The 220,336-nt window shown below is 40.6% G+C and overlaps 13 protein-coding genes across 23 annotated transcripts; 6 read left to right on the top strand and 7 right to left on the bottom strand.

Moving 5' to 3' along the window:
- The first annotated feature begins 9,246 nt into the window (after positions 1–9,246).
- taf5 (TATA-box binding protein associated factor 5) lies at positions 9,247–15,598 on the top strand. The gene is made up of 11 exons (XM_014475146.2): positions 9,247–9,655; positions 10,567–10,795; positions 10,885–11,200; positions 11,303–11,466; positions 11,777–11,912; positions 12,014–12,134; positions 13,030–13,159; positions 13,943–14,107; positions 14,214–14,391; positions 14,785–14,962; positions 15,060–15,598. Exons 1-11 carry the CDS (start codon positions 9,247–9,249, stop codon positions 15,272–15,274), a joined length of 2,241 nt encoding a protein of 746 aa, XP_014330632.1. The 3' UTR covers positions 15,275–15,598.
- On the bottom strand, positions 15,599–17,393 carry atp5md (ATP synthase membrane subunit DAPIT). Its single transcript, XM_005797212.2, has 4 exons — positions 17,307–17,393; positions 16,130–16,235; positions 15,812–15,905; positions 15,599–15,734 (listed from the first exon to the last, which is right to left on the bottom strand). Exons 2-3 carry the CDS (start codon positions 16,214–16,216, stop codon positions 15,816–15,818), a joined length of 177 nt encoding a protein of 58 aa, XP_005797269.1. The 5' UTR covers positions 16,217–16,235; positions 17,307–17,393; the 3' UTR covers positions 15,599–15,734; positions 15,812–15,815.
- Positions 17,394–17,542: 149 nt separating this feature from the next.
- On the top strand, positions 17,543–32,264 carry pdcd11 (programmed cell death 11). Its single transcript, XM_023334620.1, has 36 exons — positions 17,543–17,584; positions 18,449–18,627; positions 18,747–18,881; positions 18,986–19,153; positions 19,583–19,744; positions 19,826–19,946; positions 20,050–20,213; positions 20,304–20,405; positions 20,894–21,106; positions 21,180–21,304; positions 21,399–21,459; positions 21,555–21,701; positions 21,796–22,047; positions 22,722–22,847; positions 22,937–23,131; positions 23,221–23,391; positions 23,479–23,692; positions 23,786–23,935; positions 24,495–24,607; positions 24,716–25,215; positions 26,082–26,144; positions 26,239–26,335; positions 26,446–26,535; positions 26,668–26,770; positions 26,847–27,024; positions 27,700–27,756; positions 27,827–27,949; positions 28,146–28,268; positions 28,370–28,535; positions 28,674–28,814; positions 28,907–29,050; positions 29,925–30,175; positions 30,277–30,445; positions 31,089–31,242; positions 31,346–31,511; positions 31,886–32,264. The coding sequence occupies exons 2-36, from the start codon at positions 18,526–18,528 to the stop codon at positions 32,055–32,057; spliced, it is 5,418 nt and encodes a 1,805-aa protein (XP_023190388.1). The 5' UTR covers positions 17,543–17,584; positions 18,449–18,525; the 3' UTR covers positions 32,058–32,264.
- A 43-nt stretch (positions 32,265–32,307) lies between these two features.
- LOC102231404 (RING finger protein 122-like) lies at positions 32,308–44,071 on the bottom strand. Its single transcript, XM_005797213.3, has 7 exons — positions 43,326–44,071; positions 42,788–43,150; positions 40,309–40,462; positions 37,248–37,290; positions 36,403–36,444; positions 35,368–35,450; positions 32,308–33,155 (listed from the first exon to the last, which is right to left on the bottom strand). Exons 2-7 carry the CDS (start codon positions 42,810–42,812, stop codon positions 33,035–33,037), a joined length of 468 nt encoding a protein of 155 aa, XP_005797270.1. The 5' UTR covers positions 42,813–43,150; positions 43,326–44,071; the 3' UTR covers positions 32,308–33,034.
- A 281-nt stretch (positions 44,072–44,352) lies between these two features.
- On the top strand, positions 44,353–60,391 carry LOC102224140 (inositol 1,4,5-trisphosphate receptor-interacting protein-like). 2 transcript variants are annotated; one of them, XM_023333228.1, is made up of 2 exons: positions 44,353–44,377; positions 56,738–60,391. In XM_023333228.1, exon 2 carries the CDS (start codon positions 56,747–56,749, stop codon positions 58,610–58,612), a length of 1,866 nt encoding a protein of 621 aa, XP_023188996.1. In that variant the 5' UTR covers positions 44,353–44,377; positions 56,738–56,746; the 3' UTR covers positions 58,613–60,391. The 2 variants fall into 2 exon arrangements, with proteins under 2 accessions (XP_023188996.1, XP_005797327.1); XM_005797270.2 differs by lacking the exon at positions 44,353–44,377 and adding an exon at positions 55,014–55,160.
- On the bottom strand, positions 47,961–51,308 carry calhm1 (calcium homeostasis modulator 1). Its single transcript, XM_005797269.2, has 2 exons — positions 50,763–51,308; positions 47,961–48,700 (listed from the first exon to the last, which is right to left on the bottom strand). Exons 1-2 carry the CDS (start codon positions 51,306–51,308, stop codon positions 48,191–48,193), a joined length of 1,056 nt encoding a protein of 351 aa, XP_005797326.1. The 3' UTR covers positions 47,961–48,190.
- Positions 60,392–62,880: 2,489 nt separating the features above from the next.
- Positions 62,881–66,908, top strand: LOC102231667 (ras-related protein Rab-40C-like). The gene is made up of 6 exons (XM_023333066.1): positions 62,881–63,554; positions 63,631–63,691; positions 63,780–63,840; positions 64,250–64,327; positions 65,223–65,445; positions 65,841–66,908. Exons 1-6 carry the CDS (start codon positions 63,401–63,403, stop codon positions 66,155–66,157), a joined length of 894 nt encoding a protein of 297 aa, XP_023188834.1. The 5' UTR covers positions 62,881–63,400; the 3' UTR covers positions 66,158–66,908.
- Positions 66,909–69,628: 2,720 nt separating this feature from the next.
- On the top strand, positions 69,629–72,547 carry wfikkn1 (WAP, follistatin/kazal, immunoglobulin, kunitz and netrin domain containing 1). Its single transcript, XM_014476027.2, has 2 exons — positions 69,629–69,893; positions 71,025–72,547. The coding sequence occupies exons 1-2, from the start codon at positions 69,642–69,644 to the stop codon at positions 72,543–72,545; spliced, it is 1,773 nt and encodes a 590-aa protein (XP_014331513.1). The 5' UTR covers positions 69,629–69,641; the 3' UTR covers positions 72,546–72,547.
- Positions 72,543–76,483, bottom strand: mettl26 (methyltransferase like 26). Its single transcript, XM_005797216.3, has 6 exons — positions 76,146–76,483; positions 75,857–76,019; positions 74,444–74,503; positions 74,310–74,377; positions 73,294–73,372; positions 72,543–73,195 (listed from the first exon to the last, which is right to left on the bottom strand). Exons 1-6 carry the CDS (start codon positions 76,481–76,483, stop codon positions 73,139–73,141), a joined length of 765 nt encoding a protein of 254 aa, XP_005797273.2. The 3' UTR covers positions 72,543–73,138.
- A 131-nt stretch (positions 76,484–76,614) lies between these two features.
- Positions 76,615–101,665, bottom strand: LOC102224646 (girdin-like). The gene is made up of 29 exons (XM_023333165.1): positions 101,376–101,665; positions 99,266–99,357; positions 97,987–98,092; positions 95,919–95,988; positions 95,373–95,431; positions 95,215–95,298; positions 94,988–95,128; positions 93,558–93,736; positions 92,440–92,521; positions 91,807–91,965; positions 91,472–91,618; positions 90,999–91,143; positions 89,428–90,003; positions 89,130–89,335; positions 88,832–89,026; positions 88,246–88,367; positions 88,012–88,150; positions 87,548–87,721; positions 85,971–86,132; positions 85,598–85,875; positions 84,553–84,696; positions 84,297–84,483; positions 83,836–83,981; positions 82,850–82,942; positions 81,933–82,123; positions 81,327–81,407; positions 79,368–79,583; positions 79,161–79,226; positions 76,615–78,379 (listed from the first exon to the last, which is right to left on the bottom strand). The coding sequence occupies exons 1-29, from the start codon at positions 101,436–101,438 to the stop codon at positions 77,355–77,357; spliced, it is 5,328 nt and encodes a 1,775-aa protein (XP_023188933.1). The 5' UTR covers positions 101,439–101,665; the 3' UTR covers positions 76,615–77,354.
- A 1,159-nt stretch (positions 101,666–102,824) lies between these two features.
- On the bottom strand, positions 102,825–121,006 carry pld5 (phospholipase D family member 5). 4 transcript variants are annotated; one of them, XM_023333422.1, is made up of 11 exons: positions 120,701–120,764; positions 113,680–113,739; positions 110,746–110,882; positions 109,393–109,576; positions 109,079–109,187; positions 107,821–107,948; positions 106,907–107,104; positions 105,022–105,173; positions 104,698–104,863; positions 104,514–104,604; positions 102,825–103,890 (listed from the first exon to the last, which is right to left on the bottom strand). In XM_023333422.1, exons 3-11 carry the CDS (start codon positions 110,826–110,828, stop codon positions 103,634–103,636), a joined length of 1,368 nt encoding a protein of 455 aa, XP_023189190.1. In that variant the 5' UTR covers positions 110,829–110,882; positions 113,680–113,739; positions 120,701–120,764; the 3' UTR covers positions 102,825–103,633. The 4 variants fall into 4 exon arrangements, with proteins under 4 accessions (XP_023189190.1, XP_005797330.1, XP_023189188.1 ...); XM_005797273.2 differs by lacking the exon at positions 113,680–113,739 and having other exon boundaries at positions 120,701–121,006; XM_023333420.1 differs by lacking the exons at positions 113,680–113,739; positions 120,701–120,764 and adding an exon at positions 112,990–113,653.
- A 3,660-nt stretch (positions 121,007–124,666) lies between these two features.
- Positions 124,667–142,502, bottom strand: LOC102232523 (centrosomal protein of 170 kDa-like). 7 transcript variants are annotated; one of them, XM_023334286.1, is made up of 20 exons: positions 141,616–142,502; positions 139,648–139,728; positions 138,253–138,398; positions 138,061–138,150; positions 137,224–137,302; positions 136,961–137,019; positions 136,457–136,607; positions 135,374–135,511; positions 134,801–135,253; positions 134,338–134,708; positions 134,134–134,253; positions 133,900–134,032; positions 132,080–133,531; positions 131,297–131,540; positions 130,923–131,031; positions 130,612–130,773; positions 129,532–129,620; positions 128,672–128,765; positions 126,775–126,826; positions 124,667–126,639 (listed from the first exon to the last, which is right to left on the bottom strand). In XM_023334286.1, the coding sequence occupies exons 3-20, from the start codon at positions 138,355–138,357 to the stop codon at positions 126,365–126,367; spliced, it is 4,176 nt and encodes a 1,391-aa protein (XP_023190054.1). In that variant the 5' UTR covers positions 138,358–138,398; positions 139,648–139,728; positions 141,616–142,502; the 3' UTR covers positions 124,667–126,364. The 7 variants fall into 7 exon arrangements, 6 of the variants coding, with proteins under 6 accessions (XP_023190054.1, XP_023190058.1, XP_023190059.1 ...); XM_023334290.1 differs by having other exon boundaries at positions 132,080–133,528; XM_023334291.1 differs by having other exon boundaries at positions 134,344–134,708.
- Positions 142,503–145,699: 3,197 nt separating this feature from the next.
- On the top strand, positions 145,700–199,408 carry LOC102225170 (B-cell lymphoma/leukemia 11A-like). Its single transcript, XM_023333780.1, has 3 exons — positions 145,700–146,080; positions 150,085–150,477; positions 194,528–199,408. The coding sequence occupies exons 1-3, from the start codon at positions 146,026–146,028 to the stop codon at positions 196,504–196,506; spliced, it is 2,427 nt and encodes an 808-aa protein (XP_023189548.1). The 5' UTR covers positions 145,700–146,025; the 3' UTR covers positions 196,507–199,408.
- Positions 199,409–220,336: the final 20,928 nt, after the last annotated feature.

The raw sequence follows: 220,336 nt of genomic DNA, 5'->3' as shown, positions 1-220,336 counted from the left end.
AAAAGAGTGCTTCAATCTGTCCGTTCTGCACCTGAAGGGAGAAGATTACACTGAGCACGTAGGAACCCGAAAAGATTTTTTTGGTTTGGATTCAGAACTGGACTTAAATACGTCTATAATGTTGTTCTATTGTATCTCAATGGATTTTCTACATTCTTTTGATTACTCCCTGTTAGTGATTACAGTTATTTTTTAAATTCAGCCAAAGTCAGTCCTGGGTGAGACCAAGCTGAAATACAAAGCATCAGTGCTTTAACATGCATATTTCTTACACAGCGCTACAAACCCACAGACTTAAGGAACAAACATTGCTCCCAAATAGCTGCATATAAAAATGCACACATGCAAAATGGCTTGTCTGCTACTTTGTGTCCATCTGTTGTTTTTGTTTGCACAGGTTGGTCAGTCCCCCAGGACTCCCTCCTTCATCAGGTATTCCCCTCCCCTCCTTGTGATTTCCAATGATGCTCATGCAAGGAAACCTTCCTAACACCCTTCAATGACTTCTGTGTCAGGAACACACACACCCACACACACACACACAACCGCACGCCGGCACGCACCTACACACCCGCCTCAAAGAGAACAAGGACATGAAGCACAAAGAGATTCTCATTTAGCTGAGATTTCTTTGTGTGAAATTAAAGAGGAGCTGAATGTTACCTGCAGAGATCAAGCAGGTTTTTGAATCAGATACTCAGGCCTCCAGAGCTGATTAGGTTTGAGTTTAGGCGCTGCCGACAGATCTCATGAATTAACTAAAGGTCACTATTTTTAGGGCGGAGACGGATCTTTATCAACTGAATGTCCAGGGAATAGATGTTCATGCCAATGCGGCACACGCAGGACCAGAAGGGATGTTATAATCCTCAATTCTCTGTAAATTATTCCAGGTTATCAGGAGGACGCTGCATATCTTCTTCGGAAAGTGTAAAAATTTCTCTTTCATCACGTACTCTTTTAGAGCTCTCACTTTTATGCGCAGACTCACATATGCAGTGAACGTGTGATCTGTGCTTTAGATATCCATTATATTTCAAGTGATTTCACCCTGTGATGTTAAAGTTTTGATTAATTATACATTTAATTGCAGATGTATTGATTCTGGAGAGGAGGGCTGACCTTTAGCAAATTCAAGCCCGCTCCTTTATCTCAGTCTGGCAGCTGCCAGTCGGGGTGTGTGTGTGTGTGTGTGTGTGTGTGTGTGTGTGTGTGTGTGTGTGTGTGTGCAGATCAGGGTGTGTGATTATCTTCAGAAACAATTGCTGGACTGAAAAGGGAGCTAATTGGTAAACAGAAGCTACAATGACTTGCTTTGCTAACAAAAAGCTCATATCTGCACTAACAAGATCCAGCCAATCAAAAAGCGAACATGACTTGCATTAATAGCTGATATAATAATGATGCATTGCACTAAGTGAAATTGGGTTAAACTCATGTAAACGCATGAAGTGAGCTTTTTGCATCGAAGCTTTTTGCTAATACTCTTCCAGCTTCCCGGTAGGAGTTGGTTATGGTTCCTTGCCGTGTCGCGCCTGCTCATTAGTTTTAGCCGAGGCCTGCATTATTTATGGTGATAAAGAAACAGTGATGCGCAGCATTGCGCTGGGAGGGACCTGCATCAGGGGTGCTGTTAACGTGCCTGGTTAGCTCTGTCCTCAGAGGGAGAGCGTGGGAGGTGGCTGAGAGAAACCACAGGCTGCGAGATGAAGCTGCAGAGAAAGTGATAAACACTCCTTCATTTGAAACGCCGATTATTAATAAGATCGTGTCGGCCGACAGCTCACTCATCACTGGGACTAATGTCATATCAGGTTTGAGTTTTTATTGAGTGGTTTGAAACACTGACGCTTCAGAGTGAATTGGTCCTTTTTCTTACATTTTTAGAATTGGATTTTGACCTTCAAATTGAATCCGTTTTAGATTTTCACAACATCAATGTTTACACATTCAACCTCACAATAATTTAGTAAAGACGTTTCCTAGCAACCCAGCTTCTCTAAGAGTCTTCTTGTCGGAAATGGTTGATTTAGTTGGTTGACTCTCAGCTAATGTTCAACGTTTTTAATAGCATGAGGACGGGATAATTCCAGAAGCTTAATCGCTCCACTCTAAAACCAATTCCTTCATGTTGGAATATTAAAATTTTGTCCAGGCTTCCAGCCAATTAACTGGTAATTTCATGTGGTCTTGATGAAGTGGGAAGTAGTCCTCCTCCATTATTCCTTTCAGCTTTGTATGATGCACATCCATAGCTAAAATAAACCCTCAGCATGATGCTGCAACCACCATGCTTGAAAGTTGGCTCAGTATTTTTGACATATTTTCTACCTTCATGGTCAAATAACTCAATCCTAGCCTTTCTCTAAAAGGTCTTGCAAATTTCAGTTTTGATTGGAGGGGATTTTGGAACAGGTGGTTCTTTTTTAGTGACCCCCTCTGAGTCCATGGTGATAATAAACTCACTTCTCTACTGACAGAGACTCTGGAGTTCCAGCATTTCTACATGATTTGCAAGAGCCTTGGTGGTTCATGGGTTGTTTCTGAACATTTGGCTCAAGTTCTTTAGGGTTGGATGGTCAAACAGGACAAAGATCCCGAACACACACATCAAAAAAATGTTTTGGAACGGATAGAGCAGAAACCTGTTTAATCTGACACTAATACCAGTGATGATTGTAAACTGCTCATCTGATCTGTATATGTGTTTTACATGGAGCAGCTGGTCTTCTCAACACTGGCTATGCTTGACATCCAGAAATTGGGCTCACATTCTCTTACAGAGGGGTTTTAAATATTGCATTCACCTCTGACCTTAACATGTCTGCTTCACAAGCCCTGGCTTTCACCGTAACCTCAAAGGTGAATCATGCCATATCAGAAACATTACTCAGCAGCAATCAGCTAATTTAGCAATGAAGTGATGCAGAATGTGCAGGAGTTGCAACTCATCTTTTTTAGTCTATGTTAATAAAAAAGTATATTTTCTCCACTAAATAAAGTACAGAACATGCCCAAACCTGCCTCTTAAAAAATAGAAAGGAACAGTACTAGTTACATTTCAGTTTTTGTAAGGTGCAGTCAGCAGTGAGAGGGCTGCTAATTTGGTTTCATTTGCAGGCTTGACTAGAATGTGCTGCATTATAAATAAGATTGAATTGATAGCTGGATCAGACTGCATGAACTGGATTGATTTAAGCTGAATTTGAATAAAATTGCATTGTAAATGATTAAAAATCTGGATCAGGGCGTGCCGTGGTGGCGTAGCGGTTAGCGCGACTCGTATTTGGAGGCCTTCAGTCCTCGACGCGGCCGTCGCGGGTTCGACTCCCGGACCCGACGATATTTGCCGCATGTCCTTCCCCATTTCCTGTCAGCCTACTGTCATTTAAGGGACACTAGAGCCCACAAAAGACCCCCTGGAGGGGTAAAAAATAAAAATAAAAATCTGGATCGGACCTGCTTGTCTCGTGAGATGGAGTTTGTTGTGAATCGGTGCTCTGTAAATAAAGTGAAATGAAACAAAGTGTGAAATTGAGAGAGAAAATTTTGTTTCCCTCGCTTGACACAACCACAAGTCAAAGATTTAACATTATAAGGACACTGATATTGACTGCGTAAGAGAGTGCTTATAATGTGATTGTGTAAACAGGCCCTCAAAGCGATTTTATGCATCCGCCACAAACACAGTGGGTCCCTCTCACTGTGTCGATGAACACATCAAAGAGGGAGGATATTAACTTAAGACACAAATTTAAGTGAAGACCTTCATATTGTATTTTAAACTAACCTTTTTTATTTTCTAAAATGAATCATTTCATGTTTATTCTACCAAACATTGCTCTCTGACATCAATCTGAGGACAACGAACAGTGGTGAAAGAAGAATCATCAGAGTGGAGAACAGGACATTAATGTTAGAATCAGAATATCTAAAACCTTTTCGAGCTTACAACCAAACCTACAACAAACTCAAGCTTAAAGTCAGAATAACAGATGCAGAGCAATGGTTTGGGTTCAGCTTCTGCTTACACAAAGACAGGAACTCTATAGCCCGAGCAAAAACAAGCTCCAGCTTTGTAGTGAAGCCGCCGCCGTCCCTCTCCTTCAAAAACCAGCTGAGTTGCAGGCTGCGTGACGGATCCCGCTTTCCAGTTGGGTCGGTGCTGAATAATGCACAATCCCCACATTCCTTTCCCTGAACCTCGACTCCTCTGGAGCCACAGACCAGCCTTCACACCCATTATTCTGCTTGGATGGGCTCAAGACGCTTTAATGCATTCACGCACTGAAGTACCCACACAGGGGAAAAGAAATACACAACTTCTGCAACGTAAGATATGAAACATGAGTAAATACACAAACATTACTTGGTAAAGACGAATTTTTCCCTATTTTGTCTTGGTCTGTCATACAAAATACACAGAGGTTTGTGCTTCTAACATGAAAAGATTTAACCAATCTAAAAACGTTTGTATGTCAGGTAAAATCAGGTCAGAATTGAAGAAATCACATGCAGTAAGTAACCCTTTCTATAAATGTGTTGTTTGCTTGGAGTGACGATTAAAGCAGGTGAAAACAGGTTTTACTGTTTCTTCTTCTCATTTGCTGTTTCTCATCCTTCACACTTTCACTCTACACCTCCGTCTTTCTACCACCTCTCTCACATACCTTCCTTCCCTTTCATCCTGACAACCTCTGACTTCTCCAGCTCATCCTCTGACGATCTGCCTCGCCCTTCCCATTCCACCCCCTCTCGACCCGCTCCCCTTTTCTCCTTTTGTCTCCCTTCATCCTTTCCTCTTCCTCTCCCTCTCTCTCTCTTCCTCTTCTGTGGGTTTCGTCTCATAAATTATTTATCTGTGCCTCTCAGTGGGGGGGCTCTGCTGCATTTCTTGGCCAGTTCAGCGAAACCAGTAGGTGATTCTCCATTACCACCAGCAAAACCTGGTGCTCTCTTTGAGGGTCCAGGTGACTGCAGTTCACCTTACTCACAGCTGAGTGCTGCTCACAATCATGCTGGAAAAGTCAATCTTGAAAGCTGGGAAACCAATATGTGCACCTGTCATACTCAAACATCTTTGTAATAATCAGGTGAGGTTTTTTTTTTAGCAGATTTAGCTTCAGTTGTGTCTCTTCTGCAGACAAGTCTGATGAAATGAAACGAAAATATATAAAAGAGGCAGGAAACGTGCCACGCCCTGGTCTACACTGCCAGGACTACGTCACATAGGCAGACACACGCAGGCGCAGCTCCACAGGGCGCATTTCTGCTCCAACATTTCCTTTGTTTTCATTCATGAAAAGCTACAAAAATAATACAATCTGTTTTTCCGTCACCTGACAGTAGATTTAAACATGTTACTGGCTCAGTTCTCAGCTGCCCTTGAATCAAGCTAGCAAAACATTACTCCAGCTATATGTACAGCATCTTTTTTTTAAACAAGAGGAATTAAAGGCCTCACAAACTGTGTCTTTTTGTAAGTTTTTTTTTTTTTTCTGTGTGCTTTCCAAGCATCCTGACTCTGTGGAGATGCCACACCCTTGCACCATCTGACAGAGCAGAAATGGGGATGTTGGGAGAATCCTCCAGCTTCCACCACCTGCCCACACACACACACACACACACACACACACGCACACACACACACAGAAAATCCAAGCCAATCATCTCCGAGGTGTGAAAGAAGGGATGGGACTGAACATGCGTCTCTTTTCTCCACCCTCACCCATTTCATTATCACTATGAGACATGCTGGAGCAGCTTTCCATGTACTGGGTATATAAAAAGCAGCAGTAGTCATAAGGTTGGAAAAGTGGAGCTAGAACAACTGAGAAGAAGTAGATCTGAAAATATATCACCTCTTTTCCACATTTATGTTTCTTGCATTGCTTTCATCGCAACATTGGGACTTTCCTGGTGGGTCGGTAGTCAGGGTGTGGCTTGAAAGTGATTTGTGAAGTAAAAGTAAAAAAATGGGCATGGAAAGCAGAATGGTTTTAGAAATAAGACTATAATTACATATCTGATTAACAACTTTTATGCAACAATAGGCTTCGAATAATAAGTGAAAGTGAATAATTTAGATCAAAATCAAGTCCAGGAACCACCTGATTATCAAACAATAATAGCAAAACAGCTCTCAGTGTCTACTAATAGCTGCTATATATAAATAAAAATGTTTTTCTTCATGCTTTTTTTATTCATAAAAATGACAAAATGACCTACAGGAAAAAACAAAAAACAAAAACCAACAGAAAGATGCAGAGAATGTATATTTAAGAACCAGCTTGTCTTGAGAAATGTGGAATGAGATGAAATTAGCCTTAAAATTAATTAGGATTAGCTTTAGGACTCAAGGAACAAAAGGGTGTGTGTTCAAACAACTGGCTCGCAATTTAAAGGAGAAGGGAAAATAACACATTTAAATAAAATAATCCGTCCCAGACCGCTCTCTCCAAATCCTCCAACACTGTAAATATATTGCTGGGGAAACTAAGTGTTGCCAAACTGGTAAAAAGTTTACTTGCAGCTGGGCTACAAGAATGATTTGGTGAATAGACATTTTTTATTTCAAGATTATCTTCCCCACTCAGTAAATAAATACAATATATTCAAATGTTGGATTATTTGGGGGGAAACAAAAACAGTCAGAGTGAGGTTATACTACTGCAACAAAATCTACATTTACTTTAAAACTTTTTGCACATCTTTACCAAGGCTGTTAATGTGTCTGCATCTGCCATTGCTAGAGAGCAGAAGTGTATTTTTATCCACTCATTTCACTTCAGTCATTAAACAAGTTGTTTGCGAACTAATTGCTGTCTAATCCAATCATCATCAGAAAGGATGAGATGTCAGCAGATTGCTTCTGGTGTCTTTATTGTGTTGCATTTCCACTGAAGTTTTTTGGTTTGTTTTTTTAATATTAATACGTCATTGATCTCCTCAAGCAGGAAGAAACGTTGGGTATTTTTCACAGCCGACCAGGCAGGGAGAACGTTCACTGATCATAAGTCAGATTTTATTTTTCCAAACGACCGTAATGAGCAGTTTTACAACAATCCGAGAAAAGCTGACCACGCCCTGAGCTGCTCATGTTGTCTCACACACTACACCCACAAACTAATGCACCCCATCCCCCCACTCGGCTCTCCTTCACGTGGAGCAGCGACGCCGCAGTGTTACACAACATCCCGCCGCATCTGAGCCTTCTGTCCCAGCCCTCATCACAGAGCTGCTGGGGCGTCACCTTCATGGAGTCCAGGTTTGGAATGGGCCACGACTTAGGATGGTTAAAAGAAACAAACAAAAAAAAAAGTCAAATAAAATCAAAACTTGAGTCCGTTTTGATTTTCCAGGTGACAGCTTCACTGAAATGAAAACGTATGCCTGGCTGACCTGAGACCTGCCTCGTCAGCGTCACACATCTGACAGCATGTCTGGCATGTTTACTGAGGCACGTATGGTGCTTGTTCTGTGCAGGAGCAAAACCTCCCCACCTCAGCAGAATGCAAAGTGAAAAACATGAATTGTTCTACATGTTTTTTCCCCATTAAAACTGTTGCACTCAAGGTGATTCAAGGTGAACACATCAAAGATTGGATTTAAAAGCTGTAAAGGACACAGGTATAAATTAGCTCTTATGAGAGTATGGTATTGTAAAAAGAAAATATAAGTGCAGTTGTAGTAAATCATTATAACCTAAAGATGAGGATTTTGACCGTGACATCGTATGACAAGTCTTAGTAGAAGAAATTAGCAAAACATGTGTTCAAACTGGATCTAATTTTGTCGTCTTATTTTTTTTATCAGTTCATAAACCAAAATCCACAAACTCAGTGTCCTTGAATTAGTTCTGCCTCAGGGAGTTTCCTGTCTGCCTCCTCATTGTTTCCTAGACTTCACCAACATCAAACGTACCTGATAATTAAAAGGTCCCCAATAACCTTTGAATAGAGGTGTTATTTTGGTTCATAATTAATCATCAATAGGTTTGAAGCTAATTTGTTATACAAAGCCAGTACTCAAATGAGACTCTCATGTTTCTGTTTTCTTGTTGCTGAACAAAACTGTGTTACACGATAATAAATCATGTTTATGTAATTTTACTGATCATCTGGAGAAATTAACTATCTGTTTACCCCTGGAGGCCTGATGTCACTCTAATTTACAGCTGTCAGGGAATACCTATGAACAAAATCTACCAATTCTATGCTGGTATTTATTCACTGTGACTGTAGATAAAAATGTAATTCAAAACTTTTAAAGGTGAAAAATATATCTGTTTTTCTTTTTTGTAAAATCTTGACATCCTTGAGAGTGAGTTGGTCGTGTGTGTAAAGAGTGCCCCCCTCTGGTACAAAAAAAACTATTAGTCTATTACTAATACTAAGCATGAAGACACAGCTGGATACACTTAAAGTGAGCAGCTGAAAGATAACAAAAAAGAGATTGGTTTTATAAGATTAAAAACAATCAAGACTTTTTTTAGGAAGTTGAAAAATGTTTAACCTCAGTCGAATTGCCCCAAATGTCTTTGTATGCTGACGTATTAAGAATCAGTTTTACTGGAACTAAGGGGCCGAGATCAACTACTGTAAAACTCATTTCCACTGCAGAACATTGTTGGCAAGCACTGCTAATCCGCCTCATTTGCTTTTGCCACTCCTTTTTAAATCCCTGTCTTTGTGTATGGTTAGAACACCAGGTAGAGGGATGTTGGAGTCTGGGACACGGTCGTTGCCGCGGTCACACATCATAGCAACTCTCCGAAAGTAAAAAAAAAAGCATGAGTAAAAATCCTTTATGCACAGCCTTCAAAACTACACTGAATAACTATCCTCATTTATAAGAGTAAATCCCTCATCCGATAAGAGTATGAGCAGAATTCTACAAAATGAACAAATCAGAAATAACATGCTGCCACCAGGAGCAGCAAATTCTGGCTCAAGTTAGTTAAAATAAACATCATGCTAAGTAGGCATACATCACAGTTTGTTTGTGTCCAACTTGCAAATGATTGTGCCAACAACATTCTTCCTCAGAGTACCACTAAGCAGCAACCAGTGCTGCTAGCTAGTCCCACAGCTGTGAAACCACTTTTGATTCTGGAGAGAAAGGGGCGGGACTTAATTAGAATCTTCGAATTTGACTGACATGCGCTTAAACCAATCAGGTGACTCGACGTCGAGTAATTGGCGGTTTCCGTTTTTCAATCTTGCGCATGCGCGTTTCATTTTGAAAATGGCGGCCGTACAGGGTAGTATAGTCGACGCGAAAGACGAAGCCGACATTAAAACAGAGCCAGCGGCCGATGGCTTCGGAAATAATCACGCCAACGACGCGGGAGTGCTCTCTGCGTCCCCCGGCTCCAGCGCTGCGGCTGGAAACAACAAGCCGGCGGCGGGAGCCCCCGAGGACCAGCAGACCCTGCTGGCTGTGCTGCAGTTCCTCAGAAAGAACAAACTGTCAGAGTCCGCAGAAATTCTGCGTCGCGAGGCGGGATTGCCGGAGGAGGTTCTGGATCCAAAGGGGGCTGACTCCGCCGGTTCTGGGCTGGGAAGTGGTGCGGACATAGATGGTGGGGATGCAAGCGCTTTGCTCAGCCGGGTGACCATCACTGCTGCCGGCGGAGCTAAGGCGCCAACTAAAGGTACAGTTCACTTCAACTCATGTAACAGGTGAAAATATCTCTGGGCTTAATTTAGAACCAACAGCAAATTACTCTGTTTAGTAATACACCTACAGATTGTAAAAGAACCTGGCCAATACTGTGAAGTCAAACATTCACACAGATATGCCCAACGTGTTGAGTTTTGCGCTGTTAGTTTTACTTTTTTCCACAGAAAATTGATAGAATGTATCACACGTGTTACATTCAAGGCTGGGGGGTCAAATCTGGCCCGCCGTAGGTTTTTGTGTGGCCCTCTAGATTCTGGAAGGATACATGAAAACAACCTTCAAGGTAGCAGGTGTCTGCTGAAATGTTAGTGTATCAATCAAATCAAATCAAATTTAGTTGTATACTGCCAACATACATCAGTTTAGGTTTATTAATATATTTTGTCACAAATCGGACCTCTGAGGACTTTTATAATCTTGACATGGGCCACAATAAAAATGTGTTTGACACCCTTCGAATATATGGATGAACTTGTTGTGTTCTGTAACATTATGCAGGTTCTGAAGCATTTTGCATAATTTTTTCCGGTTACTGTAAAGTTTGGAATTTGAGTTAAATGTTTTCCAATTTTGAAACGCTTCAAAAACAGAAAACAAAGAGTGGAAAACATATTTTCATGTACAGGTGTATTTTTCCCTGTCCCATTGTCTAAAACCTGCATCCATCCATTTATTTTTCCTTTCCTCCCTCATAAACATATGCATTAGATTACTGTTATACCTTTGTATTTTTGCTTTAAAAACTGAACTGAGAGCTCATGAAATTGCAATTTTGATATTAAAGTGTGTAGAAACCCTGAAGTCACATGTAAGTTTTTAGAAGCCAGAAGCTATGCCTGAATGAGTTCAATCTACCAATGATGGAAAACCTGTTTCTGGCAGCAGCCGGAGAGGATCAGCCAGACGTCAACGTGGTTCTGTCAGCCTACAGCCAGCAGGGAGACCCAGCTCTCTATGAAGTTTACTACAGTGGCCTGAAGAAGTTCATCGAGTCCGTTCTGGACTGCCACAGAGCAGAACTGTCTCAGGTCTTCTACCCTCTGTTTGTCCACATGTACCTGGAACTGGTCTACAACAATCATGAAGCCGAGGCTAAGGCCTTCTTTGAAAAGTGAGTGTCTTCAGGATGTTTTAGTCTACGCAATGATAATCCCCATCATCCCATCGTATTTATTTTCTCTCTTTTCCCCCTGTTTTTAGGTTCAGCGGGGACCAGGAGTGCTACTACGAAGAGGACCTACGCATTTTGTCAAGCCTTACGAAGAAGGAGCACATGAGAGGGAACGAGACTCTGCTGGATTTCCGCACCAGCAAGTTCGTTTTGCGCATCTCCCGCGACTCCTACCAGCTGCTGAAGAGGCACCTGCAGGAGCGCCAGAACAATCAGATATGGAATATAATCCAAGAGCACCTCTACATCGACATCTTCGATGGCATGCCGCGCAGCAAGAGCCAGATCGACGCCATGTCCGGCAGCTTGGCTGGAGAGGCCAAACGAGAAGCAAATAAAGCCAAGGTTAGATAATTAAATTATATTTTTGCTTTATATTTTTCTCATACTTTTTTTTTAACTTCTCTGTTTAAAAAAAAATATATATATATATATATATATGTGTAGGTTTACTATGGCCTGCTGAAGGAGCCAGAAATTGAGCTTCCCCTTGATGATGAGGATGAAGAGGCAGAGAACGAGGAAGGTAAACCCAAGAAGAAAAAGCCCAAAAAGGACAGCACCGGCTCCAAAAGCAAGAAGCAGGATCCAAATGCTCCTTCACAGACCAGGTACAACCATGTGTTCATTCCTAATTCACGCCTCTAGACTCTCACATTATATCCTTCGTGCATAATAATATATTTCTGTGAACAACATAATTTCCAATGCCTTCCAAAAGTATTCACACGCTCTAAAATTGCATATTGTTTAATTCTGCTGAGATATTTTATTAAGAAAGGGCAAAACTTTCTATATTGAAATTTAGTTGTAGCCTGAAAAATGTGAAAACGTTAATTGGATGTTGATGCTTTTGAACAGTACACCAGATTCTTTATCAGGATTTGTTTCTCAGTGGTTGATGGATTTTTGTTTTTTTAGGATACCTCTACCAGAACTAAAAGACTCAGACAAGCTGGACAAGATCATGTACATGAAGGAGTCCACCAAGAGAATTCGTTTGGGACCTGACAACCTGCCCTCCATCTGCTTCTACACCTTTCTCAACGCATACCAGGCAAATGACCTGCGGACTATGTTTGCACTTCATGGGAGTTGTTGGGACTAACCAGTTGGTAGCAATCAGCTCATTTTATTTTTTTCATGTCGTCCCTTCAGGGTCTAACTGCGGTTGACGTTACGGACGACTCCAGTCTGATCGCAGGGGGCTTCGCTGACTCCACGGTACGGGTGTGGAGCGTCACGCCGAAGAAGCTCCGCAAGGTCAAGACCGCCTCAGGTAAGACATACCACGATGAGCGATGGCGGCTTTAGTGACAAATTTCATATGGGGTCTTGAATTAAAATTCTGTGTTTTCAAGGTTTATGAAGTGCTTGATTTCTGTGTAAGGACGTAGAAAGTGTCCTTACACACTGCACAGTTTTGTAATAAAGTGCAATCTACTGCTTGATTAACAGCCTAAATTCGGAAAACGTTATTTATAGTTGAAACCAGATATTTTTATACACCTAATAAAAGACAGATTTTTTTTTCTCGCTGTCTGAAGTTAAAATCAGACTGAACTCTTTTTAGGTTAGATAAAATTACCAAAAATAATTTCTATTTGTTAAATGCCATAAAACTTAGCGAGAACATTTTGTAAAACATATTTTCTGCAACTTTCTTTGTATATTGTGTTTAGCATTTAATTTGAGCAGGAATGCAATTTAACTTAACATGATTTATTTGGATTGTTTCAATGAAATTAATAATTATTATTCCTAATGTCTCAGTAATTTATTGATTTATGTAATTGAAATAAAGGTTGTTTTATATTTTATACTTTTTAAAAATAAATTTTGGTTTTGTTCTTGGACTAGGCAGGTGTACAGGGTGTGTGTAAGGAAGTCTTAATATACAATTTTGTTTATTCTGTAGAATGTAGAATACCATCAGAAGACATTATTAATAACAGTTATAATAAGTGACTATCATACTATAATAGTGAATTGAAACTGTGTTTTTAGATCATTTGCAGTGTTTGTATCTCCAAAGTGTGATGCTGAAAAAGTTTAAAAACTTACCTTGGAAGTGTTTTGAAGTTTACTGTGGAAAAGGTGTGTGAACCCTATAGCTATTGTGACATAGTTTTCAAAGTAAAATGTTATTTTTATATGTGTTTTCCCTCTTTAAGATTTGAATCTGATTGACAAAGAGTCAGATGATGTTCTTGAGAGAATTATGGACGATAAGACGGCCAGTGAGTCAAAGTGTCTCTATGGACACAGCGGACCGGTGTATGGCATCAGCTTCAGCCCAGACAGGTACAGTTTTGATCAACTTGACCAGAATAAAACCCCACCAGAAGAATATGCTCAACTGAAAATTACCCAAGTATAGCTTAGATTTTGCCGTGACTTAAATAAAAAATGTTATTCCTCTAAAAATCATCAGTTAGGCCAGGGGTCTCAAACTCCAGTCCTCGAGGGCCGCAGACCTACAGTTTTTAGATGTGCCACAGGTACAAAACGCTGGAATGAAATGGCTTAATGACCTCCTCCTTGTGTAGATCAGTTCTCCGAGCCTTAATGACCTAATTATTCTATTCAGGTGGTGCAGCAGAGGCACATCTAAAAGTTGCAGGACTGCGGCCCTCGAGGATTGGAGTTTGAGACCCCCGAGTTAGAAAATGTTTGGCAAGCATCTAAAGTCCAAAGGCAAACTGGAGTTAGTTCAGAAAGCCTGAAGAAACATTGATCAAAACAACTTCAAACGATTACAATAAACTCTTTGTTCATAGAAAGCGAAATATAAAGAAATGAGGGAGGAATCAGGACTTTTGCCCAGCAGGTACATTCATTTAAAAAAGCATATTAATGCTAAAAGTCTAAGTTACAAAGTAGTTGCCATGTTTGATTATGTAGATTCTGTCCTGTCCCCACTTGTTGATTTTTATTTTTATTTTCTTAATATAGGTACAGGCTTGAATTGTAGGAGTAAAACTTTTAATATTGTGTCATAAAATAAAAATAAGTGAACATTTTTGTTTTGAGTTTTTATTTTATTTTGAAGAACAAAAAAGATTTCCGACCATTTCACCTTTTCAGAAACTACCTGTTGTCATGCTCTGAAGATGGCACGGTCAGGTTGTGGAGCCTCCTAACTTTCACCTGTCTGGTGGGATACAAAGGCCACAACTACCCAGTGTGGGACACGCAGTTCTCCCCTTACGGATATTATTTCATCTCCGGGGGGCACGACCGGGTCGCCCGGTAAGAAACGCATTCAACACGCCTGCAGTTCTGTCTGTCAGTAGAGGGAAGCCATATGTCACAGCTCAATGTAGAGACTTGTTCCTTTGCGCTCTCTCTCCGACAGCTTGTGGGCGACCGATCACCACCAGCCGCTGCGGATATTCGCCGGTCACTTGGCCGACGTCACTTGCACTCGTTTCCATCCCAACGCGAATTACATGGCCACAGGCTCGTCTGACCGCACCATCCGTCTGTGGGACGTCCTCACCGGAAACTGCGTCCGTATTTTCACCGGTCACAAGGTGAGATTTCACAAGAACGGGCAGCTGCCAGCTTTCACCTCGGCATTTGCAAGAAATGGGAAGGATTATCATGGTATGACAGTGTGGAGGAAAATAAGGATGGAAATGCATTTATACAAAAAAAATAAAATATTTGAACATGATCTAATTGCTTATTTTGAAAACAGGAAGCAGTGATGGTTCATATTGCTTGCTAAAATAGTAACTTCAATTAATAGTTCTGTAAATTGGTGTTTTTAACAAAATTGATCAGAAATAAAATGAGACTTTTCACTCTCTGACCTCAGTTTCTTTTTGAGTTTAAGTTAACATGTAGTCCATAAATGCAGGGTCCTGTTGGTGATAAAAATAAGATAAACCACTGTTTTTTGTGTTTTTTTCTCAATCCATCAGGGTCCCATCCATGCGCTGGCGTTCTCTCCTAATGGGAAGTTTTTGGCCTCGGGAGCCACTGATGGTAGAGTCCTCCTGTGGGACATCGGTCATGGACTGATGGTCGGAGAGCTCAAGGGTCACACAGAGTGCATCTACTCGCTCAGATTCAGCAGGGATGGAGAGATCCTCGGCTCCGGTGGGTGCTCAACATCTCACTGTACCCTTGAAATCAACTAAATAAAAGCAGCAAAGGCTTTAATTACCCCAAGTGATCATCGTTTCGTTCGTTCTAGGTTCTATGGACAACACGGTTCGCCTGTGGGATGCGATGAAAGCATTTGACGATTTAGAAACGGACGACTTCACTGCAGCTACGGGACACATCCACCTACAGGATAACTCCCAGGAGCTTCTGCTGGGCACCTACATGACCAAATCAACGCCTGTAGTTCATCTTCACTTCACACGGAGGAACCTGCTTCTGGCTGCAGGAGCTTATAATCCATAACAGCATTGGACCATTGGGGAGTGAGGAGAAATCATTTAAAGCTTGACATGATGCACATCATTAACCTCTTGAGCTGTACAAATAAACATCATCAGTTCGTTTTCTGGCTAACAGACTGAAGTAGTAACCGGTTGACCAATCAGGTTCCCAGAACAAAGCTAACTGTTGCAGTTGTAAACTGCCTCATTGACCCCTTTTTTTTTTTTTCTTTTAATAAATCACTGCCATGACTTCACAGTTTACCTCAAAACATGGCTTTCATCTTTGTAACATATTCTCTTTTATACTGATCCACATTGTAAATAAAACAAAGTGTTTTCTATATCCAGAGCGTACATTTTCTTTATTGTTTACACAAGGAAACCAAACAGACATATGTTATTACAAGCATGTCCAGCTGCTCGCTCTCTCTCTCTCTCTCTCCACTCCAAGCAGTTAGAAATGAAGATCAAACGAAAACCTGTCGAGAAAACAATCAGCTATAAGTCTTCGGAACTGAAAATAGCTTGTAGCAAAGAAAGTGCTGAATATGCTTACATAACTACTTCTCTGTGACAGCAGGTTTTTTCTTAGGCTTCAATTTGAAGAAAAGGAAGATGGCTGCAAGGCTGGCATAAGTGGCCAAAACACACTAAAACAAAAGCAGAAGTATTAAAACAAGCACTAATTTTAACTTTACCATAAAACATGCATCGTACAGGTTTGATTCTAGCTTTGTGACTCATCATGTTCAAAGAACTACTTGTGTTCAAATCACTTTTGGTTCCGCTATGATAGTTTGCACAAAGAGCAAATGTAAAACCTTGAAGCTTCAATTCAAACTTTAGGGTTAAATAGTTTATCAACAGAACTTACGTTCCTCCTTCCGATGATTGTGTATGAATTGAAGTGTTTGGCAATTCCAGTGAACTGGTGCTGACTCCCCGCGTCGTGTCCTGCCATTCTGGCTAAACGTATGGTCCTTCCACAAACATAAGAGCCAATATTACAGCAAATCAGCAAAAATCAATTACTGACTCTAATTTATGATGAATGATATTTAAAAAAAATAAATAAATAAACTGCATTTTAGGAATTGTTATTTTTCAACAAATTTCTCCACTGTTCCATGTCCTCTACGAGTGCTTCAATAAATGTTTAAACATAAACAGTTACATTTTGCATTTTAATCATAAAAGTCATATTTCTTTATGTAAAGAAGGTGTCCTGATGAAGCCTATTTCAAATAGTTATTTCTGATTTTGATTCCTGTGCAGTGCAGTCACAGCCATACAGTTACACAAAAATACTGCAAAGAAGTAAAAAATAGTTTTAAAAAAACATAAATCACTTATTGTGATCACAATAATACCAAAAAAAACTATCATGATAAAATTTTAACTCCACATCGCCCACCCCTACTTGCCAATCCTTAAACGCTGGCAAGTTTCTATAGTTTTAATCGGTGCTATTAATCTTTCTTAAAAATAAATTCAGATTTGTGAAAGAGAATCCAATTTATGTATACTGTAACTGATTACAGCAGGTTTCATGGGAGGAAAGTCGTTGTTGCTAATATTTCAAGCAATTTTGTTTTCTTTAAATCATCCAATGTCAAGCTAACGGAAAGACGTGGAAAAATCTAAAAAGCTTGGTGTTTTAGTAAAAAAATAAAATATATATATATATATATATATTTGAAAATTAAAGCAGATTTAACTAAATAGGTGGTTTGACATCTTCATTGAAATGCAAAAATACTGCAATATCAATTAAGCCGAATTCTAATCTAGTACTTGCCATTGTAAGGTATTTGTCAGAGTAACCTTATACTTATTAACTAAGAATTAGTGTAACTAAGCAGAAAAACAAGTGAGCACACTGTGAAGTCACTGTTAGCTTTCAGAGTTAGCTACCAAGCTAAGTAGATATTCATTAACGTTGCCAGACCACTCCGTGAAAACAGAAGAGTTACAAAGACATGTTTGTTCTTTTCACGTGTTGTGAGACCAAAAGGATCAACTAACTAAAGCATAAACGTGTCGTAGCTTACCTTTAACACACGACCCCTGAGCTAGCTGAATGAGACAAGTGCCCTTCAACAGAGGCCGCAATGCTAACGTTTCCAGGAAGTCCCGCCCACTATTAGCAGTCCAGATGCGATTGGCTATTGGTTGAAAACAACGTCATTCATTTCTAGGACCAGAACCGATCTTTGATTGGCTTAGATTACTGTCCGTCATCAATTCTCCACCGTGATTGGAAAACAGAAAGACCGCCCTGACGAGTTTTTCTTCCGGGTTGGGATGATGGCGTGTTGCTGAAAAACATGTGAGTTACTGCATGGGCAAATCTGAGTCTATTTATACATAAATGTCTCGAAGTCAGGTATTGTATTTATATATTTATCTTTAAAGGAAGATATAATGTTTCAGGAGAGGATTACTGTCTACTGCGGAGCTTGTTGACGTTCATCTAGTTAGACTTTAGTCAGAGTCCGTGGAAGATTAGTTTTTTCCAAAGTGCTTGTTAGACCGCTCCATTTCGATTAAGATTAAACTATTTACTGTCTTTCAATTGATTTTTAGTGAGCCACATTCTTTTATGTTTTACGTATTAATATTATAAAGGACCACGGAGAAAATAGCAACCAATACAATTAAGTAATTTTGTTTAATCAGTTCAATTCCATACAATAGAGCTCACATTATTACAATGCATGTATTTATTATAATTGAAGTTATGTTTATTTCAATCAACGATTTTGACTTACAACTAATGAAAATCCAAAATGCATTTTATTAGAAAATTACATTATTATACAAAACCAGTAGAAAAAAGTTACTTTTAGTGCTGTGATATTGTAAAGTTAATGCATTCAGCTCTTGATAGGGGCTCCTTTTGCATAAATTACTAATGTGTTGTCAGTGTGCTGCTGGCAAATAAATTATCCAGAAAATGTATATACTATGGCATAAAGTGCTCTAAAATGCAAGATGTCTGCTCTGACCCAATAAAACACAACAGAGCAACAGATGAAATCATTACTGACTGTGGAAGTTCCACACATGACCTCAATTAACTTGAGTCCTGTTCAGAATTTGGGGTTTTTATTAGCTATTGTCTTCAAAATAGACAAGCAAATACTCTCTGTATAGCGTCATCCAAACTCTTGTTTTGTGTGTGTGTCTGCAGCGTTTTGGAGATTTGGATATACTCCGTGTGTCGACTGGAACTTCTTCAAATCATAGGCATCCCCAGCTTCATCCAACATGGCGTTGGTAGAGGAGGATTTTCCTCGTGGAGGCAAAACAAAGAAGCCCACCGACAGTAAAGTCACAGCGGAGCGGAGTAAAGTAGAGAACCTGTTTCAGGTAAAAAAAAAACCAAACAAACTTTGTTATCAACACATGTTGTTCAAATAAGCTCCTCTACAATCCCATCTCCGACCAGAAAAGTTAACCTTTGTTGGACGTTTTTTTTCTCCCTTTAGCAGTCAGATGAACAAACGACAACAAAGAAAAAAAAAGGAGGTGCCAAGAAAGTCAAAAAGCAAAAGACAGAAGAGCAAGAAGGTGGCCTGACGCTTAACGCTGCTGCTAAAAGCGTGGAGATTCTGCACATCAAGGTGAGAGACATACCCATCTCCTGTAAATGTTTAACCCTTGGTTAGATTTCTACTTCTGACTGTTTTGTCAATCAAGCTAAGTTGTGCAACATGTTTTTACCCAGAATGTGAGAGAAGGGATGCTGTTACTGGGCTGTGTGAAGGAGGTGGCTGACTTTGAGGTGACCGTCAGCCTCCCGTGTGGCCTGCAAGGCTTCCTCAGCATCAGGAACATCTGTGATGCGTACACCAAGCTGCTGAGCAAGCAGCTGGACTCAGACGTTGAAAACGAGGTGACTAATTCAATCTGAACTGTTCGATGTTCGTCTGACACATTCAGCGGCTTACAGCGATGTAAAGTCAGGGTTTCCCTCAGTGTATTATAAGCCTGGCGGGCTTATAAGCCACCAGTCTTTTCTTGTACCCCCACCAGGCTTAGCATTGCTTATTTAAGTTTTTTTTTTTAATGTTTGCATTTTTTAGGACCTTATAGTTGGTCTTCAGATGTTATTCTTCCAATAACACATAATTATCAAGTGATATTTTCAAGTTTTTTGTCAACTTTCAACACTTTTTAATGGAAGTCCAGATATAATCTTTCCTGTACTTTGTGTTGGTGTGTCGCATGAAATTCCTGTAAAATTCATTAGATTATGGATGTCGTGTGATCGAAAAATTCAAAGTGTCTAAGCACTCTGTACGTTTGCTCTCTGACTTCGCAGGAGTTCTGCTCTTTGTCCCAAATCTTCTGGCCGGGAATGCTGCTCCGATGCGTGGTTTATAAATTGGACATCACTAAAGGAGGCTCGCTCAGCATTCAGCTGTCGGTCAATCCGAAGCTGGTCAACAAGAGCCTCACCTCGAGCTCTCTGATGGCTGGAATGGTGAGCTGGAGTGAATGCCAGCAGTTTTAACAATACAATAAGATCTTTGTCTGTTTTTTAACGTTGATCTCGATGAATCAGGTCCTGAGTGGGTGCGTGGAGAGTGTTGAAGATCATGGCACTATAATTGACATTGGTGTGAGTGGAACAAAAGCCTTCCTGCCCGAGGATGCTACAAAGAACAAACAGCATAAAAGTGAAGGTAAAAAATACCCCCAAAATGACTTGAACTTTGCTTTGCAGCTTCAAAACGTCCTCAGTTAGGAAATGTTTCTTAAATATTGGTGTGTTCTCCATGCGTGCAGAGCTTAAAGTGGGTCAGTATGTGACTTCTCGGGTAGAGGAAGTAAAGAACGACGGCCGCGTCGTCTGGCTCGCCGCCGCGGCTCGGGCCTCCGCTGACGCCAAACAGGGCTGGACTCTCACCAACCTCCTGCCGGGCCTCACGGTCAAAGCTACCGTTAAAAAGGTGATGAAGGCTTCCTTTCACTTTACTGTGGATGCGATTTGAGCTGAAAGAGTTGCATCTTTAAATGACCTCTGCATATCGGGGTTGCAGGTGACCAAACATGGCCTGCACCTGGACTTCCTGTCCTCCTTCAGCGGCCAGGTGGATTTTCTGCACATGGAGCAGGAGTCCAGCTACAGAGAGGGGCTTCAGGTAAAACTCCCCCCGCCTGTCCTGCTGCCTCAACCGGACAGTGGGTCATTTTAAACTACACAGATTTAAACCTCTTACCTGACACATTTAATCCTAATAGAAGTTTAAAAAATAAACTCATGCAAGCATGGGGGTCCAGTATTCTTCCAGGTAAACGGATGAATATAACTTCAAATGAATATGTCCATAATGGACTGATTTCTTTGATATGTATTTTAAGAATTTAACAAAAAAAGCTGTTTTAGTACTGGTTGCTGCATAACACAGGGGAATAGTATAAACGGTCTCTGCAGACACATGATTGGCTCAGTTCCTGCCAGTCATCTTGGTGCAAACACTGTTGGCCCCGCCCACAGATTTTAAGAGTCAAGTTTGACAGATGAGTTGAATTCAGGAAGTGTAGAGTGCAGAGTTGAATTAATTTATGACACATTCATAATTCAGTGTGTTATTTGCGTGTTGACCTGCGGCGCTTCGTAACCAACCAGGTGCGAGCGTGCGTTCTGTACATCGAGCCGACCACCCGCCTCGTCGGGCTGAGCCTGAGCAGCCACCTCCTGCAGCCCGTGTCTAACGTCGACTACGCTCCTCCCGGCGGGGACCGGACCGGAGAGGTGGTGAAGGAGTGCAAGATGACCACGATACACCACATGTCGGGGGCCATGTTGGAGCTGCCGGACAAAACCCCGGCCTTTGCGCATGTAAGTGAAGCTGGTAATTTGATGAACTTGCTTTAAAGACCCTGACGTAATATCTTATCATGTGTCTTGACAGAGGAACCATCTGAAGGAGCCAAGCGACCCGCCCAATGAAAACAAGGTCTCTGCAATGCTTGAGCACACCTGCAGGATCCTGGACTTCAGCCCCATGGAGCAAATTTATTTTGTTAGTTTACGAAAGTACGCAGCGGCCGATTTTTATTATTTGTTTTACGTCAGAGAACGTGACTTTGCTGTCTTGCACTGACCACCTTACACTGTGTCGTGATTGCAGGAGCGTGATTGAGCAGCGATTTTATAGATATCAGGATATTCACGCCGGCCAAGTTGTAGAGGTGAAATAGAGAAATTATGTTGTTGGGGTTAAAGTTGCAAATTTAACCCGCTTCGTGAGGATTTGGACTGTTTTAATCCTCTGTTGTCCTCCAAGGGGACGGTGTCTGTCCTGCTGAGCCACGGGATGGTGGTGCATCTGTCGGAGCACGTCAAAGGTCTGGTGCCTCGGACGCACCTCTCCGACATCCTCCTGAAAAACCCGGAGAAGAAGTACGTCGAGGGGATGAAGGTCAAGTGTCGGGTCAGTACAGTTCTCTCCTGAAAAAGATGCAGGAATGAAGCCTCTACAAGGGTTTTCAGTCAGACTAGCATGTCTGGTTGTGTGTGAACTTCAGGTGCTGTCAGTAGACGTGGACAACAGGAAGTTGTGTCTGACCCGGAAGAAGGCGCTGGTTGAGAGCACCCTGCCGCTGTTCCTCAGCTACAACGACGCCCGTCCCGGCCGGGTGTCCCACGGCTTCATCGTGTCTATCAAAAACTTCGGCTGCATCGTCCGTTTCTATGGCAACGTCAAAGGTCTGGTCCCACTGGAGGAGCTCAGCTCTGAGCCCATTGTCTGTCCGGAGGATGTCTTCTATATTGGACAGGTGAGACAAAAGCGAGTTGCATCGGTTCATCAGGATTCCTTACAGGATTCAGACCGGAGGAGCTGAGGTGTTTGGGAAAATAAAGACTGCGTTTTTCCTTGACTTCACATTTGAAGCCTGACTGCTGACCAGTATCTGCTGAAGATTCTTGGTTATCTTTTATTTTTTTTGTTATATTTTAACAATGTACAAAAAAGGAAGACAAGTCAAGTTTATCTATTTAGCACATTTCAGCAACAAGGCGGTTCAAAGTGCTTTACACCACAAAAACATCATAGCCAACTATTATGAAACAAGCAATAAACATAAAATTTTTTCAAATGCCATCATCAAGCAAATATAAAATATATTGATCAGGGTTCCATCCACGCATTCATTCATTCTGAGTATCTGTTCAGTGCTTGGATGGATTTGGAGTTGTAATGTAGAGTTGGGTGTCATCTGAGTAGCTATGGTAGTTAATCTCATTACTTGTATTAACCTGAGCTAGCTGGAGCATGTAGATATTTAATAGGAGGGGTCCCAGGATGGAACGTTGGGGTACCTCACAGGTGACATCTGCTCAGAAGATGCCTATTGACACAAAGAATTGGGGATTTGGACATTTTGAATAATTTTGAAACTCCATTCCTTCATCTGAGTGTACGTGGTTGTTTTCCATCTTTACCTTCCAGGTGCTGAAGGCCAAAGTTCTTCAATGTGACCCAGAGAAGGAGAAGCTGCTGCTGTCATTTAAGGCGGCGGCAGAGGGAGAGACGGAGGAATCTACCGAGCCTCCGATTGACTGCGAGGTTGGAAAGGTAAAACAGAGCTCTTGGTGGTGGTGGTGTTGTTTTTGGCATCCATCAAACTTTCCTCGTTTCCCAGCTACATTTTATTTGCCTTGTAGAGGGTGGAAGCAAGGGTGGTGAAGAAATCCATCAACAGTCTGGAGGTCGTCATCCTCCCAGACGAGGGCCGCGCCTTCTTACCCACAGTGCATCTCTCCGATCACATGTCCAACTGTCCGTTACTGTGGGAGGTTCTGCAGGAAGGAGACACCATTTCAAACCTCATTTGCTTTAACAAGAACAAGCAGAACCTCGTATCCTTTCCCCTGAGCCGTTTAGACCGAAGCTGACGTTCTGTGGTGTGAAACGGTTTATTTTCGCCTTAGCTGCTTCTCTTTTAAAGACGCTCACCAAGAAACCAAGGGTGAGATCGTCACTGGAGGAAGGAGCGGTGGCCAAAGATTTCTCTGAGATTACCGTGGGGATGCAGCTGGTTGGCTGCATCAGGAACATCATGTCCTATGGCGTCTTTGTGGAGTTCCCCTACGGTCTCGTTGGTCTTGCACCCAAATCTGTGAGTTGAAGAGCTGGGAATCAGTCTTTTCCTGACGCAGCAATGTCGCTGTTTTCAACATTGAGCGTTTTTGTTTTACTACAACAGGCCATGTCGGATAAGTTCATCAGCGACACGACGACCGCCTTCAAGCTGGGCCAGACGGTCATCGCCAAGGTGACCAATGTGGATGAGGAAAAGCGGCGATTCCTGGTCACGCTGAAGATCTCTGAGGTCATAACGCCTGCCGGGGACGCCCGGGCCGCACTCCTGAACGGCATACAGGAGAGACGAACTGTGAAGGAAATGCTGACTGTCAGAGGTGTGCTGATGGCTTCGGATACTCTCAGTTCCTGTTCAGCCCGGCAGAACCTGGCTCTGCCGGTTTCCCCTCTCATCATTCCTGTCTCTACAGATGACGGAGAACTGCGGCAGCAGCTGGCTGCTCTGACCGTCGGCCAGAAGCTGAAGCTGATGGTGGATTCAGCGACACAAGCCGGGGCCAAATTTAAGTCTGACAACTTGCCTGGTGCTGACGTTATCGCCAGTAAACGCCATGTGGCGGGTACGTTCAGAACCATCAGGTCTTAAAGGGATACCTCAGAGTTTCTGTTGTAAGACTTTATTGAAAGATTTTATTCATTTAAGGTCTGGCCTGCAGTAGAAAACATGCTGTTGGTTTCTTCATTTAGTGTAAATTCAGACTATTTGGTGCCAGAGGCTGAGATTAACAGCTAATCTGAGACGACCAACACCCAATCTGACCTTTACTGTTCATAAACAGTATCAACTTGTTAATAGTAGCAGGACTTGGGTAGGATTGGACAAACGATAAAACCATACGGAATAAGGCGGTCACATCAGATCCTGATAAATGTAGAAGCCTTTACTCCTTATAACAACGTTTTTGTCTTAATTTGAAGATGTTCTGGTAAAATTATATCTTTATTCTGCTAATATTATGATTACATTTTCATAACTAAGCAAAAATTCTCATAGCCTGGACCTAATACTCTGTCGTGCAACTCACTGAAGGGACAACTGAAATAAGAGCCACTTTTTAAAAACTCATCTTCTGATTGCATCAATAGCCCCACCAGTGAGCGTATCTGCCTCTTTTCCAGGAGTTAGCCTGACCCCTGGGCAGAAAGTGAGTGTGGTCATCCTTAATGTCGACATCCTGTCCACCTGTGTCCATGTTTCCGTCCTCCCAAAGCTGCTGGGGAAGAAGAAGTCTGTAAGTGTTGCTAACGTTTTCTCTCTTGATTTCAGCAGGTTATATAAGCCTCTTTTCTCTCACGTTGCATCACATTATCACTGCAATTTTTAACATTCCTTTTTACAGCTGAATAAAGGCTCAGACTGCTGTGCGGTGGTGCAGTTCGTCGACCAGGACTTTGCTGTCATCTCGCTAAACGATGCGGCGCAGCTGACTCTGCTCCACACCTGCAGCCACCTGAACGAGGTCGCCCTGTCCGAGGCAGAGAGACTCAAGGTGGGGATGACTCTGTCGGTGGAAGTCGTAGAACCCAGTTGCGAGCAACTGGAAGGGCTCCCCCTGGTGTTGCGGAAGGGCAGCGCGCCGAAGCGGCAGCGTACGGCTTCGGAGAACCAGGCGGACTCTTCGGGACACCGCTTCGGCGAAGTCCTGCAGGGCAAAGTGAGGTCGGTGAAGCCCACCTACATTCAGGTGGCGCTGGAGGACGGGAGCACGGGCAGCGTCCACGTATCGCAGGTGGTGGAGCCAGCCGAGGTCAAGCTGGGGTCCTTCCCCACGTCCACTGTGAGAGTGGGCAGGGTGATCAAAGCCAGGGTCATCGGAGGACGAGAAGCCACCAGTCACAGGTTAACGCAACCTTTAAGTGTCGTTGTACGTAAATGTGTTTATCAGGAAATTTTAAAACTATTAAAAAGTTTGTTTTTCAGCATTTCAGTTCATAAAGTGAATCTCTCATAACACCGAGTTATATGCTTTGTTTGTTTATTTTGGTGATTCTGGTTGACAACTGATGGATCTAAAAAAATAGTAATTTTATGGATCAAATAAAATTGTATTTGTATATCACATTTCAGCAACAAGGCTAAGTTCTAAGTCCTTTAAATAATAAAAACAGAAAAATACCAAGTCATTGAGCGCACAGTCGACAACTGAAACGATGCATTTTGTCAAGTGATTTTCTGATCAAAATTAACAGAAAATTATAATAAGAAATGCTGAGACTCTTATGAAGTTAGACTTTAGTATCTGTTTTAAAGATAAGGACATACTTCATCTTTTGTAACATCAACATCAAATTATTAACAGTAGCAAGACTTGGACATGATTAGGCAAAGAAAATCACCCGGAATAAGGCGGTCACATCAGACCCTGATAGCTGTAGAATCTTTTTCTCATTAAAACTAAATTTTTAGTTTAGTTTTAATGATGTTTTGGTAAAATTACGTCTTTATTCTGCTAATATTATGACTTCTCATAACTAAACAAAACTTCTCCCAGCATGGCCCTAATACCCTAACTCTGTCATACAACTCACAGAAGGGACAATTGAAATAAGGGCCACTTTTTGAAAATATTTTGTTTAGAACTACTTTTTAACATAAGAAAGTGAGAAAAAAAATTTTTTAAGTCGGCTCGTCCAGCTGTAAAGAAAAAAGTCAATTTTCTCTGCTTTCAAAAGGCTGTCTTTGTAACAAATCTTTCTTGATTTCAGATTTCTTCCGTTTTCTCACCCCAAATTCAAGTACACCATTCCTGAACTCACTCTTATACCCAGGTAACCAAAGTGGATCATGGTCATCACATCACGTGTCCCGATTATGGATCTTTTACATTTGGAGCCTGGTAACTTTCTGTTTTTCTCCTTGTAGCCGACTGGATCCTGGTGTGGATTTTAAACCAGTTACAGCAAAAAATAAACTGGCCGGCTATAAGCCCGGCGACGAAATCACATGTTTCGTATCAAAGGTGAGCTTTCATGAGCGTTTTAGTGGGTTTACTGTGTAAATATCAGCAGATCCAAATATTTCCAGTCATTCTTCCAGCTCTTCCTTCAGTGGTTTTGTTTCTGTTTCCAGTTTAAATCAGACAAGAAGTGCTTGGAAGTCACCTCTGACCCCTGCGTCACAGGGACCGTGGACCTGCTTTCCATGATCACAGATCCTAAAGTGAGTGATGCAGATTCTGTGCTCAAGTTGTTGTTTTTTTGGGGGGGGTTTTTTGGTAATTAAATTGTGAGAGTATATTTTTGCTTAAGAAAATATCTGACCTTGAGTAAATATTTGTTTTTCCATGTCCAGGATGCCAGCCACCCAGAAAAACTGTTCAAGCTGGGCCAGGCGGTTCGCGCTAAAGTGGTGGAAGCGAGCGTCCAGCCTCATCGCTTTGTGCTGTCGCTCTCAGGTAGAGAGGGTAGAGTTGATGTTGAAATGTTTTGGTGGCGATGACTCTCATTCTCCCTGTTTTCTTGCTTTCCCAGGGATCCATAAACTGGAGAAAGGCAGCATTGCATTGGGAATGGTGACCAGTGTTCAGCCACAAGTCGGCCTCGTGGTCAAGCTCCCCTTTGGCGGCGCCGGAACGGTTTCTGTCACTGACGTCGCTGACACCTACAAGTCGAAGCCGCTGGAGGCGTTCAGGAAGGATCAGCTCATCAGGTTGGTTGATGATGAGGTTCAGCGTTCTTTTGATGTGATCATCTAAAAAGAAAAAACGTCAGAATATCATGAATAAGTTCAATGCATTTCTTGTAATTTTGATCTTTATCTGTAAGCCATAGTCAATAAAATGACAAGAAATGCCATTCTTGAGACATTTACCCTGTGAAATGGAATATTGGCATCTCTTGACTATATATATTGAGCCTTCTCACTATATTCCAAGTGTTTGAGATCTACCTGATCTAGAATGGCAATGTGCTGGGGACAATTTCTAGGTTTTAATTTTGCCTTCTCCATAGAAACCATTGAAAGACTTATAAATTGTTAAAGACCACGAAAGAATGGTTGTGGAGACTCTTAATGTTATGTTATAAAAGAGAATCTGAAACTTTGAAAAATCCCACATGGCAGTATTCATCTGAGAACAGACTATAGTAGAACAAATAGGATAATTACACAAAGGTGGACCCCAGACAGGATCTTGATTAAAATGTTTTTTTGTTTGTTTGTTTTTCATGTTTACAGAACGTTTAGGTGAGCTGTAAAATGAAAGCTCACATTTTAAACTTAGTTTATTTTAGTCGTATCAAATTTGAGCATTTTTTTCTGAGAGTTAATTAGGAAAAGTTAAACTTCTTTAAAGCCAAGCGTTGCCACCCTGCGTCCCCTCAGGTGTTACCTTCTAGATGTGCAGAATGGAAAGTGGCACCTGTCCCTACGTCCATCACGGTAAGAACAGTCATTGGGAAAAGTTGCATGGTTTATAGAACGTATGGCTCATTGCAGCGTGTCCTTTCAGGTTGAACCCAAAGAACACCAAGCCAGCGAAGGACCCAGAAGTCTTGTCTTTGGACCATCTGCAGCTGGACCAGATGGTCCGAGGTTATGTCAAGATTGTGAGTGAGCAGGGGGTCTTCATCAGGTAACTACTTCTGTCTTGGATTTACTGGATCTCAGTGCTGCATTGGCAACATTTGCAAACAAAAGATCTAATGTGGAGTGCCTCAAGGCTTCGTTCTCGGACCACTGAGCCTCTCAAGTGGACACAGAGATGGGAGCTGAAGAAAAAAAAACATAAGTTATCTCCTCATCATTTCTATCCTCTCCTCTGTTTCCAGGCTGTCGCATAACATCACAGGAAGAGCTCAACTTCAACAGTCCTCCAAATACTTCATTAACAACCACAAGATCCTCTCTAGTCACCTTCCGGTCAACACCCTCCTCACCACTAAAATCCTCAGGTAAAAAACACAATGTCTCAGCTCAGACTTTGTGATTGTATTTCAATTTTTTTGTTGTTTTTTTTTAAATCAGGCGAAATAACCTCAGTTTGTTTCCTCAGTGTGGACAGGGAGGACCAGTTGGTCGACCTCTCTCTTCTCCCCGCGGACACCGGAAAGCCAGACGTGCTTCCGGAATCCCTCGGCCTGCCGCTGCGTCTCGTCGGAGACGCGGAGAAACGCGACTCAAAGAAGGCAAAGAAACGTTTGCACGCCGAGAGCGAACAGGTAATGAACATTCTTTCTGCTGCTATTGTCTTACTTTCATATGTTTAACAGTACTAGAGTCAAATAGAAAGTCCACAACAGCTGCATTCAGGATCTGTAGACCCTCAGGTCGGTCTTTGTTGTTCATTCATGTTACAGAAACCAGCGGAGCCCCAGATCCCGAAGAAGAAAAAAAAGAAATCAAGCAAACCAAAAACTGATGGTGATGACAGCGGAGTGGAGGTCTACTTCAGAGAAGAGGAGGATGAAGGGGAGGAAGTAAAGTGTGATTTTTCTCAGGTGAGCTGAACTTCAGACACTATTTTTTGCTCTTGCTATATATTCAGGCCCCCACAGCTGGAGAATATTATCGTGTGTTTCTGCCTCTGCAGGTGTCTCCCAGCTCGGCGGGTCCGTCCAGGCTGCAGGTGGCAGCCGGCTTCTCCTGGGACGTGGGGCTGAGCTCCCTGAAGCCCGTGTTGGAGGCAAAGGATGGGCACTCTAGCGACGGAGAGGAGCAAGACGGCAACAAAAAGGTGAGACGATCAAAAGGATCCGTCAAGGTGCTGTTTATATCACTTCAGCTTTTCCATGTTTTCTGTGAATTTTGTTTGGATTTTTTTTTTCCGATTTACCAACATAAAGTGGGCCGTTAATGTGAATTTAAAAAAAAAAGCCTAATTTATTAGTCATTTTACTAATGAAAATCTTTGTAGTGTTTCATGCATTTGTCAGGGTTCGCACCGGTGCTTGAAATCCTTGAAAATGCTTGAATTTCAGTTGGCGAGTTTTCAAGGTTTGGAAACTAAGCACTTTTCAAGGTTTGGGAAGTGCTTGATGTTCAATCTGCCCACTTTTGTAATAAAGTACAGTCTACCTTTTGATTAAAAGCCTAAATTTGTAAAACATAATTTACAGTTTAACCAGATGTTTTCATACACCTAATAAAACGAAACATATTTTCTTAATCAGAATAAACCTTTCTTTCTAGAATTATCAAAATTATTTCTATTTGCTAAAGGCCATAAATTTTAGGGGAAAATTTTTTTTACATTTTTGGATATGTCTTATTCTTATTGGCACAATGATTTATTGGTCTGTGGAATTTAAATAAAGGTTGGCTAATATTTTGTGTGTTAAACGTTTTGTTAAATTTGTGTGTTCTCATGCCAGTCAGTTTTTTTGTCTGTTCTAAAGCGGTTCAACAAAGCATTGATTCAGAGGGTCTGAATACAAAATCATGTCACACTTTTCAGATTTTCATTAGTAAAAAAATGTGGAAAACCAATTTGTGTGACTATTTAAGCAATCATTTCATAAAAACCAGTATGAGATGAGACCTTTAACTGGTCCCGCCTGATTTTCTCCATAATCACTTTTTTTTTTTTTTTTTTTTCTTTAATCGTCCAGCCCCAGAAGAAGACGCGCCATGAGCTCGAGCAGGAGAAGAAGTCAGCGGAGAAGGCCCTCCTGCAGCGGGAAGCCGAGCTGATGGACCCGAGCCTGCGGCCCCAGGACGCGGCCGGCTTCGAGCGGCTGCTGCTCGCCTCGCCCAGCAGCTCGCTGCTCTGGCTCCAGTACATGGCCCACCACCTGCAGGCCACGCAGATCGAGCAGGCCCGGGCTGTGGCCGAGAGGGCCCTCAAAACCATCTCCTTCAGGTGACCGATGCCCCCCCCCCCCCCCCCCCCCCCCCCCCCCATGCAGATGGTGATGAGAACGGTGCGTCGGTGTTAAGACTCCGCTCTGTGTTTGTGTCCAGGGAGGAGCAGGAGAAGCTGAACGTGTGGGTGGCCCTGCTGAACCTGGAGAACATGTACGGAACCCAGGAGAGTCTGAAAAAAGTGTTTGAGCGAGCCGTGCAGTTCTGTGAGCCCATGCCCGTGTACCAGCAGCTGGCCGACATCTACGCCAACTCCAACAAAATCAAGGTCTGAGTTTATTTTTACCATGGGTGCATTCACACCAGCCCCGTTTAGTCCTCTTTAATCGAACACCAGGTCGTTTGCCTAGAAAGCCGTTTGGGGAGGTGTGAATGTGCAATCGAAGTCTGACGTGAACCAAGACAGAGAACTTTTCTGCCCAGGTTTCAGTTCGGTTGAATTGAATTCTGCTGCAATTTGAATGCCAAGCAGACTGGAGACCTCTCCGAAAGCAGGAAGCGGTTTATAGCAAAGGGCATTTTGGATAACTATAAGATGAACAAATGTGTGAGTGCAGCGCTAGAGAAAGAAATCCTACTAACACTAAAATCTGCCCTGACTCTATTTTGTTTACATTTTGTGAAGAAGGAAGTTGCACTCAGTGTCTTCTTCAGAGGTTTTTATGTTGTTTCCTTCAGTAGTTCTTGGTGCAGCACCGCCACAGGAAAGGAGGGGAACAGGTTTTTCAGTTAGTTCGGAGCATTTGACATAGTGCAGTGTGAAAGCTCGCTGAAAATTTAACAAATGTTGCAATTTTGGTCCCCAATCGAACCAAGTCTGCCGGACCATCAAGTGTAAAAACATCCTTAGTTCCTGAGTAAAATTACTTTTCCTCCAGCTTCTAATATGTGTGTTTGTGTTGTGTATCAAGGAGGCAGAGGGTCTGTATAAGACCATGGTGAAACGTTTCCGGCAGAACAAAGCAGTGTGGTTAAGCTACGGGACCTTCCTGCTCCAGCAGGGCCAAAGTGATGCTGCCAGCTCTCTCCTGCAGAGGGCGCTGAAGAGTCTACCCCCCAAAGAGAGTAAGATGAGCCGAGTTGGTTTGTTTAATCTCTCAAGAAACGGAAACAAACGTCAGGATTTTACCAGTTGTGATGTTTCCTGTGTTTTGCGGCGTCTTGCTAGGTGTGGATGTAATCACCAAGTTCGCTCAGATGGAGTTCCGCTTCGGCGACGCTGAGAGAGGTCGCAACATGTTCGACAAAGTCCTGACGAACTATCCGAAGCGCACGGACCTCTGGTCCGTTTTCATCGACCTCATGGTCAAACATGGATCGCAGAAGGAAGTGAGGTAAACGTGACCTCCTACTGCTGAGGTTTACACTGGAATTTATGTAAAGAAGCGACACAATAAATAATCAAATATGTCATTTTTTCAGATGAAAGTACATTTTTAGGAAATAAATACAAATCTGAGAAAATGAGGATCTCCTGTGCAGTACCTCAAGGCTCCATTCTTGGGGCACTTTTATTCAACTTCTACATGATCCCCCAAGTTTAGATTATTACTGTAACTATGCTGATTGTTTTGATTTTTCTGTGGGCACTGAAATGCATTTCTTCACACCTGTTCTAAACCTTCTGTTCTAAAACATTCAAACAGTCTCGTCTGAACGACCCGAGCATTTGGGTTTCATTTCGTTCTCCGCTCCTCTCCTTCCGCAGGGCCGTCTTCGATCGGACGATCCACCTCAGCGTTTCCGTGAAGAAGATCAAGTTCTTCTTCAAGCGCTACCTGGAGTATGAGAAGAAGCACGGCACCCCTCAGAGCGTCCAGGCGGTCAAAGAGAAGGCCATGGAGTTCGTGGAAGCAAAAGGCAAAGACGCTGCAAACTGAAAGCGCAAAAATACATCACCGGACCCAAACCGAGTCCCTGAAAACCATCAGTCTTTGTTTGAACTCTTGTAATGTTGCTGACTGAGTGTTGAAGCTTGATCCTGGGTCCATGCAATGTAATGATCTATAAATGTTAAAAACAAGCAGCTGTTGTTAACCTTTTTTTAACCTATTGTGTAAAATAAACACTGCATAATGATAATGGAAGTTAGGAGGGGTTTTTTTTGTTTTTTATATAAATCCAACACCGTGACATTACATGACACTTTATTTAAAATACAAAATAACATCATATAGGGAGACTTTTACACACAATACATACAGGCAAGACTAGTTTTCTAAGAGTCCTGTTTTAAAGGAGGACGGGGTCACAATCGGTTCCTACTGAAATCGTCGGGGGGTTTTTCTTCCATCTGCGTTTCAGCCAGATGTTGTGGCGAACTCTGGCTTCTGGGGCGTCTCGCCTTCACTGGCAGTACTTGAGATGCATATGTGGCACTGGGTTTCTATGGTAACTGACATGGGTTGTGCTGGCTGCATTGGTAACAAACACCCCTGAGAAAGTAGAGAAAGTATTCGGACTGATTCTGGGACGTCCCGCTCTGTGCCTGTGGTGATATTAGTCACTGGCAGTGCTGCTCTACTTGTCCTGATTATCCACCTCTCTCTCTCTCTTTCTCCTGCCGTTGTTTTTGTAGCTGTGTTACAGTGCAACATGGAAGCAGAACTAGGAACTTTGTTTTTATGGAAATAATCCTACTCATCCGGTCTCTCTCTGACTGATCCGATCAAACATGGCGGCGCTGTCGTCGATGTCTCAATTCTCAGCCGAGGCGCGTCGCTCGAAACTCTCCACCAGAGCCCCAGCGTGGGATGGTTACCACTTGTTACCTTCTGAGATGTTCATCATCTTTAGTGTATTTAATGTGGGTGTTTTCTGAGAGGGGGAACGGGTCTTTCTCTTCCCCTCGATTGTCTCACACCTCCTCTGGATCCATGGGACCCTCGGCGCCCTGCGGGGCGTCGGAGTGGAGCCGCAGGATGGGCTTGTTGCACATGGGGCACACGCTGCGAATCTCCAGCCACTTGAGCAGGCACCTGGGAGGAGGAAACACAGGAGCAGTGTGTTTACTGCAGCAGTTCGTTCCCGCTTGAACGGTGGTTTTGTTCAAGAGATGAAGAAAAGGCATTTAAATGGAATATTGAGACAAAAACAAATAATGCCAATCTTGCACTAGAGTTTAAGTGGGTAAATATTTTTTCTTGCAAAGTTTTGATCAAAAATTTACACACTCTGTCTACAAATTTCCGCTCCTTGGAAACAATCATGATTAATCAATTATTGATATGATCGTCAACTAATTTAGTAATCGATTAATCATTTGCACACGGACTAAAAAAAAAAAGATGAAAATTGTCAAAAGAACAACTCCATAAGACCAGTACTTGAAACAAAACTGCACAGAAAATTTATAAATTTTGCATTTAAGATAAAAACCTTCTTTGTAAATATGTTCTACCCAGAACTCCTCGGGTGTTTCACCTTTAGCTTCACCTGGTACAAATTCAGTACAAAAAAAAATGATTAAGCACATCCATTTATTAACAGATTAATCAAAAAATAAATAATTATTAGTGTTTAGTAAAGAAATGCATCTTAGGCAATAAAATGTGCATTGTATTTAAAAAAGGAAATGAATAATTTGTGTCTTTTAATGTATTTCTAATATTGTATTTAAAAAAAAAAAGCTGAACTGGTTAAATGAAAAATCTGCAGAATGTGCCTTTTTTTCAAAATCCAGTCAGAATAATCAATAGAATAATTGACAGAGTAATCGATTACAAAAAGAATAGTTACAACTATGTTATAAATATTAAATATTTAACCAGTCGGGCTCTATTACCAGTTATTACCCAATCATGAAATGACAATGCTGAGGCTGGTTTCTGATTCTGCAGAGCCCTAAATCGCTGTTTCGCTCTATTTTTGGCTTCTGGACAAGCTTGGATCGGTTAAAACCTGGAGGAAACCTCAAATTTAAATTCACAAAAATCCCAGTTTAATCTAACTTCATTCTGTTTGGGATAATAACCTTGTGGAAACCTCACACTGGTGTTCCGCCAACTTCTGGTTTATGACAAGCTTGAGCCTGGGTTGTTCCAGGACTTAGACCAATCTTCTTTGACACAGTTTGGCTCAGATGGTTGGAACCAGGATGTTCCGACGGGTCGTCCAGATTGGTCAGACTAACATTTAGATTTTACACAGCTCCTCTACCATTCAGTTCCTTATATATCACCATGCCAAGCTTAGAATAAGCTAAAAAAAATCATGGAGACAAGTCCCTCTATCCCTACTGATAGTCTGTTAGGCTGGCAAAATAAAACGTGGCTTTGAAATGCATCAAAACATCCGACTGACAGATCTGTAACTCCAGTCTCTCGAAGTCAGGTCAGATGCTGTGATGAGGAAGTACGCCGTTCATTTATGTGAATGCGTGCGGCAGAGCCTGAACGGTCCGAGGCGCTCGGTTCATCAAAAGCCTCTGGAAAAAAACATTTTGAAACGCTGCAGCATGTTCTGAAATCATCCCTCATATTTTCAATCATTCGTCCACATTCACAGCTGCACTGGAAATGGTGCTCACTGATTTTAACTGTCAATAAGTCGTCGGGCTTGTTTTTTTACATTTTTTTTCTATTTTCTGAAATCAAGTGTTTACAAAGATAGGAGAACGAGATATAAAATGTAGCCTAATTATTTGACTCAAACAACGAGCATCTCATTATGACCAATAACATAGAGGGACATCAAAGTTTCAGCAGAAGTCTGTTGTATGAGAAAATTATGTTGTTTCACCTGTTTATTCGTCTTATAATGGTTTAGCCTTCGAATAAAGAGAAGGCTAAACCGAAGAAAATGAGAATCTGACATATTTTAGTTGTCAAACCACTGTCAGAAACAGACAGGAGTCTCTGCTTATTAGGGGAATGGAAATGCAAACAGATCTGACATATGACATCACATAGGTCAGGTGTGGCCAAAGAGCGGCCCGGGAGCTATTAGTGACCCTTGGACTAATTTTCCCAAACCGCAGTTCAAGAATGATACAAATTGTAGAACCATGTCTACCCGAAGACCTTTACTGAAAAGCCGATTTTGATGCATCCAAATCAGCTTTTACTGAATTAATGAGACTTGACTATAAATGTAGAAAGCATTCTGAAAAAACGGTGACCCAAATTCTCTTCTTACAACTGAGAACGGAGCTAATCTCTCCAGAAGCCCTTAGAGCTCAGCAACACTCACTTCTTGTGAAATGCATGTGAACACGGACACACGCCCAGTTCGTCTCGGGTCCTGAATTCCTCCAGGCACACGGCGCAAGTTTGCTGCATCGACAGAAACAGAGCGGGTTAGTTTAAGGTAAAAGAAGGACAAAACATTCCTCAGCGTGCCACGGAGAGCATCATGTACTTCGGTTCTTGAACGGCACGGTTGTCTCTTTCGAACCAGAGGGCCATATGTTTCCTCATTTCACAGTAATTTCATTTATCTCTAATGAACAAACAGGCCGTTGTTGAGAAATTGCGATCTTGCTTTGTTTCCAAGCAACAGGACCAGTTGGACACATAAATACATTTTTAAAAAATGTTTCCCTGAAAACATATAAATGTGCTTTCTCCAAGCATCTAGAAATTGTACCACAACCTTCTGGTATGTTGAGGTTCGAATTTAAAGACAATTCAAAATTGTTTCATTGTTCTGGATTTTGGGAATCAAAATTATTCTGTTAATTCGTTTCCCTAATTAAACTGAAAATACATTTTAACAGCTATTATACATTTCTATGCTGAAATGTTTTTTAATTGATCTCAGATGATATTATGACCTTAAATGTTGTCATTAGCAATAAGAGGAAAACCACTCTAATTAACAGAAATATCAGCTTTAAAACACAAGTGTGTGTATAATAACTTCACTTAGTGAACGAAGTGACTAAAATCAAGGAATTTTTCAATAATATTCTAAATGGTCGAAAATGACTGCATGTATGTACACTGTAGATGTATGTGCACTGCTGTCATTGCAACAGTCACACATAGTGCAGACGCGTTCGCATTGACCTTATTTAAAGGCATCTCCACCCTCATTAATGCAGTACGGCCAACTAATCACGCCTGAAAGGAAAAGCTGATCGAGTTAACCCGACTAAACAAACGCACCCAGCTCATAATGGATCATCTGAGCTCTTGTGGAAAAGTATTCTGGCTAAAATAAAATGTCATTGTTAAAAAAAAAGAAGAAAAAAAAAGTCAAGCTTTTACGGAAAACGGGACTCACTCCGAGAAGGCTCAGCTTCTTGCTGGCTCCTTTCAGCACCACCTGCAGTGAAGAGAGCGAGGAGAAAATGTTGGATGTTTTCTTTAAAGCTCTTCTCATTCTTCCAGTTCATTCTCCCAGTGGAGGAGCCACGAGCTCAATGCAGAGAGCTAAGAGGGTTTTTCCTCACACAGTCACTTCCTTTTACCTCTTTCACACATTTGATGAAAACCAGCGAGTAAATACTGACACACAGGTGGAGTCAAGGCCATCTATAAAAAGTGCAACACGGTGGACTTCCATGAATTTATAACATCCTTCAGAAACCTTGTAGGCCTGAAACATTTGACTAATTCAGTAATTGATTAATCGCTAACTGGAATATGCAGACTCGAAAAAAGGACATTTGATGAAGAAACAACAGTCAGTGCAGCAATTAAGCTAAAACTGTACAAAAAATAAATAAATAGCCCTGATTTTGTAAATATGTTCTACCCAGGACTTCTTAAATGGCACTTTTAACTTTTTCAGCTGAGCTTTTCGCATGTGGATGTTGGAACTGCAGTCGCATCCTCTGTAATAACTGATCAAGCATTCGCTTAAGGAATGCGACAATGTTGCACTTTAGGAAATAAAATGTTTATTTTCTTGTTGAAGACAGAATTAAACTGTCTATTTGGAGCTTTATTTCTAACATTTTAGAAAAAAAAAAGGTTTAAGCGATTAAATGACAAAATCTGCCGAATGTGCCAATTTTTTATCGGATTAACCGTCATAATAATCAATTACTGATATAATCGGCAGTCGTAGCCGTACATCCTTGCGTTACACAGTCCCCCACAGTGACAGGTGTGGGTGTGACGTACCTCGTTGTAGCTGAACTGCTCCCTGGTTCCTTGCTGTTTTAACCTGAGGGAGACACAAGAGAGGATAACGCCGCCGTCTGCACAGTGACAACTGCATCAGGGGAGAAACGGGCTCTAAATATGACAGGTTTACACTGAAATGTGTTCGGTTCAGTCAAAGCAGACGTAAATCGCAAGGCTAACTGTCAATTCATGAGGCTTGTTCAGAAGCTCTTTAATAAAGTTAAAAGCAGAAGAGATCAGCCGTCATGCGTCGATTAAAGATGTAGGGAGGGTTGGTGTTGGGTTCCACCCGGCCAGACTTTCTCCTCTTGTATCATCCTGCTCGTCAAAAGGAGGAAAGTGGGGTGAGCGTTACAATACAAGCTGTCAACTAAAAGGTATATTTGTTGGTTCTCCTCGTAAAGCTGTATTAAAAGCCTTTAAAAGGTTTTAGATTTTGCAGTAGTCTGACCTTTTGCTAAAAAATATTGAGCAAAATCTTTAAGTTGAGTCATTTATTTTGTAGAAATCCCATATAAAGAATAAATATTTCAACAAAATCACCAGTGGCCCAATTTATGTAAGAATCAATTTCTAAATAAATATTACTGAGCCCATTTTTTATGCTTTATTTTCGTCTTCTTCTTTTTGAGTTTATTAAGAGTTTCTAGGAAATTCCCCTTCAGTAATCCACGGCTTTCAGTTTTCCTGAGGCACAAATAAAGAGAATAGAGATTATGGGGGAGTTATAGTACCATGTATTAAAATAGGGAATGCTAATAATTATGTCACTTGTGATTTTGTCAAAGCCGATTATTTTTTAACATACCCAAAGGGGAAAAAAAAGGTATTCATATTAAAGGTTAAATATTTGCCTGTGTTTCTTTGAATTTGTAGGTCTTTTGCACATCTTTTACCAGGTCGGGCAACAAATCTTCTCAGGTCTGGGTCTGAAGAAAGTTCCAGAGGTTTAGCATCTGTTTTGAAGCAGGTAGTGAAAGGAAAGACGAGGTAATGCTGTGCTCAGATCGGAAACTCTGAATTTTCAAGTCAAACTAAATGAAATTCCTCCACAGAAGGTTGAAAGCTTCTCACCACCGCTGATCTCAAAGCCCAATATGGCTGCTGTCTATATTAAACGTAGGACAAGCAGCAGAAAAAGCAGAAGTCATAGTGCCGTTCAGCCTGTCTCTGAAAATGCCGCTGCACCGTTAAAATAAAATAAAATGGAAAGGTTTTTTATTTTTATCTGATCATGGAGCACAACAGCTTTAAAATCCCACTGCTTTTCCCTCTTAACTGGATCACAGTTTTTGTTGGGTCTCATTTCCAGATCCAAATGTTGACTTCAGAGGGTAACAAGAACACACCAGTATTTGAGAGGTTGGTCCCATTACAATGACATTTCCCTGTATAATCATTAATATAAAAATAAATGCTTATATAGGTTGTACTATGCAGTTATTTTTAGGTAGAAAGAAAATTGAGAGTAAAACCCTTCCATGAACCTACCTAAGCTGGAAGTGTAATTCAGATGATGGCCTCTAGGTGCTTGTTCCGGCCCAGTGTTGGTAAACTCCCTCAATTTCTAAACATCTCTGAAAGAACATGGAGCTCTTTTTTTCTGCATGTCTAATTACCAAACCACCTAGTTTTAGTGTGCTCATGTAGTTTTTAGTCAACGGTGTTTGCAAATGTAAAATAGGCTTCAGTAATGATTTTGGGGAAAGATTTCAGATACTAAATCAATTCCTTTTTAAGGAAATCAAACATTTTAATTCTTTTTTTCAGACCAGACTGAGATTCTGAAAAAGCTCAACATAGGTCTCATCTGATTAGCAGTTCCAGGTAAATTTACAGCATACAGTACACACACACACACACCCACACACACACACATAACTAAGGGCATAAAAGACCGGTTAACCTAACATAGATATTTTTGAACTGTGTGAGGAAGCCAGAATACCCAGAAAGAATCCACACAGGAACGCCGTGTGGCAAAGAACCCCAAAGTCAAACACTAACGACTTTCATGCTAGTAATGTACCACCCACACACCTAAGCAAATGTCTCTTTTCTGGGTTTTGGAAGATAACTAGTATGGCATGTTGTCTTGTATTTCCTGTTCTGGGGACATGATGAGAGAAACGGCAATCTCTCATCATGTCACATTTTTATGGCAGCAGGGAAAATAAATTGGGAAACACAATTTAGAGTCTGGAGACATTCAAAATGACCAAAAAAAGTAAATTATGGCTTGGCGGCATTAGCTTCATCTAATACACTGGAATGTCTGAGGTGGCAATAAATGTTGCACAGATGATTATTAAAAATAAATAGTTCTGTTTGTGGAATTATTTGTTTTTAATAAATTAATATGATGAAGTTAATGGTTTTTTTATGCAAAAAGAAAATATGTAAAACACTTTATTCAGCTACCAGCAATGTCAATATACATGAAGGATGTCGTTTGTGCATAAACATATTGAGAAACAGTCGCATAACTAGTTTATATACAGCAATTGTGGTTTTTTTTCTTTTGTTTTCTTTTTGTTTCTTTAATACTTCTCTAATATCTTTTTTTGGCCTGGCTTCCTCCTCATCAAATTTGTCGCCAGCTTTGTCTTTCTGCCCTCTGGGGCCGGACAGGTGTCGGTTAGTGGCTTTCAGAGACAGCAGCTGCCTGCTCCGTCTGAAAGTAACACAGACGTGCGCAGAAAGCGAGAAAACCGAGGCAGCAGGGATGTGGCTGAACATCAAAGGACGAGGTGAAAGGTCTCAACTTGCTAAGTTCATGCAAATCCACCTGCAGAGTTGGTGAGAAATAATTTGCTAACGAGCAACAAACGAACCCGAATTTGGTCACTTAGAGGCTTAAATGCTCGTTATTTGAGGAAAAGGTTACAAACATAAAATAGCAGGTTTTGATTCTAGTGGAGAGAATCAAAACCATTGAGAAGTTGGTTTACATCCATTCTAAAAATATTTACTTAATTAGTCTTCTTCTTTTCATCTGGTTTAGCCAAATCTATTTTCAGTCTGATTCTTCTCCCAGTTACTGGACGAACGACCTTACCTGAAAAGGTAGCAGCAGAAGATGAGGCTGAGCATGAAGACGAAGAGGCCGATGCCCAGGACGATGACATAGACGTTGAGGGGGAGGTGGTAGATGTCAGACGTCATGCTGCAGTAGTGTTCAGAGCGATGAAAACTCAAACCACAAAGGCATCCTGCCAAGAAGAGCGTTCAAATGCACAAGTTTGTCACTCGGCGCGTTTATGAAGCCAAAGCTTTCCCTTGTTCTTTTGTCGTTTCAAATGAGTAACTGCAACCTGCTATGTCACTTTTTAAAAATATGTTTCTGCATATGTTTACTGTATTAAAACTGACATTTTGTTGCCTTTATCAACAGAAACATTGAAATAAACATGCTTTCTGCAGCAACTGTTTCCTCACAATCTTTGTGAGAAGCTCCTTTAGTGTTTCTAAAGTGAGCCATACCATAGTTGGATTACAAAGACCCACAATAGAGTTGCACATTACTAGAAATAGAGCAAAAATGTGATGATGTTGTTGACCATTTACAAAAAAATAATAAACAAAAACTGGTGTACTCATTGCAAACGTAGCATAAAGATGGTGATTTGCGGTTCACAATACAGATTGTTTCCATCCAAGCAACATTGTTTTTTGAAAAGTCGGTTCTGGTAAAAGTGAGCAAATGGATCCACAATATCGATAATATTGATACCAAGCCTGTATCGGTATTGTTACAATATCAGTGTGATAAGATCAATACTTTAGTTTCAGATTCCTTCTTGAAATTTTTATTTATTTTGGTATTCTAGTTCCTCAACTGAACCGCAAAGAAGATTTTTATTTGAATTATTCTCAATCTATAAAACAATACACACAAGTTTAGACTAAAGTATTAGTTGGGCTTTAACAAAGTAATTCAAAAGAGAAACCACAATAACTCACAAAGGTCAGAAGTTTGATATAATACTTAGATAATGAGTATCGGGGTCGGGAATACGGGCCCTATCAGATTGATACCAAAATAAGCACACCTGTAGCATTGGCCCTTATCTGGCATTTCAATGAAGAAAAAAGATAGTTTCTCATCGAATTTACCAGAGGATCTCAAAGCCCTCCTGAAACAATACGACATTAGCAACGCAAAGACGATAAATTAACAAATCAGCCTAAAACCTAAAACACCAGAGTCCACCAACAACAGATCCCCGTCCGCTTGGTGCTGACGGGCACAAAACGTCTTGTGGGTTTAAACGCAACACGCAGGTGTGTCCGGGGAGCTGCGCCTGACACTGCGGTGGCAACTGAGGCGCTCGCAGGATTGAGCTTTAATTGCCTGTGACCAAGACAAACATGAAGGATGGACAGCACTTCTGTCACGACACCATCTGTTCCACAGAATCTTCCGAGATGACTGGCAGAGTGTGAGTGCAGGCGTGTGCGGGGGTGTGTGTCAGAGTGTGTGGGGGAGGCCGTGTGGTTGGGATTTGTTGCTGAGGAAGTGGGGGTGTGCTAAATAGAACGTACTCTTAGGGGGGGAAAAAAAAGCACCATTTGGTCAAACCGTAGAGGAGGAAGCCCCACTTCCACAGACCACATGTGTTCCTATTAATTTGCTGTACAGGATGCTGTTTGCCAGCCTCTAAGTGACCATGTGTCACTCTTTACAGTGAGGGAATGGGTCCAGCTTGCAGGCTGTGGGCAGGGGGGGTGAGTTTGTCATGGCACGGGGCAGGTTAGGAGATTTATGAGGGTACGGGGTCAAGTAGGGACATCCGAAGGGAGCGTCAGACATTACACAGTTTTAAACGAATATACATTGCGTGTACAGAAAACCAATGACATACAGATAGTGATCAGTTTGAGATTATCGGACATATAAAGTGGGAAAAATATCAATGTTTAATATTTTTACAGCAGATTTTGGGGAGAGGATATTTTGTGTTCTTAGGAACAAATATGTCAAGATTACATTTTAAGGGTTAATCCATGTGAACGGTGTGAAGGTTTGGTTTGGTTTGGCATGCTTTTAGCAGCTGGTGTACGGTAACTGGACCAAGCCAAGCTGATATGACCCAGTTAATCAGGCGGGCAGGTAGCCTGCAGTCCGCTGCCTTACACAGTTTTAAACGGATGTACAGTTTGTGACATGCGGTTCTTATGTTTTCCAACTGTAGTTCTAAAATAACATTAGTTTTATTAGAGTACCAACGACGCTCCTTTGGTTTCCACAACATGGCCATTAAAGTTTCTTAGGGTGTTTTTGTGACTGAAAATATTTCCAAACAGCCAAATGTGTCTGTCTTATAGTTTTTCTTTCTGAGCCAACCGACCTGCAGTGTGCAACTTAAGACAACAGGTACCAGAAAGTAATAACAAGAGAGGTTTAAAATATCCTTGAATTCAGCTTTATCACACGCATATTACTTCCTGCTTTGTTTCAATCTCGTCAGTCAAGTCTGCGGACTGCCACCAACTCGCGTGTATTTACTGGTCGGCGGTGAAATCCACTCACTTACCGTTACACCATTGGAATGGTTGCATGAAATTCGACTCCCAAGCAGGCAGCAGTGAATTCAGGGCCCTGTCAGGAGAAGAGACTGGAGAAACGCCAGAAGCAGTGGATCCGGAGTCTCAGATGCCGTAATTTGTTTCTTTCTTAGCGAAGGTTTCTCTCCCTGACCTGGATCTTTGCGTTAGCTCCTTCAGAAACAAGTCATGGGAGATTTTCAGAGTCCAGAAATCCTCGGGAGGTGTGGTTCTTTTTTGTTGTTGTTGTTGGCTCAGCAGTCTGGGCTGCACAGCATTCTCCCAAATCTGGATCAACCACTCCGGGTTGAGTTGAGGCGGCAAAGATTTGGGTCTGGGGACCTCAGATGTTTCTGAATGATGTCACCAAAGGAGAGAGAAGAAGAAAACAAAGAAACATGGCTGAGAACAAACAGCAGCAGAGGCCTGGTGAAACGAGTGAGGACTTGTTATTGTAAAAAAAAAAAAAGAAGCCAAAACCTCACTGAATCATAAACAACAAGCAGCTTGCGAACAGGAAATACTCACATTTCTAACAGGGAGAAGGGGAAAGAGCCTCCTTGACTTCACTTTGCGTCACTTTGCGGTGTCGTCTCCTCTCTCCCCCCAGCCACCACAACCTCTCACCAGTTACAATGGCATCCAGCGTTAAAATGACAAATCCTCAACCCTCAACGAAGGCAATAATCCAACATTAATCTGCGCTGTTGTCTTCCTCCTATAAAGCAGCTTTTTCTAACAGGGGATTTTCACAAGTCTCACCCCCTCTTCGGTCTCCTCTTCCCCCAGTTCTCCGATCTTGCAGTCGGTGCTCCTCCTCGGCGACGAAGGCAGCGATGTTCTCCTTCTCCAAGAGCAAACAAAGTGAGGACAGCTCCATGCAGTCACCAGCACTCCTCTATAGCTGCTGTGTGTTTGTGTGACACTCGGAGAAGATACGTGCGTGTGTTTTGTTTGTGCGTAGGGAGGGGGGATCCTACTCTCCCTCTAACCATCTGCTCCTTCGATTAAGAAAAGACGGAGAGAAGAGAAAAAAAAAATCTGAGACAAAGGGCGGAGTGTGTTTGTCAGCCCCTCGCACCTCCAGCTGGCTTTGTCATGGCAGACTTCTCCCCCTCTTTGCTCCCTTTTTTTTCAGTCCATAATGGTGCCTGCAGTTTGCCTTTTCCCCCCTCTTCTTTCCTCTCCCTCGCTCCTCTCTCTTGCTGCTCTGCTTCGGGTTTGTAAACAGATCTCTGCTCATGTGACCAGCCGTTTTGCCTCGCAACTCTCTTCTCCGTCAGCCCTCCCTCGCAGCCTCCGTCCTCCAATCTGCAGGCGGAGGCCAGCCAGAATGAGCCAGACGCTGACGAATGGGGGGCGCCTGCGAGCACGGCGTGCGTGCGTGCGTGCGTTTTTGCGTTTCTCGTCCACCCCTCCACCACTCTCCCTCCTCCATACACTCCCATGCATATATGTGTGTGTGAGTGAAAGAGAGAGAGAGAGAGAGACTTGCAGCAAAGTCAAGGGAGTCCAATGATGCGCGCATGGCTGATGTCCTGACAACCAAAACAAAGCAGGGTGTGTGAAATGGAGGTCAGGTAGGAAAGAAACGATTTCTGTCTTTAAAAAAAAAAAAAAAAAAAAAAGATATGGAATAAACAGAAATCTTAAACACGGGAGAATTTATGAAAAGATATTAATTAAAAAAAAAAATGCAGGCTGAAAATCACAAGCTGGACACACCCCCACACCAGCAGGCCTGGCTGCCAATGCGCTGAGGAGAACAGCTGCTGGGCTATCGGGCAAGGAGATGGTCAAGGGGAGGGCTGCTCCAGTAATCCCCAGGGGGCATTAAGGGAGGGTAGGGAAGGAGGGAGGGAAAGAAGAGTCAGTGGGATGCACGGCATTTCCAACACCTTCCTCCCCCCACCTCTCACACGCTAGTAAAATACGTGGTGTGAACTTAAAAATTAGGCCTTCACGGCTCCGTCTGAATTTCTTCCATTGACTTGGATTTCTCTGGTAGCATTTAAAACGGACCAATCAGCATGCTGAAGGAGAAGTTATGATCGATGAAGTCGATTTTATAGGCTGGTTTGGAGTTGAAGTCTGCCTGTAGTTTTAGCAATGGCAGTGGAGGAACTGAGCGAAGCCGTTCAGGTCGTGTTGACCACAACTCTAAATATTGCATGAACATGAATTAAATCAACATCTTGTTCAGGTCTTTGCAGGGGGTGGGGATGCTTGTTTCCTGCTGTAAAGTTGACAGTCAATGTCTGTGGAGTCTGAGATTTAGCCATTGGGTTTGTTGCAACTGTGGCAGCATTTTCTGTACTCTGTATAAAAAAAAAGGTGTGACAGTGACAGACAGAAACAATTTTGAGAATAGCACCACCAGCTAACAGCTGCTAACAAAGCCAAAGTTTACATCTGCTTTTGAACTCCCTGTCTGTGAGAAGCTACAGGGCTATTTTGTTTTTTATAATAGAGCTGGACCGTATTTGATCTACTACAGTTTAGAGATGGTGTGGGTAGTTATATACTGAACAGAGATTGTTGCCTTAAGAACCCCATATCTTGTATCAACTTGTCTTGTGAGCTAATTTCATCTAGCTTTAATAAAACAGCGACACTTCAGTGTCGCTGTATTGGGTCACTGAAGTGTCAACACACTTCAGTGACCCAATAAGTGTCAATAATTGGCTGAATTGGGTTCAGCCAATTCAGCCAATTTTCTGACTGAATTGTTGTCATGAGGCTAAAATTAATGAAGACATTTGAACTCTTCCTTTGTTATTGTTGTTTTAAACTGCTGTTTCTGTGAGAAGCATCTGACTCAGCGTTCTGAGGCTTTTGACACTTTAACCTCTAATGTTCACCCTAACCATAAGCTTAGACTACGTTGAGAAAAATGTTTTCTGTTGCACATGTGTGGGCTGACAAGAATATTAGACTACGGTGGATTTAGAACAGCTACTTGAAAGAAAATCAGATTAACCCTTTATTGGCTTTTCTTAGTTCCTGCAACAGCTGGCTGAGCTGCAGTTCTAAAAAAAAAACAACTGATATTGTATACATGGCTGATGTATTTTCACAAATTTCTTTGACAGTATTAGCAAAAGCATTACTAGCATACCCAGTTGTGAATAAACACATTATCTATCTTAAACCTGTTTTATGCATTAGCATTTGAAAAATCTGATAACAATTCCCTATGAAGATGCAATTCTGACTTTGAAAATATCTGTGACACCCCCAGGTCCAATACCCAGTATGAGTCCTGCACTTATAGCATGTAGTGGAAGCTGCAGGTACAAACCAATAATTAGCGATTCTGACAGGCTGCATCTTATTAAATAAGTGCGACAAGTATTACTGAACCGTCTCTCTGGAGTTTGCAACATGACATTATTAAACACCCATTGCAGCAAAAATGTTGTCAATCAGGACCTGATGTCCGATGAAGACAAAAACAAACCCAAACTTAGCCCCAGACGGGGTAGAAAGAGCAGGAAAAACAACGGTGGCCCAAACATTAGTCATTTTGTTTCATTTCAGTAAAATGTGACTAAATTCTGATAACAAATATAATTTTATGTCATCACCTTCTCCAGTAGTTTGTCGGTGGCACACACTGATTTTTACAGTGCAATGGCGTTACCTATGAGCTCTATAGGACAGCTGGGTTATCTGGACAGATGCGTAAATGTGCAGCTAAACACACTACATGCATTGTTGGTCGTTCCAAGGCTGCAGACTGAACTTGCTGCTACCAGACGGCAACAGGTTGGTGGTTTTAGAAATAGCACGCACTGTTGTGAAATATGGTTTTCAAGAGAACAACATTGAATCAACAACTTCCTGAGTTTACCCAGACAAACATATTCAGCTGCAACTGTAGACATGTAAAAAGGGTCTTTAAACAACACTTCCAATAACAAATGTAAAGAAAATAAAAAGAAAAAAAGGTCCTTCTGTGTGAAGTTGTACAAGAGTGTCACTGACAAAAAAAACAAACAAAAAAAAAACACAATGAGCAAACGAGATGCAAATCCTGACCTTGTTTTCATTCTCACTTGTAAATGTTCTGGCAGCCATATTCTTTTGTTTTTGCATAAACTTTAGATTTGCTTCGAAGTTAATAAAGTTACAATGCAGGATTTCCAACTCAGAAGAAAAAGGCGGACACAATATTACTACATTCGGGAACATAAGTCATTTAAGTGTTATTGTGTAACGTCTGCTTACAGCTGACAAAGTGATGTTGAATTCAGCTGCTTCACTGTAACCTACATGGGTATGGACATTTTAATGACAGCCACACAAACAGTCGTTAGTGTTAACAGTGAGGGCTTTCCAGTGTGCTGCAATAAATAAGTGTGAGCTATCAGTTTGATAAAACTGCTTTTATTAGCAGTGTATAATTTAGAATATATATATATACAGTATATATAAAAATTGACACCGGGCCGGGAATTGACCCCGGCCCGGTGTCTTTCTGAATGGAGTTTGCATGTTCTCCCTGTGCATGCATGGGTTCTCTCCTGGTTCTCCGGCTTCCTCCCACAGTCCAAAAACATGACTGTCAGGTTAATTGGTCTCTCTAAATTCTCCCTAGGTGTGAGTGTGTGTGTGTGTGCATGGTTGTTTGTCCTGTATGTCTCTGTGTTGCCCTGCGACAGACTGGCGACCTGTCCAGGGTGACCCCCACCTCTCGCCCGGAACGTTAGCTGGAGATAGACACCAGCACCTCCCAACCCCACTAAGGGACAAGGGTGTACGGAAAATGGATGGATGGATATTTAGTGTTGAAAATTAGCAGGAGCTACCTGTCCTGAAGGAACAGGTTATTATTTACAACAATTGATAAAAGAACAAGTTATTTTCTCAATGCTGATCAAATCGTTCCTTAGGGTTTCTAAAGGCCACTCTGAGAATTTCCTTTTTGGTTCCTGCCTTTCGGTTCAGTCCTTGAACACAAAGAGTTGATCTCAGAAATCCCTTTGCTAATACTAAAATGCCATTTTAAGTGACTCAGAGCCAATTTAAAACTGATTGTGTGTTAAGTTTTCAGTTCTTTGTCATTTAGATGTCTTACATAATTCATAGGTCAGAAAGGATCAGATCCTGAAATTAAATGATGGAGGAGACAGTAAAATTAGAAAGAAAAGCTCTGAAAAGCCTTTGTAAATCTGTAAGAAATATTGGCCAATGTAACTTTAAAAGAAGAAAAAACAGTCTAGCTGAATGGAAGCAAAATATGAAGAGATGGACAATGATTGCAGACTTTGTCAGCGTAACAAAGTCTTTTTCCTTTAACTTCTAAAGCGAGGAAACAAAATAAAGGCTACATCTCTGGAACACAGTGACTGACTGAAAGCTAATTTGTAAGCGTTTTATCTCAGTTTTCTTCAAACCTTACTGTAATACACGGCCCATTCCTTTTTTTTGGTCTCGTGGGCGTGTCCGTTTGCGAACCCATTAAATCCCTCGTTTATCTTCCCGTTCAGCTTGCTATTGTTTTCACCGTCCATCTGGTCCTTCCTCAGAGCCAGCGCCGGCTTACACGTGTGCCAGTTCCACAAGAGCTTGTTCATGTCGTCCTGGGCCCTGATGCCCAGCAGCTTGTCTTCGTCACTTCTCTTGTCCTCGTCTTCGTCGCCGTTCTCGTCCTTCCCGGAGCGATGGCGGTGGAGGCTCTGCATCTCCCCGCTGATGTTCTCAAAGTACTGGTGGATGCACACTTTGGCGAAGCTCTTCGCATGCTCCTTGCAGGTCTCATCGAACATCTTGCGCTCAATGTCGATGTAATGGGACCAGTATTTGGTTTTGAGGAAAGCGGCTTGGGTGAAGCACGGCCTGATGGCCCGGATGAGAAAGGCGGTGAAGGTCATCATGAGGAGAAAAATCCATCCACATGCCTGTAAAGAGCCAAGGTTTTTCGATTAACAAACACACTGCATTTGCTTGTGATAGATTTCTTTTTCTTGTTAATCTTTCCACTCGGCAAAGTGGAAATAACACATTCTACAGGCTTCCCGCAACCTTCACAGCTCACCAACTTCATTTATGTTACAAACATTTCATTTGCAAGATATGGGACTTCTGAGCCTGCATTTTTGCCCCGAGGCTACTCAAGAGACCTGAACAACAGCGTGGGTGTTTTATGGGAGGACTGAAATAGGTCTCAGTTTTATGGATAACACATTTAGGGACTTATAGAAAATAAAAAAAACAAAAGTAAATGTAACCAGTGAGGGATATTAGAGGTAAAACAGAATCATATTTTCTTATGAGGAATTTAAAACATTGCAGCAGCTAGAATTTTAAAGATTCAGGGGCTCATTAACCTCCACTTTCTTATAACAGTAAAAAAAAAAAATAAACAATGAAATAATACATTTAGATCTACTTTAAATTTCCGTGTGACTGAACAAATTGGTTGATAAAAATAACAACTTAGCTAAGAGTTTTGCCAATTTAACCTGATATTTTAGCTCCATGATGTTTAGTTGTTCTTATTGTCTTACTGCCTTTTAATGCTTTTTTATACTTAATTGTACCACTGTTGTGTATTTTATTCATCCTTAGTTGTGTTTACGTTTTGAAGCACTTTGTGCAGTTGGAGGTGTTGGAAGTGTGCTACATCCATACATGTATCACTGTCATTGATATTTTGACTTTGGATTAACAATAAAACAACAGCAGCTCATTTACATTCACTGCTAAGACTGATTAATCTCACTGTAAACAAGGAGGGTGCAGGTAATGTCATGGTGCCACCATTTATGACTTTTTATGACTTTTCTTGTACAATCAGGAATTGTCTTCTTACCTTCCTTAGGGATATTTTGTATCTGCGTTGACAACTGAGGATAAAAATAGTTTTATACAATCTGCTCATAGTTTACTAAAAAGAAGAAGTGGTTTTATGAGTTGTAAATGTTATTTGTTCACCAGCAGGAGGACACTGAGTGATTTTAGTTTGATCTGGGGCCATAATTTGTCCTGGTTCTTACATTTTAGCTGACACTGATGTAGGGAAGAGAACCACAATCACTGAAAACAGGTTATTATTTACAAGTAAACTTGATTATACAGGAGATTTGAGTATCAACATTAATAGGAATAATTCATCATAATGCTTAATTATTAAGTGAAACAGCATAATACACAATTGTTAAGTGGGCACAAAATGACTTGTTCTCAATTGCAGAAATTACTCAACGAAGAGACAATGTAGTTAATATCTCAGTCGCCACCCTTCATCATTTTATGTCTTCTGAATCATTCTTTTTCTGTTGCTGCTTCACATTGCATATCGTCACCAAGTCCACTTCATTGTGGTATACCTTTAAGTTCTGCTTTAGGGCCTTTCTTATTTCAGAGGATGATCAATTGCAGATCTTTTTCATACCTCATGAGGTTTCCTAAACTCCGTTTTAAGACACACGTTTGTTTTATGATCTACACATGTTTGTACCTGGGAATCAACCAAAGGTTTCCAAACACGGAATAGGAGGGTTAAAAGTCAAGCCACCAGTATTACACCCAATCCTGTATGATCTGTGAGGGAATTTATACAGCTTTGGGGAACATTCAAAGCTGTATAATGTGATGTAGTGATTTTAGACAAGGCACAGATGGCAGCAGCTGTTTAGTTCATGGACAAAGCCACCAGACCATCCTCCAGACTCTACACTGTAAAAAAAAAATAATAAAAAAATGTCTCTAATTTATGGTAAAATACCAGCAGCTGTGGTTGTCAGAATTTAACGTGTAAAATTCTGGCAACCATAGCTGTCAGTATTTTACTGTAATTTAAAGATTTCTTTTTTTTTTTTTTACTTTATTTACTTCAGGGATGCCAAAACAACAACCTTGTGATTTTTAAAATCATATATCTGGTTTGCCTGGCAAACTACCTCGCATTACTTCTTCTTGTGTTTCATCCTGAGAAAAAGTAAAAACAACTAGGCATACCTGTGATATACACTTGATGTACCGTGTTGCTGCCACTCTTATTTCCTGATGCTCAAACAGGTCTTTGCAGGGGATTCTGGCCAGCAGTCGAATCTTCTCTGTCTCCGACATCCCTTTAACAAAGCTGGAATTCCCGAACTTTTCAATATCCAAGTTGATGCTGAAAGCGCAGAGGAAGCTCTTCCCGTCCATGAGGGTGACCGATACCCACAACGCAGGGGCGATCAACGATCTCTGGGTGATTGAACAAAACATGTAGCGCAGGATTGTTGGATCCTTCGTCCGGCTCCCTGTGGGTCTTTTCCACTCCTCAGCGAGCACCGACACATTATTGTTCAAGACAAAGCCCAACAAAAAGAACCATATGGGAGGGATGATGAGAAGCCCGATACCGTAGGTGTAGTTGTATTCTGGCATGCAGGGGCAGCTGAACTCAAAGGCAGAGTACATCTGGGCACTTGCTAATGCCATGATGCCACAAATCCCATTCATGAAAGACTCCTGGTTGGACTGGAGAAACTGGAACATCATACGAAACTTATCCATCGTGTGAGATGTGGTGGACGCTTTGGCTTACAGATAGTGAAATTTCTGGAAAAAGACTATTTGAGAAGGATCGTTAGATAGACAACACTACTCATTTGATATGAAAAACAGTAAAGTTTGAACCTCTTTCAAAAAAAAAACCTAAGTTGATGCTAAGTTAGGTTTTTAATAATGTTCAGTAATATTTAGTGAGGTGTCAGCGACGTTCTTCTGAGATTTTGATCCATATTGACCTGACAGCATGATGCAGTTGCTGCAGATTTCTCAGCTTTGTATTCATAATAGGGAGCTCCTTGTTCTACCACATCTAAAATTTGAGCTAATTAATTGTGATCTGATGACTCTGAAGGCCATTGGGGTACAGTGAACTAGTTGTTCTGTTCAAGAAACCAGTTTGGTTTCTATATATCGGCTGTGACATTTCAGCAATACTCAGCCGGTACTAATGGGCCCAATGTTTGCCACCACCACAAGGCTGAAGCAGTGATACAAGGCAAGATGGATCCTTCTTTATGTTGGCTACATCATATTCTGACAATAACATCTAAATCTCACAGTCAAAATCAAGGCTCATCAAGCCACTGTTTTACCAATCTGTCCATTGTTCAGGTTTGGTAAACATGTGAAATCTGTGGGGGGCTGCACAGTGGCGCAGTAGCACTGTTGCCTTGCAGCAAGAAGGTCCTGGGTTCGATTCCTGGCCCGGGGTCTTTCTGCATGGAGTTTGCATGTTCTCCCTGTACATGCGTGGGTTCTCCGGCTTCCTCCCACAGTCCAAAAACATGACTGTCAGGTTAATTAGTCTCTCTAAATTCTCCCTAGGTGTGTGTGTGCATGGTTGTTTGTCCTGTCTGTCTCTGTGTTGCCCTGCGACAGACTGGCGACCTGTCCAAAGTGACCCCGCCTCTCGCCCGGAACGTTAGCTGGGTCGGCACCTCCCGACCCCACTTGGGACAAGGTGTACAGGTCTCTTGTGGTTCAAGTGTGATACACTCAAATATCATCATCTCGAACCAGTCTGACTGTTCTTCTCTGACGTCAGCAACACATTTTCACAAAGCCACTTGGTTTCAACATTCGGCTTCACAACATTGACGTGCCTAAACTCACTGAGCCGCTGACTTGAGAATGTGTTGGATAGGCTGATTCAGGATTTGCGTTACATGGTAAATGGTCAGGTGTACCTAATAAAAAGGCTAGTAAATGTTCTATCAACCAGATAATATCTTAATAATATCTGACTGCAAAGTTATTATAAGAGCTATTATATTTTTTTATTAAGAAGAAACAAGTAGGAGATTTAAAGTTTTGTTTATATCCATAGACTTAATAGTAACAGAAAATACATTTTGAGAAGCATTGCTGGATTTCACCAGACGGAAAGAAGATGCAGCAACTATTTACAGTTTATCTATAAAATATTTGTAATTGACTTATCCAACAACAAAGTTGAAGACAGAGATTTAGTTGAACATGTTGATGGTACACATATTCATAGATATTGCTCTCATATTAACTTCACACTTACCTTGTTATTTATACTTGGATAAACAGCTGAAAAGATCAACTTGTCATACAACCATAATGTCCATAGTGAGTGTCTTGCAGCTCCGTATACGCAGCATACATATACACCTGGCTGAGAAGTGATTCTCCAGTGATACTCAAAGCTGAGCTAAGCTCCTGTCATCAAGCCCCTCCCTTCACTGTGTTACAGTGATTTGAGAAAATATATTTTCTCAAAAGCAAACCTGACGAAGCCTGTGAATATCTTACACGCTTTATTTCAACCCCCTTTTCACTTTATATTTCCGCATTATTATATGAAAAGCAAAGTGTTTCTGTGTCAATCCAATAAATCCCATCAGTGAGAGTGCCTGGATTGTTCCTGCGTCGCTACAACAAGCCAGACATGCAAACAAACGTTCAAACCATTCAAATATCTGTGGCTTTGGATGGAAAATTTGGTTGCAGTCACATAGGTAAAGGGTGAATCTGTTTCCAATTGCTTGGAGAAGAAATGAGCGTGAAACAGGTTGAAATTGTTTATATACTGTATATATATATCACACAGGAGTTTCAATACATATGGATCCACAAAATGATTTGAAGCTTGACAAACCAGTTTTAAGCCTACAACAAGATAAAAGGCTGCGGTTCACTCCACTGTTCATGAACACTAGCCATTTAATACACTTTTGTCTGTAACCTGATACTGATTGTCAACACCAGGAAAATTATTTCTCTGAGTCAAAGACTTGTGTACACTGATTTTATGTAATGCGAACAGTGCTACATTAAGAAACGCCTCCTTTCCATTGACACTCTAGTCAAAGACTAGACTGTTATCTAGTCTTTGACTAGATATTGTTAATACGTTAAGGTAAATCTTTAACACTAGAAATACAACAAAACTTATTTAAAGCCACCAATAATATGGAGCAAACACAAAGCCTCCTGTAGTTGATAGTGAAGTTATTTTTCCTGCCTCTGGAACACAGCCCGAATTAAGTTTCAAAATCAGTTAGATAACATATACTTTTATTCAGCTATAAAAATAGAGTTTTAGATGTTTTTTGGATTTTACAAATGATTACATTTAACTGATTTTTGATAAAACTTCTCACACGTTTTTTCCGGCTTAAAAATTGATTGGTTATTGTGGCTGCAAATAGTAACAAAACAGGAATTACTATTTCATTGCTCATTGTTTACATTGTTTTAGATAAATTCTCATCTACCGGTTGGATTAGTCTCAGATCAATAACAACAGTAAAAATCATAAGCTTTTTATTTAAATTTGAAACACTTTGAGGCCGTTTTGGTACCTTTCAATGACAGAAGATACATTTTAAACCTGTGTGAGATCCTCATTATTTGGCATCACCTCTGCAGGCTGCTGTGGAGTCCTTGCATTTGCATATAGTTGAAACCGGACATATATTTACTCTGTTTAAAAAGAAACATAACCCATTTTTCTCACTGTCTAAGATTGAACCAGACTAAACTTTTTCTGTTTTAGGATGGCCAGAAGTACCAAAGCTATTTTCTCTTTGCTAAATGCCAGAATAATGAGAGAAATTTGTATTAGATTTGCCTTTTAAACTATGTGACATGGGTCTAATGTTCTAGGTTTCTAATGTTTGGTGTAAATTTGCCCCATTTCTCAAGAACTGCTGTAACTGAGTCAGGTTTATAGGCCAGCTTTTTGGCTCACGCCTGCCCACAAATCTTCTTATCAAACTGATCAGAGCTGTTTGATGGCCATGATTAGAATTGTTGTTGTCATTAGTAGACCCATTTGTGCCCAAACTTTCATTTCCTGGCTGAAAACTCAAGCTTCTTTTTAACTTTCATTGTTTTAGTTTACAAACTGTGGTCAAGATTTTCCCGGATTGTTTAAATGCACAGCAATCTGTACTCTTCCAACTTGAACAGGTTCTTTTGACATTTAGCAAACAGAGATAGTTTTAGTCATCCTAACTAATCAAAAGCAGGGGGAAAAAATTCCTTTATGTCAAAAACACGGGAAAAAAAGTTGAGTTTTTAAACAGTGTATTAAAACTTCTGGTTTCAGCCTATATAGCTGCATCATCTGAGTACATTTGGCACTGAATGTGAAATGAGTAGGCAGTTTCAGGAAGTCAGCTCGAACCTTTTACTTGCGCATATTGCACAGGAAAGTGTCGAAGCAGAGCACATGGGGTTGCGTGAGCAGGAAGTAAGTCGAACCTTCAACTAAAATAGGAAGAGATCTCAGAGCAAGTGGCAGCATAAGGTCGTTTCCTCCTTTGTACCTTTTCATATATTACCGGAACACCCTCCTGCTGAGATAAACATTCTCTCATTCAGGTGTGTATGATTATTTATATTTGACATGTTTTCTACATAATAATGCCTAGTGCTTGATTTGAAAACACCCAACAGGATATAATGAAGAGATAAATTCATTATAATATGCTCAGAATTGCTTGAGCATATTCAGGAAGTTACTTTTTCCCTCTTCGGCTATGCATTGTTGTGAAACTTACCAGCAACATCTTTTTCTTAGAAAACTAGAATGCCGTTACAAAGAAATTCTTTTTGTTTTTTTACAATTTTGACTTATGCCTTACAAAAGTATTTATAACTCCTCGGCTTTTCCAAATTTTGTTACATTGCAAACTTCATTTGACTTCTTGGTGATTTTGTGTGGTAGACAAAAACACAAAGTCTACCCATGAAAAGTGATGAATGATTTCAATTTTGTTTTTTTTTACACTATAAAACTCAGGTGTGCATATGTACTCGGCACCCTTTACTTTCATGCCCCTAAATAAAATCTTGTGCAACCAACCACATTCAAAAGTCAGCTAGTTAGTGAACATTTCTCCTGGGTGGAATGTTAAGAAATCTCAGCATGACTTCAGCTGCTCTGTGAAGACTGTGGAGGTTTGTTAGAGAACATTAGAGAACAAACAGCATCATGAAGACCAAAGAACACAACTCAGGCCAGACCAGACTAAACTTTTACTTTTTGGCTGACCTACAGAATGCTGCATGTGGTGGAAAACTTACACCCTGAACACACCATGCGCACTATAAAACAATTTTTTAGCAACATTATGCTAAATGATGAATGCTTGTCTTCATCAAGACAGGCTAACTAGTCAGAGTTGATAGAAAGATGGGGAAGGAAACCTGTTATAGGCTGCAGGTTGGGGTAGAGGTTTGCCTTCCAGAAGGACAATCATCTTAAGCATGCAGTCAAAGCTACAGTGGAACAGTTTGATGGTCCAAATCTAAATATAACTGTAATATTTGGAAAAATTTGAACATGGATATTCACAGACTTTTTCCACACAATCTGACTAAGCTTGCGCTACTTTGAGAATAAGAATGGACAAAAATGTTAATATAGCAACACATCTTCATTGTGGGCCATATCAATATCATGAATGTCCAAAAAGGGTCGATCTCTGCCAGAATGTATTAATAAAACATTATTAATACATTTAATAATGTTTGTATTATGTTTGTAAACATTTTAGCTGTTTACAAACAGCTAAAAATATTCACCAATAGCTGTATGTATTTAATGAATACTTGTTAACATAAAATAATGTTTAACGCCTTCTCACATTGATGTAATTTGGCAGTATACAAATAAAACCTGCTGTGATTTGATTGATAAAATAATATTTCGGCACACAACCGCTACCTTGAAGGTTGTGTTTATATATATATGTAAGTCTACAAAGTATTGACTCAGAGAAGCAGAGGAGAAATCCACACTTTTCCGATTATTTAAAATATGCATTTTTGAAAACCCCAATATCATATTCTCACCAAATAATGTTTTTGGGGTTGTAATGAAGTAAATTAAAAGGTAAAGATGTTTGAGCTGTATTTGAAAGTGAACTAATTACTGCCTCCGTATTCCTTCCCAGGCTGCGCAGATGATGCAAGACACTCTGGTGCGAGTGTTTGTGGTGGCTGCAGGTCTTCTGTTGTGTCCCCGGGATAATCCTGGGGTTGAGGAATGGGACGATGCCGTCGACGAGGATTTGCAAAAGCACGAGCAGATGCTGCTGGAAGGGGAAGAGAAACTAGTCCAACCATCAGCACCTGTCAGTTACAAAATAAAAGAACCTCAAGGTGACATAAATAACAATCCAGAGCAACAGAATCAGTCCAATCAACATGACAAAGATGAACCATTGGACACAGATGTGGCTGTTGCTGAAAGAGGAACTTTTGATCCCAAATTACCAGTGGGACACATGACAAGTAAATCTGCTACCGTGAATCTGACTGAAAATCTAGACAATCAGGAGGGAGAAGATTTTAGTAGTGGCAGCTCAGAACAAGATAGTCTGCAGGGACATTATGAGAAGTCAGAAGGTGCAGCGATCCACCCAAAAGATCGAGACTCACCTGCCTCACATGTCTACAGCAAGATGGAAAACGAAACCTCAGAGAAAGGTATTGCAGAATGGGAGAGGGATTATCTCTGGTACATCTGGAACACATTCTCCATCATTTCCATAATGCGCTTCTTCAGGAAATACCTGAAGAGAAATCTCCAAACAGATCAGGAAGAGACCAGGATCTCCCCCCGCAGATCTCCTAAAGTGTCGCTGCCTGACGTTGAAACTCTGCAGAGCTTTTATGCTCAATGTGTTCAGGCATCAGCTGAGAAAATGTTGAGGGAGAAGGGTTTTCTGGAAGGATTCGCACATGACCTCTTGGAGGCCATGAGGACGGTTTGTGAAAACAATGGCAGCATGTTGATTGAGGACTTTCAGATGGTGAAAGAGCGTGACATCATTGTTCATTTTGCTCCATGCAAACCATATAGTGTCCGCTGCCTGCTCAGGAACAACCCGGTGAGTGATCCACTGCTTTACACGCAAGTCTGCGGTCAGATAAAACTCCTGAAAGAAGAGAAAGTCCCAAACGGCTGCCCCTGCCAGTCCGCCGATGCAGACGATATGGTTTGCCTGGTACATTCGGAGAGCGACAAAGCAAAAACAAAAGTGGTTGATGCTTTCAATGAACCGCTGTGCAGCAAGAACACTCCTTTTCTGTCAAAATCGAAGATCACCCGGTGGTTTCAGAACACAGTCAAACAAGCCTGGGCGCAGATCTCACATAAATACGAGTTTGAGCTCAGCATCCGCTACGTTGAGACTCCAGGTGCTCTGGTGGTTCGCTTCAAGTCAGGGAAGAAGATCAACTTCAGTTTGAAGCCGGTGGTTAAGTTCAACACAGAAGCTCATTTCTGCATCACACCCTGGTCCTCCAGAGATGTGGACACTTTCTGGGCGCTGTCGCTCTCCGTCTACGAAGACCGCCTCCTGGAACATCTCTCCAAACGCCTTCCTGTGAACTCCTGTCGTGATCAAATTCTTGAAATTGCCTTCTTCCTTCATAGGAGACAGGAAGCGCTGGCAGGGAAGACTGCACTAAAGGACATCCACTTTAAAATGGCATTAATGCACCTTCTGATGGCCAAAAAAACATCGCAGTGGCAACCAAACTTTGCTACCTGCAGACTACAAGACCTGCTGAGCTTTGTGGAGGAAAGTCTTAAGAGGAAGCACCTGACCCACATTCTCGTTGGCAACCCTTTGGCTGAGGTTACTGGACTGCCTAAAGAAATCTGCAGAGCAAAGCCAGTGAACCTGTTTCATCTCTTTGTGGAAGATGACTGTGCATATAAGAATGCCGTCATGCATTTCCAGGAGATGTTTCAAAATGCCCACATGTTGATACATGAATATGTTGTTCAACCTCAGGTTGGCACAAAATCCTTTGCTTAAGACTGCGTACAGTTAGACAGACTTTTTTTCAAATAATCATACAAGTGCAGGTGAATCTTAATTACAGAATAACAAGAAGGGAGTCTAATCAGAGGGAAACTTGCTACGTTGACTTTGGACTTGATAGCATTCAGCGGACTTGCACCTGCAGACACGGCTCCTTGAATCAACACAGGTCTCTGTTGTCCCCGTTTTTTGTACAGTGACTTTTTTTTTCTTTCTTCCTCTCAACTCTTCATTTACTTGCTTGCTTACAGGACTCTGAACAATGAGGTTCTTTAGCCGTTACTTTTTGTGGCTTTACTAGCCTTGTGGAGAGTCCAGTCATCTGTCTGCTGGATTACTGTCAACTCAGTCTTCCCTGTGATTGTGCAGAGCAGAGCTACATTTCACAATTGGAACGTTGAATGCATTAGGTAATTTCCTGACCAACTGAATTTTGCATTTCCACCTTCTGTAAGCCTTTATCCTCTAAATTAACAGGATAAAGGCCTTGAAATACATCAGTATTATCCACATTTGAACCAAATTATTAAAATAAAAATGTTTTGTTGGTGATCTAATCTATTTAGATACAACTGTATTTAAATAATAAAGAATTGGTATATCATGTGATAAATCCATGTGTAATGCATTTATTTGAAAGAGATTATTACAACATTTTAGATTTCATCAAAGTCTTAGAAGTACATTTGTTTCTGCGATCATCTTTTGAGGAGACCTCAGTAGACCGTCAAATTCAACTTCTTAAATTAAACTTCACTTTCAAAGTCAATCTTCCAAGAGCGACTGGAGATTATTTCCTTGGGTGCTTCTGGGTAAAAAGATGTGTCATATTAAAATGTTAACTTCTTCTAGAGTGCTATTTTGAATCTGCAAGATTATAATTTTATTTCAAAGAGGACTTCCATCACCAGCATTAACTTTTACCCAACTCAAGATAAGAGTTACTTAAGAGTTAATTACAGGTCTGTGTAAAGGGCTTTCCATGCCGTAGATTGAGAACACCATCTTACCCTGCTGGTGGGGATGTTGATTCACAGCAGTTGCACACTCAGTCCTTACCATAGAGCTTCTTCCATCTGGTGCACAAACAGGATTATCCACTCAAAAGATTGTTAAAGCTTCTATAATTCTGCACTAAAACATGTCTGCAGCTGCTAATAAAATCCACCACAGGCAAGTTCAGCAACTTACTAGCATGGTCATAATTGGAAGTGTTCTGCTTTGGGCATGGAGTAGATGGCTCTACATTCATCTTAAAATAAAATTCCTGCTAGACAATGCATCTCATTATTAAAGCACATCTTCTGTTTAACAGTATGCAGCTCTTATTGGTTTATGTTGCCCGTTCAGAAATGGTGGAAGCTCTAGACCGTCTTGGAGTCACGACGAGGGAATTTTGATTGTATAGGCTTGTCATAAGTTTGACAAAATTACACTTTTGTTATTGGTCCCAATTAAGCAATTTAATTTTAACCCAAATACTTCACTATTTACCCTTGATGATGATGATGAGGTGAGCAGAGGTCTTGGGAGTCACAAAGCACTTTTTGATGTACATCCTTTCCTCCTCACTCTTTGTTTTGTCATGTCTGTTGGTTTCAAAGTACATTGGATCTCCTAAGTTGTAGATTTTGTTTCCTGATGCTGCAGGAAAACTGAACTCACGTCAAATCGATTCAAAGGGTTTTCCACAGACAGGTCTGACAAGTGTTTGTAACTGCCAACTGCGTTAGCTGGAGGGTTTGTGAGTAGCACATACTGAAGTTGTAAACAAACTGTTTGGTTGCATGTAAATAAAACATTTCATAAAATGATTTTAGGTTTTCTTTCCTCACCTTATCTTAAACTAAAATGTCCACCTGTGGAGGAGTTTTGATTTAATTCAGAGACTGACTGTCTTGTGTGCTTTGAATCATTGTCTTACTACATAATGAAGGACATTTGAACTTAATGTCATGATCTGATGGCTTGAGATTCCACATGATTTTTATTTTGTTTTCTTCCATTCTTTAGTTTGGGGCCTGATGTATTGCTTTTTGATATACTTTAGCCTACTTCATGTTGACAAATGGGATCTATTTAAGTTTTGTCTTAATTGTTGGTGTCAGTCAGGCCTGATGTGGCATGTAAAATTGAACAGACCAGTCAAAAAAAAAAGTGGTTATTCACAGTTAAATTATGATTTAATGGTAAGCGCGATTACCTTTACACATAGGATGAACCTGGATGAACTGAATGCATTTCCTCCTAAATGAAATTATCAGTTGAAAACTGCTTTATGATGAACATGAGGAAAAACAGCATCAGCAGCCAACATATTGCTTCTGTCTGTAAGACTGATTTTTAATCTTAATATCCGTAGCAATTCTTAATATCTGCAGCAAAAGTACTCCTCACTGTTATAATTCTTGCTACATAGTTTATTTCTGAGGAGGATCTTAAGACCCCACACTTGTCGATTGGCAACCCAAAGCAGATGCTGAACCCTAACTTTGGAAACCATTGATATAAAGTACTCAGATGGAACAAAAAAGCAAATAAAACAGAATAAATCTGCAAAGGGACAAATGCTTTTCAACAGCACATCTAATGCAGTCTGAGTAGGGGGACACTTGGCTGACCTTCCTCCATGGCTCCCCCTGGTGGTGCTTCTGAAGAAAATAAAAAAGAGCATTTCTCCCATTCTCCCTATAACAGGAAGCTGGGATTGTAAGTCTGGCTTGAAAAAGCCTACCATCTAGAGGAGAAATGGTGAAACTGCTCTTTGGTTGGCGCTCTTTGTCCACTAAGTCTTTGCAGTTTTGGATGAAAACCGACTTTGTAAGAGTAAAACAATCTGTAACAATTAAAAAGAGACACTTAGAAGATGTATTTGACTCAACAATGGGCTCATGTTTAATGAGAGGTCTTATCACCTCAAGGAACGAGTCTTACCTTTAAAATTTACTTTGCAGGGGAATACCAAATGGCATTTCCCTTAAAACTGGAGCAGTTGACTTCAGTCAGTATATGAGACAATGTTCAGAAAACCAAAAAACAACAAGAATTCAGGTTAAATCTTTACTCCTCTGGAATTTAATAATACATTTTTAGAGTGTACAGAAGATAGTGGTAATCTTTATCAGCATGGTTCATTGGACAACTTCCTAGTGTTAAATATTTGTTATGCGTCCTGAGACTTAAAGACCTCCTTCCTGGTTCTTGCATATATTCTGTCTAGATAACATCGTACTTTGACTAGCTCCGGTTTGTTTGTTGCGCCTTCATCACTTGGAAGAGTGGGAGGAATACCCAGAAGCACTCTCTAGAGCAGGGGTCTCAAACTCCAGTCTTCGAGGGCCGCTGTCCTGTAACTTTTAGATGTGCCTCTGCTGCACCACACCTGAATAGAATAATTAGGTCATTAAGGCTCTGGAGAACTGATTTACCCAAGGAGGAGGTAATTAAGCCATTTCATTCCAGCGTTTTGTATCTGTGGCACATCTAAAAACTGCAGGACAGCAGCCCTCGAGGACTGGAGTTTGAGATCCCTGATCTGGAGCCAGATGGGATTTTTTCTAATCCTAGTTTCAGGCTTCAGAACTTTTCTGTGATCACTGGAAACAAGAACATTGAGATATTCAGAAAGCTTATTTGATCCGTCCCTGGACGAATCATCGGCTGAGGCAGGCAGAAACTAGGCTTTAAACAACAAAAGTTGCTTTGCTTCTTCTTCTTTTTCAGGTGTCACTATCTGCTCTCTTTCTGAATCAGACTCAGGAACTTTGAGGAGAGCAAAACATAATCAGAACAAGCCCAGCACCTGAAAGAACCATTTTCAGCCCAAAAACTGCCGCTGGCAGGTTTTCAACAATCTACAATCTGGAGAGGACTTTAAAGAATTGCTGAAAAACACCAAAACATCTGGGTCTTCCTGTGGGTCTCATATATATTTCACATATTATCAATATGTATACAATAATTGCAATATATATGGAATATATATATATATATATATATATATATATATATATATATATATATATATATATATATATATATCTTAAAGGAGCAGTTTTGGATATATATGAAATGAAGCATAAGATAAGACATTTGACCCTCTGTCTCTTTAAAAAGCGTCTCTTTCCGAAAAGGTGCTAACACCACAATGCTTCTGTATTATCCCTATCCTACCTTAACCCTGTCAAACAACAATCATACTTTACTTTCTACAAAAGTTTTAGCATTATTTCGAATTTAACTTACCGGAAGTGACGCAGTGAATGGTGTCACTGCCTGGTTGTTCCCTCACAGTCCGATCACAGCGTCGTTGGAGTCGGGGAGGCCCTGTTATTTCACTTCAGCTTTTTAGTCTTTCGCGATCAAGTGGAGACAAACTCCGATTTGGTTTGGTCAAGTGCCGTTACAAGTCAGTTTAAACCGGTTAGTTTCAACTTTACGGCTTCAGTTTGTTAAAGAATGCCAATGTTTAAGTTAGCTGGCTTGCTAACGGGAGAGCTAGCAGCCAATGTTGTTTTGATAATTTACTAAAACAAGACAGTCTCCATAGCCATGATTATAGTTTGCATTTCAGTGTAGTGGGAAATATAATTAGCAGCATATTAAAGATTGAGCTATAGAGAGAAATTAATTTGTTTTAAGTTCGAATAGCAGCTAACTAGTTAGCCAGTGCTAGCAGCTATCGACTAGCGTCCGCTGGCTCTCTGGGGAACCCTCCCGATTGTCCCCCGAACAGCAAATAGAAACCGGGGAGCTTGTAAAGCTCTCAGCGAACCAGATCCAATGCGTGGGATGATGGGAACTCAAAGCAGCCCCGTCAAGAGCTACGATTATCTCTTGAAATTTCTTCTCGTGGGAGACAGCGACGTAGGGAAAGGAGAAATCCTGGAGAGTTTGCAGGACGGATCTGTCGAGTCTCCATACGCCTACAGCAGCGGTAAATGTCTCTTATTCACCCCATCAGAGGTGCTAGATAGGAGAGCTCGACATAAATTCAATGTGTGTGGTTTCAGGGATTGATTACAAGACCACCACCATTCTGCTGGACGGTAGACGGGTGAAATTAGAGCTCTGGTGAGGCCTCAGCATCACTAAATGACCAGTTTGTAGGTGTTGTAGCTTCGTAGTATATTTAAAAATGCCTCATCTGTGCCTTCAACAGGGACACATCTGGCCAAGGGAGATTCTGCACCATCTTCAGGTCTTACTCTCGTGGAGCACAGGTAATCCCGAAAGCAGTTTTAACTTGTTTCTTAAAAGGTTTATATATTTACCTGCAAAATAGATAATGCAGCTAAATGCATTACATACACACGCTTTTCTCATGCAACATGGTGACTGGCCTCACTTCTGAAATGCTGGTGTGGATTTGGTTTCATGTCTGACGTCACCACTAAAGCTGCGCAGGTAAAGTTGGTTGAAAGTTGTGGGTAAAAATAAGAGGTTTTTTCTCAAATTTGAAAGTGACAGGAACCTAGCAGCAGGTAAATGACACACTTGGAAGCATTTGTTTAAAAGCTGAAGCATGCCTTTTCACACAAATGTAGTTTTTATTTATATTTCTCCATCCTTATTCCCGGTGAAATCCCGTGCATGTTAAACCTCTTTATATGATTTTTCTTTTCTGTACAGGGCATCCTTCTTGTATATGACATCACCAACGGCTGGTCGTTTGATGGGATCGATCGATGGATCCGGGAAATTGATGAGGTAATCGCCTTAATCCATTTATAGTTGGCAGAAAAATAGTATGTGAAAAATATGTACTCATACTGAAAGTACAGTGGCTTGCTAACATTTTCATTCTCATTGAATTTCTCCCACATTACAACTACAGTCAATATAATTTATTGGTATTTTTGTGCTACATCCATACCAGTTAGTAAATACTTGTGACGTAGAAGAAGCAATGGTTGAGCTCAAAGCTAAACCATTCATAGTTTAGAACAGCCTAGTCAAAGTTCAGACCCAGTTGAGAATCTGTTGCATCAAATCAGGGGTGCTGAAGGTAATTGCGTGATAGACTTTTCAGATTTTTATTTGTGAAAGATTTTGAAAGCAGGGTTTCCCAGAGTGTATTATAAGCCTGGCAGGCCACCAGACTTAGCATAGCTTATTTATTTAAAAAAAAAATGTTTGCATTTTTTAAGAGTTTATAGTTGGTTTTCAGGTATTAATCTTAAAATCTTTCAATAACACATAATTATTAAGTGATAGTTTCAAGTTTCCTGTCAACTTTAAACATTTTTTAACTCAAAAACACAGTGGACCGCTGGATAGAATGGCTGCCTTAGCACCCACCCCCCAGGCTTAGCAAGTTTTCTGGGGGAAACCTTGGAAAGCATGAATCACTTTCCTTCCTTTTTACCTTTAAACGTTATTTCATGATGATTTGTCACAGAAATACAAGACAAGAAAATCAATTCCTGTCTTTGGGTGTTGCTTGACACATTTTTGGACAATATAAGGGATGAGAACACCTTATCAAGAGATTGTATCATCCACACTATCCTGGTCTGGTATTAAGCCTCAGCTCAGAAGACAAGTGGAGGTTTTTTAACATGTAGCTGAAGAAGAATCATAAGAGGATTTTGTTTTCCTTCAGCATGCTCCCGGCGTTCCCAGGATCCTTGTAGGAAACCGACTTCACCTGGCTTTCAAGCGCCAAGTGCCGACAGAGCAGGCGAGGGCTTACGCCGAAAAGAACAGCATGACCTTCTTCGAGGTCAGCCCTCTCTGCAACTTCAACGTCATCGAGTCGTTCACAGAGCTGTCGCGTATCGTGTTGATGAGGCACGGCATGGAGAAATTCTGGAGGCCCAACAGAGGTGAGTCAGCGGAGCCGGTTCTTACCTTTATCTTCCTAAAGGTAAACTGAGACAGAATAAATAACTTTAAAAAATGTATTTCCGGTTTATTCTTCCAATTATCTAAAAGCTGAGTCCTCCTTTCCTTATACTCTCCACTCAGTTTTTGTATTTTTTATTTCTACTTTTTTTCTTTATTTTTTTCTCTTTTTTTCCCCTCCCGGTTTTCTATTTCTCTTTCTTTTTATTTAAAAAGAAAGAAAATATAAAAGAAATAACTTTTTTATTCTTTTTGTTTGTTTTTTCTCTTTTTTTGACCTCCACTTAAGAGAAAAAAAAGAAATACTTTTTTTTTGTTTCTTTCCTCCACCAACACATACATTTTTAATAGTTTTTACTTTTTTTTCCCCCCTCAGTCTTCAGCCTTCAGGATTTGTGCTGCCGATCGATCGTCTCCTGCACGCCGGTCCACCTCATCGACAAGCTGCCACTTCCTGTCGCCATCAAATCCCACCTCAAGTCCTTCTCCATGGCCAACGGCATGAACGCCGTCATGATGCACGGACGCTCGTACTCGGTCGCCAACAGCACGGCGTCTGGTGGCAGCGGTGGCGGAAGCAAAGCCAACAGCCTGAAACGCTCAAAGTCCTTCAAAACTCCACAGAGTCCTCCGATGAACTCGTCCTCCTCTTCTTCATCCTCCTCCTCTAAAGGCAACTGTAAGATCTCATAGTGAAGCAGGGCAGAGATATTTGCCCCATCCCCTCACCCCTCATTAGGGCAGATATTAAAGCTGTTGCTCCAAGACGTCACAAGGCCGAAGACCGTGTAGAGCTCCCAGCTGCCAGAAATGAAAACAGATATGAACTTATTTGATGTTCAGGAATCAAGCTGGACTAGGACTGGTTTCTGTTCTCCTTGCTCTCGCCGGCGCCATCTTGTGGATGCTCGATTACCTGTTCTCTATCAAGGCGGGGAGGATTTCCTGGGGATCAACTAATGTGAATCAAGGGTTATCTCTCACTAGTTAACACTACAGATGATTCTCTTCTGTAAGGAAAAAACAAGATTGTTTACTGGTATTTAAAGCTGGACTTGAAGTCATGTATGTGTGTATATGTGTATTTGTGAAGCAGTGATTTTCATGTAGAGGAGCTTCTCATGTTTGCTTTGTCTCGAGTGTTTTGTGTTTTATGGCCTTTTTGTACAGGGAAAAAAATGTTGCTTTGCTATTTATTCAGAACATTTTGTTTGAAACATTTTAAAATATGCCAATGAAGTGGAGTTAAGGAGGAACAGATTTTAAACAGAAGCTCTTGTTTTCCAAAAACTATTAATTTGGGTCCATTCGTCACTGCACTGTGTCTGGGCTTTTTAAACCTAAATTGGATCCGCCTTGTTGTGTAACTGTTTTAACTATCGACAGCATGGTTAGTTTTGTTCTCTGCTCGGCTCTTATTAAAAACAGAACTTGTACAAACGAGCGCACTGATCGTCGTGTTTTCACTTTCAGATTCATTCATGTTGACATTAGCTACAGGAGAATTTTGTTTGCGTTAGGATATTGTGAGTAATTTTCAGTATAAAACAATATCTGACAGCTCAGTTGCTGTGGCCATGTGAAGTGGAAGCCAATTGGAAACGCTGCAAAAACAAATATTCACCAAGTATTTTTGGTCTGGTTTCTAGCTCAAACGTCGATGTGAAACAATCTGCCAGTAAAACTAATATTAAGGAAGTTTTGCCTTAGGCTCCTATATCTCCAATATAAAGGAGTACACGTTTTGCACTAGAAACGAGACCAAAAATACTTTTAAGATTTTGTGTTTTTGCAGTGCAGTCACTTAAAGTTGTTTCTTTATTTAAATTTTTACAGTGGTTGGTCTTTTCTAGAGAACATATTCTTAATGTATCAAACAGGGTACATAATATGGAGCAGTAATTGTATAATTTAGATTATTTAGAGGCATGGACAATCTCAAGTTCTTATAGTAGATTAACTTTGTTGATCTACTGACACTCAAATGTTTAATAAAAATGTCTATCATTATTTAGGTGCTGTTATTTCAACCTGCTTGCTGCTACCTAGCAGAGTTAGACTTCTGATTTGAAAACACCATTTCTAACAAGCAGTGTCTCTTTAGATTCTCCCTCCTTCCCCGTTTTTATGCCGGGGTTTGGGATCTGAAACATTCGTCTTCGTAAATGTGGGACAATTGTCTTTCGTTCAGTCGGCTGACCAGCAGTTGTGGAGGAGCTCTGGAAATCTTCAGTCACTCCAGTACTTTCTCTGCAATTTAATGATTTGAAACCTCGATCTCATCAGAGACCAGCCCATGCCGACTGCATAGATTAAATGGTTTAAATGCAGTTGGTCATGTCTTGAAGCGTAATGTTCTACAGGCCGGGTGAACATTGAAACATTTTTTCTCTGTACTGCAAGCTTCCTCATGGTTGTGTGTTGTAGTAGAGCATGTCCCCATGGTTCCTCTTTAGAACAATAGCCTACAAAAACACAGTCGTACCAAGTATTTTTTAGTGTAGTTTCTAGTGCATATATCTTAGTACACTTGAAGTAAGAGTAAAATAACTTTTCAGTAAGATATATGAGCTTAAAACTATTGTTTTAAGTCAATAACTCCTTAATATTGATTCAAAAAAATAGTTCAGTTGGCACTTATAAAATGGGAAAAATGTCTTGCTAGAGCTGAAATAATCTGCTAGTGGAAGTGGTATTTATTTTTAAATCAGCATTAAGGAATTCTTAACCTAAAACAAGCTCCCATACCTTGCTGAAAAGTTACTTGTAAGTTAGTTTTTCCTCAAGATATTTGCACTAGATACTACACCAAAAAGACTTGGTAAGACTTTGTGTTTCTGCTCTGCAAACGCCCTCATGTAAACATTTAATAAAGAATAAGAGAGTGGTGTGTCTCAAAGTTTGCCACAATTTGTTTTCTTGTGGTCAAAATCACAAGGAAATATAGATTTTACTTCCAAGTATGTATTAGGTATTATGCTTTTACGCAGACATTTATCAGGGCCACCGTGGGAATCGTGGGAGTAATTTCCTTCTCCTTTCCTTTTGTCCAGCCCGGGGACTGGCTGGTGTTGAAGTGCATTAAAAACCTGTGGGTGTGGGGGAGCTGATTTGATTAGCTGCTCCCTCGGCATTGGCCAGTTCGGGATAACCGGGGGGCTCCATCGCCGCGGAGCGTGAATGCGGGGCGGTCAGAAGTCACCGAAAGGTTGCAGGGTCACTGCCAATGAAAAGATGAGCAGGAAGGAGCGGCTTGTGTGGGGAGGCGGGGGTGAGGGGGGGTAGCTGGATCTGCAGCCCGGCTCGGCAACAAAAGATGAGTCACACCCTGCTGAAAATGGGGCTCTTTACGCCTTCCCACCTGGCCGAGGCATCTCTGAGCCGAGCGCCAATGGTGGTGGTAAACTGACCCATGTCTAGACAAGAAGAGAAGGGCGCAAACGACGTTGTTAGTGTTGGACATGATGCGACACGCCCTCTGCTTGGCCTTTCAAGCTCCCTGCCTCGAGGGCCTTTTAGCGTGTCTATATATCTGAGTGTGTGTATACAAGTCCGTAGATATGTAGATATTTATCTACATCTTATCTACATCTAAATGCAATTTTCCCATTAAAACGGGCATCTTTCCTTTCTATTTAGCAGCAGTTTGCAGCGTGGCTCCACTTGTCTTTGATGTTTTTACAATGTTTGTCCAGTTGCGTTGCTCACGGTGTTGCTTCATAAAAGTTTCCGACTCAGGACGGCCGTGGGGGCGGTCAGAGGGGGTTGGTGGGGGCGGTGGGGGGATGGTGGGGGCTGCCCTTTCCACCTCCATTCACACTCTGAAAGGCTGCAGCCGTCTCTCTCTCTCTCTCTCTCTCTCTCTCTCTCTCTCTCTCTCTCTCTCTCTCTCTCTCTCTCTCTCTCTCTCTCTCTTTCATTGTGGATAGCTGGCTGCGTCCTTCGTTCGTTTCCGAAGGTGAATTTTGCTCTTTGTTGCTCCAGACCTTGATTATTTAGGGGGGATATTTTAAAGTAGGCAATTAGCATGCGCTCGGGCGAATACTCATTAAATCTCACGGGCTGTAAAACTGGAACTAAGTCGGTTTTTCCTCAACAAGGCATACAGACATATTTAACAATCTCTATTATTTGAGACCCGAAGGAGGGATGGAATTACTCGTTCAAAGGAGCAAAAATGCCTGAGATCCTTCTCCAACTTTTTCAAGTCAGGCATTCAAAGGACAAAAGGTGGCAAAGCAAACCGCCCTTCAGATGGACACGCGTGTTTTTGTTGGTGTTCTTGATTTGCGATTTTCTCGACTTTTCCTTGACTGCCAGTGTGACAGGAGCCACGGCTGAGCACGAAGGGTTTTGTCCCAACAAGCTCAACACCAATCTTTGGGTTGATGCACAGAGCACCTGCGAGAGGGAATGCAGCTTGGATGAGGTGAGACCCTAAAAAAAAGAGGCCAAACAGAGTGGAGAGGATGTGGGGTAATTCAGATGAACGAATGAACTATTAGTTTTTTTTTACTGCACAGTAAAAAAAAAACAAAAAAAAAAAAAAAAACACCGAGAGTGAATGGAAAACGCATAGTTGGTGTGTTTAAAATTTTTTTCTCCTCCAAAGCTCAGGTGAAGTGGTGTAGTTATTACACTGGATAATGTGGAACATTCAAACCTTAAAGCAGCTCTTGCAGGTGTCCAGAGGTGGCTGAGGTATAAGCAAACTTTGCGACCGCTTTAGACTAAATCCCAAAGTTTGTTGTTGATGGTCTAAATCATTGGCTCAATTATTCCAACAGTAGTCATTGTGAGTAATAAAAAGATGACAAGTTATTCTGAGAAGTACTCTCTCTCTATCTCTATATATACAGTATACTGTATATATATGGGCGTGTGTGTGTGTATATATATATTAGAATTTTTAAAAATAAATCCAAAATGTGTTTATTCAAACTGTAATCCATGAAAACAGAGGGACATTTATCGTTGACCTCAGGAAATATGCACTTGAGTGTAGCGGGAGGACGTTGGAAAATTGGATTATGACAAGGCTTCCAACACTACCTGAACTGTAGCATCTTGGACAGGCATGGGCATCTAGGGGTGAGATCAGACACAAACATTTAAATAAAAATAAGATTTTAAATGTAATTTCTCCTTTAGTTACACAGTTTTTCAGAAGTTCAGTGTGGTTTGCCACAGATGTTTTGGTTATATGTAACTAAGAGAAAAAAAATAAGTCTAGTTACAGCTAAGAGGACAGTTTCATAGGTTACTAGAAAAATCAGATGGACATTTACAAACAAAGAGGTAGTAGACCTCAGTTCATGTAGCTTTGTGTATATTCATGGTTTTGTGTTGGCATATTTCCATTTCTTCCTAAGAATCAACGCTTTTTGTAAAAGTTTAGCAGTGGGCCTTTGTGCGAAGTTTTAATGTCGTTTTACCTGTTGCTCTTTTTAGTTACTGTGCAATTACTTTCTTAAAAAAAATGTCAATCTTCTCTTGAATACTGAATGCATTTTTCCTTTCAAATGGCATAAATGACAATCTGAATTTGCTGCTTTCTCAGGACTGCGCTGAACATGAGAAATGTTGCACCAATGTCTGCGGGCTCAACAGTTGTGTTTCTGCACGTTTCTCCGATGGCACGCCTGCTCAGCCCGATGGTAAGGAAGGAGGTGCCGACGGAGACGCTGCCCCTGCCTCCACGGCTACCTGTGAGGGCTTCATCTGCAGCCAGCAGGGGGCAACCTGTGACATTTGGGATGGACAGCCTATCTGCAAATGTCAGGACCGCTGTGAGAAAGAACCCTATTTCACCTGTGCATCAGATGGCCTCACCTACTTCAACCGCTGTTACATGGATGCAGAAGCCTGTATCCGGGGAGTGACTTTGACTGTGATTCCTTGCCGCTTCTACCTTGCTGGTCCTCACACCAGTCCATTGCCTCTTGATACTACAGTTTCTCCAACCACAACATCCTCGCAGGAAGACCCCATGCCCCCCACACTGTACTCAAACCCTCACCACCAGTCAATCTACGTTGGGGGCACCGTTAGCTTCCACTGTGATGTGATTGGAGTCCCCAGACCAGATGTGACATGGGAAAAGCAGAGTGAAAGACGTGAGCGTCTAGTCATGAGGCCGGACCAGATGTATGGCAATGTAGTTATAACAAACATTGGTCAGCTAGTTGTTTACAATGCCCAGGTCTGGGATACAGGCATATACACATGCATTGCAAGAAACTCCGTAGGAGTTCTCCAAGCGGATTACCCGTTGTCTGTTATTCGCAGAGCTGATGATGACTTTTCCGAAGATCCGGAGTTGCCTATGGGACGGCCGTTTTCTCCAGCCGATTGCCTTGCTGAAGTCGACACTAGAGTGTGCAGTGGGGAGCGTCACGTGGATTGGTATTATGACAGCAAGCTAAGCTCCTGCATGACCTTCAGCAGTGGCGGGTGCGACGACAGTCGCAACCGTTTTGAGACGTACGAGGAGTGCAAAGCGTCCTGTCAGAGAGAGGGGATGGGGATCTGCTCCCTGCCGGCGGTTCAGGGGCCCTGCAAAAACTGGGAGGCACGTTGGGCCTGGAATTCCTTACTGAAACAATGCCAGCCCTTTGCCTACGGAGGATGCCAGGGAAATGCAAACAGCTTTGCCACCAAAAAGGAGTGTGAAGCAAACTGTCCACAGCCCAAACGGAAACCGTGTAGAACTTGTCGGATGAGGGGGAAAATGATGCCCACCCTGTGCCGCAGCGACTTTGCCATAATCGGCCGGCTGACGGAGCTCATTGAGGACCTTGACTCCGGTTTGGCTCACTTTAGTCTGGACGAAGTCCTAAGGGACGAAAAGATGGGCCTGACTTTCTTCAACACCAAAAACCTAGAGGTGACCATAGTAAAGATTGACTGGAGCTGTCCTTGTCCCAACATCACTATGGACGAGAACCCCTTACTGGTGATGGGAATGGTGCAGGACGGCATGGCCATCATCCAGCCAGACAGCTACGTCAAAGCCATACCTGAACGCAGGCTCCGTAGGCTTCGTGATGCCATCAATAAAAACACATGTGAAGCATTGTGAAGTTTGCTGGGACACAATGGTACGTTTAATTATTTCACAAATAAGTGACTACAGCCAATTTATTTAAGTAAGGAAGATCAGTTGTTTATATTCAGTCCAACAAAGGTTTTTATGACATTTAAGATATTGTGAGACAATTTATACAGAACTAAAATGCTATTTTATGACACATGTATTTTCTAATGGCAAATGAAAAAAAAATCTGCTAAAATAGCTGCTAACCAAATTAATCATGTTGAGTAAATTCCATTATGTAATATTTAAAATAGGTCACTGTTGTGTATGACTGTACTTTATTTTATGTGCTCTTAAAAACTTGTTTGTGTGTATTGCCCCTCTAGTCATGTACTGTATATTCTAGGTTATCTACCTCTAAAAAGCACTTATGCTTAGTTACTAATATAACATTTGTCTTTCCTAGGATGATAAAAATAAACTTCATGTAAGTGTTCAACTGTACAGTACTCAACAGTTTGACATAGATAGAATAACAATTAAGATTGAAATAATGTGTGCTAGGTTATACAACGATTAAAGTGGAAATTAAGGCGTTTTGACCATTCTTCGCCTCAGAGATGGGTCACCGGGAAACCTCACACCAAACTCTCTTTCCTGAAGAGAAGGCATTTGTTGTTTGCTGGCATCTCCACCTAGACAAATTTAAAGCATTTTAAGATTAAAAACAACATTTTGAGATAAACTTTAGAAAAAAAATTGCGCCAGATCCCCTTATGAAATAGATACTTACAATTTTCTCTAGGAATAAACCATTTTTTTGTGCCACAGAATTGAGAAATGAGATATCCTTCAGTCCCCATTCTGGATTCCTGCAAGATTAAACATTATATATATATATAAAAGTAAAATAAATACAAAGTTATTGTTTGGGTTCTTTTAATATAAATTGCACAGACTGCTTACTAGTCTTACAGTGTACTAAGGTTTTAAAAAGTTACGGTTTAAAAAGCCCTGAATTTTTCAGCCATATAGTTCTCCTTCAATTTAAAGTCATTTAAATTAGACGTCAGATGTAGTCCTGGGGTGACTGTACTGCCGGTCAGCTGGCTGAAAGAAGGCCGCTATATTTTTATCTTGCTCAAAGACAAAATTAAATGCTCAAAAATTTAACAGTTGGCATGAATATTAATGGAGTCTCTCTCATTGAGGAGGCTCTGTTTTGACACTACATTTACCAAGCTACAAGCAGAACTTTCACTAAGTAGCCAACTGCAGGTTCGCAACAGGAGCTGAGAGTGAGACTAAGTACCGAGCTTTGAAAAGCATTAATTTAGCAAAATTAATTTACAGAAACATGTTCTACAAGGATCTAAAAATGTGAGGAAATGAAGTAGACTTTGCGGAGTATGAAGACCTGCAATAGGTTTGAAGGATGTGTGTTACTTTTGATGCATCTGAATAGTTCATGTATATTAAGATCAGTGGTATACAATTCAATGATCTCATCCAGTAATGTTACTTTTTATCATCTCACCATTTTGTTTTAAATTAACCAAATGGGAATAAAAATGTCAATGCTCCATGGGTGAGATAATTTCTAACCAAATTAATCAGAAAGTGGATCAAGAGTCGTCAGTTCAAGAATCCACCATGGTGAGAAAAACATCTCCAGAGTTTTGCATGAAATCAAGTAGGGTCACTGCTGTGGTATCCGAATTGAAGTTTCAGTGATTGATGATGATGAGCAAACAAAACCAGTGCATTTTTGTTGGTGCATTTATTTAAATAAACAACAGATCATCTTACCTTTGCCTTAGGCTGTAGTCAAAGTCCACGTTGCTTTGAGGGGTGATCTGGCCATTCACTGCATATGGCTGAGAGTATTAATCATTAGGAATCATGAGTGGATCTGATAATGGCATGAAATGTTTTTCGCTTACCCCGTATGTCAACAGAAGACCCTGTGGCTTCAGCAGCACTCCAGCCCCTCTGAATAATCCCTAGAAGAGAACAGTGAGGTCTTTAGGGCACCAGAACCACATCACATAAAATGGAGGCTGGAAAGTGGAAAACCACTAAAACCTTTTTGTTAGGAACTGCCTACGGTTATCATCTGAGGAGCTACGCATCTGAAGAGCTGTTATGTAAATACACTCAGGGGAAGCTTTATGCATACTGCGTGTGCCTTCAGTATTTAACCAAACCAGGTCAGTTTATTAAAAGATGAATACCGCCATATAAATAAAAAGCTTTCTAAACTGCAAAACACTCAATTTAAGACGCACTAAAAACAACCTTATCAGTTCTGACTGCTGTAAAATAATCTACAGAGGTTCATGTATAACCACTGAGTCATAACCTAAATTCTGCAGAAAAGAAAAGGTTAGAGTATTAGAAGTCTGTGTTTCACTAATCATTTCTCATTATCATAACTTTGACAAGTATTACCTGTACTTTCAATTGCAGTAATTTTCTTAAATCTACTAATTTTATTAGTAGATTCCACAACCAAAAGGCTCAGAAACGATGTGAAAATCTTCAAATCACAGTATAGAATTAAAATAAATTACATCATGAGGTTTGAGTAATTTTATAATTATCTCAATAATTCATAAAAAAACCCCTAAAAACAGGATTTGATAGGTAATGGTAATATGAAGTAACTTGAATGCAAAAAGGGTTGCTTGGATGCAACTTTAGGTTATAATTATTATTATATTTCAGCTGCCACGCATCGAAACTCCACTTGCTGTCAGGATGTCAATAATTAAACCTCTCTCTACCTGAAGACCACGCCTATTGATTCTGGTACTACACTGCCCTCTTGTGTGCAAATAATCTAATTATGAAATAAAAATCATTAACCGCCAAATGAGCCAAAATACTCATATCAGGTATTATATTTGAGGGTTTCTGACATTTTTAAGTTCAGTTCATGGTTTGTTTGTTTTTTGAAAATAAAAAAAATAGGCATTTAAACAAAAGGCACTGTATAAATATGAGAGGAAAAAAAATAGTAGGTAATCATCCAAACAGATCTCAACATAAAGCAATGCAATAATAAAAAATGCATTTCAATGGTTTGCAATGGGAACGTTTTTGTTCTTAGAAACAAACGGGTCCATTTCTGTGTTATTTTGCCTTTTAGGCTAACTTGAACCAGCTGGGATTACTATTCTACTTTAAAATATACCCTTCGCTGTATTTAAGCTACATTTATTCAACACAGCCAACATACTTTGAGGAATGGTATGTCTATAGAATGTTTCGGGATTAAACATTAAGAGCCTGCATTTTCTTTCTTTTTTTTTTTTTTTTTGAAACATGAAGCTAAAATAATTTGCCAAGCTGACCTCTGTGCAGGACAAGGGAGAAATATGGATCATGTTGATGTTGAGCACCAGGTCAAGGCTTTCAGGCTGAATCCCTGCCCAACCCTGATGAGGCCGAGAAGCATCCAGGTAGACGGCAGGCTTCACATTGTGCAGCTGATAGTGAGACCTGTAGGCTTCTATACTGAAAGCAGAACACAAGACATTTACTGTGAAGCATAAAGCACAGATTACCTCGACTAAAAATGGCTTACAGAAGCCTTGAAATGTTATTTTAGACAGCTAACTAACACCTGTCACCCGTGCTTACCTGGCAAGAGACTGGCGGTCGTACTCAGACGGCTGCCAGGTGATATTTCTCAAAGTCTGTGCAAAGTGAACGACATGCTGCCCGGTGCCAGAGGATATCTCCAGAGCCTGCAGGGGTCTCTCAGTGTTAACGCTGTCCCGGAGCACCGACAGAATAGGCTCCTTGTTCCTCTCTGCCGCGGCGGCGTTCAGCATCGTGCCAAAGCCCGGATTCAGGCGTCGAGTTATCGAGTAGAGTTTATGTAACCACTCCAGCTGGCCCAGTAGAGATGCACCCCACTCAATACACCCACGAATGTGTAGGTTTCTCACTTCAACTCCCAACTTCCGCATTCGCATCACGTGCCTGAGCTACAATCCAATCACAACACAGGGGCGGGGACAAGGACTTCAAAAATAAAACACATCCGTTTTCGTCTATTTTTTTAATGTCTTTTCGCTTTATTATAGGAAAATAGCATCCAGGATAGTCATTTGGTCACGCTTTAATATCATATAACTCCTAGTTATTAGAGCAATAATAAGTTACAGGTTTAGGAGGGGAGTTTGAACACTGAGATTGAGCAAAAATCAAATAAATGAAATAACAGGATTGTCACATAAGTGAAAGAAAATAGGCAAAATAAAAACTGACAAGCACCATTTTAACCAATAACAAGAAGAACAAGAAGAACAATAATAATAATAATAATAATAACAATAACAATAACAACAACAATAATAATAATAACAACAACAATAATAATAATAATAAAAACATTTATGAACAGTTAATAATAACTTGGCATAAAACATTGACTGTGAACAGAAACTACGTACAGTGTAACATTTTGTTTGGCTCCTGGTCACAGATTCATAGCCTCATGCTGTATCAACACCTTGACATTCTGTCCTGTACGGATTCAACTCTACCTGAAAAATATTGCACATCATCAACAAGTATTTTCGATTCAATATGAAAATAAATAAAATAAACACTTTATTGTCCCAAAATTATACTGTGAGTGAATGCTTGACACTGGCCATTACTTATAAACAACAAAATAAAAAGTCCTAAAAACACAAATATCTAAAAAAAGAAAAAGAAAAAATACTATTAATTATTTGACACTTTCTGAAGATTTGTATCACAGCCAATTCTACGCATTCTGATGCAAACTGATGTATTTGAAGGACCCATAAGAACCAGCTGTTATGTGATTGAAAGCCGTCAGTCCTTGACTGTGAGCCCTCCTGCTTCCTCTGCTGTTTCACTTTGCTCGTTTTCAGAGCTAAGCAGTGTCTGTGGCGTCTCCTCAGCGTTTTCTTCTCTCTCGGGGGAAGAGTTTTGCTCTGCCAATGGGTTAGGACCGGGGAAATTTGTGCTCATGTCAATAGTGTCCAAGATTGTTGTGGTGATCTCAGAATCACTGAAGATTGTGTCTGAGAAAACCGAGTTAAAGGTGAATGACGAGCCAAGAGGTGGCTCCTGCAAAACGGATTTGTGATGTTTTGTGGGAACAATAACTGCTGGATCTCTTGGAGGTTTGACTGGAGGAACGGGCCCGGGCTCACTGTTTCTTACGTCAGAGTTTTGTTCTTGTGCTTGCTCCTGTTGCTCGGTTTGGACAGTCCCCCTGCAGTCGCTGCTGACACTGGAGCGTCGAGATGAGCCCTCTGCTGAAGAAATCACGCTGCTGGCGCGAGGGAGACTTTTAGGAGACCTGAACTCCCCCAGCTGTGCCTCTTTCACAAGAGGGGCAGAGAAGCAGTTCAGACAGCCAGACATTGAGGATGATTTACCCTGAACATAGAGCACTGTGATCGGTGAACAAACAGAGGCTTGAGCTTTTTCGTCTTTTGAGCTTAACCCGTCGAGCTCTGAGTTAGTTTTGTCTGCGCTGCCAGAGTCCAAGGAGCGACGAGACACTTTTTTCCTCGACCCCCTTCGGATGGTTCTCGTGCCTCTTGTGAGCCAGAAATCCTGAGACAGCACTGGATCTTTTTGTCTTTGAAGCATATCTGCGTTCAGACTGTTAGGAGTTGGCATCGTGGCGGCTTTCTCCCTACTTTGCTGAAGCTTTGGGTGGGGTTGCGGGGTGGACACGTCACTGGGCGGCTGGTAGGAACACGAAGAGTTACGTGACGGGGGCTGCTGGACAGGACTGCTGCCGTTTGACCAAGGCTCATTCTCCAGGCTCAGGCTCAACTCGCCGCTGCTCTCACTCTGGGCTCGACACTGGACCGCATTGGTCCCTGGAGAAGTGAAGAGATAAAGTTACAATGTTTTAAAAATGAAGAAAATAAGTATCAAGTACCTTTAACATTCAAAGAAGCCAATGAAAAACTGGGACTTCAGAGTTTAGTAATATAACTTTAAACATCGTGGTTGAAGAAGGAATGAACCATGCAAGCAGTGAAGTTTGGTGGTGGAGGCATCATGATATGGGGCTGTCTTTTTTAGCATAGGGACCTAGCAGACTTAATTTAAAGAAACAAGACAATTTCCCAGACCCAAATAAAAGAGAAAATAATAGAGAATACTTTGGGACATTCTTAAAAGTTGTACAGATGTAACACGGATGAATTTCCAAGCAGGACAACAATTACAAACACACTGGACTCTCTCTCTCCACTCTATTTCCTGTTTATCTAATGTCTGATGAAGGCCACTAACGTAGAAAAAATCTTTTAAAAACAACTATATGTTATATAACATTTCGCTATGTTCCAATTTTCGTTATATGAAATTCATATATTCCTTTCAATCTGTTGGAGTTTTTTCAACATCTGGTGGGAATTTCATCTCAACAGGCAAATGTGCTCAACACACTGATACGTAGCAGGAAGTAAGTAAACAGTAATGGCCAACAGGGAGCGGTAGAGCAGAGCCTCCCGCTCTCCGGTTGTGAACAGGAAAGAGATTAATTCAAAACCGGGTCATGATTGCAGTTTGAGCGGTTTAACCTAATTCTTGATCTGGCTGCACATCTGCATGCTGACTGAATCCTCTAAACAGGAATTCAAAGGGTTTTACCACGATTCTGCAGCCCGTCGCTCTCCTCACATCCAGATGGCACAGTGCTGCCATTCGAATCTTTGTCTGCAGGATGTAAAAAAAAAAAAGAAAAAAAAAAAGTAGGAAATCACTACCCAGCAAGAACAGGATTTACAGCATCAGCCGCTGGGTGCTGTTCTAGGAGTGCTGATAAAATCCAACACATCAGTTTCTGGTTGCCTCTACCTGTAAGCCACAGCTCAGAAATGTTTGGGCCAGTGACAGGGGTGTTGTTGCTGAAATGGCCAGATGGAAGATTGGTGGGATGATGCTGGTGATGTTGGAGGATGGATAATACGGAGGTACTGAGAGATGAGGTCAGCAGATCCTCTTGGCCTTCGTCCACATCAGTTTCCTGCTTTGTCTCAAATGAGGTCGATGGCTGGGATAAGCTGCTCAAGGCTACATTGAAGGATGAAGGAATGATTGGGTGGGTGGAGGAAATGGACAGACAGGTGAAACGTGTCATGCACAGTACAGCGTAGTTTGTACGTCTGGTCATAAGAGCGGCACAGAAGTGTTGTAAAGGTGAATTTGCTGCAGCTGGAAGGGCAAAACTCATGCAGCACCATTATGTTCCTGCATGCTGCATTGTATTCTGTCTATTCATAAGGAGTTGTCATTATGCATGGAACATAAATGACACTTGAAGCTGTTGCAACATAGAAAATGAGTGAAGCTTGATGAAATGAGGCTGAAGATCTGATGGACATTGTGATGTTGCTGTTGGTGCTAGCACTGTAGCATATTGCAAAAATGTCCACAAATATAAACATCGTTACAGTTAGTTAGGTTACAACTAAAACATTGATGTACTGTTTTGGAGTTTTATGCCATAGGCCAACCAACAGTAGTGGATAATTGTGATGTTGAAGGAAAGTAATACATGGCTTTCTCACTATTTTTACAGAAATAAAACCTAGAAGTGCATTGTGCATTTATATTTAGCCTCCCTGTGTCAATAGTTTGTACAAAGAAAAAACTTTTGTTATGTTTGTAAATCTTTACTTGCTTTGGATGTCAAGATACTGAATTGTTGCACATGCTGCCTCGCAAAAACACTCAAGTTCAGCTAGTTTGGATGGATTAATTTTCAAGCCTTGCCACATATTCTCTATTGGATTCAAATAGCTCAACTTTAAATGTCCTCACTAATGCCTGCGGCGTTTTTTGATCCTCATGATGCTATTTGTTCACGTATATTCTCCAACAAACATCTGTGGACTTCACAGAACATCTGGCCTTCACTTATAAATTCTGTTACTTCCATATAAAGGTGAATACACAAAATGTTTTGGAGCGAAGAGGGCTGAATACAAATGCATGTCACACTTGTCAGTTTTGTTATTTCAAACAAAACATTGAAAACCACAAGTTTTTTCCTTCTAATTGTTATTCAGTACTTTGCACAAGTTGAACATATAAAACCTCGAGAAAACACATTGTCAGGACACAAAATGTGAGAAAGTTTGAGTGGTATGAATACTTTTGCAATCAGAGGTGGGCAGAGTACTCAAAACTTTACTCGAGTAAGAGTTAAAAGTAAAAATACACATTTGGTAAATAGACTGAAACAAAACATCAGTCATTTAATAATTAAAAATAATATCACCAGACAGACCAAACTATAAAGTGAAATCTATATCAAAGGAAATCTTGATATTTTAAAGATCAAAGTGAAAATGATCCATATCAATACCACAATTACAAAATATCAAGATAATGCGAAAGAAACTTTTCCCCCCAAATCAATTTCTTTCTGTATTAAACTTAGGAAACTTTAACAAAAACCGCAGGTTTGTGTCTGTGTCTGCTGAGCTTTAGGCCAAAACAAACTTGTTCTGGATACTCACAGTGGGTAGAGCATCCAGAAATTTAACTCAAGTAAGAGCAGTGGTGCTTCCTGACAAAATTACTCTAGTAAAAGTAAAAATTACAGCATAGTAAAAGTAAACCATGTAAATGTAACTTAGTAAATATAACCAGTTACTACCCAACTCTGTTTACAATGCACCAATTGAAAGAACGAAGCACATTATGACATAGAAGCATAAAGCGAAGGCACTGCTGGAATTACTGGCATAAGAGCAAAGTCAAAGACACGAGTCAAAATGAAAGACGGTAGTGGACACCGGTTTTTCTTACACAAAGAACGACGGAAGATGGACTTGACTTTGTCTTTGTCCTTCAGCCTGCTCCTCAAACGGGAAAACGTTTTCACGGGGGCTTTTTAAAACCAAAGCATGACCACATGAGACAAATACACATGGCGATGGGAGGGGAGGAAAACACAAGGGAAAACAAAATCCAAAGGTTGACAGAAGGAGGGAATGAATCCATACAAACAAGAAAAAGACACAAAGGAAACATTTATGAGTACTGGAGAAATTTCACACACAAAATCCATAGGGAACAATGAGTGTCTGAACGTGACATGCAACACTGTCTTGAGCTGAAAAAAATAACAAACCTTGAAGATGCTCATGTGAGTTTTTAGATCAGTGTTTACAAGAAAATTCAGCTGATTCATAATTTAATGTAGTCGTGCATATTTAAAGAAATGGCAAAGAAAAAAAACTGTGTCGAGGCTCAAAACAAAGAAGCACATCTGTAAATAGTTCTTAAACAAATATACTATTTATTAACAGACAACATTTGGTAATTCCATGTTTTAAAGGCGATGATAAAGCTGCTGTTTCCTCTCTGACAGTCACAGGCCTGATGCGGTGAGTTTCATGTTCACATACTCACTGCTGCCACGTTGCTGTGAGGTAAAGTCACCCGCTGAGGTTGAGGCCGATCCTCCAGATCCATCGGAGCTGATGAAGGAGCCGCCGTAGTGGTGGGCTTCAGCCTCAGATGCCTGGGTGCTTTCAGGGACGTTTTCACGGCTGCTGGACTTCATCAGCTTCTTTAGCTTCAGAGTTATCCAGTTGCCACGCCTGTCAGCGCACATGATGGAAATGATAGATGCAACAGAGGTAGAATTCAAATGTTCAAAACTCAAACTGGAATCTTATGGTTAGGAGTGGGCGATATGGACTAAGGAGTTTTATCACGATATTTTGTGGTAGTATTTCAATAATGGAAATAATGTTTCTTGCTTATTTTTTTTTAGCTAATTGTAAAGCTGTGACTGCAGGACGCCGCAATCATAACCTCACAAACACAAATACTGCTCTTGAAAAACATGCAATTTGTAATACACTTCTTTTATGTGAAATCATTAAATAAAAAGTGTGAGTGTATCACTAAGCCGCACACAGAAGCTGCACTGAATTATATTTTAATTATGTTTTGGGAGATTGTAAACTGTGACAGCAATAAATCAAAATTCTTAATATGTAAAACATCAATTACAATAAGTGATAAACGATACGATCAATGCCCACCTCTACTTATGATTATTGATTTTACTAATCAAATAATAAAAAATTGAAAAGAATACAAATCAAACACTCCATTTAGCAATTCTCAAGAAGTTGACTATCCAACTGTTCATATTTTAGACTTTACCTTTCCAGTTTGTAATCTTAATGTTCATTCAAACTTAATGTGTACTGAGATGCTTCTGTTTAGCAAACAGGAGCATCTCAACAGGAGCAGCTGAAACATGGAAGCTGTTTGATTCACTCAGAGCATTTGTGTGACTGTCAGAGACGGTTTACCTGCGAGGAGGAGAGGGGTCGTAAAACTTATACTGGTCCATTATCTTTTCCTCCAGCTTCTCCTTCTGTCTTCTCAAATCATTGAGCTTATCACTGAACAAAGACAGAGACATCATTGGGGTATTATTATTATTTTTTCTTTAAAATGTTCCCTTATCTGAAGCTGTCACTCATAATTCATTCAAATTTGATCCTTTCCATTCTACTGGATTACAATCAAATTCTTTATTTTCGGCTAAACAAGGTCTGCATTTGTTTATATCTGCTGTTTTAGCAAAGAAACAACTTATAGTTCATAATGACTTCACCAGGACATTTAAATGCCCTCTTGCAAACATTCTCTGTTCCATTAATAAACAAAATTCACCAATTATATAGCAATCATAGAGAGCCTGAATCACCGTACGTATGTACAATGATAAGTAGTATTTGCTAGTATAACTGTATAACTGCAAATACTAGCAGTTATTTCCATGTAGTTATACTACGACAATAATAAACATGCACAGAAGGAGGGAATGAATCCATACAAACAAGAAAAAGACACAAAGGAAACATTTATGAGCGTTGGAGAAATTTCACACACAAAATCCATCGGGAATAACAATGGCTTGTTGGAACATTGTTGATGTGCCAACAATCCACATATCCTAATATAAAAGTAACAAGATAACTTTTCTAAGGTATGCTTTGATTTGTACTTTTTAAATGGTTTATCACAATATGTAAAAACCTTTTCTCAGTAAAACCAAACTTTTTCTGTGGCACAATGGTGATGTGACATACATCTTAGCCAGTCTTCAAGAGCAGTAAGACAAGAGAACATTCAAGAAATCGAAACTTGTGCTAAAGAAGAAGATAGTGTGGACAGTTCAAAACATCACCAGCCTGATTGCTAGTAACTGTGGCACAAGTGATTTTATTCAAAACTAAATTACTAAATAATGATATCACGTTGTTTTGTGTGTGTCTGCTGTGCTGCTTACATATACTGTCGCTCTTCAACATGAAACAGATCCTTGCTTTCCATATTCTGCTCCAGCAAGCTTCGGTTCTGCAGCATCAGGGTCTCGATTTGACAGATCAGATGCCGATTTTCTTCTTCAAGGTTCCCTTTCAGCTGACTCAGCAACTAAACATCACATGCAGAAATCTTTCGTTAACTTAAATCGAGCTGCGCAAACAAAAGTTGGGCAACTTAAAGTATAACTAAATCCCAAATCAACTTTTTTTTTGGTGGATAAGCAATCTAATAGTTTCTTAAGCGTTTCTGTGCAGATTTAAACGTTTTTGTGTAAATTTGGTCAGTTTTGCTATATTTTGCCTAACACCGTCTCAGTTGGGATTAGTTATACTTTAAGGTAATGCAATCATGATAGAAAGAACTGCGTGTCAAAGTATAATTGAAAAGCTGGTAGCAGACCATAAAGAACATGCTTGTCCATACCTCACACTGGTTGGTGAGTTTTGTGAAGTTGATGTCCAGCTCCTGGTCTTCCTTCTTCAGTTTGGAGAAGTCGGCCTCCAGCCAGGTGTACTTCAGGTTGGCCTCGTTCAGTTGGCTCTTCAGCAGCTTGTGGTCCACTGTCAGCGCCTCATTGTCACTGAGAAGCAGCCGGTATGTGCGGTTGAGCCTTTAAATGAAAAAGCACAGTGAGCCCAGCGTTGGGTTAGTCCGGGCTCTGTTCTTTATGTTTTCTTACCGGTCCTTCTCGTCGCGGAGCCTGCAACATTCGGCTGCTGTTGTCTGATGCTGTTCTTTCTCCAGAGAGATCCTCATCTGCTCCTCCTTTAAGGTTTTCTCCCGCTCTTCCAGCTTAGTTCTCTGCTGCATCAGGTTGTTATATCTAAAAAATAAATAAAATAATTTTTAAAAAAAGACAGAGGTTGATCACATTAGTACACACTAACACACTTTTAGTAAACTATAAATTGTCATGGACTAAACTTGCTTGCAAAACTTGCTATTCATCTCCAAGGTTTTTGTTTTTTTCTTGATCTTTAGTCACATTTTTTTAATCGCTGCAGAGATCAATACCTCATGTGAGAAAATCTCTTTACCTATTAGTTTTGCGCTCTACAAATCTGGCCTTTATGGAAGAGTGGTAAGAGGAATGCCATTGTTGAAAGGAAGCCATATTATTCCAATAAAATACTTTAAAATTTGAGGCTATAAGCAGGGCTAGATTTAGAAGGATATAGACCGCTGGGCTTGAGATAGTTTCGGTGCCCTATTTAAAAAAAAAGAAAACATTTTATGATGATAAAATGTGGATAAAAATGTAACAAAAATGTTACGTTGATAAAAATGTAACAATATTAAAACTCTACACTTTATAACTGTAGAGTTATGAAGTGTAGAAATTAACCTTTCATTTAATTTCAGTGCATCAACGTTGACAAATTCCACAATTTGCCGATATAATCATTGACCCACTAACAATTCATGCAACCCAACTGTATTTGTTATTTTTATTTAATACTTGTAAAATACTTTTTAAGTTATCTAGCCACTCCAAACATTGTAGTTTTATATAAGCTACAACATTTGTAAAACATGCATTTATTGTAAAAACATCCTAAATCTTTAGGCAGTCAAAAACTTGGGGCCCTGCACTACTGCCCCTGTTTGTCTTTTCTAGAGTCCGGCCCTGGTTGTAACTAAATAAATGTGAAAACCCCCCCAAAACAAAATAAATCAAAACAACAGCATTCATTGTCAACCTGTCAGCATCTCGTCTCTCTGACCTGTCCTGTAAAGATCGATGCTCCAGCTCCAGGGTGCGGTGGGCGTTCTTCAGACAGGCATGTTTCCCCATCAGAGTCTCACACTCCATGGCTTGTCGCTCGTGCAGAACCGTCAGCCGCTCGTGATCTCGCAGGAGCTGCTCATGAGCGCCACGCAGCTCTTCCCGTTCCTGTACGGCACTGTCACGCTCACTTTCTATTCCAGACTGCTGTTGCTGCACATGAGCGTTCTGGGCCATGAGGGAGGCACTCTGGGAATTTAGTGTCGACTTCTCCACCTGCAGAGGGAGAACCATTGATGCCTTGTGTCGTTTTGCTTTACCAGCGACTATGTTGTAATGATTTCTTTATCTAAGGAGTACTGAGGTGGGACCTGGAGGTTAGCGTTGTGTGTCTGCAGGGCCGTGTTGCTCTCCTGCAGCGAGGCGGCCTGCCTCTGCAGGGCGAGGATCTGAGCCTGCTGGCTGTCAGACTGACTCTCCAGCTGTTTGAGTTGGACCTGCGCTGCCTGGCGTTCGGCCTCCAGAGTGGCATTCTTCAAGAGAAACAGATATCTTTCAGGACCACCAACAGATTACAGAACCCTCTACAGTTATTAGCACCTCCGGTTTAGCTGTGTGCAATAAATGATTCTTGTGCAGCACAATGTTAAAGGTGAATCCAACCTTTCAATTCAGTGAGTCAGCGTTGACAAATTCCACAATTTGCCGATATAATCATTGACCCACTAACAATTCACGCAACCCAACTGTATTTGTTATTTTTATTTAATACTTGTAAAATACTTTTTACGTTACCTAGCCACTCCAAAATGGCCAAGACAGGAGAACATTTCATTCAAGTAAGGCAGGTGTTTATGAGTCACTTTATGGCTACTAGAAAATAGCCAATTACCTAAAGAGAGCAACAATCATGTGGTTTGGTTGGGTAAGAACAAGACTGAAATTTCCAAAGGTTTTTGGTTCAAACCCCAAAACAACCCAAGAGCCTGACAATTATATTTAATAAAACCTAAGAAAATCAGAAAAAAGTTAGGTGGAAGAATATTGGCCTCTGCTATAATGTTGGTATTGAGTCTTTCTTGCGGCTTTCATAATTATAAAGATTCAAAATATATGACCAAGTCATCACAGAAACCCTTCACCAGTATGAAAATCAGCCTTCTTCCACAGGCGTCTCAGAATCCTAAAGGAGACACCATGAAGTCCTACGAGAGAAAACTAAGCTGTGTCCAAGGGCCTTGAAGGGTGTTATATTAAGTATTAATAACAGTGGTACCAAAAAGAGTAGCAAATAAGATGATATACTTATTTGCCAGGCTCTAGAAAGGACAATATACTTACATAATCCAGTGTGAGAATATGTCACTGGAAGAAAAATAATTTAAAAGGTTGCTACCAGATGTGCCAAAACAGTAGAGGATGTTGTAGCAGCACTTGCATTCAGTTTTCAAGGTCAAATCATTATTAAATTATACTGGCACAAGGTCATTTAATAATTTCCTCCAAGTTTTTAATTTCTTAGCAATAGTTTCTAATAATAATTTTTAAAAACCCTCAAAAAAGAGATTTCATGGTATTTCAGATAAAATGTATGCATCTTTCACCTCAGTTCAATCTAATCCAGCACAAATAAACCAGGCTAGTTAGAATCTGATTAAATCCAAAATTGTCCAATTTCTGTAAAGTGCAGCCATCCATCAATTTTCCAATCCTGGTTTGACCTATTTAGAGACATGGTGGACGGAAGCTGATCCCAACTGTTATTGAGTGGAGGGGGTACGCACAGCGGGGCTATTCCTCCTCCTAAACATACACGGATCAATTTCTAATAACGGAGAGGAGACCTCTTTCTATTTTTTTACTCTGGGAGAATCACATTCAGAGAGACCACAGAGACGATTTATAACACAGGATCTAGCTCAGTGGTCGACAGAAACAAACTGCTTACGTTTCGCTCCACTTCAATCAGGCGGTCTTTGAGCCTCAGCAGCTCCCTGGTAGCCTCCTGGCTCTCCCGCAGCCACTCCTTCATGGCCTTGTTGGTTTGCGCTAGAGGGCTGGAACCCGACGCCGTCCGCTCTTCTTCCTGCCACTGCTGCAGGGCCTTGTGGCTCAGCTTCACCTGGTAGAGGTGTGCAGCTTCACATCAAAAATCAGCCAATTCTCTAGAATGAATTCGCTATTTCTGAGATTGTAGTGTTTACGCAGTATAGTTATGGCTCCATTTTTATTAAGAAGTTGTTGGCAAACTACTGGACTGGAGAAGCCACTGCTTCTGTCTTATCGATCGCTTTTTTTATTTCCTGTCAAAAACTATTTATTCGTGTTTTTCATTTTCTCTCTTTGTTTTATTGAAAGTTTAATTTATAGAAATTAAATAAATAAAGGTCTGAACCTTTTGATTTCACTTACAGTCTTCAGCTCCTGCAGAATCTGCTGGTTTAGAAAGGAGGATTCCTGCAGCCGAGCCTCCAGAGCAGCCATCTTGTCATCTTTGATCTGCAGGGACTTCTTCAGAGACGACTCCAGCTCGGATTCTAGTATCTTGACCCTATCTCAGGAAAAAATTTAATAAAATCACGTAAGCTATTTAAACATGAAAAACATCTTTTATATTTTACATTCATCTAAGCAGTTTGCACGAACCTGCTGTCTGCTGCTTCCAGCCGTGCGTTTTCCTGGTTCAGGACTTTCATCTCCAGCTCGTGGGACAGCGTCTCCAGCTCGTTGTCTCTCTGCTGAGTTTTCAGCTTCTCACTCACCAACTCCTGAAGCGGGATAGCATTTTAAATGACATAATTCCTGATCTATTTCACATTTTGTCAAATTTCAACCGCAGATTTCTGTGTATCTCATTTGGATTTGGCAGACCAACCCAACATGGTGCGTCATTGTAGAGTGAAAGGAAAAACAAAGTCAAATTTATTTATTTGTATTCAACCCTCTAGAGTCAATACTTTCTGTAATTGCACCCTGAAAAGAAAAAAAAATTATTGTATTAGAGTAAAGAAAATATATTAAAAACCATACAGTTTCCCATTGAAACTAGTTTATCACGTGAAATTCCAATACAAGTTATTGAGGATGTAACATATGGACAGCTTTAAATTGTAAGAATACTCTCACAAGTGAATGTAATTAAATGTTCCCGTGCAGATTTGTGCAGGTATTTGTTTTGATGTGTTGCAGTTAGCATGTCTTGTACTGCCTAATAGATTTGGTTTATCCTCACCTCTCTCAGGGTTGCCAGGGTCTTCTGGTCAATAGCAGCTTGTTTGATCAGCTCTCTGTTATCTCTCTCCAAGCTTTTGACCCTCTCAGATGTTTCTCTTAACCCCTCTGCCTCCTTCACTAGCAGACGCATTTCTCTTTCCAAGCTCGCCATGCAGACATTACGGCTGTCTAAGTTGGCTTCCTGAATTTCGGCCTGGAAAGGATGAAAATAGCAACCAGGAAACTACTTTTGTAGCTCTTTTATGTCTTGGATTATCACATGTTATATTAGTTCTTTAAATAAATGTGATTTTTACCTGCTGTCGGAGTCTTCGGTTTTCTTTCTCTAGTTGCCTTTTGTCTTTCTCCAGTGTGGAGGTTTCATGCTCCAGGTTCTGTTTCTCAGTTTCAAGCTGCTCCAGACGCCGCGCTGAGATCCGAAGTTCTTCAAGAGATGCCTGCAGCGCCTGGTTCTCTGCCTCCAGCTCCTGAACCTCAGCCTCCAAACGCTGAACTTTACGTTCTCAAAAGGTGAAGTAAATTCAAATAAAATAATGTAAACGGTGGCACTATGAATAGTTACATAAGTATATAAAGTGAAGCTACCAAGCCTACCGGTGTTGTAAAGAGAAGTCTGTAGCTGCTGATTAAGCGTGTCCAGACCCCTGCATTTAACCTCCAGCCGCTGTGTGTGCCTGCTTGCATAAGAGGAACGTGTTGGCACACCTGTGTGAGTGCTCTCATGGTGTGGCCTTCTGCTCTGTGAGTCTGGGGAGTGACCGCATGACCCGACAGAGCAATGGAACTGATTGTGGTTATTTTCCAAGGTTTCCAGACCCGACACCATTTCTTTGTCTTGATCCTGTAGGCGTCCGTTCTCCTGTGCGTGACAGTCTGGATAACCTGTGAGAAGAATCTGACTTTGGACTCTGACCAGCTCTTCTGTGATGAGTTGCTGCTGGCAGTGTGAATCTTCTGAGAAGGAGTTTGTCTCTGATTGCTCTGCCGATGAGATAAAGTGGTTGGTGTTACACACCAACCACTGGGGGCTGGGTTTGGCTTTTCTGCAGCTGCTATGAGCTGCAGCTCTCAGCTCTTCGATGGTCCTCAGGAGTCTTTGGTTTTCCTTCTCCAGCTTTAAAATTTGACTCCGGGTTTTCTCGCTGACCTCTTCGCTCAGCGTCTGTGGCCCTTTGAAGAAACACACCACAGTTTGTAACTTTTGGAAGCAAAGAGATGTGCATTAATGCTAACCTCTCATTTTAATGGTCTCACATTTCCAATTTCAATTTACATAAACTGAAATTGGGCCAGTTATGTAAAAGAAGCTGAAGGAATTAGTGATCTTAGGTTTGTTTAGAAGTAAATAAAAAGAGTTATATTTAATTAGTTCATTTGAGTACAAAGGAAGACATGCATAGTATTTTAAACATTACTTTATATGAAAGAAAATTTACTAAAATATCTGAATAACTGATGAAACTGGATTTAAAGCTGTTAAGATGAAGGTCTGCAGAGAACTGCATCTGAATTTCAGTCAGCGAGTTGGAAGGTTCAGTCCAAAATTACAAAAATATTTAAACCAAATAAATAATAACCAAATAGAAATGAAATGAAGAGAGGTTTAAAGGCAAAATATAAAGAAGAGCTAGAGTAAATCATTAAATAAAATAATCTTTGTTTATTCAATAAAACGTATTTAGTAAAACATACTTTTCATTCAAACAAAAAAGATAAAAACTGAGTTCGAATCAAACTTCAGATGTAAAAATGTAGCTCATTTAAATATGTAAAATTATCTTGGTTGCTGTTAAAATGAAAGTTGAATCATTTTTAATATGCTGGTAATGGCCTAGTTCACTAGTAATGGTTCTTGAGGCATTTCATTCTTCAGCTCTGTACTGATGAAGCCTGATGGATGACAGGTGAAACATCCTCAAGGACTGTCATGTCCTGGATGACTGAGAGTCTGCAGCAGCGTGTGGCCTAGTTAAATATCAGTCCTCAGTGCTAATTTTATGGAACTGAAAAAGAAACCTACTCCTTTGATACCCGGTCTTTGATTGGCTTTCAAGGTTACTAATGTGCCAGTCCTTCTTTGGGACACAATAGAAAATATTTAGGCAGGTTCTATCTAATAACAACATTCCCTCCCTCTAACACCTGCTGCTCCCATTTTTTCTCACCATGGGAGTTTTCTGCGGTCTTGGAGAGCTGCTCCAGCTCCCAGCCCAGGTGTTGGGACTCCTCCATGCTCCTCCTCTGTGCTAAAGACAAAGCCAGGTTCTCCTCCTGAAGCTCCTTCATCCGCTTCGCATCTGCTTCTTTCTCCTGAAGTCCAAACAAAGCGCTTCAAGAATCGGCTTGCATGACACGAGGAGTGAGAAAACATTAAACTAAACCTATAGAACTTTTTTTTAATGTTTTGATGTTTTGACCTGTGCTGCCTCCTTACTCTCAAATTAAAAATTAGTCTTTGGTTTTGATTTGTTCCTAAACAGAGCAACTAAAAAGAAAACAAAAACAGACTGCCATCGTTCAAAGACACTGGTAAACATCTAGGCTAGGGTCAGAACAAAATCACCTTACTGTCCCTGCCTTCCTCTTGGCAGTAGAATCAAAAAGAAGTCTAGCTCCTTCTGTGTAAAACATGTCTGACCTGCTCCATGTCATGGACATGGGCCTTCAGCAGCAGGATGTGTTTCTCCAGCTGGTGGATTTTATCTGTTCGGGACCTCCAGCCCTCCAGCTGGTCCTCCAACACCTCCTTGGTCTCTTGGAGGACCCTGTTGTCCTCCTTTAGCTCCTGTGACACGCCAAATAGATTTGCACAACTAGTCTATCAAGTTCAATTTTTAAAGCTTTTTCCTCAAAGCTTTTAAACATTCTTGCCTATATTTATGCATTTGTGGCATCAGGAGCAACCGTAATTCCTTACTTTCAAAGGAAGTGTAAGTAAAACCAAAAATGGAAAAGAATCAAATGAGTCTTCACCTCCACTTTGGCTTTGTAGAACTCCATCTTGTGCAGCTGCTCCTTGTAGCGCCCGACTTCGCTCTCCAGCTTGTCCGCCTTGATGGCGCGCTCTCTCAGGGCGTCAAGCTCATCCCGGTAGGTACGGGCAGCACGGGCATCCACCTGCAGCTGGGAGTTCTGTTTGAAGGTCATACACATGACTTCCCTTTAGAGGCAGGACTTAACAATAACAAAATACACCTTTCACATTTCTACAAACTTGACATTCCTTCCACTGCATTCCCTCCAACTCATCCTGGAGTTTAAAGATATGCAACTGTAAATATGAAAAGAACTTTTGACTCAAAAGTTTGTTTTGCTCCAGATATTGCATCAGTCTTACAGCTTTATTGCTGTTTCAACAGATTTTGACAAGGCATTTCTTGAAGCACACAGAATATGTCACTGTTGGAAATAAATATGTCTTTAAAAACAAACACAGCATTATCATCTCTTTTTGCTTTTCTTGTTTGTTAAAATTTCAGGTAAGCCAATTCTTCATCAAACTGAACATTTTGTCACGTTACAACAAAAAAACTGTCTTTTACTGAGATTTTATGTGTCTGATCAACACAAAGTAGTGGATAACTACTCATTTTTGACAAGTCATACCTCCTGCTGAATCCGTTTTAGTTCGGTCTCCACGTTTTCCAGCTCATGTCTGCAGTCGAGCATCTGTTCACTCTTTTCCTCTCTATGGTGAAGCATGCAGTGAGAAACTAGTTAGGTGTGTTGTGTTATTTAACATGATTCGTTTTACCCACAGAGAATGGGAGAACAACTCACAAAATATTTTTAAAATTACAACTAGGAAAGCCGATAAAACAAACCATTTAAAAAGGCAAAGTAAATCTGTGCCTGAACTCTCTGCTTGCTCAGAGGCAGCTGGACGAATTATCCCACCAACAAGAGAGGATAATACATCAGAGACAACTGCATGGAGAGAAATGGTGGAACTGAGACCTGGATTGGATCAGGGTTAATGTGTGACGGCGTGTGTGTGTGTGCGCGTGTATGTGTGTGCGTGTGTGTGTGTGTGGTTGTTGTATCTGCTGAAATGCAGAGCAAATGTGGGTCAGTGATAGTGCACCGCAATGAAACCTGCCAAGCAGGCAGCAATGTGGGCCAAACTCCGCAGGGCATCGCTTATCCTGTGCTATCTCTGCCACTGCCGTTCATTCACTCTCCTCCAGCAGCTCCAAAGAAGAAGAGCTTTTAACATTCGCTAATCACTGACCCAAGAAAGTGAGAAGATGTCCACATTCCTCTTTTCTCAAATAAAATATTATATTTTATACTCAAAGCAAACAGAAGGTCATGGAGTATTGATTGAAAAGGTCCTCATCAATTTTAAGAATAAAGAGCAAAATAAAATGCTTCAGTTAATCATTTAGTGTAAACTATTAGAATGGTTTTGTAAATTAACATTTATTTATATATATTGTATATTCAGCTAAAATAAGTTAATAGAATTTTATTATAATAAAATATGTAAAATTTAGATTTGGTTTGACACTAGAAAGAAAACATACAAAAAAGAACTCAAAACATATTCCTAAATTGGGAAAATATTAATGAAGTTGAGTCCCAATGGTAATTAGTAAATCAAAGTATTATTAGCTCCTCTGAAGGTAAAAGTAGACTATATAACCCTGTTATTTAACTCCCAATAACATCCTTATTTTTAAGCGTATTTATATCAATCTTCTCTTAATCTGTGGTGTACTTACAGTTCCTGCCTAAGTCGTCTGATCTTTGCCTTAGAATCAGCCAACTCCACAGCCAGATGTTGCTGGGTCCCTGCCTGCTGCTGCTGCATGCTGGGAGAATGGCTGTCAGGCTGTGGACTGGATGGGCTGCTGAGCAAGCTGACAGCTCCTTCCTTCTCCAGCATCAGCTCCACTATTGTCTGCAGAGGTGAATGGAAGAGAAAAAAAAAAACTACAGCTAATTTTCCACCTTTTTCTGACATCTGAATCATTTAGACGTGTGTAAGCGTGTTGATAAAGAATGTGCCATTTGTCAGTATTTAATTTTTACTCCCTATGTGATGAAAGTTAAAACTGATGGAGGTGCAGTCAACAGAGACTTGTGGAAAAAATCTGGTCTTGGATTTTATTTTGAAGATTTGACTTGCCAGCACCACTTTTAACCAATTAATGGGATTTTTCTAAGGTTTTTTTCTCTCAAGGTTTTAATTGTCCATGTTGCTGGTCGAACTTTTCCATTTTTTACTTCCACACAATTTTTGTACAAGTATGATTGGATACAGTACTCAGTAAATAACCAGCTTCTTTAGCAATAAGCGTTTCCCCTCCTTGTCAAGGGTGTCAATGACTGTCTTGTGGACATCTATCCAATCAGCAGTCTTCCTCATGATTGTGTAACCTACTGACGCATGAGAGACCATGTAGACCATATTTAACTTTTTCACAATAATCAAACTTTCTGAAACAACTTTCTTCCTCTGATTTCACTTTATATACCTCACTGATTCTAAAACGAGATGGCTTAGACAACTTTCAGTTTTCTTCACTCAGCAACAAGTTTCACAAAAAAGGATGTTATTGTTTGGAAATGTTGGATCCAGTGACGTGAAAAGATCTTGGGGTTTTGGGGTTTCAAATGTCAACATGTCAGTCAAATATGTGTGGGCATTTATCGTGAGAATTTTGATTTATGTTTGCCATAATAAATTCCCATTGATGATGTTTAGCACCCCAAAACTGTCCATATTCTTGGGATAGTTTTAGTATTTCCTCCATTGTTCAGTGAGAGTAAAAAATAAATATAAATAAATTTGAAAATATGATTAAATGCCGGTAATGTGTGCAGGTTAGTGACATAAATCCCACATTTTATGCGACTGTTGTCCTAAAAAACAGCATAACAAATGTTATTGATGTGCCAGAGGTGCCATGCAGCCTCTGCCATACATTTTCCTAAAAAGTAGTAATAAATAGTTCTTATCTTCACTTTCATTGCACCACAAAATATTGTGATAAAACTTTAAGTCCATATGACCCAGCCCTAAGCCCTACACTCAAGCTACAAAAATCGTCTGATTTCAAGTTGATCCTTCTGTACATCTCTAAAAACCTGTGAAGAAAGTGATGTGTGAAGGTAAAATGTACATAAAAACATGTTGTTAAAGTTGTACCTCCAGATGGGTGTCCCTCTGGTCCAGGATGTGTTGGAGGTGTGTTGCCATGTTCCTCAAAGCGGTCTCCATCTCCTCTGGGTGAACGCCACTGGACCCCATCCACTGGAGATCCAGCACGTTCTCCTGACTGTGGGTCAGCTTTTGGTCATGAAGAAAACAGTCAGTCAGTGTAGTGAGAAAGGTAGTCCGCATGACAAGACTGGAAGGCGTTGAACATCTGATACCTCCTGAATGTGTCCAGCTATGGCAGCTTTAGTATCAAAGTTAAGTGTCTGAATCCTCTCAATGTACTCCTCCTTTTTCTGACACTACAAACAACAAAAGATGGCAAGCTTCTTATCATAACACACAGGACAGAAGAATGCATCAGTAGCAAACGCACCTGAACTGCACACCCCATCAATAAGAGCAGAAGGTTCTTCATTTCTTCCAGACTTTGTTCTGCAGAGAACGGAAAACATAAACGATCTGAGCTGGATTCTTTACGGATCGTGCACGGAGGATTTCTACCATGGAGGCCATCTGAGCAGGGATTTGACTGGTGAATTTGGGTCAACATTTGCCAAAGTTTTGCCATCACAAGCCAGTGCACTTATTAGATTGATTGTGCAATTGAATAAAATGGTTTGGGAGGAGAGAATATTGACTCTACTGCAGCCTCCTGCAGCCCGAGTTGTATTAATCACCATGGACAGCGAGGGCATCTTGTTTTAATGTTGCGATCTTCCAACAGAAACAAAAATGTGCTATAATTTCATTGCATGAATTAGTTAAAACTTATTACAAATATCCTCAAATTCCCGAAAAATCTAACTTTGTGCGCTGAACATCAGCTAACAATGAAGCATACTGTGAGCCCATCAAAACTCCAAAGGTCCAACAGAGAATGAAGACGAGAAATCCTGTGAGGTATCTTTAAGAAACCTACCACAATAGGGAGTCCTGCCCAGCAGCAACACGTCTGGCAAAGGAATCATGATTAATTGTCTCAGATTATCCTGCAGAAAAGAGAAAACAAAGGAGGAGATGGGGACTGAAAAACAAAACTTGCATATTTTGGCTGGAGGGAGACATGCTAGACCTTTGGCTACATGCTTCAATAAATTTGGGTGAACGTGCATGGAGAAACCAATCCAGCTAATGAATATGTGTAAAAGCTGGTGCAGCTTGCTTCTTTAGTGCAGCACTGAAAAGGTCCAAAACTTGCCTCATTCTATAGGTAGCTTAGTTGAACAGAGTGTGTAACTGCTGGTGAGGGGAAGCCAGGAATGTTAATGGCCTCTCTCTGAGGAATAGAAAGCTGTGTTTTGGTGACAAATACTGTCCTCTTAGACTTTAATGCAGAAGAGTCCATTTGGTGGACAAAAAATGGCAAAATCATTCCCTGTATTCTGACTAGAGATACTAAACTAAATTAAGAATTTCAAGTAGGGGCAGAATTACCAAAGACAAGCTAGGAACAAAAGCAGCATTAGTAGAAAAAACATATCACAGTCAAATATACTGGTGGCTGCATCATGCTGTGGGATTAAGAATTAGTGTTTTATATCCAGGTGAATGATTGTGAACAGTTTGAAACAGCAGTCAACTTTGACCCAAAACCTCCAGGTGTCTCTTAGAGCAGTGGTCCCCAACCTTTTAAGTACCGCGGACCGGTGCAGACTTCGCAAATTTGCTGCAGACCGGGGGGGTGCGCACGTAAGGAGGAGACCAAAAATAATTAGGAGACTGGAAATATTTAATTATTAATTACCAATTGGCCCGGGGGTCGGGGACCACTGTGTTAGAGTGTTGAGGGAGAAACACACTAAGAGACAACTGTTGTTCACAGCACACATCCAAGACTCCAGAAATAAATCTGAAGGAAAATACACTTGAAGAAAGCTGCAGATAATAGATGTCCACACAACTTGATAAATTTGGGGAACTTTGGGGCAAATATCACCAAGTCAAGATGTGGCACGCTGACTAATGAAGCGTCCAGCTGCCAGATATTGGAAATAAATTTAGGATCTGTATCACAATAAAACTATCCTGTCACAATGAGATATAAAAAAAGTCATTATAGTAAGATTTATAACTCATTTAAGAAATCTTCTTTTTTAAGTAAGAAAGCAACAGCAACACCTCTTGGGATCTTTTAATGTTGTACAGAGGAAACAGGGTGAAAAGGAGAGTCATAGCCAGTCTCTTTAAGACCCTTTGACAAGTCATAATCTGTCAGAGGAGCGTATTTTTATAAGCTAAAGTTTCTTATTTTAACGAGATCTAAATCTCGTCTCGCTATAACGAGAAAACACTCCTGATTTTATGGCAGTAAAATGCTTCCGTAGCTGACACATTCCAGACTTTAACTGAATCAAAAAGTTCTTCAGAGTGCATAAATATGCTACAAGATCACTATGGTACTTCTATTTAATATTTCCCTTGGAAAATGTGTGATTCAATATTGAATTACGCAGAATAAAATGATTAATCACAATCTCATTTGAACAGGGATGTGTTCATGTGTGAGATCCACAGTGTCTTATCCTAAAAAGAAACAGTTCTGTGGTGATCTTGAAAGATTTAGGAAAGAAGGACAAAGCGACAGACAGTTCAAAATTTTCCAACGTGATCTTTTGATTTCATGAGTCACTAGAATAGAATAGAATATAATAGAATAGAATAGAATAGAATAGAAGAACTTTATTCATCCCAGCAGGGAAATTACTTCGCAGTTACAGCACTACAGGCTCTGTCTGCCTGTTCGTCTGACTGCAGCTCCATATGCTGCTTTACTTGCTGCTGCGCGGTAACCTCACTTCTGGGCCGATTACACGTCTGCTGACATGACCGATATTTAGGCCACAGATCCACAACATGTGATGCCAATGCAAAGTTGGAACAGCATCCGAAACATGCAAGGATCCCGTTTAGAATGCGATTATGAGACAACATGTTTTGCACAGTCTGTAACAAGAGATAAGACGCTAGGAAATTGTCCAAAAGCTCACCAGATAATAACTTCTGATTTGCTGGACAAGAAAGTTCAGGTTCTGGATCCTCTGACCTGGATCTCTGCAGACTTTGTTTGGACACTGAGTTGCAGCAGAAGGATTTCTGAAAATAGGAAAGCATGAAAAACACATTTTAAGTGACATATCTGCTGTTTCCAAACAGATAAACACGCAGAACACACTGGTACGGGTCTAGACTCAGACTCTTCCATGAAAATAAGACTAAGGTCACCATTCATTCCTAACTTTAGCCTGAGTGACATCATCGCTCCAGGCCGGGGTGGTTTGTGAGCCAGACATAGGGTGCACATTACACTTTTCACTGCCTGCATATCAACTGTGGGCAACTGGATTGAGTGGAAATGAGCCTAAATTTGAGTTGACAAAGTGTGAACCTCAAATGACCAAAACTTATGAAGGCCAGGGCACCAATATTTTCATCTCAGGGCTGCTTGCATTCCTTTCCACACTGTTTGTCCTCTATCTGGACCTTTATCTCCCATCTGTGTCCCACTGCCGCTAAACAGCAGGTCCTAATCTCAAAAGGGTCTCTCAATCCAAGGGATTATCCCGCCTCCTCCCCTCCCTTCCTTGCAGCATTGTTTTTACATTTAAAGCTGTGTGACCATGAACGGGATGAGTGAGCTGAATGCTGGCAAGTTGCTCACAAGAGCAGTCTGGGGGTCATCGGCTTCTCCTCCTTCTAACAATCAGACTCTGCTGTTACTTTCTGAAGGGTCACTTTGCCCAGACATGAAGGCTAAACACACAAACACCATCAGTTAAGGCTTTTAATAATGGATGAGGGCAAAGCTGCCAGAACAGAAGGCGAGTAAATCATAATCACTTAAGTAGCATCTTGACAGCATGTATGATGTCTTTTATGTTTTTGGCCAGTTTGTTTTTCTGCAGCCAGAATGCTCGGCCTCAGGGCATAAAGGACTTATGCTAATTCTAACATTTTCTGAGAAACTCTAACCTGTAAGTAATGAGGAAGTTACACTTAAAGTCTTCTGCTGACAACAAAGATCCTCTTTATTTCTGCAGAGGGACAATGGCGGCACTGTTGATGCCTATATGCATAAAGATGCCTGATGCTGCACCAGCAGCCCCTAAATTACATTTACTGCCCTATAAAAATCTCCAATGCTGACAGGTCACTCATGCTCATCCAGTTTTTTTGTGTGTTTTCTTTTTATGCTGCCACTGGTTGCAATCTGAAAGTGTTCACATTCATAAGATGTTGCAAGAGGTGAAGTGAGGTGTGCTGACTTACATTTGAGCCATTATCTTGTTCAAAATTACTCCATCCAGAAGGTCGGAAAAGTCCAAGTGGATGCCCTCATCAGCTGGAATGAATGTCTTCACCTATTCACAAAAAAGACATACAGGAGCTTAAAAGGGAATTTACAATCTCTATAATTGCACTGATTAAGAAAAAAACTCTATTAGGTTTTAACCAATGTGCAAACACATTGGTTAAAATGTTTTATTATTAAAAAATGTAGCGAAAATTCAGTTCAATAGCCTAAACTAACTTACTTACATTTAATGCACAGGGAGAACATGCAAACTCCGGGCCGGGAATCAAACCTAGGATCTTCTTGCTGCAAGGCAACAGGGCTACCAACTGCGCCACTGTGCTATGTTAAAACCATCAAATCAAATTACATTACAACTGTAATGTAACGTAACCGTAATGTAATGTACATGACAACCGTATTGTCATTCTCAATAAGCTAATATATACATTTCAGGTCTATGGTTTGAGTTGAAATTCAAGCACTTATGGGAAGCTCTTGATAGTTTGGGGACTTTCTTTACTTATGCCTTAGGCTGGCTCTGGGTGACATGTTTTAAGCAGCACATGTCACCCATGTGACATGTGCTGCTTGTGTTAGAATGTGTTAGAAGCAGGAAAATTGCAAAGGTGTAGGGATTCCAGTTAGATTGGTGAAGAGTGGATTGAGATGGATAGACAACTGGGTCAGAAAATCTCCAAAACTACAGCTTATATTGGGAGGGTTTAGTCTGCACTGGTCAATCTAACATAAAGATCCAAAGAAAGAATGGTGGCAAACCAGTGACAGCGTTACCGGATTTATAAAGCTCATTGGTGCATATGAAGAGCGAAGACCCATGTGGTGCAGTTCCAGAGATGATCTGCTGTAGCTCAGATTGCTAAAGAATCTTTCTTTTTTTTGTTTAAACATTTATGTACCTAGAAAATGACTCCTTGAGATCAAATGCCCCTTTTGCAAAAGTGTTTTGGTCACGACAGACAGCAACAATAGCAACAACAACACCAAAAAACACTTTTAGTTGTACAACATTTGAACAACAATCAAGACAATCCAGCAATAAAGACATCACATTGTGCAACAAAACTGAAGTCAGCATAAAGGTCTACAAAGAGTTATGCATCATAAATTCAGCAGAAGCACCAGGATCTTTTTTAAGAAGAAGTTTAAACATATTTACGGTGTCAGGTTTTTCTGGTTCAGTAGAGATTTTTGGAAGAGACAGTAGGAATAATCTTTGACAACAAAGATAGCGCGTCATCAAGTGCTGTGGGCCTGTTACTGTGCAAAGCAAACCATGAAGTGCTTTATAAATGAAGATATGCCAGTGATTCAGTCTACGATAAGGGCAGATAACGATGGCCATCCAACCCGAGCAGACGCTTAAAGTTTCAGATAAACCTCTGTCCTCCATGTGAGAAGAGACTGTAAGTTCACACTGTCTGTGATAGAGAGCTGTCAGAATACACAGTGAGTTCCAGTTTGCTGAACATAGAGCTGCATAGATAGAGACCAGTCAAATTACCCATGCTGGTCATGATGTTATGCCTGATCAGTATTGTATGAGTCAAATGGAAAAATATCGCCATTTGAAAATAGTTCGTGAAAATTGAGTATCTCAATCAAGTGTTATTCTTTAAAATTAATCTATTTATTTGTTTTAACTTTAGTTAAAATATGTGAAAATTGCGTATTTTTTTTATTTAGAGAGACTACTGAAGTTGACAAAACTATTCATTAAATATTTTTAAAATGTGTACTAAGATTTCTATAAAAACATAAAACTTTAAATAAGCGTTTTTGGCCAAGGGACACAGGTGGAGAGAACACATCTTAGAGGCCCCAAAGTATTAATGAACTATAAACTTCCTTAGTTGAACAGCATAGTGAACAAACATAATAGATTTAAATTATTCACAAAATGTTGAAGAACTTGCAAACAAAATAAAAGTATTTCATAATGTCAGAGTAAACCACTATACTTCTGTTAACAAACCATGTCTGATTAACGTTGCAGTAAAAGTATTTGTACATTTTTAATATCCTCTAAAATGCCCCTTTATAGTGCACAGAACGTTCACTTACCCAAGTGACAAGGGGGCTCAGCATGAACTGATCCACGGAGGACAGGAAATCTCCACTTTCCATGGTCCCTAAAAGCTTGTATTTTATCCCAACAGGAAGTCCAAGTCCTCTCTGAATTAAGATCGCTACACTTTTTAAATTGATTTTTATATTTTAAAAGCGCTTCATTCGGGCACGGGACAGAGTAAAAGTTGTGTTTTTCTGATTTGTCTTCAACATATCCGCATTTAGTCCCGCAACAACACCCAGACACGGACAGACATCCTCCCTGGTCGTTTGCTGCAAAGGCATCTGCCGTCTGTATCCTCTTCCTCCCCCTCCTCCTCTTCCTCCTCCCCCTCCTCTTCCTCCCTGCTGTCACACAGGGAGAGTCAGCGCTGATGTATCAGCGATATTTAAACAAATGAACTGCAACAAAAAGACGTATGACAAATAAAAATATCTACTTATCTTCTGTCAAATACACCCTGTTTTTAGGCGAAACGCTAATACAGCTAGCAGTCCGTTGCCATGGTCACAACACACTTACCGACTCAATCGATCAAACAGTCAAATCCAAACGGACAGGAGCACGTTATTTCTTAGCGACCCACACCATTCACTGTGAAGGTAGAAAAAAAACCAACTTACTGCGCCAAACTTTGGCTGCAATGAGATGTCGTTTCATGAGGCAAAAGCACCATCTCGTGGCTAAATGTAAACCGAGTTCACAATCACGACATCCATCCATTTACCTTTGATTGTATTTCAGTTAGTATTTCTTTGAAATATTTTTGCTATAGTTGTATAAAAATCCGTCTGAAACCGCCAAACGTTCATAACCAGTTGCTCACTCTAGAGTAGAAATTGCTGTACTCCTTCATTTTGTACCCACACTGTGAAAAAAACTAACAACAACAAAAACATGTCTCTAATTTATGGTAAAATACCGGTAACTGTGGTTACCAAAATGTAATTTATATGGTAAAGTTCTGGCTATCACAGCTGCAGGTATTTTACTATGAATTAGAGACTTTTTTCTTCATTTTTACAGTGCAGACCTGAACAGAAGGAAGACTAAAGACTACTCCTGTAAAATTACTTCTAACCAGTAAGGTGAAGGAAATCATTTTCAAAATAATCCCACTGAAATGTTTCCACTGAAATCTAGACAAGGATGTTGATGTAAGCTACTCTCTGTGCAACCTTAAGAAAGAATATTAATATGTTTTAGCACCGGGAAGATTTGAGGAACTTCGAATCGACTTTTATTTGTCTTGACTCACCTTAATTATCACAAAATATAATCTTCAGATGTCATGCTAATACAAGCAGGTATGCTTGTATTAAAAAAAAAAAAAAAAGAAAAAGAAGCACTGAAGTGAATACATTCTTTAACCATATACTTTCAAAATAAGTCTTATATGACATATGAGATAAAGTTAAATGAAATATACACATCAGCGGCTTTAAAATTATGATTTTGTTTAATAAGGGAAAACACCTGTGCAAACCAAACTGGCATCATGTGAAAATGTTTGTTTGACCTTAAGGTCACAAACCAGAAGTCTTCCTTCGGGAACTTCTGGTTGAGAACAGAATTCATGATTCTTTCACTTGTAGCAAGATGTCAATTTTCTGAACCGGCAAAGAAGACACTGACCATTATACCTCATGCTCAAGTCCATGACCATGATGCTCCTGTTGGGTTATAATGTGTGTAAACATGTTGATAATCCTGCAGAGCCCTGCACCAACTGGAAAAAATGACACATTTTCAATCAGACGATTCACATTGCATAAAACACATTTGCCTGTCACCTAGAAGATGGACTGAGTCACAGCAATAAGTTCTTTACTGTTAAATTAAATCTAATTCATTCTTCAATTATTCAAACAATTTGTAAACGTAATATACAAGAGAGAAAAAACCCAATGTATCATTAAGGAAAACTGAATGAGTGTGGTAAGTAGATCTCACAAACAGCACATATTTTTGCTATGCTGTCACTTGCATATACAGTGCAGTTGAATATTGGTTGCATTGGTCATGCAGTAGTAGGTACATGCTCACATCACAGCTCACTGAGTATATAGTTGCCACTGGTGTATTTTGCAGCTGAGTCAAAACCTTATTTTGATTAATAGTTCAGATTAATGATGCAAATTCAGATTTAGGTCAGTTAGTGTGATTATACACTTTCATTTGTGCACATGTTTGTAAAATCTGCAGTTCTCAGGCAAAGACAGTAACAGGATGTAGTAGCGCAATTATGTGCTTATAAAGGGTTGTTCCACTCCTTTTCCTCCTTGGTTTCCCATTGGCTTTTAGACCATTGCAAGAGTCTATATTTTCCCTGCTGATCTTTGCTTTTTTGTAGGTTCTTGGCATAACGTGACCTCCAGTCTCTCTCAAACGAAGCTTTAATATGCTCTAGGATTGTTGCTCCGGTGTCTTTGGTACTGTCTTTCATTCTGACAACCAGTCCCACTCCTGCATTTATTGCAAAGTCGCTCCCGACCCAGTCGTGGGTTCCTGTGAACCAAAACAAACGTAAAGTCTTGTAGTTAATAATTATGTTTTTCCAGTCTTTATCAGAAATGTTTATAAATCGGTGCATAACTATTTAATGTATCTCTTATTATGGCACCTATTTAAACCCTTTGCCTAATACACTTCACCTCAGTTTCTGGCAGTTTTAGATCGCCCATGCTGACTTAATATACAAGGCAAACATCAAGAAATCATATTGTGCTTGTTGTGTAAAAAAAAAAAGAAAAAAAAAAAGGAAAACCAAAAGGTAGATTGGCAAATATATTTGCACCACTAGGACTCTTCCACATTTCGTAATGTTACGATCACAAACTTTATATATTTTATTTGAAATGTATTTGATAACTTAAAGTACTGCATGATTTGTGTTTTATATATTTTTCCTACACATTTTTTACATTGTTTTTGGAATACAAAGTACAAAACTGGTTCAATTAAAAGATTAACACACTTCTGATAACTGAATGATGAAGAACTTTCTGAACATGTATTGTTCAGTGAACAGTAATGTTCTTCCATTTCAAAATGTGCTGATGCTATTTGCGTAGTGACATAATTGTATTACAAGTAGCATCCATTAAAAACACAGTTCTGACACTGCATACCGAGGTAGACAGCGTTGTCGGTCACCATGTACTTGTTGTGGTTGAGACCCAGTTGAAAGTCCTCCTTCTGCTCCTTGTGACTGAAAAACCTCTGTGAAGTCATGAAATCCATTCAATTCTGTCACTGAATGATAAAAAAAAACGTACAACGAGACTAAGTTACAACGTCGACTGATTCACCTACCACCTCCAGGGAACAGTTGTGAAGCTGCATGCACAGAGTCTTGAGGGAGGTCACAAAGTTAAAGGTGAGGGGGTGAGTTTTCTTCCAGAAGCTTATGAGCAGGCGGACCTTGACTCCTCTGAGCACCACAGCTTCTCTGATCAGCTCATCGATAGGCGACCAATACCTGCAGACAGTTTTTAGAAATGAATTTCCCCCATTTCCAGTTGCTGCGCTCAGGATATTGAGCTTACCCATCTGTAAGCTCACAGAAACAAACCCAAACTAGATTCATAAGTGTTGCCCAAAAAATCTAAGTGTCAAAGCTTTTCCACATTCACACACCTTGTGACTGAAGTGCCTCTGAAACTCCTTTTGACCAGAGGAAGATAATCGGTGACAGAAATGAAGACAAACGTCTTTGCGCTCTGGATGACTTGATGGATAGCGTCTAAATCTCTTGTACGATCTTTGGGACAGAAGTGTTCAGGGGAGGTCTGGAGAAAGGATGTAGCAATTAAAAAGGCATCTGCTTAAATTTAAAAAAAAAAAATAAATAATTAAAAAAAAAAGTACAAGATCTACCAGATCAGAAAGGATGTTTATTTTATTAATTTAAATTTTTAGTGATAATTGTCCAGATACAGTAGTTCTTTCTTTGTTTTCTTCATAATTAGCAGTAGAGAAAACAAAGAAAACAATGATGCCCCTTCTACAGCCATTAGATCATCATAAGAGGAAGCGAGGCCAAAGAGGCGTGTGAAGCATCCAGAGGCCTGTGACGGCATCATTCTATAGGATGATAAATGTGTGAAACACAACTAATAAGTGTATTGTAGCTTGGAGGGTAGCAAGATCTATTGCCATCAAACTAGGCTATGGCACTGAAAGAGTCAGACTCAAGGTGCTGCTCAGTGTGACGCTGACATGATTAATCGTTCCATGTGTGCATGTGTTGTTAGTTTGTAATGAACGTTTCTATATAGAGAGTCAAACATGAGATGCTTGCAAATGTATTATGCAGACTAGAACAACAGTAACAAGTTTACTACACAAATTTAGCACTGAATTATAGCGCATCTGGTGATAAAATTTAATGGCACTGCAAAGGAAGAACTACAAAATGTATTTTTAGAAAACATGACCTGGGTAGCATCCCTATTCTAGTGAACCTCAGTCTTCTCTGATTGCTCAGTCCTTGTGCTTTAAACTACTTTTCGCTTCATGTTGAATGAGTTGTGCAAAATGTCTTATGAGACTGTAACGCGATAGTGCATTTGCATCATTATTATTTGTGCACCAGGTTCTTTTTTTCTCTTTTACGAGGGAATTTGTGAAATGTTTAGACTGATGGCTCATGTTTCTGTTGTGAAATTAATTCTCTGTTGGGTACTAATCTTTTGTGAATGCAACTAAAGTGTCAGTGCTTGAGTTATGTCAGAAAATGCCTAAGGATAAATGAATAGTATATTGTATCTTATTGTATCCTATCCTACCATAAAATACCATATTACATCACAATCATATTACATTATAGCACATAGTATTGCATTGCCTCATATAATTTTGTATCACCCTGTATGACAATGCATAATAACAATAACCCGTTTGCATAATTTCTCATTGCATGCTGTCCTTCATGATATTGTATTGTTTGTATTTCATTGTATGGTACGGCATTGCACATATTGTATCAAATCTCTCATTGCACCAAATTGTAATGCACTGTACTGAATTGTATTAAAAAAGTGCCGTACTGTAGTGCATGACAGATCACATCACACTATATTGTATTCTATTTTTTGGGGTGTTTCACATTATATCCCACAGTATCACCTTTACTAGATTTGAATGTGTTGAATTATATCTCAACACACTGAATGTGCTCTTTTTTATCCTAATGTATTGTATTGCACTGTATAATGTTGTTTCTTGTTGTATCAAACAGTATCTACTGTCTGGTATCACATCCTATAGTACTACATAAGTATCGTATAGCCTTGAATCACATCGCATCATATCACATCATTGTGTTCATTGTATTATTTTGCATTATATTGTGTGGTAGTGTGCCATATCTTATGGATTGAAATATTGATTTCACTTGTATATATACAGTATATATATTTCATTTCGACAACAGCTATACAAGAAAAATACCTAAAATGTAACTTTCTCAGGACATAAGCATGCAATACAGCTTCTGATCGTAAAATAATGCGTTCCTTACAGACAAATAAGCGGTAGCCGGTGTGGTATTGAGCTGCAGCTCCAGGGCCTCATGTTTCCCGTAGAGGGCTGTAACTCTTTTCGACCAGATGGAGGGGATATAGTCCCTGTCATGAAGCTGCCAGTAAAATGAAAAAACTCTGTGGAGGTCCAGAGCGAGACAGCTGCAGTTATACACCACCACTCCAAGCTCTTTCCTCTGTGGGGTGTCAGAGGAGAAAAAAAGCAGAGAGAAAACATGATGCAGCAGGAAAGTTGGCGTCTCTAGTGCACACACTTTCTGAGACAACTACATATCTTGACCATCAAGATAGAGCCTGCCTTTAACTGCACTAACTTAGAAGTTTTCTGTCTGCTGCTGTTGTTGAGGAGTTTAGCTCACTTATCCTCATAACTTTGCTTCGCTACATTCAGGTCTGCAGATGTTTGTTTCTGCACTGTGTTTTTTTCTGAGCTGTCACAGCGTTCGTCAGGTTTAGGTGTGGACATTGACTGGATTTTGTTTTCCTTCTTTATGTTTTATGTTTTATGACATTATGTTTCTACATAAATTGTCCTGTACACCAAATGGATATTCTCAAACATAAGTGTGTTTTTTCCTCTCCTTTGTCTCATTACATTTGGCTTTGGTTGTAGCTCCATACACTGTTGAGACATCAAAACAGCTACATAATGACTTTAGTGTTCCAACTTCATTAATGTTTAATGGTTTGCCCTCTACAATGAATTAAACCCTAAATAAAAAGAGGAATGCTACTTTTCTTTCTGGGCAGCCACCTTTGGGCACCCTTGAGGCCTGTTAAGATGCAGGTATGGTGATATGATTTTGTGTGTGGCTAAAATTGACTGCAGACCCGTGATACTTGACAACTCAAAGGCTACAACAATGCAAGCCCAGCTCATGTTTGTTGTTACCTTGGACAGTGACCTCCAGTCCATTTCAGCGCTTCCGATGTAAATGTGCGTCCGATCCACTATCCAGAATGAGGAGTGGAGGCCTCCTTTGGTGAGAGCTGTCATATTGACAAAACGAACCTGGGCATCTACAAACAGCAGAGACAAGTTTTATTAGAAAAGGTCTGAAATAATAAGGATAGAACGGTGGAAATATGCCAACTGGCCTTGTGTTGTGTAAGATATGAGAGAAGGCAGCAGTGCTGACAAAGTGATTTACAGAAAACTTTTAATGGATCTGCCAATCTGAAGGCTGATTCTTACAATAACTTGCTAAAGTATTCATACCCATTGACTTTTTGCATAGTTTATCACAATACAATCACAAAGTGGCCAGAAAGTTAGACCACGTTTTGCCTTTTTTTAAATTATTTTATTTTAAAATAAAACTCTAAATGTGTGATGCACATTTGTATTTTGTGCAGCCACTTGTCATAAACCACCTTATCTAGAGAGTGAAGTTGTTGCCCAATCCTCTTAAAGCTGCAGTATGCACCTATTATAAACAAAGTGTTTTTGTTTTTACATTTTTGTTGAAACTCTCACTATGTTGTGATAGTATAACATGAGAAATAATTTGAAAAAATTGAGCTCTTTTGCCATTTCCCAGTGCTGCTAACATTATTTACAGAAATACAGCGCTCAGTCACAAACAACCAATCAGAGCCAAGAAGAGGTTCTTAGTGCATCTAATGTTTTTTATTCCAGAATTGTCTTCTAATTTTATGTGTCCATTTCCTCATCAGCGTGGCCTTGGTTGTTTGTTTGTTTACTGACATTAGAGTAGTTGATTTCATATGGACCGCTCACATACGGCTTATGAAAGGTAACTGGTTGCACTGGGTTTTCTTCAGAGCCATCAGTTAAATCTACTAAATACAAATGTTTAAGAGTTTTATCCTAAAAATGTGTAAACCTATGTATTAGTCTGTAAAACATTCACTGGGATTTGTGCTTGCAATGTAACATGTGAAAAATTTAAAAGCCAGTGCTTTAATTTTAAGGCAGTGTAGTGTGAACCTCAGTTTGCTTCTTGACAAACTAGTGCAGATGGTTCCAACTAGTTTCACAAAGTCTCTCTGACAGAGCAGGATCTTGCTTAAAATGAAAAAAAAATGCCCTCAGGTTGGCAGGGTAAAGACATATAAATTGTAGTCATCATTTGTCACAGTAGTATAAGAAATAGCAATTATATGGTTGAAATGTGACAGGCACTCACTGTGTGCTGCCAAGGCTTTCAGCTCGGAAGAGTTTGTCAGACTACTGGCAATCTTCAGCTTAACCCCACGAGATTTCAGCCTGAGCAGCCTCTGGAACAGAAGCTGACCCTGAGGAAGAGAGAGACGTTCTGTCCTGCTCTACTCCAGGATTTCAGCAGCGTTTCTGTCTTTCCAAAGGGCAACACTTACATTTCAGCAGCTCTAACCTCATTAAAAAGATGACACGGGTGTTTAATTAAAAATAATTGCGTCTGCTCAGTTAGGACGCTTAAAAATGACTGTTTTGTTTAGTTTTGTGCAGAGCGACGCGTACCTGTGCTGCAGTGCCGGGTGTTGGCTCCAGATCCCAAGCATTTAAATCCCAGACAGACGACACCACCTCCACTGAGAGCTTTGCTTGTTCTAGTAGTGACTGGAAGCCAACAGAAAGAGGAATGTGATGCCTGCCATCCACGTGGAGAGAGAGGTCATCTGGGATGTTCTCCGCGAGCACGATCCTGAAAGAAACAATTTCTTTTGTCCTTTTGCAGTACCACTGAGATCTCTGAGGGGATTTTTTTTTGTTTAATCTTATCACCAGTAATCTAACATGATTTTTCTTTTCACTAAGAACTGTAACCTGAAAATAAAAGCACAGCTGAGTTGAGAAGTGTAGATTTTCACTATAGGATTTTGCAAAACATTTGAAACTTTGAAAAGCACTCAGTAATGACAAAAATTAAATAAACAAATTTTATTTTAGTGTATCGCAGGAGTAACTAGCTGATCAAATTGCATTGCAGCAAACACCAGTGGATAAGTCGACATCAGTTATGGAGCATTCAAGTTGCACCTCAGTGGGAAGCTGTTTGACCTTTTGGCGCTCCTCTCTGATAAGCCCAAAATGTTTTTTTTTCTTGTTAATTTTGATGACTATGTCTTGCAGTGAAAAAATAATTTCAGACCATTATGTAAGACAAACAAAAAAGGATATTAAATATTCAAATGCCAAAGTACTAAAAAATATGTTCATTTAGTATATAACATACATACTCAGCATTTAGTCTGGGCTTTTTTTGCATGGATTATTATTAATGTATTCTCTATGAGGTCCAGGGTAAGGCTGTTTTTTTCCCCAGTCTAGCACAGTGAAACTACCTTCATTGAGCCAGGTATAGGTACTTTTGATAGAGTTAACAGGGACAAAGTCCTGGACATTAAATCATCATCTCCACAAGATCTGTCAGTAGAAGAAAGCATTAAGTTCTCTAAAAATCCCTGAAAGATGATTTGAAACACAGTCGACAAGTATCAGCAGATGACACCCAGATCATCAGTGGGACTGTGGGAACTTTACACTGGACCTCACGTTCTACAGGAGCAGTGAATTAACACTCACAAGGGGTGAGACAGATGTAGCCCATTCAAACACCTGAATCCTGTCAGGGCTCCAGTTATCCCTGTTGCTTGTGCTTATGCCACAAGTTTTCCTTCCACTCAGCTTTCCATCAACATACTTGGCTGCATTAGTCTGTGAATAGGTGACTTGTATAGCTCTCTGCTAAGGGTCCCAATGACTGTCTGCTAAACGACTGTTTAATTCCAACTTTCTAGGGAAACAGATTTATTTATTTTAAAAATAATGAAATTACACTTTCAAACTTTGTCTTCGGGCAGAACTTCTCACCTGCAGTCTCTGCTGCAGTTTTCCTCTGTGATCCCATCCTCACTGTCCCCCCAGATGTCCACGGAGGAGAAGATGAGCACCATCAGCACAGCAGAGCAGCAGAAGAGGGCCAGGGTGGCTATGCACTTCTGCTGGGTCTGGAAGACAAGTTAAAGACAAACTAAAGTCTAGAGGGGTTGTGGAGGTTGCACCTAGTGAAAACGATCAGTATGCTAATGTCTTCAGTCGATCCAATTGATTAGAACTTAAGAGTCCTGATCGATGGGACTTCTATGCGACAGCTAGAAGCCATATGTGTCCAGAAACAGTGCAGAGTCCAGAGTGCTCCAGGTTAGTCCCACCAGATAAAAAACCCCCCAAAACACCTCACTTTTATTTATAAGACCATGCTTAGGCTGTTCCCTCACATCAATGATCTAATATTGATTCATATTCATTGCATTCATATGATAATTTCTTGCTCTCAGTCCCATTTCCCTGCAGAAACTAATTCTGTGTTTAGTTTTGCACATAATTGGGAAAAAGGAGCCTTTGTTTATTCTGTTCTGGCTACATGGAGCGTACTGCAAAAAGACTTATTTCATTGAGCACTTTTATGTTCATGCTTACAGAACTAGAGACGACTTCTTTAACTTGTGACTGTTTTGAATAATTAGTTGTATGGCATTTTAATTGTGTAACTTGTAATTGTTGTATAACCTTTGCTATCTCTTGGCCAGGACTCCCTTGAAAAAGATGGGTTTTTTTTTTTTTTTTTTTAATCTAAGTGGGACTTTCCTTATTTTAAAAAGATAAAATACAAACAAAACAAAAACTAGTTGAGTTGAACCCTCTGGAGCTGAGGCAGTCATAAAGAATATATTGAAAAACTCTTCCTCCTGCTTTATTGTCCAACACATCCTCAGGTGAAGAGAAACTTATGAACTCCGTCCCAGGATGGATAGAGACGGCACTGTGTGTGTGTTTTTTTTCTTTTTCTGAAAAGCAATATATCAGCGGATGTACTTGTGTGCATGAACATGCCTGCGCGGTATATTGCACACAGCTGCTGCAATATGTTTGGAATGACATTCGGGTTGTCGGAGGTTATAACACCACAGCCCCGACACGGCGGCAGGAGTCCTGAATCTCTCAGTGAGGTAACTGTGTTTTGCTTACAGCTGCAGGATTTTTCTCCCCCATCTCATTCCCTCCGTTTGGCTATGTCGGTTTGGGGCGCTGTCAAAGTCCCATTACTTATTCTCTTTTGAGCGTTTGTTCAGTCCAGTCAATTTCATCTCACTGATGCACTCGGCTGCGCACGCACCTCCGGAGGCAACAGCTTTCATCAAGACAAAAATAATAAACATTATTCAGCAGCCTTCCGTGGAGATGCGGGCTGCGGGATGTTTCTGTCTCCGGGAACAAGGCTCGGCATTTGGAGCTCTTCGTTTCGTTTAACCGTGTCAAGGACCAGAAGTGACAACGTGGATGTCTGTGTGGCCGCGAAGGAAATGAAGCGTCATGAATCAGAAATAGTCTGACAGGTAGAAACAGGCCAGTAACTCACACAGTCTACTTATAAGTCACCCCCACCCACATAAAATAATACAGCAGCTGATTTACAGTAGCCAGTAAAAACCGGCTGACAAGGCTGGAAACTGGCAGAGTTTTATACAACTGCTGCTTGTTGGTTTAAGATGAATTAACTCACAGGATTGTTTTATAAGAAAAAACTTCGGTATGGAATATACATGACAATATTTTTCAATTATGGAGTTAGAACAGGATAAAAACGTATTAAATATAAGTAAACCATATTAAATTATTCCTACATTTAACAGACTCGTTTTGTTTGCCACAATAAATACATTTTTCATTTTTCCCATCCTTCTTTTTGGTATTTATTTATGAATTTACTCATTTTCACTTATTTATTTACTTCCATGAAAAACCTGACCACAAAGGCAGGAGAAGAGAATTTGGGAAATGTAAACGATTTCCTCACATTCTTCAAATTAACATTAACAATCCTTCTTTAAAACAAAAAGAAGAAAATTATTTCCGTCACAACCCAATTTATGGAATTCAAAACAGAGTTAAATAAAATACAACATTTAAGAAATAAATCCTACTGAAAAATGCATCCCACGTTTCTCTGGTTTGACGAGTTTAGTTTTGAATGGAAAAAAATAAATGTTATGAATTTAAGCTTTGAACATACAAAGAGAGACAAACTGTGGTGGAGAGAGCTGTGAGCATCACCTTGACGGGCTCCTGCGGGGCGGGTCCTGCCATGAGAGCAACACTACTCCCTCAAACTTCTCCGACGGATGTGAACCAGCAACTCAGTCCCACATGTCTGTGCTGCTCTTCGTCTTCATTCCTCCCATCCACCTCACATCTTCACTCTTTGCTGCCGTCTCCATCTCTCTGCTTCTTTGCCGACCAGAAAGGGCGTGTGTGTGTGTATGTGTGTGTGGGGGTGCACGCCGGCGTGTGTGTGTGTGTGTTCCTCAGCTCTCGGTTCTTCACACATCCTCAAACGTCCAGGCTCTCTGGGTTTCTGCTACTCGCTGGAGGAGGAGAGAGAGAAAGATGGAGGGCCAACCCCCCACCCTCTCTCTAACGACCGATGCAGCGCTCCTTTGCCTCCTCCCTCCTCTTCTTTCTTCTGGATCTCCTCATTATCTCTCCTGTGTGTGTAAAACTTGTGACAGAGACCATTTGGCTCGGGCAGGACATAATATTCTTTAAGACTCTGAAACTGTTCTGGACGCTCATTATGGTGCCTGCACATTTTCCCCACAGAGCTGCTCGCGAGAAAACAGTTAGTAGCTTCTGTGAAGCTTCATCTCATGGCACACATGAGTCAGCACTATATGGTCAAACCCGATCACCACTGTGCTTAAATTATTGTGCTTTTCAGTTCACTATTTCGCTGCATTTACTTACATTTCACTTCTGCTGCTCCAGTTTCAATGGGCTGCCTCTTCCTGTGGCACAAAAGCACTTCTGCGGGAATCAGATGAAATACACACACACTGTATTTTACTCGACTCCTTCCTCACGAATGAACACAGCTTTGCCTGATGGCAAAATAACAACATATGCTGCTGACTGCAGGCAATCTGTGATTCTATTTATCAGCCCAGCACTTTGCACTGAGAAAAGTTGAATGAGTGTAAATGAGGAAGCCCATTTACTAGTAGAGTTGTAGTTATTGGACAGAGAAGGAGATATAAACAGACCTACATTCTTGTTATTTCTGAGTTTAACTTGGTAACTTTGGTTCCTTTCATTTCAGTGAATTTCTCTATTTTGGGTTTTTAGTTTCTATATATAGTGTTACTTTTTTTCTTTTACTTGGATTCCAGATACAGGACTTTTTTGTTTTGTTTTGTGTGTTAGAAGATTCAGAGAGGCTCCAAATAATTCAGTGTGTTAATATTGATTAAAGATAGCACTTTAATTTACGGGGTGTGCATAAGTAAGCAAAGTGCCAACTTTGCACTAAAGTGTCATTCATTTGAAAATAATGCAAAGTTGGCACTATTAATGGACTTTCAATGCAACTTTTAGAGCAACTTCGCATTAAAAGTGTCATTATTTACTGAATGACACTTCATGATAACAGTCATAGACATTCATAAAGACTCGTTCATGTTTATGACAGTGTCATGTCAGTCTTACCCCGTCAAATAAAGTGTTATCTAATTAAAAAAAACCAGCACATACAAGTTACAAAAAAACAATAATATATTTTACGGGGGGGTTTTCCTGAATGTAATTCAGTGTTTCTTCAGTTATTACAGCTGATCAAGCAGGTAACTTTCAGTCGAGTGAAACATTTACTTTTGAAAACTGTCTTCATTTTCCACTTTCTGTTGCATCCCACGAGTCACACCAACAGAGAGCAGAGCACAGAAAGCTATTAATTGAGTTTTAATTATAAAGACCTACAGAGCACTCGGTGAGGTGGGAGATAAAGACAAAATCATGACAGATGAAACTGCTGTGTTGAGGACAGGTGCCCTCTGCACGCCACGCTGTTTGCAAGAGAGAGAAAGAGAGGGAGTAAAACAAGGGGGTGAGACGGAGGTGAGGGAGGCGTATGAGTAACTCCCAGGAGAGGTGAAGGTCCTAAAGCCTCACATATGTGGGCGAGCAAACTTCAATTCAAAACTCAGTGAGAAACACGAAACAAATCCCATCTTCTAAATGCATAATTTCAGTTGAAGCTTGTTACAGCAGTGCTTGATTGTGTGGAGATGAACACGCTGCAGCACATTGACACGATCACACGTCTTCAAACGCTACTTTATTCACTTGACAGTCATTACAGCACAAAAAGTTAATTAATACTCCTTATCTTCACAATCTGCACTGTGAGCAGCATTCTGACTTTGCAGAAAAGTGTACAAATGAAACTGCAAGGAGCTTTAGTTAGTGACAAAGAAAAGATTGCTTTTAACAAAACATGGCAAAGGAAGAAGCTGAGAGTAAACGGTAGGACTTCTTTCTTTCACGTAATGTGAACTTTCGTTACTTGACATGTTTGCCCTTTCTGTGCAGTTTTGTGGGATTGTTTTAAAAACACTTTATTAACAATATGTTAGCGTCATGTCAGGATCTGAAAATAGTGCATGAGAAATTATACGGAGGGGACAGAAAACCAAATCTGGTATTTATTGTAAATAAATATTTCTGTACTGAGTTTGGCCCAGAAAGAAAACATGAATTATAGCTCTCTTCTCTTGACCAGCTGCTAGTGAGTTTAAGGTCAGATCCAGAGGTCGGATAGAAAGTGAGAGAGTGTCTGCAGAACGCTGCAGGGCGGGGTTTTTAATTGAGTGGCTGTACTCTACCAAATAGGTTCATGTGTCCATTTTTCCCAGTTGGTTAGCCTTTGCTCATGTGCGTCTGGTCCAAATACAGCCTCTTGTTTTCATTTCTCTTGAGCTTTTTCACATTTTATTTCATCTTGCAATAGCCACACTTTGTTGTATTTTATTGGGAATTAATTTACTAGAACAACACAAAGTAATGCCTTATAAATATGAAATGTTTTACAGTATGAATCAAGTTTCTTCCCAACATCTTAGGCGAGAATTATAATGCACACAATATTTCAGATTTTATTTGTAAACATTTTGAAGGCCATTTAATATCTTTTGTTCAAGAGGTACGAATACTTTTGCAAGGCACTGTATCTACACACAGTTAAGCTGACACCTAAATGCTCTCATTTTAAGTGGAGTAAGGTGCCCTTAAATTAAAATATTGACCCTACTACGGCATTGTGAGGATGTGGGTTAAGTAAAAAAAATAAAAAAATCGAAGGGCAGACCCAAACTGCCCCCATGGGAGCAGGATTATTGGGTTTTCTACATTTCTGGTAATATCAATGAAAAGCAGCTAACAGCCGCTCCGAGAATTAGGAGAGATGTAGATAAAGAAATGGCTTTCTGTTTTTACTGCATTTAATTGCAGCAAAACTGGTCATTCTTAGTCAGCAAGAAGCAAAGGATGCTTAAATACAGAAGCAAAAACAAAACAAAAATCTTGAGCTGGTTAAATGATACTGTCTGTCATATTGTTCTTACTCTTATCTCTCTGAGTGATGGAATCTGATCCTAACTAATGCTACTAAAGTTTTAAACAAATTAATTCAAATGATTTAATGGGTTGTGTTAATATTTTGAGAGAACGTTGAACTTAACAGAGCTGCCATTTTCCTGAAGGGGGTTGACAATATCCAAACACATAAATTGCTTTTTTTTTGTTTTTGCAAGCTAAAGACTTGCAAAAAAAGTGATTAGGGTGATAGCAAGGAACCCTTCAGACCTTAAAGAAGACTTTGTGCTCATCAAGGAATATAAATACTCAAAATACCAAAGGAAACGTAAACAAACTGGTCAGCAATTATCATGAGGGTTTGATTTCTGTAATGCTAAAATCTAATTTTCCACAGATTTTTATGGAACGATATAAATCATTTTCCCCATGCAGTTTCGTAATAAAATGTAAATAATAGCAGGTGAATTTGTCTTTTGTTTACTGATACTTGTTTACATTGTTTTATCATCCCCTGACAGATACCTGTCTCGTTTCCAAAGAAAAGCAAATTTCTCCCTGAGTAAAACTTATTTATAACCCAAATCTGTATGGTTAATCGATGTTTATCTCTAAATATTATTCACAGCTGAATGGAGATATTTTCTTTTTCACGATGTTCCTGAATAAAAATGGTCAATTTTGGATTTAATTTACTATAAGTGAAAAAGCAATTTGGTGTTTCCACTTGCAAAAAAACAAAACAAACAAACAAACAAAAAAAGATTTTATACTAATACACACCAAACCTAATTCATATTTTATGATTTTTTTTAGCCGTTTCTCATTTTTAAATCAGATTCAAATGCATGTTCCGTTTATTTCCTTTCACAAACTTTAATGTTTTCACAATTTAGGATCTACAATGACCTGCAGATGACCTAAATTCTCCCCACAGACTCTTCACTTATTGCCCAGCATGATTTACTGTCTCCATTTACTTCTGTATGAATAATGTCAACTGCTCTTTCAATGACTGCTCCTTTGAAGGACCGTTCTCTGTAGGTGTTTAACCTTCACACCAGAAGCAGGCTCGAACATGTGAGCAGGATATGGGCTTTTTATAACAGTACAGCCTCAGACCAATTTGCTGCTGTGAAGCTGACTGGGCAAGGTGGCATGGCCAGAGAAGTTGGCCCAAAGCCAGTCAGACTGTGGCTTGAGGGTAGTTAAAGGCTCAAAAGCAAATTTTTCATTTTTGAAGTGTTTGTCAGGGAAACATCAGATTTGCATAACATCATAAAAGCAAGACTGAAGGAAATTACATCCTGGTGTTTACATTGCTTCTGAGAAATGTGATGAAGAAATGCCATGCACCGGTTTTGCTCTGTACTTTAACAGGATCAGTTTTCATTTTTACTTGTCACATTGCCTTTGTTGCTGCTTCCGTAAAAGGAGAAAAAGGCTTTTTGTTCTAAAATTAAAGCACATTCAAGTCTCAAACTAGGGAAGATATTAGATGATTTTTTTTTTTCACCATATGAATACACTTTGAAAGCGGAAACATTGTTATTTGGTTGTTTTAACTTCTTCTCTACAAAACGACCAAGTTCCATTGCTAACAGTCGTTGGCGGTCAAGCCAGGAAATTGTCGACACAAACAGTTTGCCAACTGCAGTCGCTGCATTGTTGCAGCTGTGAATACTAATGAACAAACTGCCAGCCCGCTCAGTCTCTGTTGAGGTCACAGTTCAGGAAGCGTCCCTTGATCTGCAACCTTTTTGAGCATTGTTGTATACAGTAAGGATTCAGAGGTCACAGCGGTCTCTCTAGTTCCTGTCCTGTGTCCTTGTGCAGGACGTCACTATCAGACAGAGTCCAGTCTCATTCTCTGACTCAAGACATTAATTCAAAGCTGTAAAATGCAAGCGCCACACAAAAAGGCAAACTCTGTTTAACAGTTTCTAATTAAGTAATAACACAACAAGACAGCGACACTCTTTGTATAATTGGTAATTGGGAGAAAATATGAGTATAAAGGTGTCCCCTTTTTAATGTATCTCATTATGTTTGCTTTCATGTTTCTGCTTTTAATAAGTCGTGCCTCGTAATAAATAACAGTCAATAAGCATCAAAGCAGCCAGATTATGCCTTGCTGTAAAATTAATCACAAATATTCCCTCCTCTAGAATACACAATACTGTTTTTCAATCTGACATCCAACAGTTGCATCGTGTGCTTGTGACTGGCATTAGCCTACTTAAAGACGTACTGCTATGTACTGCTAACAGTGGCGCAAAAAGTGGATATGCACTAAATGCGACGGATCTGGGCGATGGTGGAAAACTTATTCTTAATGTGCTGGAGCGTGATTTTTTTTCTCCCCATTTAAATCCTGTTGTTGTCTGATAACAGCTAGCTACTGATATCAGACGACAGAGGACAGAAAACAAATTAACAGAAGAGGGACAAGGTTAACAAAAAGCTTTCCAAAGTGCTTGAAGGATGGTAGGTTAGTTATTTCAGTTTCTAAAGAGGAGGTTTGTAAATATTCAGGTTTGTTTTAGTTGCTAATAAAAAGACAGATGACTGTTGTCTTGCAACTGTGTGTTGTAGTTAAATACAGAAACACTAATGAGCTGCGCTCCTGATTGCTAATGTGCTCAAAGTCCAAGTATTTTGGGGATTTTCTGAGATTTCTTTCAAAATACACACAACGATTTCATTTCTATGTACCATCTATACTGTATGCTCTGCTGGGGCCCACAAAGCAATCATCTGCTTCAATAGCTTACAATCATCAGCAAGCAGACAGACTGACGATCGGTCCAGTCCAGCCAGTTGTCACCTCTATGCCTCCACCTTCCTTCCAACCAATATCGACAGCTTCATCCCACCAAGACCAGTGGAAAGAAGTAAAAGTATAAATGTTTCAAATCTAAACAGTAAACATGATCCGAGGCAGCGCAGTAAAAGAGTGAGGAACTTGTGGAGAGTGAACCAGTCTACACTCCTGTCCTGGGTGTTTCTGCATAGTGTATGCCTGTTCTCTCTCTCTGTGTACACTTCAGTTCTCTCCATGTACTCCCAGTTCTTCCTACAGCCCAGGAAAATTACCATTGGGTTACTTGGTGTCTGTAAATTGCCTTTAGGTATGAATTTGTGCAAGGTTGTTGGGCATGTATACGTATGGATGTAACCTAAATACCCTGCAATTATAGGTAGCACAAAAGACGATAGTTGTATGGATGGATGGATGGATGGACGGACGGACGGACGGACGGACGGACGGACGGACGGATGGATGGATGGACGGATGGATGGACGGATGGATGGACGGATGCTTCTGAATCTCAAAGGAAAAACTTCAAAAAGGATCAAATTCAAACAGAATGAAGACGATTACGTAGCTTGAATTCAGCCTGGTATTTTTTCTGTTTGCATTACCAGTCAGTCTTTCCCTGGCTTAAAGTCATTTCTGCACAATTTTAATAACTAAGAAAATTCAAGCTTGAAGCCCATTTGAACTATCTTCATCTCAGACCGCTGACTTATTAATCTATCATAAACCTGTGCAGTTTTAATTTAGCGATGGAGTTAACTCTACGCTCTCTGGTTTACTCAGCAAGGCTAATACTTACAGTCTTTCATTTGTGTTAGAAACTCCCCCAAATCCATCTGATGTGTGCGTCTCTGTGCCGTGTCAGGCATCAGTTTGAGCAAGAATACATTAAAAATTAAGGAAGATGTCAAGGAAACCCAGCGGGGGCCAAGCTAACACTTTTGCTTTAAAGAATTGAAAATGTGAGGTTGGGACGTGGGTCTACAGATTGTTTCAGTGAATGAAGAAGAAAGTTTTGAATGAGATGTAAATATTCAGAGCATGAGGACGTGATAACAGTACACTCAGCAGCCACTTTTAATCAGCTTAATTCTAAAAACCACCAGCATTAAAACCTTATTAGTTGTGAAAATGCTTTTAAAAAGCTTTTTATGTGCAAAATGGTACAATTGTGTGTTCTGCGTTAATCTTTTATATGATTAACGCAAGTATTTTTTCCTGCTGCTTGATATAAAGGTCTTTGAGACTGGTGGTTTCCATTTAAACATGCAGTAAAGGTAAAAAGAAAAAAAAAGGTAATCAATTCCTGCAGGAGGCAATGGAGGTCTGCTGCATGTAAAGGCAATTCACCTTCATGAAGACAGATGAATTGCAGGCTTACATACTGAGCAGCATTCCACTGGAGTCATAGTATGTTAGATTGAATTTCTCAGCATCACATTTACATTTTACATTATTTTTGGTTGGTTATCAGGATTAATTTTTTGCATTTAAAGTCAGTTGAAAACCCTTTTTTTTTGACTCTCCAAAAAGCAAACATAATTTCAAAACATCTAAGCCACTTGTCAGGCTGCTCACCCGCTCCACTTTGTCTTTATGTCGTAGGAGGATGGTTGCAGAGTAGCCCTGCTGCTGGACGCCGCTGTAGCTGCTGCTTTTCACCTGGGACACGCAGGCCAACAGAGCTGGGGTGGCTTCATCTTGTCCCTCCAGCTGAATATCAGCTGACAGCTCCATTAATGACCTGTGGACTGATGCCTTCTGGTGGGGGGGTGAAGACACACTCTGATCCACACACAGGAAGACGCTGTCACTTCTGTCCTCCCTTCTGCTCTTTCTTAATCTGTCTTTCAAAAGCTGAATCAGCTGCTTCTGGTCTCTTTGCTGTCTGATGCTCAGTACACACCTCGCTTGTTTGTAGCCAGAAACACCAGAACATGTTCGCTCTCCGATACTCACAGGGGCGTGTGTGGGTGTGTGTCTTTGTGTGCAGCTCGTCAATGTAATACAGCTTCCCAGGTGGGAGGAGGGAGACAGTAGGCTCCAGTCTGCTCTTCTACAGGATTAAGGTGCAACAAGAGCTTCTGCCTGATTGCGCTGTAGCAGGACCTGATGGGGAATAATGTGATAGCTCAAAGTGTGAGAAGATGTTCCAACATAATGATATATATTCAGATAATGTGATTTATCTTTTCCAAAGGTTACTTACATAAAACATCACTACAGGGAGGCACAGAGAATGTCTGAAGGAGTGCAGCCTCAGCTTAAAGCAGTGGTTCCCAAAGATTTTCTTCTGGGCCCCCTACGGATTACAATAAAATCCCCCCCAAAAAAGAAAAAAAATCAAGTGGACACACACATTGTTCAACCAGACATAAACCTATACACATATTTTGTTTTCAAACTCCACTGAAGTTTATTTCACACTTCAGGTTGCAACAAAACACACTACAAACCATCCTTACAGTGAAATACTTTTGTGTAACTTTTCTTTTTTTTTCATTCATCCATACTGGTTCCCGCGCTTCCCCTGCAATGGCACTGCGCCCCCCCCAGGGGGCGCGCCCCACACTTTGGGAACCACTGGCTTAAAGAAACCTTTCGTGCACCACACTGTGAAGAAAACCACAGATACAAAGGAATAAATCAAACGTGATAGCTCAGAAATGTTATTACGCTTTCGGTTTGTGAAGTAGATGCAATCAGTGGTGCAAGAAAAGAGCGACTGAAAAGATTTACTGCAAATCATGTTGTCAGCCTCTGTTATTTGGTGAAAACTACTTATCCTTGTTCACATGTTCTCTTCTGTCTGTAGAACATTACTGTGAAAATATATATGCAGTGAGGCCATTTTTATTCCAGTAACTTCAGAATCAGAATTAGCCTTATTCTCCAAGTTTAGACATAAAAACAAAGAATTTGACCACAATGAAGACACTTGAATTGACACTAAAAGTGTGTGTCCAGGATGTGTGGGGTCTGCATAGATGTTAGCTGCCATTTTCCTGACCCTAGCCCTGTAAAAGTCCTGGATGGGGGGAATCCTCTCTGTAGACTTGATTGTTTGCTGCAGTTTAGACCTGTTTTGTTTTGTCGCTGAGCCAAGCCAGACAGTGATGGACGAAGACGAGACAGAGTGAATAATGGCTGTGAAGAATATGACCAGCAACTTCCCTGGAAGGTCGTTTCACTTGAGTTAACAAGGAAGTACAGACTCTGCTGGGCCTTCTGCTGACCAGTGTTGAAACTTTTCCATCTGAACCACCCAGACTTTCACTTTTTCCCCCTCTAATAACCGAAGAGGAAAGGTTTCATCAATAAAAAAAGAGTGAAATATGTAAATGCACAACGGAGTAGCATCATTCATCTTTTTTTTTCAGAGTAAGGATAGAGGTGCTAAATCATCGGCGACACTTTCAGTTTCACTGAATATCACACAGGGCACAACTGATGGATGTTTGTATCCATATTCATTACAGTTTCATATGTAAAAGCTCGTTTTTTAACTTTATAGTTCAGAAAGTGCTACAAAAATAGTGACTTCTGCAGCGATATATTCTTTCAAAGCCATTCAGTAAATTAGAATATTATTGAAAAGTGAAAATTTATTTTAAGAACTTTATAACTTAGTCAAACACATTAAATAGATTACACACAAAGGTTGTCAACTTCCAAAAGGTACTTTTAATCTGACAAATGAGCCTAATTACAACATATATTGTAATTTATTGACATGACTGTAAGCAGTGAGAATAATGGTAACCAATTCTAGCACCTTGTAAATTGGTAGGGATTCAGAGAAACCATTTCCACTCCAATGGACACCTGCAGAGGTGCTGATGTGCCCCAGCAGCTGTGCTGAGAGCTGATTGTAGTAGAAGGGAAAAAAAACAAATCTTCACACAGCTTTCACGGATTGAGGAAGTGAAGCTGAATGTCTGGAGACATGGAATTAGCTGTGGGTTAACTTTGACATGGTGACCTCTAAAATCCTATTCGTTCTGTAGAAAGTGTGAGAAAAAAACGGCAGTAAGAGGAACAGCTGAGTGTGAGACGTTAGAGACCAAAAGGGATTCTGGGAGGAGGAAGAGGATAAAGGAAACTAAACAGTGACACAGTTTTCTTATTGGCTTATTGTAGAACTGATCTAATAATTTATTATCTTCTGCATAATTTGAAATGAACTCATGGTGAAACAAATTGATTTTTCTTATGCAGAATAAGTGGCACAAACTCTTTGGGGTTTTTATTCTTAACTCTTGACATCCAAATGTATGAATTATAAAATAATAGAATTTTTTAGCCTTTGTTGGGAACATAGATTGTTTTTGATAATTTTCTTTCTGGTAACACTTTATTTGACGGGTTGTGAATAAGACTGTCATAACACCGTCATAAACATGACATAACACCGTCATAAACATGACATAACACTGTCAAACATGACATAACACCGTCATAAACATGACATAACACCGTCATAAACATGTCATAACACCGTCATAAACATGACATAACAGGGGTGTGCTGTGGTGGCGCAGGGGGTTAGCACACCCCACATTTGGAGGCCTTAGTCCTTGACGCGGACGTCGCAGGTTCGACTCCCGGTCCCAACGACCTTAGCCGCATGTCTTCCCCCCTCTCCTCACCCTCTCTCCTGTCTGCCTACTGTGGAAAAAATACGAGCCACTAGCTCCACAAAAACTCTTCGGGGGGAAAAAAAAGGAAAAAAAAAAAAAAAGCATGACACAACACCTGTCATGAACATGAGTAAGTCTTCATGAATATTTATGACTGTTGTCATAAAGTGTCATTCGGTAAATCATGACACTTTTAATACAAAGTTGACATTATTCAAAATGTCTTTGTTATGATAACTTTACATTAACCAAGAAATCATGATTTGACATAAATTTGTTATAAAAGTATTACTGATTAAACTTTAGCTTTAATAACATAAAGCTACACAATTTTTAAAGTTAGTAGTACAGCATTTAAGCTAATGATTATTACAATTTAAAGCTGTTTTCAAGCAGCAACAGCATTTCTTTTAATATGTTAGCCCTGCATAGTGCTATAGACTGAATGGTGAATTTAAAGTAAATTAAACTCTTATCTTTCTCAATATGCACAACACCAAACTAGTTGTAAAACGATTAATAAAACTACAAATGGGGCTTTCTTGTTTTCACTCAAATTAAATGTTTTTCTCTTACTTTTGTCAGAGGTTTTTGCTGTGCCAAAAATATGTTTTTAAAGCTTTGGCTATGCACTGTACAGGTCTAAAGTATTTAAACTCCAACCACAGAGTAACTAAAAATTAACTACCTAAGAGTTACAACTTCAAAAACCAGTATAAACCTACAGCATTTAGATTTAAACCATCCCAATTTCATCCTCTCTCTCTCTGCGTCATATTTCAAAAGTTGGTTATATTTGGATAGAAAATAAAAATCTGAAATTTATAAAGCAGCTGTCATTTGCAAATAATTCTCCAAAAGTAGTTTTTTATCCAGTTAAATAATAGCAAAGATAGTCCAAAAATAGGTCATGATGATCATGCATTTTATTGTAAATGAGACAAACGAGACATGTATTGCAAGGTCAACATCTAACCCAACAAGATTACAAAATAAAGTCATACAAACATCAAAAAAAGAAAAAGAAACATCATCAAATGCTTCAACAAGTTTGCAGAATTATAGAGAAAGCGTTCTGAGCACAAAGTAATTTGTCTCTATTAAAACTGTTTTGGCTAAAAGTTGTTTTTTTTTAAAGTAGATCTTTTTAGGGTACATTCAAGTGTAAACATTGGTAAGAGGCAAGACATTGGAAAGCCTACGGTCATTACACAGTCACCTGTTTGGTTGCATTATAAATAGTAAAATGCAGCTGCAGGACTCAGAGGTAGTCCCTGTCTATGCTGGTTCTAACACAACATTTTGTTAGCGGTCCGTTTGTGGAACCGCTCATGTCCTGGTAGCTGGTTTTAAACCCTGCTTTTGGTGAAAGACATAAACATGATAAATGTGTGTTTAGGAACGTCATGTCCTGGTCCCGCAAAGATTAATAAGACGATACAAGTTTATCAGCACTTCAAGCCTCCTAAGGAGCAAACTCCACCTCCCCTTTATTTCCTACTATCTCCACTGATTGTTTGATCCAGGGCACTTGTGACAAAATTTGCTTGAAAGAGAAAAATCCACCCCATGAGCTATGTTTGCCTTTATATTGTGTAATAACAACCAGTTTTTGTTCTGATGCACTGAATTTCAACCACATTAACACAAGGAGAGAACATTAAGAAATAAATGTAACTAAAGATACCCTGCAAGGCCAGTTCATTTCCTAAGAAGAAGTCATAATGGAGATTTGAGATTGGAAAGTCAATACAGAGAAAGACTGATAAACAGGAAAGACATGGAAAAGTACTTCATATTTATTTAAATAAATAACTATGGCAGCAAAAAAGGACACTTAATCAGATTTGTTTTGGTTTCTGATCTGATACAATTGGATCTCTTTAAAGGGCAAATATCACATTGTGGATCCATAAAACCTCTAAATATTGAAACAGTTAAAAAATAATCTAATTAGTCTTTTCATTGTCTTTCAAATCAGTTTGTTGTTGACAGCAAAACAAAGCCTATGTAGTCACGCCTCTCAAAACAGAAAATTAGCATCTTATATGTATGATGACCTGTCACCTGGACACTAAGTTTCCTGTTGAACAGAAATGTGTGAGAGTTCTTATAAAAAAGCGAAAAAAAATATAATATAAAGTAAGTAATAGCTGTATGTTTGTAAAAACAAAAAAAGAAAATCGGGATATCTGCCCTTTAAATTAGGATTCTGTGTCTGTTTTACTATTATGGAACTTTTGTGTCTCTAATGGGGACTTGAAGTCAATATTACCTCATTTAAAAACCAAGATGTCTGAGTTTTAACACTCCATCAGTATGCTTTTTTCTCATATTTTTGTTAAGTATATTGGACAAAAATAACCTGCAACACAAAGACACATGGCTCATTGTAAATACTTCAGTCTTTTCTTAACTGCATTTCCTGTGACACGCTGAAGATCCAAAATGATACATTTGACAACACAGTCAACAAACTTTACCTTGATAAAAGCTTCACTCACCTTCTTATATCTTCAGCGAGAAAAAAAGCCATCAAAATAACTAAACCCCACACCAATGTCTTTTCCAAGGATGTCCTGTCAGTTTTTATATAAAAAAATCATTGGATGTAATTTTCTTTGTCAGTTTTAGATGCAACATTCTTGTCTTGCTTCGTCTCTTCTGTACGCTCTGAGGATCCACAGAGCTCGCCAGAAAATTCTTCACACCTGGGTGTTGACAGTGCGCTGGATGTCTTTGTCTCTGTTCTGGAATGCAACGCCGGTGCCCCCTGCTGACTCCCAGGACTCATCCTCTGGTCACTTAGAGGACTTGTCAGACCCATGCTGGACAGGGCATCCAGAGTGCCGTCTGGGTCCACCATCATATCGATAACTGTTCGTTCGGAGCAGAACAACCAAGCAACATAACTCCGGCGTCATTTAGCACCAAATTCACCAGAAATGCTATGCATAAAATAATTTTCTTATGGCAGCCTATTTTTGTGATGAAAGGACATTATGCCCATACCTGAAAGTTGCTTCTCCACACTCTTCAGGTCTTGAATAATTGTTGAAATCTCCTGTTAAGAACATAATTTAGACAGATGAAGGGTGCTTGAGGATGTGATTAAGTAAGGAGCTCAAGCACTGAACCAATCAGCTCAACTAATCTCTTTTTGCTGCAGAAAAAAATTGGAGCTGAGGTCTTTATAAAGAGTAATGTTCTACAAGCTTTGTGACTTGTGACCTGGTTTGACATTTCTGTTCTAGGTTCATGTGAGGACACACTGAATAAAATTTATTTCCCTACACCAGAGAAAGGTTTAATGGGGCTAAATTTGTAAACTTTTTCTCCATATTTTTTGGTGATCTGTTATCTGAAATAAGTAGTGAATACGAGTACAACTTCAACGTCTTGAAAAAGCAATCACAGGTCTTTTTTATGTTAAAACCAAGAACATCAATGCATTTTATTGAGACTGGTGGATCTGAAAGAAAGACCTCTGCTGCCTCTTTTTTTTGACTCCACTAGACGTGTGTCATTTATTCTGGAGCACCAAATTTAACTACAACTGTGTTTTAGCTATGAACGTCCAAACATACAGACCAAACAGAAAATGTCAGAATCTCTTAAAGAAACAGTAACCTTTAACGGAGAAGAATCCAATAAACTGACAAGGAAAGAAATACAAAATGCAAAGAGCATCCGAAAGGACGAATTAAGTCATCACTGCATTAAGAGTCCCTGCAGGATACATCATCAGACGTAGTCAGTAATTGTAAAATAGTAACAAAATAATACATGAGACTAGTGTATATCTTTGACAAAGTTCAAAATATCACTGTAATTAATTCTAAAATGACATTTTAGTCTTTCACTACGAAAATGAAAAATTTTGTTGACCCCTTATGGACTAGTGAAGCTATTTAGATTTGAACCTGTTTCATTGTGAATAAAGTTAAGGTGGTGAATGAATACCAAATGTTATTTGATACTGACTAAGGATACACTTAGAAGTGCTTTAATGCCATCTAGTGTTTGGAGTGTGAACTATGTAATGTTCATGGTAGCAGAATGTGCAATGTGCAGACTACATGCAATCTGACAAACTCTGACAGTAAATCATCTTAACCTTGATGATTTATTACTAAATTCCCCAATAATAAAAAAAATAAATATGTAGACTCGCAAATGATTTCTAGAACTGTTACACCAGATTAGACAACATGGGACCAAAATTCTAAGGGGTATTTCTAATTTTGGGTTTGATGCTGTTTAGTGACATCAGGCAACTAAGGAAAGAAAATGAGTAACATTCGTATTAATAAGCAATTGATGGAATTTAGATTTGACTATGCAACTATGAGTCGATAATTATTTTAGATTACAAAAAAAAATCAATTACTGTATATAAGTATACAATAATAAAATATTTTTTTAACCTGAAAGTATTTAGCAGCATTTGAAACACTACATGGTGAAAAACAAGGTTTATTTAAAAATAGGACATTGGTCAGCTAACAAATTTAATTTGTACACTAATTTATATAGTTAAAAAAGGGCCATGAACTCATGGGGCTGTGCGTCAAATTGATGTTGCTGTAATTAGCTGTATTTAAAACACTGTAACAATGAAAAGCAATAGTTGTAGAAAGGAATATATTTTGGCTATTTTTCAAAATCTTGCTTGAGAACTCGCATTATCAATAAAATAATCAACATAGCTGGATTGAACAGTCTGTTCCACTTCTTAAGTGCTTATTGGATCGAGTTAGCATCATGCCTAAATTCATACGGACGATAGGTGCAAAGTTGAAATAACCTCAAAATAATGCAACATCTGACAGACAGCAAAAAGCCTGTATAAAAATCAAGCAGTATAATCAAGAGAAATAACTGTGAGAATATCAGAAATATGCATCACCTTGTTGGAGCTCTTGAGAACTAAGGAGTCATGCTCTGCTTGCAGTTTGGTCTCAATCTCATCCCATTTTCTTTCCTTATCCTTGAAAAGAATCCTGGAGGCCGAGTTCAGATAAAAATAGATAAAAGCACAATAGAAGAAAAATGCTTAATATAGCTATTGTTAGAAGTATTAGCTGACAGTTCAGATCATTTCTTTCTGGCAACCTCTGCAGATTGCAAAACCCTAAAACCTTTGAGCTTTCATCCTAATGAGAAAATGTAGTTCTGTTTGACAGAGATATCTCTTTGATTTGCCACTCAGACTTTGCCAATTTGTCCAGTTCTAACAGAAAACACAAAATACATAAATACACAACAGTAATTTATTTCTGTGTTAACAGCGGTTAGTTTGAAAGGCTTGTAGAAGCCTAAATTGAGTTTTTGCTCATTCAGACTTTAGGATAAGTTATGTTCATATTTCTTATTATAATTTGTTTATCTGGATAAAAATGATAACTAGTTAAATCTATTGCATAGTAATTTACTATATTTGACTACACTAAAGTCTTTAAAATTTGCATATCTAATTGGAGTTCAGGATTTTAGGGTGTGGCTGGGAGAGTCAGTTGGGCAGTTGGCGTGGAGCCACACAGTTTTTTGACCTCACTCTCTTTCTTTTTAAATTTTCTCTTTATTTTTCGTGGAAAGGTAACCTTTGTACCGTTTTTTGTTTATTTCTGAAGTAAACCATTCAACTATATTAAGAGGATCCAGTCCTTTTTATTTGTTTTGTCGTCTTCGTCATGAAGTGGACTGAATGAGAAAGACTGAGAGCGTCAAGCTTATGGCTTCTTTATTTTAGGAAACTACAAGGCTTACCTGACTTTGTAGGTAGTTTTGTCCACAGACTGTCGTATTCTGGTCGAAAGTTGAGTCACAGAAGCAAGCAGCACATTGTCAAGGTACAGCTGATGAATAAAAATGAAAACAAAATTGTAAATGTTCTAACTGTACTTGTTCTGATAGGAATGATTACAATTTAAGTTGATTTATTTATATTTTTCTCTTTACATTTAACTCCAGTTTCTTAGGTCAGAATGAACAAATGAATTGTGGAAACTGGGGACACATGCAGTACCTTGTTTTGGACAAGGGCATGAGCAAGCCACTTTTTATCCAATATGGAATAGATAAAATTTAAGAATAAAGGGAACGCCATGTCAAACACTTATTTTCTCTCCACAGGACAGATTAAACCTTGTGCTCAGCATTCTTGTTTATGTTGCTGTAATGGTGATCGAATGCATGACATGTTGGCTACTATCAAAAACCTAACTTATTTTTCCACCTGGACAGGGTTTTTTTGGTGGATGAATTTAACTTCATGAAAGATTTTTATGAAAATGGATTTCCACAGCATGTCACGGCCACCACAATGTTTCACAGAGGGATGGCATATTAGGTGTAATGAGCAGTGTTTTCTGTTGCACATTGCATATTTGAAAACCATATATCATTTTACACTGTTTACAACAACAGTTATACACTGTTTTGTGCCTGCACCTTCCTAAATTAACTTGTCTAGCCTGGAGGCAGCAGCAATCAACAATATCACGGCAACATTAATGATTTAATTTAATTTAGTTTACTCATAATGTGCCAAATTACAAGCGGCATCCATTTTATAGTCAGTTTTATGGAATTCAAATCGGTCCAAATTCAATTTAAATTAGTCCAATTTATTGCAGTAGAATCAAATTACAAAGTCTCATACAGTCCAATATGATTCTAATTACAGTCACAGTCAGTGGATCAAATAAAGCCAACTGGAAAACCCAAGTTACTGCATAGAGTTGTTGACTTTGAAGCAATCTGTCCTCCTCAGCAAGTGCTCTTGTATGCAAAATGCCTGTGCAAATGTACAACTAACTGATGTTCGATAATGAGGCTCAGACTCACATCGTCTCTATTCCATGTCTGTCGACGGATTGAGCGAGAGCTCTGATCGTTTGAGCTTCGTTGTCGTAGCTCCACGGTTTGCCCCTCGCCTGCCACAATCCTGCTCTGCTCTGCGGTGGAACCACCCAGATCCATACCATCATCAAATACTGACTCCTCCAACTAAAGGAAATTAATAATAATAATAATAATGATAATAATAATAATAATAATAATAAAGAATTCAAACGTCAGCTCAGTTGTACATTTCTGTAAATAAATATTTGTTTGGTCAGCAGTGTTGACGCTCATGTAATGTGATGTGTTTATACCAGAGCTCCTGGGTCAGTTGCTGCAGGACTGACTGAGTCGATCTCTCCAGCCACATCATGAATCTCTCGTGCCAGCATTGCTAAATCTTTGGCTAAATCCTGGCTGATCCTGATTAACAAGTAAAAGTAATGACATCATTACATTACACCTAAAAATATCAACTTCCTTTTTATGTGCTTGTGTTTATCATCCCATACCTCATACTCACACATACCAGAAACTATGATCAGAACTGCACAATTAAAAAGCAATAAAAAACCATCCCATGCGGCAAAAGTAACAACAGCGTTTTTGGAAGGAATTAACATCCTCATTGTTGCATCTAAAAATGGACTTCATATTGCATGCTTTTGAGCTCTTCTCACCCACACACCTGGCTATTTCTTCACTGTGGGCTGTCCAGTCTCTCATGTACTCATCCTGGTCCCTGGAATTCTGCTTCAAGCTGGTCAGCCCTGCGGGGTTGGGTGTTGCTGGAGCTGAACCTCCTAACTGGGCAACTCGGGTCGAAGGGAATGGCCTCGTAGGCCCCTGCTTGGATATGTGGCGATTTGAGCCATACTCATCCTCAGAAGTGGATGCATACTCCACAGGAACACGGCGCCACCGAGTCCCAGCTTAAAAGAAGATACGAAAGAAGCTAAACCTTCAACACACAAAGATTTCTGGTTATGAAGAATATGAAGATAACATTATCTAGGCACGAGTGGGTTGACTGGTTTCAAGGCAAACAAAGGTTTTGAAAAAAAAAATTCTAAACATTTTTGTTGTGCCAGAAAAACCAGCAAGAAAATTTGGATTTCAAAAATGTCTGGAAAATCAGTGCTGATGTTGCATTTTACAGTAAATATTAATTGAAACAAACAAAACCAGCACATTTGGACAATAAGGAGCAAAGTGATCGATTATGAAAGACAACTACACTAAATGACATTAGTTCCTTTTGGGAAAAGCCAAATGAGCATAAAAATATTTTTGCAAAATGAAAGAAGTCATTCTGTCATTTTCCATGAACATTTTCTAATGTTTATACAATTCAAAATGAACAATCATATAAAAGAACAATGATGGAAACACAGGTATTGACACCAAAGAGATTGTTGAACAGATTTCAGTGACAGACAACATGGATTCTGGTGAAAGATTTTCCACTTACATGCAGGTGTAATATGCCCATACGATGATGTTCCTTTAGTTTTGTCAGGCAGCTTGGAGGCACTGTTAGCTCTGGCTCTGGGTCCGGATAGTGAAGTAACATTTGAACCTCTCAATCCCTGTCTGAGAGCATAATCTCCTGCTGCACTTCGGCCACCCAGCCCTCTGCTTTTAGCCACAGTGGCCTCTGAGTCGCTCTGAGCAGATGGAGACCCAACCCTTGGTCTCCTTGGTTGTGCTAGAGCCTCAATTCTAGACATTCCCCTTCTTGCTATCCCTGTCCTAGATGTGGAACTAGCAGTTGATGCCTCAGAAGCCACTGACATCCGGTCCATATCAGCAGGTTCGGTATCTGATGACTCCCCCAGCCGGGCTCGCCTCAACAGGGATGTCCGAGTAGGTCTTGGCTTGGGAACAGTACTGGCTTTGTTTGGGGCAGAAGAAGGCGACGGCTGTGTCATCTTGGCCCGACTAGACTTGGTGCTGGCCCCAACTGTTTGGCCTCTAAGGTTTGAACTCCTTGAGTCTTGTGTGGAGACAGGCAGTGAGTCAGAAAGCAGGGAGTTGGAGTTGATGTCATCATCAGTAAGGTCCAGGGATGTTGAGGGGTGACTTGGTTGTTGAGGGCCAGAGGTTCTGTTCTTCCCCCTCCTGTCCAGAGGCTCTCTGCTCCCAGTAGGGCCCTTGTTAGAGGTGCAGACCACTGTTCTCTCTTTTTGCTGCCCAGCTAGTATCCTGCGTTTCTGAACTACTTTTCTAACGCCATCAGCTTGGCTAACTGTGCTTGTTGTGTCTACGTCTGACTCTGGAGACATGGAACCTTCAATAGACTGACTTGGGGGATCACCTTGGTCTGACACAGTGCTCTCTAGAAAAGCTGCCACAGCTTCTGAGTCTTTCTGTATTGAGACACTGTCTATGCCCCCGTCCCTACTCTGAGTTTTGGTTCCTGTGTAAGCATCAATACGTGGAATAAGTTCTATGGGTACACTGGAGCTCGGTTTCTCCACAGTGAAACTCTCCTGCCTCAGTAATGGTTTCCCGGTACTCTCTCTAGCCTTCTCCTCATCCTTCTTTCTCCTCTTTGCCTCCTCCATTCTCTTCTGTCCACTGGTCAGTGGACGTGGAGGGACTTTGCTCAGGACACCCGACTGACTTGATTTACCACCACCACTATCCTGTGATTTGGCCGGAGAAGATCGACTTGGGCTACCACTCTGACTGCCCACACCTCTAGTGCCTTGAACACTTTGTTTCTTTCCTCTGGATAGCTTTTCATCTTGATTCTCTTTCTCCTGAATCTCTGTATCCTGCTTTTCACCCATATCTGTGGTCAGACATCCACCCTGGGTCTTTCTTCCCAGATTAAGTTCTTCACCAGGTAGCTGTGGTAGGGTTCTCCTCTTACGTTCGGTGTGCACAGAGGCCATGTGGCTGGATCCACTTATTTCTGCTGAAAAATGAGAAAATCTTTTCATGAAATGGCATTAAATTAATCTATTCATCCATCCTTCCATCCACCAATCAGTCCTTGTTTCTCCCTTCCTTCTTTGTTTTTCAATTTTCAATATTTTAACCTTGAGTTCCACCATTAACAGCAACCATAGGCTTAAACTTCCCATAAGCCATTGCTTCAAACGTCTTGGGATTGTTATAATCTTTTGTCATCTAAAAACCACTTAGGCAGAAAACTGCTATCGTGAGTTTCTATAGGGTTTTTTTTTATTGATGCAGCTGCAAAGTTGCAAAGTGTATAAAAATACTTTTCAATAAATATGTTAAATAAATGATGTGAGTGATCTTATGACCTAAACTGAGTACCTCTGTCCTCTGTGACCATGGTGTGACTGTCCCCTCCGGATCCCTCAGGATCTGTCCGAATGTGGCTGGCAGCTAGAGTAGCCCACTGTGACACCCAACGAGGACCACCAACCATCAACTCTTCAGACAAGAACTAAATCATAAGAAAAAAATGAATTACTCGCAGTACTCGTGTATTGCTAAAACAGATTTAGTCTTGGTTAATCACTTTAAGTCAGAAGAATGCTTTCGCACCTCTGTCTCCAGACGTCCAGGCTTTCCTCTGTCTCTCGATCCAGACCTCTGTGAAGACAACCTCTCTCTTTGATCAATTCCCCCCTTCCTGGAAACACGTTGCTCATCCACACCAAATACCTGGAAGACACAAATGAACATAAAATAAAGTTTTAAAAAATGTGTGATCTGATAAAGAAAAAAGTACAGAAAAAGATGTCTAACCTTTACCTTGTCAATCAGTTTCCTAGCCTCTTCCTCTTCATTGGCCCCGTTCTCCAGCTCAATGGTGTAAGTCCCTCTGTCGCTATATTCATCTCTGTGTCCGTAGCACTCTTCACGACCACCATGCTGATGTGGTGCCGAGCCACGCCGCCTTTCCACCAACCCGCTCTGCCTTTTCGATGCTGAAGACTTGCAACGCCTTGCAGGACTGTCCTCTTCTGCAAACAGGCCTTCTGGTACATTTGCACGGCTTTCTTTTATGCCAGTGCTGCCCCAAAGCCCCCATGAGCGCTCCTCCATCGCTGCAGCCCTGCGCTGCTCCCCAAGAGCATTCTCTGAATCGCTCTGAGTGCCATCCTCGTGTTTACTGCCTGGCGTGTGTGCAAGACACATTAGAACGTATAACAAATGACTGCGTAAAGGAAGAAATTAACCAAATACTGTAACACATTTCATCACGCACCTTTGAGACTCCTGAGATGCACAGGAACATCGCTTTTTGCACTCTCTCCATCATCCTCTGCCACCGTCTCTTTCAGAGCCAATGGCAGCTCATTCTGAGCCAGCCAGTCAGCAACTTTAACCTCTGCTGCCACCATGGCTGTCTGAAGCGGACTCAGGTCTTCTCCAACAGCCCTCTTTGGGCGGGGGCGGGTCTCTGGTCCTACTTTTGCCACCCGATCCTTCACCAACACTTTGCCTGACGCCCCGGGGTCGAACTCGATGGTGAATGAGGCATGGCCATGGATGGGCTCCACAGCAGCAGCGGAAGCATTGGTCTCTTGATCTTGTGGAGGAAGTTCACTGATTTTAGCTGCGATGGGAGCATCCTTTGTTGGAATTTCAAAGTAGCTAGGTTCTTGATTTGAGACTGTTTGAGGCAAAGACTTTGGGATCTCTGGACTTCTCTTGGTGTCTATAACAAGGTGAAGAGATTTGACCATTTAAACTTCATAATCTACTTACTTCCTTTATTACATCTTAGGATTATGAAAATAGCGTTGGTCATGTCATATTTCTGAAAAACTGATCATACCCGTTTCTGCCTTTTCCTTCTTCCTATCAGCGGTTTTTTCCTCAAGTTTTCCAGGGTGCTGATCATCAGTGTCTCCATCTCCCCACCAAGCAGGCTGCCCATAAAGGGGCGTGCCCCTGTGTAAAACTGCTATGTCTCCTGTTTAAACCAATGTATTGGTTAGTCTTACTGAATGGAGGAGAGATTTAGGAACAGGGCATGGGGGAGCTTGTAATGTGGAGAAGACTGAACTGGGTGCACACGTCACAGTTAACTATTTTCCCAAACTGAAAAATGTTAGCGGAACAAAAAAAAAAAAGAAAAGAAATTACCTAGTGACTGGAATGAACAAAGTTTCAGCTTGATCAAGCCTGACCTGATGGAAACTAAAGTATATAATCCTTTTCCAATCAGTGGATACATTTGGTTAAAGTGCGACCATGCTGCGGTAAAAGCAATACTCTTTTGTGTGGAAGGTGTTACTGCAGATTTCAAGATGTAAGAAACTATAGAAATAAATTATAGAAATAGTAAGAAACTATATTAAAGTTAACTGTTTCCTCTATGGAGGTATGCTAACTCTTTATCCACCGTGCTACTACAGCTGGACTTTGGCCACAGGAAGTCCATTTGTTCCCACCTTGGGAATGTTTTGTCGACTTGACAAACTGACCCGGATTATTTTGCAGATAAAAAAAAGTCTGGACATATGACAAAAATTGCCAAGTTTCATTCTTTCAAGCTTGCCCTCTCTATTTTTAATGTACGAGAGAGGATTCGGGCCACCAAAGGAAAAAAGAAATTCAGACATTTTTTCAGAGAATCAAATTCATTCTATACTAGGATAGCAGAAAGGTAAAAATAAAAAAATAAGCTTCAAGAAACTAATGCAGCATGTGCAGTTCCTATACAATTAGACAGGAAAATATCAAGGTACTGGGAATTGTGTGGGTTAGTGCAATTCTTCTAACAATTTTTCCACCACTAAACCTTTGTTGCGTTTTCATTTATTATATCTAATTTATCCATAAGTTAGAAAAACAACCCTGCAAAATAGTGTGTGCTGTGTTGGATTTCAATTATTCCATGGATGTTAAAGCTCACCTACTGTCTTATCCTCGGGTTTGCCGGACTCTGGAAGTTTTGACGCGGCTCCTTCTGAACCTGATGCCGCTGCTGCCTCTGAAGGCTTCACCTCACATTTCTCTGCAGGTTTCTTTTGGATCATCTGAAGCTGGCTGCTCAGTTTCTCATGCTGACATTTGAGTTCACAGAGAAAAAAACAGCAACATGGATAAGCTGAATGCAGACTTTTTGCCGTATGCACTCACTTTTGCATGTTACTGAAACCTTTCTAACTATTTATGCTGGAATTCTGCAAACTCATTAAGATAAAAACCTTTCTATGCAGCTACCTGGGCTTGACAAGATGAAACAGCGCTTTCATCAACTGTGAAGCTTTAGTTTGGTTCAGCAGAACTCTTTTATTTCCTTGACCACAAAGTCAAAAAAAGTACAAGGCTGTCCTGTTTTGAGCAGACAGATCCACTTTATCTGCAAACAAGCTTTTATTTTTTGGATTTTTCAACGCACAGCATGCTGTCTAACCTTAAGGGCCTCCTCGGGAATGTGCAGCTCTCCTTGAACCACGGTGAACAGGTTGGTATGTGAGGTAGGTTAAGGCAAATGTTGGGTAGGTCTGCTGAGCACTGAGAAACACGCACTGAATAGCCTTATGTATAATGCAGCAGGTGGAGTACATTGAGAGTTCACATCTATTCACAAATAGATAAAGTTACACAGCTGACAGTGGTTTGTGTGTGAGAGTCAGTAATTTGGCCTCTTTGCCCAGTAGAGCTTCCGAAGGATATCATATCCAAACCTTAGTTTGTCATCGGTCTTCAGCGTGACGTAGTCTTGCTCCTGTATTCTGACGTCATTGACAAAAGTCTGCAAAATATAAGATAAAGACCTGTATAAAATGGGCTGTTCACTTTGCAAACCTCCCCACCATCTTTCATGCGCAGAGCTTGTTACAGACTACATAGGACATTAATTTTAGAAAAGTAGTCTAAGGTAGTCTGTAGATTAAATAAGTAACATGTAGGGCTTCTGCAGATTTTACCAACTCAAACTTAATGCTTTCTAAGACATTTTAAGGCCATTATGCATCAAATAAATAAAATTAAAGATGTGTAACATGACAGAAATGTACAGGAGAAAATTACATATTTTATATGGTAGTACTGATATTCTGTGCTAAAAGAATAGCACAGAGCTTTTTAGCACAGAATGCCAGCCAACTGATGATAAATGTACACTTGCATGAGATAGACACAAAAAAACATATGTCTTGTTAAAGAAGGGTATATTAGCTGCTGGTTGGTGGTAACTTCAACCACCTCAAGTCACAGAATGTAGTGAAAATGTCTGCATGCTTCTGAAATGTTTGCTTAACGTCCCATGAGAAAAATTATCTACAGATATTAGATAAAATAGTCCTACCAAGACAAAATGTCAGACCTGTGATTATCTTATTTAAGGCTTACTTAAATTTTTAAAACAAACTTAAAACTTTTTAAGGCCTTACTTTTAGATATATGAATTTAAGTATATCTGGTATGTCATTGCAGGCAGTTAGACTCATGTCTAGCATTACCTATATTTGGTGGAGCCAAGCTAAGGTTTCCAAGCTCACAAAAACTCACCCCATTTAAGCTGCCCAAGTCCTTCACTTTATGTTCATCTGTGTTTGGTTCGTAGTTGATGACAGCGTGCTGTTTGTCCACGCTGCGAGACTAAATCACACACAACCCCGCAAGTTGCTGTAATCCATTTTCATTTATCAGAATATTTGGCAGCATCTGGAAGGGCAACTGGGAATTAAGTTCATATCGTACCTGCAGCATGAGCTCACAATCATCCCTCCCCACGAAGATCATCTCCCGGGGAAGACGATGGCGCGTCCCCCCGCTGCTTACCAAGAACCAGGACGTCAGACTCATCTCTGCCTCAGAAGATCACCTTTGACCGCTAGTGCATCATGCTGAAAGTAAGAGGAGAGACAAATCACAGCTCACACTTCATCCAACAAAATGATGAGTACTAAGAATACCAGCTGGGTAAATTACATATGTGGTGGATAAATATGTGGAGGGCCTTGCAAAAAGTTTCATAGCACTTGACATTCCTGTCACACTAAAACCTCATACTTCAATCTACCTGACCGGGATTTTATATGACAGTCCAATTTAAAGTACCGGATGATTGTGAAGTAGTAGTAACAGGATTGAAGGTCTTCAAAATGTTTTACAAAAAAAGTGAAAAGCATAGCCTGCATTTGTACCCCCATTTTTTTTACTCACCCTCAGAGCTGAGTTAGAGAACACAATTGAACAAAAAGCATCATGAAGACCAAACAATACAGCAGATGGATCAGGGAGAAAGATGTGGAGAAGAATAAATAGGGGTAGATTATACATAACTTTTAGCAAGTTTTGAACCTATCCCAGAGCACTCCTTAATGCATGGAAAATGGAAATGGAAACCACATGGTACAACTGCATTCCTACCAAGATATGAACGTCTACCTACACTGTGGTTGTCCATCTGTCAATAGGGAAACCAGGTTGCATGAAACATGTCTGGTGAAGGTGCTCTAACTCTCTGGCCTAGATTTAAATACTAATTGTTTCAGAAAATGTAAATTGGGAAACATGAAACATGGTGGTGGCAATATCATGGTGTGGCAAGGGCAGGGATGATGGAGAGTTTGAATAAAAGTATAATAAATACATACTTGAATAAAATATATAAAAAAGCACATAAATAAATGTATATTTATGTGCCCCCCATTTTGCAAAATAGCTCAAACCTATTTAGATTTTATATAACTTATTTAAACTAAAAGAATTTAGTCTAAACATGCAGAGAAAACTGGTTCCCCAAAGTATTGACTCGGGAAGACTGAGCACACTTTTTAAAACTTTTTTAATGAAAAATATTTATTCTTTCACTGTGCGTTCATAATTTACTTTGTGTTGGTCTGTCATAGCAAATCCCAATATATTACAATACAGTTTAAGATTTTGAGAAAAGAATGTGTACAACATGAAATGCTTCTCCAAGACACCATACAGTAATAGGATGTTCCCTATCTTATGTGGTTTGTGCATCATGTGCACAGCTGCTATTTCTGACATCACTCAAGGACATGGACATGCTCATTACTGCCTATGGTGAAAATAACTAAGTGTAAAACCAACTACAAGCGTGAAAATCTAGGGATGGCTTACAGAATTTCCAGCACCCTTCAAAACTTTCCCAGTGAAGTTCTCCTAGGAGCTGCCCTCATAGCAAATCCAGAAGTCACACCACTGCAGAAAAAGAGTCATAAAGAAGCAGAGGAAACGGTGATGGCATTTGATCGATTATGAGGCTGTTTCTAGCAGGACAGAGACAATGATGTGAGCGTTAAGATAGCTAATTCTGTCAGATCCACACAGGAGCAAGAGGGAAACAAGTTTCCTTGCAAATGCAAACCCCTGTGTCTGCTCCTCGGGATCATATGACTTCCATTCTGACCCTTTATTACAGCGCGTACACTCTGAAAACTCCTGGGCTATTCATTCAATCCAGAAGCTTGGGTTATGCTGCTGGGACAGAGATTGTGTCATTTTAACCAAACATTTGGCCCAAAACCGAGACCTCATATTATTGGGTTCTTCACAGAACGTTGTTTATAAGACCAGACTTTACTGGATCTCTTGCACATTTAAACCATTGTGATTTTAAAACTAACAATCATTCATTTGTGGTACATTTTTCAACACTGTCACAAGCAAGCGAGTCCAGTGTGAGAGTGAATGATTGCGTGTTTCTGTTGCCTTGTGACGGTCTGATACCTGTCAAGGCCCTACTACCCACTGGAGAGTGGTACCAGTGACCCTACTAGGATTAAGCAGGGGTACAATATAAACGAAAGAAAAATTATTAATTTTAACCCAAACATCACTTTTTAAATCTATTTAACTCCTTATTAAATATATATATTTACAGTTATATAAGACAAAAATCCTTATATTTGCAATCAAGCAGCTCATTCATTAAGTTAAAGTAGCTAGTTTAATTATAGCAAAGCAATATGTATAAATTTAGGTATTTGATGTGAAAATTAGGCTTACATGGGCATAAAACTGAGCGCCAGATGGTACCAAAATTTTATTTTCAATATAACAAAGACATGAACTATCATGGGGAAGACCTGACAGATCTCCAACAGATTAACAGTCTCCAGAAGAAGGTAAGCAAGAAAAATTGGCTAAAGAGCCTGGTTGTTCACTGAATGTAATTTTCAAGTAAATCAATGTAAAGTTGAGGGAAAGGAAAAAGTTTGTTAGAAAAAGGTACAAAAGTAAGAGGTACAACTACAGCTTTGAGAGGCTAGTGATCAAAACCAATTCAAGAGTCACACACACACACACCACCCATGAACCAAAGATGACCGGGGATTTGTTTTTACCAAGGCTAAGGAGAAAAATGATGTCCAGTGGTCCAAAATCATCTTTTGAAATTAAAAGTAAATTCTCCATTTGGAAATCAATGATGATAAGGACATATAGATACATACCTGCATTTTTTATTGGTCTTATCCTAATGTCTGGGAAGATATATATATATACAGTACAGACCAAAAGTTTGGACACACCTTTTATTTCAATGAGTTTCCTTTATTTTCATGACTATTGACATTGTAGATTCACACTGAAGGCATCAAAACTATGAATAACACATGTGGAAATATGCACTAAACAAAAAAGTCTAGTTTCTTCAAAGTAGCAACCTTTTGCTGTGATTACTGCTTTGCACACACTCTGCACTTTCTTGATGAGCTTCAAGAGGTCGTCACCTGAAATGGTTTTCACTTCATAGGTGTTGTCCTGTCAGGTTAATAAGTGGGATTTCTTGCCTTATAAATAGTCATGAAAATAAAGAAAACCCATTTTAATTAGAAGGTGTGTCCAAACTTTTGGTCTGTACTGTATATATATATATATATATATAGTTAAGCTACATAGTACAAGTTTATTTTTTTAAACTGAGCTACTGAAATATATAAACTTTTCAATAATATGACTATTTATATTATATTACTATTTATATATTACTACATCCCGTTGCTTGTACTTGTGACAGTGCAATGACAATAAAGTTGAATTCTATTCTATTCTATTTTATATAGTAGATGCACTTGTTAAACTCACATTAGGTTGATGTTCCCCCAGCAGATTTTAGAGGTCTGCAGCACCATCAATCCATGGAGAATGCTGACTCACGCTCTGGATTAACAATATGTACAATCTAAAGATATAATTACGCACACTTTGTTATGTCCAATAACTAAGACATTCCCCCGTTGGGACACTACTCCATGTGGAGGGCTTTCAGCGGCAGTGCCCATAGTAATGTCCCAGATTTCCTCATAAGACTACGCATGGTTTCACCCAGTACAGTAAATGACAGCCCCTCTGCCGCGCAAACAGGCGGACACAGATGATGGGGTTGAATAGGCCAATGCCGGAGCCTGTAAATTACCCCAGTTAGGCCATGATTCGATGCCGCGCTTATAATGAGAGCCGTTCAACATAGACACAAGAATATCCATTTCCAACAATCTACGCTGTAGAAAAATGAGAAAGATGCAGGAATAAACACGGAGCTGTGAGTCTAATTACCGACATGATCATCTGGGGCGTCCGCGCTCATCCTTGATGTTCCTCCTCCCTTTAAATCCCAGCACACAAGCGGGTTAACAATGACGAGTCTCACGTTTTTATTTCCAAAAGCTTTCCTCCCGGTGCGCTCTCACGGATCTCCAGCGCTATAAACGGCAAAGCCTGTATGTCTCACCAGCAGCGATGCTCATGTCACCGCCTATATCCTCACAGCCGAGGAGGCAGCAGAATGACTCAGAGCAGCGACGACAATCTGCGGAAGATAAATGTCTCTCACCGTGCAGCTGCCTGATGGATTCCCGGCATCCGACAGATAGCTAACTAGGTGGATGTATGTAAAAAAGAGGATTATTATGAGCGCTGGAGCTGCTCCAGCAAGCTCCGCTACCCAACCCAGCTGCTTCAGCGCTTCCACGTCTTTGCCTCTCGGTGGCGCTGTGAGCTAAAATTAGGAGCGCAAATGGGATTATGTAATACCAGGCCACAGGCTGGAAATCATGAGTGAGGATGATTGTGGATGATGACTCTAGGAAATTCAGATTTATAGAACAGAGATTATAGAAAACAAATGAACCAAGAAAGAAAGAAAAGAAAAACGATGCAGCATAGCTAATTAAGGCTTCGCCGATGGTGTTAATAAATCTTATTATGCACTTGTATCTATCTGACGAAAAGATACAAGTGCATATCACAGTTCACTTGAAAATAATAGTAAAACAATCTCAGTTCAAAACACATTTCTTGAACTAGACCCACTGTTGCCTATATTTGTATTTCTTTCAGTATTTTGTCTGTTGTTTTGTTTTCCTTACTTACTAACCCTAAAAAATCTAGGATTGTTTTTTTGTTGTTTTTTTTTTTTTACGTAAACGTAAATCTGACACTGGGCACTAGATGGCGTCAAAGCATTGAGTTGGTCTGAAATAATCTCTGATTCACCAACCGTGACATGCATCAAGCACAAATACGTATTTGATGAGAAAACAGTAACGGACACTTTTGTTCTGCTTTCTCTATCCAATAAAATACTTTGAAGTTCCTCAGTAGTTAATAGAATCAATCAAATAGATTTTTTTTTCATAAATACAATCTCTGAGTTCAGCTTTGTCGCTCAGTTGAACACGTCAAATGTATTAATAAAAGGATGGCTCACCTCTGTTCACACAGGACAAATTTTAAGTGACATGTAAAACTGGAGACACGGTGTCCAGTGCTATCAATATAACGGTGTTTGAGTTCTTTAGACTGTATTTAAAGGTTGTATTGCACCATGGCCTAGGTTAAGTCTCTTTTGTCGTTCTGTATTTCCTTTCATTTTGCCTTCCCATGGACATTCTTGTTCTCTGGAATTCTCTGTCAAGATCCACTTAAATCCATTAAAAATAATATTTAAAAGCACAGAAATATCAGATGGCATGCACGCTCAGAGGTTAGGCTTGGATGCATGGGATCTGTCAGTATTCAGTAGGAATGGCTTTATTCCACTGCTTGGCATCGTTTGGCGCAACAGTAAACACTATTGAGGTAAAATGATCTGACCATGCAATTCTGACAATAATCAAATCATTCGTTTGCTAAAACGGCTTATGACTTTCAAATAAGACCTTAAAGATATATATATAAAGTTGTGCTTATTGTAGAATTTAACGTAAATCTAACTCTAGACACTAGATGGCGCCACAGTACTGAGCTGCACAGCGCATGCGACATCAAACTCAGTTGAGTGACTTCCTTAATGGCGTGCGTTTACTTGTCAAACAGGCCATTGGGTTCACAAAGACATTAAGGAAAGAAACAGGATATAATAAATCACCACAAAGGTCAGGTTGAAACAAGACAACAGAACTGCCGTCAGGACTGAATGGTTTCATTTTTTTCACTTATGTATAAAGTGTTTGATCTTTTGTAATGCTTCCTACTAATTACCCACTAATTATTATTAAACAATGTAATTTTGTGGGTAAGGATGTCTTAATGATACTACAATCAAGTTTACTTTACGACTTTTCTGTCAGCATTTGTTGAATGTTAGATGAGGAGATACTCTAACCAGGAATGCCACAATTTATTTCTTTACTTCATAAAAATGTAATTTTTTTAGACATGTAAATGACGTAAAACTCCTTCACAAAGCAATAGCTAATGGATGCAAGGCGACGTCTCGGGTTTTGGAACTTTTTAATAAGTATTTTTGTAATAAAAATAGTTCCTTATTTGCAATCAAAAATATAAAGCCACAACGCAAAGGAGGTATTTCCATGCAAACTTAATGGATTTTTCACTCATAATTAAAATGGCAATAATATTGCCTATATTGTTATGGAAATATAGTTAATATAGTTATGATGTTACTGTCATCGCTCATTTGTATTCATATTATTATTGGTGTTATTCAGAAAAAAATTACAGTATATACAATACTTTTTATTTATTTCTTTTTCAATGTGTATATCTTCAGTTTTTATTCTAAATGCTGCTGCATATTCAGTCCACACCTGCCTTTGCACTATAATAAATTGCTTAATACCATTGCCCTGTCATAGGCTGCAGACCTAATCTCATCGTCCTCTGAGGTTAGATGGATTCCAGTGACAATAAATGTATTATTATTCTGCATATTCATTGTATTTATTTAAGCCTCCATTCAAACACATTTAAACAACTAAGCATATCACTAAAGAAATTGCAAGTAGTGGACTCTGTATTAGTAGAAATCACAATATGACTGAATAAAAACGCATGATTTTTTTTTGTTAACGCAAATAACTTTGTTCGTTCTGCTGGATGGCAAAAAAGAAAGTAAATACATATAATAAAATAAAACAAAAAAAGCAGAATGATTATTTTACAACCTAAATCTTTCTTTACGTTTTTTGTATGTAATACAATAAGGAACTTGATTGAGCCCAATAGAGGAAGCTCACTTGTCACAGCAGGAAGCAAACGAACAGGAATCAAAATAACGTAGAAAATCTCCATCCAAGCTCATATGCAAAATAAACTCCTAAACTCATATCAGGTCATATTCTAAATGTTCTTGTCTAAATATATTTTGATGTTGTTTTAACGTTTTCTTCTTTTGTGAAGTGTCACGCTATGCTCCGTGTTTTTTTTTAATTATTATTATTTTATTTCTAATATGATGATTTTTTTTTTCACCTCTTCGTTCTAACAAAACAAGAATCAGGATAGATCTGATCAAGAAATCAATAATACATGCTTGTTTCTTATAATTAGTGTTGAGAGAAATCTAATGATAGTAAAAGAAGCGCATTTCGGTGTCCATGCGTTCTGCTCTGTAATTTACATACACGCTGCATATTCACATGAGCGTAATAGCTGAGTTTGTCCTCCACTACATCCACGCTGCGCAGCCTCCCTGCTCCATGCGTCCTGTAGTGGTCCTTCCCCTCTCCCGTAGCCCAGCCCCCTTGATCTCCTTCGTCCACTGGTATGTTTGGGGTGTCTCTCTCTCTCTCTTTCTCTCTCTCTCTCTCTTTTCCATAGGTAGTCAATAATGAGTGTCCATTGGTTTTTATTAGGCTTGCCCCCCTGCCTCCCTCCCTCCCACAGGCCTGTTTCGCCCAGCCCATGTTTTCTATGTCCACCTCCTGACGTTCAAGTTCGCAGGAACGTCACGTCCGCACTTGAACTTGCAGCTCAGAGGGGGGTTTCGCCGTATACCCCCATCACTCTCTTTCTCTGTTTCTCTCTCTCTCTCCCTCTTTGGAGGAAAAAGTCATGAAGAGCTCCACACAGCCCGTCGCGCGTTACGCATCCAGCTCCGTCTGATCCGCAGCTCTCCTTCTGCTTTTTGTCCCTCTTCTGCCTTCATCCGGATGACAGACGCATCAATGAAGATTTTCTCATTTGGAGTGTACCTCGAAGGGACGGATTTCCCAATGTGAACTCAGCTGAGAAGCCCCCGCCGAACCGACCATGTCTCGCCGCAAGCAAGGCAAACCCCTGCACTTGAGCAAACGGGAGTTTTCGCGTAAGTGGGAATATTTTGCCTCTCGGTTTTTATTCTAACCCGTGAGGGATATACTAATCGTTCGGTTGTGTTTCCCCCCCAAATACAACTTCCTTGGATCGTTTTTATAGCTACATGGGTTTGCGAACACACGCATTTTCACTTAGACACAGGTCTCCATAAAAACGTGGAACCTCCTGGGTGAAAAAGTTCTGACTTGAACCTCCAAGCAGAGTTCGTTGTATAACGTGGTCATTAAGGTTTGTTTCGCCATTAAAGGGCATGCATTAGCTTTATTGCCAGAGACCTTTGCCTGCATGTGAAGGCAGCGCAGGCTTTAGTTGCGGACATTGGCTCCCAACTTCCAGTGTGAAGCTTCCAATGTCACCCAACAACTTCAGCCTAGATTGCGATTTATCTGACCGCAATGAAACATTTAAAGGTGTTTGCGTTAGTTTGGACACAAGGAAGTACAGTGTTGTGTTTACATACCCACATGCCAACAGCGCGGGGGAACGGTCTGTGCCGAACAGAAAAAAAGAAAGAGTGCAGTTTCCTCTTAACAGACGATGTTATTACGCAGTTCAATAGACTAGCATTGGGTTATAAAGTGTGACAAATAATAATATGTAAAGAAAAATGTCACTTAGCGCTCTGACTTGTCACAGAAATGCCCTTTTGCGCGCGCGCTGTCCATTGATGTGACTCGCGGATCAGCTTTTACGCGCTGCAACAGATTCATTTACGCAGTAAAATAAGTCTTATAGGTATGAATGACAGCAGGAAGGCAAGAGGCGTCTCATCAGCTCGCTCTTTGAGTATCAGTGATGAGGAAGACACACACACACGCACCCCCTCACACACACTCAGACACAGGGTCTAAGTTGGTGTCGGCGATCAGGAGAGCTTGGATTTCGTTTGACTTTACTTAGAGCCATTGTTGATGTCCATGCCTCCGTAACTTTCCGTCGCAATCAATTATGAGTTGTTCTGCTTAATGCAAAACACACACAGTTGAGTGGTAATTGGAAGAAGGGTGTAGCCAGCTGGGGGCGCACTGTGATTGAGGTCCTATACGGTGGCTGGGGGACGGAGGTCGGTTGGGAGGGGGCACCAAACATGAACTTCACCTGCTTCATCCGTGTCCTTCTTAACCTGGAACTTGCGAAGGGTCGTTTTTTGTTGTTGTTGTTGTTGGCAGTATGGAAGAGGAGGGTCAGGATCTCACCTTATTATTTCTTATTTTAACATTATTTCTTCATATTTTTTTTATTTCTCTTTTTCTACCCTTCACATCATGCCTCCACTAAATGTCCTTCTCCACCTAGAAAACTGTGACGGCAGGATAATAATACTCCCAAATCTCTGTTGTGGCTTTAATCTGAAGATCATAGTTGCCCCCATCTGTCCATCTCCTTGAAGACTTTCTGGAGGTGCCCCTGATTGTTTTGCGCTATTGTGACCAATCAGGAAGCTAATAGTTGCTTTATTCCAAGAAAACAGGTGAAAAGAATGATAGAAGCATACCTGCTTCTGGTGAATTCATTTGAAAACGTGCTAAGAAATCCCTCCCCGCCCCCTTTGGCATTTTCAGGAAACGAGTGAAATGAAGTTATTGATCCACTGTTGTTTCAGGGTGTCACGTTGGCCTAAAAATAGGGAAGTAAAAAAAAAAAGAAAGAGGCTAAATGATTTCCCTGATAATCAAACAGACGAGCTGCAGCAGCGGTCCAGTGGGACATGTTGGCCTAAACTACTTAAAATTCTGGCACAGTGAGAGATGTCTGGAAAAAAAAAAGGTTTTCATTTACATCACTCTTGCTTGGCTTCAAAATGAGATTATTTAGTTTGGAAGAAAGAGAAATGTTTCCATCTACCCCGTACACACCTTCGCCGGCGTCCGCAGCACAAACCGGTTTAGATAAGCCTCAGTAAAATAGGGGGCCGCATTCCTTCATCTTTAATGCAGTCGAACGTACAACTAACGGGGCCTATCTTGCATACAGTCCCTCACCACCTTCTCATCTGACCCGAAACAGAATTAGAGGTTGAAGCGGCAAGAATTCATCACATCTTATCGCAACATCCCAGTTGGGGCGCCTGATGTCGTTTACCATGTGGCTAGAATATTTCTTTTTAAATGCTCCCTCTCCCTCCTCTCTTCTATCTGTCTCTCTCTCTCTCTCTGTCAGTACTTCAGGGACCTACTCCACATCCAACCCCTCAATGTCTAACCTTGGTTCACAAGATCCCAGCACTTTTAACGAAATGGGGTCCAATCATCTTGAACTCAAATTAGAATCTATTTTTTGATTCTCAGAGGTGTTAGGTTCATTAAAAAAGCAAGATTGGCAGCACAATAAAGAGGGTCAAGCAACTTAATCGTTTGACTGCTGCCAGCAAGCTGAACATGTCAGTCCTTATCGAAGGGAGGCTGTGTTGCTCTTTTCTTATCTTTCCTCTTTTGCTATTTCTTTAAAAAAAAAAAATAGTCACATTTACACTTTAAATCCTGACCATATTCTTTCAGATGTCTGCCATAGTGCGCTGTAGACATAGTAATTCACTTGTTGTCACATTTAAAGTGTTCTGGAAAAATGCTCATTTCCTCTTTACCTTTCTTGCATTTTGCTGAGTAACGTTTACAAACCTCAATAGATTTTTGGATTTACAAAACGTGACTACAATTGTTGCCCGTTCTTTGGAAAATACTTCGAGCTTAGTTGAAATGGACATGGAGCATCTGTGCGCATCGGGTTTCAAATGTTGAACACAGATACATGACTGGACTTTGACTGGGCCATTCTAACGCTTGAAAATGTTCTGATCGAAACATTTCCATCATAGCTGTGGCTGTTAGGGTCATTATTCTGTTGTTTTCCCACTTCAGGTCATTTGGCGCCTCTAACAGGCTTTCCTCCATCTTCCATCCACTCTGACCAGCTAAAGATTTGTTAGTATTAGGAGTGGCAAGATGGCCTTATTTTATATGGCCATCTTTAGTTCATCCTCCATTACCATTCCCTGTCAGGTTATGTGGATAGCCATGTTTTAGAAGGTTTCCAAGTTTTGCCCAAACACATTTGTTTTTCTGCTGGTGGATTGAATAGTTCTTTCTCCCTGATATGTCCTGAGAAAGAACAGAGAGATTCTTGAATTTTGTTTGTCAATGTTCTCCAACAAACTGCTGAGGTCTTCGCAGAACAGCTGGATTTATACTGAGATCAGAGTGCAGCTGGACAAATTAGGTCATTCTGAGGGTAACTGGGTGCGCTTGATTTTATTTAGGGCCATCATACAGAGGAGGGCAAGTCACGCCACACATTATTATTTGTAAATAATTTTGAAAACCATGTATTGTTTTGCTTCCACTTCACAATAATATCCTAAGATGGTAAAGCTAAAATGTGAAAGTTTTATATAAATTATGTATCTGTTAAAACTGTCACTCTATTGTGACAATAAAAATTGAGCTCCTTTGCCTTCTCCCAGTTCTCCTACTAACTACAGAAATACACAGAAATACCAGTCAGAGTCAGAAGGAGGGTTTTCGTGCTGTCAATCATGCTAGTATACATGCTGCTCACATTCTCCTTCTCACTTTGCTATGCGGTAGCTTTTTCCTGACAGCTGAGCCTGTCATGTAAGCTCTAACCTGTAACTAACCTGACAAAACAGTTTTCCTGGAATGGTGAGTTGTGTCTCTGCATTGAGCAGCAAGTACACGACGTTGATTGCTGACACTAAGACCCTCCTCCTGATTCTGGTTGGTTGTTTTTGCGGTGCATTATTTTCACATCACTGTAGTAGCTCAGGGAGGAGGTCATTTCTTTCATAGATTATGGATCTCATACCACACTGTCAGGACATAGTGACAGTTTCAACAAATATGTAAAAAGCTGATAGTTTTAAATAAATTTTACATACTGGTTCTTTAAGAAGTATGAATACTTTCTCGTGTCACACTTTACCTGCAGTCTCACTGCTTCTGTTACCAACATCCTCTGTTTTGTCTGCTTATCCAGCTGAGCCACCCTCAGGTGTTTTAGCCGAAGAAGACTCTCAGGACTCCCCCAGGCTGGGTGTGGCTGACGACGAGCCCCTGAAAGGGGATCCAGACCTGCTCACCTGCGGCCAGTGCCACACCCGCTTTCCCCTGGCCGACATCCTGCTGTTCATCGAGCACAAACGGAGGCAGTGCCACGGCAGCCTCTGCTTGGACAAACCTCTGGACAGGCCGCCATCCTCGCCGCTTGCCTCGCCCCTCTCCACATCCTCGTCTCACTCTCGAAGCCAGCAGCAGCACCCACGGAGAGCGCGTCACCCAGTGGAGGTGGCCATACAGGTGTCGTCTCTGGAAGAGGATTGCTTATCTGCGCCCTTGCAAGGAATAATCCCCAAGCAGGAGAATGTCACAGGTAAACACACTGGTAGCTTGAGCTGGGTACCTTGACAGAGGCTGCAGCTTCCAGGGTTCACACCAGAGGAAAACAAACACGACCTGGGATTTGCTTGGTTTGCTTCTTGTAATTGGGATGTTTGAAAATCAGCTTAAGCAGGGAGGAAAACAGATCTCTTGCTACGTTTCACGAGCTGGAAAGTTTCCCAGCTGTGTCACGAAACTAAATGAAGACCAGATATCCTGAAAATGAAGGAAACATTTGCAGATGATGAAAAAGACAAATGTAGTCAGACAAAGAGACAAATCCTGAGAAGGGGAGCTTAGGCTGAAAGAAGAGATGAGTTTCTGTCGGTTTGTCCTGCATCTCAGATCCTCAAATCCCGGCGACAGATATTCTCTCTCATGTGGCGCTCAGCGATGTATCTCTATCCCTTACTGGCTTATTACACTGTCATAGAGTATCTCTCTTACCCTCAAATATGTGCCTGTAGAAGCTCACTCTGGTTCTAAAATTAAAAAGCGATGGAGAAGAATGTAATTATCTGTCAGCGAAGAAGTGTTTATTTGAGGAACTCTACAGCCACTAATTGTCAGTGTTTTTCTTGATTTGAAGTAATTAAGGACTTCTTAAGCCGGCTAGTTGGTTTGCTTGGTGTCCACGGGGGCTAAATGAGGCTGCAGTGAAAACACGAGTTGCTGTGCAAACAAGCATACATCCCTCATGGCCGGTTTTTCTTACACAGCGGGCTTTGATTTCAACCAGCGCATTCAGACATTTTTCCCTTCCCTTTAACGAAGGCCGATAGCGCGTGCCAGGTTGTGCTGATTGTCTGGACGGTTGTCATTTATTTGATGCCAGCGGAGGCTAGACGCCGGGAGGGCGCGCCATCGTTTTGCTCTCCTGTTCGGCGTTGGACAGCAATCGCAGAAGGCCTTTTTGGTAGAGAGCGACTGTCAGTCAGTTCTCCCCCCTGTGACACAGAATGACCACTGTTTGTTCGTTAACAGTTTGTTAAACATCTGTGTCCCCCCCCCCACACACACACAGCGACACATCTGACATGCCTTTTGGCTGTGTCAGCTGGTCAAACATGCATTTCTTTGCTCATTTAGATCTTCATGCAGTGTAGTTCACATGATATCATAAGGTCACTAGCATTGTGAACAGAGCTTTATTTATGGGACTTATAAAGTATTTGGACTTTGTGTAACAGCAGAGCCCGTCCAAGGCCACATAGAACCCTATACTAAATTTTATTTATTGATGGCTTCAACCTACTATTTTTTATATCATCTACGTTTAAATATTGTTACAATACAACTGTGATCATTGCTACAGTTTACAACAGCAAAGTAATACAACTCATCCAAATGTATAGCATTTTTTTCTGTTGAACTTAGCTAAAATCTAGAGTTAGGTTTTCTTCTTATAATGTCAAGTAAACACAGGCCTGTTACCAGTCTCAAGGTTCATCCTGGATTAGAAAAATGTCAGTTTTGGTGTACCAGTCCTGGGGTTTAAAGAGCTTCTGTTGCAATCTAAAAAGATGTGACTTGAGTTTTCTCTTTAGTACGAAGCATATAGTAGTACAGTTCTCCCCTCTCTCACCTGCTGCTACACACTGCCAGTCTGCTGGCTGAAAGAAGGGTTATTTACTTAGACTAAAAACAGAACTGCTGTGGAAACCTATGGAGATCAATATATTACTCTTATTATGGCTGTAGAAGGTCTGACCGGCAGCCCAAATGCATGCTGGGAACCAGAACAAATAGCCCTACTCATGATTATTACCTTTTTATACTTTGACTGTTACTTTCAAATTATTTTAACTGTAAGAATCAGACTGTTTGTTTTAGCTCCAGTTGGAATAATTATTGCTTTTCTATTTTTAATAAATCATTTTGTCATTTTTGTTATTTTCATGGTAATAACATGATACTGCTCACACTGTAAAAATCTTGCATCGCCCCCATGACCTTTACTTTTGACGTTTAAGTGTCATGAGGACAGACAGAGCATAAAGACCAGTTTGTCTGCTTCTAAAAGAAAAAGAAAAATATCTTCCTCACTGAAGTTACACTGATATGCATTTTGGATGTAAAGTGGGACACCACTGACGTCTTGTTTGTGTAAAAAAAAAAAAGTAAACCTGATTTTTTGAGAATTTTAGTGCTTTTAGGATTTTCCATTCCTCATTAGCTCATACTTTCATCTGGCTCTGAGTGTGATAGGTATTTTCCTTTCGAACCTATATAAAACAAAGAACCACAGACAACGTATATGAATTTTATAGCCAAGCTTTTGCAAAAGGAGAAAACACAGAGAACTGCTCCTCTGACCAGTTCACCATGTGTTCTGAAACTCTGCAGTAGAGCTTGTCTTTTTATTAACACAAAACAAAAGCAAAGGGGGCTGGTGCTGATAAGATTAGGAGCCCCCGAAATGAACACAATCAAACACAGTTTTACGACTAAGGAATTTCTACCTAGGGGACAGTCAGGAAAAACAACAAAGGTCGTAAAACTTCTGATACAATCAACTAGCAACCCAGTTCCTAGGTGTGATAACTAATCAAAGCACATTGTTAACTGTTTCACATGAAGATAAACAGACAGTAGTGACTTCCAGGTCATTTAAAGAAGAGAACTTTTTAAACAGAAAATCACTTTAAACAGAAGATCACTTTAAACAGAAAATCACTAAGATCTATAGACTTAAGGTGAACCAGAGTAAGAATGAAATGATAATACCAAAAAATCTCTAACATTCCCCCCTTATTATCATTTCATTATACGCTTAAACCTTATGCAAAAGCTATGCACAGAAAAGAAAAGAAAAGAAAAGAAAAGAACCAATAAATGCAAGAATTTTTTTTTTTTTTTTTTTTTTTTTAGCGAAACACAGAAAATACACAATGAATAATAGGAAAATAATGCAATAAATGAAAAAAAATAAAATAAAAGAAACAGCAAAAAATCAAAAGCAGTTTTCTCATCCTTAACACCACTTGTTTAACATTTTCAGTGTAGGAATCATTCAGCAAATGAATTTTTCTGTTTATTTATTACAGGACTTCATCATTGTTCAGAAAATCGTCAGAAACTTGAAACAGGTCATCTTCAGTTGTCTCATATGATGCCTTTGCCAACTGATAGCTGATAACAGTTGTGTTAATTGTTTTAAACATCATTTTTCGTAGACAAGGAATAATGCAACCCGTAAAAAGGCAGAACAGAACTAAAACAACCAGAATAGGTGTCACAAGCTTTAACAGCAAAGTCCACCATGGTCCAGATGTAAGCCATGAAAACAAATCAAAAGAAGTTGAGCCGCGTGTTCCACTTTCTACATATTGCTTTAGATCTTCCAGCTCATATAGAGCATCAGAAATAGTTCCTCCAGTACCTGTTTCATCAGGTACAAAAGTACAGCACGTTGGGCCAATGATTTTACAGACCCCTCCCTGAGGGGCCGTGAGGAAATCCAGGATAACACGATTTTGCATAACCATGTTTCTCAGTTCAGTCAGTTCTTCCATGGTGCCATTGGCCAGCTGGTATGTGATGTTGATTAATCGCAGTAATCCGTACCTGTTTATCTCAACGTGGTCCCGAATCTCACCTATTCCAACCCATGGAAACAGGCTTTGCATAAATTTTTCTCCGCCGTTCCAAATCCTGAATTCCCATGGAACTCCAGTATGTGTTGTGAGGCCTCCCCATCTTTTGACCTCTGACATAACTGTTCGTTTGGAGCGGGTGTGTGAATCATCTTGTGCTTTCCTGATGAATGCAATCGGGTTGATCAAGGGAACCACAGCACACAGTCCTCCCCAATTTTTCGGCAAGAACATGTACGCTTCATTTCCACATATGAAGTACCAATCAGATAACATCCTTGAGCCATAATCTCCTGGCACTATGGCGCTGCACAGTGTTGTCTCTTGTCTCCTCTTCATCTTATGCGTGATGTTGAAACTCCTCTCCTGAAGCAAGTTGTCACAGTCTGGGTTTTCCTTCCAGCCTTTGCAGTGTGGAGCCATCCTTTGACCCCTGCAGGCTACGCAGGTGATGTAATCCTGTGTCGGTTCGCAGTAGGTGTAAACTCTGTTACACAAGTTCCAGGGCAATGTCCCTAGAAAAACATTTCCATTATTATAAACACAGTTCCCCAGAGATCCTGGTTTAGCTCCTGCTAACGAAATGATCTCTGGTATTTTCCATACAATTTGTTGAGATGACGAAAAAGGAAGTACATCCTCTGCAAGTGAACAATTCAAAGATTGAAACAGTCCTTGCACAGCCTCACCCATCCGGAGGTCAGCTGAATAATCCTTCTCACGTGGTCTGTCTCCCCTTAGGGGCGGGACGCGCCGTGGTCTGGTGCTTAGAACATAGAGACACATCTGTTTGTCGTCTGTAATGTTACCTGGTCGGAGACCTGAGTTGTGTATGGAAACCGGCAGCTGCGCACACACGTAGCAGTTCACAGCATGTCCTTCATAAGCAGTTCTATTCATCAGTTTCCACCACAGGTTGGTGCTGTAGTCGTGTGGGTGGAACTCAGGCTCACTTCCTTCTCCAAACATCAAACATACAGTAGTCACAGCACAGTAGAAGATCCATCTTGCATATGGAGTCCCCATTACTGCTCGGCGTGCAGAGATGTCAGAACCCCCAAACTAAAAGAGTGAGAATCTTAGCAGTTCTTCACTGGGTTTGAGACAAACTAATACTAAAAATTAGAATGCCTGTGTAGCCCAGAGGCTAAAAGCCCACCTTCCTCCCTACTCCGAATTAGGGGTCCAACACTCTCTGCCGCTTACAGTGACTAAGATGTATCCAGCTGGGTCTTTCAGCGATCTTTACAGCTGTTGGTGTGGTCATCAGCACTTGGAACGGTCCTTCCCACCGTGGACTCGTCCAGTTCTTTCGTTTGATGACCTTTATGTAGACCCAGTCACCTGGCTCAAGTGGAATGGCTTCCTGTATAGGAGGAGAATCAGAAGGCAGTAAATTCGCACTGGACACTTCCTTCAGTTTAAGAGTCCTGATCATATAATCTGCTAATGTCTGTTCTTCATCAGCTTTTTGTATGTCTGGAGCAAACAGAGGCAATCTGTAAGCTCTCCCATGAATTATTTCAAAAGGTGTTAGACCATCAGCTGTTGATGTGATTCTCATATAGAGCTTCACCAAGTCTAAACATTCTGGCCAGGATCGGCCAGTGTCTGCCATGCACTTTCTTAATCTACTTTTCACAGTAGCATTTGTTCTTTCCACCAGCCCTGCACTCTGTGGCCGATAGGCACAGTGATTCTTTAATGTCATTCCCAAGTGTGTAGCCATGTTTTGTATCACTCGGTTTACAAAATGTGGTCCATTGTCACTATAAACAGTCTGTGGGATGCCATGTGTTGGGATGATAGTTTTACAAATAGCCTTAGCTACTGTTAAAGCATCTGCATGCTTTGCTGGAACTATTTCAACCCATTTAGAAAAAGCATCAATCATCACCAGACAATATTTATATGGCCCACTTTGTGAAAGTTCAATAAAATCCATGTGCATAGTTTGAAAGGGATAAGATGATTTTGGGAACCTGCCTCGTTTTGGCCTTATGTTTCCCTGAGGATTGTATTTCACACAGACTGGACATGCAGTACAAAAAGATTTTAAGTAAGAATTTAAACCATACGTTGTGAAATGCTGTTTTATTATGCATTCCATCCCCCCAGTTGACACATGGCAGCGCCCATGTGACACAATTGCTGCTGCTTTAAATAAAGACTTAGGAAGCACTGGTTTGTCATTAACCTAAAAAATGTTCCCGACATTCATTTTCACACCTTTAGTTATCCACAGCCTTTTCTCAGCCTGTGGTGCATTGTCCTGCATGTCTTTTAGTACTGTTTTGTCTATCATTTGTTGTTCCCCTTCAGTCTGTGCTGAGAATATACCTTTCCCATGCTTCCCTGCTGCAGCTTCTTTAGCGATTTTATCAGCTAGTCTGTTTCCATTTGAAACTTCATCTTTACTTTTTGTGTGAGCTGCGCATTTACATACAGCTAGTTTAGTTGGGAGTTGTATTGCTTGTAAAAGATCTTTAAGCAAAGATGCATGTGTTATTGGTCTCCCAGTAGAGGTTGTCATTCCTCTACGCTCCCATTGTTTCGCAAAATAAAACAGTGTAGAGAAAACATACTGGCTATCTGTGTACACTGTCAGGTGCTTGTCCTTAGCCAGTTCGCATGCCCTAGTCAAAGCAATCAATTCTGCTGCTTGTGCAGAATGAGTGCTAGAAATTCTTTCTGCTTCTATTATTTTGTTCGGCAAAGCAACAACAGAATAACCTGTCTGGTTTTTACCCATAGGGTCCTTTGAACATGACCCATCAACAAACCAGACTTCTCCTATTGCTAGTGGGGTGTCCTGTAGGTCTGGCCTAGGAAGCTGCAAATGCTCTGTAGCTTCTAGGCAGCTATGCGGCGTTCCATCACTTGGTAATGGAAGCAAAGTAGCTGGATTCAGGATCGTACACCGTTTTATTACAATGTGTGGTTGTGACAAAAGTGTCGCCGTGTACGAAAGGTGTCGTGCTGGTGAGAGCAAATTCATTTTGCTCTGCAAAAGTAGAACATCTACAGCATGTGGAACTAACAGCTCCATTTTGTGAAACAAAACTATGTCAGCCGACATGTTTACAGCTAACGCTGCAGCACAAATAGCTTGCACACAGCCTGGCAGAGACTGTGCTACTGGATCCAGCCTTCTTGAGTAGAAAGCCAATGGTTTTAGCTTATCACCATGATTCTGTAGTAATACGGAAGTCATAAATCCATTCCTGCAGTCTACAGTTTGAACAAAAGTTTTTTTATAGTTTGGAAGAATCAAAGTTGTTGCCTGCATTAATGCTTGTTTAAGTTCAGCAAATCTTTTTTCAGCTTCAGGATTCCAAGTTATTTTGTCAGTCATGGCCATTGGGGTGCCATGAATCAAATCCTGTAAAGCCTGTGTTTTTTCAGCATAGTGTGGAATCCAGGCTCTGCAGTAATTGCAAAGTCCGAGAAATGACATCATTTGCTTCTTAATTTCTGGTTTAGGAGCTTCAGAAACTGTCTCTTTTCTCGCTTTTTGTATCTGCTTCCCCTCAGCAGAAAGTGTATGTCCCAAATAATTTACTTCTGCTCTGACCCACTGTAGCTTATCCTTGTTTACTTTGTTCCCTGTCTGACAGAGATGGTGCAGCAGAGCGAGTGAATCTGCTCTGCATGCTTCCTCGCTTTCAGATGCTATTAACAGGTCATCAACATAAATCAAAAGTTGACTTTTTTCCGATATTTGAAAATCAGACAAGCAGGCCATAATTGCTTCACAAAATATGCTTGGACTGTCCGCAAAACCTTGGGGTAATCTAGTATAAGTATACCCCTGACCTCTGTAGGTAAATGCGAACCAAAACTGGGAGTCTGGATGAATGGGTACAGAGAAAAAAGCATTGCTGAGGTCAATTACTGTGAAGAATTTATTGCTTGGTCTTAGCGAGTTTAACAACGTGTGTGGGTCTGGAACATTTGGTGCTCTCGTTTGTACTGCTTCATTGACTGATCGTAAATCTTGAATCATGCGCCAGTCTTTTTTGTTTGCCTTTTGAACAGGAAAAATAGGTGTGTTACAAGGAGAATCTGAACACTTTTTAATGATTCCTCCTTTTAACAAACCTTCGATTACTGGTTCAATCCCATCCAGTGCTTCCGTCTTTATAGGGTACTGTCTTACTCTAGGTCTCCAACTAGATTTTGCTTTAATTTGCACTAGAGGAATTGAACCAAGTAACCCAACATCAGAGGGACCTTTTGTCCACATGTGTTCTGGAAGCTTAGCTAATTCAGCTTCTTCTTTTTCTGTCAAAAATATGTTCATGTGTCACTCAAATGCATGAACTTGAGCTGTCCCTGTAACAACTTCACAAAGTGATTGTTTCCAGACATCACAGCTAGGACTGTAGCTCCAGCCATCTTCACCTTCTTTGAAATCTGTGGCTTCAACAGCCATTTTGGTTTTGTTACCCACATCTGCCCATGTAATATTATGCGGCTTATAAAGTGAAATGTATGGGTTTGCAGGTAACTTATACAGCTTTGTTTGACTAGTCGGAAGGAGCACAGTCACAGCTGCATAAGACCTTCGGTCTGTGAACATTTCAGTCACAGCAAGTGTCACAGGATTTGTTTCTAAAAACGTTTGCACATAATCATCCTGTGGATCATTTAGGATGTTCATTTTTACATGCAACTGATTATAGTTCATTTCTGTTTCAGGTGAGTCCAGCTGTCCTCGAGCTTCTCTAAGAAGCTTTCCTGGGACATGAGGATTGTCAGCTGGCTTTAGATCATATGAACAGTAGATTTTTTTCATCCTTGTGAACTGTGTACAGATCAGAATGTTTTAGTCTGACAGCTCTCATGCCATCTTGTACAGGGACTACTGCTATCCCTAATTTTGTCATTAGGTCTCTACCTAATAAATTTGTCGGACATTTAAGTGACATTACAACAGAAGCTTTTATTTTAATTCCTGTCTCAGGATCTTTAAAAGATGTGCCTTTTGACATATGTTCTCTATGTGTTTGTCCATCGGCAGATTTCACCCAAATGGACTCATTTGTGGGGTTTACACCTTCTATTTCAGTTTTTAAAACTGTTTTGCATGCACCGGTGTCACATAAAAATTCAACTTTTTCCCCGCAAACAATCAGTGTGATATAAGGTTTTTCTTTTAATGCATTTAACATCTCCCAAGCTGCACATACATCCACTATTTCATCAATTTGATCTGGTGTTAAGTTTTGTTTGGTTGTGGAAAAGTCTAGTCATGCTGAGGAGTTATATTTTTGTTTTTTCTCCCATCTGCCACCCTTCCGGTGATTTATTTTGTTTTCTGGGCAATGTCTTGCCCAGTGGTCAGGATGACCACAAGTCCAACATCCATCTGGACGTTGTGGTTTTTGAGGGGTATAGTTTCGGGGTGGCTGCCCATAGCGACCTCCTCTGCTGCTGTTTTTCCCTCGGCCTCTTGAGGAGCCGCGGAAAAAGACAGAGGTGTCTACTTCTCCAAAATCCTCCAGATGAAACACATCTGATCCTGTTTTTGGTTTTTTAACTACTTTTTCTGCATGACGTGCCCATGTCATCAGCTGTGGGACTGAGGCAGCATCATATTCAACTAGGTGTTTTTTAATCCAGCCCTCAATTTCAGGGCGGAAACTTGACATTAAAGCGTTTTTTAGCTGTTGTTGATATACACCCTCTGCTCTTGCGTCATAAGTAATCCCACTGTGAACTTTGAACTCCTTCTCAAACCGCAGACGAAAATCGTCTACGTCTTCTCCAACTTTTTGTTTAATTCCTGACAAATGACTATAATTCGCCCTTTTACGAAAATTTACTCTAACTCTCTCACACAATGGGTCCCATTGTGCTTTAAATGCATCAGAGAGAGCAGGGTTAGCTCCTGGAGGGTATGACATTGGAACTAACATATTATTATTATTAGTTTCTTTCCCTGTATAATTTCCCCTCACTTTTGCCCAATCTTTTCCTAATGAGGACATGGCTGCTTCTCCTGCTTCCACTCCATTTAGTCTATATGAATGGATTAATCCAGTCATATCTTCTACCCACTTATCGGGGTCCTCTGATGCAGGTGTTATTCCTTCTACCGCCTTTCTGGCCTCTTTCAAGGTCCAGGGTCTAAAAACATAAATATGTGGCGACTGGGCATCTCTGGGATTAGGATTTGGGACCTGGATCATTGGATATTGTTCTGCCCCTTCAGAACTGTACATAACTCGAGGAGTTCTGTACTTTCTCAGATCATATGAATGTCCCAGACCACTTGGACCTGCACTTTCTTCATTATATAATGGGGGTGGAGAGACTGGAAGAGGAGGGTAAATTTTGGTAGGTGTGTGAACTGACACTGGGTCTGTGGTCAGTTTGATACTTGGGGCTCTTGCTGGAGTGAGAGTTGGAGGAGCTGAGGGTGGTGGAGGCTGCATATTTGGAGGAGGGGTTTGAACTGCACTAAATATGGGCTCATTATCTTCTGGTCTTACAAATAAGATAGTGGCTTCCTCACTGATATTAAAAGGTGCACTCGGCTGTCTATCCACCGAGCTTGGTGACACTGAGACAAGGGCAGACGAATCTGTCGCAGCGGTTGGGGGAGGAGCAGTCGGCCGTACCTGCTCTCCCCGTCCCACCGAGGCATTCCGCCTGTCAATATCTGCTTGCCTTTTGTCTTTAACCTTTTTAATTTGTTCTTTACGGTCTATGGCTGCTTTTAACCATAGTTTTGCACACTTTAGTTCATCTTCCTTTCTAACTTTTTTTATCCCCTTTTTTCTTGCTACACTACTCTCCAAAATTCCCACAATTGCTTGCCATTGATCAATTTTTAGCTTCCCATCTATTTTATATTTCTTTTTCCATTTTTTTATATGTACAATGCTGCCAGGAAATCTGGACATCATGTACTTTTCATCCCCTTCGGGGCCCTCAATAAGTGAGGAATTACAGGAATTTGTGTTTCCCATTGTTTAAAGTTGTAGCTTAAAAATACTAGTATCGCGTGCTCTCTCAGAGAAAGTGCTGTAAGTCAGCGCTCAGTGCCTCCTGAAAAACAGGCTTCTACTTGGAGCTGAGCTCCAAGCGGTTTTTCACTTTGGATTCTAATTCCGAAGGCAGAGAGTTTTACTCCCAGAGAGAGAAACACCATTCACTCCTTCATGCACACACACAGCAACAAAACAGCAAACAAAACCAATAGCAGCACAGCAAATAACAAACTTTCTATCTATGTGAGGACTTTCCCTTAAGAGGCGTCCTCTAATTAAGGAAGCTCTAAGAGCCTGTCCTTTTGCCTTTAGTTGAAACTCTCTGTCAACTGGGACTCTAACCCTTCATTATTCTTTAGTCAAATTGAAATGTTAATATTTGACAAGGACTCAAACCTATATTTCTTTAGTCAAACTAATATTTGACAAGGACTCAAACCTGTATTTCTTTAGTCAAATTAATATTTGACAAGGACTCAAACCTGTATTTCTTTAGTCAAATTAATATTTGACAAGGACTCAAACCTATATGACTTAAAATTCACCTACGTTTCTGTAGTTTTCGGGTTGTCCAATCGGATCTCGTCACTCCGCCGTTAGCAGACAAAGTCGGATACGTCGCTGGCCCAGCGAAGAATTTGCTTCCTGGGTTTTCCTTTCCAGGTCCAATTGACTCTGGCCGTGCACGGATTCAGCGCGTCTTCCTCTGCCTGACAGCGGGGGAGGTGAGAGATCCCGGGTTTCGGCACCAAATAATGATAGGTATTTTCCTTTCGAACCTATATAAAACAAAGAACCACAGACAACGTATATGAATTTTATAGCCAAGCTTTTGCAAAAGGAGAAAACACAGAGAACTGCTCCTCTGACCAGTTCACCATGTGTTCTGAAACTCTGCAGTAGAGCTTGTCTTTTTATTAACACAAAACAAAAGCAAAGGGGGCTGGTGCTGATAAGATTAGGAGCCCCTGAAATGAACACAATCAAACACAGTTTTACGACTAAGGAATTTCTACCTAGGGGACAGTCAGGAAAAACAACAAAGGTCGTAAAACTTCTGATACAATCAACTAGCAACCCAGTTCCTAGGTGTGATAACTAATCAAAGCACATTGTTAACTGTTTCACATGAAGATAAACAGACAGTAGTGACTTCCAGGTCATTTAAAGAAGAGAACTTTTTAAACAGAAAATCACTTTAAACAGAAGATCACTTTAAACAGAAAATCACTAAGATCTATAGACTTAAGGTGAACCAGAGTAAGAATGAAATGATAATACCAAAAAATCTCTAACAGAGTGACTGTCAGGATTAGCTTGAGTTCATTTTTGGAGGGGTACGTCAGCCTCAGCTTCTTTATTTTATTACATTTCAGGTAAAAAAAAAAAAGAAATGCTGATCAGCAAATAAATAAAGCCATAGAAATAATAGCCATAGGGCTATTTGTTCAGAATATGTGTGCAGAACAGACAGCAGATGCATATGAGCCGGGCCCCTCCACTGCTGCTGTCGCCTCCACCACCACCACCTCTACTTTCTGCATCCAAGATTGATGGATGAAGACTGGCAGTGCCAGTGAGCCACCTCGCGCTCCATATGCTTGCTGCCATGTTCTTTCACCCCTTCTCAGTTAGAGTATGACACTGAGCTGAGGCATCTCAATACATACTGTCCCTACACTTGCTTCATTCTCACTCCATTCCAGGAGAGTGCATAATATGCTGCAGCCCTGCACTTGAAAGTGGCCCCTTGTGCTCCTCACCCTCCTCCTGACCTGTCATTTGACACAGATAGATTTCCATATGGACAGCAGTTTATAAACGCGATGGCGCTTGGTTTAGGCTGAGAAAGGAGGCTGCTAGACTCAGAGGGTGCCGACACCCAGGGGACGACTGAACCTGAAGGTGGGGGACGTAGGGTGAGGGTAGAACGGGACGTCAGAATAAGGGGGCTCATTCTGCAATAGACCCGGAGTCGGAGAGGAGATGTGCCTTTCCTTCTCTGTCTAGGGGACAGCTGAGGCTGTCTGGGAGTCCTCTGACTGCAGCTGGGGCCGGGGTCTGCTGTCTAGAGCTGCGAGCCGTTAGCTGAGGGCAAAACAGCCTGCACGCCGTCATTTGCATGATAAACAATTTAAGATATGCATAGGGACATCGGAGCTTGTCTGCAGATTATGAATGGCCCAGAAAGAAAGCAGATGATGGCTTCTCAACCTGAGATATATTAGTGCTGAATGGAAGCAACCAGGTTAGCAACCATATTAAAGAAGGGATAAGGATTAAATTAACTTTACTCTTTTATAATTTTTTTTACATGTTTGTTAAAACTGTCACTATGTTGCAATAGTGTAATATGAGACAAATAACCTGTGAAAAAAATCAAGCTCCTCCAGCTCTTCCCAGTGCTGCTATTACACTCTGGAGAAATGCACCGGTCCCAGTCAAAGACATCCAATCAGAGCCAGGAGGAGGGTCTTGGCGCTGACAGTCAACTCATGTACACGCTGCTCAATGTGTTAATGGCAGAGGAACAACTCACCATTCTAGGAAACATGTTAATCTGCCATCATCGCCGGCCATGCTAACTACTCTGAGCATTCATGACAGATGCTGCAGTATGCCAGAGAAAGGGACTTGGTGTGAGCAGCACGTACACAAGGAAGACTGACAGCGCTAAGACCCTCCTCCTGGCTCTGATTGGTTGTTTCAGTAGTTAGAGCACTAGAAGAAGGCAGAAGAGCTTGATTTGGTCACAGATTATCTGTCTCATACTGTCACGACATAGGGACAGTTGCAAATAATTTCAAATGCATAATTTCCACTTTTCATAATTAACCAAAACTCCCTAACAAATCCCTCAATAGATCAGAAACCCCTCAGGTGATACTGAAGCTTTGTCACTGTGCCGGCGTTCAGACCCTTCCAGTGATTCTTTAAAAAAGTCTCCAGGAACAAATGTAAAAAAAAAAACTTTCTGGTGTTATTGGAAACTTCTGGAGGCTTGTTTTTTATTTTCTCAACAAGACCGTGGGTTCTGAAGCACACGAAAACAACTTTAGAGTCATTAGCAGCTAACGATCAGTGGCCAAAATTTTACCAAACCCTTTAAAGATGGTGTAGGCTTATTCTGTGATATTTTAACTTAGTGTTGTCTACTAAGAAGTCATTACTAGTCACCTTTGAAAACTTGATGGGGCATCTACTGCCTTTCTTACTTGAAAATAAGTGTCTCAAACATGAGTATGATAGGGCTTCAAGTTTAGAGAACACAGTTCCATGCCTAGGGCATAAAAACAGCTTGTATTTTACTTCACCATAATAGAATAAATGGGAACAGCAACAACATAGTTCTTCCCTTTAATGATAAGAGAAAAACAAAATCTCCTTGCACCCTCGTGTTTTATCTTTTTATACTGAATAACTGGAGGAAGATGCCTTTAGATTTTTTAGCCTTAAAGCTGCACAATCACACTTAAACATGTCTTATTCTTCATGTCCCACATTCTGTAATTAGCATCTCTACAACACTTTTGTCTTTGTTGGATTATATTAGAGTGACACCCCATTTTTCTGCTTATATTTGCACATCATTTTGGCTCAACTACTTATCCCTCACAGCATTAGCACCTTTTACATTCTCGCTAGCGTAGCCACATGTGTTAATGAGGCCACTGTAGCTGTGCCAATCGACCAAAATGTCACACTTTGACTCCTTCGTGCGAGCTGCCTCCATTGTAACCTGGACGCCGAATCGATACTGAGTCAATTATGGCAGCCACCTATTCCCCTCCTCTCTTTCCTCCCCTTTCCATATGGAGCTTAACCGTAACAACGGAGCTGTATTTCTTAGCTCAATTGCTTCCAGCTTTCTGGCTGTGTGTAGTCGGACACAAAGGTGTTTAGGAGGCTCTGTGCTGGCACTTTGCCACCTTTCTCCACCTTCTCTTCCCTGGCCACATGCATCTACATGGGGTATCGCTCAGGCAGAACCTGGGGGTGAGCGGTGCGTTTCACAAGAGAGTGTGTGAGCTGGGGGATTGGCTGGAGGGGCTCCTTAGCTGTGATATCCTGTCCTGTGTATGTGTGCGGAGGCATATGGTGGGGTATCATGCAAGTTTACGTGCTGTGCCTTTGTTTCAGTGATCACTTTAATTGATACTGAAAAGGCACAGATGCATGCTGCTGTAATTATTGGACACCAGCTAATATTTGAGCATAAGCGCTCCTTTGTCTGTGAGAACTGACTCTAATTTGATCGCACAGTCGCTTTGGGCTCTGATAAGATCAGTCCTATTTTTGTCTCGGCTAAGTTTTAATGGAGGTGAACGGGAATGGTTTTTGAGGATGAATTTTTCATAAAGGACATTTTTGTATTCCGAAGCCGAGCTCCAAACACCCACAAATGTTGTCGGAGGAGATTTGTCGGCCTTTGTTGTTGGATTAAATGCTAGAGCCTCTGACTGCATTTAAGAGCCGAAGATGTTTACATATTGAGTGCGGATGTGGTGTTAATGCCCGCGTGTGTATGAGTGTGGGTTTTGACCACTTAAACGGTTTATGGCTTTGTTGGTGTGTGTGAGCGGCAAGGAAAAAAAAAAGCATGTGCGTCGCTCTGTTTGTTAAAGCTTTACTACCCTGGGCGTGCAGGCTGAACATGAAAGCGTCTTTGACTTGGCAAGCCTTGCCTGAGGACACCTCTCTGTGGACCATGCCAGGCCAGACTTGGCACACAGCGGTGGGCTTGAAACACTGGCTGGGCTTAACTATGTGTGTGCAAGTCAGAGTAGGTATATCTGTTTTGTGGATCCGTGAGGGAAAACGTACAGTGAGGGGGAAGACACATGCAAATGTGCGAGTGTGTGTGTATGAACGACAGCAGGAAGGTAGGTAGGTGCTGGAGTGCGTGTGTACGTGCGTGTGCCGTCCTCTCTGGAGTGGGGGCTCCTGGCTCGGGCTTCCTGTGTCTCTGTTTGTCTTCTAACAACCCCAGCACCAGCGCCTCGGGCCATTCAGGTGGAGACTAGTTGAAGTATGCACACAAACACACATTCACACAAACACAAGCACACTGTGCACAAAAGGAGGCTCATGCTAGTGCACTCACTGACACAAATCTGCTTGACGAACACAACATGCGCTCGTTTTAGGAAGTTACACTCGCGCACACATGCGGCATCTGAGGAACTCCCGCCTGCGAACCTGTGTTTTGTCTAGAATAAATGTGTTGCGGGAGAGGCCCCATGATGCGATGTGAGCTGATGAGATGTGTCAGAAACATACGATCCTTATTTTAAACCAACCCCCACCCGTTTCTGACCCAACCCCCCTCTTACATCTCGTAGCGCTCCGCTGGTTTGCCTGGGGGAACTGGAAACTGAAAGTTTTGGCTACATTAGCGTGTCTGCACCTCTTAAAGGCTTCCAACTTCCACCCTTGTGCTCATTCTCACTCTCGCAGACTTGGCCGCAGAGCCAGTTGGAACAAACATGCGCCGCGTCTCTCTCTGTCCCCTCTACCTACTGTTGGACTAAGATGCACAAGAGAAACAACCTTGTTTGTCCACGGTCTCGTCACATAAGATGAAAAAAAGCAATCCTCAGAATTGAGCGTGTCCTGCCGCTGTCTTGTCAATAGCGTGGCAGGCAGTCACATCCGTGGGTCAGGGGTCATCTGACAGTGTCAGGGCTCGTCATGCCAGCCCCTCCCTTCCATGCTGGTTTCACCACCTGCAGGTTAATGACTTTATTTTTAGACAGAACAGAAACAGAGAAGAAAAACGTGGCTTTGATGCAGCTGCAGCTCAGGAAGTGACTGATCAGAGCAAGAAGGACAGACATGATATTTTAGGAAGGCAGATTAGTTTGAGGTGGGAAAAAGAAAAGATTTTGAGACGAATCAGATTGAACTTTTTGTTTTGTTTTTAAAAGAAACATTCTCATCAGTCTTCAAGTCCTCAAGTAGATGAAGAAACTAGACATCTGCTTAATTTCTTGCTCTGTAACCCTGTAAAACTTTCTAACCAGTCAAGCCACGACAAGTTTATTTGCATAGCACTATTCATCCACAGGGTCATTCAAAATGCTCCACAGCACAACAAAATAAGCAAACCAAAAAAAGTACACAAAATACATATTACTACACTGAGCATCTTGTAAAAGCATAAACCACGAGAAATAATTGCTGAATAATATATGTATTTTTATTATGAATTAATTGAATTGAACAGTAACCTTTTCAGTCTTGATTTAAAGGAGCCAAACATTTTCACACGTCTCAGGTTTTCAGGCAGTTTCTTCCAGAGGTGAAGAACATAAAAAGTAAAAGCCCTTCCCTTTATTTAGTCCTGGTCTTGGGAACTCTGAAATCAATTATTTAGTGCCACCAGTAGAGTACAAATATACCATGTTTATTTTTATTTTCTGAGTTTACAACTCTCAAATAATAGAAAATATAGTGCTATTGCCAAAATATAGCTACTTAAAAATAAAATGTATTTATGCTGACTTAAATAAACTGTATTTTAGTTTAGGTTTTTAAGCATATACCACTTTTTATAACTTAGTCATTTGAAAAACTTGCATTTTTAAATTTAGAGACTAAGTTTAAAAAACATAAATTAGGATGGAATTTTTGGGGCTAACAATAGATGAAACACACAGGTTTAAATCAAAGGCATGCATGTACTTAAATTTAACTCGTGTCTGCCGTACGTGTAGTTTTAGGGTTTAAACAAGATCAGTGGTTTCCTGTGTTAAACGTGTAGCGAGACAGAGCATATAAAGTGTTTCCCTTCAGAGTAACTGCCTGAGGGAAAAGCAAAGCAGAGTTAAAATCAAAAAGACAGTTTTCACTAAAACTACTGTTCTTATTACTAGCTTTTTGCACTTCTTTAACTTTCTACCAGGCAGCTACTTTGATTGGCCAGTGAACATTTTATTATGAAAACATTTTTTCAATTGTCAATATTACTGTATTCCTATATTTTTAGATGCTTTAATGAGGTATTTAAATGTCTATTAGCTGTATACATATTTATATATTATGCGTTGAGAATGAAAAGAATAATAAAAAAAGTTTCACAAACAAGGGTTGAATGGCAGACCCCTTTTTTACAAACACCCTGCCATAACTACAAAACTAAACTAATTAAGGTGAAACAAAAGTTTTCAAAACAATGAAATAAGGTTTATTGTTCAGTTGGAAAAGCGGCATCATGTTTCGTTCTCAGTCCATGTTTCACACAGGAAGACCGTCCTATCTCGTACCTCCATTTACCTTGTTAATAACAATCAGATTCTATGTAAATACCAACCCTGTGAAAACCAGATGATAGTTTGAAGCATAACCCTGAAGTATTCACATTAAGGGTCATGCTGTCCACTTTGGTCTGGTTGGTCCACTTAGCTAAAGAAGGTTCTGGCGCAGAGAGCATTCACAAGTACCTTAATTCAAAGACCCTGAACTATTCCTGTAAGAATGCCATCTCAAGCTATTCATATTATGACTTGTGTTTAAGGCCACAGTCCTTTGCTTTGTCCTTCTCATGCTTAATAAGACTAATCTAAGGCCACACAAAAAGCACAGTGATGAGGAATGCATGCTAGTCTAAGTATATGGATATGAGTGATTAGATTTCCTTTGGCCTAAACCAAGAGTGCCTGCCTCATCTCTGTGATTGAAACTCTCAGAGCTGTTTAGCAGGAACATGCTCGAGGTTTTGTAAAATATAAATGTGCACCAGTAGTGGGATTTACACCAGTGGGGCTTCAGAAGCTGCGTTGCCTCCTAATAGTTCAAGTCAAGCCTGCATTTGATCTCGGATTCAAACCCCGCATCTTTTAAATGTTGATTAAAAGATAATGACTTGCCTTCATTCATTTTTCAACAAGTCGTAATTTAGCCATTAAAAACACTTTAGACTGTAAAAAGATTTTTTGTTGCACAGCTTTTGCTTCTACACAAAAACGTGCAATCAGGAGGTGGAGAGAAACAGACTGTCGAGAGCGCCGATGCCGATCGCGTATGCATGGGTGCATACATGCATGCACATGCGCTTATACCTTCATTTCATCCACCCCCATGCCAAACTGACCCCTGGTCCTCCTTACCATACAGACACATACATACATGCACGGTCATAAAAGCACACTCCCGTCCCAGGCACCCTTTACTTTTTGCAGGCTGAATCTCACTGATAACATACTGGCGTCCTCATTTAAATTTGAAGCGCTTCTTTAATCTTCAAAGGCCTGATTGCTTTATGAATATGCATGGACTGAGCTGACTCTCAGTTCATTACCTTGTTGTAAATTCTAATGACCATTAGGGCCCCGCACGGTAATTGCCAATTGTTTTGCATTTTTGATTAGCCCATTACTGGAGCACATTCTGAACATGTCTGCCCTGCCAGCCTGCCAGGCCACGGCAAGAAACAGCAGGAGGAGGAAGAGAGGGAGGGTGTGTGCGAGTAAGAAAGATGTGATGGGTAGTGAAATAAAGTGTAGGGAGTGTTAAATTTGAGAACTGGCTCGAGATGTTGTGGGCTGAGGAATAAAGAAGGAGATGGGGGGAGTTAAAGACAATAAATGCGGAACTCGATGTTCCATAAACAAGGTCTGTCCTGGTTGTTTCGGCAGAGCTTGAGTGCAAGAGCATGTTCCTGGCTGCCTTTATGTCAGCGTGTGTATTTGTTTACTGCATACTGGGATGTCTGGATGACTGCGTGAACACATCCAAGTTTGCGTGCAGCTCTGTTCGCTGGACGGGACAGGCGGAGTACTGGGAGTGGAGAGATTCTGGTGTAGCTTCCCGATGCGCGGTGTGTCTGGGACTCATGAAAAATTGATGGCTCCTAGCAGATTGGCATTGCCCTGCTACAACTTGATAACATCTAATGGATAATTTAGCGCTCTAAAACCTGGAGGCCGCCCATTCTCCTTTAGTAGCTCGGAGAGAGCACAGCAGCTGCTGAGCTTTGGGGGCGGATGCTGTGGCTGTTTGTCAGATAGATACAGAAAAGTAACAAGAGAGAGTGAAGAGGGAGAAGGACAGATAGAAATATCTTAATGTTGGAGTAGGTATAACCGGAATGCCTCAGGAAAGTTTGCGGTGTCAAAAGCTGACAGTCCCTCTGTATGAATTCGAGCTTGTAAATATTGTGACTGTGGCTCAGTGCTGTCTTGCATTCTGAAGGTTCTAGGTTTGGTTCAACTTTTTGTGCTGTCACTGGGCTTAACCCCAAGCTGCCTTCAGATCTGCGGTGTAGGAATGGGTGAATGTGGGTCTAGTGTAAGACGCTTTGAGTAGTCAGTGTGACTGGAAAAGCTTTGGAAGAAATTTTTACAATATGAAAACTTCAATTTAATATTATTTGCACAAAAACGTAGAGTTCTTTTTATACATGTTGCCATTTTATTTTGCTTTTCCAAGTAAGAAAGGCAACTAATCATAAGATAACATAAGATTTTACATTTTGCAATAATTTTATTAAGTTAATCATTTTATCTTTAACGTGTTTGTCGCATAATCAGTGGGTTGCTGGTTCCATCAGTGAGGTGCGGTGAAGTTCATAGCTGGTGAGGCGCTGACTTAATCATAATCATATTTACAAATATAGACTCCCTGCATGTTATTGTTTACATGAGGAAATTTCGCTGGAGGGCAAAAAGACAATCCTTTAACATGTCATGCATAGCCGCGCTGCCGCCATAGAATAACTCGGTTAACTCAGTCAAACTTGGACATTTAGATATTATTAATTTCTTGCTGTGCTCCACAGCAAAGGGAAAAACAATTAAAGTACAACTCAAAACCTCTTCTTTCTCGCTCTCTGTAAAAGCACAGATATGCGCAGACTCGTTGCCATAGCAACTGACAACAACGCCACAAAAAAAAACCCACTCAAATATTTCCCACACAAAGAGCAGAACATTCAGCCTGTTGCAGTGGTATGGTTTTAGGCTTAATGTTTATTTTGCGATTATTAATAAGTGATTGCTGTGGTAAGAGGAGAAAGCTAAAAATATATCGGATAATCGCTGCACTTGACTTTACTGTATGGCTAGCTCGTTGTTACTGTCTCTTACTCTGCAGTTGTGGAGTCACAATGTCTGGGATCATGAGCGCCCCCTGCCATGAGGCAAGATAACTGCCTGCCTCAACTTGGGTTCCATCTCCTTCTTCATCTGCAACAGTTCTTTTGTCCTTGGGCAAAACTTCATCTGCCTTGCCAGTCGGTGGTGGTCAGAGGGCCCGGTGGTATGGCAGCCTCGCTTCTGTCAGACTTTCCCAGGGCAGCTGTGGCTACAATCCAGTAGTTTGCCACCATCTGTGTATGTGAATGATCAGAATGACAGAATGTGGTCTGAAGCACTTTGGAATCTCTGGACTTGATAAAGCGCCACACAAATACATTTACCATTTTTATTTTGAAACAGAAACCTGATCATTTTAAGTGTTTGTTGCACAAAATATTTTGCCTCTGTAATATTCCTCTACTAATAGAGTAACCCAATGACAGCAAGCTTATATTAGCTGATTAACTTACTCAGTTAATCCAGAAATGAGTTTGAAGTCCACTGCTACCCGAAACCTGCTGACTGTTTGAAAAAGCCAAATCCGTCTTTCTTAGAAGAAAGAAAAACTGTATGGTATCTTCTTTCAGACAGCTTACTGACAGTGTGCAGCAACACTTGGGGGAGGGAGGGGGACTGGTAGCATTTTAAACCTGAAATCTTTATTTTCCTTTTTTCTTTTAGTGTACTGGCATTTCAAGCAAGCTGTAAAGGAACAGAATATGTGTTTTGTGTCCTGATACTCTTCCAAATATTGGTGTTTCTAAAAAAGGGAACCACTTTTTCTGCATCCTCTCTCTTTATCACCACAAAGTTTCTGTGCAGTGGTTCGCTCTCATTGTCATTGTCGTTGTCATATTCCCATACTTTTAAGATGTTGACAGTTGGGTAATCATCTCACAGTAAGACTGGAAGGCAATGAGTGAACTGTCAGAGTGTTTCCAAGGTGTGGAGCCCCACTTTTCTGTGCTGTCCCTTGTGATTTTCACAAGTTGTCTGAAAGGGACAGTGTATTTGCTCGTTCTTTGCTTTGGTGATAGTGGCTAAAATCATAGTAAAGGAAACTGTTTTAAATTGCCCAGCAGCTGTTCAGAGTTAGCAGGCTTTTTGGCTGTTCTGTGCCCAGCCTGTAGGTTTTCACACTCTCACAGGCTGACTGAGGGTCAGATGCACACGCTGCAGCAGTATCAGCAGCGACAGCAGAGCCCGCTACGACCACAGGAGTCTTGGGGAGACAGCATGATAGATGGCTTTGTTAAAGGGTCCCAGGGTGTCCCCCTGAACTTGAAGCACTCTGTTTATCTTGAATGGGAGAAGCGCGTAGAGTAGTGGGCAGTGGGGATCTGGAAGGAGGACGAGGAGGAGGAGGACAAGAGGAAGAGAAAAGGAGTCGAGGAAGAGGGAGAGTAGAGGCCTGTGTCTGAACGGGCCTGGGTGGGGGTTGGGGAGGTTAAGGGGGGGTCGTGAGGAGGCACGGCTGCTGCAGAGACAGGGAAAGAGGGGGATGGGGGAGGCTCTCTCCATAGCTGTCCATTAACAGATGAACTTGGCAATGATCCAGGCCTCAAAGGTCTTGGGAGACAGACACACACACAATTACACACACGCACCGCTTCATGGCTGCCTGGTACCTGCTGACTATAGATGGAATGCCACCATGGCTCTTTTTTGTCCAGAGGCGAAAGAGGACACGTCTCTGGTTCACCTATGACAGAACCAGTTCAGACCGGTTAGGAAGCGAGGCCGAAAGGAGAAAGATGGACAGGCCCTCCTCAGTTGCCCGGCCCTCTTCTGACTCTCCTCTTCCTCTTGTCCTCCTATTTTCCAGGCTTTAGTGGAGGAAACAGAGAGAGAACCTCTAACCTGGGGGTACAGGACAATGCACAAGTGAGAAGAAAGAAGCGAGGGAGCGTGGGAACAAAGCGAAAGACCAGTGGAACTGGTCGTGAACGGGGGTGGGAAGAGTGTTCGGTTGTTGTCGGTGCTCTTCTCTTGATGGGACAACATGAGCTTAACACCACTGTAGCTATTGTGTACTGAAAACATTACAGCAAACATGAGAGTGGTGAAAACTGGGGAAAAGAATTTGATACAGAAGATGGCACATAAAGGGCTGTTGTGCTGTGTGGGCAAGAAACCTTTTATTTGAGTCAGCTTTACCTGTAATCATATCTCTGATACAGGATAGTTATGTGTTGCTGGAAAGAAAATCTTGTGTTTGAATCTGTGTCAGCAAATGCCATAAAATATAGATGTAGTTTTACGCAGATTCGTTTGAGTTTGTTGAGCTGACGGTCGGTTCTGCTTTCAGCATGAGAGTTAGCATCTTTAAGGCACATTGAACGTGTCATGCTGAAGCATACCGGGGCAAAACCGATGACTGGAGTTCAGGAGCAGACCGTTTTATCAGAACTGTCCACGTTTCTGAATAGAACAGGCGTGAAAAGCATCCCTTGGTTGCACACCTTGGAGCCAGATGCCGCTGGTCAGGGTAGAGAGTAACAGCGCCATATTTTGAGATGTATATTTCTTAATACTTCTATTTCCTTCTGCAACCAACCTGGTGCTTATGCACACACATGGTCCAAATTAACACCAGGTATTTTTCCCCGCCACTGTTTAGTACTTTTGTAGTTTTGTTTCGTACCCATTCAAGCTGCCTGTCACCTGATTATTTATACTGACCTTGAGTCCATTCATACTTATCTTATGATGTTCAGCATCTACCATGGCAATTTGAAGTAATTTTCTACCTTCTTTTTTGACTTAACTCATTGTAGTTATATGACTCTGATTAAGAGCTACCAGCCAGAGGTCACTAAAAGGTATTTTCAATTTGATCAGGCGTCACAATTCGTCATGTTTCTTAACTGAAAATAGAAGTGCCTTTTATTAATCCCCCATAACAGAATGTTGTGTGAGACAAAGACGTGTAAAACAAACACAAAAAGGAAAATATTTGCCACAATACATAAATGTGATTTTCAAAACTAGTGCAAAAAAATCTTAACAATGCATAGCATCAATACAGACTTAAAATAAAAAGCCTACTTGCTTATCTTCATATCTCAGTTTTTGTTAATGTAACAGTTTGATTGAGGGAGGAATGAATTATTAAATATGGTATGAATGTGTTTACATAAAAGAACCTTGTGCCTTATTTGATGTATCCTCATATTTTTTATGGTTAGGAACAAAAATAAGAGTAGAAATATCAACAAAATGTCCTATGATTATATCAACATCAAAAGTCCTCTGTTGTTTCACTCAAGGATACTAAACAGATGCTATGACATCATATGTCAATGGATGCAGGGAGTCTTTAGGTGGAAATCATATGCAAGCTGCAGGGCAAACATGGATAATGCATAGCTTTGCGTCTGTGTGCACATTGTGTTTATGTACATCTCCATGTAAATGCACGCAATGCCATTTGCATCTATTTCACACATGCTAGAATTAGTTTATTTTCTTTCTAGAGAAGGTTTTTCTTCTTCTTCTTCTTTTATCTTCATACTTTTCTCCCAGCTTTCGGCTTCACTCTGTTTCTGAGAAGTGTGTTTTCCGTTTTTTTTTTTTTTTCTTTCTCTAATACGCTGCATAGCTACTTTGGTGCGAAGGCCAACTAAACGGCTTGCTTTTCTGCATTCGTGTGTTTGTGTGTGTCTAAGAAGATGGCTGTTTTTATAATGCCCCCTGCTAATTTGCATATGTATATGTGCAGATTGTATGAGAAGAGCTCTCACACTTAGAGCAGTTGGGTGGGGAGGGTGATGGGGGGCTGCTGTTGTAAGGGTTCGGTATGTAGTTTGTGTGTGTGTGTATTATAAGGAGGGGGTCTAGTTGGCACTTTCACCCCCACCTACCCCCCAGACAAAGCCGGCCACTACTCCCAGATGGTAGTCTGCTCTCTCCGGCCATGTGTCTGGTGCATGTGTGTGACTGTGTTATGGACAGAGGCAGACACAAAGAGGAGGGAGAGTGATGGAAAAATCTGCAAGTGAGAGTTGAATGCTTGAGATCCAGGCTTATAGATATGCATAAGGTAGATGCACATGCACATAGATGGGATGAGTTGAGACTTCACGGGCGTCCTTTGGATGTCTACGCTTGACATGACTAAAAGCAGTCCAGTGTGGACCCCCACTTTGTGCCTTGCTCTAAATGCATTAGAATACATAATTCAAGGCAGATGGACACAGAGGAAAAAGAGGGGACTGTGAGGAGAGGGATGGACTAGAAGAGGGAAAAAGGGGAAGGACGGCAGAGCAAAGATAATAGCTGGTTGCGCTTTGTCTTACTGAAGATGACCTAGAGATGTCCATGGTCGTCTGGGTAATGAGGTCACCATTAAAGGGAAAGCATCAGGATTATGTTTACTTCAACAATCTGCTGGACAGTGAGACAATGAAAGATTAAGCTGAGCCACTTTTGGTCTCTGGCCAAAGGAAAGATGCATGTCGTGTCAAATAGATACTCTGTGATCCCTGGCAGAAATGCGCTGATAGGAGATATGTGCCCAATTTCTGATATCCATGTTTTATAAAGCTTTGACCTTCCAATTTCACATTTCGACCATACAAATTTCTAAATTAAATTTGATTCTACTATGGTGCAACAAAGATAAAATGATTATAGAGATAACAATTTAAACTCTTAACATTGAATATTGTTGATGATTATGGTTAGCAATGCTAGTTTTACTAAAACAACATTGTCTGGTGTTTCTCTTAGAGAATGTAGACCCTTAATGATGAGATTTCCAAAATTTACAAACCCAGCATGTTCCATGACAGACAGAGGTTGAAAAGCTCAGAAGGAAAACATTGCTGTTCTCTGTTTAGCCTTCACATTATCTACTGAATGTATTGCTCTCACAGCCTTGAATGTGATAGCCTTATTAGTGATAGAAATAACAGTTTCCTTTCCAATGGTGGTGATGGTAGTAGGAGTAGACCTGTTGCAATAAATAATAAATCAACTAATCACATAATAAATTAAAAAAAAAAAATGAACTCAATAATTTCCATTTGCAAGACTCATCGTTTTTCGCTTTTCTTTCTATTTCTACCAAAAACTGGATGATAAAAGTCTTCATTCTGGTGTTTTGGTCTCAACTAGACCTTTTTTTTTCCAAGGACAATTTTGTTTGCAAAGACTTCATAATTAATTTAATTTGATAAATTAAAATGTCTCCCAGTTCCAGTGTTAAATTTTATTAGAATTTAAAGTTTCTTGATCTTTGAGAATCGGTTCTTGAATTCTTATGCCACTACCAATATATAACTTGAAAATGGTCTCAAAATAACAATATTCCATATTGTGGGACAATTTATTGTCCAGCAAAATGTGTTATTGTGACAGACCTAGGCAGAAGTTCATCCCATAATCGGCTGGTTGCTGGTTTGATGCCCACTCTGCTGCCTCTGTCGTTGTGTCCTTGGGCAAGATGCTTCACCTTGCCTGCTGGTAGTGGTCAGAGGGCCCGGTGGTGCTGGTGCATGACAGCTTTCCTTCTGTCAGACTGCCCCAGGGCAACTGTGGATAGCTTGTCACCATCAGCATGTGAATGTGTGCTTGAATGACTGAATGCAGTGTGAAGCACTTTACGCTTTCTCCGGACTTGACAGAGCGTTATAAGATACAGGCCACTTACCATTTACTATAAATTACTTTTTTAAAGGTTTTGTGGCTCTCTTACTCTTGTATAGCTGGACAGGAAGAAGGACAGAGAGAGAAGGGAAAGACATGCAGTAAATGGTCTGGAGCATTTACAAGTTATGCATGTGCTACTGAACATGCATAACTTGGAGCGTTCTTCACTCAGTAGTAGTATCCACACTGAAGTGTGAGGTGATTACAGATCCCATAGTGATTGATTAGGAAGGCCGGAAAAAGTTTTGGTTTTTTAGTCACCGGTGTGAGCAGATCAAGCTGGAAAGCAACTTATTCTGATTCCCAGCTGAGTTCTTTCAAACACTTCCAAGTAAATTTATTGTAAGTGACAAAGATATTCAAGTTGTGAGATGTCAGGTGGTAATTCTTCAGTTTGAAGATTAGCTCTTACAGTGTAATGGTCCAGATATTCCCAACCAAAGCCTGCTCATGAGCTTTGTGTAAATCTCGTTTCCCTCTGGGAACGTATAGGTTGAAGCAGGAGCACAGCCGTGTTAAGAAGCGGCTATCTCTTGCTTGGATAGACTCCAACTGATGTTTGTTTTTCTTGTTTCCTCAGACATAAACACAGCTCTCGCATCCAGACAAGCAGGCTGACAGGAAGTCATCCTCTCCTGTGTTTTTTCCCTCTTACATCATTGTCCTCTGTGAGCTTGAGGTAGACGTTTCAGGGTTTAAAATGTCTTGAGTTCATGAGTACAAAGTCAGGTTAACTCAAATGGTTTGTGAATTTTTCACTGAGATCCCTAAGCCCCCCCTCAACCACCCAATGGTGGTTGAGGGGGGGCACTCCGGATCCAACTGCTGGGTCCAAAGAGGGCTACCACTATCTCCCCCCTGTGGCCTTTCTCTCACACCTGTCAGACTGGTTCTCCCTCCCTTTCATTAGAGGAAAACCCTTCTCCTTTTTCTTGACCAGGTGGCATTTTGTTATCGCACAAGAAACCAAAGTCACGTATGACAACCCTTTACCCCCATGGTTCAAAGTGCCAAGATAACTGTTCCCTATTTATACCTTTATTGAAGCGAGCTTGCCTCTTGCCAGCTAGCGCTCTGGCAGGGAGAGCTTTCCATGCTGGACATGCCCCCTCCTCCCCAGGCTCTCGTACTGCAGTTGTCTGCCAAGTTGTAGGGCCAGATTGCCTGTAATAGGTCTGCCATTTCCTTCTCATCATCTGTCAGCACTCCGGATCCAACTGCTGGGTCCAAAGAGGGCTACCACTCTCCAATTAAAAAGGTTAATTTGCCCTCGTGCATCCCCCCTGCACCCTCTCTGCTGCCTTCCATGACTTCATTAGCACTTATTTTCATATGTGTTGCTTAATTTTAATTTTTTCAAAAAAACCTCCTTTGTATTTCCTTTTTAACTAATCTTCTTTTTCCATAGCAGTGGTAAGGGTGAACACTCATTAGCACTTCTGAGCCATGATTTCTAGTGAATTATTCTTATTGATATTATTTACTCTTGGAACGTCAGTTTATATTGCATTAAGTTGCATTTATTAAATTTTCTGTTTATTCACTGGAAGAATTAGAAGGCTAAATGGCTAATTATAATGTTACACCATAACCCTTTACATTGTTTGTGTATTTACAAAGGTCTGCCTTGTTACCACTGTTCTCCAGAACAGCTAGGAGGGGATATTTCTCTTTAAACTGGTCTTATATTTTTCAAAGTGTAAAATGTAAAAAGAAATTCATAAAGTGTGAAAATATTCATGCAGCCCAGTTTTTTTCTGGTATCAAGACATACAAAGATTTTACATGTTAACATAAAAAACCGGAAAAGATTTCAGTCACGCTATTCGAACTGGTTAAAGTTCTTCTAGTGACTCTGGTTTCTCTGGCTGAGTAGGCATATAAGTTTATATTTAGTTATTTGGAGAAATTTTGTGCTTCTAGTTTTTGCTGTCTGTCTATGAAAATATCAGTACATGTACTGATGGATATGTAACATTAATATATAACTTTGCATGTATTGCTACCGCTTTTCTCCTGTAAATATAGGAGATTATATCATATTATGTATTTTTATTAAATATGTATATAAAACACCTTACAGAGCTTATAGCATAACTGCTCATTATGGTAAAATATTCAGTGTTTTTTTTTAACAACACCACAAATTCAGTATATATAATAAAAACATTATGCACTTGTTGCGCATTACTTTAATTATGGGATTTGCATTAATGTTGCTAAAGAGCCATGTTGTTTCACATGACAAAAACATTGTCAGCTGTTTATCTTGCAATACATCGTGACTCTCTCACAGAGGTGCCACTCACTTCAAATGCGGCTGTTCTTGAGTGGATGAAGAGTGTAACCTGCTCCAGTGGGAGAGAAAGTCCCCAGCTTTCTCTCATCAGCAGTGATCTCTCCCACTCAGACAGATGGAGAGGAAATCTTGACCTTACGGCCTGCTGCAGCCCTCCTCTCCTGTATTTTTGTGCATAGTGCTTTGGTGTGTTCCTTTACCTTCTCAGTTTCATCATTCCCACACCCGGCTCTTTTAGTTTTCTCTCCCCTGAGGTTAAAGAAAAGGAGTCCCTTGAGCCTTAGTATTTCTCCCAGCTAAAACGCTCCTCCGCTAATCTGAATAAAATATACGTGGATGCATGTGGACATGCCGCTGTGTAAGATCAGGAAGGAAGATCCCCTAACCGCTGCTGCTCCTTCCTAGCTGCCTGAAAACAGCTAAAGGGTCGTGTGTTATTTTACTTTAATCTTTAGGAACAGGGAGCTCAGTAGAAAGTAAAATTCGCTGTGATTTCAGAACTTTCACAAGAAAATTTCCAGTCTTAGTTCATTTATGAATTGGGTGATTCATAAAGTCAAGGCGAGTTTTTAGGCTTTCAGTTTTTGGCAGAAGGACAATGGATTTATTGCACATAGCTGGTACTGTAGAAACATTGGTCTCATAAATTTCATTCAAGCAGGATACAAAGAGACTAAAAATGAAAACAAAAATCATCTGAGATATTTTGTTTGAGATCTGTCATACATATTATTTAAACTTGAATGTTGAATTATAAGTCCTGTACCACATCGTCTAGTATTTTTTAGATATATATAACTTATTGCTCTTGAAATTGCCTTCCTACACAATCCCACTTGATTCTTATTTCCCTTCGGTGCTCAGTCTGGGATTTCTCCCATTGAAGTTGATTTCTCTGGTAGAAGAAGGAGAAGTTGTAAACGAGACATCAAAATTTACCTTTAATTTGGAGGAAGTGAACAAATTATCTCTCAGTTATTTCAAATAAATATTCCATGTGTTCTCTGGATTCTACTTATGCAACAGGCTACTGTGTGACTATCATGTGTTAGCATGTTTGTGCATTTATAATGTTTTCTAGGTTAGCTAAAATGCTCATTTAAATTGCTAATATAAGCATATTCATACCATTTTCATAGCAGCAAGTGTTAACTACTTTTAGCTAACCTGCATTTTAGCATTAGCATTTTCAAGTCATTTCAGTTTTCTGGTTTGGCCTCTCATGCTCACCTCTCTTACATTTGTGACAGCTATTAGCCAGTTTAATAGATATTTAGCCTATTTTCCCTAAAGCAGGTCTTGTGATTATTCAGCTTGAAAACTACTTTTAACAATTTAGATTCCAAGGTTCTCTCTTTGTTGACCTTTGATTGCCCAGCAGTTTTCCAGAGGGTACAGTACTCCTTCAACATATTTTCTTAAAAAATTTCACTATTCTGATATCTCTGATAACTTGAACAATCATCAGTTTTCCAATTCAGCTTAGATCACCCTTCTTGCCTTCAAAGCGTAAACACAATTTTTCTAGCTATTACTTTGTGTTTTTTTATAAACTCAAACCACATTTTTCTTCTTTGAAACACTTGCTAATGACTTAAATGGATGAACAGGAGGTAAAGATGATGAGGGGGGAAGGAGGATGGTGTTTGAGTAGTTCACTCACCATTAGAGACCTGCCCCTGGACTTGGAGAGCAGGCCAGGTTCCCATGCACCGGCGAGAATGGCGAGCCCTCTTCGGTTACACAAAATGTCGGCTTGAGAGGCTACCGAGAGAGATATTATTAGCGTTATTTTGCCTTAGTTATATGAGCTCAGTGCTTTTAGTCTCCCCTTGTTTGAGTGGCTGACTGACACTTGAGTTTCAGCAGCAGATTAAATGAAATTTTAGCAGCGTTTTCTTGAGGCTAGGCTATAAAACTAGACAAAGGGAGCAGCTGCCACTAATGTAATCTAGAATGGTGTGCTGCACTGTGAAGCTGTCCGCCGCTCTTTTGTTTTTTCCCTTTTCTCTTCACAGCTTTTAATGTTGTTTTTGATACCCTTTAGCTAAGGCCCATTCTCCTCTGATTATAGTCTCTACGTTCACTGCAATGTGCTTTCCTTTATTGGCTCCTACTTTGTATATGGTAAAGACAATGAGTTAAAATTAATGATGAGGAACATACATACTAGGTGCAAAAATTATTTATCCATTTATGTCATTATAATTGAGTAAAAGGTGTGGTACCTTTCAAAAGTATTCAGTCCTCTTAAACATCTTTGGCATTACGTCATATTGCAAGCTATGATTGAGGTTTTTTCTGACAGATCGACACAAAATGGTGGAGAAGAAGGAAAATATATATATTTTTTTACAAAAAATATTCTGAAAAGTGTGGCATAGCCTCATAAAAATGTCAAACAAAACTTTTTGACCTACATGACAAACAATATGTTTGGAAGAAACCGGATACCCTGAAAACACCATCCCTGCCATGGAAACATGGCAGTGGCAGCATCATGCTGTGGGGACGCTGGAAAGATGGATGGCGCGAAGTACAGGACAATTCTGAAATAAAACCTGTCAGAGCCAGAAACAGACATGAAGTTGGGCTTGAGGTTCACGTTCCAACTGAGCAAATCTAGGCATACAACTGGAGCTTCAAAGAAAAGGTTCAGATCAGAGCATATTCATAAAAGACCCAGTCAAAGTGTGGACATACTGTTAATCCATTTGAAAATCTGTGACAAGAAAAAGTGATGTTCACACAATCTCCATCCACCCATGTCCAGCTACATTGAGCTTATTTGCAAAAAGAATGGTAAAAAAAAAAAAATCAACCTAAAGAAGTTCAAAGCAACATAGCTTGAAAGCCTTCAGATGTAATTGCAGCAAAGCATTAACTCTAAGGGTCGGAATAAAGATAAAAATCACAACAGATTTTTATTTGTTGGAAAGTTTAAAATGATTTCCCCATCAAGTTCAGACTTGTGTTCTCCTCTGTGTTGCCCTTTCCAATAACACACAGAGAAGCTTGTGGTGGTGAAGGGATCAAATGTGGAAAAACTGTAAGAATACTTTTTACAAGGTTGCAGGTGATATGAGGCTGGGTTGCTGGGTTGTCTCAAAGCAGTCAGAGGCCTCCCATGATTTTCCATAGGCCTAAACCATATCTGCAGAACATGTATGGAATGAGCACATAAGGTCGCGTACAGTTTGACCTTGTGCAAACACAGTTCATTTCTCAGAATGCAGCACAAGCAGTCCTCTGGGTTTGCTGCCCCCGTGACCCCCGTGTCAGTCCGCGGTTGTCAGTCCCTCTTAAAAGGACAGGGTGGATCCTGAGAAGATGAGTTCATATTGACATGGAGGGGAGCCACATTCCTGCCGCGGCTGCGTATTTTGACACGATCGCGGACAAAAACAAGCTCAGGAAGGAGAAGCTGTCGGAGATAAATATTAAGAATTCACATTTTCATCAGTCATTAGGATTTTGGATCTTGCGACTGCATTACGTGTCTTCTGCGTCCTGCAGTAATGTTTTCAGTAGCCTGTATACTGCAGAACCACAAACATCTGGTTCATGACTCTCAGCTGGAACAGCATCAGAAACCCAACCTTCCTCTGATCAGCTATTAATTCAAAGCTACACATATTCACAGAAATATGTTTTGTTTACTGCTTGAAAACTGCTAATCTTCCCAGTGTGAGTAGTTTTAGTCTACTTGAAATCAGTCAAAAAAAAAAATACAGTTTTTATGCTTATTTTTAGCATGAGTGCTGAACTGCAAAGCGTAAACGTCTGCATCAGCGTTATGTTCCCCAATTAGCTGTGTCCTGTCACTGCCTGTTGTGGAATGTCTGAGTCCGTGGCTCTTTCTATGAAGAAACGATGGCTTGGAGGTGGACTCGCCCAGCCACTCAGCCTGTTCCAGAGTGTGTCCTGTCCTGCAGCTGTCTGGGAATAAATCCTTCTGTCACCAGTAGCACTCGGGCTTTCTTCACATGTTCTGCTCGTCAACGTTTTTGAGGTCTGAAAGCGCATTTTGGCGTCTCTCAAAAAAGGGTGTGTTTGAACTGTGAGATTATTGACCTTTCGCTGAAGATTTCTGCTAACTTTTCTCATCTGTCTCTTCTCTCTTATTAGCTTGGGTTTCCTTCGGCGTTTATTACAGAACCGTTATAGAAACTGAGATGATAGAAACTGAGCACACTTACCCGCCTGCAGCACACATGTATGCACGCCGCATGTGCTTTCACAAACCGGATGACCCATATTATACGTGTAAGTTCTTGTCCTTTCTTTTGGCACTTTCTTTTTGTGCCCCTGTGCTTCGCCCACTCTCCCCTCTCTTTTCTACCCTCGGGTAGTCCGCCATCGCTCCCCTCTGATAAATGTAGTGATCTATAGGAGCTTTAGACCTATACAAATTTTTGGCATGGTTGAGCATGTTGCTTTCCAGCACAGTTTTGAGATCTTAAGACCACAGCCTTGTTAAAAGACTGATTTATGTTTTACAGCTGTGTACAATGCAGCCTGCAGGTTGGCTACCTTAATTAATATCCCGCTCACTTACTGCTTGGACCTATGCATGCTCCTTATGCAAATCCTACAAGAATAACCAGAATTTTCTGCTTTTAACAAAGACAAAAACACTTTTATCTTTTTTTTTTTTGCTATAGAGCGTAATCAGAACATAGTTTTTCCAACTAAAAAGCTGGAATCTGTTACTTGGACATGAATATTATTGTGGCGCTCGACCTGCCGCTGCCTTGCATGTGGCCCTTCCGCTCACCAGGTTTCAAAACTTAACATTGTTTAAGAAACGCGTTCAGTGGCGGCTTGTGACATTGTGAAGGATTATCCTGCACTGTAATATGCAATCCAAATGGGACTCATTTCATTTGCCAGCCAGTTTTTGTCCAAAGAAGCTTGAGACACAAGTGTGACCCTGGTGGATATCAGCCGTCTTGAATTGTCCTAACAACTTCACTGTCAAGTTCATGGATGGAGTGGAAGAGTAGGAAGGGGAGCATATGCATGCCGCTGTGACTGTTTGACCACTTCCTTTCTCAGCCAAGTCTCTTCCTGACTCCGTCATCTTTGTCTTGAAGGGGTTGAACTGAGCTGAACAGGAGGCCATTTTGCAATTTTAATCAATGTTTGGCGCAGCACAGTTTTCTCCTCGATGAATTAATAATGGAGCAAGGCATGGAGGGCTGGATCAATGGATGGTAGTGAGTGGAGGCGCTAAGGTCTCAGCGTGTGACTGTGTCCTCGTTACAGACTCTAGCAACAGGAAAAACAAAGAAATAAACACTGTGAACTTGTGACAGAGTCAATCTATAACTTTCACAGTCTCCATGTTCTGAGCTCCATCTGACCCCGAAACATCCCTCAATTTAAAGAGCGACTGTTGATACTTCCTTAACCACTCAACCACCGTGTGCACAGTCACACACTGCAGATTGGACGCGTGTTAAACCTTCAGCCTCCACAGCTCCGGGGCCTCGCTTCACTCCAACACTGGCCCTCCTTGTTTCAAAGCACCATGTCCCTCCACAATGCCTTAAGGCTCCGATGCATAACGAGCTGCTATGGTTGGCCCGAACTCACATGCCCTGGTCCGTACACCCTGAGGTGAAGGGACGTGGTAAAAAATAGCTGCGTGTTTGAAAAACAGCCCTTGTTCGCTGGCATCTCTGGGATGGCCATGCTTGAGAGCTTCGAGGGCAAATGTGAGCGTGTTCAGGAACAAACTGCTCCGGCCAGCGCTAGGCAGAAATTCAGTTATTTGTTTACAGGTTTGTTTTTATTTTCCACTTTAACACCAAGACTAGAAAATGTGTCTTTTTACTGCATAAAAAGTAGATTTCTGTTTGGTTGCTTTGGAAACCCTGAGCTTGTTGCATACTGTAGACCAGGGGTGACCAAAGATTCTCTATGGTCTTGTCCAAAATTCAAGAATAGCACAAATTTATTTCACCATCTGATGGTGATAAGCATAAAACAGAATTAAAGTTAAATTTTCACTGATCAAAAAATAAATAAATAAATACAAAAATAACGCAAGCAAATTAAAATAATTTTAAGTTGGAAAACTTAAGCAACAACACAAACTATTCATTTTTAATAACCACATGTTTACTTTCATTTGAATTTGATACTGCATAGCACAACAAGCATCCAATAACTTTTACTTTAAAGTAGAATTGGGTGCATCCATTTATTAAACTGGGCTAAAGGAGGGTGATCATTAAAAAAAGGGTGTAGGGGGACTCGTATCATGTTCTTGTATATCTAATATGGTATACAGATACTTATGTACAGAACTCAGGCTAGTACATTTTATTAAATTATTGTTTATTTAGTTTGTTATTGCATTTTTGCACACATACCATTTTTGTGGCCCACGACCACTTATAACGTTACAGTTGTGGCCCCTGTTGCATAAAGTTTAGACAGCTTGCAGTAGACTCTTCCTCTCTTTGTGATCATAACCTGCAAAGACAGAGAATATATCTTAAAGTTAGGAAAAAAGATTTGCATAAACTGGCCTGATGAGTGCATTGTTGTTGAGATGAAGTAACATTAAGGCACATGAGGTATATGTAGAGAGAGGAAGGGATTATTCCTTACTCGATTCAGACAGGCTCTCGATGTTTGTGCATCACAATGTGTGGGATTGTGCATAAAAGTCCGATCTGCTGTCTGCAGTTCAGGGAATCAGTCTCTTACCCTTCATTGCCAGTTCTTCCTCTTAAAACATCTCTTCTGTCCCACTCTCTGTTTGCCTTCTGATGTCCTCACTCTTCTCTTTTATCACCTTCTGAGTTATTCAACACAGTGGTCTCAATAGCGCCTACTAACTTCATTTTATCTCTTTGATTTTCAGTCTCACCCTTACATTTGAATTTATTATTTAGTCACCTCTAACTTGAATACTGCCAGTGAATTCTACAAGATTCCTTTTAGGCTATTTCCATTCTTTCTTAATTGAGTCTATTATTCTTTGTTCATTATTTTTCTGTGGGCAACACCACTATTTTCTTTAAACAAATAGTGCAACAATACTACAGAAAAGTAAATAAATGAGAACAATTCATCTTTTTATAAAAAGGTTTACAATACCCTGAAGTTTTAAAACCCCTTAAACCGGATAGCATTTTGTCAAGTGAGAACAGACAAATGTATTTTCGTAAGAATTTTATGTAACAGACCAACATCTAAAAGTGATATTGATCTGTTACAGTATTTTCATCTACTTTTGCTTTTATACCTCTAAATAGCATCCAATACAACTGGTAACCATCAGGAATCATTGACATGTCAGAGAACTCACACAGCACATCAGCCTGAGAAACAAAGTGGCAGCATCATGCCGAACTACGGTTTTAATCAAAGCTTATTGATGTCTTAGAATTGGTCCAGTCAAAGTTCAGCCAAAACATAGCTGAAAATCTGTGACGAGGTTTACAGATTGTTACCATGGTAAAAACCAGCCCCTTGATTATTTGTTTCCTGGAGGCGTGGACTGTGTTGAGATTGTAAATTTTACCCAACCACCGATGTTTGCTCGTGACGTATGTAATGTGCCAGTTTTACGGTAAGATGTTTACTTAAAATTGCCTGTGCTGTAAACAACCATCATGGCTCAATCATTTTCTTTGCTGCCAGCGCAGAAAATCATCGCCCACTACTTCTCTTTCTCTTCGCTGACTTTCCTGGTCAAAAATTGACCGGAGACAATCCGAGTCAAGGGGAGAAAGCAAGTGCAGACTGTGGTGGAAGAATTTATTTTTGAGCAGAGTTGCACTGGAAGGCAATGGCCAGGCTGCTAAATTGCTGATCATAGATTCTCTTCATCCAGTTTAACTGAGCTTGAGATATTCTGCAAAGAAAAATTGGTAAGTTGTTTTAGTGTAGATGTGGAAAGCCTGCGGGTTGATACCCTGAAAGACTGGGAGCTGTAATTTCCACAAAACCGATGATTCAGAATTGGCTAAATACAAATGTTTAACAAATGTTTTAGATTTTTTTTAATGATTTACTATTTCATTCTCCCATCATCTGTCATATAAAATCCTATTCTGTAGAGGAAATGTCATAGTATATGAAAAAGATAAAGGGAAATGGCAAGGCACTATTAAGACTTGTGTTTTCACTCTTGCTGATGTTGTTCGGCCTCAAAAAGACAAAAACGTTGGTTATTCGTTCGCAGAATAACCAAGTACATCAAAAAGCTTCATGTTTTTTTTATTATTTTGTATTCAGTAAACGTGAATTCACATGAAGGCAACTGAGTGAAGCCTTTGCTTCTTTATGCAAAAATCTGTTGCCGGAATTTTGTCACTTCAAGCCGATATCCTGCAGACTTTTTTTTTTTTTTTACTAATTTCAAAACAAATTCTCTATCCTCCTCATAGTTTCTGCTAGCGCCTCATCTTGCTGAAGGTGCTGTTGATCAAAGCGAAGCGTCCACTTCAGATCTCTGTAGTCCTTTTTTTTTCTTGATGTTTGTGATGTTCTGTCCATCTCTCCGCATGTCAAGGAGGAGGAAAGAGGAGAGGTCAGATACAGGGCGCTGTATGCTCCGGTGAAGCCGAATCGCGTCCCGGCAAATGGTATGCAGGCTAATAACGCGCTCCACTCGTCCAATAGCCGGCGAAGAAACGGTTTTGACAGTGTCGAATGCCCTGCCCTGGGGGCCTTATCATCCTTCACTGCTTGCCGGCCTCCCTCCCCTGTTTCTTTTCTCCTGATGCTATCTATCTGGAGATTTATGCAGAAATGTGCAGCTAGCCGACCTCCCTGGTCCCCCTCCATCCTTTCTGCAGGGATGGCAGCCTGTCATGAGCTGAGCTATGCAGAGATAGTAAAGCTGAGGCTGCTGGCCCCATGTCGTGCGGAGGCTATCTTGTCATAGCGTTTTAAACTGGGACGACGCACTTATCTGAATGTTGTTGGATGTATTTTCATATCAAAGAGAGCAAAGATGGCTACATTTTTATTTTATTTTACTCCATTTAGTTGAAGTACAGTAAGATTTTTTTTAGCATATTTTACTCTGCTCTTCCCCCTTCAAGCTGCAGGTTATTGAGACATATCTTTTCTTTGACAGAGCTCTCTTCACATTTCCCCTCTGAAGCAACCCAGAGACTTCTCGCCCATCTGGGATATTGCACACATCCAAAAATAGTCCTCTTTATGAATATGTCTTCTTATGTACCTGTATATTTTTTGCGTTCAAAGTGTTTCTTTGATTCCTCTCCTTCATTTACTTACTCGTCTAAAGAGCATTGGCTTTTTTTTGTGTGTCGATGGCGGTTTGATCCTGCAAAGCGGCTACCAGCTTGACAAATAATCTCCGTGGACACTTACATAAGTGACGGTCCGTTTAATTAAACCGGTTAAGCTTAGAGGCCCGCAGGTCTTTTCACTGTAATATTAGAGCCGGCATGAGAAACAATAGTGTCAGGCCTCTCCCTCTGACGCTGGTGAGCAGAGAGGAAATAAGAATCTGCATCGGAGACGGAGCTGGCCGAGCCTCTTAGAAAGCTCTTCTGGACCTGAGTCGCATCCAGGCACGCATCTGCTCATACGGAGATTAGTCACAACGGATGGATAGAGCAATATATAGAGGAAGAGAGATGCATGCATTGATAGATGTTTGGGTTGTATGGTCAGTTCAAACTCAGTTCAACCGAGAGAAGATCAAAGAGAGTAAGGCCACGCAGGGAAACAGACAGTGCGGAGCTATGCTAATTTTGAAATGATTGTGGTGAGCACTGTTACAATTTTCCATTCTCTGTCTCTCTTTCTCTCTCTCGCTCACGCACACACACCCCCACACACATTTATTGAAAATGCCATGTCGGTAGCTCACACTGAGTGTGCATAAGCAACATAAAAGAGCGTGCCAAGGCGTATCTTTATGAAAAATACCCTGTCTTCCTCAGCATGCACATACAAATTAGTCTGTTGTGTATGGTGCATTGCCTTCATTGGTCCCTGTGTGGGTGCCATCTGTCTATAATGGTTTGCTAGTAGCTCAGAGCAACTCCTCACTTCTACAGTTGCTCTTATCAACTTTCAGGAGAATGAGACAGAGGGGGAAGGAAAGGTAAGACAAAGCCAACAGCCAGCAGGTTACTTTATAACTGGGCACAGACCCTCCAAGTTCACCATGCGTCTTTATCTTACAATCGTGCCTTTCCCTTTTTGCCTTTTCCTGCCAAAACCGGCTTTTCTTCCTCAGATCTTGTGCACCTCTGCTCTTTTCGCTTCCAACCTCTTCCTTATGTCCTCTCTGTTTTCTCTCTCTCTTCTTGTGAATCATCCAGCAGCTAGGAGTAGATTTCACCCAGTGGTAACATGTGTAATTCCAACACCCACTGGTGTTGGCTGGTTTTCTGTTGAGTGAACTGTATTTCTTGCACTCATCTTTATCTCAGAAACAAGTGTTGGGTTTTTTTCTCCCAGGTGCTTGCTCGGGACAAAGAAGTGAGTGTATGAGCCTGGAAGTGAAGCAAGGAAACAGTGACATAGAGACAAAGTTAGTGAAGTAAGAAAAAAGACCAAACCTGGAAAGTTTGCTTGACAAATCAGCATATGATGAGACTTCTTTGGTTTATCTCTGAAGCTGCTATAAACAATTAGCCAACAACACTTAAATATGGCTGAAAGTCATTTAGAAGAGAGGGGCTTTAGACAAGGAGAGGGCCACCGTCTTTTCCCTCAACATGTCCTCTCCTGCTTCACCCTTCACCCCTGTCCAATTCCTGACTGTGAATACCCTAATGACATAAACAGAGTAGTAATCACATTAACGCCAGTTACGGCTAAAGGCACTCTTAAGAGGCACTGTACTGACAAGCCTCCTTCCTCCCAAAGCACTCACTCCAACACCTATAAACACTTATGAATATTGGCAAGGACCTGTATTAGCATAATCACTTTTCAGGTGTTTGTAAGTGCTCCCTCAAGCCGTAGCGACTGATAACTTTGAGGAACGGCCATGACATGCTGTGTCCCCCGTGTCTTCCGCCTCTCCTGCCTTCATCCTCCTCTGTTCCTCTTCCTCCGTCTCCTTTTGGAGGACCCGCAAGCTAATCCTGTTAGCTTGTTCCTCCATTAGCTTAATGACCAATATCAGTGAAAGCAACATGGTCACACTAGGACGGCCTTAGATGACTACTGGGGTTGGTCAAGGACAAAGCAAACAAACAAAAAAAAAAGAATTAGAGGTCAAGACAAGTCTGGCAACTTTTAAAAGTAGGACCAGAAAGTTTGAGGATACACCTCAGGGTGGAGACTGCTTCAAGTCTATACTCAAGTAATCTCTTACCATTTTTTATGAGTTTGCAGACATGCCTTACTTGGGTCACTAACATTACAGCAATCAGTAGCCTCAGTTTTATCATCTAGCAGCAAAGACAACTCCCTCTTTAAATACCTCTGGTTGTTTGTAAATCACCAATTAAGTTGGCCATGTCCCGGCAGATGTGAGCTGTTTAAATAAAGCTGAGTTCATAGGACTCCAGTGGGGCATTGATGGGAACCACGAAGCAAATTTGTGTCAGGCATCTCTGAAGTTAAGGGATTAAACATATAAAGGTGTGTGTGTGTGATAGACATCCGAAAACATCGAGCTGTTGTTATTTTCATACCTAAATCCAAGGCATCTAGCGGCTGACTGTTGCACACTGCCATAGCTCAGTCTAGTAACCTGTTCTCTCTTGACGAATTGCAGTGTGTGTTAAAGGGGGGGACAGTTGGCAAAAATTAAATGACTCACCATGTGTGTTTCCAGTAAGGGTGCACCAGTCAGAGATTTCTGTGAAGTTCTGACCTAGTGATACTGATATAAGATGACTCTGATTTCTCTGCAACTACAATTACAGAATATTTTGGGCTGCCTTTTGAAGAAATTGAGATTGTTGGAACATGGACATGTTTATAGCATGGTAACACAATGATTTGTGAGAAATAACCCTAACTTACTCAACCATCTCTCAGTAAACGTCTGCATCACTGGAACTCTACAGACACAGTAAAGTTACAAGGATGAGGAATCTGTACAAACCTATCCCTTTTAAAGAAAATTACAGCACATCCCCTTTTACAAGGCAAATTACAACTCAGTAACATTTTATTTTTACAAGCATCTTAAAATGTACCTTAGATCAGGTCATAAGATGCCAAGATGTTCTACCAGATCATTTTTAAATAAATAACAAAACTGTCAAGTTTAATATTTTAACAGCATTTTCACTTTCTCCAATTTCATTTTTAGACACCTTCTGTCGGTAAAATTGTTTTTACAAAGACAAGTGTTAGTACTTCTACTCAGGCATTTACTGATTGGAAAATTATCCAATTGTCATTTTTGTGCTAGGTGATCGCAAATCAGGGCAGGGTGATTGGTCCCATTCGGGCCTTAAGCCCATTTTTAGGTGATTTTTTTTTTTGCTCTGAATCCAGTAGCTAACGTTTCATCTTCCACTTGAGCTGCAAAACTAGACACATAATCCAACCACTGCCTTGACATTGATTACCAAGTTTAAGGTGTAATAATAGTTTTCTTTTCAGAAACTACAAAAAGTTTTGGAGTGCTGTTTGAAATTAACTTATATTAGACACATATACACCTGAGTTACACTATGGTTTATATAGTAGTTTGTTTTGCAGTTTGTGATGATGGTGTGAGTAGTATGTGAAGTGACAGACTGCAATTTAAGGAACCATAAAACGACCCTGACCAATATCATGTCATCTTCCCGATGGCAGTAGAGTAACCAATACCATATTTGCTGCCCTTGTCTTAGTGTTGAAATACGTGGAATTGTTCAAAAATACTTTGTTAGTTTTTTTTTTGTCTGATTTTTAGTTTTCTACATTCCGGATCATTGTTGATTTATGTTTTTTCTATATTTTCTGTATTCTCTTTCAGTTCTCCCACACACTTTTGTCCTCTCTCTCTCTTCTAAAGTCCCCTCTTTCAGCCCCTTGCCATGAAATGGCAGCTAAGGGCTTGTCAGTGTGGTTTCTCCTCTCTGCTGATCCTATTTCAAAGGGACCTGGAGATCCAGCATTAGCCTCAGCTCTGCTGCTCTCCAGCCCTAACTCACCCCAGACTTTAAGTTTTTAGAAGGGGAGAAAGAGACTGAGAGAGAGTGAGAGCTTCTCTTTTATTCTATTAGAGGACAGACTTGTTTGTAAGATCCTCCTTCCTCCCTCACACAGTTATTTGCTCCTCTGTTCTTGAATAATAATAATAAAAAAATGAAAAACATCAAACGCCTTGTCAAAATGTCCTTTATCCCTTTGAATTACTTTTCCTCCATTCCCAAGAGGATGGCTATTAAGGACAATAGTGGGTTTATTTAGATATCTCATGTGCCATTGTTGTGAGTTTTGACATCCGTTGTTCTGACTTTCTGATTCGCGTCATTGTGTCCAACTCATCAGATGCAAAAAACAACTATTATCCTTGCTTGTGGCATGAGGACACTTTGTCAAATGTTTATATCGCTCAAGATATAAACATTTGGTGCCTCAATGGATGAAACAATGAATTTGCAGAAGTCTTAAGTGTTGTGTGGTGGCACGCATGTCCTTTACAAATGCTTTAGGTTATCTTTAAGGCATGCCGCACTTCCAGTTCCCTTTCTTCTTTCTCCTGACTCTTTCATTCACTTTCCAGACTCCTCTGTGATTTCTTCTCTCTGAAAAGCACAGCTCCCCTTATCTTCCTTCCTAGTCATTCACAATAGCAGAAAAAGAGTATGTTTTCTTCCTACTGCATTTCCATTGTCTGCTTCTACATCACGCTAGCATCAGGGTTAGTGTATGCAAGCCACAAATCAAAGGAAAATGTACAGTAGAACACAGGTTACTGCAACCATTTTAATGGGGGATACATGGGCTCTCCTTTTAAAGCCATAAAGAAACACACACATAATCAGGAAGTGTGTGTTAATGTAACTGGCACATTTTATTTGTGCTTATGAGAGAGAGAGGAGGAAGGGAATGAGTGAGAGCAAAAAAGCGTATGGGCAAATGGCTTTTTTATGATGGAAAAATTCCATAGTGGGTCAAAGCCCATTGCAGGTGGCAGCAATTAACTGTAATTTTTGCAGATTGTAATGATCCATAATTTACCATTATACCCCCTTCCAACTCTTTTCAGTCAGGAGAGAAAGGTTTGTGTGGAGATTTGATTTGGTGCACATTTTACGCAGCATTATGTTCTTTAAGTGGGAGACTTTGGAGGGGGGCCTCCGTGGCTGCGGACACACAAGATAGGAGGCAAAACCACAAAACATCAAACTCTTTTCACTACGACTCGACCACAGCATCTCTCCTTTCTGCTCTTTCTCTGCCCTCTTCTTCCTGCTTTGTCTCTCTAAACCATGGCCAGCTTAAAACACATGCGCTCCACGTCATACATGGACTATCTTTCTCTCTCCCTGTCTCTTGTTCGTCCTCACTTGCATAGAAGGGCTGTGGATTTCGGGTTCAGTGTCTGCAAATGACTTTAGAAGAATGGCCTGCAGTGGGGGGAAAAAAAGAGAGAGAGAAGAAAGGGAAAAAAAACGGCAAAAGATGAAAGAAGGAACACATTTGCAAGCGGTGGATGCTTCTTATTTTGCATAGCTCTCACTTCTGCTTCCCCCCTCTTTTCCTTTTCTATTCACCTGAGAGGATTTAAATAAATCCATAAAGCATGAAATATCAGAAATAGAAAAGCAATGCATGAAATGCATTTTCAAAGGAGCCTCCCCACCCACACACTAACACGCAGACACAGTTTTTCTCGTGGCTTTTATTTCCTGTGAATGTGTGGTTTTTTGTGATAAACAGTGGTACAATTATTAACATGTGACCCCTTATTTGTATTCATTGTTAATATGCAGCATTCGATACATGTCCCACTTTAGAATCGTTAATTTCGTAAACAGAGTAGTGGAGGGAAGATGAGTGTGTTTAACGAGATTAGGCGTGCATTGTCAAGCAAATCTCAGGTCAGTGTACAAGTGCAATTGAAAGTCAATTACTGTTTGAATTATTTCTGTGCCCTCTCATCTGTATAAGTTGTGCATTGGCAGCATGAGATATGCCTTGTGTTTTGTTAATGTGCTGAAAATATTTCGTCTTTTACGAAACTCGACTTATTGTCCTTTTTTGTCAAATTGTAAAATGTTCACAATGTGGTTTCTGTTTCATTTTAAAATATTTTGAATTTCTTTTATTTATTTATGGCTATTTTTGTTAAAGTTCATTAAAGAAAGATTGATTATGAAAGTGAAACTAAACTTGAACATTAAAAAAAAAATTCAGATGTTGTAGATTTTATCCATCAGTGTTTTACTTACTTTTCATTTTATGCTTTTCTAACTTGATGTTCTCTCTGTGTGTGTGTGTTTTTTTTTGTCAGATAAAGATGAGCCCAGCAGTTACACCTGCACCACATGCAAGCAGCCCTTCACCAGTGCCTGGTTCCTGCTCCAGCATGCCCAGAACACTCACGGCTTCCGCATCTATCTGGAGAGTGAACCTGGCAGCCCTCTCACCCCACGTGTAGCTGCCGCTCCTGGGATGGGGGGTGACTGCGCCTCCTCTCAGCCGCCCCTCCACGCGGTTCACTTGGCTGACGGCAGCCCTTACAGCCTCTTAAGGATGCCGGGATCAGGGTCTGGCCGGGATTCAGCATCAACGCCGCGCGAGGGCCGTTACCCCCGCACCCCTCCGCTCTTCAGCCCACCGCCACGCCACCATCTCAGCCCGGATGATCTTGCCCTGGCAACCCACCATCCTAGCGCCTTTGACAGAGTGATGAGACTGAACTCAGTGCCATTAGAACCCCCTCAGAGCATGGACTTCTCTAGACGTCTGAGGGAGCTTGCTGGGAATGCCACAGGAGGTTCTCCGCCTCTCTCCCCTAACAGACCTAACCCTATGCAACGGCTGCTCCAGCCATTCCAGCCAGGTTCTAAGCCTCCATTTACAGCTACGCCTCCCCTATCCACCTCTCAGTCCCCGTCTGGTTCACGCTCCACCCCTAATCCTGTATCAAATGCAGCTCAGCCAGGCACTCCTCTCAAGGCAAAGTCTTGTGAGTTCTGCGGTAAGACCTTCAAGTTCCAGAGTAACCTTATCGTTCACCGGCGAAGTCACACAGGGGAAAAGCCATTCAAGTGTCACCTCTGCAACCATGCCTGCACACAGGCCAGCAAGCTAAAGCGCCACATGAAGACGCATTGTCAGAACAAGTCGTCGGCACTCAATGCCAAGTCAGACGATGGCCTCTCGACTGCCAGTTCGCCTGAACCTGGTACAAGCGACATACTAGGCAGTGCCACTGATGCACTCAAGTCAGTGGTGGCTAAGTTCAAGACTGAGAACAATGGAATTATGCCTGAAAATGAAGAAGAGGAGGAGGAGGAAGATGAAGAGGAGGAGGAGGAAGACGAGGAAGAAGAGGAGGAGGAAGAAGAGGAGGAAGGCGATGAGGAGGAAATTGATAGCAACGCTAGAGTTGAAGAAGGGGGAAGGAATAACTATCGCTTCAGCCTGCGGCTGGAAGGGGCCCGCCACCACCAGAACAGCGATGCTTTACACCCGCATCACCGGAGCTTGTCTAGAGAGCACGGCGATGATGACTCGGCTGTTGAGTTAGACCGTGCAGATGATGCATCAACCACTGCCATGAACGGGCTGGGACCACTATCCAACGACAGCCTCTCTAGAAAGCTACTGGGCGGTGGGATCAGTCCTGGCTCACTGAGCCCTCTATCCAAACGCATCAAGGTGGAAAAAGACCTTGACCCACCTACACCAACCATCCCAAACACAGAGAACGTTTATTCTCAATGGCTAGCTGGCTACGCCGCCTCCCGACAACTCAAGGACCCCTTCATCGGTTTTACAGGTGGGGACTCCAGACAATCACCCTTTACCTCCTCATCTGAGCACTCATCAGAAAACGGCAGCTTGCGCTACTCCACCCCACCCGGTGAACTCGATGGGGAACGGGCCCCTTCAGGACGGAGCGGCACGGGCAGCGGCGCCAGCACTCCACACGGCGGCAGCGGAAACGGGCGGCCGAGCTCCAAGGACGGCCGCCGCAGTGACACCTGTGAATTTTGCGGCAAGGTGTTCAAGAACTGCAGCAACCTGACAGTGCACCGACGCAGCCACACTGGAGAGCGGCCGTACAAGTGCGAGCTGTGCAGCTACGCATGTGCCCAGAGCTCAAAACTCACCCGCCACATGAAGACCCATGGACAGATGGGCAAGGACGTGTACAAATGTGAAATTTGCCACATGCCTTTCAGTGTGTACAGCACTCTAGAAAAACACATGAAGAAGTGGCACAGTGACCGCCCTCTGGCTAATGACATTAAAACTGAATAGGCAAAGAGCAGTTCTCTCTCAGATGCCCCCCGCCCCCAGCTAAAAAGCAACCCAGGCTTTGTAGCCAATGAGCAATGGGGAAAAGACAACAGGGTTAGACACCAGAATGCCGTGCAGCCCTGCTCCCCTTCTGGAGAAAACTTGATGCATGATCCAGAACTGGGCAATACTATTGCATCAGAACTTTTTGAGCCTTTTTATTGTGCAATAATTTACACATTTTGTATTTTTTGTAACTGGACAGCATGCTTGGTGTGTTTTGGCTACTTAAAGAGAAAATTGTTCTTAGCTGGAGGATTTTGGTTGTACATGTGTTGCTATTGATACTTTTGATTTTTCTCAGCATAACAAAAAAAAAACAAAAACAAAAAACAATAGTTAGTAATAACCCAAGCTGCATACAGTACATACTGTTTTACATATCATGTACAGTTTTGTGTTCAAACATAGCAGACAGTGTCATATTGTCAAAACATCAAGACAAGCAGGGTCAAACATAAAACCAATCTTTGTGAAAGATTTTCCATGCAACATTGAGATGAGATATATATCCATATGTATATAAAATTGGGCTGCCTATCAAATGCTAGGCACTAGTTTAAATATTTCTTTTACAAACATCAATGAAACTAAACTAATAATGTGGTGTGACATGACGATAAAGAGTGCCTTGGATATTTTACCTGCAATGGTTAATTCTCCTTTTTGCTATAAGCTCGGAGTTTCAGCTATAAATGATTACAATACACGGGAAGATGCAGGTCCTTGCATCAAGCACCTGCACAACCCGTTTTTTTTTTTCCTTTTAACTTTGCAAAACATAGGGAACCAGCTGAAACAAACCTAGAAAAAAAATTGAATTTTGCATAGCTCTAGTAAATCATTTAACTACCTGACTCATGCATATTAATGCGTTCATGATTACAATTCTGTTTACTGGCATGTTACATGCTTAAAAGGGGTCAGAGGTTTCTGGTTTTGGTGTTTGTGTTTGGTACAACTGAAAAAAAAAGGTACTCTGACAAGTTGTTATAACCAACATGAAGCTCTTAAAGGTTCCAGAGTGATTATTTTCTTTGAAAATTAAAAATGCAAGTGTTATTTTGTAAGTAGCACAGATTTGTTTTCCTTCTGTGTTAGCTGTTCAGACTGTAATTTCAGCAGTCACTCGAAACTAAAACGGGATTCAGTTCTGGTAATTCAAACAGATTAAAGGTGAATGATTTGGTGGGTGGGTTTTAGAGCCTGACAGTAGAGATGCACCAATCACACTTTTCATGTCTGTTACCTGTTGCTGGTTTTCTTTTGAGGTCTGACCTCCTGATTCCTATTTAGACAAATTCCACTTTTTTTTCTCTCTCTCAGACCATTGCACATAAAATAGAAAAAAATGTGCTGTTAATTCTTTGAGGTATTAGTTTTGAATCCATCTGAAAAGGTATCAAATCATTGAACCCTAATCTTGATCAGATTTAAGAGGAAAGGCATTAACAGTGTGGCTTATAGACTGAAAATGGTTTGAGAATTTATGGTGGGTGAGTGGAGAGAATTGAACATTTTTCAGTATTTTACCTGTGGAAATTTGGCCTCCTCTGGTTTCTGGTCAACTGATTAAGGCGTCTGCAATGATTGGGTTTGACAAGCGTCTGACACAGGAGGCCTTTGGTGACTTTGTAAGGAAGTGTGAGGGTGGGTGATTGGTAGAAATCCACCAATCAGTTTATTTTCTTCTGGCCAATACTAATTTCATTATTTTTTTTATTTTTGACTATTTATCTACAATTTTGACAGCTCCTATTTTTTTCTACAGATAAAAAGCATAACAAAGAAAAAGTTATGTTGCAGGCTCTACAGAATTGAAAAAAGAAAATGCAGCACTTATTTCTATTAATGCATCAGAGCACGTGTCTGTAACCCTACATCTGATTTCAGTTAAACTAAAAAGAAAAGTGCACCCAAAAACAAGACGTTTATTGACGAGTTTGTGCACAAACGGTGCAGATCTTCAGTAATTAACTTATCAGAAAATTGTTTGATTCTGAACTCTGGTTGATGAATTGGTGAATCTCTTTTGATCGAGTTTAACAAGTGTCTCTACAATTTCAAACACATTTCTGCATCAAAAACTATTCAAAAAGGAAATTCAAATTCTTTAAAAAAAACAAAAAACACCCCCTGTTCACGGAAGTTTTATTAATAAAAAGGTCATTTATTTTTAGACATTTTTCTCCTAATGGAGGCTGTTTTTCTATTATTTTTATCTCCATCCTTTGTCAATGATGATGATAATATAGCACTTGTCACTCTGCCTTGGATTCTGTATCTGTCTCTCTAATCGGAGGTACAGTTGGTTGAGTATAAAATGAGGACCAGATTCCAGATCTGGCGCTACCTTACATGCACTGTTCAATTTTCCCAGTTTACAGTTGGGCGCTCAAGGGAAAACTTGCTCTTATGCTGACAGATTAGTGTGGTGTCATTGCTTAGCATTAAAATTGACAAAAAAAAAAGAGGAAGAGGAAAAAAAAAAAGGTTTTGATCTAGAGACATTTGCCAGCCATGCTTTCTTCTGAGAGCTAAACAGGGATTTTGCTTTTGGAGGTGTAAATGCAGGAATTGCCATACAAACATTAAACATAATACAACTCAGAGAAGTAAAATTTGATTAAAAAAGTAAATAAAATCTCTTACGTAACACTTTTTGGGGAGAACCTTATTTAATTTTTTTTAAATTGTTTTCTTTGTTGTTGTTTGTTTATTGATGTTTCTCTAATCTGTCGTGGTAGCATCCAGGACTTGATCACTCTGTAATGAATTGTGTAAAAAAAGAAAAAGAAAAAAAAACATGTCTCTCATCTTTTTGCCTTTACTATGAAATAAACGTCTTCAGGTTGAACAAAAATTTGCATTGAGGAGAGATTTATGATATATAAATATATAGAAGAGAGAACCTAAAATGCATAGGAAAATGCACACTCTTGTAAGTTCCTATGCTCAAAACACATCTATGGTCTACTTTTTTCTTGTATTTAGAATGGTATTTGAAATTAATGTTCACTTAGCTTAGGCACTTATAGTATTTATGTTGGAGCTTTTATTTTTAACTGTTTTGCTTGTACTCTTTAAAGGTTTCAATGTACTCTTTTTTTTTCTGTAGTGAAAAAAAAAATCCCAACAAGCTGCCACCGTATATTTTCTTAATTTGGCAGGATAATCTAGTGTGAATAATTTGTATGCTCGGGAAAAAAAAGTATGTTTTTTGAAAAATAAAAAGATGCGGCGTTCCCCAAAGGGTGATAGGTCATATGATGGCCTTTTCAGGCAGTCCCGCTTGGGGAGATGGCCACACTGAGGTAAAAACAGGTGGTTGTAAATATCCTTTTAGTTTGTTTATATATATATTTTTTCTCTCCTGCCATTTTATATGCAGTAATACAAGCTATTGTTGGGTTTTTCTTGGTAGCCAACTTTTTACTGTCATGTACCACCTGAAAACATTCCAGCTGTCGTTTAAAAAAAGAATTACGTTTTATCATATGCAATCAGTCCAATATCAACCTGAGAAAGTTTTCTTTCATAGACAAAGCCGACCATGGTGCTTTTTGATTTATGCAAGGAGTAAAATCACAAACAGAAATGTAGGTACATGCTGTCATACCTCTGGTGTTGGGGTACACTTAAGATTCAATTCTGTGTTCTGTATTTGCCTTCAAGCTATTTGCTCCGAACTGAACTTGAACTCGGCCCCTGGCATAGGCCAATATTATTTATTATGACTATACAAACAAACACCTGCTCTGTTCAGAACGGAGTCACTGCAAAAACAGATCAGTTCAGTTCTTCTCCCTCCTTGATGAATTGTTACCGCTTAATTTTGATGACCAAAAGTCATTGTCCAACATCTGAGTTTTTGCTCGACTTACAAGTTTGTTATTGTTTTCAGTTTATGGAAATGCCACTCTATTTTCAGCTGTTTTCTTCACTCAGCCATTTTGTCTTGATAATAATAATAAAATGTATTATATACATTTCTGAATTCTGTGCTTCTTGTGTTGCTCCACCTGTTGCAACCTGTCTTCCCAGAAATATGTAAATCATACAGTAAGATGTATCAAAACTCAGGGAAACAATTCAGTTTAACATTAGACTGAGATTCACTGCTGTTTAATTATAATGTGGCAACTCTGAGCTGTGCCCTTGTTGGGTAACTAAAGCATCAGTGTTATACGCTTATCAAAAAGTATTTACACTCCTTGAACTTTTTCACTTTCTCTTACCCCACAACAGGATTTAGGATTTTATGAGATAGACAGACACTAGAAATTCTATTTTTTCATGACAATTATTCTAATTTTTGGATGGAAATATTACAGAATTAAGAACCTGCCAAGAAATGGACATTAACCGACTGATTAAGGTGTCTGGAAAAGCTGCAGAGATCCACTGTAAAAGACTTTGAACGCACCATCTCCATGAGGAAGCATGGTGGGGCCAGCATCATGCTGTGGGTATGTTTATCTAGAGTAATTGTAATGAAGCTCGTCAGAGCTGATTGGTTAGAGCTAAATGCTGGGCGAAAAGTTTACTGGAGTTTAGTTTTGCTTTCTGGCAGGACGGTGACCCTAAACATACAGTAAGAGTAACAATAGAATGACTTAGATCAAAGTGCATGCATGTGTTAAAATGACCCAGTCAAAGAATGGGCCTAAATGCAATCCAACCAGCTAGTCTGGTAAATTATGAAAAACGTGAAGAACCAAAATTTTTCATCATGATTTCCAAAAAAAGAGAAATAAATGTAAAAAAAAATTGAAAACTGTTTAGCATTTTCTTCCCAACTTCTTTGTGTTTGCTTATTACATAAAAAAATCAGTATAGTGCACTGTAGTTTGTGGCTGTAATGTGATCAAATGTAAAAATTAAAAAAAGTTCAAGGGACAGGAATGCTTTTACAACTGTATTCAGTGTTGAGTAGAAAGAAAGACAGTTTGCGCATGTTTTTCAGTTAGTTATTTGCCAGAATCAATAACTCCAGATCCTTTATTGGTGACAGCCTGTAAAGTATGTATTTGCCGAGTTACTGTCCAGCCTGACTGACACTGAGATATAGTGGCATAAAGAGGCCAAAGGGTGAAGCTTAGCTCTTTATTCACAGGACAGTAAATAGAGACCTTACTCTCTCTAATTGTGCACGCAGCATTCAAGTCATACACACACACATACGTACACGCACCCACCCCTGCAATAAAAAGGCACACACAAGTCAGAGGGTGCTGGTAATATGACCCTTTTTTACTGGCTATATAAACACTGAGAGCATTGCACCTGGGAAACACTATGCATACATTACAAAGGTATAAACTAACCCAGCCATTTGCATGCTTGTGAGTGCATCTAGTGGTAACAGACAACGTCATATGCAAAACATAAAAACACAAAGCGTAATCTGCTCTACAGCAAGGAAACAATAAAAAAATGGTGCCATAGAAACCTAAACTCTCTGAGGTTCAAGGTCGGATCAGACTGTCTCTGGAATCTTTTGACCGTTCCCGCTCCACCTCCTTCACCTTCCCCTTAAGTCTACCCGTGCTTTGCATTGAGCCAACTCTGCAGCGTGCAAAAGGAAACCCCGTCACTGACAGATGAACACGTACCGGTGCCAAACATTGCAGTCGTCACTCAAATCCTGAGTGACGACTAGGCTTTTTTCCCCTCTGATTGTTAGTGCACCCACTAAATGTATACCTAAAGCAGCACAAACAAATAAGATAGAGCAATCAAAATTTCATAACTGCATTGTCCAAGATGTCAGAAACAAACGTCAGGGGTAATTTGTGATCATACAGGACAAAAACAAAAAAAAATCTCTCTCAACTAAGGCCTGCATGTGATCTTTTCGACCCCTTCCAGCCCCCCAAGTCCTTTTTCACTCTGAGGTCAAAGTTTTCACCTTATCTGGAAGCCATCAGAAGTACCAGTCCCACCTTTGTGAGTCATTTTGTTTAAACTGTTGCATGTCGTTAAAATCCCTCTCTCTAATTCTGAGAAAGGGAGAGCAAGAGGGAGAGAGAGAAAAGTCACACACGCAGACGTTTAAAGCAATACTTCATAAGCGAGGTAATCCAGGACTCTGCCAAGTCGTTCCCTGCCAGCTACAGCGCATATTGTCTAGCGGGCAGACCACGTCTCAGATGTTGTGAAGTGGTGAGACCGGGGAGAAGGAGGAGCAGGAGGGGGAAGGGCGTGGGGGTTGGTTCTGCTGTGATCCATTTTACTGTTTTGGCCAGGACTTTCTTCTTACTGTGTGGTCACAAGGCAGATCGGCGCAGCCACTGAGGACGCTTGCTGGCTCCGGTTCCATGCAGAAGCCACATGGTCAAGACAAGAATGAGAGGTGTAAGGAGAGAGAGAGAGAGGAAGTTTTGGCATAAAGTCATTCTGCTTTTCTCATTTGTGCTCTCACTTTCTTTCCCTGGCTCTGCCTGCTCTTCCACTTCCTCCTTGATCTTGCACGTTAGCTTCAGTCTTCAACTTCAACTAAAGCCTTGTCCTTCCACCGGCCTGTCTGTCCATCCGTCCGTCCTCTCCCCTTTCTCCCTTCTCCACCCCCTCTCTCGTCTTTCTCTCCTCTCAGACAGACAGAGCTACCCTCCTGGACGTTTCCTTTCTGCCGGCCTGCCCCAACAAAGGTGCTCAGTCATGTGAAACCTAATCTTCAGCCCCCCAAAACCTAACCCTTGACCCCTTCAGTCTTCACACAACCATAGGGGGAGGGGAGCAAAGGCAGGAAAGGGAGGCTTTGGGAAAAGGTCAAATTCCCCAAGACACTTTTGTGTATGCACGTGTGTGTGCGTCTATGCATGCACGACAGTGTGCATGCACCCGATCTATTATGTGGGTTTTTTGTTGCAGGACAAGCATGTGTGTTTGATTCTGTATACAAGAATGCATGAAGGGAAACTTCTCCTCTCTATACTGTATCGTCCTTGCTTTGAAGTTGTTGTATATGCTTGCTTCCTATTAAAGGTAAACACTTGTGTCTTTATTTTAGAGCACGGTCAGCCCTGAAGCGTCAGGACCCCATAGACAAAACATGCACTTTGTTTTCTGTACCTGCCTGGGCACAGCTCCTCTCTTTCCACCTTGTGAAGGCGAACCTCAGATCTCTGTGTAGGGGTGAGCATGTCTGTGGGATACAGTTAGCGTATGTGTGAGGCGCGGGGTGTCAGCTGTCCTGGGTGATTAGTGCTTTTATATTGTTCCAAGGAGCCCGGACGAGGCCCCCTCTTCACCGCAACGCGGCACAGCTGCAGTCTGCCTCTTCATCGCTGCTCTTCAGTCCTCTCCTACTCACAGACACTCGTGAGGCGTGAGTTAGATAAAAAAGAAAAAAATCTGTCTAAATCAGCCACAAATCCTTAAAAAAACACCACAGTGGACCTGTGAGAGATATAAGACGCTGAAACGGGGGAAGAAGCATTTGAAAAAAAGTACCAAGACAGAAAGAAGAGGCATATTATAAAAGGTTACAAAGTTAATTCAACAAGTCTACTTTTTCCTGGATAGGATTTTTTTTTCTGTCTTGAAACACACCAAGAAGATAAGACAGAGAAGAGAACAAAATTAAGAAAGCGAAGTGTTGCTGCCTTGATGCAAGAATGTCCTGGGTTTGAATTCCAGCCTGTGGTCTTTCTGCATGCATTTTGCATGCTCTCCCATGTGCCTGTGTGGGTTCTCTCCAGATTCTTCCCAAAGTCCAAAAACATCAGATAGGTTAATTAAATACTATAAATTTTCCCTTAGATATGAGTGTGTGCATGCTTGATTGTGTGTCTCTGTACTGCCCACGATACCACCCGTCCAGGTTGTATCGTGCCTCTCACCTATTTCACCACCGGAGAAGGGGAGCTGACCCCCCTGCGACCTGGAAAGAATAAGTGAGTATACCTCAGGGGTCCTGAAATCCAGGCGTCGAGAACCGGTGTCCTGCAACTTTTAGATGTGTCTGAGCTTCATCACACCTGAGTCAAATAATCAGGTGTTTTGAAGGATGATTTTCATCCATCTAACAGAACTAGCAGAAAAACCAAAACCTCCCTCTAGCCAGTAACTCACTTCAGTTTCACCTCAAAGTATTCCAAGGTGTTTCCAGGTCAAAAGTATCAAGCATCATGAAGACATCCTAATCAATTCCCTTAACCATCTCAACAGAGTCTTTTCAAAGCATCTCTAGTCCAAACTCCTCTCAGATGATAAAAATAAATACAGGCACCTTATGGAGAAAGCTTATTTTGCTTTCGGCTTGTTCACCACAAAGGACTAGAGTATTGCCTACATTATTGGAAACAAATGCTTCAGTCCATCTCCTGCTTCACCCTACCATCACGTGTTAACAGGACACCAAGATGCTTTAACTGCTCTATTTAAAGCAGTGATCGACCTAAAATCTAATGAAATAAATCTACTCTTTTCTATCTGAGGACCATAGCTTTAGATTTAAAACATAGATATCTTTGTGAAACACGTCCAGAAAAAATAGCACATAGAAAACATCCATTTGCAGTCCATACCTTCATTTAAGGGGCATGATGAGGTCCAGTTATCATCTGTAATAATGTTGTCGCTGCATAGAAATCTGCCAGTTTTCAATTATTCCAAGCAGAATAACAATATCAATAGGGAGTGCATTCAACTGTATCTGCATAAGTTGATCTTGTTTTTTGGAGTCAATGTAACATTTTACAATAGGTATTCCTTCTTTGTTTGCCTTCAGATATGCTTATTCTGATAAAGTTACCAAGCTTTTAGAATCTTATCTTCTCATTATTCTGTTTGGTTGGTGCCATTCGTCCCATGCAGGGAAGGATAAAAAATGGAGAACTGCACATCTGGCCTAACCCACAGATCAGGACATGCATAGGTTTTTCTATCAGGCAATGCATATTGCATTTCAAGTTAGAAAAAAAAACTGTAAAAATTCTCAACTCAAAATCCATTATGGCTGCCTTGCACAAAAACTTAAACTTGTTTGAATCTCATCAAATCTTTCACACACTCCTATGTTGATCATAATCTCAACTTGTTAAAATATTCCAGCGCCTGGTCACTGAAAACATGCAAGCAAATCCCAGGATTTTTTTTTACGTGGAACTAGAACATTGTTAAATTAGCTTTAACATCAATTTGTCACTTTAGAGATAAATTGAACACAACAGAACTGACCAGAAGCACCTACTCTTGGTTCACTGCCATCCTCTTCAGGGTTTACAGGAAGTTCTCAAAAATGTCTACAATGAACTTCTCTTTTGAAAGGAAGCAAGGATTAGTGTAGTTAAAAAACATTTTGGGAGATGCATACTAGCCTTGAAAATAAATGACATGAAAAGTTCTTCTGAGTGCTACTAGCAGCAGCCCAAATACCAACGGTGGTACTTGTAACACAAGTGGAGAACCATGGTTAGGTTAAGATTAGTCAGACATAAGTACATGTAAACTAACATGTCTTGCTTCCTTCAGTATCTTGTTTAGCAGGCTAATAAGTTTAGGGAAGCATTTCAAACAGAGATTTTTAAAGCATCATAAATGTGCTTAAGCCTACTTTTTCACTTAATAGATGGTTCCTTTCACAAGCTCAGGACATATGTCTTGAAAAGGAGGGGTTGCCGGGGGTGGTCGGCAAGGTCTGGAAGAGTGCTATAGAAGAAGTATGTCTGCTCTGCATGGCTTGATTGGTGGCAGGATTTGTGGGGCAGAGCATTGTTCCCGACATTGAACTTGGGTGATCTTCAGTGTCTGAGCCAGATGAACGGCTATTCTAAAGATTACAATAGTGTATATATGTGCAAGAACACACAAGCTAATAACTCCTCTCTTCTAACACCCTCCCAACCAGCTCCACTTCCTCGCGTCTCTGCTTTATCTCAACTGTCAACACCTGGCCCAAGCAGGAACCTCGCTCTATCTATGAACTTTAATCTGGCCCTGCAAGGCAAACAGTGCTGGGCTCGGACAAGGAGAGCGATTAGTCTGTCACGTTGCCCTCCAGTGCTTCAGCAGGGACAGGAAGAAACAAGGAGGAGAGCGGTTGGAAGAAAAAGACAGATATGGATATTTGTTAGATAAATTTAGATTACGCTTTGTGAAATTAAAAAAAAGCAAACACACAAAGATAAAAAGGGTGTACAATGTGGAGGGGAGTTAAGACTTGGGGAAGGGTGTTGTAGAAAAAATAAGATAAGGGGGAAGACAGTGAGATGTTTAGAAGATGGTTGCCGTAGACATTATTTTAATAATTATTTTCAGCTGTTGTAAAGTGATAATTTGTCACTTTACAATCAAAAGCTTCGATATTGTATTGCGATTTCATGTAATAAATCATCAAAAGTCTATTACTTGACATTGTGTAGTAAAATTCTTCACATGTAATGCATTGGACTGAGAAGAATAATTTTCAAGTTTTGTGACAGATTTACAATTGGATAGGTTTGTACTTTCAACAAATGAAAATACTCTAATCGAAACTATTCCACTGGAGGTCTGGCTGCATGTTTAGATTTACTATTTTGTGGTATGGTGAAATCTGCCTAAAAGTGAGAAGGGTTCCAGATAACAATATGTATTTATTTATCTATTACTTATCTTACAGAATTGACATGCCTTTTACACTGTAGTATCATCTTCTAAAAGTTTGCTGTCTCACATCTAAGTTTGCTGTATCTGGAAAGAAGTTATTAGTTGAATGAAAATGCATGACCCATTCACTGAATGCAACAGCGAGAAAAGCTTTTGCAGACTTTGTTCAACCAAACAAGTCATGCCAGCTGCATTAGTTGTTATATTGTATTTACATGCATTTACCCTTTAACCTTTGTGATCAATATTTATCCAGTGCACATATATGCTGTTTAATGTGTTTGTGTATATTTTAGGGAACAGTTGACCCTTCCTCTGGGGTAGGCAGAGCTCAATGATCCACTTCAGTTGCTTCTGGGCTGATGGAGGATGAGACACTTGGGGTTGAGGGTGACGGGCTTTGGAAGTTACTGGAAGTTTCTGAGAATTGTTGCCATGCGCTCGGTTCAGTCCAGGTTCATTCCTGAAGCCCAAAGGGTTACAGAGAGTGCGTTCAAAGGGGAGTGAAGAGGGATAGAGGTGCAGTCAGATGCTTGACCAGGCCAACCTATAGCTTACTGCACTCATTACATACTGTTATCTGCCTGCAGATAATGTTTTGTTTTTGTAAATCTGTATCCAAGGATTATTAGAATTTTTTTTGTAGTGGTTAGAGAGGCCAGAAATTTTGTGACAACACAATGTTTATTGTTGTCACTGTCATTTTTCACAGGAGTCCCATTTAAACTTCTCTTATGGGTTTGTAGACGATCAGAATAGAAAACAATGCTGACTTCATCTAAACCATCAACTTGCCTTATAGATTAAATTTCAACCAGAATATTGAGAGATGTTTATCACATTTAATGAATGGCTGCACACACATTCACTGCTCTAATTAAGATATTAAAGAAACCCATCCTTAATCCTAAATTCTTGGCAAAATAAAGATCTAAGTCTACCACAATTCTGGTCCACCATCCGGTGTCCCCTTATGATGGACAAGAACTTTGGACTTGGTGTTCCTTCGCCCTGACACGGGTCACTGATGCACCAGTCTGGAGCCAGGCCTGGAGGGGAAGCACGATGGTGAGCGCCTGGTGGCCGGACTCAGCCCGAAGAGGAGACATGGGGCCCCCCTCCCATGGGCCCACCACCTATGAGAGGGGCCAAAGGGGTCGAGTGTGGCGGCCGAGGTCTATTCAGGGGTCCTGGAGAGGAGGGTTCGTTGGATAGTCGAACCTTGGTGTAAGGAAGAGCAGTGTGGTTTTTGTCCTGGTTGTGGAACACTAGACCAGCTCTACACCTTCAGCAGGGTCCTGGAGGGTGTTTTCTCCGTAGGGTGTCTGGGCTCTCCCTTAGAGATAGGGTGAGAAGCTCGATCATCCGGGAGGTGGCTCGGACATCTGGTCAGGATGCCTCCTGGACGCCTCCCTGGTGAGGTGTTTCGGGCACGTCCCACCGTTAGAAGGGAAGACCCAGGACACGCTGGAGGGACTATGTTTCTCGGCTAAATCTCACCTTCAGCCTCTTGTGACTGATGGCAGACCATCTTGACTCTGGTTCTGCTGTACATCTCGCCAGGTCAAAAGAAGTTTATCTTTCAGTCTTCACCCAAAATCTGTCTTAAAATCTGATGCAATTATGTGTTTGCTATTGCTGAACAATCTCTTGCAATGATTGTTCAGCAGTCATTATTTGTTTTGTTCACCTTTTTACTCTCTTTTCTCTCTATGAGAGTGGGGTTGCTTCTGCTGTGATACAGATTCAGCTCCATCCAACCATTTTACCAACCCCATGGTTAAAAGGACCAGAAGAAAACTCCCCAAAAATCCGACTGTCAGCTCTGGTTGTGGTGATCAAGCCTTCCAAGTACGGCATTATGCTCTCAATAGCTTCATTTTACTCACTTTGTGTCTTCTTGTACCCTAGACTTACTTTTGTGGACCTAATCTTAAGTCCTCACTAAGGAAACCTTCAGAACTTTAAGTCTCTTTCTGAGTCGACTATCACTGCAATACCTATGCCAGATACACTCAAACATCCACTGGAGCTATTCTCTGGTCTTTCGTCTTGGCTCTATTACCATAACTCATTTGCATCTCCACCCTTGTGTATTATCAGCAAATGCTGTCGAGCCTGAGCACAGGATTTCCAGAGCACTGCACACCTTCATCCCCTGATCATCCATCCACCACAGCCACCTTGGGATCCTTAGTCACTAATACAATCGCAGTAAGACCAAATACTTAAAATTTTGTTCACTTTTTTAAGAGCTATGATAACCTTAATCTCTCTTTTTCCCAATATTTTCTAGATTTACTGTTCAGAGCATCAGACACTGAAAGATGACTACAGATATTGTTGCATTCATCAGCCTTTTATAGGTATGCCTGTTCAATTGATAACAGAAATAGCAAATCAACCGGTCACATGGCAGAGACACTGTATTAAGGGAACTAGATGTGAAGAAGATTATTTGAAGTTCAAATTACTGATGTAATTTCTGTGACATCAGATCACAAGTACTGATGTCACAGAAATTGATTGGAAATACATGCTCAATCATCCCTTGGGTTTACTGAGAAATAGCCACATTGATAGTGGTGGTCATGGTGAGGGGGATATTTTTTGAGAAATCATGGACCAGTCGGTGTAGTTAAAAGTGAAGTGATCTGCTAAAGAAAATCTGCAGTTCAAGTTCTCAAGATGGACACTGCTTAGGATTCTTGGTTCGGGCTTACTTCTAATATTTCAGTCTTTATGGCACCCTGGTTGTATTTATTGGGGACAAATTCATTGTAGGGCTCCTTTTTTTCACAAAGCACTTGTCAGTTATTGTGTTCAACTTGTGTTGTTTCTTTTGCAGGACACAGCGTCACAGCTGCCGCCAAAGGACCCAAAGCCACTACACTCTCGGCTGAAAGAAACAAACAAACAAAGCCGTAAAACAAGAAAATCAAAGACAAAAAGGGGTCACAAATAATGAATGTACAAAAAAAACCCATCTAGCTGAATTGCACCTTAGGAGTCTGTCTCCAGGATGAGTGAGGGTTAAGAAGCCTCTAAGCAGACCAGGAGCACAAAGGGACTGGGCCCCGTCCTGTGTTACTGTTAGCCAGGCCCTTTAGATGAACTTGTCTCCTTTCAGCTGGCACTCTTATGCCCAGGTGTGTCCTTGTGTTTGTGTCTGCGTATGTGTCTGTGTGTATCCGTGGCTCTGACATCTCTTTGGCCCTGAGTGCTCCATTGAAAATAAGATGGAGAGCGAAGCAAATGAAAAGAGATAAAGTGCAAAACAAGGATGAGAGCAGGAATAAAAGAAGAGTGGCTTCCATGCATTTCAGGGCAAGGACAATGTCGGGCCTTTCTCCCACGCTCTGTCCAATACTCTCTCTGCTCCTGTGGTTCTACTTAGTGTCAAACAGCTACAGCTCATATATACATTTACATATACAAAAGTACAAACTGGCTTAAATCCTTCCTATTTTCTTTTAAATGTTATAATTAGCAAAATTCTGATGATGTTTTATAGGAATTAGTATCTTAAATTTATAAACTGTCTACATACCTGGTAACTCTTTAGTATCTAATAGAGGTGTAAATCTGTGTAAAATAATATTTTTTTTATATTTATGACTGACCTAGGAACCGTACTTTCCCAATATTGCAATCAGCTTACATCTCTCCTGGGTTGGGTAGCCAGCCAGCCGTCCAAGCAGCCATCCAGACAGGCCAGTGAATGGCTCTGTGCCAAGGCCAATTGAGAGGTGCTACTGTGGTTGAGAACCAGAGGGGAGATGGTCATCCATTATTCATCACTAAGCTAAATAATCCCCAACAGAATTGGTCTCGTCTTGTCTGGCCCAACGGTAGGGGAATGGATGAGATGGTCTGGGGGGCAAGAGGGGAGAATTTTGGAGGTTGGGGAATGGCAGGGCTCCCCCCCCCTTCTTTCGTTGTAGTTTAGTAAGATCTTTTTGGGGGGCCAAAAGGGGGTTGCTAGCTTTCTGTAAGGGGTGGGAGAGAGGGTTTCTTTAGGGATTAGATGCAAATATGTCTTTGATAGCTTTCACAGTCTGTGAGTCCTATTCTGTTTATGGATATTCATATTAAGTCTAGTCTTCGGAAACAATCCCTGGAACGAAAAGTAAAAGCTACGGAGTTGAGGCTGGAGCACCAAGGCAGCAGGGGGTTCTAGGGCATGAAACGGACCTGAATGGGCTCTCTCTTGACCCAGATCAGGAGCAAGGCCAGCAGAGAACATCAGTGTTGTGTGCGACACGGGACCAACTGGGAGATGAGCACCCCTCCTCTTTTCAGCTGGTCCTGTTTAGTGAAAGCAATAATATGACAAAATTTAAAAACATAATTTTGCCTAGACCCAAATAAAAGTCCATCAGAGGTCAGATGAAACAGGTCCATCACCTTCTCTTCCCAAATCTTGTTTCCTATCTTTTTCAGCTTTTGCACTTGCTGTCTGTCTGTCATTGTTTTGTCTGTACCTATGTCTTTGCAGCAGGCAGCTGTTCTTGGTGCCAAAGGCAATTCTTCTCAGGTTGCTGTCAACAGCCAGAGGCCTTACCTCTTCAACACTAAATTCATTCTATAAGTATGAATTTAGAACCATGTCTGACTTTCTTCCATGATATTTAGCACTTTAAAGAGGGCCTTGTAAATATTTTTTTCTAAGTTTAACAAATGAGAGCTCTGCTATAGCATCAATGCTGAAATCAAAACAACTGCTAAGTAGCTATTGGCCCTAGACGTCATTAGAAGTTGCTAAATGACATCATCAGCATTCACATGCAATTACAATGTAGTAGGAGAGAATAAATTCATCAAATGTTTTGTACCATAAATAAACTTTGTTGTTGAGTTACGTACTCTTTTGGTACAATCCACCCCTCTTCCTTCATCCAGATTTGAGATAAAAAAAGGATCATATATTCTATTTGTGGTTTGTGAACCTTTTACTCTATATATGAAACAATGCATGGAGATTCTTATTCCTCATAGCATGTATGATCTCGTCTAGTGAGCAGGACGCATTGTTACAACCCTATTAGTTAGGAGTGTAACAATTCACAAATACTTATTAATAGGAGTAAAAGAAAAACAGTCAGTCAGAAAACTGAACACATTGGATCTTAAAATTAACCACAACTGATCCATTTTAAGGGAAACTTAAAAAAAACCTAAAGACTGCAAGTGACAAAATAAAATCCACCTGTAACATAATTTTTCTTCATTCAGAGTTTATAAATGATAAATATGGATAAGACGGGGGTTTGGCTTGTAGGGGTGTACGTGTGTGCCGTTTATACACAGCTATGAGGTAGACCAGACATGGCTAGCACTCTGCTCTGCAACAGGTCAGAGAGCAAGGGGGAGAGGTGTTGCAGAAAATGGTAGAAAGGGGAGGATTTATGCTCCTCCTCCACCCCAGCTGGGACTGCAGTCTCTCTCCTCTCCTCACAAAGTTCCTTCCCCCCCATCCATCCCACGTCCTGCTCGGCTGTGTAGGTCTGCAGGTCATGAGGTTCATGAAGGATATAGAAGCTTTCCCTCTTTATCTGTGTGTCTACAGTCCTGTGTGCGGGTGTGTGTGGGGCTGTGCTAGGGGGTGGGTAGGTACGGCAGTCTCAGGGGCATTAGGGTAAAAGGAAGAGAACCAGACAGTTGATTATTTCACTTAACACCCTAACATGCATAGACACATGCAAGAAGACATGTGCATGCAGGCCGTTCTGTATTCTGTGCTACAACCCCATGCGTTTGCTAGATTTTATATAAAATGGGGAATAGCACTGGATCCGTAAGAAGGTATGGATGCACGGACACATGCCCACCTTTCTTTGTGAAAAGTAACATTGCAAAAATGTAACTAAAAGTCCAAATGTCCCATGACTGCTTTTATAATGATGGACAGAGACAGTGCTGTTGTTGAACATTGCTACAACTGCACATTTCTGAATGCTGGCCAGTGTAGCTATTAACATGGTGAGGAGACAAAACAGTTGACACAATGGACTATGTTTTCCATTTGAATGTGTTCTGTCCGTTCTTTCACTGAGATTGGTGGGGAAACATGGCGGGCTTGGTGAGGAGGAGGAGGAGGGGGGTTGGGGGGGGGGGTCACAGCTGATGATGACCAGAGCAGATAAATTTGGTTTGGACTTCCTGCACTATTACAAGAGAATAAAACACATTTTGGTTTATTTGATGTATATGTTTTCTGTTTTTCTTTTTTTTTTTTATGAGTACAGTTTTAGGTAAATATGCCAAGTTTAGATAGGACTTTTATTTGTGCTTTGAGTGGGAAGAAAAGAGGGGTTTGGGGGTTCTGGGACCCACTCTCCCAGACATGCACTGACCTTTCCAACCAGACAGGGATAAAGGGACAAGGAGGGAGGGCTGGGGGAAGAAGGGTCTGGCTGTAATAGTGTGTGCATGTTTTTTTTTTCTTTTTTCGTTTTTGGTTTTGCATACATGACTGCATCTATGTGTGATAGTTGATACTGCGAACCTTTGAACCACATAGTTTGCTCTAAAAAAGATGCAGATTTTGCCTGGTGTTCATTTCTCTCATCACTGTGTTTTTAGCTCAGGCTTCACGCTTCTCATCTTTTGCACTGACTTGCCAAATGACTCATACACCCAGAGGTTTTTCACTTTTTGTCGTATCACAACAAACTTCAGTGTGTTTAAGCTCCAAAATACAGTAACGTCAAGCATAATTGTCATGTGAAAGGAAAATGAAATGTTTTTTTTAAATTAAAAAATATGAAAATAGTGAGGCTTATTTATATCTAGCCCCCTTTACTCTGATACCCCTACATAAAGGAGTGCAAGCCTTTCATTAGTCACTTTGTATCAAGTAGAGTCCATTTGTGTGAAGGAATGTACATGCAAAACTTTCAGTGGTGATAAACTTACTTTGTACACTACCTTGAACACATCCCAGAATCAAATGTGGTAGTGGCAGCATTATGCTGTGGATGTTCTCCTTTTGAAAAGGGAGAAGGAACTCAATGACTGAGTTTTTTCACAATTGTGGAAAAAAAAAAAACTGTTAAAGGTCGCAAAATACTTGAAAATGTTGTGGAGGTTAAAGTTCAACAACCCCATCTCAAAGCATTAGATTAGAAGTCCAGACCTAATCCAGTTCAGAATTAGTGCAGTGGAAACTCATTTTCAGATGCTCTCTATCCAATCTGACTGAGTTAAAAAAAGTTATTTTACAGCAGTTGGCAAAAGCTTCAGTTTCTAAATGTGCAAACGTTGTAGACACATTCCCAAAATAACTTCCAGTTCTAACTGCAACAAAATGTATTCTTCAAATAAATATGTCAGAGTAGCCGGATGCACATTTTTGTTTCTTGTAAATACTTTAAAAATCTCCTCTTTTTTTGACTTCACAATTGTTAGAAACAATCATTGCTTTGTGTGGCTTTGTCATATAAAATGCTTCTAAAATCATTTTGCAGGGCGGTGCATTGTGCTATTCTCTCAGTGCAGTCTATGTTTAAAAGCTTCAGACCCCCTTCCGTAAGTTTATATGAGGAAAAGGTAAGGCCACATGGACAAAATTTGGCTTCAGTAATGAAAGGTCTAAGTAGAGCACTTCTCTCGTGAAACAATGCCACAGTCTCTTTATTTTGTACGCTATCTGTTGCGCATACAAAAAGCTCTCAATGCGACCAACGCGCAATTTTGTGTCATCACAGTTTCAGCAACATGAAAGTCAAAAATAAGCGAGATCAATTTTGGCATACTCTTTAAAATTCACCACACTTATTCCTGAATGTTTTCTATGAAACTTGTTTTTCACTGACGACACGACAAACAAAATTGAATATTGACATTTTTATGTGTTGTCCTTTTTCAACATTTGTTTACTGCCATTCTCTATTTTACTGCTGTCAGTCAGGAGCATACCGAGAGGGAAAAAAAAAAGGAAAGAAGAAGAAGAAGTAAATTCAGGCTGACCCTGCAGCTCTCAGAGGAGGATCAGACATTGATTGCAGTTGTCTCCCTCTCCCCACCTCTCTCCGTGGATGCAGACAGGCCTCTTTCTAAAGCACACAGGCTTGAGGGGGTCTTTGCTCGACTGGACCACCGATGATCAATACCTGTCACTTCTGTCTCGTCTGACCAGAGCCCCTCTCCCTCCCACCCCACTTCTGCTCTGATGATGGATTCATATAAACATGAGGACACTGGAGAGCAACATGCGTGTGTGTATACATGAAACAGTCGAACGCACTTTCCAACACACATGCGCTCCGTCTAAGAGTGTTTACATGCAAACATGAGATTTGCGCGCAAATATGCAGGAGGGACAAAAACACACAAAGCATGCAGTCAGATGGACAATCACACACTCACACACACTGAGGTCAGACAGGCCATTCAGACCCAGACACCAGCCTCTTTTCTGGGGTCAAACCATGAGGCCAAGGTCTACTCTCTAACCCCAGTGGCCCTTCAGACGAGCACACAGGCACATAGCATTCACAGTGAACCCACTGACCAGCCGAGACAACAGAGAGAAGGGCAGCGAGGAGGGGCGGACAGGGGTGAAGAAAGGTTTGATGGGGGAGGGTCTAAGGAAGAAATAATGGGCTATAATGCATTACGCACCAACAGAAAAAAATGTCAGTCTCTGTTTGAATATGCTAATATGCATTGGTGTGGCACATTTATTATTCAGGAGCACTTTTTAAGCTCTATTGGTTATTCTGGAATAATAAGTTCAAGTGTAAGTTTAACGCGGTTTGCCACGTTATAACGACAAACTCCAATACTGATTGTTTTTGACTGAAGCGTTTTGCGTGAAAGGAAACTAACTGCACATCAACGTAACCACATCATCGCCAGAGTGAATTATGGTAGTGCCTGCATCGTGCTGCGGGGTTGTTTCTCCTCTGATAGGAGAAAGGTCCACCTTCAAGTAACAACCCTCAACCCACAGCCACATCGATGATGGAATGGCTCAGGTCGAAGCGCATTCATGTGTCCATTCAAAGTCTGGATCTAAATCCAAGTAGGGCTGAAAGGACTGATCGGATTAATCAATTACTGAAATAGTTGTCAACTAATTTAGTGATTGCTTAATTGTTAACTGGACTATGCATACTAAGAAAGATAATTTTGTTATCTTTAAACCAAAACTGTGTGGAAAATAAAAACATGTTGCACTTAAGTAAAAAACAAAAACCTTTGTCTGTAATGTTTTCAACCCAAAACTCCTCAAGTGACAGTTTTAGTTTCATCCAGTTGAAATTATGTAAATAGTCCTATTAAGCAACGTTTGCTCTGTAATTATTATCTAATTAATCTCTAACATGACCAACAGATCAGCCTTTCAATGTAACAATGTTCAGTCTAGCAGAGAGGACTGATCTTTTCATATGTTGGAGTTAGAAGCATTTTTCAGTTGCAGTTAAATCCTTTGCTACCAATAACTAATCGTACACTAAAGGAATTTCATGTTTTTGCATTTTGGTCCTCTAATTTTTTTATGTTCTTATTTAAAAAAGGAATTTAATCATTTGTTTATTTGTATATTTTAATGCATTTCTTTAGTACAAGAAAAGGCTGAAATAGTTAAATGAAAAATCTACGGAATGGGCTAATTTTTTTTATTTGATTAATTGATTAATCATTGAGATAATCAATAGAATAACGGATTACTAAAATAATCATTAATTCATTAAATCCAAGTGAGATTCTGGGGGCAAATTCTTGTTACCCCAAAAGACATGCAGGTGTAATTGCAGCACAAGTTGATTTAACATAGTGTTGAATCAGATGGGCTAATTTCAAATTCAAGCCACATTTATTTAATTTAAAAGGTAAATCTCAATAAAACAAATGAAACTGGTGAGTATGAATACCTCTGCGAGTCCAAAACCTGTTTGAACAAACTATTTGCTTCATCACTTCGACATCGTTTGTGAAACAGAAATACAACATGAGAAGCGTTCTTTCATCCACTTATCTAACTGTGTGATTTGGGGCGGCTTCTTCTTCTTCTTCTTTATCTGCACATTTTCCTTCTATTCAACTTCTTCCCTCTTCTTGTCCTCTCCTTACCAAAGAGACCCTTGCTCTGGCCAGTCAGATAGATAAGGAAGTGGAGGGGCCAAGTTTACCACAGCAGATAAGCTGTAATTGCAGGGCAGTAAAAGGAACAGCATCGAGAAGAAAGGAAGCAAACGTTGGAAGACAGGAAGAATGTGTGGAGACAAAGCGATGAATTTGAGCTACCCGAGAAATGACTCGTGTAAGCCGTGACAGTTATCTGCGAGAGGAACGTTTTTGCTCGTTGCGGCCATCTACTTGCCGCCCGGGATCAGTGACTGCCCTCACACAATAACAGCCAGCCTTGACCTCTCCTGATAAACAGCGGCTGCAGACTAACTAGCTGAACAATCACTTCTCTGTTATGTGACATCACTCAGCCTGTGCTTCTGTAAACTCTGCTCGTTAACTCGGACATTGTGTTCCCACACACAAAACCAGCTGTTCCAGTCTTGTGTTCTTTTTTGTGTGTGTTTTTTTGTTGGTGTCATAAAAACTAGAAAGTCATTGAAATAGATGTTGTTGGCTGCAATTCAGCAGAATAAACGATTTGTTTTCCCATATTTAACCCTGCTGCTGTGTGTTTTCTAGTTTTAACTAATACAGCCTGAATGAACGCGGCAAGAGGTTAAAATGAGGGACTATTCGTAATGAAAGGGTGCAGACTGCACGTGAACCAGGAAAACAAAAACAGTAGTTTTGCAGATATAATTCAGTGACTGGGTGTGGGAGAATAAAAACAGCCATTACTGATTGTAATCAGACCTAAATTTAAAGCCATCAGATAGGTATTTAAGACACGGATTTGATGTTTTTTTTGGGGAATTGCTGCTTTTTGGGTAAGAAAAGGAGAAATCTTGGGGACATTTCGTACCTATAATGACAGACGGTGATTAAAAGTAAGCTTTAATCATCTATTCCTTGAGGAAACGTGATTATGTGCCTCCGATAAATAACACTGGAGGCAGGAGGTCGATCACAATTGTTTTGGTTTTGGTATTTTGATAATTTTTCATCTCTTGCAACAGCAATCAGAATCACAATTAGTTGGAATCGGGTTGTAACACAAAATTTTTAGAATTTCACTAATCATAATTAACTGAAATTATGTTTTTATCCAATCAAAAATTCTGCAAAAATATTCCCTCTTATGTACTAAGAGTAATAAGCTGATACACAAAAACATATTGCTTTTGTTCACAATGGTTTGTTTAAAAACGCAAAGGAATGAATTGATCCAGACTCAACAACATCTTGTCAGTGTTTTAGTTGATAAGCTTTCGGTTTGGCGATAAGGCTGTAGTAAAGGTCAGTTTTCGTTGTTTTGACTTCACTTTCACACAATTGTAGCCAGTTATACAGGTTTTTGCTCATTTTTATGTTTTTTTCCTGAGCCTTTTCAAGAGTTGCATAGAAAATGAAAAAAGACATGTTAGGATATTTGCTAGAAACACTACATTGTGATTAGACTTCAGATGCGTTACGTAAAATCTGATCTAGTTTTACAGAAATAAAATCTTTCCTTAGCCTAAGAGTAAATGAAAATTCATTCAAATACATTCAGTCATCAACATGCACACTGGTCTTTTGTAATGCATAGATATTTGAAGAGAGAGACTTAGCAAAGTATTGTTTTCATGTTAATCTATAAAACTCTATTAAAAATTATTTTAAAAGTAGTAAAATGAGCTTGTTAAAATGGTTTGTCTTTTTTTCTCAGACTTTGTCCTGAGCGTTGCTCAAAGGAGACGGTGGCTTGCACTGTGTGACAAGCAGGTTTACAGTTGGCGGCTGGTGTGACCACCAGCCCTTACTTCCTTCCTCCCTGCTGGCCTGGGGAAGAGTGTGTGTCCTGTTGCTCTGTTCCTCCACGCTTTAGGCACGCATGGGTGTGCATGCATGTGTATGTGTGCATATTTTTTGGTCACACTCCGCAGCTCACAGGAGGTCAGGTGAGATTGGGTTTGGTTCCTGATTCTGGGAGCAGTGGACAGCTGCAACATCTCACACAAATACAGAGACATGAGATATACACACACACGCCCACACCGTTGTTCTTTTTTCAGTTTTTTTATTTCCCCTTTTATATCGGCATGCGTCATTGTATGGTAAAAGTGTTTTCTTCTTCCCTTTATTGTTTGACATGCTGAAATTAAAAATAAACAAAGTCTCATTTTGGTAATGTTCACGTCCTCCTTTAACTTTTAGGAACAAATTTAGTAAATGTCCATTCTGAAGATAAAGTGAGAGTGACCACTGACCATCTGCATGACTGTCAGTCAAGGATGCATTTGGACCGGTTTATTCAGGATGGAGAGATTATAGTACGAATGATTTAAATGGATTTTATTGGGAGCTAAAATTTTAATTTACATTTTGTAGCATTTGAAAGATACTTGGAAGATTCTGGATTCATAATTGATCTTCTATCTTGGCAGACTTTAGAGCGCATCTAAGTTGTTTGGTTTCCAAGCACAGCTTTGGCTTGTCAGCAAAATCTACAGAAGTGTAATTTATCCATCCCAACACCAGCTGATGTGTCTTCCTGATTATTCTTCTTTTAGAAAACTCAATTTTGTCCAAACTGCAACCATGTGACCCACACGGTCATCCTGGTGAAAAATTAAATTTGGTTAAGATTTTACAGAGGAACTCTGCTTCTGGTCTAGCAAGGAGAGAACGTGCAGGAACACTGAGCATCTTTGTCCACATATCGTCAGTTTACCACTATCATGGATGGAAAGAGTGGTGACCAAGAAAACAAAACTTCTCCCAAAGAGAGATCTTCCAACAGTACTGCAATGTGCTGCTCCCTGCATGGACAAGCCAGATGCCATAAGTGGGAAAACTTTATGGTCAAACATAGACAAGTTAAAACTTTATAACCTCAATAACATGAAGAATGCTTGGAGAAGTCAATGTGAAGCCTTCAAGGCTAAGATCACTGAGCTAACTGTGTAGCATGGTGGTGGTGGGGCCATGCTGAAGGTCTAATTTGCTCCCAGTGGTACCAGTGCCTTGACCAAGGTGGGTTGATTTAATCAAGGATCAAGAGCTGGACAGGTGGAACACCCGGCTGGTTGTGTGTCGCTGTAGTCAGAGGTGAATTCGCAGCATCAATCAAGGATGT

Source organism: Xiphophorus maculatus, chromosome 5 (assembly GCF_002775205.1).
Source record: "Xiphophorus maculatus strain JP 163 A chromosome 5, X_maculatus-5.0-male, whole genome shotgun sequence".
Taxonomy (NCBI): Eukaryota; Metazoa; Chordata; class Actinopteri; order Cyprinodontiformes; family Poeciliidae; genus Xiphophorus; species Xiphophorus maculatus.
The sequence above is the reverse complement of the archived record's forward strand: the minus strand, read 5'-3'. Positions and strand labels throughout refer to the sequence as shown.

Coding starts and splice junctions, on each gene's coding strand:
- taf5 (XM_014475146.2), top strand. CDS start 9,247: ATGGCGGCCGTACAGGGTAGTATAGTCGACGCGAAAGACGAAGCCGAC. Junction 9,656..10,566: donor AGCTAAGGCGCCAACTAAAG/GTACAGTTCACT, acceptor TGTTTCTGGCAG/CAGCCGGAGAGGATCAGCCA. Junction 11,913..12,013: donor CCTTTCTCAACGCATACCAG/GCAAATGACCTG, acceptor TCGTCCCTTCAG/GGTCTAACTGCGGTTGACGT.
- atp5md (XM_005797212.2), bottom strand. CDS start 16,216: ATGGCAGGACACGACGCGGGGAGTCAGCACCAGTTCACTGGAATTGCC. Junction 15,906..16,129: donor CAATCATCGGAAGGAGGAAC/GTAAGTTCTGTT, acceptor CTTTTGTTTTAG/TGTGTTTTGGCCACTTATGC.
- pdcd11 (XM_023334620.1), top strand. CDS start 18,526: ATGGCGTTGGTAGAGGAGGATTTTCCTCGTGGAGGCAAAACAAAGAAG. Junction 18,882..18,985: donor TGGAGATTCTGCACATCAAG/GTGAGAGACATA, acceptor GTTTTTACCCAG/AATGTGAGAGAAGGGATGCT. Junction 26,336..26,445: donor TCACATGTTTCGTATCAAAG/GTGAGCTTTCAT, acceptor TTCTGTTTCCAG/TTTAAATCAGACAAGAAGTG.
- LOC102231404 (XM_005797213.3), bottom strand. CDS start 42,812: ATGCAACCATTCCAATGGTGTAACG. Junction 40,463..42,787: donor ACCATTCCAATGGTGTAACG/GTAAGTGAGTGG, acceptor TCTTCTTGGCAG/GATGCCTTTGTGGTTTGAGT. Junction 37,291..40,308: donor TTCTGCTGCTACCTTTTCAG/GTAAGGTCGTTC, acceptor TGTCTCCCTCAG/GTTAAAACAGCAAGGAACCA.
- calhm1 (XM_005797269.2), bottom strand. CDS start 51,308: ATGGATAAGTTTCGTATGATGTTCCAGTTTCTCCAGTCCAACCAGGAG. Junction 48,701..50,762: donor ACATCAAGTGTATATCACAG/GTATGCCTAGTT, acceptor GGCTCTTTACAG/GCATGTGGATGGATTTTTCT.
- LOC102224140 (XM_023333228.1), top strand. CDS start 56,747: ATGATGCAAGACACTCTGGTGCGAGTGTTTGTGGTGGCTGCAGGTCTT.
- LOC102231667 (XM_023333066.1), top strand. CDS start 63,401: ATGCGTGGGATGATGGGAACTCAAAGCAGCCCCGTCAAGAGCTACGAT. Junction 63,692..63,779: donor CGGGTGAAATTAGAGCTCTG/GTGAGGCCTCAG, acceptor TGCCTTCAACAG/GGACACATCTGGCCAAGGGA. Junction 63,841..64,249: donor CTTACTCTCGTGGAGCACAG/GTAATCCCGAAA, acceptor TTTTCTGTACAG/GGCATCCTTCTTGTATATGA.
- wfikkn1 (XM_014476027.2), top strand. CDS start 69,642: ATGCCTGAGATCCTTCTCCAACTTTTTCAAGTCAGGCATTCAAAGGAC. Junction 69,894..71,024: donor GGGAATGCAGCTTGGATGAG/GTGAGACCCTAA, acceptor CTGCTTTCTCAG/GACTGCGCTGAACATGAGAA.
- mettl26 (XM_005797216.3), bottom strand. CDS start 76,483: ATGCGAATGCGGAAGTTGGGAGTTGAAGTGAGAAACCTACACATTCGT. Junction 76,020..76,145: donor GACCGCCAGTCTCTTGCCAG/GTAAGCACGGGT, acceptor TTCTGCTTTCAG/TATAGAAGCCTACAGGTCTC. Junction 73,373..74,309: donor GACTACAGCCTAAGGCAAAG/GTAAGATGATCT, acceptor TTAATCTTGCAG/GAATCCAGAATGGGGACTGA.
- LOC102224646 (XM_023333165.1), bottom strand. CDS start 101,438: ATGGAAAGTGGAGATTTCCTGTCCTCCGTGGATCAGTTCATGCTGAGC. Junction 95,299..95,372: donor TGATGGGGTGTGCAGTTCAG/GTGCGTTTGCTA, acceptor TGTTGTTTGTAG/TGTCAGAAAAAGGAGGAGTA. Junction 88,151..88,245: donor CTGGAAGCAGCAGACAGCAG/GTTCGTGCAAAC, acceptor TTCCTGAGATAG/GGTCAAGATACTAGAATCCG.
- pld5 (XM_005797273.2), bottom strand. CDS start 120,859: ATGGAGCTGTCAGCTGATATTCAGCTGGAGGGACAAGATGAAGCCACC. Junction 110,883..120,700: donor ATAAAGACAAAGTGGAGCGG/GTGAGCAGCCTG, acceptor CTTGTCTTCCAG/ACCCAGCAGAAGTGCATAGC. Junction 109,188..109,392: donor CACCCGGCACTGCAGCACAG/GTACGCGTCGCT, acceptor TCTCTTCCTCAG/GGTCAGCTTCTGTTCCAGAG.
- LOC102232523 (XM_023334286.1), bottom strand. CDS start 138,357: ATGAGTCTGACGTCCTGGTTCTTGGTAAGCAGCGGGGGGACGCGCCAT. Junction 131,541..132,079: donor TGGGCATATTACACCTGCAT/GTAAGTGGAAAA, acceptor TCTTCTTTTAAG/CTGGGACTCGGTGGCGCCGT. Junction 129,621..130,611: donor AGACATGGAATAGAGACGAT/GTGAGTCTGAGC, acceptor TTTATTCATCAG/CTGTACCTTGACAATGTGCT.
- LOC102225170 (XM_023333780.1), top strand. CDS start 146,026: ATGTCTCGCCGCAAGCAAGGCAAACCCCTGCACTTGAGCAAACGGGAG. Junction 146,081..150,084: donor GAGCAAACGGGAGTTTTCGC/GTAAGTGGGAAT, acceptor CTGCTTATCCAG/CTGAGCCACCCTCAGGTGTT. Junction 150,478..194,527: donor CAAGCAGGAGAATGTCACAG/GTAAACACACTG, acceptor TTTTTTTGTCAG/ATAAAGATGAGCCCAGCAGT.